The sequence below is a fragment of the Myxocyprinus asiaticus genome, chromosome 29 (genome assembly GCF_019703515.2).
Source record: "Myxocyprinus asiaticus isolate MX2 ecotype Aquarium Trade chromosome 29, UBuf_Myxa_2, whole genome shotgun sequence".
In the NCBI taxonomy this organism is placed as follows: domain Eukaryota; kingdom Metazoa; phylum Chordata; class Actinopteri; order Cypriniformes; family Catostomidae; genus Myxocyprinus; species Myxocyprinus asiaticus.
This window is the reverse complement of record NC_059372.1, coordinates 32035019-32323376: the sequence shown is the minus strand read 5'-3', so window position 1 is coordinate 32323376 and position 288358 is coordinate 32035019. Positions and strand designations below refer to the sequence as shown.

The following is a 288358-nucleotide window of genomic DNA, read 5'->3' as shown; positions in this document are numbered from 1 at the left end:
CTATACAAGTTTGTGTTTATTGTGAAAAGCAAGCCTATGTCAATGTTCATGTTCAAAAGGGAGTTGTGCTAAATATTTATTGTACTCTACCGGGTATTTTTTACCCAAACAGAAAAGTTGTTAGAAACAGAAGGGTTAAACTCATGTGGACATATGTAAAGTGTGAAATTGGACAAGCCATACATATTTCCAATACCCATGTTCCACAGAAAATTTCTTCTGGACTCCCTCATGACTCCCCACCTGTGCCCTCACATCTCTTTCTTTCTCCACTCCCCCATTCTTTTTGCTTTGTCCAGCCACGGCACTGCATTCTTTTTGCTTTGTCCAGCCACGGCACTGCATTCCAATCCTCTGCCATCATACCTGCTGCTGTTTCACACACTACCAGCACTGACCAATCATATGCTGCCCTCACACCACCTCTCACAAAGACCTTCACTGTTACCAGACAGCTCTGCTGCAGAGAGGGAATGAAAATAGAAATAAAGGTTGTTGGCAAAGATCAAAACAGGAGGAAAATATTAACCAAAAAAAAAAAGAAAAAAGAAAAGAAAAGAAGAAGAAGAAAAAAGAAAGAAAGAAAGAAAGAAAGAAAGAAAGAAAGAAAACAGGCAAAAGGGGGCAGAGTTTTCCTCTGGAACATCCTAAATTTTGTTAATCTGGCTACGGACAAATCGTTCCATTAAAGAGTTGGCAAAAAGCTTGCAACTTTCACAATGAGCCCACACCCAACTCAGTTCCCCTTATGATAATACAGACAGATAGACAGACAGACTGGTGAGTCATAATAGGGGAACAACGAACTGATTTAACGGTTGTCATGGTAACACAAAAAAGGAACAAATTCCAGCATCTGGTGGTTGGCAACATGAGCTTGTATGATGCATATGCTGGTGTCTAAATTGGTAATTTCCTCTGGTTTGAGACTGAGACAAAAGCTTTTGTTTGTCATCTCTATAGCAAGAGCCAGTAAGTCACACAGCCGACTAAAAAGTGTTGGTTCATTTTAATGGCTACTTCAGTTCAGATTTAAAGGAGACATGCATAGCAAGGGGTGAACTGGGAATAGCTTTGGGTGTAACTCCATGAGAAACTAGATTTTAATTGTTAAAGGAAAATGTGAGTAGTGTTGCTCATGCAAAGCATGCTACCACGATGCTAGGGTGTTTGGATGGTTGCCATGGCACTGCAATACAGTTGCTAAAGTGTTTTGTGTGGTTACCAGGGTGTTGCTATACAGTTGCTAGGGCGTTGCTATGCATTTGCTAAGGTATTTTGGGTGGTTGCAATGCCGTTGCTATGCATGTTCTAAAGTGTTTGGGTAGTTGCCAGGGCTTTGCTATGCAGTTGTTAAAATGTTTAGGGTGGTTACCAGGGTGTTGCTATACAGTTGCTAGGGTGTTGTTGGTTATTGCTAGGGTGTTGCTATGCATTTGCTAAGGTATTTAGGTGGTTGCCAATTAAGGTGTTTTGGATGGTTGCCATGGCACTGCTATACAGTTGCTAAGGTGTTTTGGATGGTTACCAGAGCATTGCTATACAGTTGCTAGGGTGATGTGGGTGGTTGCTGGGTTGTTGCTGTGCATTTCCTAAGGTATTTTAGGTGGTTGCTAATTAAGGTGTTTTGTTTAGTTGCCAGGGCGTTGCTATGCAGTTGCTAGGGTATTTTGGATGGTTGCCATGGCACTTCTATACAGTTGCTAAGGTGTTTTGTGTGGTTGCCATGGCATTGATATACAATTGCTTAGATGTTTTGTGTGGTTACCAGGACATTGCTATACAGTTCCTAAGGTGTTGTGGGTGGTTGCTAGGGTGTTGCTATGCATTTTTTAAGGTATTTTAGGTGGTTGCCAATTAAGGTGTTTTGCTTGGTTACCAGAGCATTGCCATGCAGTTGCTAGGGTGTTTTTGGTGGTTGCCAGTGCGTTGCTATGCAGTTACTAGGGTGTTTTGAGTGGCTGCTATGGTGTTGCTATGCAGTTGCTAAGGTGTACTGGGGGGTTTCCAGGGTGTTGCAAATCAGTTGCTAGTGTGTTCTGGGTAGCTACTATGGCGTTGCTATGCAGTTGCAAAGGTTTTTTGGGTAGTTGCCAGGGCATGGCTATGCAGTTGTGAAAGTGTTTTGGGTGGTTACCAGGGCATTGTGTATGGTTGCCGTGCCCTGCTATACAGTTGCTAAGGCATTTTGGGTGGTTGCCATGGCGTTTATATACAGTTGCTTAGGTGTTTGGTTTCCAGGGCGTTGCGATGCAGTTGTGAGGGTGTTTTGAGTGGCTGCTAGGGCATTGTTATGCAGTTGCTAGGTTGTTTTGGGTGGTTTCCAGGGCATTGCTATATAGTTGCTAGGGTGTTGTGGGTAGTTGCCAGGGCGTTGCTATTTATTTGCCATGGTATTTTGGGTAGTTGCCATGCCAATGTTATGCATGTGCTTAGGTGTTTTGGGTGGTTGCCAGGACGTTGCTATGCAGTTGCAAGGGTGTTTTGAGCAGTTGCTAAGGTGTTGCTATGCATTTGCTAAGGTATTTTAGGTAGTTGCCATGGTGTTGCTATGCATGTGCTAAGGCATTTGGTTGGTTACCAGGATGTTGCTATGTGGTTGCTAGGGTGTTTTGGGTGGTTACCAGGGCATTAATTTGCAGTTGCTAGGGTGTTTTAGATGTTTCTAGGGCATTTATATGTGGTTGCTAAAGTTTTCTGAATGGTTGCTAGGCTGTTTTGGATCAAAAGAGGCCACCCTGAAGTCTTTACAATATTCTGGTCAATATATATATGACTTGAGTCCCTCCTTTAATATAAGTCTATGGGATTTTTCACCTTTTTTATCACCAACCAGGTAAAAATCATAAGCCTGATTGCTTAGAAAAGTAATAGCACACCTCTTTCATTAAGCCACATGATTAGAGGTATCATTCATAGCAGTTTAGAACAAATATATAACCCTGTTTATAAGCAATTGTAGTAGTGATGCTTGACTCGTGACAATGTGTTTTTCTTTAGAATACTTGCATTGCATAAAATGTTCTAGAGTAAATAGATCTGATCTCTTTGTGTGGGAACATGCACCCCATGAGGGAACAAAATGATGAAATACTTAAAACTGATTCAATCTCTTTTGACTAAACTATTGACCTTATCTTTTTCATTAAGAAAAAGCTGTGTTTTGGATTTATTCTGAGCACTGCATTCCTTAAAAATAATATTTAATTGAAGCAAGATCAGCAGATACAAATCTGATAGGCTGTTGAAACCGCATGCATGTACACTTCGATAAAGATTGACTCCCCAGCCACAAGCTACTAATCGATATCAGACATCCCAAAAAATCCTCCAGCTACAGTTGTAGCTACTCAACTGAGTCTATTTGAGTTATTTGCTATCTGATGATTACTGCACTGGTGATACATAAAATGTTGTGGGGTGATTGAACAAATTACCTAAAGCATTCTAATTCTAATTTAATAATTGTATTTATTTATCACACATTTGCACATATACAGTGAAATTCTTTTTTTCACATATCCCAGCTAAACTGGGGTCAGAGTGCAGGGTCAGCCATGATACAGCACCCCTGGAGCAGATAGGATGAAGGGCCTTGCTCATGGGCCCAACAGTGGCATCTTTGCAGAACCCCCAACCTTCTGATCAGTAATCCAGAGCCTTAACTGCTGTGCCACCACTGCCCCTTGACCACATTCTTGTGTTTTTGTGTGTGCCATGCAGACTTTAAAGTATCTCTGCATCTGCACTCCATATACAGTAGTTAGGCATGTGGGAACCTTGAATCATGTCTATGATTATTGTAAGGCAACACTGGAGACACAAAGACAATATGAGGAAAAGTTTTGAAGAGCAATTGTTAGAATCTAGAATCTAAGCTTAAATATTTAAGATATTTATGTAATGATTTTTCAGAGGGTTAACACACTGAGCCTGGCAAAGTGCTTTTCATTTCATATCAGTTGACCTGCAACCAGACAAATGGCTCTGCTACAACTCAATCAACACTAAAGCATTAGAACAGTGTCAACACAGAGACACACAATTATGCACCCACAAAGATACACATACCATGACCTTTTGTCTACTTAGTAGTGTAAACAAACATCACACCGATACGCATATATGCCTACAGACTCACACACATACGGACACACACTCTCCCACCCACAAACAAGATCCTGTTACGGTGTCTTGAACTGAATATGTAAGTAAAACAGTGCAATAACACATTCTCATACAGATATTGCAATAAGAGATAATGATTTAAATAGGCCTGTCAGAATTTTATGTGCTGCATGTCTGTGCGGATCTAAGCTGCATATTAGCAAAGGTTACAAATAATTTGACTGAGTAAACCTGTCATCTTAAATCAACTTAAATCAGCACATGGGTGGGCAGTATACTTAAAGATCTACAGTAGGCTGGCAATCGAAATACTACAGGGCTGAACCCTGCAGAGGGTAATCCATGAACTATCCCCATTGTGCATCCCCTAGGTTGCTCTAGGGGTGATTGTTAGAGCAGTGTTTCTCAACTAGTGGGGTTGTGACCCAAAATTGCAGGTCTGTTGTGATAGGTTTCTGGACAGCAGAGAAAAACAATGTTAAACGCAAATAATAAAATGCAACGGGATAATTGTCATGCAACCTGTCAAGAAAGGGTCATATTTAACCCCAAATCCATTTTCCATAAAGTAAATGTAGCCTACATTTAGGACTATTAAGATTTTTTTTTTTTTTTTTTTTTTTGCATTGTAGCATTATTTTTAGGACAATTAAACACATTTTACCCCCCAATTCTCATTACTGTAAAGCATTTGAACGTTTTACTTTTACTATTCCTATTGTTTTCAATGATGATTCTCCTTACTGTAAGAGTCTTTTTTTTTTTTACTGTATTACAGTAAAAATAATGCTGTTATACACTGATTTTTTACAATTAAAAACAGCAAAAATGAAAGGCAGTACCAAGGAAGTACTACTATGATGTATAAATATTTTATTTTATTTATTTATTTTTACGTTTCGGTAATGAGAATTGTGGGGGAAAATGTGTGTAACTGTCATAAAAATAATGTCACAGTGTACAAACCTTCATGTCCCTAAAAATAGGCTTTATATATGAAAAAAAAAATAAAATCTTATTCATTTTTTCTTTTGATTTTGGAGTAAAATAGGACCACTTGTAGAATCTAACTAAATTCAGCAAATGCCAGCATGGACAGGTTGTGTGGCATGCCCTCATCCTTGAAAACCATGTACAAAACTATGCAAGGTAAAAAAAAAAAAAAAAACAGACTTCATGAAATACAAGGTTGAACTTTTGTGCCCACCACCATGTGTTTTGTGCTGCCGAGAGCATGGCACCATAGAAATTTAGAAACCAAACAGTCGGTCGGGAATTCACTAAGAATGAATTGTAAAAGGCTGTCTGAGCTGGTTTAGCGCCCTATTCACTAAAGGGATTATGCAAATGCAAATCTTTTGAACATTATGTGATACATTTGTACTGCCATAATCAATAGAAAATTTATCACTTTTTAACAAGCATCCCTTTTTAATAAAATTCAGTTCACTGCCTGCTTTCCTCGGGTGGAAATGTTAAATATGCCGGGCAAGCAGAATGGATATTTGTGAATAAAGCTCAATCTATTATGAGCCTAATATACATAGAAAGAAGGTGTGTTTGCAGAGAAATAAATGATATTGATTTAAATACTCAAGACAGTGTTATTTCAGCATTGATTTCTCCTGCTTTAATCAGATTGTTGGTTGTTCATGAATTCACCCCTTAAACTTTAATAAACACTTTAAAAACAAATTTTAACGTTAATATATCAAGGCTGTTCAGTTTCTACATCCATTTTATTTTAATTTTATATGATACACAATTTTGGTACTGTTTTGGGCCAACATTAGATGTCCAATGTCAAATTTGGGTCCTGAAGCAAAACCAGAACCATTCCTGTAAAAATGTAAATGTACTGTGTGTCACTTTGTAAGCATCTGATAAATGAATACTTAATACAACAGCATAGATCTGACCAAATCATTCATCAGTAGCACAGTGGACATCATAGTAATACCTCAAATCAAAATCATTTAGCCCTTAAATGCACATGGAACAGAGGTATTGAGTCAGATAACCAAACTTTAATGCAATAGAGATTAATTAATATGAGATTAATTACTGCAATTGCATATAATTGTATCTGATCAATCCAATCTAGATGAAAAGCCTGTTTAAAACTCACTTTAAATTTTTAGATGATAACATATCTATACACATCATGAGGAATGCAGGCAGGTGTAGGGTTGTTCTTTGTGTTCAGTAGAATTTCAAGAATGAATCTGAACTACTCATTAAGCCCATTTAAATAATTATGACAATTGTCATGCAACAAAAGCCTTACTGGTCACCAGAGTTCATGTGTGAACTCATTTAAAGCAATTTGGCTTATGAAAACAGGAAAGCCTCACACAATTTAGCTTGGATATATTGTATTGAACAGCAGACAACTGTAGGCCTTCAAAGTGCAAATTCACAAAGCCTGGAACACATAAAAAATTCTTTATATGTGCCTTATGCAACACAGTCGTAAAGCTTGTTGTCTGTTTTTTTTTTTTTTTTTTTTGCCTGAAACAGTGTGGGATAAATTCTTAAATTATTATGCAATTGGCCAGCGCATAAAGATGATTTACAGTGCATGCAAGGTATATATCTCATCAGTACATGCATTCCCGGCAGTGAACCTATGACCTTGGTTGCTGTTACTGCCATGCTCTGCCAGTTGATTTAAAGGAATTATAATCAAAACTGTTTTGCAAAGAAATGGACGTTTGTATTCTGTATCTGGAAGACATACAACAAGGTTACAGTGCCTTGAAGTTACAGTTTCTCCTATTTTTGGCCTTTCAATCACTTGTCTTAAAATTGAGCCCTTCTTGAATGGTTGCTCAGTTTGGTTGGATGGCCAGGACTAAGTGTCATGTATTTTCCTTTTTTCTACACTATATTGCCAAAAGTATTCGCTCATCTGCCTTTAGACGCATATGAACTTAAGTGACATCCCATTCTTAATCCATAGGGTTTAATACGACGTCGGCCCACCCTTTGCAGCTATAACAGCTTCAACTCTTCTGGGAAGGCTTTACACAAGGTTTAGGAGTGTGTTTATGGGAATATTTGACCATTCTTCCAAAAGCGCATTTGTGAGGTCAGACACTGATGTTGGACGAGAAGGCCTGGCTCGCAGTCTTCGCTCTAATTCATCCCAAAGGTGCTCTATCAGGTTGAGGTCAGGACTCTGTGCAGGCCAGTCAAGTTCTTCCACACCAAACTCGCTCATCCATGTCTTTATGGACCTTGCTTTGTGCACTGGTGCGCAGTCATGTTGGAACAGGAAGGGACCATCCCCAAACTGTTTCCACAATGTTGGGAGCATGGAATTGTCCAAAATCTCTTGGTATACTGAAGCATTCAGAGTTCCTTTCACTGGAACTAAGGGGCCAAGCCCAGCTCCTGAAAAACAACCCCACACCATAATCCCCCCTCCACCAAACATCACAGTTGGCACAATGCAGTCAGACAAATACCGTTCTCCTGGCAACCGCCAAACCCAGACTCGTCCATCAGATTGCCAGATGGAGAAGCGTGATTCGTCACTCCAGAGAACGCGTCTCCACTGCTCTAGAGTCCAGTGGCGGCGTGCTTTACACCACTGCATCCGACGCTTTGCATTGCACTTGGTGATGTATGGCTTGGATGCAGCTGCTCGGCCATGGAAACCCATTCCATGAAGCTCTCTACGCACTGTTCTTGAGCTAATCTGAAGGCCACATGAACTTTGGAGGTCTGTAGCGATTGACTCTGCAGAAAGTTGGCGACCTCTGCGCACTATGCGCCTCAGCATCCGCTGACCCCGCTCTGTCATTTTACGTGGCCTACCACTTCATGGCTGAGTTGCTGTCATTCCCAATCGCTTCCACTTTGTTATAATACCACTGACAGTTGACTGTGGAATATTTAGTAGCGAGGAAATTTCATGACTGGACTTGTTGCACAGGTGGCATCCTATCACAGTACCACGCCGGAATTCACTGAGCTCCTGAGAGCGGCCCATTCTTTCACAAATGTTTGTAGAAGCAGTCTGCATGCTTAGGTGCTTCATTTTATACACCTGTGGCCATGGAAGTGATTGGAACATCTGAATTCAATTATTTGAATGGGTGAGCGAATACTTTTGGCAATATAGTGTATTTATTTATTTTTTTACATTGGACTCACCAGTGCTCTTCGAAAAAGTTCAAATCTTTGCCAATCTTTTCATAACTTACCTCCACTTGTTTTCCTCCAAACAACTTCATCTTAAAGTTCCACAGGCATCTATTTGGTCTTCATGTCAGCAGGGCTGAACTAATTTGCTGTTTTACCTCAAAAAGTCAGAGATATTTATAGCGCAATCAAGGAACTGATAACCAACAAATCTGAAATAGACATGAAGCTGTCCTCTGTTAATACATTTAGCCTGATTCAGGCCCAGGAATCTGTGGATGTTTATTTATTTATTTGTTTTATCTTTTGCATTTTCTGCACTTTCTTGGCTGATGTTGGGGGAGAATCTGCAGAATACTGCTGGATTTAAACATGGTAAAACATGTAAAATGTCACTGAGGGTACCAATACAGTCATAATGGTAGCTCAGTAGTCGCAATGCTTAGTAAAAAACACATTGTTAGGGGATGTTTAGAACTTTGAGAAGCATTTCAGTTATTTTTAAGAAGCATTTCAGCAATTTCTGTGCTATCATTACCATCACACCAAACATTTTAGAGAACAAGTGAGTTTCTAAAAAAAAAGTTAATTAATTAGTTAGTTAAAGGTGCGCTTAGTCATTTTTTCTTCATTAAAAATTTTAACTCCTAAAGACATGAATTGTAATTTTGCAATATATGTAGGAAATCATGAGCACTCACAATAAACTGAAGACTCCAGTCATATCAGTAACCTTATAAAAGCCATTTTATTCTACATGGAGAGGGTCCACACATGGGGGCTGCCATGTTAGAATCACATGACCAGCCGAATACTACTCATTCTCAGTAACCATCCTGTTATTTGACACTTTCACTCATTGATTAAAGTAATCATGGCTGACTGTGAATACTAAATTTCTACAATGGCATCTGAAACTGAAAACATCCTGGTTATTTTCGGAACCTCCATTCCCTGATGGAGGGAATGAGACGTTGTGTCAATGTACTGACACTAGGGGTCACACTTGAGAGCCCCAAACACCTCTGCTTTTTGAAAAAAGTCCAATGGAAATTGGTGAGTGGAATTTGCATGCCACTCCCCCGGACATACGGGTATAAAAGGAGCTGGTATGCAACCACTCATTCAGGTTTTGTGCTGAGGAGCCGAGACAAGGTCCCGGCCATTTCAGCGGGTAGTTGTGCAAGGAAAACACCAATCCGACTGCGCATCTCTGGAGGTCTTCGCGGGAAGAACACCATAGCGAACAGACTCCACTTCAAGGCATACAGGCGCCTCGTAGAGGGAGACCTAGCCTGAGTGATCGTGTCTACCACCGTGGGTGGTAGGCCACTTAGGTCTTCCACGTCCCTTCCAGGGGCCAGACGTGGAGATTCCAGAGGTCTGGTCGTGGGTGCCAGATGGTGCCCTGTCCCTGAGAAAGAAGGTCCTTCCTCAGGGGAATTCACTAGGGGGGAGGTCCGAGAACCACCTCTGGGTGGGCCAGTAGGGTGCTACTAGGACAATCTGCTCCTTGTCCTCCCAGACCTTGCACAGGATCTGTGCAAGTAGGCTTACTGGGGGAAACGCGTATTTGCGTAGTCCAGGGGGCCAGCTGTGTGCCGGCGTGTCTATACTGAGGGGTGCCTCGGTCAGGGCGTACCAAAGCGGGCAGTGGGAGGATTCCCGGTAAGCAAACAGGTCTACCTGTGCTCGACCGAATCGACTCCAAATCAACTGGACCACCTGGGGGTGGAGTCTCCACTCTCCCCTGAGCGTAACCTGTCATGACAGCGTGTCCGCTGCGGTGTTGAGGTCCCCCGGGATGTGAGTGGCTTGTAGTGACTTGAGGCGCTGGTGACTCCAGAGGAGGAGATGGCAGGCGAGTTGTGACATGCAACAGGAGCGTAGACTGCCTTTGTGGTTGATGCACGCTACCGTCGCCATGTTGTCTGTTCGGACCAACACATGCTTGTCCTGGATCAATGGCTGGAACCTCTGCTGGGTGATCAGTACTGCAAAAAATTCGAGGCAGTTGATGTGCCAACGCAGCCGCGGGCCAGTCCAGGAGCCGGCAGCTGTGTGCCCATTGCATACGGCACCCCAGCCCATCTTGGAGATGTCCCTGCCCGTAGAAATGCAAGGTCGGTCCAAGGGCTGAAGAGGCAGCAACAGATCGGCGTGATGACCACGCGATGTGTCCCGCGGCACCATTCCCATTTCGTGACTCGAGTGTGAAGCCAGTGCTGAAGTGGTCTCATATGCATCAACCCGAGCGGTGTGGCAACCGCTGAGGATGACATATGCCCCAGGAGCCTCTGAAAAAGTTTCAGTGGAACCACTGTCTTCTGTCTGAACGCCTTCAGACAGTTCAGCACCGACTGTGTGCGCTCGTTCGTGAGTCGCGCCGTCATTGAGACTGAGTCCAACTCCGAGCCGAGAAAAGAGATGCTCTGAACCGAGAAAATCTGAATGAGTGGTTGCATACCAGCTCCTTTTATACCCGTATGTCCGGGGGAGTGGCATGCAAATTCCACTCGCCAATTTCCATTGGACTTTTTTCAAAAAGCAGAGGAGTTTGGGGCTCCCAAGAGTGACCCCTAGTGTCACTACATTGACACAATGTCGAGTGAGTGACAGATAGGGTACTATTGATTTTGAATAATGCTGCATCCAAGCCGCTAGGTGTCAGTGTAAGTCCAAGATGGCACAAAGACAAAAGTTACTGAGTGCACCTTTAACTAGTTGGTTAGTTAGCTAACCTGTCAGTTGACTAGTTAGTTAGGGCATTTTCACTCCTGGCTCGTTTGGAGCGTTTGTTTTCGGAACCTGGCGCATTTTCTCCCTTGGTTTGGTTTGTTTAGGCATATATGAACACGGCAATCATACTCGGATCCACACTGAAACAATCAGTCCGAGACCACCTGAACGAGGTGGTCTCGGACCGATTGCAAACGAACTCTGGAGTGGTTCACTTTTGCTGAGAATGCAAACTGACCCAACAGACAAACGAACCAAACATTATCCCTATAAAAACCAAACATTATCCATAGAAAAGCGATGAACATAACTGAGGGATCTTTGGAGAAGACATCTGTAGATCAGCACTTCTCTGTAATTCATCATCAAAACATGGATATAGCCTTTTGGCAACTATATTAAATATAATTGCATGTTTAAAATAGGATCTGTTTTATAATTCCTGAAGTAATTTTGGTACGATCATTTCTCTCTTTTGGATAGCGGCAGAACACGAGACCACAGGAGGGCGTGGCCAGGCTGTGATGGAGCACGGCCGGCGCTCAATCAACTGATCAGCGGGAGAATGAGATAAGGGCCGGCCGGAGACACCGGTTGGAGAGAGAGACGCATGCGGCTGCACTGCATGTTTGTTTATGTTGGTTTTAAGTTTACCATTAAAGTTTATGTTTACTGTTCAGCTGCTGCCTCCTCCTTGCCCGTCCTTATACTGTTGCAGTGATGCTGAAATCCAGGAGGGAGGAGGGATGCGCTGTCGCGGAGTCCTCACCGCTGCCATCCACCAGCCACGGGCATCTGCCTGGGGACGGAGGGGTCGCTGCCTGCCGCCGAAAGCCGGAGGAACCGCGGCCATCTGCTGAGAAGGGAAGAAGCGGTTCCTTCTGCCAGGGTCCGGAGGACTCACTGCCGTCCACCGGGGGAGGAGCAAGCAGGCGTCCAGCAGAAGAGCAGTTGAGGACCAGGCAACAGCACGTCTGGGAGCTGGTGAGCAAGTTCTTCTCTCTCTCTCTCTCTCTCTCTCTCTCTCTCTGCGTCTCCGCTCACCCTTTCCCTCTCCCCAAGCCTTCCCTCATCTCTCCCCACAGGTTCAAAGGAGGCGGGGTGGGCCACTGGCTGACAGAACGGCCGAATGGGCAGCGTCTCCCCCGAGTTAGCCATACTGGTGGCACCCTAGCCTGAATCAGGTGGGGGAGGAGTGTGATGAGGTGGGTGTGGCCGGGCCATAATGGAGCACATTAAAAATGTACTGCAATAGCCCTGAAAAAAATTCTTATTGAAATCTCTTAAATTCAAGAACAGAAAACGAAGCACTGAGGTCATATCAGAGGTATGGCCCAATTCACTATGGATAATGAGCTCATATGACATCATGCAATTTTAATGTGATGAAAATACACAGTCTACTCCCAACCACATTCATTCAATTCCAGCCTCTTTATCTGGAAAAACAAGACATTTATATCTAATATGCACTCTCTAAGGTCAATTGGGGAGGACCAGGTTATGCAGGTTATGACCGGTGTGACTAATTTAGTTATAATTTTAGCACAGATTTAGTAAGAACATTATGTCCAAAAGGTGTGGTGTGACTTACCAAGCTGATATGCAGGCACATATTAATTTGATTAGCTGGAGGGTGTGGCTCACGGAAAGAGGTGGACACACATGTGGTTCTATAATCACTCTTTATTTTACAGCAAAACAGGTTTATCGAGTGACCTGAGAGAAGCATGAGAGAGAGAGAGATTCTGTGGTAAATCACAATAGTTAAGGAAATCCCAACAAAAGAGCCTGACATTAAACAGCCCTACAATAATTCACAACAACAGTAATCTACTTCAAAGTAATCTCCCAGAGGAAGGTTTATTGTTCAAATGTTGCTCGTTTATAGCTCCGGAGTTCTTGGTTATATTCATCGAAGTATAAATTTTGTCTCAGATATACATGTGTGTGTATATGTATATATATACACACATACACAGTATATATAAAATAATGAACATACTTTAAAGGTATAAAATAATGTGGATAGCATAGCACAGATAATCTGGTCTTTATTTGATATGAAAAGATCATATTGAGATAATTTCCATTTGTTCTCCATTGAATCTCATTGCTGTCTAGGAGTAACAGTTGAGATATTAAATAGATCTCATTCATTATTTTCCTATGGACTGCCCCAAAGTGTAAAAGGCTACGAATTGCTCTGATTCTTTAAGACAGGGTGTGTACGGCATGTGTAATTATAAAACTGAAAACTTCTGATAGATATGAACTGACATCTGACCTGGTATGCACTCATCAGCTGTATGTAAAACATTCCTTTGTGGTAGTAGCAGGTGATTTATTAACGGAAGGTGTGAGCAAATTGTGATAATAGGGAGAAGAGGAGACAGAAAGATGTGTTGGATGAATAGAAGATAAATAAAGACGAAGAAAATAATGGAATTGAATAGTAGCATAGTGCTTACTAGGCAGTATTCACTATGCACTAAAAACAGAATGTCAAACAGAACACATTATGCAATGATAAACATTTCAAAACAAGAGAACACTAATTGCTGTGGTCACATTACTTCATATTATCAGAATCAGAATCAGAATCAGAATTAGCTTTATTACAAAGTATGCTTTACACATACAAGGAATTTGTCTTGGTGACGGGAGCTTCCAGTACACGTCAATACAAAAACAGCAACAAGACTTTTAAAAAATAATTAAAATTGTATAAAAAATAGATAAATACTGAAAAGAAAAAAGGATATATATAATACACAATAGACAATATATATATATATATATATATATATATATATATATATATATATCACACACACACACACACACACACACACACACACACACATACATACACATGTACATATATATACACATACATATACACATATATACACATATATGAATATATATACATACATATGCATACATACATACATACACACACACATACACATACGTAGTGCAAATCTAAATACAAATCGGTTATATACAGTGCAAGGGAATGTAATGGCAGAAGAGGTTGGATGTGTTGGATAATATAAAAAGACTAAGCTGTGTATTGCACATTAATTAATGCTCAAAGGGGCAGTTTTAACTGTTCATGAGATGGATAGCCTGGGGGAAAAAACTGTTCCTGTGCCTGACGGTTCTGGTGCTCAGAGCTCTGAAGCGTCGGCCAGTAGGCAACAGTTCAAAAAGTTAGTGGGCAGGGTGAGTGGGGTCCAGAGTGATTTTTCCAGCCTTTTTCCTCAATCTGGAAGTGTATAGTTCTTGAAGGGGGGGCAGGGGGCAACCAATAATGCTCTCAGCAGTCCGAACTGTCCTTTGTAGTCTTCTGATGTCTGATTTCGTAGCTGAACCAAACCAGACAGTTATTGAAGTGCAGAGGACAGACTCAATGACTGCTGAGTAAAACTGTATCAGCAGCGCCTGTGGCAGGTTGAACTTCCTCAACTGGCGAAGGAAATACAACCTCTGCTGGGCCTTTTTCACAATAGAGTCAATGTGGGTCTTGTTTACTTCAGTGAGTGGCATCCATTAATCAAGATTTTTGCATTTTTAATCCAATTTTGTTTAAAAATGTCTTAACTCTAGACAGTCCAATCAAATAAGGAGTCAAGAAGGAAATGTTAAAATTGTAGCTGATAAGACTTTAGGTGTGTCCCAAACCGCACACTTCTACACTATTTTACGTAATTTTGACGTTTAAGTAGTGCAAGTGGTATGTTAACACTGGAAATGCAACAAAAAGAAGTGTACTATGAGTACCCGGATGATGCACTTCTTCAGTGTGGAATGTTGGGCTCTCATGGCTTGCCATATGTAGCGGAAGGGGCGGAGTTACCTAGATGCAATGCTGGTCTGACAAAACAATTGTAAATAATGGAGAATGTAGCAACTAGTGAAACTTCAGTGAAAACAGCACCTTACAAATGTGAGTTGAATGTTTTACCATCACCCCAAGCTGTGTGAATATGTATGTTGTTTGAGATACAAGTGCTGATCTGAGGTTGGCTAAAGCGCTAAAGCTAGTGACAACACATTGCATGCGTTTGAAATGTCACTTCCATCAGCTGCTAAACAGCAAATGCTTCCGTGTAGTAAAAAAAAAAAAAAAACATTAAGTGTTCCATTTGGGACAATAATACACTTTTGAAAATTCATACACTACATGGCTGAGTGCACAGTGTATATTGTAAGTGCATAGTTTATCATTTGGGACACAACTTTTGGTTCTTTTGTCACACTGGAAACAGAAGGTCATGTTGATCGTGTTGCATTGTGGGATCAGTGTTTACAGTTTTTTAAAGAGAAAAATGTCCTTTAAATGTAGTCAATATTTTGTTATGTCATTCGTTAATTTTAACCATTCATAATCTGATTAAAATGGCACGTAATTTCGGTCAACAAAAATAACATATTTTAGTTGACAATAATGTGCAAAATGACAAAAACATGTCTTAAACTGTTACATTACAAATTTTAACAATATATTAAAACATATCTTTAAACATTGTAATATTATTTTTATGTTGTGGATATTGCAGATTAACTCATAAAAAGAATGCGTTTGTGTTTTCTACTTCTAGAAACATTGTTTGTAGTAACAGTTCAATAATACAATAAAACATTCTTGCAGTATTATTTTTGTTATATTTTTGTCAACAGTATCAGAGTTTTAATTGCCATTATTTAATTATCCTCATGATAGTTCTTTTCATCTCGTCTTCATTAGCGCTGACAAATTAAATCAATAAAAACCCTTCATCAATGAACAGTTTTGTCACTAATTTTGTTGCCAGATTTAACACTGTGGGTTAGAGTATTCTGTGTGATAGAGCAAGTGTAGTAGGTCATCTGGGTATATTATGCATATGGAAAAATCGCATAATTTGCACAGCATCTATCCAATATACTGAAATACTAAGAGTAATAGTAAAAGTATGCATAAGAAGAAATACAAATAGTAAAAGTTGTGTGCTATTCAGAACATAGCCTTAGTCATTTTACTGTATGAGGACAGATTCGCACACTCATTTGCTCGATGTTACCAAAGACACTGACATCATCCTTTTCCAACACTTTCTAGTATTTCTTTCTTTCTAGACACCCACACAAACTCCTACGCACACACAAACTTGGTCTGGGCTGCAGAAATAGCACTCAGTTGTAGAAACTCTGAATCATGGACACTCGGGTTCCAATACTACTGCAACAGTCTGAATTTTTCCATGGTTTTCCCAGGCAGTCCGAAAATATCCAGCTCTAGCTCCTATCTAGAAAGAGGCCACGTCTGCCTCCATTACTCTAGTACTTTTTATATACAGTACTTTTCTATGATTTACCACCTAACTACAAAACACTACATACAGGCTTAATATAGTCCAACAGCTGCCTTGAGTTAGAATGTAATTTGAATTTAAATTTAAAGGTGAAGTATGTAACTTTTTTGATGTCAAAATATGTTTTGCTATGCCAATTTATTGTTCACTGACAACTATAAGTAAGCCATTTGTGGGTTTACCTCCTCCAAATGTATAAGCACTGAGCCTCCCAGGCACTATCAAAACATTTATGTTTATATTTTGAGCGACCCGCTCAGCTCCACCCATCCCTTTCTAGCTCAACCTATAGCGTGAGTTTGGGGCGTGGCTACTAGTTCAGCTGGGGGAATATTAACATCCAAAATTCACCAAAATTCAAAGACTTGCTAAAAGACACAGAGACAGAGAACGGAGTAAATCTAGAACATTGGCATTGCATTTACAAAGTGGAGGACACACACACACCACAATATTGAGTTTTCTCTGGCAAACAAGAGCTCCAATAACGAGACCGTTGCGCAAGTCGTTAATACACCACTGGCTCACCAAACCCCCGTCAACAACAGCAATCTCGCCTAGTGCCAAAAATGGTCAAAATGGCACTGTCGTTATGCTTACTAGTTACCAGAAGAACCATCCTACCTCATGTGCTTGATCCCCCACACACCCAGCTGTCGTTCAAACCATATGTTATCAGACGACCCGATTCCTCTGCCACATTTTCTGTCCGGTGTATATACAGGTGCATCTCAATAAATTAGAATGTCGTGGAAAAGTTCATTTATTTCAATAATTCAACTCAAATTGTGAAACTCGTATATTAAATAAATTCAATGCACACAGACTGAAGTAGTTTAAGTCTTTGGTTCTTTTAATTGTGATGATTTTGGCTCACATTTAACAAAAACCCACCAATTCACCATCTCAAAAAATTAGAATACATTATAAGACCAATAAAAAAAACATTTTTAGTGAATTGTTGGCCTTCTGGAAAGTATGTTCATTTACTGTATATGTACTCAATACTTGGTAGGGGCTCCTTTTGCTTTAATTACTGCCTCAATTTGGCGTGGCATGGAGGTGATCAGTTTGTGGCACTGCCGAGGTGGTATGGAAGCCCAGGTTTCTTTGACAGTGGCCTTCAGCTCATCTGCATTTTTTGGTCTCTTGTTTCTCATTTTCCTCTTGACAATACCCCATAGATTCTCTATGGGGTTCAGGTCTGGTGAGTTTGCTGGCCAGTCAAGCACACCAACACCATGGTCATTTAACCAACTTTTGGTGCTTTTGGCAGTGTGGGCAGGTGCCAAATCCTGCTGGAAAATGAAATCAGCATCTTTAAAAAGCTGGTCAGCAGAAGGAAGCATGAAGTGCTCCAAAATGTCTTGGTAAACGGGTGCAGTGACTTTGGTTTTCAAAAAACACAATGGACCAACACCAGCGATGACATTGCACCCCAAATCATCACAGACTGTGGAAACTTAACACTGGACTTCAAGCAACTTGGGCTATGAGCTTCTCCACCCTTCCTCCAGACTCTAGGACCTTGGTTTCCAAATGAAATACAAAACTTGCTCTCATCTGAAAAGAGGACTTTGGACCACTGGGCAACAGTCCAGTTCTTCTTCTCCTTAGCCCAGGTAAGACGCCTCTGACGTTGTCTGTGGTTCAGGAGTGGCTTAACAAGAGGAGTACGACAACTGTAACCAAATTCCTTGACACGTCTGTGTGTGGTGGCTCTTGATGCCTTGACCCCAGCCTCAGTCCATTCCTTGTGAAGTTCACCCAGATTCTTGAATCGATTTTGCTTGACAATCCTCATAAGGCTGCGGTTCTCTTGGTTGGTTGTGCATCTTTTTCTTCCACACTTTTTCCTTCCACTAAACTTTCTGTTAACATGCTTGGATACAGCACTCTGTGAACAGCCAGCTTCTTTGGCAATGAATGTTTGTGGCTTACCCTCCTTGTGAAGGGTGTCAGTGATTGTCTTCTGGACAACTGTCAGATCAGCAGTCTTCCCCATGATTGTGTAGCCTAGTGAACCAAACTGAGAGACCATTTTGAAGGCTCAGGAAACCTTTGCAGGTGTTTTGAGTTGATTAGCTGATTGGCATGTCACCATATTCTAATTTTTTGAGATAGTGAATTGGTGGGTTTTTGTTAAATGTGAGCCAAAATCATCACAATTAAAAGAACCAAAGACTTAAACTACTTCAGTCTGTGCGCATTTAATTTATTTAATACACGAGTTTCACAATTTGAGTTGAATTACTGAAATAAATGAACTTTTCCAAGACATTCTAATTTATTGAGATGCACCTGTATGTTATAGTGGTGAAATAAAATGGATGGCCTGAGGGTGAGTAAATTATCAGCAAATTTTCATTTTTGGGTGAACTATTCCTTTAAACATTTATTATCTTTTATTTAGAATGGCCTTTTTGTTCATAGAGAATCAGAGAGTGTGAAAGAGCGTGATAAGTCTAAGGGGCGTTGGCAAAGGTTGTTTAATAACATACTTTATTTTTGTAATTCCGTTTTGTGCCACTAGTAGCACAGAAATTACACACTTCACCTTTAATTTTCTGTTTATCCGGACATTAATGTCTTGCTTGCCATAACTTAATCACAGGACAATCGTTCCATTGTTGGACTGATAAAATTGTGAGATGGAACGTAAACCAAAGCCCACTCATTATAAGGAAAAACATAGCAACTGAAAACATTTATAGTTTCCGGTCTGGAAGGGTTGTGGAATACTACTAGCATTCATTCACACCTCCTGTCATATCTTAAAAACCAGAGTAAATTGAAGCTGAGAGATTAATGGCTTGTGTCTTTGAAGTGATTTTGAAGAAAGAAAGAAAGAACTTATCACTACTATCAGGGTAAGTTGTTTATTTGCAAAAATGCCATCTTGTATAAACATTTATATGGGTGTCAAGCCTATTCTTGTACTGTATGCTCATGTAAGCATGCAAATGTTAATTCATTCTTGTTCTGAACATGCACTCACACTACTTGTTTCCCCACACATACACACACACACACATGTTTCGCTTGATGATAAGCTTGATGTTAATCACATGGTGTGTGCATCACTCCTCTTCAAAGCCAGTATCTATGGTAACTCATCAAACTTTCAATAACCCATCGCCATGTGGTAGGGGCCAACGGAGGAAACTTGTGAGTGTGTGTCAGTAAGTTTGTGATCTGTGATAACCCCACTGCCATGACAACGGTGGGTGTGGCCACTGCCCAGGCTGCCATTGGGGAAGTTGTTTTTTCTTTTTTTTTTTTTTGCATATCTGTCATGCCTTAGTCATCCAACAGTAAGATATTCAGGATGTCTTTAATTTGAATTCCGAGTGTGAATTCAAAGTGTGATTTGTTTGCCTCAGTCACCATTGACTTTTATTGTATGGGAAAAAAGATGCAATGAAAGTGAATGGTGACTGAGGCAAACATTCTGTCTAACATTTTTATCTGTGTTCAACAGAGGGGGAAAAAAACGTCAAATGGGTTGAAAACGGCTTGAGTGAAGTAAATGACTGAATTTGAATGTTCGGGTGAACCATCCCTTTAATTTCTTAATTTTTTTCTCATTCACTATTATGTTATAACACGGCCTGCAAATGTTTAGCAAGATGCCCCCAGAGTTATTTACAAACACACACACACATGTACCCAAAGGCTGGCATGTTCACTATGTGACATTTAATGAGTGTTTTCTTTCAGGCTGTCACAAATCCAGACACTCTCAGTCAATGCACCTACATAAGAGAGGAATGCTATAATCAAGCTATCGTCATAACTTCGAGCCTGGTTTTGTTTTCATGTTGATGAAGAGATAAGATTTAGGCAATGGCAGCAAAATGTCCTGTGAAAGCTTAGAACAGAATAGACACACCTGTTTGTAGGTTTAGAGGATGCAAGCAACTGCTAGCCACAGTCTACGGGGAAGGCCCCCCCCCTTTCAAGATGAAAGTAGTTTCAAATCATGCATTACTGTTGTAATTTGGACGCACAAACATTTTCTCTCTCTGGGCGAAGGTGAGTCATCGGAAATGTCTTTAGAGTTTCAGTGGCATGTAAGCATGAATGCAGAGCGCTCATGATTAAGGAACAATTATGAGCCATCGTGAAGTGCTGGTACAAATCGCTATGAACAACTTGCCAAAAATGCTTCTGTTCACATAGTAAATATTATTTTATGAATATTTTTGGTAACAATACATGAAGAGCTTCAATGCATTTTGTCTCCATTTGGCTTAATGATTTGGATATGGTGTGGCACATAGGTTTTTTTTATCTGGGTATGTCTGAAAGTTAGACCATGGAGGCCACTGGTGAAAGTACTTCTATGTTGCATTCTTCTAATTTAATGCATGCTTTTCATACAAACTATATTATCAGCATAACGATTTTATTAAGTTGCTAAATGTACATGAATTTTAGAATGTCTTAGTATTTGATATGTCTCCCTTTTGCTTTAATGACTGCATGCATTCAAGCTGGCATGGACTCTACAAGTTTGGTCAAAACCTGATGATCCATGTTATCCCAGCATGATTTAAGAATTTTCCAAAGAGCTTTTGTACAAAATAGTTAGCATGGTTGATTTGCGTATTTGATTAGCATGGTTTCTTTGTTTTAATTTTCCCAAATCCTTAAATGTTCTGTTTACTTCCAGGTTTAAATACATTTTCAATCCCATATTTATAATGTGGTCTCAGACTTTTGGACCACACTGCTGCTGGATGGAAAATCTGAGCCAGATCAGAAGTTTTTTTTTTTCTTGGTTCCTCTCAAAAACAATAGCCAGGATAGCTTGGGAAAGGCCAGAGCCTTAAGAAATCATGACTCATTGAAAATCTGGGAAGAAGATGAAAGGAAAGAAGGCCTCAATATACTACAGGTTGAATTAGTTGTCTCTTCTAGATGCTAGTGTAAATATGAAACTTTATCCAGTAGTGAAAGCAGGCATTAGTTGATGTGAACTGTGGTGCTGAGATTTTAGTTAATTGAGAACATTTTTTGACGCGTGCACCAAAGCAAGTACTTCCATTTCAACAGGAACCAGTAAGGAATTTGATTATTGGCTTAATGAGGTCTTTAAAATGTAAAAACACATGCCACACCAGAGCCTGATGACCCAACCACAGAAACACCTGTTGATGTAATCAAAGAGGTTCAATGAAAAGGACTATACTTGAGGAACAGGTCAAGGCATATCTGGGTTTGTTTCAGTAGATACTGTAATACTTAGGGAATTATCAAGAACTTCATTTAATTGCTGTGGTCATGATGATGCTTTCGAGTATCTCATTTGCTAAAACAATATAATCAATACCAACAGAGGTCACATGTCCATGGATTGCAAATAGCAAATCCTCAATGTTGCCCAAAAAACAATAAAAGCGGCATAATAAACCCCATTAAAATTACATATCCTATGGCAAACAAATGTTGAAACACAGAATGCCTCCAGCAATGAGTAAAAACCAACCCCTTGGATAACGACCTGAACTTATAGTTTGTATCAGAAAATATCACACTCCAAAACTCAAGCACTGTGTTCTTCTTACCTGAAAACTAGAAAAAATACAGAGCCTCTGTCACATTTAAGGTGTTTTTGTAAAGGTAAGCCTTTGGGTTATTCTACCATAAACACAGCTTGACCATAAAAATGGCAGGGTTGCAGGGTCTTAAGGGAAAGTTTTTAAAAAAAACTTATGAGGGTTGCCTTCCTCATCTGTTGGTGAGCTCCATAATGTAGGACAATATAAAGGAATACTTCACCCCAAAAATGATAAATCTCTCATCATGTACTCACCCTTATGCCATCTCAAACTCGTATGACTTTCTTTCTTCTGCGAAACACAAACAAAGATATTTAGTTTTTTTTCCATACAATGGGTCAATTGGTCAAAAGTCAATGGGGTCCAACACTTTTAAGAACCAAATAGGACATAAAGGCAGCATAAAAGTAATTATACAACTTCAGTGGTTTAATCCATGTCAACTGAATTGATGCAATCAGTTTTTGGTGAAAACAGACCAAAATGTAACTATTTTTTCAATATAATATTGACATCTTTGGCGCTACACTTCCTAGCGCTTGGCTCATGCCACTTGAGTTTTCTTAATTACTTTTATGGTGACTTTATATCCTTTTTGGAGCTAAAAACTGTTGGACCCTATTGAAAAAAGTATGTTCTGCAGAAGAAAGAAAATCATACGAGTTTGAAACGGCATAAGGTTGAGTAAATAATGAGAGAATTTGTATTTTTGGATTAACTATTTCTTTAAACAATGATTGCTTATGGTCCTTTTTGTCAAGCTTGAATTGTTTGCAAAGTACAAGTATATATAGTAACATTTCTGTTCTTTTCAGTTGTACATGTTGTAAACCTAATATTTTCCATTTGTGATAGTACATTTTGATCTTTGTGGTAGCTGTGTGTGTGTGTGCTCAAATATATAAGAAATATCACATATAGATCACTTCGAGTAAGGTGACTTTTGGAGGTAATGTTAAAGCACAATTGGTTCCACATTGTACAGCCTCCAGTGCTGAGAGCTACTTGTCAGCTATCACAGGTTTAGATAGAAATTTAAGCCCTCCAGAAGAAATATTTGTATAGGCAATCCATTGTGAGACACTGCCTCAAAGATCCTGAGGCTGTATTACAGCACTACAGAACTACTATCTAATAATAATGTCATATTTGACTCCCTGTTTTCACCCTGTGTTTGCTTTTTATTTCTGTGATTCACTCATTTACAAAACAAATAATATATTAACTTGATCAAGCGAAGCTATAGAAGCCACCACATTAACAGTTCTTAACATTCTCCCCCAAAATACCAAATTTTAACATAGTGGGCCACTAGAACATCCAGGTAATGGTTAGATGAGAAATGCAGGGAAATGAGGATTGAATTTCAGCCTCCCTTGCCCCTTTCTACTTTACACTCAAAGAGCCAGCCAATCAGAGCATTTCTTTAGCTCCTCCCAGTTAGAAGCAGATATAGAAAGAGGGCAGGGTCTGCTGTTCCGTCTATCTGCTCGAGTTTCTTCAGCACAGGCAGACGAGGCTCCTATCTGCTGCTCTAACACCCCCTCGTTTCAGGTCATTTTCAGCAACTAAAAGACAGAAAACACATCAGCAGGATGTCATTCACCAAGAAAACCAGCTACACTGTGAAGTCTTCCTCCTCTGGATCTGTCCCACGAAGTTTCAGCAGTCTCTCATACTCTGGCCCCAGTGTCAACCGTCAGAGCTACAGTGTGCGCAGCTCCTATGGAGGTTCCAACCGTGGTATGGGAGCTGGAATCGGAGGTGCTGGCAGTGGCTTCATCAGCAGCTCTTCAGCCTACGGTCTTGGCATGGGCATGGGCTCTGGTGTTGTGGCACCCATTCAGGCGGTGACTGTCAACAAAAGCCTCCTGGCTCCTCTGAATCTGGAGATCGACCCCAACATCCAAGCTGTCCGGACCCAGGAGAAAGAACAGATCAAGACACTTAACAACCGTTTTGCTTCCTTCATTGATAAGGTGGGTGCTTGTGGCTGTAGAGTTGCTTTCTTGGTAGTTTGTTTCCCCACTCAATGAGTTCCAAGATATGGTGTTCTGGTGTACTTGAAATATGCAATGGGAGTCAAATTAACATCATAATGACTCAACAAGAACAAGAAAATTAAACATTTGCAATTGGTGTCTAAAACTTTTGTCTTGTTAAGGACTGCATGCACTTTCTTAGTAAGTCTCTGGTAGAATATCTACTATGTAATAAAAAATCTATTGGGAGTTTGATCAAATCTCACCAAAGCAAAAGAGAGAAGCGATTATAGAATGATGGAGAAAAGGGTGTGTATATGGTCAGTGTGTGATGGTTTTTCATTTGAATGGGATACCCTGAGGCTCTTCTGAAACCCTCATGAAGAGTCCACACCCAAAAAAAGTACATACTGCAGAACATGAATCCTATTATATGCCTATCTTTATCATATTAACATTATTAAATATGATCCTCCTGTTCAATGAACTGTAGTAGTTACCATTTCCTTAGAGTTAATATTTAATTTGAAGAGCTGGGGTCATGTTCTGGATAGCAATGGATAGGTTACATAACAGCGTTCAAGGCAACGAGAAGAGAAAATATTTAGCTCTCTTTTAAGCTTTAAGTCTTTGCGCCCTTTGTCTTTTAACCATAATAATCTGCTTTGCATCGCACTATTTATTAAACAGTCCATCTGTTTTGAATGAGACTCTTGTTTAATGTTAACTGGAGCTGTGACACCTTTATTATAACAGAGTTGTTTGTGCATTGTTCAACTCCAGTTGTTCAAGTTCTTATCACTCAATTATTTGCTCTCCACCCACCATTTACACACTCTTCTAATAGACTTCAGCATGTCTGAGAGTGGTTTCTCTGTCCTTTCTTAAATATTAATCATGTACGTCAAAACTTCTATGCTAGTCAGAGAGAGGTGGACCAGAGGCAATGAATTCATGGAAGATGGGCTGGTTGAGATGGGACAAGCTGGGTAAAACCAACCCATCTCCAAAAACCTCACACCTCTAAACTCAATAGTAATCTGAAGCTGGAAAACCAGGATAGGCTCAGCTCTCATCACCCCTCCTGATCTTCTACTGGAATATGCGTCACTGTTTCCTGGGGGGCGGGGGAGCGTTACAAACTGAAAACACATGCACCCTTTGTGGGGTGGGGGAAGCGTTACAAACTGAAAACACATGCAACCTTGGTAATATTACGAAAACAGAGGTTTCCTTTGTGAAGATCACTGATCCTCATGCCACATGCTGGCATATGGTTGTACTTTTGCACATAAATTGCAAGCTGGCCCCGAACCATGATTTAAATGCTATGTGCAGCGTCAGTCTGGAGGCATTCCTCTTTGAAGCTAAATTACTTCCAAGTATGGTTTTATTTGCACCTTAATTAAAACAAAAACACTATTCTCGTCTTGCCAATTTAGGTACGGTTTCTGGAGCAGCAGAACAAGATGCTGGAGACAAAATGGAGCCTCCTTCAGAACCAGACCGCCACTCGCTCCAACATCGACGCCATGTTCGAGGCCTACATCACCAACTTGCGCAGACAGCTCGACAGCCTTGGTAATGACAAGATGAAGCTGGAGGCTGACCTGCACAACATGCAAGGCCTGGTTGAGGACTTCAAAAACAAGTGAGTTCATTGGCTTTCAAAAAGACCTCATTTTAATTTGGCCTGGGGGATGGACAGAGCCCAAGTCTTGTCAGAGGAGACTTTTGTGGTACACTCAGGTGTTCCCAGAATAAATAAGGCTCCATAAATTCAGATTTATTCAGATTTATTTATTATTTAATTCAGAAAAAAAATTTTTTTTAATTTAAATTAAAATTTGGTCAAATGGGAATAACTCCAGTTACTTTCCAACTTGGCTTATGCAACTGCAGAGTAACTGCAATGATACACTGCAATGTGATCACCTTCACATGATACAGAAAGTTTGCAAAAAGTTTGCATGGTGTTCTAGCCTATTGTCTAACCTCTCTATTGTCTGGGATTTGCAACATTTTATAGATATTATACATAATATCCCATAAAAAAAACAAAAAACATGTTCTGCAATTAACTGGGCATCAGTATGAGTCATATAAATTACAGCCACTGAACAAACAACTAAACAGCACCTTTCACAGATTTCTGAACTAATTTGAAGGGCTGATTACCATTAAGTCTTAACAGTCCCTTAAGGGACTCACAGAACTGAATCCAACTTGAGCGTTTCTCATTAAAAAGATGGAACACTGCTACCCCCTAGTGTAAAAACTCATATTGATTGACTTGGAGTTAACAAACATTAGTCTTTGCAGTTACTGTAAAAGGTTTTGCTCTGTAGATTGTCTGGCTCTTCTTAAAAGAATATTCCACGTTAAATACAAGTTAAGCTTAATCGGCAGCATTTGTGTCATAATTTTGTTTACCAAAATTTTTTTTTTTCGGTTTGTCCCTCCTTTAAAAAAAAAAAAAAAGTCTAATAAAAAAAAATAATTCTGGGTTGCAGGCACTAACAATGGATGTGAATGGGGCCAATCAGTAAATGTTAAAATATACACTGTTTCAAAAGTTTAGCCACAAGATGAAAAAATATGCATGTTAACGTGATTTTAGTGTGACAAAATCACTTAGTAACCTTTTCAGTGTAAAGTTATAGCCAATTTTACAACTTCGTTAGCATGATGATGTAACGCCATGAACCATGTAACACCGCATAAATGACGATTTAAACAACTGTACAGCTCAAATAATACATGAGTTTTAACAGAAGAATTACTATAAGCGCTTTTATAAAATTATAAGCTTCACATTTCTCCCTTTAAACCCTACAAAAATTGGCCCCATTCACTTCCATTGTAAGTGCCTCACTGTAACCTCGATTTTTGCATTTTTTTTAAAGAAAAGGAGGGACAAGTCTAAATACATTTTTGTGGTTATCAACATTATGCCACAAATGCTGTCGATTGAGCTTAACTTGTATTGAACCCAGAATATTATTTCAATTACACTTGACAACTACAATATTTTTAACAAATGTAATTTTCTTAATTTCTCTTCAGGTATGAAGATGAGATCAACAAACGCACAGAGTGCGAGAACGACTTCGTGCTGATCAAGAAGGTTTGCAGATTGCCTTTGTTATTACGATGTTGCCACACAACACTACCACAAAGCGTGATGATTAAATCAACTTTGATTGTTTGTTTTTTTCAGGATGTTGATGAGGCCTACATGAATAAGGTAGAGCTGGAGGCCAAGTTGGAAAGCCTTACTGACGAGATCAACTTCCTCAGGCAGATCTACGAGGAGGTAAATTACACCTGGCCTGTCCCAGCAACCATATCAGTCACTTAAACATGACGAACACTGTGAAAATATCTTACTCTCTTTCTTCTTCTCCATTGTGGACTTGTAGGAAATCCGTGAGCTGCAGTCTCAGATCAAGGACACCTCAGTCATTGTGGAGATGGATAACAGCAGGAATCTGGACATGGACGCCATTGTCGCTGAGGTCCGTGCTCAGTATGAGGACACCGCTAACCGTAGCCGGGCTGAGGCTGAGATGTGGTACAAGTCCAAGGTATTTTACCATTGACCAAGATACTCTTATAGTATGATTGGTGTCAAATACAATCCTAGTTGCTCAATGCATATACTATTTTGAGTTTCTTGGAATATTAATTGTTTTGTTGTTCTGTTTCTCAGTATGAGGAGATGCAGACATCTGCCAACAAATATGGTGATGACCTTAGATCAACAAAGACAGAGATCGCAAATCTTAACCGAATGATTCAGAGACTGCAGTCAGAGATCGATGCTGTTAAGGGACAGGTATGAGGCACAACCTGCTAACCATCTGAAGAAGTAGAACTACGTTTTCTCTGAACGTTGTTTTAGAAGTTAACGGACAGAGTAACAGAATATAAATGTTTCTCGTTATGACAGCGCGCCAATTTGGAGAACCAGATCGCAGAGGCAGAGGACCGTGGTGAGATGGCTGTGAGAGATGCCAAGGCCCGCATTAAGGACCTGGAGGATGCCCTGCAGAGAGCCAAGCAGGACATGGCACGCCAGATTAGAGAGTATCAGGACCTGATGAATGTCAAACTGGCCCTGGATATTGAGATCGCCACCTACAGGAAGCTCCTGGAAGGAGAAGAGGACAGGTGAGTCTATGAATGACATCAAGCTGAATGTATGTTTGCTGTCAGACCTATTGCACACTACTTTAAGACAAAATGCAAACTTTTCATGATGTGTGTCCTTTTCCAACAGATTGGCAAGTGGAATCAAGTCTATCAACATCTCAAAACAGAGCAGTAAGTTTTGAATCATTTCATAACATAGTTAAGCACTTATTAAAGTAATAGTTCACCCAAAAATTAAAACTCAACCTCTTATCGTTCCAAACTAAACCTGGTGAGTAAATGATGTCAGAATTGTCATTTTTGGGTACACTATCCCTTTAAACTTTCTTCACATAACAAAAATCCTATAACTATGCCAAAACTATATCAACTGAAGGGGACCATATTCTAAATTCGCTCTGTTTCTGTCCCTGTAGCGAGCTATGGTGCTTATCCCATGGAAAGTGCAGGCAGCAGCTACAACAGCTACTCTGACGGTTATTCCAGCGGTTTCTCTGGTGGTTTCTCCGGCGGATATGGTGGTGGTTACAGCTCTGGCAGTGGCTACGGCGACACCATCACTCAGGCCAAGAAGAGCGTCGTCATCAAGATGATCGAGACCAAGGATGGAAGAGTTGTGTCCGAGTCCTCTGATGTCGTCCAAGATTGAGCAAATTCCTCCCCTTATTCTGTTCTCTAATCTTCATGCCTTCTTACGCATTCCTGACCTTCCCTCGCAACCATTATGACTGCTGTCCAAGGCTACAGCTAGACAGAAAGCAATAAACCATTCACTCTGACCAAAGAATTACAGAGGGACCAAATTATCTTCCTACTCTTCACGTGCCTTAACCTACATCCACTTCTTACAATAAAAAATAAAAAAACACACCCTCAGGTCACCACACAGCAATACTGTCTGAAAGCCTTACCTGGCACAACATGGTCACATCTGAAGGATGGAGAATTCTAGATGTGTCACTAACATGAGCTAGTCATTTAGCTGAACTGCTCAACATGCAAATTATTGATTTCCACATTAACTACGAAGGAATATGTTTGCATTTGTGCTAAATTGCTGCCATGTTTGTGGTTGATCCATGTTGTTTGCCTCTTTAGCAGAGTCTGTCATTTCACTGTATTCTGGCAGATGAGAAAGAAGTCGCCCACTGTGTATTCTGTTTTCTTAGGTGCTGTTTTTGCTACTAAAAATAAAAGTGTTTACTTAAAAGTTGTCTTCATGTCATTTTTCTGGATAACTGGGCAGTGTGATGGGTTGGGTGCCTTATCCTCCTATGACCCTCAATAAAGACTGAGATTTGCTCCCAGTAAGTAATGTACTACACCCTTAACTGTGATTTCATGGAAAATGTAAACAGCTTTATATATATATATATATATATATATATATATATATATATATATATATATATATATATTATTTTTTTACAACAGATACTGTAGACTACTACTAGAATTTATAGATTTTGTAAAATGGTTTGGCCTGACTGGCAACGTCTCTACTGAGGTAGATCTTAAAGTATTGTGGATACTAAACCAGAGCTAGGCACCGGCACTTTCTTGTAATGAAAAACAACGTTTCTGATTAGTTACGAATTGGTTAAAAAAGGGTATGCCGCTCCCTACACTGATTCATTTTTGCTGTTTACAGGGAGTCTAGAACTGTCACAGAGACAGGGCATCCAAAAGAAATAAAAAAATCCAGAGCCCTCAAAAGAATAAAAAAAAAAGGAGCCAGGATATTTAAGTTTTGTTAATAAAGCTATAAAGATATTGCTCTAATGAAAGATTAAGCAAGACAACGAAAGTGACAGAAATGACAATCTGGGGGCGCACGTGAACATGATAATGTGAGAGAGAAAGGTGAACAAGACAGCAAATCACCAGCACACAAGTATAGGCTACGCTAAACGTAAACCGTTAGACATAATGATGATGAATAATGTTCCAAGTTTAATATTGTAATGAATGTATTTATTATGTGGAAAATACAGTCTTGTTTGGCTGTGTGCAATGTAAGCTTTCATTTTGTAGTGTTCCTAGTCCAAAAGTCACTGAATTGAGCTGTTCAGTCATGACGTCAATTTGTAGGTGAAACCGGAAGGCTAATTTGCCATGGGTTACTTTGGGAAATTCCTTTGGGTTTTCATAATGGCAGTTTTAGTTATATGAGTGAAATAAGGTTTGTGGTAAGCATTACTTAAAGATACTTCAATGTTTTCTTCTACAACATAAATTACACACAGTCCTACCTCAAAGTGAATTTTGAAGCCGCCATGTTTTTTTTTGTTTGTTTTTTTTTTTCAACTAAACAAATTTTACTTAAGATTATATTTTTATAGTGTTTAAACAGAGACCATATGATGATGTATGGTTTATGACAAAATAACACCAATGAGGAGACCGGTGATAAAATAAAATGCACACACATTCTCACACAACAGACACAGCTATCCACTGCCATATCGTTTGGTCTCCTCTGTGTGCAAACACACATAAACAATCATACCAGCTCATTTTTGTTCTCACAAACATTCATCAACATTCACCTAAAGAACAAAAACACGATATTAGGATGTCAAACACAGATTTGGGGTGATGGGTGATTTGGGGTAACAACAGGGCTGATGTGTTGGAGACAGAGAAAACCCCACAGGTGCTATGGAGACATTAAAGGGCTTTTAATTAAGACCACAGCCTTGTACCTTTATCTTTTTGTCTGATTCTCAGATCCTTTTTTGCTTCAAAGTTGCAGTGCTGTGATTCACCTCGGAGCCGTTTGGTTTTGTTCATTGCTAAGAACTCTTTTATGAAGGAGTTTATGAAAAGCCTATGAAAACATGAATGGGAAAAATACTTCAGGAACACAGACGGCTGAAAAAGTGGGCAAGTTCGCGACCCCTAGCGGTTTATGATGGAAATGCACGGGGCTAGTGTGATTGTTATAGACCTTTTTCACGGTAGCGCCATCTTTGATTTTTAATGGGAATGACATCGAGGCTATGAGGGTAGACTTACCATCTCTTCAATGGCACGCTCGGCATAAAGCTGTAAAAAGCTCTTCATGTTGTCTGGAGTTTTTTTGCCTACTGAATGTTCTTGGAAAGATGGTTTTCAGTGTTTTGTAAAGACATGCAAATGCCCAATTAAATATAAAAAAAGTGATATATATAAAAATGCAAATTGATCTCATATACAAAACTTTATTTTTTCATTACATTTATTTAGAGGTTTGAACTGTTAGCTGACATCAAAGGTAAAGAAACATTGGACTACAATAAAATTAGCTGTTTGCTCCAAGTTTGCTCTGCCTGTGTGTGTGTGTGTGTGTGTGTGTGTGTGTGTGTGTGTGTGTGTGCAGGTTTAACCTCCACTGTGGGGACCAAATGTCCCCACGAGGATAGTAAATCCTGAGATCACCTACATTGTGGGGACCAGCCAGCGGTCCCCATGAGGGAAATGGCATAGTAAACATACAAAATGATGTTTTTTTTGAAAATATAAAATACAAAAAGGTTTCTGTGAGGGTTCGGTGATAGAAATGATCTTTAGATCCATATAAAATCCATAAAAGTCTATGGAAAGTCCCCACGATGATATAAAACAAAACGTGTGTGTGTGGCCAATTTACAGTTGGAGCAGCATGACATCTGCTGCCTACCCCATGAGGTTGCCTTTTACCAGAGATTATTTAGCAGAGACGGGCCACTTCTATTAAAATGAATGGGAGAAACTGGAACACTCAGCCATGAGGCTCTGAACAGCCAACGGTAAACGGATGTAGAAAGGAAGTCCCGCCTTACAGTTAAAAGAGCCAATCACCTTTTAGATACAGACATCGCCTGTCAGTCAACTCTAGAACACGCATACGCATTAGCTATAAATGCCGGGAAAATTAAGTTTGTTAACGTAATATGAGGTAAAGTATCACAATTAATGATACAAGTATTGTCAGATATTATTGCTGAATTGAAATAAGTTCTTTGATTGTAATCTTTTGAGATTTTGGTCTTTCTCCATTCAAGTAGATGGGAGCTATTAGGGAAAAATCACTAATGAAAACAATAGTTAGAATAAACAAAACAAGAGCATTACATCACAGGGCAGTAAAAAGTATAGCTTTAATAAACAAGCTCTAACTGTGATTTATGAATTGTTATAACTTGTACATTGTACATTTTAGCAGGAGATTTCCCTGCCTTCGGCCTTCGGTAGCTGGGATAGGCTCCAGCACTCCCCACGAACACTACATAGGATAAGTGGCTATAGAAAATGGATGGATGGATACATTTTAATATTAACTTTAAAAAATTTACCATGGTAACCATATTTTTGAGTCTTTTAAAGACTAATACCAAGTTATGCTAGTTTTATTGTTGTAACAATAACTGTTGTAACTATAGTATTTGTAGGCAGAAACTATGGTTACCATGGTAAATAATTATTGTTGCTGTCCCTCTGTCCTTCAGACTCTGAACTGACAAAACAAAAACTATCAAACCACATATTAATGAATGTCTCTTTTACAGGAAATAGCACTGTCAATTAAATTCTAAAATTGTCTCTTTTTTAAATGGCCTAAAAACGTTATTATATATGACACTAATTTTATGCACACTTAAATGTTAAAGATTGAAATTAATGGGTCATGATAAAACGACCTAAAAGACAGAAATCGCATAGATGTAAACATAGAACTGTAATTATAAAATCTGTAATTGAATGCAAAGACAGACACAACTCTAACAGCCACATTTGTGCATCTCTATCTTTTCCACAAGATGGCAATATCAGCATATAATTTACAACATTAAGCAGCGAACAAGTTCAGAAAGGCTGTTTTCAGATTTGGTATGTTTGGAATGGCCAAACTTAATGTTCAGTATGTATATTGTGAACAGTGCAGGATTTTTATGATACTACAATTCCACTAAGAGTAAAATGTCTTGAGACCAAGATTCCACAAAGAAAACTAACTACAAAAAGAATTAAACATCATTTTTAATTTATGAAATAAATGTCAAATAATTACATAATTATGCATGAATATGAATAAATGAAATGGCATGTACAGCTGAAGTCAGAAGTTTACATACACCTTAGCCAAATACATTTAAACTCAGTTTTTCACAATTCCTGACATTTAATCGTAGAAAACATTCCCTGTTTTAGGTCAGTTAGGATCACTACTTTATTTTAAGAATGCGAAATGTCAGAATAATAGTATAGATTATGATTTATTTAAGATTTTATTGCTTTCATCACATTCCCAGTGGGTCAGAAGTTTACATACACTTTGTTAGTATTTGGTAGCATTGCCTTTAAATTGTTTAACTTGTGTCAAACGTTTTAGGTAGCCTTCCACAAGCTTCTCACAATAAGTTGCTGGAATTTTGGCCCATTCCTCCAGACAGAGCTGGTGTAACTGAGTCAGGTTTGTAGGCCTCCTTGCTCGCTCACGCTTTTTCAGTTCTGCCCACAAATTTTCTATTGGACTGAGGTCAGGTCTTTGTGATGGCCACTCCAATACCTTGACTTTGTTGTCCTCAAGCCATTTTGCCACAACTTTGGAGGTATGCTTGGGGTCATCGTCCATTTGGAAGACCCATTTGCGACCGAGCTTTAACTTCCTGACTGATATCTTGAGATTTTGCTTCAATATATCCACATCATTTTCCTTCCTCATGATGCCATCTATTTTGCGATGTGTACCAGTCCCTCCTGGAGCAAAGCACCCCCACAACATGATGCTGCCATCCCCATGCTTCATGGTTGGGATGGTGTTCTTTGGCTTCCAAGCCTCATCCTTTTTCCTCCAAACATAACGATGGTCATTATGTCCAAACAGTTCAGTTTTTGTTTCATTAGACCAGAGGACATTTCTCCAAAAAGTAAGTTCCCTATCTGTCACTCACTCGACGTTGTGTCGATGTAGTGACACTAGGTGTCACTCTTGGGAGCCCGAGACACCTCTGGTCTTTGATAAAAGGCCAATGAAAATTGGCGAGTGGTATTTGCATGCCACTCCCCCGGACATACGGGTATAAAAGGAGCTGGTATGCAACCACTCATTCAGATTTTCTCTTCGGAGCCGAACGGTCATGCTCACTGAGATGAATACTAATGTTCATTCACCTCTGCTGGATCTGACGGCGCATTTCAGTGGCCTCTCCCTCCTCTGCACTGGTGCACTGCAGAGAACGCCCTTGGGCGCTTCGGCAGAAAAACTAGAGAGTATATTTTCTGAAAGAGCTTTTTTCCCCTCTAAAATAGTATATATTTCTCTAAAAGAGCGCACACACGGAAAGTCTTTTTAAAGACGTGTCTTTTTAAAGATGCCTTTCCGATTGTGTGTTATTCCTGGTTACAGTCGTTATCTCTCAACTTTGGATGGTCATGATCGCTGTCTTTCGAGTCTGGGCGCGACCCACACAGAGGCAGCGTTTGTGAATGGTTTATGTTCTCACTGCGAGAACATGACCATGGCAACGTTGCGGTCGCGGCTTGCTTTCGTAAGAAAGCAAGACACCCCAGTGGCTCCCCACCTCGGTCCTTCTACTTACAGGTATGAGGCCAGCACGGCTAGCACTGGGGGTGATTTGGGGACCCCAATGGGATCATCTCCGCCGGGTATCCCCCCGCGGACCTCCCATTCCACAGCACGCTCGTCTGCCCCAATCGGGCTTCCGGATGAGTTCGCCGGCTCATCTCACGGCGAGTCTGACTTCTTGTTCGGAGCCCGCGAAGATGATGAGTTCTCGAGCGCAGCATCGGAGAGCGGGCTTGTCCAGTCGTCGGGGACGATTACCCAGTCACAGGACGATGCCGAAATGACGGACATGCTTACCCGGGCAGCCGCGAGCGTCGGGTTAGAGTGGAACCCTCCGCTCTCCCCTGAACCCTCGCGGCTTGATGATTGGTTTCTGGGCTCGCGGTGCCGCTCAAAGCAGCCATGCCCCGCTCCAGTGCCATTCTTCCCGGAAGTGCATGAGGAGCTGACGAAGTCGTGGGAGGCACCTTTTACTGCCCGGCCCCGACTCTGCAGTTCCCCTGCTCTCACTACCCTCTATGGTGGGGTGGCCAAGGGCTATAATTCCCCCGGTGGATAAGGCGCTCGCGGTGCACCTATGCCTGCAGAGCGCCGCCACCTGGCGTGGACGCCCTAAGCTCCCGTCCAAGCCCTGTAGGCTCACGTCGTCCCTGAAGGCTAAAGCCTACAGTGCTGTTGGACAAGCCGCCTCTGCCCTGCACGTCATGGCTCTCCTGCAGGTCCACCAAGCCAAGGCGCTGAAAGAACTGCACGAGGGTAGTTCCGCCCCAGATTTGATACAGGATCTGCGCTCGGTGACCGACCTCGCTCTCCGGGCGATGAAGGTCACGGGGCGGTCTCACGGATGGACGATGGCCACACTAGTGGTCCAGGAGCACCACCTTTGGCTCAACCTGGTCAAGATGGGTGAGGCCAACAAGACATGGTTCCTTGCTGCCCCCATTTCCCAGGCGGGCCTATTCGGCGACACCGTCGAGGACTTTGCCCAGCAGTTCTCGGCGGTGAAGCAGAGGCGGAGGCAATCAGGCACATCCTGCCCCTGCGCAGCTCAAGATCCTGCACCCCGTCTGCTCATCGCCAAGGGCGTCCCCCTGCGGTGACTGCACCGGCTCCGCCGCAGCCCGCCCCTTCGGCCCGGCCCCGGCGTGGAGCCCACTGCAGGAATCCGACGCCACCCGTCTCACAGCCGGCGCCGAAGAACCCACGGAGGTCCTCGAAGCACCCCTGAGATGGGTGACCCAGGAACGAGGGAACCCACTCACGTGGAGCTGGTAAAAAGACCACTCCATCCCCTGGTGGAGGGCTGGATGGAAAATCTTTTGTTGCCTTTTTTTTTATTTTGCCGCATGCCCAAGTGGCTGCGGTACCCAGCAGTTCAGCAAAAGAGCGGCTTCCTTCCTCCCTGGGTCACATACCCGGTGTGTACGGTCATCACCACGACTACCGTCCACGGGCTTTTTCTTGCAGGATTGGCGCTCCAGTGGTGGCCTATCCGCCCCTGAGCGCCCAGCTGTGGCACACAGCCACCCCCGATGTGGCAGTCTCCACGGGTTACGAGGACAGGCCTCTTCCTCCCCCATCCCAGGCTGTTCCGGGGGTGGTCACAAGGAGCCAGGTAAGTGCTTCGATGTCCCTAGACTCAGCACGGCCACGACGTGCTGTGGCACCTCGCGCTCTGCCCCACCGTGAGGCCCCACCTGCCAGTACGTCCGATGACGTTGTCCCCTTGGTCCCCCTCGCGTGGAACTTGGACGTGTGGCTCGCGCTTTCCAATCCGTCGCAATGGCTGATCCAGACTGTCCGACTCGGCTATGCGATTCAGTTCGCCAGGCGCCCACCCAGGTTCAGCGGTATTCACTTCACCTTGGTCAAGGGCAAAAACGCTACCACCCTGCACGCGGAGATCGCTACCATCTTACAGAAGGACGCGATAGAACCTGTTCCTCCAGCCGAGATGAAGAAGGGGTTTTACAGCCCCTACTTCATCGTACCGAAAAAAGGCGGTGGGTTGCGGCCAATCTTGGACCTGCGAGTACTGAACAGGGCTTTACACAGACTCGCGTTCAAGATGCTGATGCAAAAACGCATTCTGGTGAGCGTCCGGCATCAAGATTGGTTCGCGGCAGTAGACCTGAAGGATGCGTACTTCCACGTCTCGATCCTTCCTCGACACAGACCCTTCACAGTTCACTTTCAAGGGTCAGGTGTATCAGTACAAAGTCCTCCCTTTCGGCCTGTCCCTGTCTCCTCGCGTCTTTACGAAGATCGCAGAGGCTGCCCTTGCCCCGTTAAGGAAGGTGGGCATTCACATTCTCAACTCGCTAATCCTAGCTCACTCTCGAGACATGTTGTGCGCGCACAGGGACCTGGTGCTCTCACACCTCAGCCAACTAGGGCTTCGGGTCAACTGGGAAAAGAGCAAGCTCCTCCCGGTTCAGAGCATCTCTTTTCTCGGATTGGAGTTGGACTCAGTCTCCTTGATGGCGCGCCTTATGAACGAGCGTGCCCAGTCGGTGCTGGCCTGTTTGAAGGCGTTCAAATAGGGAACAGCGGTTCAACTGAAACTTTTTCAGAGGCTCCTGTGGCATATGGCATCCTCGGCATTGGCCACCCCACTCGGGTTGATGCATATGAGGCCGCTTCAGCACTGGCTCCAGACTCGAGTCCCGAGATGGGCATGGCACCACGGGACATATCGCGTGGCCATCATGTCGGTCTGTCACCGTCTTTTCAGCCCTTGGACCGACCTCTCGTTTCTACGAGCAGGTGTTCCTTTAGAACTGGTCTCCAGGTGCGTCATGGTCATGACAGACACCTCCAAAACGGGCTGGGGCGCTGGACAGGCCCGTGACTACATTGGCACATCAACTGCCTCGAGTTGTTGACAATTCTGCTCGCCCTGCGGAGGTTCCGGCTGGTTGATCCAGGGCAAGCACGTGTTAGTTCGGACAGACAGCACGGCAATGGTAGCATACGTCAACTGCCAAGGCGGTCTGCGCTCTCGTTGTATGTCACAACTCGCCCGCCGTCTCCTCCTCTGGAGTCAGCAGCACTTCAAGTCGCTGCGAGCCACTCACATTCCAGGCAACCTCAACACTACAGCGGATGTGCTGTCACGGCAGGTTACCCTCAGGGGAGAGTGGAGACTCCACCCTCAGGTGGTCCAGCTGATTTGGAGTCGATTCGGACGGGCACAGGTGGACCTGTTCGCCTTCCAAGAATCCTCCCACTGCCCACTCTGGTACGCCCTCACCGAGGCTCCCCTCGGCATAGATGCACTGGCACACAGCTGGCCCCCTGGCCTACGCAAATATGCATTTCCCCCATTGAGCCTGCTTGCACAGACCCTGTGCAAGGTCAGGGAGGACAAGGAGCAGGTCATCCTGGTAGAACCCTACTGGCCCACCCAGACATGGTTCTCGGAACTCACACCCCTCGCAACAGCTCCCCCCGGCGAATTCCCCTGAGGAAGGACCTTCTTTCTCAGGGACGGGGCACCCTCTGGCACCCGCGCCCAGACCTCTGGAATCTCCATGTCTGGCCCCTGACGGGACGTGGAAGACCTAAGCAGTCTACCACCCGCGGTGGTAGACACGATCACTCAGGCTAGGGCCCCCTCTAGGAGGCGCCTGTATGCCTTTAAGTGGTGTCTGTTCGCTAAGTGGTGTTCTTCCTGACACGAAGACCCCCAGAGATGCGCAGACGGATCAGTGCTTTCCTTCCTGCAGGAGAGACTGGAAGGGAGGCTGTCCCCTTCCACCTTGAAGGTGTACGTTGCCGCCATAGCAGCACACCATGACGCAATTGACGGTAAGTCCTTAAGGAAGCACGACCTGATCATCAGGTTCCTAAGAGGCTCCAGGAGGCTGAATCCCTCCAGACCGTGCCTCGTTCCCTCATGGGACCTCTGCGTAGTTCATCAAGGTCTACATGTGAACCTCCTTTTCATGTTTGTAGTAACTCCTCCCCCATTGGGCAGGATCTACCTTGAAGACTCTCCACATGGTTGGAAAGACCATGTAACGTATTCTTCCACTAAAATATCCCCCCCTCACTTTGGGCGAGGTGTGGTCTCCACGGTGTCTTCCCCTTGGGAGGAACACCCCCCGACTAGACCCGGCGGCCCAGTCGGATAATCCCCCTTCTTTTTTAGGGAGTGGAAAAAAAGAAGGGGAAAAGAGGCCACGACTGGGTTAAGCCTGTCTCTATCTTTTGGGTAGTCGACTTTTCCCCAAAAAGTGCTGTACGACACTCATTATTATGTTGGGGGAGGTTACGTGTCGACCTGGTGTGCTGGCTGTGAGTAGTCTGCCCACCACACACCGCCAGTTCACGTAACACAGTTCAGCCAGTTGTGGCATTTCGTATAGGACCCCTAGTGTCACTACATCGACACAACGTCGAGTGATTGACAGATAGGAAACGTCATGGTTACTTGTGTAACCTCCGTTCCCTGATGGAGGGAACGAGACGTTGTGTCCCTCCTGCCACAACGCTGAACTACCCGCTGAAATGGCCGGAACTTATATCGACTCCTCAGCATAAAACCTGAATGAGTGGTTGCATACCAGCTCCTTTTATACCCGTATGTCTGGGGGAGTGGCATGCAAATACCACTCACCAATTTTCATTGGCCTTTTATCAAAGACCAGAGGTGTCTCGGGCTCCCAAGAGTGACCCCTAGTGTCACTACATCGACACAATGTCTCGTCCCTCCATCAGGGAACGGAGGTTACACAAGTAACCATGACGATCTTTGTCCCCATGTGCACTTGCAAACTGTAGTCTGGCTTTTTTATGGTGGTTTTGGAGCAGTGGCTTCTTCCTTGCTTAGCAGCATTTCAGGTTATTTCGATATAGGACATGTTTTACTGTGGATATAGATGCTTGTCTACCTGTTTTCTCCAGCATCTTCACAAGATCCTTTGCTGTTGTTCTGGGATTGATTTGTACTTTTCACACCAAACTACGTTCATCTCTAGGAGACAGAATGCGTCTCCTTCCTGAGCGGTATGATGGCTGCATGGTCCCATGGTGTTTATACTTGCGTACTATTGTTTGTACAGATGAACATGGTGCCTTCAGGCATTTGGAAATTGCTCCTAAGGATGAACCAGACTGGTGGAGGTCCACAATTTTTTTTCTGAGGTCTTGTCTGATTTCTTTTGATTTTCCCATGATGTTAGGCAAAGAGGCACTGAGTTTGAAGGTAGGCCTTAAAATACATCCACAGGTGCACCACCAATTCAGTACACCTCCTATCAGAAGCTAATTGTCTAAAGATTTGACATTAATGTTAATACTTGAGTAGTACAGTTGTTTTGATGATGTTTAGTTGAAGTTGGTTTCATAAGTAATAGGAAATTCATTCAAATTAATAGTAATCCTCAGGTGTTAATATAAATTGTATATTATGTTATATTTAGATAAAACTTAACAGAAATGTTGATAAAAAAAAATAAAAAAAAGATCTCCACATGTATCACACTGGTTTTTCTGTAGTTAATGTATATTTTTAAATTTCAAAGAATTTCTAAATTTTATTATTTCAAAAAAATAGATATATAAAACATTTCTAAAAACTTTTATATTTGTCAGATAACATGGCAAAAATAACAATCTTTTTACATGTATGAACAGTTAAGAACTAAGTAATGACTTACAAAATATAGTCTTAGATGAAAACCACTGGGTTATGAATGATTTATAAGCTTAAATTCTACTGGGTCAAAACTGACCCACGAATGCAAAAGGTTTATGCAGATTCTGTATGCAACAGGAGGGTTAAACTACATTCTACAGTAGCGTGACAATAGTGCGGCAAAACAGAGTAGCTTTTACCAGTAACAAGCTAATTTTTCCAATAAGCAGCATGACAAAACGCTAAGGGGCGTGGCGTCAAAGGCACAATGAGGGCGATTTTCGGAGCATGAAGATTTAACGCATGGTGCATGTCCTGAATTTGGCACATTGGGCCCGACCTTGGATCTGATAAACATTTGGAACAACCACGCTGATTTCCTGTGTGATCATGTTGGTACGTAATGTAATTTACCTACTTTATGAATAGCTTGTAGCTAGGCAAACAAAAGTTTCAAACCTTTCGCAACTTATGATCATATATCATATTTGTGTATATTAACGATGTGTATAGTCACAATACAAGAGTTAAGAGTGATTAACAAAGCAATCTTTAGATGAAAAGCCTTTTGTAAGAGTAAACCTTAAACCTAGTTGTTCCCATAGTTTGACTTGGCAGATTGCATTCCCTCGTAAATGCTGCAGGCCTCACGCCAAAGGGGTAAAGAGTGCTGATTACAGGTACTGCTTGTATAAGCTGTAGGTCCATCAGTGAGTTCTTCTGCTGTTTAAATCAGCTTTAGTGAGTGTCACTCAAAGGCCATCGCTAACTTGGACCTCTGTACAAAAGTTTTCGGCAGACTGTGCCACAAATTTAGGGCAGTTCCTCTCAGTGCAGTGCACAAACTTCTATTAACTCCCATCTTACATAAACTTTCATTTTGCAGCAGAATGCTTAAGGACAGAAGCAGGAAAGTCTGCCTGAAAACTGCATGTTTCGGAAATCCTTTTATTTTCTCTGTGCTCTTGTGATCTGTTACATGTCATTATAATAATGTATTCATCAAATAGCAATGTCAAAGGTAAATCAAGTCAAACACTGAAACAACAGTGACACCTTGAGTAAGAAATAACATATACCTGTATAATATGTATGTGTACACACATGTGGGATACTGATCAATCACCATTGTTGATAATTCATTGTTGTACAGAAAATCAATGTGATATAGTAGTCAATTGTATGATTATAGGACACATTTCTCATGTAATAAACAAATAAATAGTTATCATGTGATAGTAACTTATATAGGTATGAAAGAATCATAAAAATATAATTTATGGAAGTGCAAAAAAAACAAAAAACGAAACTATTACATACCAAGGGTCTCTAATGACCCTATACACCTTTGGTACTTTTGTGTGTGTGTATGTGTGTGTGTGTGTGTGTGTGTGTGTGTGTTAGACTATTTATAAGAGAGAGACTGAGGAATACTAAAAAAAAAAAAAAAAAAAAAAATGGATAAGGTACATGGGATGGAAAATGGTCACTAATGAACCAAGGTATATGCTTAAGCGTTAAATCATATACTGTATTTCATGCAGTCCTACTAAATATATTCATTATGTAGGACATGTTCACCTGTGTATGTGATTACACAACATTAATGTTATGTAAGAGAGCTAATGGCTCAGGGGTCGAATTCACTAGTTTGACAGCTCTGATGCTCTGTCTGTCAGTGTATATAAGAGACAAGACATGAAGGAGCATATACCTTGCAGTACAAACAGGCTGAGGCAAAACCCTCCACACACACACATGAATACACACAAATATATACATTCCAACTTTAAGTGACAGACCCCAACCATACATGGGGGTCTTTTATTGGAGTACTAGAAAATTACATCATGAACATGTGCCTGTCCTAGCTGCAGGTGCACAAACACACGCTTTAAATGCAAAGTAAGTGGTGGGAAACTATAAAGCTATGGAGTTTCTGCAATAACCAGTAACTCCTTAGGGTTTGAAACTCACAAAACTACACGCCTAAATACACTTAATTACTGCCAAAACATTGTCAATGCTAACTTTGTCCCACTACTGATACCAGCATCAAACACTAGTGGCAACTAGCATTTATTAAAGGGATTTGGAATTCTTCCAAAAATTCGATCTTCATTTCATCAGCTGCATATCGTTCCAAACCTGTATGACTTTCTTTCGTCTGTGAAACTTCTGTGGACAGCCTCAACCACCATTGCCTAACATTGTATATATATATAAAAAAGATGCACTGAAAGTGAATGGTGACTGAGACTAACATACTGCCTAACCTCTCCTGTTGTTTCACAGAAGAAAGTCTTACAGGTTTGGAACAACGTGAGGGTGACAAAATGATGACAGAATTATCATTTTTGGTAAAGTATCCATTTAAGAATGCAAAGCTGTTGAATTTGCACCAAATATGTTTTTATAATGTTGAATGGAAAGACTTCAGTTTTGTATGTGTTTCATGTAAATGAAATACTGTCTATCTTACAGGAATAGTTCACCCAAAAAAGATAATTCTCTCGTTATTTACCCTCGTCTCAGTTTTTAAGCGCTCTGAACTTGTGTCAAGTGCTATGAAGTGTAATTGAGCTTGACATCATAATTGCACCTAGGAGACTGCAGATGACAAGATTTATAGTGAAAAAGGAGTAACATTTTGGTATGTTTCTCAGCCAAAACAGATCATATTTCTTCAGAAGTCATGGATTAAACCACTGAGTCTTTTGGATTACATTTAGGCTGCCTTTATGTCCTTTTTAGACTTTAAAAGTTTGGACCCCATTGACTTGCATTTTTATGTATACAGACACATCATATCTCCATCAAAATATCTTCATCTGTGTCCAACGGAAGAAATTCAAATGAGATTGAGATGACATAAGGGTGAGTAATTGATGAGAGAAATATCATTTTTGGGTGAACTATTCCTTTAAATGTTCAGTATGAGTTCCACAACTTCTGTAGTTTTTAATGATGGGGTTATTTATTATATCAAACTTGTTTTTTTATTCAAACAGCTCTGAACATAATGTTTTTGATTTGTTCCCTTTTTTGAAAGGGAATATGGCCACACCTATATTGGACTTGTCTTTTTAATTAGCATTCCATCAGATCCTCACGCTTTGATGTTTACTGATGTTTTTGTGCACCTTAGTTTCAGCAGAGTACAATCTTACTGTTAAGAACCGTTTTTGACTGGTATGATTCATTTGTAGACTGAAAAAGTTCTTGATTTTACATTATACTTTAGATAAGTGTATTGGTTTCTGGTTTCTTAAACACACAAGTATGTACATACATTTCTAAAGAACTAGAGTAAAAAGTTCTTTATGGAACTTATAATAGTTCTCCTACAAGAATAATGTTATATACTGTGTGTGTGTATATATATATATATATATATATATATATGTTAACGAATAATGTTATGAAGAATTTACAATAAATAATTAAAAAAATTTAATTTAAATGCAAGATTTCCACTGCTTAATTAAATTGAAAATGAATAATCACAGTATCTGAAAAGGGTCCATTGGAACCTTTATGCATGGATTTTCTTGTCACTGCAATATAGCAGTTTACTTTGTGCACAGTTTAAGAAGTCAAACATGTTCTGTTGGAATGTAATAGGCTGCATCCAACAGAGCAATGGTTGAAACATGAACATGGCTTTCTCTGTATTTAACTATAAAAAAGGATCCTTGTTGCAACCTGTGGAAAACCAACTGCCTCAGGCAAAATGCTGTCAATATTACTATAAATATAATGTCAATTTTATTTTGACATTAACATTGTGTTATCTTAAGGGTCACTCCTCCCTTCATGAAACATAAAAGTGTACTCAGTCAAACCAATGTTTGCATTATGCAGCAATATGTATGCAAATATTATGCAGTATGCTACAAGCTATGTGATTAAATTATTAGATATTGATATAGCTGCATTACATTATATCAGTTAGAGTTTAACTTTGTTTTAAGAAAATATGAGCGATTGCTCATGCAAGACACACTGACATGATGTCATGGCATTCTAGGTGGTTGCCTGGGCATTGCTAGGGTGTTCTGTGTGATTGCTAGGTGCTTACTTACCTGCTAATTACTAGTTATGGGATTTCTTCAACATGATCACACAGGAACTCAACATGTTGCTATCGAATGTTGTGGTACCCTGAAATCGACCCCATTCTGCCGAATTACTGACAAAGTGCTATCTCTCAGACATTTTTGCTCAAATGTATTCACCTTTTACTGTTGCACTACTGATATGCGTTGCATAAGCAGCCTCAGACACATTAATATTACATTTTTGTGACAGTTAGATTTAAGATTGGGGTTTTGGCATCCTGTTAATATAATATGCATTCTTGTTGAATGAAACACACAATTTAGAACTACAATTAGCCTACAATTTATGCCCGTAGCACAGCCAGTGCGGGACAAGCTGAAGTATAATGCTGCATTCCATTCAACTCGGAAAGTTGGAATTTCCAACTTCCTACTAGGAAAAGTGCAATAGAATGCCACTTGAAGTCAGACTTCCAACTTGGAAACTTGCCGGAAATCTTCAACTTAAGCTTTGATTTCAATGAGATGCAGGTGTGTGACGTCACAAACATGTCGGCACCCAGGGAGATGTACAGAGTTAGTGATAAACTTTTCACTTTTATGACATAAAATTGATCAATGAGTCAAAGTTCCTACATTACATGATATTAAAGTTGGTTTAACAAACGATTGCAGAGGCAGGTTTACAAAACATGGTAAATTTTTCTCTCTGTAGTCCTTCGGGGTCTACGGGTTGCTCCCTTTGAGCCTCTGGAGTCAACTGAACTCAAGGCACTCTCTTTGAAGACTGCCTTCCTGACTGCGCTCACTTCCATCAAGAGGGTAGGGGATCTGCAGGCGTTCTCTGTCAGCGAATCATGCCTGGAGTTCGGTCCGGGTTACTCTCACGTGATCCTGAGACCCCGACCGGGCTATGAGAGGCGACCGCGCCTCATGCCCTCGTAGGACCTCTCTGTAGTCCTTCGGGGTCTACGGGTTGCTCCCTTTGAGCCTCTGGAGTCAATTGAGCTTAAGGCACTCTCTTTGAAGACTGCCCTCCTGACTGCCCTCACTTCCACCAAGAGGGTAGGGGATCTGCAGGAGTTCTCTGTCAGCGAATCATGCCTGGAGTTCAGTCCGGGTTACTCTCACGTGATCCTGAGACCCCGACCGGGCTATGAGAGGCGACCGCGCCTCATGCCCTCGTAGGACCTCTCTGTAGTCCTTCGGGGTTTACGGGTTGCTCCCTTTGAGCCTCTGGAGTCAATTGAGCTTAAGGCACTCTCTTTGAAGACTGCCCTCCTGACTGTGCTCACTTCCACCAAGAGGGTAGGGGATCTGCAGGCGTTCTCTGTCAGCGAATCATGCCTGGAGTTCAGTCCGGGTTACTCTCACGTGATCCTGAGACCCCGACCAGGCTATGTGCCCAAGGTTCCCATGACCCTGTTTAGGGTTCAGGTGGTGAACCTGCAAGCGCTGTCCAAGGAGGAGGCAGACCCAGCCGTGTCGTTGCTGTGTCCGGTGCATGCTTTACGCATCTATTTGGATCGCACGCAGAGCTTTAGAAGCTCCGAGCAGCTCTTTGTCTGCTTTGGTGGACAGCAGAAAGGAAGCACTGTCTCCAAACAGAGGATCGCCCACTGGGTCGTTGACGCCATCGTGATGGCATATCACACCCAGGATGTGCCGCCCCCTTGGGGCTATGAGCCCACTCTACTAGGAGCGTAGCGGCCTCCTGGGCCCTGACCAGTGGCGCCTCTTTGGCAGACATCTGCAGAGCAGCGGGCTGGGCAACACCCAACACCTTTGCGAGGTTCTATAATCTCTGGTTTGAGCTGGTTTCATCCCGTGTGTTGTCAGGTATGTGCAGGATGTTCCGGGACAGCTGGCCGGGTGTACCACTTGTGTATTGCGCCTTTCACCTTCCATGAGGTGAAGACGTGCGCTTTTGACTCCCAGTCGTGTTTACAAGTTGTGATCCCTGGATGACTTTCCTCCTTAGCCCTGTGACAGACGAGTTTGCGGAGAAACTCGCTGCCGGCCCAGTATGTGTGTTAATTAGGCCCTGTACTGAGGTAGGTGCTCCACATGTGGTGGTTCCCCGTAGGTGACCCCATGTGATATCTTCCACTATATTGTTTCCCTGTCAGTAAACTGCGTCTTCCTTGGGCAGAGGCCCCTCTGCCCCCGGTCACCATGTTTGTAGAAACTCCTCCCCCCGGGTAGGACCTACCATGGGACTTCTCCACATGACATAATTCCGACAAGACTTGGTAAGACCATGTGACATATTTCCACTCAATACACCCCCCCCCCCCATTTTTTTCTCTGGGTGGGGTGTGATCTCCACGGTGTCTACCCCTTGGGAGTGACACCCCCCCGATGTAGACATTTACGGCCCCAGTCGGTTAACAAATTCCACTCTTTTGGGGGAGAAAAAAGAGGAAAAGAGGCCACGGCTGGGCTAACCTGTCCCTATTTGTTGGGTAGTCGAATTGTTCCCAAAGGACCGTTCGACACTCATAAGAGTGTTGGGGAGGTTATGTGACGGCCTGGTGCGCTGGCTACGAGACACACAGCGGTCTGCCCGTCTCGCACCGCCAGTCCACGTAACACAGTTCAGCTAGTTGTGGCGTTTTGTATAGGGACCCCTAGTGTCACTACATCGACACAACGTCGAGTGAGTGACAGATAGGGATCGTCCTGGTTACTTTCATAACCTCCGTTCCCTGATGGTGGGAACGAGACGTTGTGTCCCTCTTGCCACAAAATGCCCGGGACCTTGTCTCGGCTCCTCAGCACAAAACCTGAATGAGTGGTTGCATACCAGCTCCTTTTATACCCGTATGTCTGGGGGAGTAATATGCAAATTCCACTCGCCAATTCCCACTGGCCTTTTTTCAAAAAGCAGAGGTGTTTGGGGCTCCCAAGAGTGACCCCTAGTGTCACTACATTGACACAACATCTCGTTCTCTCCATCAGGGAACGGAGGTTACGAAAGTAACCAGGATGTTTTGTTTCCTTACACGTCATCTTCCGAGCATCTGGCAATGGAATGCCTTTATTGTTGGAGATCGGAGATATTCAGAAGATATATCCCACATCCGACTTTGAATGGAATGCAGCATCAGTGTCCTTTCATTTCTCTAAGATACTTTACTCTTAGTTCCTGCAAGAACTTTTAAGACTGTCAATGATCCCTTCACTAACCACATCATAAAGGAAAGGTTTTGAGGCACTTAAAAAATATATATTGAAATTCCTGGAGTAAATAGTATATTTGATATGCCTTTTAAGGGTGACTAGAGGTTCTTCAGAGGTTTCCACCAGTGCAGCATCTGAGGAACCCAAATGGTGCCTCAAGTATGTTTGAATTATTATAGTAGTTTAGGGGTTCTCAAAAACCATATGAACATTAGTAATGGTGATGCATCCCTAATAGAGACATTTGCTGCATCTGAATTTCTATACTTTAGAGTAAGCTCTGAATTAGAGAACTTCTTAGCCATTACAGATGTGTAGTATAAAAACATTCCCTGACATACCACATTTGCCATGTTGCCATTGTCGTTTGACCAGTATGTTATTTGGGGTTTGGGGTTAGAGTTAATAAAATATGCATTCCTTGTGACTGTAAATCATTCACAAATTAAAACTCACTTTTGGGGCCATTCTGTGGACATTTCACCAGTAAACTTGACCACGCAAGTGCCTATACTGCATTAACAGCTTCAGCCACTGGGGCAGTGATTAGAATTTCGGTAAACACAGAGAGATTTCAGCTGAAGAACTTGTGACCTCCTGTCACCAAATTCACAATTGAATATCAAGGATGCATCGGATGGTGACTTGTGAGCAAGAACCCGGTACTATGGTGGCAGACGAAGGACAGTTATTGTTGTGTTTTACCCATTATATCATACAGTATATCAGTGGTTTTACCTCAAGAGTTTCCCGCTGTAAGCTCGCAAATGTCTGATGGCTCGTGAGTGTCGTTTTGTTGGACATTATTTTAATATAGTAATAAACACATGAAGGAAATGAGTGTTTACAGACTTTATTCTTTAAACGTGTCACTAGCACCATTCTTCCTGGAGATCCCTCTTGCATGTTAACTCACCTCATTAAGTGTTGGCCTTAGAGTCAGAGGACCGCGGTTTAAAACCAGCTGTTGACTCAAGCTTATATGTGCCATGACAGAGTCATGGATGTGATGCGAAATTTTGTGGCTGCCTCAAGATGGCGCTGCGGGTCATAAAAAGTCACCGGTGACTCAGTCTGATGATGGTAGACAAGTGTGTTCCTTTGTGTTGCGTTCACATAAACAATGTTATCACACAATAGAGAAAGTGCTGGTTGCTTCTGCGCGCACTGCACTTGCTCAACATGCACACACATTTACACGCTGTTCACTTTCTCTCCTCACCAGAGTTTGCTAGGAGATTGAAAGTGTTGTTCCTGTGTGGTGATTTTCTCACACAACAAACAAAGTACTGGTTGCGTCTGCTCACGCTGGACATGCTTGACAAGCACGCATTTACATGCTGTTCACTTCCCCTCTTTGCCGGAGTTTGCTGGGAGATTACATGTGAGTTGTTTCTGTGTAGTGATTTTCTCACACAATAGAGAAAGTGCTGGTTGTGTCTGCTTGCTCTTCACATGCTCAACACATGCACGTTTACACACTGTTCACTTCCCCTCCTCGCCAGAGTTTGCTGGGAGATTGCATGTGTGTTATTTCTGTGTGATGATTTTCACATAAACAATATTCTCACACAATAGAGAAAGTTATTGTTGCTTCTGCTCACACTGCACCAGCTCGAGATGCATGCACATTTACACACCGTTCACTTCCCCTCCTCACCAGAGTTCATTGGGAGATTGTATGTGTTGTTTCTGTGTGATGATATTCACATAAACAATCTTCTCACACAATAGAGAAAGTGCTTGTTGCGTCTGCTTGCACTGCACATGCTCGACACATACGCACATTTGCATTTGCAAAATATAATCTCAAAAACAGATGTTACCGCAATAAGACGCACGCACACTTTCATGTATAAATTGCACCTCATCTCAGGCTGTTTTGAGATTCGCATTCGAGGGAACAGCTTATTAATTCAGATTAATTTCCTTGGCTCTCCACACCCTCAAAGTGTATCGATGCAGCACTCGCTCCGTTGAAGCTGAGCGGCGTACGCATTTTGAACTACTGTACCTCTGTGATGGGATATTATTAGCCCGATCAGAGGCTCTGTTGTGCAAGCATGGGAATTTACTACTCTGAGGCCCAGGCTGTACAAATGGCAATGTCAAACTGGGCGAAAACATGACAGTGGTAGCTTACATAAATGCTGTGGTGTGTGTTTACAAATTGGTGCACTTCACGTGGTGAAGACTTAGTGAATTGGTCCATAGCTGAGATCCTTGCGTTCCTCCAAGAGTGGCTGGACACGGATCTCACCACATCGATGCTTACGTAACAACTATGTCGGCATACCAAGCCCAGGAGGCTGGCTCCTCCATGGGCATACATGTTCTATTTTTCAGTTCCTCAAGGGAGCGAGGTGCCTAAACCCCCTCTCCCTGCTACAGTCCCAGCTTGGGATTTAAACCTGGTGTTGAAGGCGCTCTTGAGCCCCCTGTTCAAACCATGGGAATTTGTTGAGTTGCATGTGCTTTCTCTAAGATCGCACTCATATTTGCTCTGGCCTTCAATGGGTGGGTGATATGCAGGCACTGTCGGTTGACAGCTCATGCCTGGTATTTGGGCTGGGTCTTTCAAAAGCCACCATCAACCCAGAAAGGCTATGTGCCTAAGGTTCTATCCACGCCCTTCTAGGTTTAGGTGATCTGTCTACAAGCCTTCTTTCCACCACCATTTAATTCGAAAGAGGAGCAGTCGGTGCATTTGTTTGTTGTGCCATGTGTGGGCATTACACATGTATATGGAGCACACCCGCCAGTTTAGGCTGTCGGATCAGCTCTTTGTTTGTTATGGAGGATGCACAAAAGGCATGTCTGTCTTCAAGCAAAGGTTCTCTCACTGGATCATTGATGCGAGTGCCCTTGCTTATGAATCACAGGGCGTGAGATGCCCTTTTGGTGTGAAAGCACATTCAAGTAGAGGCATGACCTCTTCATGGGCATGGACAAATGGTGTGTCCTTGCAGGACATATGCTTTGCAGCAGGTTGGTCTTCACAAACACTTCGTGGGATCTATCTCTTCCAAAGCGCTCTATACAGAGAGGACTTATTGCTCTAACACTCAGCAGGTGAGCCCAGGCCCTTTTATTACAGGCAGGCTACCTGATATATACATGTTCAGCCCCTGTATATAGGTTGTTGTTGAAATTACCCCCCTTAGAAATCACAAGCACTTCCAATAAGGGATACATTTCCTTTCCCAACTTTTGGTTGTGAAGGGTTTACATTTAGATTGTGTGTATTTTTATGGTTCATATAAATTCCCAGGCTGAGATAAACTTCCATCTGGTTTTCACCATTTGGGGTTATTCATCAATTCATACACTTGAAGATATGTCTTTAATAAGTCACCGTCCTGTAGGTCTGTGACTTCCTATTCTTTTATCAGGTGTTTGCACCTCAGGGGGTATGACGTCACATAGTGCAGCATGATGGGACTCGGTTCCCCATAGGGATTCTCGCAACAGTAAATGAACTGAATCGAAAGGGAACGTCTCCGTTTACACATACAACCTCGGTTCCCTGAAATGAAGCGAACGAGACATCGCAAAATCTAGCCGCACTACTACTTCAGAGTTTCGAGGTTTGCGCGATGCACTCTTGTCCCTCAGTCAGAAAATTCGGAAGAAATGGTGTTCGCGCACCCGCTTATATAGGCCAACTGCGCACCTAAAGGGGCAGGGCGGGGCTCAAACACCATTGCCAATCTCAGGATTGACGTTATTGTCCAAGGGCTTCAAAGTCGTCAGAAGGAATTCCCCATAGTCTCGTTCTCTTCATCTCAGGGAACCGAGGTTACATGTGTAAACGGAGACATTCTTTGTGTTCTTAGAATTAAGATACACCCAGTATGATCAGTCTGATTGTTTCATTCAGAGTTGGGTGTAATCGGATTACAAAGTAATTAGTTACTGTAATCTAATTACTTTTAGGCACAAAAAGAAGTTTAACGCATTACATTTTAAATTCTTGTAATCAGATTACAGTTACTGACTTTCAGTAAAAGTTATTACTTTTAAGTACATTAGTGGGGTTACAAATATTTCTAAAAAATATTATTTATGTGTAATACAGTAATATACTTAGCAGTTTTGCACTTTTGGCCTCTTAATAAATCCCTGAAAGATTTTTTCTCTGGACATTGAGTGCGAGCCTTTAATTTCTTGAATTAAATTTTTTGAGCCTACGCACCGAAGCAGTGTGGATATATAAGCTTTTTCAGTATTTGGCACGGATGTTATTTCTGCTTTTTTTGTAATACAGTTAAAATGTAAATTCATACGTATGTATGGTGAATCTTCTGTGACAGCTGAAGGGTGTGTGACTATGAACAGGAGAAATTAGACATTATTTTGAATTTGTTGAGTGGAAAAACAAAAAAATGTTTGTGACAAGTGTTTAAGAAAGTAACTTTAAGTGAAGTAGTTAGTAATGTGTTTCTTTTTTCAATGAAGTAATCAGTAAAGTATAATTTTATAGAAATAGTTAGTAATTTGTAGTGGATTACTTTTTTGTAACTTTCCCAAAACTGGTTTCACGAATACTGCGAACACAAATGGGTGGCAAATCTATTGCTTAAACTAGTGCTAATTCACTCAAACTTAATTAAAAAAAATATATATTTACTTCTTTGTAAAAACTATAGTATGTTCCCATTTTTCTTGTGAAAATGCACTGCAATTATAATGAGTATCAGTTTAAAGATGATATTAACCAGTATATTTTACACTCAGATTTATTGAGAAAAATTGTGAAATAATGAAAATGATATGTTTAGATTGCACATATATACAAATGACTTTTATGTGTTACTTAATGCTTCTGGGCAACATGCTATAGAGACTAAGTCACGTGCACCTAATGTTCTGACAAAAACACATAACATGGTCTGCCTAAAGAGCCTCGTAGTCATTATTATCTGTATCTCAACTGGTATAGCATGGTCTTGGCAAAAACAAGGTTGTGGGATTGATTCCTATGGTACAAACAAACTGATAAAAATGTAGATATGAATGCACTGTAAGATATAAATATATTTATTTTGTAATTTTCCACTGGTGGATTCATTAAACATTTACTGGTCATGAATACTACTGCCATAGGTGCATAGTTCACATAGCTTTGGTTTTAAGACTCTCTGGTAAAGGAGCGGAGAGCCAGAGGGTTGGGATGTGGCAGGACATGAATTATTAGGTGAAGAAAAGGAGGAGGAGAGCAGAAAATGGGAGGGGAACACAGTGAGTAAAGGAATTCAATTACAAGGATTAAAAGGAATGAATGATTTGATTTTATCTGTTTGAATAAGAACAACCTACAACATGTATTAAGTTACTTGTACATTTAGGAAAACAGTCATAATCTTACAACCCAAATGTATGACTTTGTTCAATTTGTGGACGAGCAAACGGATTTCAGGACTAATTTTATTTTGCAAGATTTACTTTAATCTCTGAGCATCAATGGTTTTCATTGGCATCTCTCAGTTCCTGTTTTTAAAAAATTATAACAAGATAAGATAAAACTCAGCTAGAATTGCCTCCTTATTTGCCTATGTGGTCTCATAGAATCACATTACTATACCTACATTTTTGCAAAATGATTTTAATGTGGCTCATTCAACATATTGCATATATCAAATCGCAACATTAGAGACGCTACAACAACATTGACCTTTATTTCCTTTAAAATTGCACATTAGTTCAACTGATAGAGCTTTGCACTTGCGATGCAAAGGAGCAGGGTACGAGTGCTGAGGAGCACGAGAGTCAACACGTGAGGCGATAGTGTCATAAGCACCATAAAATGATGTGGTCGCTTTATAAATTGTATCTTTCATGTCACAATTTCTTTTATGAACTCAATAGAGCATTTATTGTAAAAACCTAATCTGTTTTTCATCTCACATTTACTTTTCATGGCACTATCGGTTAGGTTAAGGTTTATGGAGTCGGGTAGGGAGGCCAGTTTTGTTGCTTGAAAACTGACGGAGCATTAACCTTAACCTCATCTGTTTGGGATAACACTTAACTCGCTTTTAGCACCACACAGTGGACAATTTACCTTGGTACTGCAAAGCTAGGTGTTATGAGCCATGTACTGTAATATAATTTTGCAAAAATGTCTCCATCCTCACATAATTGCCCTTAGATTAGGCTCTAATTTGCCCAGAATCAAACAATACACTGTATTTTTTTTATTTATTTTTTTTATTATTGTTTAAACAACAACTTTGCTTTTATCCATTTAACTTGTTACAATACATTTTTACATGTGTACTCAATTTCATGACCTTTCAAAGTTTCAGTGCAATTCTTCATCTGTAAGTAAATTCAAAGTGACCTTAACAGGCTGCAATTGAACTGAATTAAATTTTTCAATTAAGTCATTCAGTTCAATTCACTCTCACACCCAAATCACGTTTTGTTCCACAATCAGTATTTTGTGATCAAGAGTAAATTTCCCATTCATTTCTGTACAGTGGTGGGTGCTGTATGGAAACATGTTAATTCACACACATACCTTCACATTTACATTAAAGCTATTTACTAGGCAATAGTAAGCCATGCGCATGGAGGTGAAAATATAACTGTAAAGCTGAGAGAGAGAACCAGCGTATCTGCTACTTGTCAGGCAGGTTATGTCATAGTTTCATAGCTGTCAGTAGATTTGATGGCATAACTGATCCAATTCATGTCAGGACTTAACTTGGGAATAATAATGTCATTAGACAGGAATTAAGGCAGTATTGTGCAAGTACATTTTCTTTTTTTTCTTCTTCTTCTTCTTTTTTTTTTTTTTTTTTTTTGATAAATACGATAATGGCGATTGAAATAGTTATTATTTTTATTAACCTTCCAGTTACATGTAACTGTGCTTACAAATTATTTCTGTCTTAAACATTACATATTAATTTTTTTAAAGTATGTTGTATTACATGTTGTATTTACTAGGTGATAAATCATCAGGTGTATACATACATAAACACATTAGACTGATGGCCTTAAAATCCCTTTTAGTCTAATACTAAGCTTACACTATCCTATGGTGACAAACAAGACGTTTTGAATACGACCTACTTAAAAATCACTTTGAATAAAATGAATAAATACAAAAAATTTGTTAGAGAACATCAAAGTATTGCACCCACCCAGCAAAATAATATTATCAAATAAAAGTTTGCCTTAAGCAAAATTTCACATCGGAGAGTGTTAGAAAGTATGATCTTTTTTTTTTCTTTCTTGGGCCTTCTTCCTAAACTGAGGATACCACTTTTTTCTGCACACCATCTACATATTTCACAATTAGGTTTGAGAACAAACAGAAGCCACAAGTGACCCTTTGTCCATGTGTAACGGTAGCCAGCTGATAGCTGTGCAATGTGCATAAACCTCACTCTCCTGACCATAAGAGGTGCACCAGCGACTGACACTAGAGGCTGTAGCCTTTAGCTTCCTTGTTAGCGCACCCGCCTCCCATGCCGGAGACGCCAGTTCAAGTATCGTACGGAGCAGGTAGAATAGGAGCGTCATAATGGTGCCGTGACTCAGATGGGAGTGAGGTTTAGGGGGGTGAGTGTAACGGTAGCCAGCTGATAGATAGCTGTGCAATGTGTATAAATCTCACTCTCCTGACCTCAAGAGGTGCACTAGCGACTGACGCTAGGGGCTGTAGCCTTTAGCCTCCTTGTTAGCCCATGCCATCCCAGATGTGACTTTCTTTCTTCTGCTAAACACAAATGCAGATTTTTAGAAAAATATCTCCGTTCTGTAGGTCCACACAATGCAATTGAATGATGTCAAAAAAACTTTGAAGGTCCAAAAAACACATAAAGGCAGCAAAAAAATAATCCATATGACTCCAGTGACTAAATCCATATCTTCAGAAGCGATATGATAGGTGTGGATGAGAAACAGCTCAATATTTAAGTTCTTTTTCACTATAAATTCTCCTCCTTGCCCAGTAGGTGGCAATATACACAAAATGCAAATCGACAAAAAACAAAAGAAGAAGAATGTGATTGTGAAAGTGGAGACTGATAGTAAAAAAGTACTTAAATATTGATCTATTTTTCACCCACACCTATCATATCACTTCTGAATATGTAGATTTAAGTACTGGAGTCTTATGGATTACTTTTGTGTTGCCTTTATATTCTTTTTGGACCTTCAAAGTTCTGGTCACCATTCACTTGCATTGTATTGACCTACAGAAAAATTATAACAAGATAAGATATAAGTGGTATCCTAAAAATCTTTGTTTGTGTTCTGCAGAAGAAAGTCATATACATCTGGGATGGCATGAGGGTGAGTAAATGAGGAGAGAATTTTCATTTTTGGGTGAACTATCCCTTTAATGTACAAGTGGTAGCCAGTACTGTAGTATTTTTTTAAAAATCAGAAATTAGCTTCATCAATTCTGAATCAAAGTAATGGTCAACATAGTCCAATGACTGCCAACCATGTTGAAATCAATATCAGCGTCATCAATTCTGAATCTATGTACTGTTCAACATTGTACAATGACAGCCAGTCATGCTGAGCAGTGCAAAATGTAATCTGCAGCCTTGAACTGAACTCCTAACGTGAAGTCAAGAGTAAATGCACTTGGCTGCATAGGAAAGGTATAGGCAGCTGTATTGCTGCTTTGCTGTCTAATTATTTAATGACTTAACCTACACCGTTTTCTATGTATTCACTGATCTAAGAACAGTTTGAAAGGCACATTATTTTCAACCTATTTACAGCCTCTGAAGGCAGCATTTTCCAGCTTTCGGATTCAGCCATTATTTCCCAATGGTGATCATACCCACTGGGTCTTGGGTTTTCATAAATAAAGTCCCAATGTCCATGTATGAGGACATTGTGACTAATGGCCCAGGAATACTTTGTTTTTGCACATTCCGGATTGTCTCCCGCCTAGGAGACCACATTGCTTTTGTGAGAATAATCTTCTGACCACGAGCGAATAGGAACGCATTTGACGCATGCCCACTACAACTTCTTTGTGATACTCTTTTAGTACAGTCAATAGCAGGCGCATGTGTCAGTGATGCTGAAAAAATCTTTGTACAAAGAGGCCTCAGTTTGTTCCTGGGAGGCAGCAGATGCCCTAACCCTGCCCCCACCCTAATCCTGACCATATGGAGCCTGTAAGGCTGAATACCCTGCGAGGAGCAACCAGAGGCACCTTTCTCCCATCAAGAAATCTAGGCATGTGCGGTCAAGCCGCACGGCTGTGCTGATGACACAGTTTGCATCACACATACTGTGCACGGAGCGATCCGCAACGCAAACACTTTAAGTATTGCTGCCTTCATGTGCTATCGGAATTTTCCTACTTCCCACTTCTGAAGTGGTAATTACGAGTACGTCGTGTTCACATGCTTTGTTGACATAAAGAACAGGAAACATTGATGACGCCAGGTTCGTTCATTCATATTTCTTGAGGAACTTTTATTTTGACACCATAATACATATCACTCAGTTAGCTTGCTGACAATAATGGAATTTTGGTCAAATGCAAGCTATTGCTGACAATAATGGAATTTTGGTCAAATGCAAGCTATGTTGAAAATGTTCAACATGCATAGAATTGTTGCTGATACACATAAATTAATATGACCAAAACGGCAAGCGCTAACAAAACCTGTCATTCATTTCAGAAACTGTATTCTCCTCCGCCATGTTGAAAGTTTAGGACGCCTCCCATCTCGGCAACTCGGGTACCATCTAGAATTCTGAGTTTCCCACTTGAACTTCCGACTTCGCTGGGTCATTCATGTGCTTGGAACTCGTAATTACGATTTTTCCAAGTCCACTTGAAGGGCTCTCTCGTGATTAAGTACTGAAAACTGAAAACTGTTGCCTTAATTTTTTTAAAGTTCTAAGGTCATCTCATTAATGTGTTGTGAGAGTTTAGATGATTAGAATGTAAACCAGATGTAAAACTCTCAATGCAGCATAGAGATTTTAACATTTAGTGATGCACATCAAAATAAACTGAACTAGTCTGACATATAGCAAGGCGTGACAGTATGCGATCTCTCCTGTCAGCTTGTTTACACACCTAAGTGTCATATAACTGACTTGAAAGAGGGAATGTGGTAATTTGTCACTCACTGCTAGGTCAGCACTCTACTCATTTCACAGCACTTACAAAAAAGATGCAGTGCATCGCAGAAGCTTGTGAGAAAGTTAAGCAGTTAAGTAACATTCCAGCTGTTACACAGGCACAGTCATGCACACCAAGCCCATAACCAGATGAAACTCAAATACTATTTTCTGACTTCATGTATACTTTGTACTATATATAGTAGCTGTCCAATCAATATTCTTTTTTGGCATAAATTGCCAAAATGGTTTAATATACAGTACTGTCACAGGTAATAATGCAATTCGTCCGAGATGCAATGCACAGGGTTTTCTTTCAAAATTAGGTACAAAAAACAAGAACACAGACATTGCAGATATAAATGTTGCTCTGTGGTGAATTACTGCAGTTTAAAACAGTGTTTAACAGCTATGACATGAAACGCCTGTTCACCATACAGTATAACTGTACAATACCCATAATGAATCATTGTTTTTGTTGCATAGCAACCCTCTTTTAAAGGGATAGTTCACACAAAATTGAAAATTCTCTCATCATTTACTCACCCTCATGCCATCCCAGATGTGTATGACTTTCTTCTGTTGAATGCAAATTAAGATTTTAGAAGAATATCTCAGCTCTGTTGGTCCTCACAATGCAAGTGAATGGGTACCTAAATTTTGAAGCTCCAAAAGCAGCATGAAATTAATCCATAAAACTCCAGTGTTTAAATTCAAAAGCAATATGATAGCTATGGGTGAGAAACAGATCAATATTTAAGTCCTTTTTTCTTTAAATTCTCCTCCCTGCCCAGTAGGTGGCGATATGCATGAAGGAATGCGAATCGCCAAAAACAAAAGTACAATAATGTGAAAGTGGCTAAATAGATGAGTCTTTAGTATAGACTTAAACTGAGTGTGTCTGCGTCCCAAACCGTATTAGGAAAAGGAAAAGGATCTACCTTTTTTTGTAGATTTTGATATTCTAGGAACTAGTAACAGGCCAGAATTTTTGCGATCATAATGAACAAGATGGAATAAAGTGTGGTAGAAGGTCACTTAAGTACTGCGGAGCTAGACCATTCAAAGCTTTGTATAGTTAACAGAAGGTAACCAATGTAACGATGAAAAAAATGGGGCTAATATTATCATATTTCTTGGTTCTAGTCAGCACTCAGGAAGCTGCATTTTGAACCAATTGAAGTTTATTTATTGAACTTGCAGTACATCCTCCCAGTAATGCATTACAATCATCTAGTCTTGAGGTCATGAATACATTAATTAGTTTTTCGGCATCAGCACAGAGAGCATGTGTCGTAACTTAATATTTCTGAGGTGGAAGAATGCTGTTCTACAAACATTGGAAATCTGATTTTCAAAGGACATACTGGTATCAAATATACAGTAACACCTAAGTTCTTCACTGTAGAAGACGACGTAACAGTACATCATCGAGAGTCAAATTATATTTTAGCAGCTTATTTTTAGAGGTTCTTGGTCCAATAATTAGTACCCCTGTTTTTGCGGAATTGAGTAGAGGGAAATGTCTGGAAATCCAATCTTTGATTGGGCGTAAATGATGAGAGAATTTCCATGATTTTTATTCCTTTGAGTCAGGAATTATATTTTTGTCTTTAGTCTTGATCCAAAGTATGCAGTAATGGAGAGCGTTTTTGAAACTAAGTTTCAGTGGAGGAAAATGCTGTTAGTGTGAATGAGAGGTGCATATGAAACAAAATCAATGTGTTTTCAAACGAAAATGTATTAGTGGGGACGTGGAGATGTTTTTTGAAAACATTAAAACAAAGAAATGTTAGGATGTAAAATTAATAAGAAGTATTTAAGAATAATATACTGTAATCAAATAAGCACATTTTGTGATTCTGACCATGCCTCTTGCACCTTATTGCTTAAATATTTAGCACTTTGATGAGTTCCGTTATACCATATTTGGACATATGCCTGTCACTTTTTTCCCCTCTGTAGGAGTAAGTGCTTTTCAAGACCATCAAGACTTAAAAATGTTTTCCAAATCCTGAAAACCAACACTGAAGAGACTGACTGCCATGCCTTAGGGTCAGTATGACCCAAAGTTATATACTGTAGTCTCAGAAGTCCATTTATCAGTCTTACCCAGAGGACATAATAATGCAGATAACAATCTAATAATGTGATAGATCATTCTGATGATGTCCGGACTGTCACCATACCTATTTAAAAGAGCTGCTGGTTTAAAACAGGTTTCAAGCCCATCTACTTTTTGCTACTGTCACACACAATTTTTTACACATCCTTTGCCTTTGTTTCAAGGTTAGAGCCAATTTTATTTGTATAGCACTTTTCGCAATACATATTGTTATTGTTATTATCAAAGCCTCTACAGATAATAGTGCCTAAATGGAATAGTTAAAATTATTTATTTCATTAATAACTTTCACTATAGTTTGAAAGCTTCAGTCCCCATTCATTGTAATTGAATGGAAAAGAGCAACCAGCACATTATTAAACATTTCTTCTTTTGTGTTCCGCAGAAGAAAGAATGGGTTTGGAACAACATGAGGGTGAGTAAATTATAAAAGAATTTTCCTTTTTGGATGAACTATCTCTTAAATTCACCCAATGAACAAGCCAAAGGCGGTGTCATGGTTCCGGCATTTGTGCCGGCTCATATTGTTGTTTGTTTTTCTCTCCCTCGTGTCTCACAGGTGGAACCAGCACACATGATCAGTGTTTCCATGGGATCTATCTCAGGGAGATGCTGATCACGGCAATTAATTACTCACCCATTTCCACCTGCTTCGATCTGATTGCATTCCCTACTTATTCCTTGCCTTTCCCCTCTTTTTTTGCCAGTTTATTGTTTGGTGTCATGATAACTGTGCTCTCTTATGCAGTTGGAGCGTGCTCATGTATCTATTGGTTGCCTGTCTGTAGAGGTGCGGTTATCTGCCTGCTTGTCGTCGCTCTCACCAGTTCTGTGCCCAGTTCATGTGGAGGAGGATTCCTCGGTCTCTACCCTCTTCTCAGGAGAATCCTCTGGGCTTTGCTTCGAACCACACCAGCTTCAACGGACTCTCTTCGGATTGCTACTGACTACCACAACGCACAAACTTATCATACAAACACACTCTTCTCTAGCCCAAAGCAGCTCATTGGATCTGCCGTCTGCAGCCAGCACCAGGAGCGCCTTCATTGACTTGAATTCCTTTGTTAATAAATCCTATTGAACTGTCATCTCTGCTTTTGGGTCCTTTGTCTTCCCCTACCCCCTCCATTGACAGAATAAACTGACCACCATGGACTCAGCAGAGGAGATGTCTCTTCACTCCACTCTGCTTGGAAGACACCAAGATCAAATCTCTGCCTCTAACCGTGCCTTGGAAGTGATGGCTTCGCAGGTCGCAGAACTCACAGCGATGGTCCAGCAGCTCTGCCCTCCTTCCGATTCCAGTCCCGTGCTGGACACACCCCCTTCTCCTCCAGCAGCTTCTCACACCCATGGTGACCAGAGGCCACATCCTTCCTCCAGCGCCTTTCTCAAGTGAGGGGTCTGTTAGAGCTTTCCTCTCATGATGTTCACTGTTCTTCTCCTTGCAGCCCTCCATGTTTTCATCAGACATGATGAAGATTGCGTGTGTTTATCACACTCCTCTCCAGGATGGCTGGAGAATGGTGAATGGCTATGTGGGATAACCAACATCTGTGCTTCTCTTCATATGAAGCTTTCTCTTTGGAACTTCACCAAGTTTTATCAGGACTGACCCAGGGTAATCTATCTGTAGCCGATTATGCGATTGACTCTCGCACCCTGGCAGCCTCCAGCAATTGGAATGGGCACGCTATTTGGAACTTGTTCTTGTGAGGTCTTTCGGACATTATCCAGAAAGAAATTTATTCTTTGGACCTTCCTCCGCGATTCAACGATTTGGTGGACCTGGCCATCCGAGTTGATCAGCATCTGACTCAACGCTGTGAGCATCATCGATGCCTCTCTTCGCCCTCTCGGGCAGTAAATCCTTACTCACAATCCACGCCTCCTACCAGAGTTTATGACCCTCACACCGACTCTGAATCCATGCATATGGGTAGACTTCAAGTGCCACGTAAGGAAAGGCAGCAATGGCTTCAAAAGTGTTTGTGCTTCACCTGCCGCCGTTTGGGCCACCTTGTCACCTCCTGGCCATTAAAAGACAACACTCGTCAGTAATTAGGGGGTTACTGGTGAGCACGACACCCTTGGGCAAAGCCACTGGACACTGCACACTCCTCCCGCCCGGCTGCAGATTGGAAGGACTGTCATGTTATCTCGGCCTTGGTGGATTCTGGTGCCGAAGGGAACTTCTTTGACACAGACTTGGCTTCCAAACAGCGGCTCCCCAGGATCCAATTGGATGAGCCCATCACCGCCCACATGCTTAGTTGCACACCCTGTCAGTCATCACCCATTCCACTAAGCATGTCACCTTGGTCTCCGGTAACCACACTGAACAGTTGTACTTCTATCTCATCTGATCCCCATCAACACCAGTTGTGCTGGTACATCCCTGGTTGGTAATGCACAACCCACACATAGATTGCGCAATCAACAATGTACTTGCCTGGAGCTCCTTTTGTTCCTCACACTGTCTTAACTCTGCTGTCTCCCCTGTCCAGTCTAGTGTTTCATTGCAGGATGAGCCAGTGGATATGTCAGTAGTGCAATTGGAGTACCACAACTTGAGGGTGGTATTCAGCCATTCTCGTGCCGTAAACCTCCCTCCTCATCGCACGTACAACTGTGCTATTGAATTGCTTCCTGGCACTTCCCCTCCTCAAGGATGGTTGTATTCACTCTCGGCTCCTGAGAGGGAGGCCATGAACAGGTATACACAGTTGAAGTCAGAAGTTTACATACACCTTAGCCAAATACATTTAAACTCAGTTTTTCACAATTCCTGACATTTCATCATAGAAAACATTCCCTGTCTTAGGTCAGTTACGATCACTACTGTATTTTAAGAATGTGAAATGTCAGAATAATAGTAGAGAGAATTATTTATTTTGAATCGCTGTTTCCCACTTCCTCATTTCACTGAACCATTACAATGGTGCCGAAACCCGGGAAAAGAGGAAGAAGGATACGCTGTCATGGTGTCATCTCCGCTGGAGGAAGTCTTCAGGTCCCTTGCCAGCATCCACCAGGCCCAACACCAGGATATCGTGGACCTACGCGTGGAGCAGCAGCAGCATTTTGTGGCGCTCCTTCGGCCCAGGAAGAGCCCAGGAAGAGGACTGGTGGGTGCTGCGGAGCTTAGTAACCCTCACGTGCAGCTCACGAAGATGGGGCCTCAAGATGAACTGGAGGCCTACCTCGAGCTCTTTGAGCACATGGCCAAAGCCCTGAGATGGCTGCAGGAACAATGGGTGGTACATCTTCTGCCGCTGCTGACCAGGGAAGCCCAGATCGTGGTGCAACAATTTCCAGTCACCGACTTACTGGACTATGTGAAGTTGAAGAAATCCATCCTGCAACGGGTCGGCCACAACCCAGAAGAACACTGCCAGCATTTCTGCTCCTTGACGCTGAGCGAGGTCAGCCGCCTGTTTGCCTTTTCTCAGCAGCTCTGTGTCGCCTGCTGGCAGTGGGTGCTGGCCAAGGAAGACAGTGACACCAATGACATCATCAGCTTATTGCTGTTGGAGCAGTTCATCTCCCAGCTGCCGAAGGGGATGGCCGAGCGGCATCGCTGGGCAAATAGGTCCAACTGGCGGAAGACCATCTTACATCGTATCTGGGGGCCGGATAACAGCTCTAACAAACACCATCTCTCCCATCGCTTCCTCTCAGGTGAAGGAGTCCATCACCACGAGTGTGGGTGGGAGGCCTGGGCCAGTCTGCTGGGGTTGCGGGGAGCCGGGTCATGTCCGAGAGCAGTGCCCAGTGCCTTGATCTGGGTCCCCGACACCCCACGGACCACCCTGGTCAAGTAGAGATGTACCAAGTACCCGTGAGAATTGAGGGTTACATACCAAGCTTTGGTGGATTCAGGTTGAAATCAAACCTCCATTCATCAATGCTTGGTTCAAAACAGGGCATTGGAAACAAATAATTGGGTGAAGGTGATATTCATGATTATCCTGTAGTGACTGTCACAATAATGTTCCGGGGACAAAAGCATAAGGAAAATACAACCCAGTTGTTAGTACCAAATAACCATTGGGAAATGTTATTCCAGATGGCTTATTATTAAGCCATCTCATGGCCCATTTCTATTGGCTGGGCATTCACGAGGATGTTTGCCAGTGGTGTGCGGCATGCTGTGACTGTCAGCTGGTGAATCCGCCGGCCACTTCAAAAGCGCCATTCCTTTCAAACAAATTGGCATGGACCTCATCGGGCCATTATTAAGGACAGCATGCAGGCATCGCTTTGTGTTTGTCTTGGTGGATTACGCAACGCGATATACAGAAGCAGTGCCTCTGCGCAAAATCTCAGCACGTAGTGTTGTGGAGGCACTCTTCAGAATAATCTCCCGAGAGGGGATTCCGAAAGAAATCCAGAAAACTTTCATGTCATATACACTACACAAGTGTCTCTCTACTACACTACCCCCCAGCCGGGCTCCTCCAACCGCTGTCAGTGCCTTTGGGACCCTTGTCTCCCCCCCTCCCATGGCAACGCGTCGTTTTAACTGTAGTGGACCAGTTCTTGAAGGCAGCTCATTTAATTCCCCTCCCCAAATTCCCCTCAGTGAGGGACACTCATTAATCACGTCTTCCTTATTTATGGCCTCCCTGTCAACGTGGTTTTCTGACAGAGGCCCCCAGTTTATGTCACATTTTTAGGCAGAGTTCTGTTGACAGCTGAGAGCAACAGCGAGTTTGTCCTCTGGGTTTCATCCCCAGAGAAATGGGCAGGCGGAGCAAGCTAAACAAGAAGTGGAGAAGACCCTGCGATGCATGGCCTCCCATAACCCTTCTTCTTGGAGTGAAAATTTAGTTTGGGTCGAGTATGCTCATAACTCATTGCCATTATTGTCTACGGGGTTATCACCCTTCCACAACTACCAGCCCCCTCTGTTTCCCGCCCAAGAGCCTGATGCTCAGGTTCTGTCTGTTCACACATTTTTGCAGAGGTGCCGGTGCACCTGGAAAGCTGACAGAGAAGCCCTCTTATGGACTGGCATTTGTGTTAAGAGATCAGCGGGCTGACACCGGTCTAAGCCCCCTACTTATATGTGTGGGCAGAAGGTTTGGTTGCCCTCCTAGGACATCCCACTCCATCTCCCCTCACATAAGCTGAGTCCCAAGTTTATCGGACCATTCCCCATCACTAAGGTCATTAGTCCAGTGGCGGTCCGCCTCAAATGACCTCTTCACCTCCATCGTATACACCCCATTCCCTATCTGTTACTCACTCGACATTGTGTCGATGTAGTGACACTATGGGTCACCCTTGGGAACCCGAGACACCTCTGGTCTTTGATAAAAGGCCAATGAAAATTGGCGAGTGGTATTTGCATGCCACTCCCCCAAACATACGGGTATAAAAGGAGCTGGTATGCAACCACTCATTCAGAATTTCTCTTCGGAGCTGAATGGTCATGCTCACTGAGCTGAATTTCTACTGTTCATTCACCTCTGGTGGATCTGACGGTGCATTTCAGCGGCTTCTCCCTCCTCTGCACTGGTGCACTGCAGAGAACACCCTTGGGCGCTTCGGCAGAAATAAAAGAGAGTATATTTTCTGAAAGAGAGTTTTCCTCTAAAAGAGTATATTTCTCTAAAGGAGCGGCACACACGGAATGTCTTTTTAAAGACGCGTCTTTTTAAAGATGCCTTTCTGACTGTGTGTTATTCCTGGTTGCGGTTGTGATCTCTCAACTTCAGATGGTCATGATCACTGTCTTTCGTGTCTGGGCGCGACCCACATGGAGGCAGTGTTTGTGGATGGTTCATGTTCTCACTGCGAGAACATGACCATGGCAATGTTGCGGTCGCGGCTTGCTTTCGTAAGAAAGCAAGCCACCCCAGCGGCTCCCCGCCTCGGTCCTTCTACCTACGGAAGTGCACGAGGAGCTGACAAAATCGTGGGAGGCACCTTTTACTCCCCGGCCCCAACTCTGCAGTTCCCCTGCCCTCACTACCCTCGATGGTGGGGCGGCCAGAGGCTATATGGCAATTACCCCGGTGGATAAGGCGCACGTGGTGCACCTATGCCCGCAGAGTGCTGCCACCTGGCGCGGACGCACTAAGCTCCCATCCAAGCCCTGTAGGTTCACGTCGTCCCTGAAGGCTACAGCCTACAGCACTGCTGGACAAGCCTCCTCTGCCCTGCATGCCATGGCTCTCCTGCAGGTCCACCAAGCCAAGGCATTGAAAGAACTGCACAAGGGTTGTTCTGCCCCAGATCTGATGCAAGAAACTGCGCTTGGCGACCGACCTCGCTCTCCGAGCAATGAAGGTCACGGCACAGTCTCTCGGGCGGACAATGTCCACATTAGTGGTCCAGGAGCGCCACTTTTGGCTCAACCTGGTCGAGATGGTTGAGACCGACAAGACACGGTTTCTTGCTACCCCCATTTCCCAGGCTGGCCTATTCGGCGACACCGTCGAGGACCCAGCAGTTCTCGGCGGTGAAGCAGCAGACAGAGGAGATCCAGCACATCCTGCCCCGGCGTGGCTCAAGATCCTGCACCCCATCTGCTCGTCACCAAGGGCGCCCCCCTGCAGTGACTGCACCGGCTCCGCCACAGCCCGCCCCTTTGGCCCGGCCCCGGCGTGGAGCCCACTGCAGGCAGCAGATGCCACCCGTCTCACAGTAGGCTGCTAAGGACCCACGGAGGTCATCAAAGCGCCCCTGAGACGGGCGACCCAGGGACGACGAAACCCACTCACCTGGAGCTGGTAAGAAGACCACTCCATCCCCCGGTGGAGGGCCGGGTGGAAAATCTTTTGTTGCCTTTTGTTTGATTTCGCCACATGCCCAAGTGGCTGCGGTACCCAACAGTTCAGCAAAAGAGCGGTTTCCTTCCTCCCTGGGTCACATACCCGGTGTGCACGGTCGTCATCACGACTACCGTCCATGGGTTTTTCCTTGCAGGATTGGCGCTCCAGCTGTGGTCTTCCCGCCCCTGAGCGCCCAGCTGTGGCACACAGCCACCCCCGATGTGGCAGTCTCCACGGGTTATGAGGACAGGCCTCTTCCTCCCCTGTCCCAGGTTGTTCCAGGGGTGGTCACAGGGAGCCAGGTAAGTGCTTCGATGTCCCTAGACTCAGCACGGCCATGACGTGGTGTGGCACCTCAAGCTCTGCCCTGCCGTAAGGCCCCACCTGCCGGTACGTCCGATGATGTTGTCCCCTTGGTCCCCCTTGCGTGGAACTTGGATGCGTGGTTTGCACTTTCCAATCCGTCGCGATGGCTGATCCGGACCGTCCAACTCAGCTACATGATTCAGTTCGCCAGGCGCCCACCCAGGTTCAGCGGTATCCACTTCACCTTGGTCAAGGACGAAAACGCTGCTACCTTGCACGTGGAGATCGCTACCCTCCTATGGAAGGGCGTGATAGAACCTGTCCCTCCGGTTGAGATGAAGAAGGGGTTTTACAGCCCCTACTTCATCGTACCGAAAAAAGGCGTTGGGTTGCAGCCAATCTTGGACCTGCGAGTACTGAACCGGGCCTTACACTGACTCCCATTCAAGATGCTGATGCAAAAATGCATTCTGGCGAGCGTCCGGCATCAAGATTGGTTCGCGACACAGACCCTTCCTGCGGTTTGCATTCGAGGGTCAGGCATATCAGTACAAAGTCCTCCCTTTCGGCCTGTACCTGTCTCCTCACGTCTTCACGAAGGTCACAGAGGCAGCCCTTGCCCCGTTAAGCGAGGTGGGCATTCGCATTCTCAATCTTGATGTCTGGCTAATCCTAGCTCACTCTCGGGACATGTTGTGCTCACACAGGGACTTGGTGCTCTCACACCTCAGCCGACTAGGGCTTCAGGTCAACTGGGAAAAGAGCAACCTCCTCCCGGTTCAAAGCATCTTTTTTCTCGGTTTGGAGCTGGACTCAGTCTCTTTGACAGCACGCATTACGAATGAGCGCACCCAGTCGGTGCTGGCCTGTTTGAAGGCATTCAAACAGAAAACAGCAGTTCCACTGAAACTTTTTCAGAGGCTCCTGGGCATATGGCATCCTCAGCGGTAGCCACCCCGCTCGGTTGATGCATATGAGACCACTTCAGCACTGGCTTCAGACTCGAGTCCCGAGATGGACATGGCGCCACAGGACACATCGCGTGGTCATCACGCCGGTCTGCCACTGTCTTTTCAGCCCTTGGACTGACCTCTCGTTTCTATGGGCAGGTGTTCCCCTAGAACTGGTATCCTGGCGCGTTGTGGTCATGACGGATGCCACCAAAATGAGCTGGGGTGCTGTTTGCAATGGGCACGCAGCCGCTGGCCTGTGGACGGGCCCGCGACTGGATTGGCACATCAACTACCTCGAGTTGTTGGCAATTCTGCTCACCCTGCAGAGGTTTCAGCCGTTGATCCAGGGCAAGCACGTGTTAGTTCGGACAAACAATACGGCAACGGTAGTATATGTCAACCGCCAAGGCGGTCTGCGCTCACGTTGTATGTCACAACTTGCCTGCCGTCTCCTCCTCTGGAGTCAGCAGCACTTCAAGTCTCTGCAAGCCACTCACATCCTGGGCAACCTCAACACTATAGCGGATGTGCTGTCACGGCAGGTTACCCTCAGGGGAGAGTGGAGACTCCACCCTCAGGTGGTCCAGCTGATTTGGAGTCGATTCGGACGGGCACAGGTGGACCTGTTTGCCTCCCAAGAATCCTCCCACTGCCCGCTCTGGTACGCCCTGACCAAGGCCCCCCTCGGCATAGACGCCATGGCACACAGTGGGCCCCCAGTTAGCCTACTTGCACAGACCCTATGCAAGGTCAGGGAGGACGAGGAGCAGGTCGTCCTGGTAGCACCCTACTGGCCCACCCAGACGTGGTTCTCGAACCTCACGCTCCTCACGACAGCCCCCCCTGGCGAATTCCCCTGAGGAAGGACCATCTTTCTCAGGGACGGGGCACCATCTGGCACCCATGACCAGACCTCTGGAATCTCCATGTCTGGCCCCTGGACAGGATGTGGAAGACCTAAGCGGTCTACCGCACGATCACTCAGGCTAGGGCCCCCTCTACGAGGCACCTGTATGCCTTTAAGTGGCGTCTGTTCGCTAAGTGGTGTTCTTCCCGACGGGAAGACCCCCAGAGATGTGCAGTCGGATCAGTGCTTTCCTTCCTGCAGGAGAGGTTGGAAGGGAGGCTATCCCCTTCCACCTTGAAGTTGTACGTTGCCGCCATAGCAGCACACCATGACGCAGTCGATGGTAAGTCCTTATGGAAGCACGATCTGATCATCAGGTTCCTAAGAGGCACCAGGAGGCTGAATCCCTCCAGACTGCGCCTCGTTCCCTCATGGGACCTCTCTGTGGTTCTTCAGGGTCTACAGAGAGCCCCCTTTGACCCTTTGCAGTCAGCCGAGCTTAAGGCACTCTCCTTGAAGACTGCCCTCCTGACTGCGCTCACTTCCATCAAGAGGGTAGGAGACCTGCAAGCGTCCTCTGTCAGCAAAACATGCCTGGAGTTCAGTCCGGGCTACCCTCACGTGATCCTGAGACCCTGACCGGGCTTTGTGCCCAAGGTTCCCACGACCCCTTTTAGGGACCAGGTGGTGAACCTGCAAGCACTGCCCCAGGAGGAGGCAGACCCAGCCCTGTCGTTGCTGTGTCCGGTGCGTGCTTTACGCATCTATTTGGATCGCACGCAGAGCTTTAGGATCTCTGAGCAGCTCTTTGTCTGCTTTAGTGCACAGCAGAAAGGAAGCGCTGTCTCCAAGCAGAGGATCGCCCACTGGCTCATTGACGCCATAACTATGGAATATCACGCCCAGACAAGATGTCGGAAAGACCATGTGACATATTCTTCCACTTAAATATCCCCCCCTCTCTTTGGGTGAGGTGTGGTCTCCGTGGTGTCTTCCTCTTGGGAGGGACACCCACCGACTAGACCTGGCGGCCCATTCGGATAATCCCTCTTCTTTTTTAGGGAGTGGAAAAAAAGAAGGGGAAAAGAGGCCTCGACTGGGTTAGCCTGTCTCTATCTTTTGGGTAGTCGACTTGCCCCCAAAGGGCCGTTCGACACTCATAACTATGTTGGGGGAGGTTACGTGTCGACCTGGTGTGCTGGCTACGAGGCACACAGTGGTCTGCCCGCCACACACCGCCAGTTCACATAACACAGTTCAGCCAGTTGTGGCGTTTCGTATAGGGACCCCTAGTGTCACTACATCGACACAACGTTGAGTGAGTGACAGATAGGGAACGTCATGGTTACTTGTGTAACCTCTGTTCCCTGATGGAGGGAATGAGACGTTGTCTCCCTCCTGCCACAATGCTGAACTACTCGCTGAAATGGCCGGACCTTGTCTCGGCTCCTCAGCATAAAACCTGAATGAGTGGTTGCATACCAGCTCCTTTTATACCTGTATGTCCGGGGGAGTGGTATGCAAATACCACTCGCCAATTTTCATTGGCCTTTTATCAAAGACCAGAGGTGTCTCGGGCTCCCAAGAGTGACCCCTAGTGTCACTACATCAACACAACGTCTCGTTCCCTCCATCAGGGAACGGAGGTTACACAAGTAACCATGACGTTTTTCACGTTTCTAAAATTAAGCCCATTTTACATTCTAATTTGCACCCTGTCACCCTGTCCCTCCAGCGTATTCGGTCAGGAGACTGATTAACGTTAGGTGGAGGGGAAAATGTTACCAGTATCTGGTGGACTGAGAGGGTTATGGACCTGATGAGAGGTACTGGGTTACCTTCCTGCTTGCCATCGCTCTCACCAGTTCTGTGCCCAGTTCATGTGGAGGAGGATTCCTCGGTTTCTGCCCACATCTCAGGAGAATCGTCTGGGCTTTGCTTTGCACAACACGAGCTTCAACGGACTCTCTTTGGATTGCTCCTGACTACCACAACACACACACTCATCATATGAACACACTCTTCTCTAGCCCATAGCGGCTCGTTGGATCAGCCATCTGCAGCTGGTGCCGGGAGTGTGTAGAGCCGAGGAGGGCGGGGCTGGGCTGGAATGATGCACGCCCGGTCCCCAATCAGCCTGATGGGGTGTGTGAGGGATAAAGTTTGAGAGAGAGAGAATTACAGGCAGCTGACCCGCATCCAGGTGGTCGGGCTACTCCGTCCCCCACCGGATGGCAGCGGCGCTCCCCTGGGTGGACGGCAGTGTTGAGGACTCTGCAACGGGAATCCCTCCTCCCTCCCGGGTTTCGGCACCAGTGTAAGGGGGTTCAGTGGAAAGGAGGAGGCGAGAACCGGCTTGAGAACTTAAATAATAATTTAATGAACAACTTAAACAAAAACACACAACCGTAAACACACACACAGTACAGCTGCCTGTAATTCTCTCTCTCTTGAACTGTCGTCCCCGGCCGCCTTTATCCCTCGCATGCCCCATCAGGTTGATTGGGGACCGGGCGTGCGTCATTCCAGCCTGGCCCAGTTCTCCTCGGCTCTACACTCCTCCCGGCGTTGCCTCAGGCCAGGGAGCCCCCGGCAGCGGCTCCAGGCGGTTGGGGAGTCCAGTCCCCACTTGCCTCGTGGTCAGCGGCCATTCCCCGCGTCCGGGTGGTCGGGCTACTCCGTCCCCCGCTGGATGGCAGCAGCGCTCCCCTGGGTGGACGGCAGTGTCAAGGACTCTGCGACGGGAATCCCTCCTCCCTCCCGGGTTTCGGCATCAGTGTAAGGGGGTTCAGTGGAAAGGAGGAGGCGAGAACCGGCTTGACAACTTAAATAATAATTTAATGAACAACTTAACCAAAAACACACAACCATAAACACACAGCGCAGCTGCCTGTAATTCTCTCTCCCTCAAACTGTCGTCCCCGGCCGCCTTTATCCCTCGTGCGCCCCATCAGGCTGATTGGGGACCAGGCGTGCGTCATTCCAGCCCGGCCCTGCCCTCCTCGGCTCTACAGAGTGTCTTAATTGAACTGAATTCCTTTGTTAATAAATCCTATTGAACTGTCATCTCAGCTTTTGGGTCCTTTGTCTTCCCCTACCCCCTCCATTGACAGTTGGCAAGGCATAACTCCCTAAGAGGTTTTGGTAGGATAAAACAGTCACAATGGACCAGAGAATGACTTTGTAGAGTCATAAACAAGACAAGATCCGTAAAATGGGCTATCGTTATTAGCGCAAACATCATTCCTAGTGTTTTATTTTCTGAAGCCCATATCTAATAATGAGCAATTAATCATCCTGTTATCAGAACTGTGAATTCAATATTTTATAGTAGGTTTGTTTACACTAATAATAAAGTAGGCAACATTTTCACACAGTCAAATGACTGATAATGCACTAAAACGCCCTAGTGATATAGGTGTGCCCAAAATGTCATTCCAACCAAGTCACTGAAGTACTACAAGCCCTCTAATTCTACACCGTTAAGCCCTGCAGACTAGAAAGCATAATGTTTCACAACCAAATGTGCAATGACAGCAGTTTTGAGACATTTTACTATTGTGCAGGCTCACTGAATTCTGCCATGATGCCACTGACACTCTCCAACACTAAGAAACAAAAACAGGTTTTATAGTCAAAAAGGGTCATGAAACAAACAATTCATATATGATTGGTGAGGGCAAGTCTCAACTGAAAACTGTCCTGTGACTCATAGTGCCAAATCTATGAGTCAGAAAAGTGAAAAGAGGCCTCCTATGTGATGCTAAAATCACATTTTAGTTTTCTTTCTCTACAAGTTGGCTCATGCCGGTATAGTCTGGTCTCAAGGTGTGAAAACCATTATTGGGACATTGCTAAAATGTGTTTATAAAAACATATAAGTGTTTGGTATTTACCAAAGGCAAGTTTTGATTCATGTCAGGGACTTGGTTTGAAAGTTTGCATTATCATTGATGTCACATCATAATGTTGGGGTGGTGTTGGAGTAGTCTGTTCAAGTTGGCCTATTTGATATAAATTATGCAATGAAATTAAGCTTTCAAAATTCTGCTGAAGTCTGAGATGGTTATAATTATTACAACGCAAATTAGGCATCATGCTGTGGATCAGTCTAAATTCCTATAAGTTTTACTGTTAATTTTGTTTACCATTCAGTATGTATTATATCATTGTACTCTACCAACTTTTAACATTAAGCTGACAATGGCTTAATGAATTGAATGCTGTGTATTACAGAGTGGTGTAGAGTGGAAGATATTCATCAGAGAATGACATGCTATTGTCATGCTATTGTCATGAGACTAGCAACTCTCCAAACATTTATACCCCTTGGCTTAACTTTCTAAAGCAAAAAATAAAATAAAAATAAAAATAGCTTAATTTCCATTTTTGGGGCATTTGCTAAAGAACAGGGCTGGGCGATCTGGCCAAAAACATTATTACGATAAAAATGTTCATATCAGTCGATATCGATAATTATCACAATAAATGTCAAATCATTATTTCTTTCAAGTTTAAAGGCAGATTTTTGCTCTTGAGTGAAAGTTGAAGAAAACAGATGGTTAATTGTGGTTTTAAACTACTCTTTATTGTCAGAACATGACAAACACTTAATTTCACAAATCTGTAGGGTAGAATATTCAAAACATTTATAATGATAAAATCTTTTTTCTACATCAAAATATACACGAGTAAAATGAAGTAAAATCCTTTTTCAGTCTTTTTTCCTCAACAATTTTTGCTTGAAATATTCCTTTAATTTTGATCCTTCATATGATTTCACTCTGTCAGATATCTCCTTTTGGACATTTATGGTCAACTAAAAATGTGTGGGTAGACTAAATGTGTGCAAACATTTGTGTTGCTGTCACTAGTACTGATTTAGATTTTTGGGTCCATGTCCTTTTATCTGAGTTAACGTCCTCATGCATGCCCTTCATCAAGGAGGAGAGAAAGACAGAGGTCCAGATCCTGCTTGGCTGTTGTTGGTTCGGCCTCTCCCTGGTGCTGCATTGACCTGTTTCCGTGATGTCACTTCTCCCTTGCTGCCAGCATATTTGTGACCATTAGCAGGAGGAAACAATGGCGCTGAATGGAAAAACACCCATGAAACGGTATCAAGAAAAACATCAAAAAAATTATTTTGATCCATACCAAGTCCCAGGAAAAGTGTATAATGGTCTGAAGTCTGCACAAATATTGCCAAATTTGACTTTTGCCGACATTTAAATATAGTTTATCCATGATCCATCTCCGTACGCCACCGAGTCTGATGCGAGTACACACTACCAGTACATCACCGTGAACATCTCTCATTCAGAAGTTACAAGTGTTTTTGTGTTGTTCTCTGGTCTGATTTGGTCAAAATATTACAAAATATCTGTGATAATTTTGTCTGTATGAATGTAAGAGCTGCTTTTGCTCATGAAGAGTACACAGAAAGCAACCGAGGCATATTAGTGTATGGCTAATATATTTACATTGTGGTCTGGTGGTGTGAATAAAGTCTGTGCTTCATAATCGTATCGTGTGTTGTTTATTGACTAATATTAGCATATACATGTTAAACATACACTATATATTGACATTATAGTGCTTTTTTATTTAATTCAATGTATTACAATTATAATGACATACCTTTATACAGTCTGGGTGTCATGAATTTAACATTGTCCTATGTGCATTTCCAGTTTAATTGTATCTGACTTGATTATGTAATAAATATTATTCACATGAGTACAGTTAACTGACATGTCTGAATAAATGAGCAAAAACCAACAAGTGTTTTATCCCTGCTCTCCATTTCACCGCTGCTTGACTTTGGCGAAATTAAGCCAAGTCACTTGAAATATATCTTTAATGAAAGAAAAAGAAAATGTTGGCTTTGTTAATTAAAGAGAAGTATCACTTATTGATACTTCTTTTATGATTTATAAATAGAAATAAAATTTCACCAGCTTTTGTCGCATCCCACATTTTTTGTGATGTCACATGAAACAGGTCAATAGTCTTCTGCTGACTGTCACATTGGAGCAGTGACAACAGCAGCCACTGCTGTTTCAACACTTTCAGACTCTTGGCCGATAGTCTTCTGTTGCATACTATAAATGTTGCATTCATCCCCGAGTTAATTACATTTCACCGCTCAAGCAGTGGGATTTGTTTGAGGCTCCTCACTTAGGATATGACTGTTGGTCTGGAAACTCTGCAAACAATGACTTTGGCTGTAATCAAACACACTTGAATAAGCTAATCAAGTTCTTCAGGATTACTTTAACTGGACTCTGAAAAAACTCTGGACTCTGAGCAACTCTGGACCCTGAAAAAACTCTGGACTCTAAGAAACTCCAGGCTTTGATGCTGGATTCTTCTGGGTGGTGGCCCTCCAGGAGCAGATTGGATAACTCGGCTCTAAATGCTCTAGTATACCTATTGCTTATATTTAAACTCAAGTTAACCGCTTGGGTTTTTGTTGCAAGGGTGCTTTTGCTTCCCCGATCGGATTCATTTGTCAGTGCTTACAGCAACATGCTTGTCGCCTAAAGAGACAAAGCTGCCTTAACTGTAACTGCTTGGGTGGTATGCTTTCCCAATTAGGTCTAAATTTACTTAAGTTAGGGTCACCTCTAGGTCTCTCTATACAAGACAACAAGTCAACAAAGTGGAAAGAATTCAACATTTCAGGGACTACAGTGGGAAAAGCAAATACATTATAAACTACACCCATTTAAACACACCAGTGTAAAATATTGACTGTCCCTCTCATTCGCGTATATGCGCTTGTGCATTGGGGGTATTCCAGAGTTTTGAGTAAGATGGAAACCCCACTATTGCAGCACTATTCCACTGCATGTTGCGATTGAAATTTAAGGAAACAAACACAGCAACAACTCTGGAATATCTGGAAATAAAGCAAAGCAACGGAGAATAAAATAGCGAAGTCTTCATTGGCTGCCATGTTTGTTATTTACACAAGTGTAGAGGGGAAATTATGTTGCTATGGAGAAAGTTGCTTACTGACGGAGCCGTATGTATACGTGAGTGAAGAAAAAAGCCGGCAACAAACTTTATTTGTTGACTGAAGTCGTGTGGATTCTTTTGATGCACCCTAAATATGCATTTTGGACCATCAAAAAATGGAGGACATTCACTTGCATTCTTTAGAGGAGGAGGCATGAAATGAAATCCTAAAAGTCTTAAATTCTGTTTTGATGAAGAAAGAAACTCAGATACATCTCAATTATTGCAAATTTTCATTTTTGGGTGAACTATTCCTTTAATGACACCTATTAATTTAAATACATATTTAACACCAAGTTACCATACCATGGTTCTTAGTAGTTTACTGTACACCATGTCAGCAAGAAACCTAACCTGAGGTGGAAGTATAATTACAACAGCCATTTTTTTTCTTATTAAACAGATTTCTTACACATTTTACATATGTACTGTATATAAATGTAAATATATGAATTTTAGAGACTGGATGCATGTTTTTTAGACACTACTACACCACTGCGTCTAGCGCATGTTCACATAGAAAAAAATGGAAAAACAGTACAGATGGACACAAAAATGCATTCGGTGTGAACGGATACTAATGTAAGTACTTAGTGTACTAGTGTATATATTGTAAGTACTGATGTAAGAATGTATTTTAAGAACCACTGATTTTAAAATGTGCCCTTTAAATTAAACATGTCACCTAAAGTTTGTGTAATTCTCAGTAATACACACAAGATATAAAGTAAGCTTACCTATGTTCACATAAATGGAATGATTTGTAAACATACACTTTCAAGCATGCAAAAGGGTACTTTTAAGTAGGACTGAAGGGGTTGGAGTTGTTATCTGTAGCCTTTTAATTGTAAAAATCTGTAAATATCACCTAACAGAACAGGGAAGTCAGGTGAAAGCCAAGCGATTCTTGACTTTCACAAGTCTGTTTCAAATACTACAATTACCACCTTCACTTACTAATTATTGTAGATGCACATAACCACATCTGGCCAGTCCAGGTCAAGTTGGGTTTACAAGAGAAAATGGGTCTGAATCACACCTTTTCTCAGAGTTTTTGCCCCGCCCTTTGACTCAACCTGGAGACTCTGAGATAGAACAGGACTTTTCAGTGATCATCCGAATGATTAAAGACACACCTATGGGAAAACACTTTTCAAAAGAGATTACTTAGCCTAGAGATTACTTAGCCACACATCGAACTACACAAACTTAACCATGAAATTGTCGAATCACACTTAGTTTTTGGTCATTGTATATAGAGAAGACATAGAACAGTTTTGCAGAAAACTGTGTTAGATTGAACTATGCACTTTACAAGGAGACTGTGGGAGCATTCCTTAGCCTGTGCTGACAAGTATTATTGAATACTTTTTTTTTTCTTTAACTGTCACTTTTTTTCCAAACAATGCCCATTTGTCTGACATAACATTCTGTTTTTCACAATTCCTGACATTTAATCTTAGAAAACATCCTCTGTCTTAGGTCAGCTAGGATCACTACTTTATTTTAAGAATTTGAAATGTCAGAATAATAGTATGGATTATGATTTATTTCACATTCCTAGTGGGTCAGAAGTTTACATACACTTTGTTAGTATTTGGTAGCATTGCCTTTAAATTGTTTAACTTGGGTCAAATGTTTTGGGTAGTCTTCCACAAGCTTCTCACAATAAGTTGCTGGAATTTTGGCCCATTCCTCCAGACAGAACTGGTGTAACGGAGTCAGGTTTGTAGGCCTCCTTGCTCGCACACGCTTTTTAAGTTCTGCCCACAAATTTTCTATTGGATTAAGATCACAGCTTTGTGATGATCACTGCAATACCTTGACTTTGTTGTTCTTAAGCCATTTTGCCACAACTTTGGAGGTATGCTTGGGGTCATTGTCCATTTGGAAGACCCATTTGCGACCTAGCTTTAACTTCCTGACTGATGTCTTGAGATGTTGCTTCAATATATCCACATAATTTTCCTTCCTCATGATGCTATCCTCCTGCAGCAAAGCACCCCCACAACATGATTCTGCCACCCCCATGCTTCGTGGTTGGAATGGTGTTCTTAGGCTTGCAAGCCTCATCCTTTTTCCTCCAAATATAACGATGGTCATTATGGCCAAACAGTTCCATTTTTGTTTCATTAAACCAGAGGACATTTCCTCAAAAAGTAAGATCTTTGTTCCCATGTGCACTTGCTAACTGTAGTATGGCTTTTTTATGGCAGTTTTGGAGCAGTTGCTTTTTCCCTGCTGAGCAGCCTTTCAGGTTATGTCAATATAGGACTCGTTTTACTGTGGATATAGATACTTGTCTACCTGTTTCCTCCTGCATCTTCACAAAGTCCTTTGCTGTTGTTCTGGGATAGATTTGCACTTTTTGCAGCAAACTATGTTCATCTCTAGGAGACATAATGCGTCTCCTTCCTGAGTGGTATGATGGCTGCATTGTCCCATGGTGTTTATATTGCGTACTATTGTTTGTACAGATGAATGTGGTACCTTCAGGCATTTGGAAATTGCTCCCAAGGATGAACCAGACTTGTGGAGGTCCTCAGTTTTTTTTATCTGAGGTCTTTGCTGATTTCTTTTGATTTTCCCATGATGTCAAACAAAGAGGCACTGAGTTTGAAGGTAGGCCTTAAAATACATCCACAGGTACACCTCCAATTCAGTACACCTCCTATCAGAAGCTAGTTGGCTAATTGTGTAAAGGCTTGACATCATTTTCTGAAATTTTCGAAGCTGCTTAAAGGCAGAGTTAACTTGGTGTATGTAAATTTCTGGCCCACTGGAATTGTGATATAGTCAATTAAAAGTGAGACAATCTGTCTGTAAATAATTGTTGGAAAAATGACTCATGTCATGCACAAAGTAGATCTCCTAAATGACTTGCCAAAACTATAGTTTGCTAATATGAAATCTGTGCAGTGGTTAAAAAAATGAGTTTTAATGACTAAGTGTATGTAAACTTCTGACTTCAACTGTACACATCTGTGGGCCAATAAGTCAAATAAAAAAAAAATGAATAATTTGAGATTATTTCTTTAAAATCTTTGACAAAAATAAGGGCTAAATAATACAATTTCTATTACATTCTCTCATTAGCGTGAATTCTTTTGCTGTAAATGTTTACTTTTAACACTGATAGTGGAGGTTTGTTGTGTGTCCCTTGATTTGATTGTCCACCCATTTATGTCATGCATTAGGGCTGGGAAATTTAACGTATTAATTTCTGCAATTAATAATTGACTGTTTAACATGTTAAAAATACAATTAATGCAGTATCTGTTTTTTCACTTCCTAAAACTTCACAAATGTTTCGAGAAAACGCTCACTGTCATCTGAACCGGTGTCAAAAGCAAAACCGCACAAGAGAGACCCAGCGTGTGCGCCATAGAGACTGAACGGCAGAAAATAATAGCTTTAAGATTTTAAACTTCAGTATTTTGTATAGTGTATAATATAAACTGATGAGTCAAAACATTATGTCCATCTGTCCAGTGGTAAAATTCATATATTTACATTTATATACAATACATATGTTAAATGTGTAAGAAATGTATTTTTTTTTTTTTCCATAAAAAAATAAAATAATCATAAAAAAATGTGGGTGTTGTAATTATAGTCTCACATGAACTTACAAAATGTAGATCAGGGTAAGTTTCTTACTGGAATGGTGTACAGTACACTAAGAACAATGGTATGGTAACTCGATGTTAAATATTTATTTAAATGAAAAGGTGTCATTAATGTTCCTTTCATTAGGCTACTATGAAAATTGTTAATACTTTATAATTACTCTAATTAATGAACTAATACATATATAATACGCAATAAACTGTTAAGCATAGTATAGCTAATATGAGTGTAGTAATGTTCACGTTAACAAATTATCTAATATTAACATACATAGCCTACATAAGAATTAATGGTTATTTGTTTTATTTGTGTACAATAATGTGCTTTTCTTTGTATAGTGAAATTGTTTTCCTACTTAGAAATATAAATTAAAATGATTTGATATCATGAGAAAAAGGCACTGCAGACAGTATTAAAAGGCAAAAAAAAAAAAAAGAAAAAAAAAGAAAAAGACTTTTGATGTAATAATTACAGCATCTGTGAAGAGAATCAAAAACTAGTATTTTCACAAAGTTTAATTGCATATGTTAAATTTAAATGTATATTTATATGTATTAATGTTTAGCAGGGAAATCCATTTTCAGCGCAAATTATGGTTACTCCATGGATGCTTGTGCATCAGCATTAGATGCTATAAATGTCCCGCCCTTTAATGAAATGGAAAATATGATTGGTTAGCAAATATTCAATCACATCTGAAATGAACATTCTGATTAGTGGATCAGCTTAGTCGGACTGTCTGTCTTGCTAGTGCCATCAGTTGCGCTCCCACCTCCCACAGCTAAGTGCGTGTTTAGAGAGAATCTCTGTACACTTATAAAAAACCAACAACAATTCACTCAACGGTGCTGCAGCATTGCGTTAGTAGATTGAAAGTTCCAGGTCAAAAGCCTACTCGTTGTTCTGGTGGCCATATGTATCATCACTTATTTTAGGTGGGCATATGCAAAATCCTAAGAAAGATAGGTGGGCATACGGCATATACCTGCGTATGCCCTAGACTACACTACTGCATCTGCCTAATATGCTGTTGGTCCTCCCTGTGCCACCAAAACAACACCAGCCTGCTGAGGCATGGATTCTAAAAGACCCCTGAAGGTGTTCAGTGGTATCTGGCACAAAGACATTAGCAGATCCTTCAAGTCCTGTAAGTTGCGATGTGGAGCAGCTGTGGATCGGACTTGTTGGTCCAGCACATCACACAGATGTTCAATCAGATTGAGATCTGGGCAATTTGGAAGCCAGGGCAACACCTTTAATTCTTCATCATGTTCCTCAAACCAACCCGTACAATGTGTGCAGTGTGGCAGAGTGCATTATCCTGCTGAAAGAGGCCACTGCCATCAGGGAATACCATTGCCATGAAGGGGTGTACCTGGTCTGCAACAAGTTTAGGTAGGTGGCACGTGTCAAATTGATGTCCATGGCCAGACCCAAGGTTTTCCAGCAGAACATTGCCCAGAGCATCACTCTCCCTCCACCGGCTTGTCATCTTCCCACAGTGCATTCTGGTGCCATCACTTCCCAAGGTAAACGGCACACACGTACACGGCCATTCACATGATGTAAAAGAAAAGGGACTCATCGGTCCAGACGACCATCTTCCACTGCTCCAAGGTTCAGTTCCGTGCAATGCACTGTGTAGTGACATATTCCTCCCCTAACCATCATTACAATTTTCTGTGACTTCTTCCACAGTAGACCTTCTGTCAGTTCGGACCAGATGGGATAGCCTTCGTTGCACTCACGCATTGATGATTCTTGGGTGCCCAACACCCTGTCGCCGGTTTGTGGTTTGTCACTCTTCTGACCACTGCTGACCGGGAGCACCCCACAAGCCTTGCCATTTCAAACATGCTCTGACCCAGTTATAACAATATGGCCCTTGTCAAAGTCACTCAGGTCTTTGCTCCTACCCATTTCTCCTGCATTCAATACATTGTCTACATGAACTGATTGTTCACTAACCATCTAATCTAACCAGATGTTGGCATGTGGCCTTGTTAGGAGATGATCAATGTATTTTGCTTCACCTGTGAATGATCATAATGTTTTGGCTCATCAGTGTATGTACAGTGTCTAATATACTGTATATTCTATTCCCTGTCAAACATTAATAACATTAATAAGAAATTCATAGTGTAAATGGGCTGTATGCAATGAATCAGAAGAATAGAAATATGGACTTGTGTTCTTTTGCACATCAACTGCGTCCTTGTAGTGTATCAGGCATATTTTTATGACAGTGACATGTTCCTTATAGGACCAATTGGATGCAGGCTACATTAAATTATAGAGAATGTAAGTATAATTAATCATATTGATCTAATGACACTCAAATCATGTCTAGTATTATCAGTGATTGTCATGGACATAATTTGATGTTCCACTGTATTTTCACAGTTTGGACATTAACTTTATTACAAAATCTAAAAAATGCAAATGCAGGAACTGAGTTTAGACTTTGTGCAGAGAATAGACATGGTTCTTAGACGTCTTAGCGCAATGACCTATTTCTCAGGAAAATAGCAAATGTGCTTCGCACCACTTCATCAACATACAATACAACAGTTCGTGCTCATACGCCCATTGATAGTGCAAACACTCCCACCCATGGCCACTTGCACTTTGTGCTGGTACGAAAATTGTGCTTAGAATTAGCACTCTCACAAACATTAGATAAGACATAGCATATGATCATAAAAAATAGAGCCCATAGAGTTTAAAGGAATATTTCAGTTTCAATACAAGTTAAGCTCAATCGACAGAATTTGTGACATAATGTTGATTAACACAAAACATTATTTCAACTCAGCCCTTGTTTCTTCAAAAAAAAAAGCAAAAACTGCAGTTAGAGTAAGGCACAAGCAACGGAAGTGAATGGGGCCATTTTGTTAAAGTTAAAATACTCACTGTTTCAAAAGTCTTGCCACAAGACAAATTTTACCACTCAAATAATACACGAGTTTTAACAGAAGAATTAAGTGCTTTTATAAAATGATAAGCTTCACATTTCTGCTTTTAAACTCTACAAAAAAAATGGCCCCATTCACTTCCATTGTAAGTGCTTCCCTGTAATTTTTTACAGAGAAATAACTGTTTTTGTGCTAATCAACATAAATGCTGTCAACTGGACTTAACTTGCATTGAACCCCAAATATTACTTTAAGTATTTACAGTAAGTAATGCTCATTGAGAAGCACAAGACATTAAGGAATAGATGGATTATTCCAAGCACTTTTTTTATTGTTTAATGTACAGTACTTTGTGCAAAAGATATACACTATGTTATTACAATTCTTTTACACACAGGGAAATGTTTTTACATTTAAAGTGCATTTATTCATTAGGCAAATGCTTTTGTCCAAACCGAATTACAGATCAAATGAGGAATACAGCATAACCGACTCATCCTTTTCTTGATTTATATTTGTTCATGATCTGAAATTGCATGCTTCTTGTTATTTTAGAACAGATTGGGGCTTTAATCAATCTCATCTTTTACTCCCATAATGTAAAACAATCTGGGAAATTGAGGTCTGTCTGTGGGCTCTATGCACAATGAATTTGACTTCACCCAACAGTTTCCAAAATGTTACTGTATCTTATTTCATGAAGGCAATTATGAGTTCATAAGGCCTTTTTTGTAAATGGTCATAACCATATTTGGAAATTAGTTTCAAAGGCTTGTGTGGACAAGAAAAGGGTGTGGTTTTAAGGGATGTGGTTTTCAGGGGGTGGGACCCATTTTACTCACTGGAGACTGGTTGGCTATAGAGAAAAGTAAGACATCACTTGTTTCAACATGAAAATCAAGAATTTGTCTGAGCAAACATTCTCTCAGATTTGAACTCAAGAACTGTTCTGACTCCTAATGCCATTATAAATTATAGAAGACTCTATAAAGATATGGTTGTAAAAAACTGGCTATATATTTTAGAGTTTACATGTATAGAGTAAATGTTTATAGATTAAAATCATGTATAGAGTAAAAAACAATTATATTTACAGTATAAATAAAAAATGTTAGTGTCAAACACCAATTAAAATGTGCACCTGGAGGAATCATGTTTAAAGATAATACAACAAAATGTCCTGCAGCTTCTACTGTTTCTGTTTGCACACATTCTTTGAAATGCTTCTGTATTCTTCAGTATATTCTGAAAATAAGACCCACATTGGCATAAAAGAAGTAATGGTAAACACAAAATGAACAACATTGTCTTGTAGAATGATGTTACTATACCCAGGGTTGGGAGGGTTACTTTTGAAATGTATTCCACTACAGAATACAGAATACATGCTGTAAAATGTAATTTGTAACATATTCCATTAGTTTACTCAAGGTCAGTAACGTATTCTAAATACTTTGGATTACTTCTTCAGCACTGGCAGATTTTTTCACTTGTTTTGACTATAAAAACTCTGCCAGTACAGTGAGACAAAATACACATGTTAAAAATACATTCTCTGAAAAACCTAAATATCTTATGCAGTGTTGTTTCTAAAACAAGATAAATCAAATTGATCTTGTTTTAAGGATTTTTAGATATTTTTACAGGAAAACAATACAAAAATTATTATCAAGAATACAATTTTTGCCCTAACATCAAAGAAATTATGATCCAACGTGAATTTTCTTGATAAAAAAATTGATCGTGCTTGGTAACATGCATGTGAAATGGCTAGAAATAGCATTTTAGCTTAGCGTAAATCTGACAATTTACACAAGGTTTATTTCTATTTCTTCTGCTCCAAACTTACTTCAAACTTACTTCTCTGTCTGCTCGTATGAATAAGAAAGTGTTTCACTGCTGTTCAAATGCACTTTGGGTCGCATAATTTATATGTATAAATGTTTTCCATCTGAAAGGACTAAATATTAAATTAAACAAATGACAATAAAATGCAAAGTAATCTCTTCAGTAATCAAACATACTTTGAATGTAACTGTATTCTAAATACCAATGTTATAAATTGTAACTGTAGTGGAATACAGTTACTTATATTTTGTATTTTATAGCAAGGACACCGACAAGGCGCCACTCACCATAGCACTTAAGTATCTTTTAATTTTATCTCTCTTCTTATTTTCCTTGTACATACTGACATGTCTACTTCACGAATAACATATGTCTTCAAGCACATACCTGTTATCTCTTACAGACTGTTTACACGATATAGATGCAAGACAAAACACAACCTACACAACCTACGGCCACTTTGCACTTCAGCACCTGCTCCGCTCTCTTTCTCAGTGGGACTCTGGAACTGCCAGTTAGCTGTGAACAAAGCTGACTTTATTCCAGCCTTTGCCACACAGTCCACCCTCAGCATCCTGGCACTGACAGAAACATGGATATGTCCAGAGGATACAGCAACACCTGCTGCTCTCTCCAACAACTTCTCCTTCTCTCACACCCCTCAACATACCAGTAGGGGTGGGGGAACAGGTTTGCCCATTCATAACAACTGGACTTTTTCACCACACTCTTCTCTATATAACAATACTAATTTTGAATTCCACGCTATTACTACAATGCAACCCACAAAAATACAGGTTATTGTCATATATCGCCCTCCAGGTCAGCTGGCAAACTTTTTCGAGGAGTTGGATGTCCTGCTGTCCTCCTTCCCGGAGGATGGTAAGCCACTTGTGGTTCTTGGTGATTTCAACATACACCAAGACAAGCCCCAGGCCACTGAACTGAATGCTCTTCTGGCCTCATTTGACTTGGAAAGACTAAGCACCACAGCAACTCACAGATCGGGCAACCAGCTGGACCTCATTTTTACACGTAACTGTACCAACTCAAATATTCTTGTTACTCCTTTACATGTCTCTGATCACTACTTTGTTCAATTCAACATGACTCTCCCATCTACATTAAAACAGTCTCCACCTTTGGTTTCCTTTCGCCGTAATCTCCGTTCTCTTTCACCCTCTAGCCTTTCCACTGCTGTCTCTACCTCTCTTGCCACACAAAATGTATTTTTCACCCTCGATGTAAACACTGGCACAGACACACTAAGCTCTACTTTAACAACCTGTCTAGACAACATCTGTTCTCTCTCCTCAAGGCCAGCACGTACTACACCACCCAGCCCCTGGCTCTCTGACGTCCTTCGTGAACATCAGACTGACCTCAGGGCTGCTAAGAGGAGATGGCAGAAATCTAAAGATCCAGCAGATCTAGGTAAGTATCAGTCTCTGCTGGAAACTTTTTCAGATAACGTTAAATCTGCAAAAACTTCCTACTACCAGAACAAGATCAACAGCACCACAGACACTCGCAGCTTGTTTAGAACATTCAACACATTTCTCTGCCGTACTCCTCCACCACCTGACACATCACTGAAAGCAGATGTCTTGGCTACATTTTTTACTAATAAGGTTATAACCATCAGCAATACATTCTCAGCACCACACCCTGTCAAACACCAGTCTCCTGTATGCAACTCCTCTGTCTCTATGTTCTCTCCTCTGACTGACACTGAGGTCTCTAAACTCCTCCTCTCCAACCACCCCACCACCTGTTCCCTTGACCCCATTCCTTCTCACCTTCTACAGGCCATCTCTATGTCCATCTTCTATGTGCACTTACTCACATAATTAACACATCTCTACTTACAGGCACTTTTCCCACTACATTTAAGCAGGCTCGAGTAACCCCGCTGCTGAAGAAACCCACACTTAACCCCACACAAACAGAACATTACAGACTAGTCTCTCTCATCCCATTCATGGCAAAAACACTTGAAAGTGTAGTTTTCAATCAAATCTCTGCCTATCTCTCACAGAACAAGCTGCTGGATGACAATCAGTCAGGCTTCAAAAGTGGACACTCCACTGAGACTACCCTGCTGTCTGTCACTGAGTCGCTGAGACAGGCGAAAGCTGAATCCAGATCATCCGTCCTGATTCTACTGGACCTTTCTGCAGCCTTCGACACAGTCAACCATCAGATCTTACTCTCCATCCTCTCTTCACTGGGCATCACAGGAACTGTGCTTGACTGGTTTAATTCCTATCTCTCAGGTAGGTTCTTCAAGGAAGCCTGGAGAGGTGAGGTGTCCAAGCCACATCAGCTACTTACTGGGGTACCTCAGGGTTCAGTGCTTGGGCCACTTCTCTTCTCTATATACACATCATCACTGGGACCCATCATTCAGGCACATGGTTTCTCTTATCATTGCTATGCTGATGACTTGCAACTCTACTTGTCTTTCCAGGCCAATGACACCACAGTGACTGCTCGAATATCTGCCTGCCTGGCAGACATCTCGGCCTGGATGAAGGAACACCACCTGCAACTTAACCCAGCTAAGACCGAACTCCTTGTCTTTCCAGCCAACCCTGCTGTTGAACACAACATCACCATGCAGCTGGGTGCAACTACAGTAACGCCTTCCAAAATGGTCAGAAATCTAGGGGTGACCATCAATAACAAACTAAATTTCAAAAACCACATCTCAAAGACTGCAAGATCATGTAGATTTACAATCTACAATATCAGGAAGATAAGACCCTTCCTCTCTGAACATGCCACACAACTTCTTGTTCAGTCAACTGTCATAACTAGATTGGACTACTGTAATGCTCTCATTGCTGGCCTTCCTGCATGTGCAATTAGACCCCTGCAAATGATCCTGAATGCAGCAGCACGTCTGGTCTTTAATCAACCAAAGAGAGTGCATGTTACACCACTCCTTGTCTCTCTCCACTGGCTGCTGGTTGATGCACATATCAAGTTCAAGGCTCTGATGCTGGCATACAAAACAGTCACTGGGTCTGCTCCAGCATACCTAAAATCATTTCTGCAGAGCTACGTGCCCACTAGAAGCCTGAGGTCAGCTAAGTAACGTTGCCTTGTCGCACCAACACAAAGAGGCACCAAAACACTTTCCCAGACTTTCGGCTTCATCATACCTTCCCAACTCCATCCATGAAGCTGACTCACTTTCTGTCTTCAAAAAATGGCTAAAAACACTAAGAACCAGTCACTAAAAAAAATACAAATAAAATTCCTTGTTGCAATTTAATCTGTTTTGTATGCTATTCTGATGCTAGTGAAACTTTGTAATATGGCACTTCTTGTACCACTGTCTCCTTAAGATGATTCGCTTTTGTTTTCCTCTTTTGTAAGTCGCTTTGGATAAAAGCATCTGCCAAATGAATAAATGTAAATGTAAATGTATTTTAAATACGTAATCCCTTTACATGTATTCCGTTACACCCCAACCCTGACTATACCAACATTTCTTTGTGTATTATTAAGCAAAAATATTGACACAGTCACAGTACTGTAATTATTGCTGTGCTATCTCTGTATATCACTATATCTCACTGTATATTAACAGTGAGTTTATTGAAATTGATCAATAATTGTCTTACAACTAGGCAAATCTAAATGTAGTAAAATTCAGTTACAGAAGGCAAACAACAGCTATTTCCTGCAGTCAATTGTATGATTTTTGTGTTTTGTTCCCATAATGCGGCTCCTTCTTTTTATCATTACCCACGAAAAGTCTGTCAAACACATCATTTGTGCAGTATTAAGATACATTTTGAATAATATTGTCAAAAAAAACAAAAAAATCAAAACACTGAACCTGTGTGATACAGTATACAGCTGAAGTCAGAAGTTTACATACCTTTAGGTTGAAGTCATTAAAACACATTTTTCAACCACTCCACAGATTTAATATTAGCAAACTATAGTTTTGGCAAGTCGTTTTGGACATCTACTTTGTGCATAACACAAGTAATTTTTCAAACAATTGTTTACAGACAGATTATTTCACTTTTAATTGACTATATCACAATTCCAGTGGGTCAGATGTTTACATACACTAAGTTACTCTGCCTTTAAGCAGCATGGAAAATTCCAGAAAATTATGTCAAGCCTTTAGACAATTAGCCAGTTAGCTTCTGATAGGAGGTGTACTGAATTAGAGGTGTTCCTGTGAATGTATTTTAAGGCCTACTTTCAAACTTGGTGCCTCTTTGCTTGACATCATGGGAAAATCAAAAGAAATCAGCCAAGACCTCCACAAGTCTGGTTCAACCTTGGGAGCAATTTACAAACGCCTAAAGGTACCACGTTCATCTGTACAAACAATAGTATCAAGTATAAACACCATGGGACCACGTAGCCATCATTCCGCTTAGGAAGCAGACGCATTATGTCTCCTAGAGATGAACATTTGGTGCGAAAATTGCAAATCAATCCCAGAACAACAGCAAAGGACCTTGTGAAGATGCTGGAGGAAACAGGTAGACAAGTATCTATATCCACAGTAAAACGAGTCCTATATCAACATAATCTGAAAGGCTGCTCAGTAAGGAAGAGGCACTGCTCCAAAACCGCCATAAAAAAGCCAGACTACAGTTTGTAAGTGCACATGGGGTCATAGATCTTACTTTTGGAGAAATGTCCTCTGGTCTAATGAAACAAAAACTGAACTGTTTGGCCATAATGACCATCGTTATGTTTGGAGGAAAAAGGGCGAGGATTGCAAGCCTAAGAACACCATCCCAGCTGTGAAGCATGGGAGTGGCAGCATCATGTTGTTGGGTGCTTTGCTGCAGGAGGGACTGGTGCACTTCACAGAATAGATGGCATCATGAGGAAGGTAAATTATGTGCTTATATTGAAGCAACATCTCAAGACATCAGTAAGTATGTTAAAGCTCGGTCGCAAATGGATCTTCAAAATGGACAATGACCCCAAGCATACCTCCAAAGTTGTGGCAAAATGGCTTAAGGACAGCAAAGTTAAGGTATTGCAGTGGCCATCACAAAGCCCTGACATCAATCCGATAGAAAATTTATGGGCAAAACTGAAAAAGCATGTGCGCGCAAAGGAGGCTTACAAACCCGACTCAGTTACACCAGTTCTGTTTGGAGGAATGGGCCAAAATTCCAGAAACTTATTGTGAGAAGCTTGTGGAAGGCTAACCAAAATGACTGACCCAAATTAAACAATTTAAAGGCAATGCTACAAATACTAACACAGTGTATGTAAATTTCTGACCCACTGGGAATGTGATGAAAGAAATAAAAGCTGAAATAAATAATTATCTCTACTATTATTATGACATTTTACACTCTTAAAATAGTGATCCTAACGTTTGAAAGTTTTCTATGTTTAAATGTCAGGAATTGTGAAAAACTGAGTTTAAATGTATTTGGCTTTGGTGCATGTAAACTCCTGACTTCAACTGTATGTTACAAATTCTGATGTAAAAGAACAAGCTACACTTGAGGATTGAAGTTACAACCCTTTGGACAAGAAATTAAAAAGACACTCCAGTGAACACATGTAGAAATCATGTTTGGGGCTCCACCTAATGTGCAGAACACGATTATAGCCTTCTTGTCTAGGCAATGAAAACAGCATATGACTAACTGATATGCAATGGGCTTTTGTTACACAGTCAAGAGATGCCACGCAAATTCTACAACTATAGAAATGCTACAAAAAGCATGATAAAGCTTAACATGTCTGAATAAACTGACCAATTAGAATGTGTAAGGTTTGCAAAGCTGTGAGTGTTTACATGCATACCGATATGCTGAAAACTACATTTAAAAAAGCAGTAGCACTTTATTTACAGTATGTGTACTTTTCTGGTAGATATATGGTAAATATGTTGTACATAGAGACAAATGTTTAGTAACAAGAGGTACTTACCTGAAGTGTTTGTAAATGGTAACTAATATTACATATTACTGTGCTTACCAATGGTACATATATTTACTGTACGTCTTATGCATTAACTACTAGGTACATTCACTAGTACGTCCATAGTAATTCCATGGAAATAGGACTGTAAAGTAAAGTGCACCATTGTACATAAACATTTTATAGGTCTTACCTGTTCTCAAGCCTTTGTAATATCCGCAGTACATATACGACACTACTAGGTACATTCACTAAAGCGTCCATGGTAATTCCTTGCTAATAGGACTATAAAATAAAGTGCACCATTGTACATAACCATTACATAGATATTACCAGCAATTTAACCTTTGAAATAAGTGTAGTACATATACGCCACATTTGTCTGTATAGGTACAACATATTTACCATGTACAGTATGTAACATTGGTAAGTACAGTAATGTTTCGTACAAGTTACCATGTACGTATACCATAAATAAGTGCCTGTTATTAACCCACACATGTCTGGAGGTACAATATAATTACTATATGTGTGTACCATTGTTAAGTACAGAAATGTTTAGATTCAGATTAATCGGTTTTACCGATTAATCTGTTCCAATAGTTCCTTTTTGGAACTACTGGTTATCTGCAAAAATCTATGCCGACAGTTGCTATAGTTTTTTTTTAAATTATTATTCCTCCATGTTCATTTGATTATTACATTTTTTTAATTTAAGCGAGAGCATGCAGAGAAAAATTTGACTTTGACCAGGGGAAACATTCCTCGTCACCACATACATCATGTCTCCAATATTTTGTGAACAATAATAATAATAATAATATAGGCCATAAAAAGCTTAATGTATAAAAATAGAGCATTGTAACGGAGCCAAGTCTCCGTCATTTCAAAATAAGAGTCACCGGTGTGTATTTCAGGCTTGTTTAGTGTTAAAAGTCCCATGTTATGTACCCAGTCTTCTTTTTCCCCTGATTATTATTGGTTGAAAAATAAAATACATCTGGGATTTTATTCACTTTGTCCTCTGGCCTCTATGTCTGTGCCGACTAAGAACATTTTGTAACATTCTATGAATCGATTTTAAAAGCTATCGGGCAATTAATCGGTTATAAGCCTTTTCCACCACCTTAGTTATTGTATCGGCAAAATCCACTACCGGTCGACCTCTAGTAATGTTTGATATTAGTTACCATTTATGAACACATTATGTAAGTACCTCTTGTTACTAAACATTTGTCTGTAGGTACAGCATATTTACCATATACACTCAATGGACACTTTATTAGGAACACCTGTACACCTACTTATTCATGCGATTATCTAATCAGCCAATCATGTGGCAGCACTGTAATGTATAAAATAATGCAGATATGGGTCAGGAGCTTCAGTTAATGTTCACATCAACCATCAGAATGGGGGAAAAATTTGATCTCAAAAAAACATCCAGTGAGAGGCAGTTCTGTGGGTGAAAATGGCTTGTTAATGACAGAGGTCAGAGGAGAATGGCCAGACTGGTCCAAGCTGACAGGAAGGTGGCAGTAACCCAAATAAACATGCATTACAACAGTGCTATGCAGTAAAGCATTTCTGACCACACAAAACATTGAACATTGAGGCAGCAGAAGACACCTCCGGGTACCACTACTGTCAGCTTAGAACAGGAAACTGAGGCTGCAGTGGGCACAGGCTCACCAAAACTGGGAAACATGATGTTGCCTGGTCTGACAAATCTGGATTTCTGATGAGGTACACAAATGGTAGACCCACTGCAGCCTCAGTTTTCAGTTCTTGGCTGACAGAAGTGGAACCTGACGTGGTCTTCTGCTTTTGTAGCCCATCCGCCTCAAGGTTCGACATGTTATGCTTTCTGAGATGCTATTCTGCTTACTACAATTGTACATAGTGGTTATCTGAGTCATTGTAGCCTTTCTGTCATCTCGAACCTGTCTGGCCATTCTCCGTTGACCTCTCTCATCAACAAGACGTTTTCGTCCACAGAACTGCTGCTCACTGGTTGTTTTTAGGTTTTTTGCACCATTCTCTTTACACTCTAGAGACTGTTGTGTGTGGAAATCCCAGGAGATCAGCAGTTACAGAAAACTCAAACCAGTCAGTAGAATAGAGGGAAGATCCACTCACTGAGTGCTTTATTAAGAACACTATACTAATACTGGAGAGGGCCTCCCTTTGCTTTCAAAACAGCATCAAATCTTTGTGCCATGAATTCTTCAAGATGATGGAAATATTGCTTTGAGATTCTGGTCCATGTTGACATGATTGCATCATGCAATTTCTGCAGATTTTTCAGCTGCATATTCATGCTGCAAATCTTCCGTTCTACTGCATCCCAAATGTGCTCTGTTGGATTAAGATCCAGTGACTGGGAAGGCCACTGAAGAACAGTGAACTCATTGTCATGTTCATGAAACCAGTTTGAGACGACTTCTGCTTTGTGATATAGTGTATTATCATGCTGGAAGTAGCCATTAGAAGATGGGTAAATTGTGGCCATGGCACATGGGCAGCAACAATACTCATATAGGCCGTGGCATTTAAGCAATGATTGATTGTTATTAAAAGGCCCAAAGTGTGCCAAGAAAACATTCCCCACACCATTACACCACCGCCACCAGCCTGCTGATGACAACAAGGCAGGTTGGGTCCATGGATTCATACTGTTGGTGCCAAATTCTGTGTGCCTGAGCAGAAATCGAGATTCAGTTTTGGTGAGCCTGTGCCCACTGCAGCTTCGGCTTTCTGTTCTTGGCTGACAGAAGTGGAACCCAACGTGGTCTTCAGCTGTTGTAGCCCATCCGCCTCAAGGTTTGACATGTTGTGCATTCTGAGATGCTATTCTGCTCACTACATTGTGGTTATCTGAGTTACCATAGCCTTTCTGTCACTTCGAACCAGTCTGGCCTTTATCCATTGACCTCTCTCATTAACAAGGCATTTCCGTCTGCAAAACTGCCACTCATTGGATGTTCCAGGAGATCAGCAGTTACAGAAATACTCAAACCAGCCTGTCTGGCACCAACAATCATGCCACAGTCAAAACCACTGAGATCACATTTTTTCCCCATTCTGGTTGATGTGAACATTAACTGAAGCTCCTGACCCATATCTGAATGATTTTATACATTACACTGCTGCCACACGATTGGCTAATTAGGTAATCACATGAATAAGTACAGTAAATGTACAGGTGTACCTAATAAAGTGGCCGGTGAATGTATGTACCAGGAAAGTGCACGTACTGTAAAATAAAGTGCTACCAAAAATGCTTTCTCAAAATTCCAGAGAAAGCAAGCTTAAACTGTTTATGATCTTATCCTGATAAAAGAATACCAATTAAGGCTTTACATGACCACACACATTCTCGGCTTCTTAACCATAATCGGTGTAATATCATTCTTTGCTGAACAGAAATTTTGAATACAGTATTTATTTGAAATAGCAATTGTCATTTGTACATTATAATTTACATTTACTGTCCTTTTTTATCAATTTAATGCAACGATTGTGAATAAAAATATAAATCTTTATAGAGGCTTCTTGTGAACAATAACACGTTAATCGCATGTTTCAATATGCAGAGCATATTATATTAATGCTTTTAACATGAAAATTTTAAATACAAAAAAGGAATGTTTTGAAACATCTTTGATCTTACAATCCAATCTTCCCCCCTTGTGTAACTTGTATCACCTGATAGATTGCATTGCGTGCATTCAAATACATTTCTGATTTCTGGGGTGAAACCACCAAAAGCCACTTAAAATTTCAGACAAATGCAGCAAGACTCGCCTGTATCAGTGTTCAGATCAGTGGATTAACAATACGGTGTACCACATTTAAAATATACACACCAGGAAGAGCAAAAATATCTTTAAAATGTTTAAAGTAAAATGTTTGTATAGAGTATAGATTCCTCCTGAATTGCTACTGACAAAAATGCCTGCTTTTTTCCTCAGCTTAAAAATAATCCTGCTGTCTGTGAATTTCAATAATAACTGATGTTCTTCTTATGCTGCAAAAATATATATTTTTAACTTTGTCTTTAATCTTTATCTTGTTTTCCACTAAAAATATTAACATCCATAAAACAAAATACATTTTCCTGATTAGCAGGACTGCACAAAATATTAAGACTTGTTATAATAGAATATTTTGAAAATAAGTTAACTCTGTCTTGTTGCACATTGTATGGGATTTTTTCACTTGTTTTAAGCATTAAGTCAAAAACTAGTTAAAATATCTGCCAGTAATTCGAATATATCTAACACAGTTTTGCTTCTCAGGAAATATTATCTTATTTAAAGGATGTTTAGATATTTTTACTGGAAAACAAGAATATTATTTTTTTCTGCTAAGTGTACACCTCACTTTGTAACCACCATCTGATTAATATTTTCAAGGTTTGTATATTCAACCATTAAACCTGTCTACCTGAGCAGCAGATCTGCAGTTCTAAGTTGACAAACCTTTTGAACATGATAGGGGCAATACTGACATGCTAACAAAAGCAGCACGCTTTGCTGAATAATGCCACCTAAAGACAGTTATAAAAATAACCACCTTACTCTTGCAGCCACCATGCACTACTGTTCTGTTCTCTTGTTTGAGTTCTGTACTTACGCTCACCTTACATTTAGTGCTTTTTGGCTTTTTTTATAGTTTAAACCAAGCATGTTAATATAAAATAAATTTCCACTAAAGTTTGTGCCATGTTGTTAATACGAAATAACATAAAAATCTACTTTGCATACAACCACAGAACGAGGTGGTGAAGTCGTGTCCGTGAGAGAGCCATTGAGGTGAGAGAACAGAGGCTGGATTGTTTGACTAGAAAGAGGAACCTGCAGGTCACAATGGCTTCCTGGATGAGTGCCAAACTCCAACATTCAAGCCCTTTATAAAATATTCCCACATTTAATACTCCTGCATGGCGCTTAAAGCAAACAGAGAGCCCTGTACCTCCCAGAATCATGAAATATTCATTGTGTCAATGCACCTCTCATTTAATAGTTTGCCATGTTAGTTTATAGCATGCCATCTGGTTATATAATTACAATGAAATATAGAACACTTTTATCACACTTTAAGGTTTTGTAGTACGTGCAAGAAAAGGGTGTGTACATTTTTGGAAGTTTGACATTGTTTTCTGCTGCCAGTTCTTCTCTTAATTTCCCCACTTTACATGAGTGTGTGTGCAAGTGTAGGTGTGGCAGGGTGTGTCCTAGACTTCTTTGTTGAAAGTACTCCCATACCAGCCCAACAAGATGGGTGTGTGTATCACTTGGACAGGGGCAAAGGGGAGGAAAGAAGCCTGAGGCTGAAAGGGGAGTGGTGTAGAGAGTCCTCCCCTGGCGTTAGGGGTATAAAAGCACTTGCACTCCTTGAAGACAGCACTCAGAGGGATATAACTTTCCTCTTAGTGAGCTCTTCTGCTCCGGATCTCTCTGCCTCATCCTGTTCTTTCTCTTTCTGAACCTCACCCCTCAAAGACGACAACAGCCATGAGTGTGAAACGTACCACATACAGCACCAGTGCTGGAAGCTTTAGTGGCGGCAGCAGTAGCGGCGGCGGTGGCGGCTTTGGTGGTGGCAGCTTTGGTGGTGGCAGCGGCTTTGGTGGAGGTATCAGAAAGAGCTTCTCCAGCATGTCTGCCAGCGCAGCACCCATGGGCAGCAGGATAAGCACTGTGTCAATTAACCGCTCCGGAGGTGGTGGCGGCGGTGGCTTCCGGTTTAGCCAATCTGGATCCGGAGGTGGCTTCGGCTACGGCCTTGGTGGTGGCGGCGGTGGCTTTGGAGGAGGTGCTGGCGCAGGTTTTGGCGGAGGTGCTGGCGCAGGTTTTGGCGGAGGTTATGGCGGAGGTTATGGCGGAGGTTTTGGCGGAGGTTTTGGCGGAGGTGCCGGAGGGTTTGCAGCACCCATCACAGCTGTCACAGTGAACCAGAGCCTCCTAGCACCACTGAACCTGGAGATCGACCCCAATATCCAGGTTGTCCGCACGCAGGAGAAAGAGCAGATCAAGACCCTCAACAATCGCTTTGCTTCCTTCATTGACAAGGTTAGTCTTCTCTTCTCTTGCAAACAAACTAATGTCCTTATTTGACTTATTCTCATTTGAATGTTGAGATTTTCATGCACACATTTCAAGGGCCTTAATATGAGCAGCGCATTACATATTTCACAGCCAAAGACAAAGTCACTTGCACCCAGAAATCCTTTTAGTGTTGGATTCAGACACCTGCCAAATAACAGTAAGCACATAGAAGACTGGCATGCAATGCATCCAACTTTTGCAATATTCTCACTAAACCTCAAGCAGCCAAAATCAATATCTACAGTATAAGCTTGAGTAATTTTCCTTTTATGCAATTGTTCTTGGTCAGTGAAGTTGAGTTTGGAAACCCAAGCCTTGTGATATCCAATGACTGGACCAATCCAAATAAGGGCACAGATCAAGTTTGCCATCTCCATAGCAGCAATGTTGTTGTGTGGTGGTGAGCATTATTTTTAATTCAAACTTTAACTCAATGCAGTACCTGGCCTAAAAAATGGTCCTAATAGTCTGGATCCTCAATGTCATGTAAATCCTACTAACTTTCATCTTTTCCTGAACAAAACCAGTTTCATGTTTGGATTCTCTGATATCTTTGGGAATTCACCATGCAACCACACCTTGTCCATTTAAACCCCCACCCAAGCGCTACACCCATTTCTATGGTCCATTCGAAAGATACAATCAACAATCATATAGCTCATGTAACTCCTACTGATGCAATAGAGGCTTTGTTCAAAGAGAATTAAGCCTTCAAAGTGGATCATACAAGTTCAAAGTCATTGTGAGTTTTTGTTCAAATTTAATTGCGTAGCGGGAATCTGAGAAATGGTGAATAGAATACACTTAGTGCCCGGGGGTAAGGCGTGCCATATCATTTCTGTTAAGGCTTGCTGTTTGGCAAAGGACTCTTAGGAGCCTCACCTTTGTGTCAGGAGGGTAAAACAGAAGCATAGATAGTCTGAACATGTTCATATGGTGTCATATGAGGTTATTATTTCATGATCTCAAATGGGGGTGTGCCTGTTAAGACTGTTAAGAATGCTAACTGAGAACCGTTACTCCCAGAGAGGAATATACTGCCTGCATGGCCCAACAAGGCATGGCGCATATGCTAATAAACCACACTAAAGGTGCAATAATCATAGGTGTGCCAAAGCAAGTCCTGATATGCAATAAGAGGTGTGCGTGATAACTATTGTAGTAAATGACAAACATCTTGTGGCATTAGTAATACAAAAGCAGAGCCCTGATGAGGAGTTATACCTGTTATAAAACACTCTAATTCCTAATGCTTTATTGATTTATCTCTTATATAGGTGCGCTTCCTGGAGCAGCAGAACAAAGTGCTCGAGACAAAATGGAGTCTACTGCAGGACCAGACCACCACCCGCTCCAACATTGATGCCATGTTCGAGGCCTATATCGCTAACCTGCGCAGACAGCTTGACGGACTTGGTAATGAGAAGATGAAGCTAGATGGAGAGCTGAAGAACATGCAGAATTTGGTTGAGGACTTCAAGAACAAGTAAGTAGCAGTGCAAGAGCAAGTTTAGAGTTTATGAACTACACTCTGTTTGAATGGTACGACTGCAGAATCTATGTGCTTAAGTGGAAAACGTATCTTTGTAGATATGAAGATGAAATCAACAAGCGTGCCGCAGTGGAAAATGAATTTGTCCTGCTAAAGAAGGTAAAAATTTTGGTTGCTGTTTTGACACTCTGGTTATTATTTTTGTTTTAATTCTTTTGATTGATCATCTGTAGAGTCCACCTATTATATTGACAGCCGTACATGTCTCCATAGGATGTTGATGCCGCCTACATGAACAAGGTTGAGCTTGAGGCCAAGGTTGATGCTCTTCAAGACGAAATCAACTTCCTTCGGGCCATCTATGAGGAGGTGAGAGTTTGATGTAATTATATCACCACTGAGATGTTCGTTTTCGATGTTAGGTGGATTTCAATGCCTTATACCTTCACCTTTGGTTTTTAGGAGTTGCGTGAACTCCAGGGACAGATCAAAGACACATCAGTCATTGTGGAAATGGACAACAGTCGCAACTTGGACATGGACTCCATTGTTGCCGAGGTCCGTGCTCAGTATGAGGACATTGCTAACCGCAGCCGTGCTGAGGCCGAGACATGGTACAAACAGAAGGTGAGAAATAGACTTCAAAATGAATCTTTCCAAACCAACACTATTTTGAAACAATCAACTGACGGAGCTTAATGTCGATTTCTCTCTCCTTTGCAACTTCTAGTTCGAAGAGATGCAGTCATCTGCTGGCAAGTATGGTGACGACCTTCGCAGTACCAAGGCTGAGATTGCTGAGCTCAACCGCATGATCAGTCGACTTCAGAATGAAATTGAATCTGTTAAGGGACAAGTGAGTGTTTTGCTAGTCTTTAGATGCTCTGGTTGTTTTTTTGGACCAGGTTTCAAATACCAGAATAACATTGCCAACCTAATTCTTAATGTGTACTTAATATACTGTAGTTCTTGTGTTAGGAACAGAACATTTTTAATGTTATATGGAGAATAGGAATAATTGAAACTTGTTGCAGACAACTAAAGTTAAAATATCTTCTTTGATCTGGTCAGCGTGCCAACCTGGAAGCTCAGATTGCTGAGGCTGAGGAGCGTGGAGAACTAGCAGTGAAGGATGCCAAGGCCCGCATTAAGGATCTGGAGGAAGCCCTTCAAAGAGCCAAGCAGGATATGGCGCGCCAGGTGCGAGAGTACCAGGAGCTCATGAATGTCAAACTGGCCTTGGACATTGAGATTGCCACCTACAGGAAGCTTCTGGAAGGAGAAGAAACCAGGTCAGTCACTTTTTCTTATTTCAGAGATTATGTTTTTCTCTTCAAATCTGCTCTCTGAAGTATCTTGACATCAATGGGTTTTTTTTTTTACTTTGTCAGGATTGCTGGTGGTGGTAGCTCCGCAACCATCCACATCCAGCAGACATCAAGTTCATCTGGTGGTGGCGGTGGTAAGCTTATCAGATTTTCTTTTTACTACCTCAGACAAAAAGAGATCATCAGCATTTTATTTGCTGTAAATCTGTTTGCACTAAAACCATTGTTTTTGTATGTTCATTCACAGGTGGATACGGCATGGGCATGGGCGGCGGCGGCGGCGGCGGCGGCATGGGATTGGGAATGGGAATGGGAGGTGGCGGCGGATTCGGATACGGTGGTGGTTCAGGGTTTTCTATGGGCGGAGGCTCCGGCATGAGCTTTAGTGGTGGTAGTAGTGGTGGTGGTGGTGGTGGTGGCAGCCAAATCTCAGTGTCCCGCTCCTCCATGCAATCCAGCCGCCGCTACTAAGCAAAACACGTCCAACCATTTCCCTCCGCCCCTACATCATCCATCACCTGGACAAGAAGCTTTAATCTCAATGCACTCCTTTCTTTTCATTCCATGGTTCAATATGATCACAGTGCTTGAGCATTTCCTTACCTTTTTGATGCATTTACCCACCGTGCCCAAAAGAGACAATCAACTGGGAGAGTGTTCCATGCCTGCAGAACAGCTTTACGCATTCACTGTGTTTTCTTTGTTTCTTGTTGTTTCATTCTGGCATCACACCTCCTCTGGCTCCAAACCTGTCCTTTAGGGAGACACACAAGAAGAAAGCAGCTTATGAGAGACAAGTAGCAAGGAACTCAAGTGTGCTTTTCAGAATGAATAGCTTTTGTTGCACTATGTCATGGCATGCAAGTATTAAGTGCACACAACATGGATATATGTGTTTTGAAAGTAGTTCAAAATTCTGCAGCACTAAAACTAGCTTTGTCAATGTTTTCTGATGCATTTAGAGGAAAATACCCATAGGGTAACAAAAGCTACTCATTTGAAATGCTACTGCCCTCAAAGAGGAGTATCTGTGTGGCAGACCTCAGTTATTCTCCAACTTTTTCCTGATTTGGGGATGATGGGCTGTACCAAGAGCTGTTTTTTATGTCACAAAATTCTTGTATTCATCAAACCTGATTTAATGTCAAATGCCATGTACCACATTAAAACAGCAATAAATCAAGGTTATATACAATCATTTGTCCTCAGCTGTGATTTCATTAACCTTTCAAACAAAAGAGTGCACAACATATGAGACAATAATTCTTAATTAATCTTCTTAGCTATTGAAATATACACTACCAGACAAAAAATTTGGGAATCATTTTACTTATTAGTATTCTTCCACATTTTAGAATAATAGTAATGTCCAAACGATGAAGTAACACAAAAAGAAGTATGGGGATTGTGTAGTGACAAAAATAATGGTAAATGTCAAACAAAACGTGTGTTTTAGACTATATTTTACGTACTCTTGACATTCTCTCAACCAACTTTATAAACAGTATCCAGTCCAATTCGTCTATTCAAAAAAGAAAGGAAAATAAATTCTTACACGTGAAAGACTTATAATACCACATCTGCTGTATAGACTGCAGTATACAGGTGCATCTCAATAAATTAGAATGTCGTGGAAAAGTTCATTTATTTCAGTAATTCAACTCAAATTGTGAAACTCGTGTATTAAATAAATTCAATGCACACAGACTGAAGTAGTTTAAGTCTTTGGTTCTTTTAATTGTGATGATTTTGGCTCACATTTAACAAAAACCCACCAATTCACTATCTCAAAAAATTAGAATATGGTGACATGCCAATCAGCTAATCAACTCAAAACACCTGCAAAGGTTTCCTGAGCCTTCAAAATGGTCTCTCAGTTTGGTTCACTAGGCTACACAATCATGGGGAAGACTGCTGATCTGACAGTTGTCCAGAAGACAATCATTGACACCCTTCACAAGGAGGGTAAGCCTCAAACATTCATTGCCAAAGAAGCTGGCTGTTCACAGAGTGCTGTATCCAAGCATGTTAACAGAGAGTTGAGTGGAAGGAAAAAATGTGGAAGAAAAAGATGCACAACCAACCAAGAGAACCTCAACCTTATGATTGTCAAGCAAAATCGATTCAAGAATTTGGGTGAACTTCACAAGGAATGGACTGAGGCTGGGGTCAAGGCATCAAGAGCCACCACACACAGACACTACAGTTGTTGTATTCCTCTTGTTAAGCCACTCCTGAACCACAGACAACGTCAGAGGCGTCTTACCTGGGCTAAGGAGAAGAAGAACTGGACTGTTGCCCAGTGGTCCAAAGTCCTCTTTTCAGATGAGAGCAAGTTTTGTATTTCATTTGGAAACCAAGGTCCTAGAGTCTGGAGGAAGGGTGGAGAAGCTCATAGCCCAAGTTGCTTTAAGTCCAGTGTTAAGTTTCCACAGTCTGTGATGATTTGGGGTGCAATGTCATCTGCTGGTGTTGGTCCATTGTGTTGTTTGAAAACCAAAGTCACTGCACCCGTTTACCAAGAGATTTTGGAGCACTTCATGCTTCCTTCTGCTGACCAGCTTTTTAAAGATGCTGATTTCATTTTCCAGCAGGATTTGGCACCTGCCCACACTGCCAAAAGCACCAAAAGTTGGTTAAATGACCATGGTGTTGGTGTGCTTGACTGGCCAGCAAACTCACCAGACCTGAACCCCATAGAGAATCTATGGGGTATTGTCAAGAGGAAAATGAGAAACAAGAGACCAAAAAATGCAGATGAGCTGAAGGCCACTGTCAAAGAAACCTGGGCTTCCATACCACCTCAGCAGTGCCACAAACTGATCACCTCCATGCCACGCTGAATTGAGGCAGTAATTAAAGCAAAAGGAGCCCCTACCAAGTATTGAGTACATATACAGTAAATGAACATACTTTCCAGAAGGCCAACAATTCACTAAAAGTGTTTTTTTTATTGGTCTTATGATGTATTCTAATTTTTTGAGACAGTGAATTGGTGGGTTTTTGTTAAATGTGAGCCAAAATCATCACAATTATAAGAACCAAAGACTTAAACTACTTCAGTCTGTGTGCATTGAATTTATTTAATACACGAGTTTCACAATTTGAGTTGAATTACTGAAATAAATGAACTTTTCCACGACATTCTAATTTATTGAGATGCACCTGTATCTACCAAATTAATTCCAGGCATTTAAGCATAAGCCTTTAAGATAATGAAAACATAAATTCAGTCAAGTGTATCCAAACATTTGACTGGTCGTGTATTCTGGATTCAGATTTTAAAACTTAATATTAATTTTGTAGGCAAATAGCATACAAAAACCATGAACCAAAAAAAACCCAAAAAGGTACAACATATTTGTTTTTGGACATGGAACCAAGATAATAATACAGTGTTAAATGAATATGGTTGCCATAAAGTATAAAGTATAAAGTATTGCCATCACACTGTACCATAACCCTACTTTTTCTTTCTTTTTTGCAATCGACAAAACTGTAAGGCCAGTAATTATAGCAAAGAAACAAACTAAAATGATAACACTAAGCTCAAACTGAAAAATAGACATATCTAATATCTCATATTCTAGATCTTTGATACGTTCCTTTTTTCTTTTTTTGACAATTCACACACTTCACGTAAACTTCTTCACCTCAAGATTAAAAAAGGTTGACAGGTGTAATAAACTCCCTAAGGCTTCCGAGAGTTCAATATCGCCGTCAGATGTACACATTACTTGTTGGCTAAACATATACAACCCAACCACTATTCAAGTCCGTTCCCAAAGGACCTTAAACCACACCTGCAAACCATGCCAAAATCTCGGGTTACAACAAAGCAACTAAGCTTCCATTCAGTGAGGGTTTAGCTGGCAGGTCAGTTAGTATTACTCATACACCTTAAAGGACAATTCTGTTGTTGTTGTTGTTGTTGTTGTGGTTTAAGTGGATGAAACTGATAGCAATTGTGCTGTGACAGATACCACCCTCTGTTGATTTATCTGAAGGAAGAACTCTCGAGCAGGTCAGATGTGACATACCAATACAAAGTACCTGTTTCTTGGTACACCGTCATCCAACAGATCCAAAAAGAAATATATTCCTTCTGTTTGTGGAGAAAATATCAAAGGTGTCATCTTGAATTGTTGAATGACTTGAGAGCACAACCCTACCTACTAAGAACAATACTGCTCCCTAATGGTAAAACTGTAAGTCTATCCCTCACAGCCTCATTTTGATTCATGTCAAAAATCCAATATGGCGCTACTCTGAAGTGAAAACAATAGAAGTCCTTTGCCAAAATGTAAGGATTGCATTTTATATTTACTCATCAAACAAAATAAAATGAAACATATTATCTAACTCTTTAAAACCAGATTCATAATCATGGGGGGGGGGGGGATCATGTTGAAGAACCCTTTTGTTCATTAACAATGTGGTAAAATGAAAGAAATTAAGGGCAGCACAGTGGAAAACTGTTTCCATTTAAGATACTTAAAGGAGCAATATATAACATTGGCATCAAGCATTTAAAATGGGTAGGCTACTGCAGTCCAAATTCAAAATATTAGAGAAAGTTGTCTCCCCAACCCCCTCCTCCCCAGACTCCAAGCTCAAATGGGTTGCTAGGTTGAGGACATGCAACAGGAATGAGCAAACTGACAATGGCAAGCGACGAGCCTTACACTGTATTCAGCTATGTATACGTTTGCAATGTTTTTATTGTTTGCAAATTATAAACCAGCTCATGTGGATTTTTTATAACTCTGTCAATGTTAGCTAGATGTATTTCTGGCTTCCATGGCTGCAGCGTGCTGTGTTTGCTCGCTAACTTGTTTCAAATCTGGCAACCCTGGGTGTCGAAATACTATTGGGAAATGGGCAGCGGGATCACACAGGCCAAAACACAAACAGAAATTCCGGCCCGGAACGTACATTTCAAAGTAGAATATACCGGCTGTAGCATTGTTTTTGGAGAAGCCAGTATTTCAACTTGGTATGTTTCCTAAATCTCTGATAACATATTATAATAATTTTATGCTTTAGTACAGTTAATATATTACATATTGCACCTTTAAAGCTAAAGTATGTAATTTCTGCAACACTCGCTTCCCCAAACGGAATGTCAAAAATAAATTTTGGCCCCATTTACACCTTGCATTAACATGGGTTTCATATCCAGATAGTATCTGGATATTCTTTAGCTGGATTGTATTTACAGTTTACTGTCAAATGCCTCCGCTGTGATCGGATAGAGATCCTATCAAAGCTGCCTGCGCAAAATGGAAAACACTACTTAGATATTACATTAGAGCCTATGGTAACTGAAAATGATCTGTCTTTTAGTGAATTTTAAAAACACTGATGGATAATTAAAATGCTTTCTATCACTTTAATAGTCAGAGGTTTTCCTTCATTTCATATTTTTGACAGCTGACAAAGCTAAAATTCAGGTAGCTGAAGCAAATTAATGATATTCATCTCGCGTTTTGTATACGTTTCATCTGAAACGCACAACTGAAGCCTGGTTCACGTGAGTGTCGCAGGTGATTGGAAAACAAAAGAGAGATGCAAGCAAGAGAATTTGAGGAGAGCAACAAGATATTCAAGATATATTTTTTAGAGTAAACTCATCACATAATTAATTACTTACGTAGTTGTAACTGGATAACGAAAAACGCATTTGCATTTACACCTTCTTTGAGTGTGGTCAGAATCCATCCCTGACCACCTCCAAAATATGGTTTCAATGATATGATCACAATCCGATCACAGTGCGTCTTGGGTGCATTTACACCTGGTATTTAATGTGGTCAAGTGCAATCCAATAGCAATCCGATCACCGAATGTTTTCAAAACAGCTTTCAAATATGCCCCTCGTCTGCAGTTGTTCAAACAGTCAGATAGTTTCGCCTCCAACTCACACCATTGGTTGAGTAATGTTGTTGGGGCGGGTCTAAGCAGGTCACTCAAAACAAACACCGGAATTTTTATATCGCCACAGAGACACAGTTTACAGTTTTTGAGAAAATTAACCTATGAATGGCTTATAGTTATAGTCTGCATATTAAGCTGGGATAGAAGAAAATATTTTAACAATGAAAAAGTTACATGCTTCAGCTTTAAAGATGCACTCAGTTTTTTTTGTTGTTGTTTTTTTTTTGTCATCTTGGACTTACACTGACACATAGTCGTGTGGTGCAACATCATACAAACACAATAACAGGACAGTTACTGAGATTAAGCATGTAGTATTTGGCTGGTCATGTGATTCCAACATGGCTGCCCCCATGAGGGGACCATCTCCATGTAGAATGAAACAGCTTTTAGAAGGTTACTGAAATGACTGGATTCCTCATCTCATGTGATTGGACATGATTTTATACATACATTTCAAAATTAATATTAATTTATTTTGGAGTAAAACGTTTTTAATCTGGAAAAAATGACTGAGTGTACCTTTAAATATTACCAGTGTTGGATAAGTTACTCAAGAAAGCATTCCACTACAAATAACTAATTACTTCTCTTAAATTGTGATCAGTTTACATTACAAACTTCTCTACTTTTAATTTACTTTCTAAACACTTTTCACAGAGGCCTTTTTTCTGCTCAAAGAATTCAAAATAATGTCTATATTTCCTCTTTGTTCATTGTCACACACTCTTCAACCATCACAGAAACACAAATATATAAACATATGAATTAATATTTTGAATGTAGTATACATAAATATTATTTAAAAAATATGTGCAACCCAACTAATGTACTTAAAAGTATTTACCTTAATTGAAAGTTAGGAACTGTAATGTGATTACAAATAATTGAAAGTGTAATGCATTTCACTACTTTGACTAAAAAAGTGAGTAGATTACAGTAACTAATCGCTTTGGAACAATTAAGAAATTAATCTTTTTTATTTGCTAAACGTGATGTAGTAAAAGAATGATGCAAAACAACTGTTTACCTAACTAAAGTACAGTGTATCACTGGAAAAAATATTCCTAGCTCTAGGTATGTTTACATGTCAAGGACTGTATATTTAAGCAAAAAGGTGGCTTTTAATGAATTTCCACATTTTGTGTCATTAATTATTTTAGACAGGTTTCATAAAAGAGAGTAACAGTTTCATAAAAGCAGCACTTGGGGATATGAAATTGCTTCTTAATTAGATCAATATTGAGAAAAGGAAAAGGCATACAACACACAAAAAAATCACATTTATGCTTTTATCTCTCATCAGTACACTATTATCGTAAAATATTTAAAATGTTTTAAAATGCTTTAAAAGGTGTTTCACACACTTAGTCAATACTTATTGGCTTTAAAGATAGCTACCTAACAGTGTTTGATTAAAAAAAAATAAAAAATCAATAGTTCGAACAGTGTCTGTAAATCTTTGGAGTGTTGCTCTTCCAATGTGAAGAAGTGTTACATTGCAGTCACTCTAGGGTTGTCTGTGTCAAATGTCATGATCTCCATGTGGATAAGGCCTGTGAGACATAAAAGCACAGAGCAGCTTTAACCCGGAATTATGTCAAGACTTGCCTAAAACATTTTAGAAAATTTTCAGTGCTGACCATGGGCGTTATTTTGTTTTAAAAAGTGGTGGGAACAGTTTGCCACTTACAACACACACAAATGAAATGTAAACTCCTGCTAAAGAACTAGCAATGTTTCTTCTGCGTTAGACACTTAACTGATGAAAGCTATTTCAAAAAGTGGTAGGGCCAAATTTGGCCAAAGTAAAAAGTGGTAAGGACATGTCCCACCCATCCCACCCATAAATTATACCTTTGGTAACTAAACAGAGTAGGGCGGCACCTCCTACCAATGCAATTTCAAATGTTTAGATAAGAAGCTCTATATTGTGTGTGTATATGTGTGCTCTCACTCTTCCATTCACTGATGGCCAGCTCTAGACTCTCAAAAGAATCATCATATGGAGGTGACACAGGCTCGTTTTCAGGGTCATGAAACTCAGAGAGATATGGGTGTGACAGGCCATCTTTTGCCGTAATTCTGACCTCCGGATCCAAAACCAGCATGTCTTCCAACAGATCGATCGCTGTGGAGGCAACACACTTTAAATCAGGGCTGAGCTAGATTAAGAGATTGGTGAAAATGTAATGCTAAAGTCAAATGCGTGCACCTTTGCTGTGAAGAGAGCACAGATGGCATCTTTTAAAGGTGCACACAGTAACGTTTGATGTATAACATCATGAGCACTCATGTGAGATGAAGACTCCAGTCATATCAGTAACATTTTTGACCTTATGTGCCAGAGAAACTAGCACACAGCCATCATGAAAATGTTGTCTTTTAAATTCTAGTCATTGTTTACTCACCCCTGTGTTATTATAACACCATATGACTTTCTTTCTTTTTCTTAACAAAAAGGGAGAAATTGTGAAAAAAGTTTGTGCTCAGTGATGTCATACAATGGCAGTTTATGATGACCAACTCTTCAAGTTTCAAAAGGACACAAAAGTATAATTCAGATGTCTAATGAATTATTCCATGAGACTCACGATTGTTATGAAAGCATACGATAAAGTTTGGTCAAAAACAAACCAAAATCTAATGTTTTATTAAGTGAAACTGTTGACTGAATGTTGATCACCTGTGCGCATTCATAAGTCTGCACGCAATCTTTAGATCAACAGTAGTTATGCTGCCGCTCCCGAGGTGGGGCGTTCAAGCAAAAACTTGTTTTGTTTTGCTTTGCTTCAAGAGGACTACCAGCGATATTAACAACAGAAAACACATCTTACAAACATGTCTGAAGAGTTTGTAGTCTAAAAAATAGATGCATTTCTATGCCTAGCCTTATTTGTTTTAACCGGAGTCCTCAATCAAACAGTGTAAGTGCCTAGTGTATAGTGCGTCATTTGTGACTAAAGATGCACCATCTCCGCGAGCACCATCTCCGCGAGCACCATCTCACGGAATTTGCGGAGATCAATGTAAGTGGAAATACAGTACACAGGATAATAAATTATAGCCCGTTTCATAAAAACACCAGATTCAATGTAGTTTTACATGATTTGTAATGACTAGTTAGGCTAATGTTTTGTTTATGCTTTCTGTCACATTCACAAATGCAGCAAACGGATTTAAGACCTCGTCTAACTTTACGATGTGCCAACTGTTTGTTCTTTTGCATAAGTGCAGCGCAACAGTAGGCCAATGTGTTTGATAATACTAATAATATGTTTTATTTGTAAAACCTAGTACTAAATAGGGTTTACAAAATGCATGGCTTTTGGTGTTCAGGAAACTGACATTGACAATATGCATGCAAGAAACTGACAGTGAAACTGTGGCAGAAATTATCAGTATTGGACAAAATGCCAATAAATAAACTGCACATGAATAATATATTTTCAGTAGGTGTTGTAGAATTGAACTAAATCACAAATGCAACAAATTACTGAATGCATGGGAATGCATATTTTAACCTGGTCAGTAATTCAATTTCATAAATCATAAAATAACAATAACAAAAAAAAAACAGTTATAATCATCTGATTACTGTACATGTTGCCAAAAAAAATTTGTTATTAATGTTTACCTGTTTGTGATTTTTTTTCTTTTTCTTTTTTTTACCTTGTGGGATTAAGAGAGTGTCCTGATGTTCAAGATCAAAAGTTAAAGGATTAATGTTGAAGAAATCCATAATAAAGTTCAAGAACTGGTTATAACTGAAATATTTATCTGTGTGTTTATCAGAAATAGCCTATTTCATAACCAAATACTGAACTGCTTTTAATATTATCAATGCACCTAAATACCGTGAAACCGTAATACCGTGGTAATTTTTGTGATGGTTATCATACCGTGAAAATGTCATACTGTTACACCCCTATTTGTGACAGTAGTCTACCATCAGATTTAGAAACAATGCAATACCACACCTGAGTTTGTAAGTAGATCATGAATGCTGGTAGTTAATCATTTTTCTTGGGCCTATTAGTTTTATGTTTAAAACGGTTGTAAAAGTGAAATTGATTTTAGAGTTGTGGACATACCACTAGGATTCATAGCAGGAAAGACGTCTTTGAAAGCCTTTTTCCTTTGTACTGGGAGTGACCGGACATATGACTGAGCCTGCAAACACGTCAACATATGGCATATTATCAGTAGCATAAGTAATTACATTTCTAAACTAGAAAAAAATCAAGTGTTGTTTGAATAAACAACAAACAAAAACATTTAATGGAGTTGTCTGATGGCATATGCGTACATCTTTGCTTTGCATTTTCTGAACAAGGGTTGAGTTTGGTGTGCCTGTTAGGTTCAGGATCTTCTTCAGCTGGTCAATACCTTAACATAGAGTTAAGGACTAGATGTATGCACTCTGCACTCAAGCATTGCACTTTGGTCAACAGAATTTTAAAAGCAAGGAGAGACAAAGGATACTGTCATTGCCTGGGAAAAGCACCTCTCCAGTTATCATCTCTGCCAGGATGCAGCCAGCAGACCATATATCAACTGAACAAAGAACATTACTGAGTAACAAAAGACAACACAGAAGTAACATAAACTGTAGCAAGACCCGACAGATCATGCCAAATGAGAGCAGAACACAATACGGCCCATCCACAATAGAGACAACATTACAGACAACTTCTTACTTTTTAACTACCTTTTACACAATGTTTTGGGTGGAGTCAGGAATTAAAGGGTCAAAGGTCACCTGTCTGAGTATAATGCATCCAGTTGAAAATGACCTCAGGGGATCTGTACCAGCGTGTTACCACATAACCTGTCATCTCTGTTTCCGTGTGTCTTGCAAGTCCAAAGTCCAGGATCTGACAAGAGTGTGAGAAAACACATTTCCTTACACCCTACTGTTAATTAATAATAATAATTAAAAAAGTGTAGAACGAATAAGGTGAAGCTTAAAAAGTGGTAGTAAAACATGTGAATGGATGCTGAATGTTTAATTTATCTCAAAATCCACTGTTTACCTTCAATTCACAGTTTTCATCCACTGCAAGGTTACTAGGCTTAAGATCCTGAAACCAAACACCAAAGATTTCACTAATTTCATGATGTTTATCATTTTCAGGCACAAAATTATTAGAGGCAGTATTACAGAACATGTAGCTACTAATTGCTGCTTATTGAATTAAATGTAATTTATGGAACAATACTCAATAGTGATAATAGTAATAAGTGTCATTATAGCAGCATTTTATCAATTGTAGAGGTCGACCGATAGTGGATTTTGCCGATACCGATAACTAAGGTGGTGGAAAATGCTGATAAAGATTTATCGGCTGATCGTTTTTAAAATCAATTTATAGAATGCTAAAAAATGTTGTCTTTTCTTACTGTGACGGGCAAAGACACAGATGTTATAAGAGTCCAAAATGAATAAAATCCCAGATGCAGTTTATTGTTCAACCAAAATCCCATTAATAACCAGAAAAATGAAGATCTGATGCATAACACAGGGCTTTTAACTTTAAACAAGCCCTAAACAAACCAGGGACTATTTTGAAATTACAGAGACTTGGCTCCTTTGCAATGCTCTTTATTTAAGTATTTACCAAATTAAGCTGTTTTTCAACCTATATATTCAACAGTCAGATCTCCTAAGCAACCAGATTGGCCCGGTTGCTAGGGAGGGTAGAGTCCTCATCGTGGTCGCTATAATGCGGTTCTCGCTCTCAGTGGGGCGCGTGGTGAGTTGTGCGTGGATGCCGCAGAGAATAGCGTGAAGCCTCCACATGCACTATGTCTCCATGGTAACGTGCTCAACAAGCCACGTGATAAGATGCGCGGTTTGACGGTCTCAGACACAGAGTCAACTGAAATTCGTCCTCCACCACCTGGACTGAGGCGAGTCACTACGCCACCACGAGGACTTGAGCGCATTGGGAATTGGGCATTCCAAATTGGGGAGAAAAAAAACTATATATTCACCAGATGAAGTGTTTTATATATACTGTATATATATTACACCATATGAGGTTAAATGAGGAATAAGGTTTATTATTATTCAAAAGGTAAGAACTTGGAGACAGCGATATGTGCTGATGTGGCACGTTTACATATTGTTACATTTTTCTTTGCATGCCCTCTCTTAAATTTAGAACACATGATTATCTAATCCAAATAACAAAATATGCATTTAAGTGAGGATAAAAATATGAATATTGTCAATTATAAAAAGATTTAGATATAGCAAATCCCCACGTGATTGTTAATCACAAATAATAATAAAAGACTATCTGCAACTATCGGTTTAGATATTTTGACGATAACTGATAGTTCCAAAAAGCAACTATCGGCACTGATTAATCTGTAAAACCGATATATCGGTATACCTCTACTTTGTATAAAATACAATAGATTGTGGACATTTAGTTCTGCCACTTTACTGTATCTGGGCAAATTGGTAAAACTGAATCTACATACCCGATGAATGATCCCAGCAGAATGAATATACTGAGGAGAAAAGTATCAGTTACTCATTAGCTGCAAAATCAGTTTCATCAATCTCATCAATATTGTCACTTGTCAGAAGTGCGTTCATGTGAGTTAGATGTGCCGAGTTTCAGTTGTCTGTTCAGAGATGCGAGTCAGAATTAAAGAACTTTGAGGGACAGAACCTTGAGTCCTCTGAGAATCTGATAGAAGAGGTACGTGATGACTTTGCTGGATAATTGTTTCCTCTTCATGATGTTGCCAAGATCCTGAGCCACAAATGGCATGACTATATAGCTGTGCAAAAACATTAAAAACTGTGGGTTAATCGTTAGCCTGGTTTGAAAATTGTGTAGATTATGTGCATCAAACTTTGAAGTATACCAGTGCTTAAAGGGTTAGTTCAACCAAAATGAAAATTCTCTCATCACTTACTCACACTTGTCATTAAAGATGTGTATGACTTTTTTTTTCTGCTGAACACAAACAAAGATTTTTAGAAGAATATCTCAGCTCTGTTGGTCCATATAGCGCAAGTGAATGGTGATCAGGCCTTTAAAGCTCCAAAATGCACATAAAGGCAGCATACAAGTAATCTATCAGTCTCCAGTGGTTAAACTCATACCTTCTGAAGGGATCCAGTTGGTTTTGGGTGAGAACAGACCAAAATGTAACTCTTTTTACACTGTATAACTTGACAGCTGTTTTCTGGGTGATCATTCTTTCAATGTGTAAGTGTAATTGAGCTTGAAATCATAATCTTGCCTAGAGACTGCAATGTCAAGATGTACAGTGAAAAAGGAGTTAGATTTTTGTCTGTTCTCACCCAAAACCAACTGGATTGCTTCAGAAGACATTGATTAAACCACTGGAGTCATATGGATTACTTTTATACTGTCTTTATCTCCTTTTTGGTGCTTCAAAGGCCTGATCACCATTCACTTGCATTGTATGGACCTACAGAGCAGAGATAAACTTCTAAAAATCTTTGTTTGTGTTCAGCAAAAGAAAGATAGTCATACACATCTGAGATGGCATTATGGTGAGTAAATGATGAGAGAATTTTCATTTTAGGGTGATCTATTCGTTTAAGAATCTATGTTCAAAGATGTAGCTTCAATTAAAGCTGCATTGTGTAATTTCTGCACCAACAGAGGCACCAAATGGAATTGCAAAAATAATGAATGTTTCCCAAACAGGTTTCTCAGACTATCAAATCTTCCTTTGTTTGGACACACAGGTAGACTCAAGCCATTGGTGGAGCCAGAAGTCAACATATCAGACAGCTCAAACACTTAGAAAAAAAAAAAAAGGTAACATTTAAGGGCCGCTAGGTGGTACCCTCAAGGAGACCTTTTTGTACCTCTAATTAAATGTATAACTCGTTTTGTGTACCTTTAAAGGAACATTTATATGTTTTGTTCCTCTGGGAACAAAGAAAAAAGTACCTTTTTTGTCTCCTTAAGGGTACAAATATGTACCCAAAACAAGGGTGCCAACCCAGTGACAACATTGTATGGTAGCTTTTTTCTGAGAGTGAACAAATGTTACACAAATCAACCTATGGAATTGATTACCATTAATTATTAGACTACAATAACTCTGTAAAACCAATATTAACTATATAGTCTGGATTTTAGAAATAGAAATGTTATGAAGATTCTTTAAACTCTCTAATTAATGCATCCACACGCACTGTATATATGCAAGCATACTGCACTCCTCTATGGAGCTGTCATAAGGAGCAGGTCATGAAAAGCTAAAGGTTTCTGCACAGAAATGCATTCTGTTCATTTCGACACTAACAAAGTATCAAATTTCTCCAGCGAGGAATCAGGGGTGAAGACAAAGAGAAGGCGGATCACCTATAGGAAAAAGAGCATCCACAATCAGGGCTGTTCTGTACTGTGCATTACCAATTTTTAAAATGTTTTAAACAACTGTGCATTGCCTTTTATTATATTATATTATACAAATAGTAAAGCAAAAACTATTACTATTGATGTTCACCAATATAGACAGCACTAATGTTTGTTTCTTTGAGAGCTTTCTATTTTATTTGCTCTTGGTTAAAGAAAATCATTAAAGCATACTTCACCCTGGTAAACATGACCTAAACAGATACTGTTAAAAATAATGATATTTTGACATTCCAATGAGCTGACTAGTTTGGGCTTTGAAAAGAGGATAAAATATTGCATAAATGATTCTGGTTCTTGATCCTCTTGTTACTGAATCCAAGTCCACATTAACCACAGCAGTGTGAGGTCAAGTTTACTGTTTACTAAGCACAACAACGGGTTTGGGGAGAAATAAGGGGCTTTCACCACATTGGTGCAATAAATCTTTTCAAATCTCTTTCAATTGACAGAAGGATTATATGGTCTTCATACTAAAACTACATACAAAGCAAGTGTCAAAGCCCTGGTCTAAATAATAAAAAAGTCCGTAAATTATGGAGCTGTCATAAGGAGCAGGTAATCAATACAGAAACTTACTATATTCAATGTTAAGTCTATACTTCACTGTACATTGTTTTCCTCTGGGGGATTTGAGACTTACATTGTCATGTTGGATGTGACGGAGCAGCTGGAGTTCTCTGTATGCACGTTTAGCATGAATCAGAGACTGGAATGGTCTGTATAGCTTCTTAATGGCCACCTTTTCCTTAGTCTTGTGGTCAGTTGCAAAACTGCACACAAGTTATCATTAATCTGCATGTACATTTACTGTGTAATGTATATGTTAGACCAATGATTGGATTTTTAGAGAAATCTGAAGTTGTTGGAGCCATCCAGTTTAATTGTATTTAACAAACAGAAGCCTACATATGGATTTCATAAACAGTTACAAACATTTGACACTGCTGATTTAAAAGACATAAAAATTCACTGTAAGGCGGTCATCAAGTCTTCAGTAGCAATCATAAGGAAATAAGACACATAATCATTAACCGACAACATGAATAGTTGGGCTAAAATTACACTATACTTGTTATATGTTCAAGCTACACTTCATCTAATACTATATAAAACATTTTAATCATTCTGTATAGTTATACAGTACATGCAGGATTATGAACTAATTGAGTATCTTTTATTACATTATATATTTATGTCACATATCTGAACCACGTAAATGAACTGCAAATTTATTTTATTAAATAGTACAAAAATAAAAATAAATGTTACCAGGCTACAGCATCTAAAATAAACACTTTTCCTTATACACATAGGCTATATTATGTAATAATCTAAAACTTTTAAGTTACATATCTGGTATTTTTTTAACTATCCATTTAAAGTCTTAATTCTCAGCTGTCAGAAACAGCATATATCTAAGAGAAATTGCTCTTTACAGACAGAAGTGATGATTTCAGACAGTGTCAACTAGTATGGAAGCTGTACTGGAATTTCTTATCAGTAAATGTGCTTATAATTGCTTACCCCAAGGTATGTGTCATCATCTATTTATTTCTCAGTCTCTAGATGAATATAGCAAACTGAACTAAACTGTATATATTTATACTAACACAATATTACTGAACCTCCACATATGCACAATTAACATAATAATGTATAGTGCAAGATTGTTTTTAAAAATGCAAATGCATTATGTTTTACAGTTTGATACTGTGAATTCCATTACTGCTTGTGTAAATTACTATTTAAAATATTAGGAATTGTCAATATGCAATACTGCAATATGCAAAACAGTTTCAGAAAGTGGGATATAAAAAATAAAAAACTCACTCACCAAACTGTCCCATAGGCTCCAGAGCCCACGGGCTTGAGTGACGTGTATCGGTCTGGAACGTCCCATATTGTATTCTGGATCTCCAGTCTGTGAAAGCCCGCTTTCAGAGGTGAAGCCATGAAGATGTCCACCTTATTCTGCGTGTCCACTGCGGTCAAATCGCACCGTTCTACCACTCAGATTGTTCAGAGTGACCCAGGTGAGAGACAGACAGTGCAGCGAGGACACGCCCACCTCAACGCACCTTTGCAGTCACGTGATTTAGGTGACGTTCCTTCAGTGAATCCTCAACAGTCCAGTCAAAAATAACATTCCCAATATACTGTATGGTCTTATTAAGTGAAACCAGGCAGTGCATTGACAATAATAATAAAATAAAATAAAAAAATTGGAATTATAAGCAAATTTGAAATATTTATTTTAAAGCTAGGGTGTGCAATCTTTTCCAGAAACATTTTTGTTATACTGGTTGAATGTCTCTTCACATCCTGATAGCAATCAATAATTTAAGTAGTCTAAATGTAAAATATATATATATATATCTTCTGTGAAAGGGAGAGGACTAAAAAATTATCGACCAATCATTGCATTCGGTCCGAATATAATGATAGGATGTCCTTTCTGTCTGTCAATCTATATTTGCATACCGCCGCGCAACTTGTTCGCGCAGACAATCGCACGTCATCAGCGCGGGTTCCTTCCTGACGCTGTGCAGAGTGAGCGCGAGAATGTAAGGCGAACCGCAGCTACCTTATGTTCTTCCTGAACCACCAGTAAAAGGAAACAAGAAAAGAAAGACGTGTTAGAAACGTTTACAACGCTTAGACTCTCTCTCTCTCTCTCTCTCTCTCTCTCTCTCTCTCTCTCTCTCTCTCTCTCTCTCTCGTGTGTGTGTGTGTGTGCAGGTTTAAGTGGTTTACAAGGACTTTTTTTTAGGTAACAAACTGGTAATTACAAGGATATTATGCTATAAATGTGGTTTATGAGGACATTTCTAGTGTCCCCATAATTCAAATCACTTAAAAAACATACTAAATGATGTTTTATTGAAAATGTAGAAAGGTTTTTGTCAGGGTTAGGGGATAGAATCTATAGTTTGTACAGAATAAAAATCATTATGTCTATGGAGACAATTATTTTTTATGATTGCCTCATAATGATAGCCGCACCAACATATGTGTCCATATGTGATTGAGGGGGCGTGGTTTTGGAGACACCTCTGAAGCGAGGGCGGGCTCTATGCTTTCAAAGCTAGTTTGCTAACTGCTAGCCTCTCTGGATTATACACCCTAGCTTTAATTCGCATATATATATATATATATATATATATATATATATATATATATATATATATATATATATATATATATAAATGCATTTTATTTTGTCTTATGTGTTATAATTCCCCCTTGAGTTTGTCTTTTTCTTGTTCTTTTTGTTTTCTTTATTTAAGTTGTTTAATAAATCCAAGTTACTAAATTCTCTTTTGCATCATCTAGTGAGAAACTGCTTTCTTTATTCCTGAATAACAACAATGTCTGTACAGTTTCCAAGAAGTTGAGCTTTCTGGGAGTTTTATTGACTACTGTCATAAAAAAGTAAACATGTCGGCTAATGACTAAAAGATGAAAGTGGTTTGAGGGAGATTCCATTTCAATTTATTGTGGTTTTATGGTAGTAATAATAACTGTAGAAGCACTGGTATTTTGGTAGATTCTACTATAATAGCTGTTTATCAAGAGTATATATATCTGTTGACATTCTGAATAATAAACTGAAGTAAAACCATTAATCCTTTGCGCACATTTTTATATGTGTGCAGATTTTTTTTAAACATATAGGGGAGACTGGGGCTAGTTTTAAACATTCTACTTACTGTATTTTCTCAGGGTAGTTTTTTATTTATTTATTTATTTATTTATTACAGTAAAGTGCCCTAATAGCAGGGCACTATATGGGGTAAGTTGTCATAATGGGAACCTGCCTTTAAATAGGCTATAAGAGGCTTTTCAGCTAAATTTAAACTATTATGAACACAAAACAATGAAACAGTAAAAATGTAAAAGGTATTATCCAAAACAACAAACTTGTTTAGTCAACAGAAATTGAAATTAAAGGGACGGTTCAACCAAAAATGAAAATGCTCTCATCATTTGCTCACCCTCATGCCATCTAAGATTTGTATGACTTTCTTATTCTGCAAAACACAAACAAAGATTTTTAGAAGAATACCTCAGCTCTGTAAGTCCACAAAATGCAAGTGAATGGTGGCCAAAACTTTGAAGCTCCAGAAAGTACACAAAGGCAGCATAAAAGTAATCCATCAGACTCTAGTGGTTTAATCTTCTGAAGCAAGGAGACCGCTGATGTCAAGATGCAGTGAAAAAGAAAATAAGTGTTTCTGTAAATTGACTTTTGACTCAAAGCCTCACTGATGTGTGACAACTAACCCTGGTCTGTCCTATTACTAATGCAGTCAATATGTAAAGCTTTGGGTGTCAAAACAAATTGGATCAAATTTGCAGGTCATAACAGGATAACTGCTAATGCATACTGTATATGACATCCAGTGTGGTCACAGGGCAAAGTGTGCCATATTGATTCCTGGAGGCCTGCTTAGAAATTCTGCAGAGGTTGTGACTCATTATTATTTGCAAGAGGTTTATGAGGCTATGGGATATTTTTGTATGAACTGCATGTAATGGCGCAGTAATTTACCCTTCACTAAGCCCTGCCCCCTAGGTTATTGTTGCCATTTCTGCCAAGCTTTTTTTTCAAACATTTCTTGTCAAACATGGGGAGAAAAGTGATCGGCTTGAAATTATTTACTTAAAAAATTCATAAACAACATCTGGATTACATTAACTGTCCATGTACATCTAGTAATTATATCTAAAGGTTTCAGGAAGGGTTTCCAGAATGCAATGGAAGACTATATCCAAAACATTAAATTTGGCAAATAAATGCAAAGGTTTACTTCAGAATCGAGGCAAACACTTATTGCAGTCAAATAAAAAGAAAGAAACCTCATTTGATAGCGATTACTTTCAGCAAGAATGGAGTAACTGAAGAGGACTGTTCCTACAATTTCTACAACATACAGTATACTGTAAACTCCTTAGTTTAATCATCATTATTGTGACACAAATCAATATGTAGCTATATAAGTTAAGTTAGTAGCATTATATTTTTCCATATAGCAAATGTGTCTTTACTGATGTTACATGTTTTCAGTTGGCAATGTGGGTTGATACATAGTTTAATGCATATCATACCCTTCTAAAGACTGATTTTAATATTTGGAAAAGGAAAAAGGTGACCTTATGTCACTATTACATGCCCCAACAACAAAAGTAATACAGTGCATCCGGAAAGTATTCACAGCGCTTCACTTTTTCCACATTTTGTTAAGTTACAGCCTTATTCCAAAATGGATTAAATTCATTATTTTCCTCAAAATTCTACAACCAATACCCCATAATGACAACGTGAAAGAAGTTTGTTTGAAATCTTTGCAAATTTATATATATAAAAAAAAAAAAATTTTTTAAAAATCACATGTGCATAAGTATTCATAGCCTTTGCTCAATACTTTGTTGAAGCACCTTTGGCATTAATTACAGCCTCAAGTCTTTTTGAGTATGATGCTACAAGATTGGCACAGCTATTTTTGGGCAATTTCTCCCATTCTTCTTTGCAGAACCTCTCAAGTTCCATCAAGTTGGATGGGGACCGTTGGTGCACAGCCATTTTCAGATCTCTCCAGAGATGTTTAATCGGGTTCAAGTCTGGGCTCTGGCTGGGCCACTCAAGGACATTCACAGAGTTGTCCCGTAGCCACTCCTTTGTTATCTTGGCTGTGTGCTTAGGGTCGTTGTCCTGTTGGAAGATGAACCTTCACCCCAGTCTGAGGTCCAGAGTGCTCTGGAGCAGGTTTTCATCAAGGATGTCTCTGTACATTGCTGCATTCATCTTTCCCTCAATCCTGACTAGTCTCCCAGTTCCTGCCACTGAAAAACATCCCCACAGCATGATGCTGCCACCACCATACTTCACTGCAGGGATGGTATTGGCCAGGTGATGAGCAGTGCCTGGTTTCCTCCAGACATGACGCTTGCCATTCAGGCCAAAGAGTTCAATCTTTGTTTTTCATGGTCTGAGAGTCCTTCAGGTGCCTTTTGGCAAACTCCAGGTGGGCTGTCATGTGCCTTTTACTGAGTGGCTTCCGTCTGGCCACTCTACCATACAGGCCTGATTGGTAGAGTGCTGCAGAGATGGTTGTTCTTCAGGAAGGTTTTCTCTCTCCACAGAGAAATGCTGGAGCTCTGTCAGAGTGACCATCGGGTTCTTGGTCACCTCCCTGACTAAGGCCTTTCTCCCCCAATTGCTCAGTTTGGCCAGGCGGCCAGCTCTAGGAAGAGTCCTGGTGGTTCCAAACTTCTTCCATTTACGGATGATGGAGGCCACTGTGCTCATTGGGACCTTCAATGCTGCAGAAATTTTTCTGTACCCTTCCCCAGATCTGTGCCTCGATACAATCTTGTCTCGGAGGTCTACAGACAATTCCTTGGACTTCATGGCTTGGTTTGTGCTCTGACATGCACTGTTAACTATGGGACCTTATATAGACAGGTGTGTGCCTTTCCAAATCATGTCAATTCAACTGAATTTATCACAGGTGGACTCCAATCAAGTTGTAGAAACATCTCAAGGATGATCAGTGGAAACAGGATGCACCTGAGCTCAATTTTGAGTGTCATGGCAAAGGCTGTGAATACTTATGTACATGTGATTTTTTTTTATTTTTTATTTTTTTATTTTTAATACATTTGCAAAGATTTCAAACAAACTACTTTCATGTTGTCATTATGGGGTATTGGTTGTAGAATTTTGAGGAAAATAATGAATTTAATCCATTTTGGAATAAGGCTGTAACAACAAATTGTGGAAAATGTGAAGCGCTGTGAATACTTTCCAGATGCACTGTATTTTAGGGGTTCAATTTGTTTTTGTTAGAATTATTAGGGGTCCAAGCACCAAAGGTGCTGGAACCCTATTGTATCTGTACTGATTTTTAGGGGTTCAAGCCCTAAGGGCTGAAATCCTATTGTATTTGTTAGGATTTTCTTCTTATTATTATTATTATTAGGGAACCAAGCACTGAAAGTGGCCTAGATCAATCAAAAGCCAATAACTCCTAAACGAAAACGCAGGTTTTCATCAAATATTGTATATTGCAAGTGCGAAGTATCGTTTTGTAAAAGCATGCAAAATTTGGTGGAGATCGGATAATAGGTGGTTTAACAGTTATAAATGTTTGTGCTTTTGCACTTTACATGAGTGTGAATGGTTGTTTTCTGCAATGTTTCACACATTATTCATATCATATGATTAATCTCTTCATTCTGAACAACTTTGCCTCAAGAACCATAGGTGTCAATCACATTTTTTGTTAAATATTTGAGATTATATACATATATATATATTTGTGAACTAGTCCTTGGTTTTTCACTCAACCTCAACAAAACCAGTGTAGTACAAATCTCTTGACTTTTAGATCAATAATGATAAAAAAGTTTTTTAAAAAATAACTTTTCTTATTTAGAATGGCTAAAATAGTGTAATTTAAACATATGGGTGTGGCTTAGTTTATCCAAAAGCCAATAACAAAGGCTCTGAATGTAATCAAATTTAGTACACAAATGAAACATGATTCCAAAGAAGCATGCAAAATTTGGTGTGGATCGGACAATAGGTGATCTCTATGGTGTTTTACCTTAGAGTAAAGAAAATTAAATTAATTAAGCTCTATTTTAGGTGCTATCAGAATAATTCTTAAAATCTTGTGGCACATGCACTTAAAGGCCCTATGCCGCTTGAACCCCGATAATTGCTGCTCGCAGCTATATTTATTCTTATGATTCTTTTTCTGCCCTAAAAGCATATGGGCAGCAAAAACCGTAAGTCCTAGAGACACCAGAAATGGTCCAATTCCCTCCCACTACTCAGGCATCCGTAAACACTACCATCTGCCCCTAGGTGGTGCTATAATAAGCACCTTTATATTTTCAATTATATCTCCTCAACTGTATGGGTGTCATGGATCCTTCTGACCCACCTGCCACTTTCACTCAACCCTCTCACTCCCGAGTACTGATCACCCACACCTGCCCCCAATCATCGCGTCAATCAGCTCCTCTATTTAAACCTCACTCCTCTTCAATTCTGTGTCTGGTCTCAACTTTGTGTACAGACTCACTTACCTGTATCTCCAGCATTTACTCCAATACGACTCCTCTCCACTCCAGCGACTCCTCTACTCCAAAAAATTCCTCTCTAGAGACTCCTGTTCCCCTTCTCCTCAATGTAAGCATCATTGTTGTATACCCACCACTTCAAGGAAAATCACCAACTTTATCAGCATCAGTCTTCATCAAGTAATCGATCTACACTTCAGTCCAGAACTGTTGCATCATCACTTACCTGCTGTCTCTGTTTGTGTTTTTGTCTTGTGTGTCAATAAACACCTGCTTGGGTTCAAACATCATCATTGAGTCTGAGTATATGTTACAATTGGCTAGAAACAAAATTATTTTTCCTCTGAATCCTAGCCCTACAAAATGTATATTTCCGGTTTCATTTCCATCTATAACATTTTTCCGCTATTTAGAATTTTCTAAAAAAAACTTTCTTTTTCAAACTTCTCCTAGGCCGTTTGTCCGATTCACATGAAAATGTGTATACATCATCTACAGACCCTTCTGACAAAAAGATATTAAAAGAATTTTGCTACGTCAAATCGTCAGCAATACAATTCCTTGAACAGAACACACTTTGATTAATTGATTAATACTCTGTCTACTCAGTGCAAAGGCCAAACTTAACAAAACCCGGTACACATAGTCAACACGCCATGTTGAGGATGCATGCAAATTTTCATTTAATTCTGTTCATAGGGTGCGATACAAATGAAATACTGTAATAACTCTGCAGTCGTTTGTTCGACAAAGATCAAATTAAATATGCGCCTTCTTTGGTTCAAGTGCTAACATATCCTTAACATATTGATTTGACAAATCAACAAAAATGGCCGCCAGCAGCCAATAAAATTTCAGCACCTAATAACTTGATTGTAAATGGCCGATGGTTATGAAACTTATTATACACAAGAAGGTACACAAAGCTGTGTATAAAGTTTTGTGAGAATTGGCCAAACGGTGGCACTATAATTATGTAATTCACGTTTTTGATTATAACTCCAGAACCGTATAGGCTAGAATAAAATTTTGTAGTTTTTCTGAATCCTTCAGGTCCCCCTAGTGTTGGTGTGAATCCAAAAGTTTTTTTTTTAATATGTAAGATCATTTAAAAAACCTACTTTTTCAAACTAGTCTTAGGCCGTTTGCCCCATCGGACGATTGTAACCAAACCAGTGAAGAGAGATTCTCTGGCATCCCAGTATCAATAATTACCCAAAAAAAAAAAATTGAACTTTTGATTCATCGTTGCAACGGTACTCCAAAACGTCCAAAGAGGGTGTGACCTCTTTTACTTTAATGTTTATAACTTTTGAATGGAATGAAATATTATCACCACATTTTGGCCACTTATGTATGAGGTCAATCTGAGGACACATGAAAAACATTATGAACCTCTGCCTCTTAGTGGCGCTATAACAGTCTGGAATTTAAAAAAAATATATAAAAAAATTAAAATGCCACATCTCTGTGCTACCTAATCTGATGGTTCTTAAAATGTAGGCACTTTATCATTTTTTTGAGGTGCAAATGTACTGTAATTAATACTTAATATAGGTTGAGTATGTGCTTAAAGGCCCTAAAAGCTTGAAACCCGTTAATTGCTGCTTGCAGCTATATTTTGATCATTTATGCTGATTTCAAACAGACTACTTTCAAACTATCCAAGCAGACAACAGTTGACAAAGTAGAATTGGTTAAAGGAATATTTCACCCAAAAATTAAAATTCTCTCATAGTATATTCACCCTCATGTCATTCACGACTTTCTTTCTTCTGCTGAACACAAATAAAGATTTAAAAAAAAATATCTCAGCTCTGTAGGTCCATACAATGCAAGTGAATGGTGACCGACCTTTAAAGCTCCATAAATCACATGAAGGCAGCATAAAAGTAATCCATATGACTCCAGTGTTTAAATCCATATCTTCAGAAGTGATATGATAGATGTGGGTGAGAAACAGATCAATATTTAAGTCCTTTTTTACTATTAATCTCCACTTTCAGTTTCACATTCTGAAGGTGAAAGTGGAGATTAATAGTAAAAAAGGATTGAAATATTGGTATGTTTCTCACCCAAATCGATTGCATCGCTTTCGAAGACATATTTAAACCAATGGAATAGTATGGATTACTTTTATGCTGCCTTTATATGAATTTTGGACCTTCTAAGTTCTGGCCACTATTCACTTGCATTGAAAGGACCTACAGAGCTGAGATATTCTTCTAAAAATCTTTGTTTGTGTTCAGCAGAAGAAAAAGTCATACACATCAGGAGTGGCATGAAAGTGAATAAATGATTAGAGAACTTTTATTTTTAGGTGAACTACCCCTTTAATACATTTTTTAAGGTATGGCTTGGGGAAGGGTAAATTCAGAGGTGATTCAGCTACATGTGTTTTCTGCATACAGGTGTTACATCAAATAATGGTAGTGTTTTAAGATTCCTCTTCTTTTGGCTTCAGTGTGTAAGAAAACACTGGATTGCAGAGAGATAAATAGATTCTCTCACTGAAGGTCAAACAGTTTCTCAGGCAAGGAAGAGAAACTGCACACAGATGCAAAGACTCACAAACATGCTCATGATTTCCTCACCCCTATAATTATAAAGGGACATATAGGCCTATATGTATATGACAGTAGTCTATGTTGGCAAAGGCATAGGTGTACTTCTAAAACGGCGGCTACAAATCATAAATTGAATATTTGGGTAAGGGTGCCATCTCCTGGTTGTCTGGAACATAACCTGTCTCTTTTGTCCTGTGCTTTTTGGGCAGATATTTGTCAACTTAAAGTATAATAATTAAGAATATGCCATCTTAAGGACATTTGTAAAAAGCACATTATGTACATGTTCAATTAAATCAATCACTGCTTTATGGTTCATGTCACCTCTCATAATGTACTCAAAATGCCTTAGTATTAAAGTATATGTAGCTGCAACACTCCATTCAAATTAAAAACCATTGCACAGTGAATTTCAAAGTAATACATTTGGTCTGACATGGTAAAAACAAAAAAACATCATGTGTTTGTGGAAAAGAGTAAGTCCTTGATGTTGGTTTACTTTGAAGGTGTGGAGGGGACGGCCCATGAGGCACACACAGAGGTGACAAGAGATTGGTTGTATTTTTATGATGCACTCCGTGAGGTGAGGAGGGATTGGTTGTATGTCTGATGCTGGAGGAGAGGTGTGGAGGGATTGGCTGTGTTTTCATGAATGTGTTTGTGTGTTCTTTCTATGGCACACTGTGAACTCCCACAGCAGACACACCTACTCAAACAAACACCTACTCAGCACACCCTCCATCTGTGTGACCATGTATGCATAAACTCAATATGGCTTTCTGTGCTCTCTACTGCTCTGTCTGTCTCCCCCACTCAAACACTGGCTAGAAATTTTATGATATTTGAAATTATGGATAATTTAAGTGAAGATAGCATTAAGAAATTTCTCAAAGAAGGTAACTGATTTAAACATGCCTATATTTCCAGCCATTTTAGTTTCATCTATTTTTTTTATTTTTTTTATTTTACGTTTCCTCCCAAAGTTTGACAACTTGTTATCCCAAACAAGACCTTTGCCCCACTCAATAAAGTTTGATGAGGCTTCCCTTTAGCATTGTGTGCTCTAAATACGTTAGCTGTTGCTCCAAAGATTAAAGAGAAAAAAATTACGATATCCTACTTAAGATTTGTCCTGTAAGTGATTTTTAACAGACAAAATTTCAAATCAAGATGGATCCTTGTAGCTTCTGCTTTTCATCTTCTGAAACACCTGAACATCTATTTTTTAATGTGATTTTTCTTATATATTTTGGGTGGATCTTTATACCTAGCTGTCAGTAAAAAATTATAATATTCTTCTTTCTTTCTTTCTTTCTTTCTTTCTAAAGCAGTTTGAATCCTGACATCTCTGAGCTTGTAAACATGGTACATTTGTTGGGTAAATATCATATTCACACATGCAAATGGAAATAAAGGTAAACCCTCTTTTAATTTTTTTTTTTTTTTTTTTGTGTGATTTTGTAAAAACATTTCAGAGTTTCAAAAACTGAAGTTTTATGCTCCTCTATGTCTAAGTATTTATTATTTTAGTACAGTCTTGCCTAGTGTCTTGTCTAATGTCTTCATACACTTCCCTTATCGATACATAAATCTGGCTCCTTGTCCTTGCTCTTTTTTGTTGTTGTTTTGTTTTACTGCTTTTTTGTTCTTTTATGTAGCTGTGTCTTACGGAGGTGTAATGTTCCCTGTTTTGTAAATGTGCAAATAAACAAATAAATAAATAAATAGGCTATGCTTAAACAATGTGTACTGAAGCTGCTATAGCTTCAATAATAAACATTATAATAAATATAATAAACATTTATTCATTCAGTTTTTATTTAACTTTGAAAGCAAAAGGATGAATATAGGGGACCATATCCATATTTATTTATTCATTTTTTATACATTTATTTAATTTTATATACATTTACAATTGATTTATTTATAAATATGTATTTATAAATAAATAAATACGTTTCAGTTTTCACAACATTTGTTTATTGACAATTTTTACATCAAATTACTTGTTATTCATTTCTGCAATAATTTATTACATTTACAGTGTTTATTCTTGTTACATTTATTTGGATATTTATTTACTTTCTCAGTGTTTTTAAAGGAAAAGCATTGTCCTCTTATGTGTAAGCTTTAGGCCTGCTTCTGCAAAAGGTAAACTCTTCTGTGGAAAAACAAAATCTCATAATAATAGAACTGAAGTCAAAGCTTGTGGAATGAAGACAACAAATAAATACATTTTCTCTTCATTTAAAAAAAAAAAAATAAAAAGTATAATTCTCGATATAATAAACTGTGGAACCTTTTAAAACATTTTCATAGAGTAAGAAATGAATAAACATGGTTGTTTTTTGTTGGGTCACATTCAGTCTCTTGTGTGTTCACATCAGGGGATGTGTGAAGCCCAGCCCTTTTTCCATCAGCGGCCGGCGGGTCGCACTAGCAGACAATAACGCTACTGTGTACCACCGACTACCATCTCCCGTTATTCCTCTCCAAATACAGACAGAGCTGCGAATGAGAGAGGGGAGACGGGCTTCCAGGAGTTTGTGCGCCTAAAAATAAACAGAGACGCATTCCAGTCATTTGTTCTGAGGAAATTATTCTCTGGAATATTAGGCAGACAGTGAGGGACAAACACACGTGTGTACACGGCGAGGAGAAGAAGCGCTCGCGGTGAAGTTTACAGTCTGAAAGTCTCTTCGCCGAGTGTGGATTTAGCGAGAATTCAAATCACTGCGAGTTTGCCAGGAGACGAAACACCGCGTTCTTCCAACTCCAAAGACGATTTCTATGGTTTAAATGAAGGTAAGAAGACAGGAGCGAATTAATGTTTTCAAACGTGCCTCGTAGTTTATATTTCTTTGTTTGCGCGTGCTAGAATTGCTTCGTTGTTTACCCGTCTAAAGTTGTCAGTTTATTCTCACTCAAAGTTATCAGCAATGCGCTTGAACTTGTTTGGTAGTTGTGAAAAGAAGCAATGAATGAAATGAGGCGTAGATGAATTTGCTATGTGCAAGACACAACATTTGCCAAAAGCTTTGATATCCAAAATCCTAAAGTATCTTTCTTGTTGTTCATATTCTATAATCACATTATATATAGTTAATTATGTGATAATTGTGTTAATAACGACAATTATGTTCAAACAAATCAAGATGTTTAGTTGTTTAGGACTCTGTATTGTCCTGTAGGTGCTTTTTGTGGATGGAGAAACCAAGTGATTGCAGGTGGATGTTGTCAGATTGCATAGGCTTTCACACTTTTGTTTATACTAGTGTATACCAGATTACTGCATATTTAGAATTTGGTGTTACCACTAAACTGTATTTGATTTGAGATCAAATACCTCAGTCCAATCAACATGCTGTGATGAACAGCTGCACTTCACAGAAATACTCTGACACCAACCTGCAAGATCATTCCAGCATCTGCTGCTTTGGAAATATTTCTGCTGGATCCCTGTCTGCTCAACTGGACTAGTTGTGCGTGTGTGGCTGGTTGCCATTTGCACCCTTCAATTTAGAGAAAAAAATGTCATGAGGAAGTTCAAACACTCCCACAATTTCACATCCAGCACATGTTATTGGCCAAGTCTGAACTTGAAGGGATAGTTCACCAAAAAAAAAAAAAAAAAAAAAAAAAAAAATGAAATTTCTGTCATCATTTACCCACCCTCTTTGACTTTCTTTCCTCTGTGGAACACTAAAGGAGATGTTAGGTAGAATGTTATCCTCAGTCACCATTCACTTTCATTGCATCTTTTTTCTTTTCTTTTTTTTTTTGTCTATACAATGAAATTGGATGGTGACTGAGACTGTCGGTCCCTTCTTTTTTTCTACATGATGCTGAGTAAATGACAGAATTTTCATTTATAGGTGAACTATCCCTTTAAGAGCAAACATCATTCAGGTCAAAATTATGAAGCAAACTATATTATTCAATAATGTAAGATAAATTCGACCCATCCCTTGTTGATTTTTCCATATCCACCCAAGGATTAGTTTACCTCACATTTTCATTTGAAGTGTTTTATCTGTTTGTCATTTGCACAAAGACATGAATGTCAAGCCAAAAATTTTGTGGTTAAACTACAAAAATGCTTCTCTTGTTTCCAGGTCTTTCTATCTCTGGCTTTCTTGTATTAGCAGAAACCTTGTTCAGAGATGGCCATCTGCTCCGTGGTTTGTAGTTTTCTTCAGTACAATATCAGATTAACCCCTCACCTCATATTCTATGGGAGTGTGGTGTGGAGAAATACGGGATGGTTGTAGCGTGAAACCACGGGGTCTATAGGGTGTTGGCCAGAGTTAACAGGTGGTAGCAGACATAGATCCCAAAGGGTTGGCCTTATCTGTCAAATGCTGAACCTAAAATATCTCAGTGTTTTGCTGTGTGGTTTGTAGTTGTGTTTTGTGATTAGGGCTGAAACAACGACGTTATCGTCAACGTCGACAATAAAAAAAAAAATTCACAACATTTTTTGTTGTCAAATAGTGATCTCAAACGTAACATGAGATCATATGAAACTCTAATGATGCACCAGAGGAGCACTGCAGCTCGCGCCTGACTGAGGAGAGGAAGAAAACACAGCTCACAGTCCAGATGCACTCTAAACTTTCCAAAAAACTTCAGGTGATGTAGATTGCAAAGTATGAGGGAATTATACAAAAATACCAAATAAGTAAATACAGATGCACTCTCATTGTGGAATAAGTGTAGCCGGAGCTGCCGCTCCACTGAAATAAAACTTGCGTGTCGAGCGTCTTTAAAGGAAACACCCCAGCGTTACATCTTAAATGCAGTTCTATTTAATGCGTTATAGCTTTATTAAAGTTCAAATAAAACGGAAGCAGATCATGTAAATAACTACAAACTCTGAAACTGGCATTTCTTTCTGCGGTCAGCACCTCTTCTATGAGTTGCGCGAATGTCCCGATCTAAGGGGGAGAGATTGAAACTGCACCCGACTGATGCACACTCTGGTGCGGGGACGCTCATCCCTTAAGTGCGCACGCTTAATGCAGCTAGATTATAACGTGATGGCACGTGACTTACTGAATTATAATATATGTGTCATTGTGCATTTCTTATCGTGAAGAAAATGAGCAATACGCATCTTTATTAATAAGAGAGAGTTTGTTTTTTTGTGAATTAAAGATGGATTGAAGTGAATAGAAAGGTGAGAGAGGTAGTCTTTGTCCCATTATATACTACAACCAAATACGTTTTTGATTTGTTTTTGTTTTGGCTTGTTTTCCGATATAAATATCTAAAACTCCTTTAAAACAACGTACATTTTCATTAGCAGCTATACTGCAGAAGAACTTTTTTTATTTTGAGTATGTTGAATATAATATTAAAAATACAAATATTTAAAAAATTAAAATTTAAAAAAAGATGCATTCACCTGAGAAGCAGCATATAAGATATTTAGACTTGCTTTTAGAGAATAGATCTTGAATATAAGTATATTTTGTCGTTACTGAAATTGCAGAAGTATAGCCAAGTGAAAAAATACACTTATATACAAAATACACTTATATTTAAGATACATTCTCTTAAAGCAAGTCTAAATATCTTATATGCTGCTTCTCAAGTAAATGTATCTTGTTTTAAGGATTTTTAGACCATTTTAAAGGGAAAACAAGACAAAAACACTTGATAACAATAGGATTTTTTGCAGTGAATTTCTTTATTGAATTTAACTTAATAAAAAATATTTTTCCCTTTAATTCAGTGAATGTCATTTAGAGTATTTTAAAAAGATGATTTTGTCCTCTTTATTGTTAGTAAGCACGTTTAATGCAACCTTTTATGTCGGGGCACAAGCTGAATTGTCATTTAAGAGCTAATGATTCATCGTTGCAATAATCACCCGAATAGCCAAATAATCATTAGATTAGTCGATTATATAAAATAATCATTAGTTGCAGCCCTATTTGTGATAGTTAATGTCAATTCTGTTTAAATGATTAGTCAGCTTTATGATGTCATCAATCCAAATGTATTATGTCACAAACTGAAAGGTGACTGTTGCTCAGTGCATCCTTATGTTTCAGATTGTTAATTTGTCTCTTTTGCTTTCTGAAGGATTTAGTAGGTCTGCACGATTATGACAAAAAGCATAATTGTCAATTATTTCCAATCGATATTGTAATGACGTTGAGTTTCGAGTAAAAAAATGTAATACTTATTTTATATGCCAGCCATATTCTTTATGTCGGCAACACATTTGAATGAAATTAGTTAAATTATACACAGAAAGCAAGCAACGGACATGTGATTGGTTACAATGCTTAACCTTTGCAAAAAAGAATGTTGTAAACTGACACAATGGGAGAAGACCTACAGTAAATGAATGCTTTAAATTACACTCCTCATAGTTAGTTAATTGTGGCTAGTGATGTCAGTTTTCAGACATTTTCATAATCGATTGTTGTGGAAATTAACAATCAATTAATCGATTAATTGTTGACATTAATACCGCAAAACGCACACGGAGGACTCCAAATAATATGTGCATGTAGCCTATAGTTTAAATAAAATTTAAATTAATACACATAAGAAATGCAAGTATTGGTATTTTCCTTTAAATCTCCTGAGACCCTGCATCCACATGTATGGGCATTACGTTTTGGCTTCGCTGTAGCTAATTTAATTTCATTTAAACAGACTGTTCAGGAGACTCTAGGCTGTCATTAAAAGGTTAAACTTTCGATGCACCGAGTCATGTGACAAAACAACATGGTGCTGATCTCAGCTGAGTTTGTCTTTGGGAGAAATGACAACAAAACTACATTTGATAAGAAACCTCATTAAGTTTTTACTAAAATCTGTTTGAGTCAAAAGATAGAGTCTCTAGTTTCATTCGATATGCAATTTTTAAAATTTTATCAATGTATCGCGAAACGGCACGCTGCTTAACGCAGTGACCATGTATGTGGACTATAGGCTCATTTTCCTTAAAATATTGTATTTTTTAGGCTATGTTTAGTAAGAATTTGTGAATTGTTTTACTGTTAATGAATTACTGTTAATGATAACTTGTATACAATATTTTAGTTCATTAAAACTTCACATTGTGGATCGTGGGACATTTCAAACCTTTGGACTAATTTTTGTTCATTTCAAATGAAGTCAAATCATAATAAACTGCATAAACACAGTAGCTTAAATAACATACAGTTTCTCTGGTGCTGGTGAGATGTCAGCTGAATGTGTCCTTGTGCTTTCCTGGCGATTACTGATGTAATTGTAGGCTGGGATGAAACAAGGAGACCAGCGGATCAACAGTGCTTGTTGTCATGTACTTTAACACACTATTACAGTTTATGTACGCAGAAGACATAATGTTCATTTATAAAGAAATGCTCCAACACTGACGTGACATGCAGGTCTCTAGTGGCAGATGACTGCATAGACAACCTTATCAACGTCTGCAGGCATGATACTGAACGCAATTGTCCTGAAATTAGTTAATTGATGATCAATTTATTAATGATTATCGATGAATCCTTAACATCCCTAATTGTGGCAGCTCTAAATGTAATCTCAAGTTTTTTTAATTTTGAAGCCATACCCTTTAGGTCGGCTAAATGGTGCATAGAAAGGTTCTTTATGTGTGAAATATAAGAGTTTTTTAATGGGCATGTATTTGAGGAGGCCATCAATCTGCAAGCATCTGCTGCTTCATGGTGCATTCTTCTTGTGTGTGGGTGTCCGGTGTTGCAGGAGGACTTTAGAATAGATTTGAACCACAAGGCACTAAACTTGACATTTCAATGATCTGCTACATCTGCACTCTTTCAGACTTCAGCCAAGAAGCACATAACAGACTCTCTATAGACAGACTATTAATTGTAGACATTGATGTCATAATACTTTCGCTCTGGAATGATTTTCGATTATGCTGTGGAATTTTAAATAACAGACAGGTTTTAATTATTTCTCTTAATCTTAGTTTCCAAGGCCTAAACATAAAAGGTTTTATATATGGAAAATAGAAGGCAGAAAAATAATCTTTTTAATAAAGGATGTGTGGGAATGCAAAGGTAGCCTTGAGGATCCTAATGAAAGAACAAAATTAACCTTTCTGGATTCTAATGTCATGCCAGTGCTGCCAATGAAAGGTCAGTTTACTCACAGCTGTGGGACTGTTGGGTGGCAGAGAACATACAGTGAGTAATTGGAGGATGGGTTACAAGATCAGACACCCACTAACAAGTCTGGGAAACAGATGAAAGCTTTCTAGGAGATAAGAAATTGGCCCACTCTCTTGATACTTATTGTTGTACTCCAGGTCAGTGCGACCCACTGTATGCCAGCACCTCCTTAAACACTTTTGGAGAGAATTATATTATTTTGCCTCCTACCACCATTGGCAGTTAATTAAAATTAGTGCAACTGGGTTACGAACTGATATGCTTATGCTGTGTATTTCAGAGATAACAGGGCTCGACAATAAGGACTGCCCGATGGCCCGGGGCCAGTATGAGAGAGATTCGGGCCAATTGCTAGAACTGTCACTTGCCCGATCGGGCCAGTGCTGCATTTATAACATTAGTGCAAGCAAACAACAATCATCTCCTCCACTGTTGGGACCAGTGAAAATTTTGGCGGGGCCAGTAAAAATCTGAAGCACTGGCCCAACCGGGCCAGTACAAAAAATCCTTAGTGTTGAGCCCTGGATAAGCCGCTTTATTTGATTTAGTATTTTATTGCTCATACTTATGGTTAGGGATTTAAACAAACCCATAATTTTACGTATTAAGCTTCAGTGCATAAATCGTAACTTTTCATTTCAAATTCAGTGCCCATCCCATATTTCCCACAGTAGAATTGTATTTTGTGGACTGAAATGATGCTGTACGTCTTTGTGAAACCCTGCCAGTGTTGTCTTTTGTGTGAGTTTGTGTGAAAAGAAAGCCCACCTGGGGCTTACTCCTCATTAGTTCTGGTCACATGTGTAAAGGCCTTGCATACCTCTCCTTTCTTCCTTGTGGATGCACTTTTAGACTAACGACCTTCAGATAAGCTGGAATAAACCACCTCTCTACTATAAACCACATGTTCAGCTCCTTACAGCCTGTAAAACTATACTGTAATGTTTACTATACTATAATTTTCCCCTTTGACCTCATCTTTCACAAAAAGATCCTTGATTGTTTATTCTCTGACTTCATACACCTCTGTTCTCATGGTCCTGCTGAGCGGCTAAACCTCAAATGCTAGGCTATACTGCCAACATCCATCCACTGTGCCCTCTCCATAAATAACCCTTTTATTAGGCACACTGAAGTGTTTACTTTGCTAGAGTGAGCTTTTCCTGTATTTTTAAACTAGGCCTGGGGCAGATAGAGGCGTTAGCACAGCCAAAGTTTAAGAAGAGTGTGAGATGTTGCCTGGTTTAACAGGCGAGAACTGTTGTGGCTTTACTGGGGGCTGTCTGTATTTGCTAATTTTCCATTTATTTGAATGAGTATAAAAGGTGTGAAAACACTTTCACTGTCTCCTACATACTAACTTGTGGTAATGCACACATACTTAACAGTTTGTCTCCCATCGACACAAACACTCACGTTAACTCGGCTATCTAAGTGTGGATATATCTATGTAAATGAGGACATACCACTTCTATTGTTTTAAAATTAAGCTGATTATAATTAAGGGTTCCCACGGTCATGAAAACATGGAAATGTCAGGGACATTTTAAAATTGTGTTTTTAAGGCCCAGAAAATGCAAGGAAATTTCGGCTAGGCATTGCTCTTGAGTTAAAATTGCTTGCATGCCATGGTGATGTCTAATTAGTGAATACATTTTTCTTTTTTAATGAATCAGTCAAACTGGTCCAGCAGTTGGCCTGAATTGAAATTATTTTTATGAATCCTTTTTTTTTTTCCAGCAGTTACAAATGACAGGTAAAGCAGTGTAAAAATGTTATGGAAATGTATTGGTCGAAAAATGTGGGAGCCCTGATAATTGCTATAATCTAACCCTAATCCAAACCCTACTCTTACAAGAAAACATAGAAGAAAGTTTTTAGAATGGGGGGAAAAACATTTTTTAGAATTAAAAAAAAGAATTCATAATTTATGGGTCTGTGTACATTGCATTCATTTGTTTTTTGGTTCTAAATTGAAAAACAAAATATAAATTATGCTTTTAATATTGCTACGTTCAATTTGGGTGGCTCTCTGATAAATCCATTGTCTGGTTGCTTAATGAGCGATCGCAATAAATTAACGATGTGCAAAACTACCAGTTTTCATAATCGACTAGTCTGTCGGTTGTTTGAACGACAAGTCAACTAGTCTGTGTTAAGGATAATGATGTATAAATAGGCTATGTTATGGTCACGTGACGATCAGACGCATTTCAGAGGGACATACGGAGGCTAAGTGCAGCACTTTAACTAACGAATATTCAACAAATAAATAGGCTAAATAACTATAACTTCGTATTGCACAAAACGATTGAAATAAAAGTAAGAAATAAGAAAGGCTCCAATACAGAGCGGCACACAACCGCTTATGCGCATCCTGAACGCAGAATGACGTACTTAAATGTAAACAGAGAACTTGGGAGTCACAAGCTGTGCATTCAAAAGCGCAGAACTGTAAGATAATATTCAGTGTTTCTCTTATATGCATTCAGGAGCGGCGCTGCTTACGTTTTTTAGAGGTTACACTGGTGTGACAACAGAGTTTGCCAACTCTCGTTGTTTTCTGTTTCGTATGAGAAAAAATGTAACGTAACAGCACTAGCCACCACCCGTATCAGTTATCAGCCAGCTCAATGAACAGAGCAGCGAAGAGCAGTCTCACCCACACAGCGCAAATTATTATAAACAGCGCTGTGAGAAGCGTGGAGGGAGATGCAAAACTCATTTGAATTTGGCTGTGGAAAAACCCTATGAAAACCCTTAATGTCCCTTGCCTTGGTGATTTAACGAGTTTAAAGCCATGTTTAACGGCACACTATTATAAACAACACTGAGCAGAACATGAATTATAAGGCTCTACAATCCACACATCACCACCCTAACAAAACTGTACCTTGGATTTACTATAGGAACACTTACTGTGTTAACAATGGTATTTTGGCAGATGAGTTGTGTGTTATATTCATACTAAATATTTGTATATTATTTATATAATCCTATTAAATCATTAATTTCTGTTACAATTATGTCAGTTTCAAAAAGTTTCTATTTTGTTTTTATAGTTTCTAAATGTATAGTTTCTGTCATTCCATAACAAAAATGCCATAGTTTTGTTGAAATTACTATCGTAATAAGGAGCCATGCTTGGTTTTACCATTGCCTACCTGTGATCTAGTTATAAATATCACTTAAAAGTGTGCACACTAATGGAGGAACTATGGCAGCTTTTCATAATAATTATGGACCAAGCAATCAGTTTCTCTTCTGCGTAAAATCTGTTCTAGAATCTGCTCTTTGATTGTAGGAAAAAGTAGCTGGCTTTGTTTGCCTTCAGAAATTAAAAGAGATGGCTACTTAATCAGTAGGATTGCATGCAGAATATTTCAATTTAGCCCTATATAAATTAGGTAGGCCTATATTTAAATAAACTTTTTTTTACAGATGTTACTGTTGCATCAAGTCAAAATCAATGCTATACTGTCTAATGTGCATTTCAGCGTAAAATAATATAAAATATATAATGTCACAATTTTATTAGTTTCTATTATTAATTATTTTTATTATTATTTTTTTTAAATTAAGGACAACAAAATATAAATTTTTCCACTGTTGCTACCAAATCAAGTGCTGGTGCCACCATCTGTAGAACTTTGTGGCACCAGTGCCACCGCTCTCTTATGTTAGTCTGGAGCCCTGTGGTGACATGTATATTCTGTTAGAAAGGTTTATATTTTTAATATGTTATGTTTAATAAAAATAGTGAAAGTGATTTTCTGAGCGCTTCAAGTGTCAAAAGCTCCCAGTAAATAATAAACACACACATGACAAGGCAAACATCAATAACCCATCTATAATGATTCTAAGGTCATTTTAAGCTATTACTCCACCGATGTGTGTAACTATGGGTCTGGCCTTGCTGGCTCGTGAACACGTGCACAGCAGCACCGGTGCTGAAGAAAATCCAAGGGGAAACACTGATATTGCATGTAGACTTCTAGTTCACGACATCGAGCAGTTTAAACCTTTTTTACTGTATCTATTTACTGAAGCGGTGTCAGACAGAATCTGCAAAAACACTGTAACAGCAATGGTGCATAAGCTCTGAAGGTGTTTTTAAAGATTTCCTGTTTCAGTGGCATGCCCAAAATGAAAGGCTTATAACTCTACAGAAAAAAAGAAAAAAAAAAAAGGGTCAATTGTTTGGTATCATTTTAAAGAAAACCTTTCACATTTTTTAATGATACAGATTATGATTAATTTTGAGACTCTCAGCCTATAACACTTGAGCCAAATTCTTTTTCTTATTTTTCTGATTTGACATTAAATATCTCAGGGTGTAAATAAGGTAGTTCCGAAATTCTCTTTTGTTTTGTTCCCAATCATGTCACCTGTAACTGAGTACAATTCTGTGTTGATACAATAAAGCAATCACAAATTATAGCATTGCAAATAATTTATTCTAGTGTCCAAAAACCTCTCCAAACAAATAAAACATAATAGTTATACATAAGAAAAAATTACACATGCAAATACAACAATGACTAAAGGTATGTTTTCTCTCCAAATCATGCAGACATGAGTAATGAGATCTCATTCAGTTCCATTCTGTGTCATTTAAGCCATTATTTTATTATCTTTTTTTTAAACAGAATAAAAAAACAAGCCATTTCTTTTTAAATTAATAACAAACATTCAAAGCATAATTTAGATTTTGCTTTTAAATTCTGAAAACTAAAAATGAATTAACGCAACCTACACAGACCACCGACCATTATGTTATTTCTGAATAGTTTTCCAAATGGCGACATCCCCAAAGGACCTCCCTTTTTGTCCGATTTATTTAACTTCTGGGGACAAATTGTCCCTAAACTACAGTATAAGCGCACAAACACTAGCATACAAACTCCTCACCAACCTGAGCTCCCTCTCCATGATATGTTATGCAAGTGTAACAAGTTGTTGAGCCAAAAATACTCCTCCCAAAGTGGTGTATATGTGCTGTGACATTAGAGAGTCCGTTTAAGGAGTTTTTCTGTTTAATTTTGTTTATACTTTTGTCCTATGACTACTCTTGTGTTTTTTAGTTTCTTTGCCTTCAACTTCATTCATTTCATCTCCTGTTTTATCTCTCTTTCTATGAAGTTTGACTTTAAGGGATTTGAACCTCTGCCATTTGCCTTTCTGCTCTGCTGAGCTAAGCCAGCCATATGAAACATGGCTCCTCTTATGTACAGTAAGCCGGGTCTGTGCCACAGTGGCAGGACCACAGATAGGCAGCCTGACATGACAGCTGCATCTGCTCTCATTGTGTCTAATCCATTAGTCGAAATGTTACAAGCCACCAGAGGGGGTTTGACCTGGGGTCCTTTTGACAATATATCAGCTTTATCTGTGGACATCCGCACAATGACTCACATATTTGTTTGAGTGAGAGGATATTAGTGGCAACAATCAAAGCAAAGAAAATGTACCAGAGATGGGCAGAAAACATTTGGTGGGCAGCAGATTAAAAAGGGAGAAGTGGCACTTTCCAAGGCACAATTTGTTAAAGCGGAATATCACTGACACATATCAGTGCCTTGTTTGCATTGTGTTATTTATTTTATTCCTATGAAGTTGAGATGTGACTTCAGAAACATTATTTTGCTTATTATTATGTGCTGTTTAATGTGTACATTGAGCTTAATTTATACATTAATGCACTTGAGAACAAGTTAATATGCATTCGAATAACCAAAATGTTCTCTTTATGAGTAAGGCAGATTTCACTGCCTTATGGGTCGGGGGTTTTAGTTCATTATATGTTTACCTCTGCTAGTTAGTTAATTGCTTGCAGGCACTGGTGCAGATGGTAACAGCCTATCCATCTGTGCTGGGCGAGGGCATCTCCAGAGTGTCCCCTGTTGCTCTAATTGCATGTCATCAACTACTGAAAGTTTTTAGTTGTCATGCAAGTCACTTAATGCCTCCACATATAAATTAGGACAGACAAGTGCGACAATACTAAATATAGTGGTTTACCAATATAGGTTTTTCAAAGGTCAATACCTAGAGAGCAGGGTAGCTGATGTAATTTTGATATGCTGGGCCATCGTCAGGGGGGACAAACAGGAATGTTGTCCCAGATCCTGTGATGAGGGGCTCCAGTAAGGTCTTTTATAGTATAGCCTACTCAACCATAACATTTTTGGAACCAATTTTAGGTTTAATACTATTGATAGTAAATGAGACAGACAAAGTTGTGGAAATTAAACAAGCACAAATTTTACACATTATTTTATTTATTATTACATACACTTAGTTTACTCAAATGTTTGAAAATAAAAATATCCATTATCCATGAACAAGTTTGTTGGTCGATTTTTGGATTGAGAATGTGATGAGGGTTGAGAATTGGAAAGAGCACTTTTGCCAAGCAGCCACATTTTCATCTGATGCGATTAGGACTGAATAATTTGTATAAAAAATCTAATTGGGATTATTTTAGAAAAATGCGATATGATAAACATAAAAAAAATAAAAAATTGCTTGATTGCTTTTAACTAACTTTAAACCATGTTTTGCCCATGCTCTGCTGACCGGAAATACTGATCTAGAAAGGGCATTCACACTCGAGTCCTCTTAAAAAGAACCAAACTAAATATATAAATAAAACAATGAAACAGAGAGGAAAAAACAACAATTGCATTGCATCTGTCCGGTGTGTTTTTTGGTCCAATTTGAGAAATGGTCTGCTCACTTTTCATATTTTATTTATTTATTTTTAACCCAGTCAACTTGAATATTATAATAATTATAATAATAATAATAACAATAATGTTATGTGATGAAATTATTGTTATTATTAGGCTATTATTCAATATTAATTTATTTCTCATATATAAAATCTTCACTTGCTCGTGGCATTGATATGCAGTTTGGTTAAAACCCTTAAGCCTTTATTTTGACAGAATCTTTTATCTTGATGCATGTTTCTGTTGTTTGTAGTTGAGTTGACAATGCTTTTAATTAGGGCTGCACGATTATAGCAAAAATCATAATTGTCGATTATTGCCCTTGATATTGTAATCGTGATTATTAATGTCAATTAAAATATTAAATTACTGTGACGTCACAAAATAAGCAAAGTATCAGATTTCAATGGTGGATATGAGCTGCGCTCCAGTTTCTTTTAAGCATTAAATATTGTAATAATGTTTGTTAACGTTAGGCCAAATAAAACTTATTTTAAATGGATATCTATGGTATAAAGTAAATACATTATTGCTATATTACTGCTTAAATTATTAGTCCACATACAGTAGGGCTGCACCTAACGATAATTTTATGATCGATTAATCTAACAATTCTTTTTCTGATTAGTCGATTAATCTAGCGACTAATTTGCCGATTATTCTAAAGATTTTTTTATAATTATTACTTGATTAATATAACAATTAATTAACCCAAAATAAATATACAAAACTTGTCTCATTAATATTTCAATATTTTATTAAATCATCTTCTCTTAAACACAAGCAAATGTACAAGAAACAAAGTGTGCACTGTAGGGCGTTATTCTGCAACAAAAAACAGTGTTACTATGAATGCAAACTTTAATACAGTGAAAAAGACTCTATTAGCATAACATAAATATATATATAAATAAATACAAATTTCCAACATTCTTTTGAATGTCCATGTACTAAAATAAAATATTTGATGTCATGAGTGTACCTTCATTTACTATTAGTATTATTTTGAATGGCCATGGAAAATGAAGCAATGTGATAACAATTTTACCTGGTCGCAAAAAGTAGTCCGTTAATTTACCTGAACTTTCACCTTTTGCTGACCCTTTATGCTTCGCAGAGCTAATGTGTGCTTCTAAATCACTTGCACCTTTATTAGCAACTGACACATAAGTGCCAGCTTTACATGTCATACATTCTGCTTCCCACGGATCTCGACCTGGACGAAAGCATGGGAATTTTTTTGCAAATCTTCTGTAAATTTGCACTTTTGTTTGGGCATTGTTTCCACTCAGCTGTCATTTGCTGCTGCTGTCATCAACTGTTTGATGCCGAACACAACAGCGCTTCAGGCAGGAATTTGGCCAATAGTTGCTGCAAGCCTCTTATAATTGACCAATTGGTGAGCGAGAAGGCGGGACTTACAAAGAGGGGTTAAAGCAATGCAAATATGCGCTCACACACAATGAAGTATTAGACCTGATGCACATCATAATGCAACTAAAGCCGAATCCCGGACATTTTCGCAAATTTAGATATCCCAGCCAGACGCTTTTTTAAGGTCCAAAAAAGAGGACATGTCCGGGAAAAAGAGGACGTATGGTCACCCTACGTTAGCAGCGGTGCAGAAATTATTGGGCGATGAGGAAACATTTAGAAAATCAATTTAAAGTGACTACTACTAACAGAAACACGTGTTGTAATACTAACATGTCATGCTTGGGTGGGGACAAAAAGTAAACAGGACTTACGGTGCTGCCTTGCTGCCATCTTGACAAAGCGCTTTTTTTTTAGCTGCAGCTTGTCCTTCGGGGGAATCCATACTTAAACCGGGCGCTACCATTTTAATTACTCCATTGCGACACGCCGACGCATGTTATGCAAATCGACGTATTTCTCTAATCGATGACGTCGATTACGTCGATGAATCGTCCCAGCCCTAACATACAGTAAATAATGACATATTCATTTTTCAAACATATTAACAGCCGATTTAAATTGACCAAGTTACTTATTGCGTTCAGTGAGCCCTTTGGTGACGAGACAGGGGACCATTCATCCCATTAGATCTTCAATGGTGATCTTGTTCATGTAAGATCATCCTTAGATCACTTTTGGCCTCAGTGGTTGCACTTTGGAAATTAAAAACAGTCATTTGCGATCGGTGTTTGTGCAATTCATGAACATATTAAATCTACTAATGCCAGCTGTGTGGCAAATGGGTCTAATTAAAGCAGATGCGATAACAGTGACTGAAATATGCTATTGATGCCATATTCTTTATGTTGGCTACACCTCCAAAACAAACTTAGAACAGTTAAGCTGAATTACTTTAATGCTATTTTGTACAAATCAAATTCACATTGGCCTACTTTCTAACATGACAAAACTGTTATTAAATTTTTAATAAATTGTACACAGAAATCGAGCAACGTGACAAACTCTCCCATTACAATGGCTGCTGTCACTCACTGCAGGTTTACACTGTTTGAGACATGCATTTCGACGCAAGCTCAATGACGCTCCACACAAAGTTCTGCACCCTCGCGAATGCCCTCATTAAAAACGAAACTATCTAACAGCATAATAAATAAATTATTTACACTGCGTCTCTGCCTTGATTAAAACGGGAGTGTTTTAGTTTTGTCGTGTTGCTCATTTACAGTGTATTTAACATCTACGTTCAAAGCGAGCGGTGCGATATGCAATTAATCCAAAATAATTCCAAAGTGCTTTTCGCTCTTGTTCTAAAGCTTCTTTTCAAGTGTCAGGTGATGTTTCTTCAGTATTAATTTTCGTGTGCCACCACGAACAGAGCTGGTACATAAAGCAAGCATCTGGGCATTCAGACGGTTTAAATATTGCGCATTAGGATCAGTTGTCATTACTGATAGGACGGAGGACTAATTTAAGTGGCTCTGATTGGCAATTGCCGTTTCTTGCTCAACGGACATGTTAGTTATTGGTTAGAATACTCAACCGCTGCAAAAACACGTTGTAAATAGAAACCATTGACGCAATAGGAACAGACTTAAATTGAATGCTGTAATCGTCAGTTTTCATGATTACATAATCGAGGCAGCCGTAATCGTAATCGCGATTAGTTTTTCGATTAATTGTGCAGCCCTACTTTTAATGCAGTAAAATGCTCTCATCTCCCTTTCTGTCCACAAAAAGCAGTCATTTTAGATATAGTAAATTGGAGCGACCAATCATATGTGAAACCATGCAAATGTGCAAGCAAAGTGAATCTGGAGCGCTTTAAATATACTGCGCCCAACGAACGTTAGCACACCGATCTCAGAGCACATCTGTCATTCAAAGCACCACATAGATGGAATTTGTGTGTTTCGGGCCAAGAACCGCTCTAAAACTACAAAAAATACATGTGTAATACATTGTAAGATCCTGTTTACATGTATTTAAGAGAGTACTAAAGTCAACAGACAAAACAGCTGGCTATTTATTAATTTAATTAAATCGCAGCCCTCACGGTTTTTCGCAATTTCGATTTTATTTTGATTAATCGATAAGCCCTTGATGCCATCATCTCAAAATCTTCCCAGTTTATCAGTGAGTGCTTTTACGTGCACACCTGTACACTGATAATAACCACACACACAAAAAAAAACAACAAAAAAAGAATAATAATAAAAATCTGATAATGCAAGAAAACGCTTTTACATGAGTCTTTTACTTGGTTAATTTCTTTCGTAATGCAAAATCAGGGTATGGGCAAAAATCTAGGCATGCCAATCGGTTTATGCTTAAACCTTTTAAAACCTTAAAAAAGAGAAGTGTTTAATGCGTTTGCATGACCTTACACATTGTCATCTTATTAATCACAATCAGTGTAATAATGTGCATGTAAATGCACAGAGTCTGACACAACTCTAAATCAAATTCAACATCAATTCCAAAAATTTTTTTTATTGCCATTGTTCTCAAAAAACCTGGCAGAAATATCCAAAAACAGTCATAATAATTCTTGTAAGGCAGAACTCCTCTGTAATTGATGTGTACTGTACATAGATCATGTCTTTAGAAACAGTTTTTTAGTACTTAACTGTTTGTCTCTCAATATTTGCAAGCCTATGTAGCAACGGCACACTGCACATCTCTGAAATGCTTTTAGTATAACAGCTCCATGCTTCTTGTTTCTCTGTCCACTGCTATGTGAAACAGGGATGAAGTGGCAGTTATAAATTGATCAGTTGATCAAACAGAATTAATCCCAGAGCCAATGGGATTAAGGGATTATGAAGCAGGCACAACTGGAGGGGAGGTGTGTGCATGGTCAGCCCGGCTTCTTACCATCTCTCTCTCTCTCTCTCTCTTCCCCCGATCTCTTCATTATCCTGATCATTTGGGATTTGAGGAGAGAGGGGGTGATTCTACATTGAGAGGTGTAATCCCCCTTTCTTTCTGGCAAAGTGATTGAACTGAATGGCAGATGCCTGGGATCTACACTTGAAAGGGGCTTGTTACCCATGCAATGGTTTGGACTCATTGATTTTAATGTCCAACAGCTCTTTTACAGCTTCCTGCCAAATAAGGTTAGTTTAGCCAGCTTGTATTACTGTACAGTGGGGCCTGCAAGTGCAACTGAGTGCAAACTAACCACATTTAGGTCCATTATAACTCGAGAAGACTGTTAAATAGCACAATAATTTCCTTATGAGTAATTTCGTCATGCATGTGGAATAATGACAATTTACCCGTTTGCATTTCAGTACATGGGTTTTTGTGTGGCAAAGCTTCTCGTTAAAGGGGAAGGGTGTGATTTCTGCACCACTGGCAGGACCAAACGGAATTACAAAATGTATACTGAATTCCAAATTGGTTTCCCAAACACTCCCCTCTTCCGCTTTTGTTTGGACAAAAGGGTTAAGGTTTGTCTGGTTAACTTCGACAGTTAGCCCCTGCTGGTTCATTATGCAACCATTATGTGGGCAAAAAACATGTTTCGCCATTGTTGGCCATTGAAAAGTAGTGTATTTCTTAAAAAAAAAAAAAAAGTGGTTTGCAAAAAACGTAGTAAAAATATGAAATTGACTTAAGGGGGTCACACACCGGACACATCTGGTGGATGAAATTTTGTGTTCTAAAATTCAAAACAATTGTTTTCTATGAATGTTTGCACACTGCCGCTGCTGCTCGCCGTCTTTCGGCACCAGCCAACTACGACTCCAGAGGCTGCTCAAATTTCTTCCACGCACGGAGTGCAACTTGCATAGTTTTTCATTAAATTTGACCCAAATCATTATCAAAGGACATACATTATTTACTCTTGCCATCACTGGATTATATATTGTGTATGTTTCTTTCATATAGCCTGCACACTGTGTTTTCAGTTACAAATATGTCTTTTGTGGTTTGACAGCTTCTAATCATTCAGTTTGCACAGTTACACCAGTTTCATACACCAAACTCATCAACGTCACTTTGTTCATTCTTGAAGAAGAGAAAAACCTTAGGAACTTTTGTGTGTACTGTCTGCCACCTGATCCGCAACTGTGTTTGATACCGGTACCGTGTGATCCCTGCAACGCGCCGTGGCGCTTCTTGTCCGGTGTGCGACTGCCTTAGTCTCTGTTGTTTTGCCTTGTATGTTGCAAGGAGTTTAATATAGAATGATCAGTCACATGACATTTACAGCTTAGGTGATGGGCTCGAAAAAGGGGTTAGGCTAGGTTAGTGTTAGTGAGGCAAAGATGGCAGCAAGTTTATAGAGCTGAATGCACCAGCCGAGAAACTGCCATTGAGATGAATGGAAATGCAAATGGATAGCTCTCTTCATGTATATTAATACTCCTTGTTTCAGACAAAACCTTTGTCCCGCCCCAAACTCATGTCATTGGTTGAGCCAAAAGTTGATATGTCGGACTGCTCAAACAAACAGTAATGTTGAAAATGCCACAGTGTTTACACTGTTCAGAAGGTCAGCCTACAATAACTTGCTAAGCTGATTCTGCACATTAAACTGGTATATGATAAAATATTTTAACCTTAAAAAATGACGCACTTTACCAGAGTTAAAGAGTTTAATAAATGCATACTGGATTTGATCATGCCGATAAATCAGATGTTGGGTTTTGAAATGGTTTTCTTATGTTATGTAATGTAATGTCTATAGTTGAATTTACCTCTGAAGAGAGCTTTTTCTTGTAACAGGAGTTGGTTTAAAGGAAGGTCGAGCTCTTGACTTATCTCTAATGCTGCGTTCGAGTTGCTGCAAATCTGCATCGTGGGTAAAATAGTTATTAAAAAAAACCTGAAGCGTTTACTGATTTTATTCTGTTTTCATTGTTGATCTTTGCCCTTTGGCTTGCAGGAGAGTAACGATTAGGTTTGCTGTAAAACAAACCATTTGTTTAATTTTGTTCTTCATTTCCCTTAAAAACGAAGTATAGGGAGAAAGAAGAAAATGATGAAACACTGAACAAATATCTCCCCATCATGTTGCTATTTTATGGCTAAAGATTCATTAACTGTCCTAAGGGTGTTACTATTTCTATTTTATTGTAGAGTTAATTGTATCCCACACCAAAGGGTGAAAAAGTTAATGGATTTCCTGACAAGAAATTAAACTAAACATACTCATAAATGAAGAAATGAGACATTCCTATGCCAGACCAATGGCTTCAGGGAAAGATGCATAAAGCGGTTTTGTAACCATTTCCCACAGTCTCCATGAATCTGCTGTATGTCACTATTATGGGATAGTGACAGCAGTGTCCTGCTGATAGAATTATAATTAATTTGTGTGGTCTGTCATGGCTATATACTCTTTCATTTGATTTAGGCGAATGATAGATGTCATTTTCCACAGAACGTCTGCATTCAGGAAATAGTTGTATGTGATATCTGCTAAGCCATCTTCATAAAATTTGTCTAATCTAATTCACACTAACATTTTATCTTATCAACTTCTGTGTTCCTTGTCATACCAACCACACTGCTCTCCAAGGTCATGTACACACTGCAGCTAAATGCGTTTGTCACAGTGCATTGTGCCTAATCCTGTTCACACAAAGTTCAGCTATTTAGAGGGGTGACAATTGAATTAGGGCTGGGCGAAATGGCCAAAATAAATGATCACAATATTTTTTTCATATCGTTTTATATCGATATTTATCATGATATACATTTCATTCCATTAATGGGGCAGAACTGCATTCCACATGTTTGTTTGACCGCAATAATTAATTAAACTTAACTTGTTTGTTTACAAGTAAACTCCAGAGGGTAAGCTACCTTTAAAGCATACCCAGTTTAGGATTAAATCCTACATAAGATGTGTGACCTCTTTTTTTAATTAAATTTAGCCAATTTCATGCTCCTCAGCAGACTTTTACTCTTCTTAAAGACTTTGTGATGGTCCACACTCTAGCTCAGTAGGTGGCGGTAATGCACCATAAGCTGGGTTGCCAACCACCAATAAACATCACAAGAAGAAGAAATACTTAATTGCCTGTGACAGTGCTATGGATAATGATTTTTTTTTTTTTTAACTAAACAGTACATAAACAACAATTGTGTTGATGTTGGAGTTGTTGTTGCATTCAGTCGATAGTTGTATTGCATTGTCAGTGTTGTCTTGTTCGGTACACAACGATATTAAATTAGCCGGATAGCTAGCTGCTAGCTAGCGGCTACTGAGCTTCATTGCTGGTTTCCATGACAGCAGGGCTGCCTGCTAATACTTCCTAACTGGCTGATTTCATGACTGTGATTCAGTTAGCTAGTTGTGGGTATAACTTTGCTGAACTGTTTGTGTCTTTAGCAAGCCGTACCTGATTTGATCGTCTAGATGTAGAACATAGGCTAAATATCGAAAATTACTCAAAAGTTTAGCATTGATATCGGAAATTAATTAAATATCTTTTTATCGCCCAGCCCTACAAATTCACTTGCTAAAAATTCTGGTAGTGACCACTAAAAAAATGTAATTTTTGTTTTTGTGTGTACTAAAGGCAGCTTATACATTAGGTTCCAGAGGAAACACTTTGTTAAGTTTAGGATAATGTACAGTCAGTCGGTCATTATCACAAAAAAAAAAAAAAAAAAACCCTGACAGGGCGATCATTACTCAGACGTGAAGTGGCCTGATATTTTAGGTAACTTAAATAAATAAATGGAAATGAAATAGTGATTTGAGTTTAAATTTTTTTCATTATGTGAAAAGAAAGAGACCATGGAGTCATGGACCGGGCACAGCTATGTAGGAAATCTGTTGCTTGGGACAACTGTCAATTATACAGTCAATATACTAAAGAATGGCTCAGTTTCTCAACAAGAACTGTTCGCCCATTGGTGGAAAAGCACCTAAGTATTTCAGAGATCTCTGTAAAAGCTAAAAACAACAACAACAAAAACAGCTTAACAAACATAAATTAAACACAGTGCCTCTGTTGAAGTATGATTTCATTTGCGAACACTAACAATAGTTTAGTCAAAAACCTAACACCAAACTGGTCGAAATGTTGGCATCGATGTTTCTCATTTACAGCTACAACGGTAAACCACTGCAATGCTTATAACTAAGGCTGGGCAATAAAACAATATCAATATTTATTGAAAAAAGTACATTTTCGATATCGATGATAAACTTTTGAGTAATTTTCTATATTTATCCAATGTTCGAGATCTAGACGATCGGATCAGGTACGTGTCACTAAAAAAACGCAAGCAGTTCGGTGACGTTATACAAACAGCTAGCTAACTGAATCACTGTCATGAAATCAGCTTGTTAGGAAGTGTTAGCAGGCATCCCTGCTGTCATGGAACCAACAATGAGGCTCGGTAGCTGCTAGCTATCCGCCCTATTTAACATCGTTGTGTACCGAACAAGACAGCACTGACATTGCAGTACAACAGCTATCGACTGAACATCCGACATCAACACCATTGCTCTTTATTTATGTACTATTAATGTTTTGGCGAAATCAAAAAGAGGGCACAACTCTTATGTATGATTAAATCCTTAATGAGTGTACTTTAAAGTTAGCTTACCCTCTGGAGTTTACTTGTAAACAAACAAGTTAAGTTTAATTCATTCTTGAGGTCTAATAAACATGTGGAATTCAATTCTGCCTCCATTAATGAAATGAAATGTATATCGTGATAAATATCGATCGATATGAAAAAAATATTGTGATATTTTTTTTTGGCCATATTGCCCAGCCCTACTTATAACTATGCCAACCATCGATAGTTCAGGGTAGTAGGAGTGACTACTGTGTTAAATACAGACCCAAACAAGGAGTTAAGGTTTATTGTGAACATTTTTCTTGCATATGGCCCAGCCTTAATTCCTACCCATATATCGATTTATATTCCGAATTTTTTCCTACCATTATATTGCCCACACCCTGGTAGCCTTTATGAAGTTCTCTTTTAAACCTTTTAACTTCCTACATAGTTCATTAATAAAAATTAATATTCTAAAATTGCACTTCAAACAAGTAGCAATAGTAAATATAACCAATGATACTCTAATTCAGTGTTTCCAAAACTGGCATACGCATACCCTTGGGAATACGTGAGGTGACAGTGGGGGTACGCAAATACAGTTCTGAGATTTACCGTTCTTTTGATTTCATCACTGTCTAAAATAACATTCAAAACCAGTTCATGTATTTCTCACTGGCAAAAATAATTTTGTGTGCCCTTTGGTGTAGAAACATCAAAATGGTAGTGTCATAAAGGTCAGATAAATATACAATGAAATAACCCTATTTTTTGCGGTGATACGTCACACAAGTGTCTTTTTTTTGCCAGCCCAGTACACTGCTAGTTGACGTAGCTTAGTGATAGCAAGTAAAATAGATACTTCACTATTATGCACATGTCAGTTATCCACGATTTTAGTTTGTCTGCTTGTTTTTTGCAGTTTAAAACGTAATTTGTATTTAAGGTTAGATGCATAGGGAGTTTTGATTCTGATGGTATAAGTTCATAAGATTTGATGACAGGTGTCAGACATCCAGTGCGGCCAAATAATTTTCCACATTCATGTTCAATTTTCACTTTTTCACATTTGCTCACACGCTAGAGACCTGTTTTTACATTGTTGCATGATGTTTTTTCAGCAAATGAGCTCAACCTTGCTAACAGTGTCAAATGTGACATAAAAAAGCACCTTGAGCTGACCGCGCAAATGCATAAATACTTAACCACAATGCTCGAAGTCGGCCGGCAATTCCATACCTGCAATGATGCGCAATTCCAGGAACAGAACCAAACGCTACGCGATGAGGGGGAAGTTTTCAAGTTATGCAGTTTTATCATATCTAGCATACCCATCTCAATCGGTAAGCCATTTAATCAATATGTATATGATTAATGTAACGTACAAATATAACATGTTTAATATAAGGGAGAAGTTTTACAAAGATAATTGTGTTAAATATACATATTTTCAAAATACATTGTGTGAATGTTATCTTTGCGTTAGAAGGGGGTACGCAAATGGATGTTGAATGTTTGGACGGGTACGCCACTGTAAAAAGTTTGGGAACCACTGCTCTAATTGATTTGTCAGTAGTATCCATAGTAGCTACTTAGCTCTCACACTGTTTCAGAGTAAAGTCTGTAGTCAGTAATCAGCCCAGTGTGTTCCAACCAGAAGTAATTAAATTGCACTGAGCCTTTCATGAAGGGATGCAGAATGTCATTATGTGAAAGGATGCAGAGAGTTGTTTTTTCCCCCCTACACAGATGGAGCTGTTCAGACTGAGGCCTCCTCAGCAATCCTGATGATTTTACTTAACCTAGAGAGTGCCTTTAAATGACTGTGTTTACTGGCTGGGTTTTTCTTCATGGACCATGATATGTGAACCCTCATCTTTAAGACCCACTCACTGGGTTTAGTGTTACGGTGGAAGAAGGGAGAATAGAGATGGAATGGGGAAAAAAGAGGATAGAAAGATTTTCATGGCCTTACTGCTGAGTGAGCGTTGTAATTAAGTCGAGAAGTTGGCCAGGGATGTTGTTTGTTCAAATTATGGTCAGTAAAGAGGGAAACGCTGATAGCCTTGTTATGACCACTGATAAGAATATCTTCGGCCACTTTTTGGCCAGCACCACTGTATGCGGTGATATCAGTGCACTATTTATGTGTTAAAATGATATTTCAGCAAAACTGTCTTTTCCTTACTCATTTTCTTTGTCTGTTTAAAAAGCTTGTCAAGCTAATCTGAGCCCTTTGATACTTCTAGACTTTGAAACCATACAGAGACAAGTTCTTGATGATCGTTGACATCTGTTTAGCTTCATGTGCACAAGCACTTAGGATATTCGTGTTCCATATGTCTTGTTACATAGACCAGATCAGTATATTTTTGAAGAATGCATACTGTATTTTCATGCATACATGACCTACATACTTTTGTACATGGCAGGGGTATTGTAGCATTATAATTGGACAGGCTCTTTCTTTTGGCTTATAATTACATGCAATATTTACTGATGCAAATGTAATCGCTAAATACAATGTACTATATTAAAATACTGTGGTTGCATCCCAGTTTTCATACTTCTACTACATACGTAAAGTATGTACCTCACTGTTGATAAAAGAGTGTGTACCGTTGAGCATGTAGATGGTACCCCAGTATTTGGGACATACTGCCCCATCATCTTGAGATCACTAGATACTTTGTGTACTGGTTGTGTTTGCACATAGCCTTGGCACATAACTAAATTAATTAGCTTAAAGTCGATTTTTACTTAGGCTACCTTTTAGGTTCATACATTTAAAAATGGCTTCAACAGCTTTGGCCAAGCATTTGTTGCCCTCTTTTTTTTTTTTTCTTTAGTTGAGAACCATCACAAACTCCTCTTTCACAGCACACTGGTTGCATGGATGCATACTTCAAAAATTCACTGGAAATGGTATGCGCATGCTCTAATCTTAAAGATGCTGTGTAAAGAGACAACTAAAAAAGCTAATTGAAGGTTTATTCCCCCAAAAAGTGTAAAAACTGTGGCTCTTTGACACTTTCAACATTGCTCAGTATGTTTGTGCTGCTCGACATAGCAACATTGGCTCAGACAATAGTGTGAGTTTGAGGCAGGACTATCAGTTTGTTGACTAATGATAGATTGGCGAGTGTTTGGAAAACTGCCATTATTTTTGAAATTCTGTTTGGTGTCACTAATGGCACAGAAAATACACACTGCACCTTTAATCTTGTATATTAATTTATAAGTCAAGCCAAGTCAACTCTTGTTAATGTACAGGTACATTATTTTATGTGTTCATTAATTTAAAAAATATGGTAATAAAAAAAAGTAGTCTATATAAAAGGGATATTGTATAATAAAGATATAAGAATATGCAAAAGTAATCTAAATATAGAAAAGTAAAAAAAAAATATAGATAAATGTAAAGGTGGAATAATTTGACCAAGACAGTGCTAAGCATTTAGATTAATCAAATTAATTCAGATTATTAAAATACAATGTACACAATATTACAGTATTGTGGCAGACAATTTGCATTGATTAGACTATATAAAAAGAAGTTTATATTGTTTGTTTTATTTCCATTTCTTTGACATCATTTCTATATATTTAGGGCTATTTCCATATATTTTTGCCCTACTCTAGACAGTCATCTGAGTTCATCAGTCTCTCACAGAACACGCTCTGTTTGCGCAATTTAAAATGTTTGTTTATGTAGTATGTACACATGCATCACACGGACACTCTTGGATGGAGACACTTGGTCTCACGCCATGTGTCGAGTAAAAGTAGATTTAAACTTATAAAAAAGTATGTCAAGATCCCTGTGCTCTGCCCAGCTGTCTATGAACGCAAAAGTGCATCATCTGTGAAAGGCTCCATATTCATTTGTGCTGCCTGTTCTCATTGGTTAGACAGCGCACGTTGTCTGTACAGCCCAAGGTACAGCCTAAGCTATGCCTGCCCCCTGCTGACTGCGGAATGCAAAACATCAAGGCTTATTGTAGAATTTAGTGGAGAATGAGTAATTGCAGTACATTTTTTAATGCGTTATTGTTCATATATTTAATTGCACTAAATTAACTTTATATCATACAGCATCAAACAAAAGTACAGTACAAGGTAGTTATAATGTCTGAAAGAAGATATTATTTAGTATGGACATTGAAGATTCAGGACAATTGAGATTCAGCCACTAGGCCTATATGGTCTGTATGGGGTTGACCTGCTTTTCAATGTAATGAAAAAAGGCCATAATGAAGACACTTTACCATACTTACCACATATATGCTGGGATTGGTTTATGTGTTCCTGAAGCAATACTGACCTGACCATCTTTTTCCGCACATCCCTCATAGAGTGACAGCCACAGGAAGCCCTAATGGACTTCATGAGACAAAGCATGTAAACAGTACTTTTGACTGTCAGGTGTTCAAACATACAACAAACACTGTTTAAAGGCGTGCATAATTGTGTGTGTTAAGTGCATAAGCGAATGGCAAAGTGCTCGACTAAGGTGCTAAAACAGCCGGCTGTGACTGCATTAGTGTTGGGTGGGCCCACTGCACTGACCACGATGCAACACAGCAAGACCTCAGAGGGGCCATTCACGTTTGCACAAGGTAAACTCTTAATGCCACAAATCTCTCTTTATTTCACTGTAGTTAGCCTTGCGACAAAAAGAGTGCAGTGTCCCAGCCAGAGCTTGTTAAACATTACACATAGAGAGGTTTCGAGGGAACAAATTGGCCTTCCGGAGATGAAGGGTTGTTGGGAAAACTACTGTGAATCTTATTCATTTATTTTTAGCTCTGCTTCCAATATACTTGAATCCTGTCATTACAGTCTTTCGCCAGGGTCCTCATGTGGTATAAATATACTGTAAGAAAACAATTATGTAGCTTATGTATGACTTAGTAATGTGTCTATTTTTACTCCTATCTTAAAGTGATAGTTCACCCAAAAATGGAAATTCTGTCATCATTTACTCACCCTCATGTTGTTCCAAACCCGCATGATTTTAGTTATTTTGTGGAACACAAAAGGAGACATGTGGAAGAATGTACTGTCTTCTCTTTCCATATGATAAAGTGAATGGGGATTTGGGCTGTCAATCTTCAAAATGATTAAAAAGAACCATAAAAGCAGTCAATACGGCTTGTGCACTATATTCCAAGTCTTCTGTAGCCTTCCAGTAGCTTTGTGTGAAGAACAGACTGAAGTTTAAGTCATTATTTACTGAAAATCTTACCCTCCAATGTCCGCATTCATTCAAATATGCCCCCCTTAGATGCATCACCTCCTATGCAACAACTACCATTCAGCATTGCTGATTGCATGTCAAAACTGAAGACAATGTTGCAAGTTTGAATATGTGGAAATGCAGAGAGGAAAGATTATTAGTGAATAATGACTTAAATTTTGGACTGTTCATCACACAAAGCTAGCGTATGGTTTTAGAAGACTTAGAATATCATGCATGAGTCAAATGGACTACTTTTATGAAATTTATTTTTACAAACTAGCTTTTTTTTTGGTCAATTTGGAGTTCAGATTAGACCAAATTAAAGGGTCAGTCCATCTCAAGTGGTCCAATAATTGTAAAGTTGGTTGCTTAACCATTTTTAATTTTCCTAATTTTTATTTTGTGACTACCTCTATGTATTAGATAATGTATTTTTTTTTTTCTTTTTCTTTTACTTGGTTTAACCACGACGGCCATCTTTGTGTCATGGCACATGACAAATTTAGGTTATACAGTGGTTTTCGTAAACCTCAATATCTCGGCTCAGGATGGTCCTAGTTCCTTGGAACAAAAACTGGTCTCTAGAGCACATTACAAGGTACATGTACATATATAAACATTTTGCACATTCCTGTTCCTTAGGCTTAGAACTTAAGTCTTAATGTAATGCTCAAGATTGCTTAAAGTTCCACTTTTAGGGTCAATTTATAATGGGAAGGTTTCGAGTCTCAGACTTAATTATTTAGGGGGTACCCAGGTAAGTATAGTGTGCATGCAGAACATTGCAGGTTTGAGACTTCTCTTATTTTTTTTTTTTTATTTTTTTTATGGGGGCGAGAAAGTGCAATCTTTTTAAATTCCCCTCACTTTTGGGTCGAATATCTTTGGTGAGGTACCAGATAGCAACCTGAAATTTTCACAGAAATAAGTCCTCTATTGTAGCATTCAGCTGCACTCCTTGTAATGTGCTCTAGAGATCAGTTTTTGTTCCAAGGAGCTAGGATCATCCTGAGCCAAGATATTGAGGTTTCCGTAAACATCTGTATAACTAAAATGTGTTGTGTGCCATGACACAAAGATGGCCGTCGTGGTTAAACTTAGTAAAATAAAAATAAAAAACTGGTGGTTTTGCAATACTAATACATAGAGGTAATCACTAATATATATATATATATATATATATATATATATATATATATATATATATATATATATATATATATATAGGAAAATTAAAAATGGTCAAGCAACCTGTATTGGACCACTTGAGATGGACTGACCCTAAAGTGAAAAGAGTAACCAGTGCATTCTTCAACATTTCTCAATTTGTGTTCCAAAGAAAAACTTCAAAAATATGGGTTTGGAACAGTATGATGGTGAGTAAATGATGAATTTTCATTTTTGAGTGAACTGTTCCTTTAAGCACTCAATGCAGTTTTGAACAGTTTTTAGAGGATACAATGTCAAACCACTCATGGTGGAATTCTTTTATAGGCTGTTGCTCGGTTTATTGGCTAACAAAGGTCTGTAGTAGGGTAGAAAAATGTTGATATCCCCACATCACTTCATCATTTTGTCTTGGTCCTTCCATACATGCCAGCTGGATTTATGGTCTAGCTTTCTCGCTTAAACCACAGTACCGTCTGTTAGAGCTAAAGCAGCACTAAGGAGTAAACTCTTGACAAAGGCTTCACACTGTTCCACTGTTTTCATCGAACAGCCGGAAGACACTTGTCCTATAGAGAGATTGAGTGAGCTTATGACTACACAGGTTGGTGTTCTTTGTATGTAGGTCCGAACATCTTTTTCCTTTTAAAGATTGCCAAAGATTGGTAGTCTCAGAGACACAGCATGCAAAAATGGCAAAAGCTTTTTCAAAACAACAAACTCTTATCTGATTGGCTGACTGTTTGTAATTTCTAGGAGTATGTTAATCTGCCAGGAAGCAAAGTTTTGTTTACAAGGTTTACATCGAGCTGCTACAATTAGCTCTTTAGAGAAATATTTAGTTGCTTCTTCCAAATCAGCTCCCAAATAAAACATGCCTACACATCAGTAACATGAAACCCCATTATTTCTTAGAACTATTCCTTTAAAAGCTGAAGTGTGTAATGTATGCACCACTAACGCCACTGAACGGAATTGCAAAAATAAATATAGTTTTGACTTCTGAATATGCCCCCTGTCTACTGTTGATTAAACAAACAGATAGTCCCGTCTTCAACTTACACCATTGGTTGAGACGGTGTTGTTGTGCCAGGCTTGACAGGTCGCTCAAAATAAACATAAACAAACATTTTTATAGCGCCACAGAGATGATGTTTACAGTTCTTGTGAAAATTAACCTACAATTGGCTTATAGTTGTCTCTGCATATTAAGCTGGGATAGGAAAAAGTATTAAAACACTGAAAAAGTTACACACTTCCGCTTAAAGAAAGCAAACTGTAGTAGGCTTTACATTTCGGTCAGACTGTCTCTAGCGGTCTAAGTGGGCGGTTCTTGGCCAGAATAAGCTGCAAGTAGACCAGACTTTTTGGTCATAGTCTAAAGTCTGTCTACAAAAGCTACTAATAATTGTTAATGATCACAGTTCAGTATCTTCCTTTTCACATTTCATTTAATTCTCATTTGAATGTTAGCGGAGTTCTTTTCTAAAGTCCTCTGAAATCCATGTCAAGCAGAGCTCTCCACCATTTGCTCTGCTCTGCAGGAGTCTGCTACTAGATTGGACCGCTCTGTTGATGTTGCTGTTGCTTTTGGCTCCTGGTGCAGTTCCGCTGTTTTGCCAGCTGTGTGCCGTCTTTTGTTTTTGCTCCCAGCGTCACGTGCTGGAGATTCGAGGAGGTGTTTTTTGAACGTGCCAACAGTTGCCACAATCTGGCTCGCATGGAGGAAATGAGCCGTATTTCAGAAGAAAGACGTTTGATTAGCATCCATTTGCTGTGTGTGAAATGTTTTCTAATGCATGAAACTGTAAAATGATATGCTCTTTTTTACAGTTACTGTTGTACAGAGGCCCCAGTTTAGACCGGCTCAGACTCTGAAATTGAGGTTGTCTACATCCCAGAGCCTTTATTTGAGAAAGACAACAAATTAAAGAGTCAATAAAAGAAATTGTATACATAAAGACATTGGATTAGGAAGTTCATTATGACCAAATAAGTGCTGTTTGCAGCTGGTTACTAAATGTTTGAATAGTAAGTAAAGCAATTTTCTTTGAAATAGACTTTGAACTTCACTGTGATTTGCTGTGTTGTTCATCATATAAAGTATTAAGCACACACATTAGCAGTCACCACACTGCCTTTGTTGCTTCAGCTGTTTACACAGATGAGTCACTCCCATGTACTTTAAAAGGAACCACCGAATAAATTTGGACAGTTATAGACTGCCATTTGTCCAGGTGATGTTATAGCCTCATATAACTTTAAATGTGAAAAGGCTTAAGGAGGAATAAAACACATTTAGTTTTGAAGAAGCGGTGCCATTGTTCCTGATCCCAAGCAGTTCTTTCTTTCTTTCTTTCTTTCTTTCTTTCTAACTTTCTCTCTTTCCTTCTGTCTTTCTGTCTTTCTTTCCTTCCTTCTGTCTTTCTTTCCTTGTGTCTTTCTGTCTGTCTGTCTTTCTTTCCTTTCTTTCTTTCCTTCCTTCTGTCTTTCTTTCTGTCTGTCTTTATTTCTTTCTGTCTGTCTTTGTCTTTCCTTCCTTCTGTCTTTTTTTTCTTCTGTCTTTCTGTCTGTCTGTCTGTTTTACCTCCTTTCCTTCTTTCTTTCTCTCTGTCTGTCTTTATTTCCTTTCTTTTTTCCACGTGTCTGTCTTTCGTTCTAACTTTCTTTCCTTCTGTCTTCCTGTCTTTCTTGCTTTCTGTCTTTCTTTCCTTCTGTCTTTCTTGCTTTCTGTCTTTCTTTCTTGCTTGCTTTCTGTATTTCTTTCCTTCCTTCCTTCCGTCTTTCCTTCCTTCTGTCTTTGTTTCTGACTGTCTTTCTGTCTGTCTTTATTTCCTTCCTTCTGTCTTCTTTTTTCTTCTGTCTTTCTGTCTGACTGTCTTTCTGTCTGTCTGTCTGTATTTATTTCCTTCCTTTCCTTCTTCCTTTCCTTCTTCTTTCTTTCCTTCCTTCTATCCTTCCTTCCTTCCTTCCTTCCTTCTGTCTTTCTTTCTGTCTGTCTTTATTTCTTTCTGTCTGTCTGTCTTTGTCTTTCTGTCTCTGTCTGTCTGTCTTCTTTGTTTTCTTTCTTTCTTTCCGTCCTTTCCTTCTACTTTCTGTCTTTCTTCTGTCTCTTTCTGTCTTTTTATCTTCGTGAATATTTTGTCCAATATTCAGGTTAATGTTCGTTGGAACGTTTAACTTATAGGCTAATCTGTATGGGTCATATCCGTTCGAGTGTGGAATTAGAAACCTGACAGGCAGCCTCCTACATTAAGGCATCCGGTTGTTTCCATGCAGAGCACATCTCAGAATTCACTTCCTCTCTGTCTTTCACTGCGGTCTCGGTCGGGGCCGGGAGGAAAGGAGGGGGATCATGGGATGACCGGCGGCTGAAGTGAGTGTGGGAGCGTCCGCTCTCTGTCTCCGACCTCACAGAGCGCTTGTGCACAGAATATCAAACTTCTCACTCTATTATACCACTGACAGTGGTCGGGGAAATATGAATTTCAGTTATTTTAAATCTATTTCAAATTCAGTATTGACAAATGTAATTTTCAGATTTATTTTTCTTGCCCTTGACAAGATCCAGTGATCAAGTTAGGGGTGGTTGGTATGAAAAAAATCTTAAATCACTGTATGAGTTATTTTATATCACAGCAACAAATATACAGTTATTTTTTTCTGGAAATTGAATAAAAAAAATTGGTAATAATGTTTCTAATGCAATCCTGTAACGTTTTATTTAGAACTCAATGGACACAAACTAAGGTTGGGTATCGATCAGGATTTCAATATTTGATTAGATTCTGATTTCCATTTTTCTTACATATAAAAGAAATTCTATTTCAACTAATGCTGTAAATTATACAGGGAACCTTCAAACTTGGTACAATACATAAATATGAATTAACAACAGGGCCCAAACTGCAGTACAGTTGCTATTTACAATATAATAATCAACACAACTGAAACTGAACTAAACCTTAAAAGTAAAAGATTGGTCTTGGTATTTCAAGAATCAGTATCAAATGGGATCGTTCAAATTAAATTTGATATTAAGCAGAAAATTCATATTTTTTACCTAGCCCTAACACAAACTAAATAATTAAGATAGTGATTTAATTATCTTAATGAAATCTGGTATCAGTGCAGACAGCTTCATCTGGTTAGACTTGAGTTAAAAACAAAATACTCTGTGTAATAAAATGGATAGTTCAGACTCTGATTGGTTCAGCTTAAGTAAAATAGTCTACAGCTACAACCAAACTAAAGGGGCGGTCACATTACACTACATATCTTGGTCCATTGAGTTGTCCGAAAAAAAAAAAAGAAGTGCATTTATCTCTATGTTTTCACCTCTCATTCACATTAGAATGCCGTTTTCCTAGTGTTTCCTAGTGTGACCTGGGCTTAAAGGTGGGTAGTTACGATGTTGCTCGACAACCATAAACAATTAAATTCGCTTGCTGTTGTGCTTGACAAGTTTAATAGCAAGTTTGGGATACATTTCCTTAGCTGCAATAAAATTTTTATCATTGAAAATATGGTATTCCTGAATCTCTACCATTTGACACTGATCTACCACCACAGCACGGTATCATGAGACCATCACACCACCTAGTCCTAGTTCAAGGTCAGTTCAAAGGAAGTCCTTTTAATAAAGCAGGGCATTGAATAACGGTCTGTTAGTTCAATGTCGGCCCTAATCAAAGCTCCAATAGATCAGCAGAGAATCTACACTACGGTGGCGTTCTTTATCAGGCTGTGTAGATCGGCCTCTCGTGATTGATTCTGGGGAGAACAGAGCATCTCTGTGTCTGTGGCCCAATGGAGCTTGTCCTGCAAGTGACTCTGCTCATATTAATCGTTTATGTGGTTCCCAGGTGCCTGGCCTGTTAACTGTCTTGCAGTGACCACAGGGGAGAACCCCGCTGCTTTCCTCCTCTGCACACTTCCAATCCATATAAACCTCTCTCCTTCTCTTCTCGCATAATCTCAAGGGCCCACTTGTGCCAGTTGAGGATTTACGAGTGCGTTCTCCCATCCTCTGTCACTCTATCTCTTTCCATCCCTGATTTTGGAAAGATTGCTTCAATTAAGCGAACGGCGGGATTCCTTAAGCCATTAGCCATGTTGCTGGAAGCAGTGTGCTGTCTATCTCCGCTTTGCTCCCTGTAGATTGAGATGCCACATACGGCTGTCTCTACACTGTCTGGTCGTTCATGCCACAAGCTCTTTTACCAAAGAAAACAACAACAATGTTTTGTATCCAAATTAGGCTGAAGGAATATCCGTGCAGGGGTTTTTATTGTTTAATTTATGGCAACCTTGGTTATTTGTTCATGGCTATTATTTTTGCTTTGTTCTTTCTTACAAAAACGTAGTGGTTGACTAATATGTTTTATTGTCCATTCGCTGATGCTGCATATAAAAGCTGCATAAAAGTAATCCATATGACTCCAGTGGTTTAATCTATATCTATAGAAGTGATAGGATAGGTGTGAGTGAGGAACAGATTTTTAACAAATAATTCCCCAGACTTGTTCAAAGTCTAGGCAAGCATCACTATCAATATTGCTTATACTTAGTATTACATGCATTACATTGCATAACATGTCCGACACCGTATGTACTACAAACATGAATGATACCTGAAAATGTGAAGCTTGTTGAGGAGAGGTAGCCTATGCTATTACATTTTTAAACAATCTGACTTTTAACCAGGTGTACATTAAAACAGGCAGAAAATCCCATAGAAAACCACCAGAACACCCTAGTAACCACATATAAACACAATAAAAAACATTCTGAACCCCTTAGCAACCATATAGCAACCACCCACAACACCCTAGCATTGTGACGGTGACTTTTGCACAGGCAAACAACACTCAAAAAAATTGAGTTGATTAAGTGCCTTTACAAGTAAGGAGAAAGTGCAAATGAAACTAGAGTGCATGGGTTGAAAAACTCGAGCTCAGGATGACAGACAGATGCAGATGCTCAAACGTGTGTCCTTTGTCTTGACTTTGAGGGCAGATGCGAACATCTTAGTGGACAGTGCCATGGAGAGCTCTCGCTGAGAGAGGAGGCATCATCTGAGCCTTTCAAAGACAACCTCCTGTTCCTCGGCTCTCATCTCAATCTCTTTTCAGCCCCAGCGGAACTCTTCACCTTTTCATGTTCTCGCTTTCTTCCCTTTTCTCCCCGTGCCATCGCTCACACAGAGGAAACAAACAGACAGATGTCTTATTTTCTACCACCTGCAGAGCTCCACCCACCCAGCATGGTTGATCTTTCTGCAGTCTGGCCCCAAACCCACGTTCATGCCTATTGTCAGTGACACTAGTGCTTTTCAACTTGGCAAACGAACATCGATCGGCAACGATTTCCTGTCAGCAATGACTGAGAGGGTTGGAGATTGATCACTTGCAATTGTCTAATTGTATGTGTGGGTTTGTGTGCATGCTTATTTGTGTGTTTTCGTCTATGTGTGTGAATGAAGCCAAAGAGAAGGGATTTTATAAAGTGATTGACAACTGTAGACCTCCCACTCCCAACACTATGGCTTTGATTCTTCTCATTTGCAATCTGCCAGCAAGGACAATGTGTGTGTCCAGGGGTAGTCCATTGTCTTTCAAATGAAGCTGTCCCCCTTCCAAAAATGAAACAGGAGGTCATGAAAGCTCCCTCCGTCCTATGCCTGAAAAGCTTGTTTGTGGGTGAACCTATTTATTTTTTATTTTTTGTTGCTGATTGTGATGCAGGTCCAAAATTCACTATGCTGACCTTGTCCTAGAACGTCATAGCGTCCTGTATTTAGAGTAATTCATCAAGAGCCACCGACTCGCTCTTCACTCTCTTACTCATTAAAAGAATAGCTTACACAAAAATTACAATTCCATCATTATATACTTACGAGATTACTTTGGTTTGGTTTGACTAATTCCGTGTAATGTGTGTTCAAAGTTTAAATCCACGCAATCCATTTATCATTGAATAATGTCTCTTTTTATATCCTTTCTTTGCTTTACTTTCAGTGGTTTTGATCGAAAACAACAACACATAGCACGGATTAGGTAAAGAAGCCATTCGACTCCACTCTCGTTAATGTGCACTCAACCAAAACACTTCTGTGAGACGCTCGCTGAACTGCCGCTATTCTTAAAGAGACAGAACCAATTTACAAATACAGTGTAAATAGTACAGATTATGCATCTAAACAATAAACATGTAACAAAATATATATATGCAATATAATATATGCAATTTCAAGACATCATATTTTTTGATGGAATACGCGGAATTTGTACATTTTTAAAAAGCTAAAATGTGACAAATTATGAAAAACTAATAATAACATTTTATTTTTTAAATTAATATTTTAGTAATGTACCTAGTTAGAAGGACCCCTATATAATTAACAACATGAGTTGAAAGAGGAATTCTTTCATATGTACACTCAAAAAAATAGTTTTTTGGCTGAACTTGATTCAGTTGTAGACAGTGGTTCCACATGTTTAAAATGAGTTTTCTTTACTTAAATTTACTATGTAAACTCAACACAAACACTTTTTGTAGAAAGAACCTTGTTGAATTGGGTAAACCCAACAAAATTAGACATGTCAATGTAACTCAAATAAATCTCTTTTATTTCTTTATGTACTAACTAGTGAAAGTGAATGTTAGCATGCAAAATACATGCTAGTTGGAAGCACTACTGAGTGTAGTTTAGTATAGAGTTTGACCGATAGTGGACTTTGCCGATATCGATAACTAAGGTGATGGGAAAGATTTTTCAAATCAATTTATAGAATGTAAAAAAAAAATCTTAGTCTTTTCTTAGAATGGCGGGCACAGACACAGAAGCTACGTGAGACCAAAATGAATAAAATCCCACATAAGCAATCCCGAAACACAAAGGGGATTTTGAAATGATGGAGACTTAGCTCAGTGTCAATGCTTTATAGACAAGTATTTACCAAATAAAGCTTTATATAGCCTATATATTTCATCAGATGAGTTTTTAATGAGGAACAAGGTTTATGAAGATATGAAGTATTTTTAAGATATGAAGTTGGCGACACATTTTATGTGCACCTTTCTATATAGTTGTATTTTTCTTTGCACACCCTCTCTTTAATTTAGAACACTTCATTATCTAATCAAAATATGCATTGAAGTGAGGATAAAAAAAGTGGATGAATATTGTCATTGATGAAAGATTTTGAATTAATAAATCAAAATTTGTCATTGATGAAATATTTTGATTTAATAAATCCCCACAAGGTGTCAGTGATTGTTTTTATTTTACCTCTAGAGGCCACTGTTATACTGTAGAATCAAGCGTTCTAACTGTAGAACCCTTCAGCACCAGCTAAATAAAAAAAGAAAAAAATATCTGCAACTATCGGCATAGATTTTTGCCGAAAACCGATAGTTCCAAAAAGCAACTATCGGCACTGATTAATCGGTAAAACCTCTAATTTTGTAGCAATGATATGGTTGGCACAGCATTTGAGCACTGAGCATCTACCTATGAATTGTTCAGTCCAATTTGTGAACCGGATCAGCCAGTACATTAAGGGAAACCAGCTCAAAAGAACGATTTGTTCACGGGTCGGACAGAGGTGATACTGAGTCAGTCATCCGATCAAAACAATTCGAGTTAACAACTCACTGGATGGGAAGATTATCAGTGAATAAAGATTAAATGTCAATCTATTTCTCACACAGTGTTATTGTAGTTGTACAAAGTTGTTTGGGCTACTTTTATTGTACTTCAGTGGTGCTTTTTAGAGATTGACAGCAGTGGTCACTATGTTGTCATACTGCTCAGTGGGAAGTCACCCAAGGCTTTCACCCACTGTAGCACTTGTGTATATGATTGTGACAATAAAGGGATTTGATCTGATTTGATTTGATGATGAGCTGTCATTGAATGAAAATAGCTGTGATGATTCTTAAATTCCTCTTTTGTTTCCCACAGAAAAAAAAGTATGGGTTTGGAATGACATGAAGGTAAGTAAATAATGATACAACTATACCTTTAAAAATGAAAAAATTATGAACTCATGCGAAGTACCAGTGAGTCTTATCAAAAGTAATGATGGTATTGATTCATGTGTCGTCATTTCCATGTAATTCCCTTGTTTAAAATTATCCATATGTGATAACAGCTGGATGGCTGTGTTGGCAATGTACGCTTATTTTCCCCCAGGCTTTGCCCACTCAAAAATCAATAAAAAAAACAAAACAATAGATTGTTATTTTCACAGTGAGTGGTGCTGCCTGACTGTTTGTTTGGTGCTTTGCTTTACAGCTGACTCCAGATTTACTTCTCGGCCTTTACTCAGAAGTCAATTTCTGTTGACTGTTTCTAATCTTATTCTAATTCAGGATGCATGTTGTTACAACCTCTAGGCTGTTTTGGGTGTTAGTATTGAATTTTAGATTGAAAACTTTGATTCAAAGTTATTTTACTATTGAATTGTTCAGTCTAAATTTATAACCAGATTAGATGGGGGAAATTAGATTTAGAATAAAAGAGTGGTTCTGGTGTGCTGCATGGAAGACTGAAAGCCCTTTATGATTACTTCAGCATGGGTTCTCTGGCAATGGATCAAACAAAACACAGGGCAAATGAGTGAGAAACTATTGTCTAAACTGGTGAGAACAGTGCAGTCACACCAGACCTTCTGCTGTAATTCAGCCTTAGCAATCTTTATTCTGCACAAGATGATGTAAGTGAAAATTATGCGGTGGAAAACAATTTCCAAAAGCTGTAAAAAACAAAAAAACAAACAAAAAAACATGCCGATTAATTGGCAAAACTGATTTGTACACCACAAATAGATGCTTATAGATTTGTCCCATAAAACCCACATAGCAAGAATTGTGTTAAATAGTGTTAAATAGCTGAACTCTCCATTACTGTCACAGTGGGGGTGGAAAACTCTTATGTATTTCATAAGTGTGTGTTATCACCAATCCTCTCTGGAAATATCGCAGCCTCAGGCACCTGTTAATGAATTACATCCATTACATTAGCTCCACTCTCAGCTTGTTGGCTACTATCATCGCCTTGCTCATTTCATTCAACACTTTTGTGTTATCCACCAAAAGGCACAACAAATCATGCTTACTTATCACTAAGTGGTTACCCTTGACTCGTCTTGACTTGTTTTTGTATTTGACATCTACCAAGAATATTAACCATATCGGTAGTATGTTTGCTATTTTTTTGCTATTTTTTGGCCTTAGTAGTTGATTTGTATCAACTGTATGTTGATTAGATCATTGTCAGTTACAAAGTACATGCCATTTTTGTGTGTGATGAGAGTGTCTAACTCTGGTGGATTTAAATTTGTCGAATTTACCATACAACGGTGTCATGTCCCAGTGCTACAATATATTAAAGATGTTGTTTTTATTTATGCTGATATTACCACGCAAATCAGTGGATTTGTGAGGCAAAAACAGCAGCAGCAAGTTGCAATTAACAGCCCACCTCTCCCAGCCGATACGGAGCATGATTGCATGCACAACAAGATGCTTATAACTATCAATAACCAGCTTATTTAAAAAAAACGACAACGTAAGAAACCCGTGATTACATAAGACTTATTATTCTCTGCTTTTGACGTCAAAATGTAAACAGCTATGAGCACAAGACTTGCACGCATTGGATAAGCTGGTAAGACTGCAAAAGTTTACATGCAAAGTGAAACCAGGGGAAAAGGGCAAAAAAATTATGTGTGCTGATCGGTTTTTGCTCAAATAATATTGTATTATGTACATATATCGTAAAGCCAGATGTCAGGTTCCTCTCAAGGTTCTTTTTTTCTCCACTAACTATTAAAAGGAGTTTTTTTTCTTTGCCACAGTCACCTTTAGCTTGCTCAATGGGGGCTTTAAGACTTTAAGGCATGATTTTCTAAAGCTGCTTTGAAACAGTGTGCATTGTGAAAAGTGCTGTTCAAATTAAAATGACTTGAATGTAGACTAGCTAATTTTTCTCAAATAAAAACATGAAAATTGTGAGTTTTTCTTATAACAGTCTGCTGATAAATGCAGTGCTGTTGTTTAAGATACTTTATTATAGAGCTTTGCTTTATGTTGCCAATATCAGACACTGTTGTGTCACATGTATGTTGAATCCTTGAATAAGTTTAAGTGAAAAAATGTTCTGGGTGCCTTCTGTAGGCTTCTGTATTGTATCGTGAAATTTGTGTATCATTACATGCCTAATATATTCCATATTTTTTTTTTCTAAAAAAAATCAATCAATCAATCTAACTCATATGTATGCACAATTTCTATTTGGCTACAAAACTATTTTTAAGCATTGAAGCATAAGCCATTAGATCAAACAGTTTTTAAACAAAAATCAAACAAAAATTCAGTCGAGTCATTGTGTCCAAACTTTCCATTTGCAGTCTGAGTGACCTGCAAAAAAGCAAAAGATGACTGAAAATGGAAATGAAAAAACATAAAAGAAATGGTGACCACCAGTTACAGCCCCATAAAAATATACTCTTTCCATTTATACGTAAATGTGAACCTAAACACTTGATGTTAAACAAATTTACATTTTAGTGTCAACTACCTATATGTGATAATCTAAGGTTGTATTGTCAGCTACTGCTACTCATTTAGTTAGTTTAAAAGTGTGATTGGACGCTGACGTTGTTAGTCAACCTCAATTGAGAGTAAACTTAGGGTAATAACATTGGGTCTTTTTTGAGCCCCGTTTTAGGGTGATCTAATGGACTCCCTGAGTGGAGCACGTATCCATGTGAACCCTCTCTCATCACTTGACCACGGGGTGTCGTCAAGACAACCACAAACTACAAAGAGCCTTCTCAGTCCCTTTCACAGGCACAAGAGAGAGGGGCTTTTGTTTGGGGGCTGTGGGTGGGAAGTAATATATTCATTTAGTGTGCAAACAGATGAATAAGCATTCTAACCCAATGCTGTTCGCCATCTCATTTCATATCTATGAGACGGAAAACAGAAGTTTACATTGTAAATGCTTTCCATTCATCAGAGATTGTTGAGGATGGTCATACAAATTGCATATGGATACAGACACAGACTTGCACACCCGGTCATGAAGTCATGTTATAATGAATATGATCTTTATTACAGCTGAGAGAGTAATTACTCTCTCGCCCACTGAACAGTTAGTTCATTTTCCATTGTTTATGATGTCCCAGATGACCCCCAAAAAAACAGTGAAATCGGGTATTTGTATAATTAATACAAATATATCCAGAAAAGTCCAATTGGCTCTAAATTGAATGTTCAAAAAAAAAATAAATAAATAAATAAATCTCTGTTTTTTTAACTCTCATGTTCTGTCAATATTTTTAAAGATTACTTAAAGGTGATGTGTCTAGTCTGTAGAACACCAAACATTAATAACAAAAAGGTAGTCTCAGCAGAATATATGGGTTATTGAAATGGCTAGTTGTTTCCTTTGTAGTGTTTAGCCATGTTGATGTTAATGACCTTGAGTATACATGGATGGCCAATATTATGCTGAGGTCTTTGGCTCTTAAGTTGAAAGACTCTGTTCATTTGCCATAACCAGTAAGTCATTTATGATGTTGTTCTACAGGAATGTGATTTTGTATGACCAGTCAACATAATTCTTGGAAGTGTCAGCTGGCTCTTTCATTGGCTAGAGTTTCAATGCACTGTAGCTAAATACAGTTACTACAGCCGATGCGTACAGTCACTGCCTGCCTTTCCAATAAATCTTTGTCTGACACAACACATGTCCCCTGACTCCCAGGCACAGGCATTACTGCTACTACTATGACACCGAATATTGCATTTTACTATATAGTTGTGATATATTTCTGTCGCAATTTCTTAAATTTTACACAGCTAGTTAAATTGAGCTTTTATTTCGGAGTGAAGCACTTTTTGTTTCTGTTTGAATGAATGGAACTCTTAAGAAACTGGTCTCAGAACAGTTTGAAAAGCACCTTATTTTTACCATGCATTTTCCAATTTTCAGGCACAGACTATGTAGCATTGAGAGAGACCAATGCAGTATCATCAGAGTATTAAGGGCCTGCTTGGCACACTCATTTTGAAGCGTGCAGCACATGCAGACTGTGTATTTATTTCATTAAATCGCAGCCTTCTGTGGTTTAATCATTACACTAGGACATATCACAATTTTAATTTTATAATTTTTGCATCTATTTGATTCCAAATATGTCAAATTCCATTCCACATTTAAGAGTTAATATTTTCACAGGTGAATTTTTCCTGTACTGAGTGAGTTCTTTAATGCGCGCTTTAAAAATCTTACCTTACACTTCACAGAAGATGCATTTGAGGGCAGTTTATATTTTATCAAACATTTATTATGATAGATAAGATGCGAACGCGATTGCGGGCTATGCACGCCACCATATTGTTTACATTGCAATGCAGCATGGGATTCTGAGTTCATCAAGCAAAGATAGTACCTAGCCCTTCCATTTTTTGCACCAGAAGTGTTGAGAATGAGTGATGAACGAAATGGGAGAAGGCTTGAGTGGACTAACTAGTTTATGCATTCTTTGTTTGACATAAAAAAACATGGCCATATTGGTGCATCAAAACAGTCAACTCAGACGGTAACAACTTTAAACTTTTATTTAGTGATAGTTTGAAAGTTTGGAACATAAAAAATAAAGATATTGAAAAGACTATTAGAGCAGCTGGTTCATTATGACGAGTGCTTCAGTACCTCTTTGCTGGTAAGCAGCAGCATGAATGCAAATCATACCAGTTTGATTTTACGGCTCTTAGCCCAGCCTGGTGCAATCACACTGGTTTGATCGTACGTGCGAAAGGGTTAATTCCATTTTGATAAATGGATTCCATACGTGTTTTATGCATTGCGGAAATCATAGGGCCCTATCAATAATACACTGTGTGATTTGTTTGCATTGTGTTTGTATTGTCTTTTGGAATTCCATATCAGTGCATCCTTAATCTACAGTCTATCTTTTCCTAGAAAATGTCCTAGAAAACGTAATCCACAGTGTTTACACTTCTGGGAAATCAGCCTATGAATGGCGTATGTTTCTGCATTTATATTCAAAAATTCTTGTGTTGGTGGAGGTTTTAAAGGCATATTAGGGAATGGCTGACTTAACTCTCATGACCCTTGATTGACCTCAGCTTGAAACCAGTTTAAGACATCTAATAATCTCTCTCTTGCATCTATGGTCACCCAAGACATTCTGTCCCTGTTCCAACACTGTACAATTCATTGAATCAGCTGACAGAAAGGATCTGGAGTTTACTAGAAAGGCTGAGAGCGTTTTAAATAATTGAACAGCCCAAACCTCAAGCCCTCCCCAGTACCTTTCTGATAAACAAGCATCATATGTTTGTGTATGCTGGTACCTGCACTCTTTTCATCTAAATTTTTGGAGAGGCTCAAAAATGGCTGTTCACCCTCCGCTGCAGGTGTGCAGGTCGTCCCCCACCCTCAGTTTGAACCTGTTTTGTGTTTTACTAGTCAGCTGAAGCAGTGGGATTTATTTTCTGGTCAGTCAGGTAGGACAAAGGCCAGTTTCTCAGAACGGGAAAGACATCACCCCACCAAAAAACTTTATGATGGTAAATCCCATGAAAAATTCATGATACACAGCAATATTAAGAAGCTGCTTGGGGCCTTTTAATGCTCTTCAAACAAAGTGACTTGCATCGTGTGAAGTGATGTTTAATGTGCCTTGTTAAATTTGATTTATCAGTTTTGATTTATGAACTGTATTCTGATATTTGGCAAGGTTTTTTATAGTTGTGAAAATTTTATTTAATTTTTATTGCTATTCAGTGTTTTTTAGTTCCATTTGAGTTTTTTTTATACATATTTCTGTATATGTTTTTGTTGTAGTATTTTAGGGCTGCAAATGTTTATGTGATAACTAATACCATTTAAATATGCTTAACGAGTTAAATTTTCTCAGGGCCATCAAGTGTATATTTTTTAGCCGTCTTGATTCCGGAAGTATTTTTGCCATTCATTTTTCCATTGGGATTTCATAAAACATTTTTCATAAAAAGGTTCTAAGCCATGAACCAAACCAACCAGCTCTGAGGTGAATCACAACATTACAAACTTTGATTTGAAGCAAAAAAGGAATTCAAAAATTGGACAAAAAGACAAAGGTGCAAGACTGTGTATTTACTGCCTTTCATACAAATCAAATCAAATCAAATCACTTTATTGTCACACAGCCATATACACAAGTGCAATGGTGTGTGAAATTCTTGGGTGCAGTTCCGATCAACATAGCAGTCGTGACAGTGATGAGACATATACCAATTTACAATAACATCAAATTAACACAGCACAATTTAAAATCTAATATACACATAATTACACTCAACAATATACAAATAATAACATACACTGTACAGTATACAATACGCACTATATAGATACACATTATTCAATAAAAATAAAAATACAATGCCATAAAGCAATGTGAATGACGTAATAAAATTAAAAAATATGGAAAAATATATGACTAGTTGTTAAATATAAGTATAGTAGCAAAATGTTTAAGTTTTATTGCAAAATATTCAGATATTTGCAAATATATAATTGGTTTGAGAGTGTAGGAAGACTCTGTTGCATTATTGACAGTACGTCATGTTAGTTGGTGTCGCTGCAGAGCTTGTTTGGCATGCTTTGTTTGCAGCAATGCTCTGATCAGTGGATAGTTTTCCTTCAGTATCATAGATAATATAGTTCTTTACCAGGAATTCATCTAGTAAATGCTATTTCTAACATATTCATTCAAAATAACATGGGCTGATGGCTTTAACAGAAGCATATACCATCGATTAACTACCTCTAAGCTCATGGTAGGTCTGTTATTTAAAGGTTTATAAGCTATCGTAAATAAGTTAGTGTGTTTTTACTCCCAAAACCCGACTGTTGCTCTTTGCTGCAGTTTGGTAGAATTTTCATGTTTAATGAAGGTGGATTGCAAAGGTTTTAAAATGTTATAACTGTATCAAAAACTAATACTAATCTAAAAATTAAAAAGGTTAAAATAAACTAAAATTAATTTGTGGTCATTTTTATATTATTTTAGTTAGTTTAGGAGTCAAGACAGTAATCCTATTAATGAAAATGTGTTCATTAATTTTCCTTTTAGTTTTTGTTTACAGTAATAGGCCCTACGCTGATACATGGGTCCATTATGTCTTGCCAAGTTGTGAAATGCAGTGTTTAATTGCAATTATATATAATTTCAGTTATTAATCTTGGCAGCTGACCTCTTTTACCTCATTCTTAGCCACTAATTGTGTTTCCTTCCTTTCTCTTCCTTTCTTGATCAGCATTCAGTAGTTCTTTTTATGGTTTGTTCATCAGCTGCCATGAATAATTATTGTGGAGCTGCCCAGCATTCAGTACTTTGCCATATAAGCCAAGATTCGATCAGCAGTGCTGTCTGCATTGTTGAACTCTTGAGAGGCAAAAAAGCATGCATTGGATGCATACTTGAAAATTGACCTGAATCCACAATCCAGACACTACACTATACAAGACATGTCAGATAGTGTGTAAATTGGTATTCAGACAGACTGTAATGATATGACTGGTATAAAAGTGTGATAAGAACAAATGCTTCATCACCTGCAATACTGATTGATAAAATCAGTGATGTGGCAGTTTCAGAATTGACGAGATTCTGTGTTGTTTTTTGTCACTAGACTACACTGCCATATTGAGCCACAATCACTGAGTCTCATGCACGGGTCTCTGTGCCAAGTTTAACGGTGGGTGCAGGCATGCATGTGAAAGAAAGAGACCACAGACAGACACTGTGAGAGTGGTGAGAAACTCTCAAGAACAGTAGGCTTGGCTGTGTTACTTTCTGTGTCCCACCCGATAATTCAGCTGTGCCCTGTTTGATTGACAGACGGCGTATATGTGTGTGCTGAACATGCGAATGTGTTCCGATAATGCTTGCGCTAATGCGCACCTGAATGGTCAAATACATTTCAAAATTCCGCCAAAATGCCCATCTTGGTGAGGTATTCATGTAGAGAGTGATGTCTAAAGTGAACGTAAACAGCGGAGAAAAAATTAATTTGTATTAAAATGTTGGACTTGTAAGTATAAATGTAAGCTAATAGACCTGCTGTCGTCTAGTGTAGTGTGTCATTATAATAATCAAACAACCATAAGAAAATGAGAAAACACTCACTGCTCTTGACTGAGTTACATTAGTAGCTTTAAAAAGTATTAATGTATTATAATCATACAGTGAAGACCAGTAGTAGTTTTATGTTGCATTTAATTTTGAATGTTTACTTGAATGCTTGATATCCTACTGCTGATAAAAACTTATAAAGCTGTTAAAAAAGCTCAGAATTTTCTTAATTTGTATTTTTTGTTCTATTATTTTTAATCTATTTCTATTCATTGCTGTTTTTTATTGTTATTTTATTGTCTTGAATAATACTTAAGAACTTGAAATCATTCTCCCATAATTAACATATTACTTAGTGTTATTATTTGTTGTGGTTTTGAAGCTGGTATTGAGAATCCTCAAATTTCACTACCGACTACTGAAATTTTGGTATTGTGATAATCTGTAGCCTTTATTGTACAATGGTAGATCTTGCTGCAATAACATGATGAACAAAGTAGATCTCATTCCATAGAAGTGTGAGCACCCCTGCTGTAAATGATGGCGATGGAGGCTTTCCTTTATTTGACTACCATACATAAAATAAAATAATTATCATATGACAATAGCCTCCTCCCCTACCCAGTGCAGTTTACATTTCTGTCACAGAGAATTGATTTGATTGCATAGGTACACTATTAGGTTGGGCATCGTTCATAATTTTAGAAAAATATACAACATAAACTTTGACATGTTACTTGAGCATGTAACTTTTTTTTCTCTCCGGACAAGTAACCTTTTTACTCGGACAAGTGAATGACCAATTTGCTTAAACAATGCTTAATGTCGAGCTCTGGCTCAAATGTATGCTCTAGTCGATTTTGTGTTTTGACTATTTGTGAACTGTGTTAAATTACATCTCATTTACCATGCTTTGTGGGTGTGACTTTTTTTGCTGTGTCATCACGATTCATATCTATACAACCAATGTGTTTATGATTAAATTACTACTAGAGCACAAAACTGTTTATAAGAGCACAAAGTTCTTCATAGATCTAGCCTCTTAATTTTGCTCTCAACATGCACCAGATTGATGCATTTAACTTTAAAATGTTCCCTAGAGGGTCTGAGGTCCACCCACCACAGTCTCACAAAAACTTGTGGGAAACACTGGTAGCCACAGCACTAAATTGTCTCCATTTACTGACAATTTGTCTATCTGTGGACATATGAATATCTAAGCTCTTCAAGATCATTTTTTAACCCTTTCCGGCTTCATAAAAAGCAACAGTTCTTGATCGTAGGTCTTCTGAGATCTCTTTTTTGTGAAGCCTGGTCCTCGTCAGCAGATGCTTCTTGTGAATAGCAAACTCAACATGTTTGAGTGCTTTTTATTTGTCAAATTAGCTCTAACCCACACCTCCAATCTTGTTTCATTAATCGGATGCCAGGTTTGCCAGTGTTTGAATGATGTATTCAATACATAATCTGCATGATTTTAAACATTACATTGCTGCCACCTGATTGGCTGATTAGATAATTGCTTGAATAAGTAGATGTACAGGTGTACCTAATGAAGTGGCCGGTGAGTGTATATAAATATTTGCAGAGAAAGGCCCCCAAATAACATTGTTATTATAAATAAATACATTTTATAAATAAAATACTTTAGAAAATTAAAATGCATAAATACATTGTTGTGGCAGACAAGCATTGATAAGACAATACAAAAAGTGTTAAAAAGTTAAAAAGCAATATATTGTTTATTTCCATATTATTGAACATAAGCCTATCATTAGTCTTCAGTCCACAACAATCAGTTTTGCAGTTAAATTTGTGATTTAGATTTATTATATCGGCTTTTCTAAGGACGTGTCAATATACATATGCGTCAGATGGACACTTTAAACAGCGTTTATAGGTTGCTGTGTCAAGTTAAGCCAGTGGTTCTCAATTTGTTTGGTTCATGTCCCCTTTTGAAACAAGAAAAACTTTCACACCCTTTTGTTAATAAAAACTGATAATTGGGGGCCTGGGTAGCTCAGCAAGTAAAGACACTGACTACCACCCCTGGAGTCTCAAGTTCGATTCCAGGGGGCTTGATGAGTGACTCCAGACAGGTCTCCTAAGCTTCTCGCTCTCGGTGGGGCGCGTGGTGAGTTGTGCGTGGATGCCGCGGAGAATAGCATGAAGCCTCCACACGCGCTATGTATCCGCGGTAATGCGCTCAACAAGCCTCGGATAAGATGCGCGGATTGACGGTCTCAGACGTGGAGGCAATTGAGAATCATCCTCTGCCACCCGGATTGAGGCAAGTCACTACGCCACCACAAGGACTTAGAGAAAAATGGGGAGAAAAATGGAAAAAAAAAGGTTAATTGCAAGGATTCTTACTATGAATGCAAATAAGCCTCATTAGTCTCTGAAAGTATTTTTAAAATCCTCATCCAGTAATACTGACAGTAATAATGACTGTGATTGGCCCATTCTGGCCAGCGCTGAAAAAGTAACAAGTATCATGTGACAGCACTGTCTACGGCTATTCGCTGCTTCAGTAGCGGTCAGGACCTCTCGACAATAATTTACATCTGTTAATGATACTGACAAATTTTAATAATCACAGAAATAAAAACTGACTTTTTTCAGCCATCATTTACTCACCCTCGTTATTCAAAACCAGTATGAATTGTTTCATCTGTGAAACACAAGATTGAGGGATGAGAGGATTGTGATTGTCCAAACTCCGAAAGCACACATAAAAGCACCTTAAAAAGTCATCCATAACACTTGTGCCTTAGATTTAAATTCTTCTGAAGCCATATAGTGTGTTGTAAGAGGAACAGACTGAAATTTAAGTGTTAATTCACCTCTTCATCCATTTGAAACTATCGTGAAAACAGCTTATTTACATGAGAGCTGCGAGCACACCTGACACCATGAATGAGAGCTGCGCGCACAAGACGTGGTGCAAGGTGAAAGTTTAAACAAGGCAGGAGAAAAGGCAGATGAAAAGAAATTGCACACATTGGTTCTTGTGTGTATTGTCAGTATTTTATTATTTTTTTTTTTTATGTGTGAAAGTGAACAAGATTTGAGGACAGATCAGTCTCCCGCACTTGAAACTTAGAAAAACACATCTTGAGATTCCTGTATTCTTGTTTGAATACAATAACCCATTCTCGTGTTGTGCTATCGTAGTGTTAAGCAAGCCTGAGTGTTGTTGGAGTTTCGCTTACTGTCCCCTGCTGAAAACAGCTGGTACTTCAAGCTTGAATTGCTCCAATGGTAGAAATATTCCTTATTACGGTCTGGGGACATGATTAATTGTGCTTAATTTTTTATTAACTCCTTAAAATCAACAGCCCTACTTATAACTAAAGTTGCTAAGTTAGTGGCATCAAATCTTTGAAGAGTATTTTTTGGGGATCTTTTGTTTGGTGAACTTAGTAGCAAGTAAACAAGATCCACAAGGAGGACAGTATATTCTGTTTATTCTGAGTTATATCTGTAAAATAACCTCCTTTTGGAAAGACAAATTCTAAATGCAAATTATATACACATTTATACTCAATTTTCTTTTTTCTGGACAGCCAGTTGTGGACTGACACTGCTGTTCAATTGTTTGAATTTGTTTTTCCCATGTTTCCCCAAGTTATTGTAGTATGAACTATTTCAGATAACCCCACAACCAAACAGCACTTAAAAACTAAATGAACTGTTGGTCGCCTTCCATGTCAATCAAACAATCTCTAACTGACTAAGTGGACGGTTCTTGGCCAGAATAATCTGTTAAGTGGACCAGACTTGTTCTGACAGCCAAAAGTCTGGCTACACTAAACTATGGAAAGGTCAACAATAGTGTTTGGAATGTAGAGTATGCGTAGAGTATGCTGCAGTGCTCCAATACCCCTCTATGTTCAAGAGCTCTTTTAATAACACTCTCTCTCATGCACATGCTCTGTTTTTGCATTCCCTCCATCTCATTTAACTTCCTCTATGCCTCTCACTCCACTCTCTTTCTATTCTCACGCCTTTATGGGAATATATATATATATTTTAAATCCAAGAAGTGTTCGGAACATCCATTCACCATATTTTTTTAGACATATATCCTTCAGCAAAAAGACTAACAACATCAGCTTGATATGTAAAAAGATGTTTCTTATACTGTGAATTACATTTTAATACTCTTTCTACTTGGTGAATGGCTGCTTTGTCCCCAGAGATGGATAAATAGGTTCTTAATCATTCAACATTTCATGTTCATTGTCATGCCCAATGAGGCGTTACAGTGTAACATTCTGTTAGAGGCCATAAAAATGTGGAGTCACTGCCAGCCCGTCACAGAACAGACAGAGGGGTCAGTCTCCTCGCTGCACTGCTGTGTGAGACATGCCTTGCGGGCCGACGTAACCCTGCCAGTGCCGGTATCTATGCCCCTGGGAACGCTTCCAAACAATACACTCCCTTCAGTCCAGGGACGATTTGGAGGGGCTAGCTGAGAGTTTATCCTTTAATACAGGGTGAAGTGCTTGTCATTCCTGCATGGAATCCTTCTCTATCTCTCTCTCTCTCTCTCTCTCTGTGTCTCTTCCCTTCCCCCCATTTTCTGTGACTGGTCTATGAAGAGGAAAATCTGTATTGTGTTGGTCTTAGCTGTCATTGGTGTTAAATCAACACCACCTGCATGTCTATTCTAGTGAAGATTTAAAAGCAGTCAGACTAACGAGGTTCTATTATTTGGTGAGCTGTTCGCTAACTGTGGAGGTTGTGCTCTTTTGTCTGTGGTGCTTTTCAGGGTAAAACCTTTTATTGAGGGTTTTATTCTCAATGCTCAACAGGACCTCTTGGAAAACACCTTCAAAATCTGTTAAAAGGTCAGCTCAAGGCACATTTATTTGTTTGGTTTGGTTAATGTGGTTAATAATAACTCAATCAAGTTCAAGTCATTGTTAACTTGTGGGATATTCAGTGAGTAAATCTTACATAATATGACCTGGCGTAGGCACTGGCCCTGTTAGCTATTAGTACAATAATATTAGCTTTTATTATGCTTTGTTAATCTTGCTAACTGGTCTACCATTTCTTACCATACTAACATTTGTATGCTTTTTGCCCTTAAGAATTATGTTGTGTCATTTAGCACTAAAAACAAGCTTCTCTCATAGTACTCATGAATGTGCAACAGATGTCAAGATTATTTTTGCTGAAAAATGATTTGCATTTTGGGTTGTTTCTCACCAAAACCAATCATATGCCTTCAGAAAACTTGTAATATGACTCAGGAAAACTTGTAATATGACGCACGAGTCACATGGACTTTTTTTTTTTTTTTTTTGTAATTAACATTTTTTATTAATTCGAAGAAAAAACACAACAGAGAAGAACACAACATATACACACCGAATCAACATTTAACTTTTAACACTCATTAACATCCCTCCCCAAACACCAACCCCACCCTACCTCAAAGAACACCCCTGTGGTCACATAAAATAATACACACACACAAACAATAAAATAAAAAATAAATAAATAAAAATAAATCAAAAATGAAATATATAATAAACATGCATAGTTAAACTAAACGTCTCCCTCCTCATCCCTTCCCCTAGAGTCCTCCAAAACTGCCAAATACCTACCCCACTTCCTGAAAAATAAGTCCTCCAGCCTTCCATCTATCATCTTCTCATAAGCCGTCACCCTCCCCATCGCCGTACACCACTCCAGAAATGGTGGCGCTCCATCTGACTTCCATCCCCTTAAAACAATTTGTCTACCAATCATCACGCCAGTCAGAACCCAATTTTTTATATATTTGTCACCTGAATTTATAACTTCCCCATCGCCCAAAATGCAAAGTCTGGGGCAAAGTAAAATGTGAGTGCCCAGAATGTCACGCAAATAATTCTGAACTTTTAACCAAAAATCTTGGGTCTTAACGCATCCCCAAAAAACATGGGTTGTGTCTCCAACTTCTGATTGGCATCTCCAGCAGGTGGGTGTGTCTTTAAGACCAAGCCTATATAATCTAGAGGGGGTCCAATAAAATCTTTGTAAAATCTTAAATTGCATAAGGCGAACCCTTGCATCTCTAGATGCAGACTTGACATTTTTCAGAATCTTAGTCCACACTCCATCCTCCAAAACCAAATTCAAATCTTTCTCCCATAATCTCTTAATAGAAGTTAAAGCTCCATCCCCCATACTCTGAATTAGGAGTATGTACACTGATGCCTCATGACCTTTTCCAAAAGCCGCAATCACCTCTCCCAAAGCTTCTGCCTCCTTAGGGTGGGGTGTGCTACTCCCAAAAATAATACAAAGCAGGTGACGCAATTGTAAATACCTATAAAACTGAGGTCTGGGGATCCTAAAATGTTGGACCAAGTTTTCAAACGATCTCAACACTCCACTTTCATATAGGTCACTGAGTGTAGCAACCCCCCTCACAATCCACTCTGGCCAGCAGAAAGGGGACTTGCCAATACACAATCTTGGGTTCTGCCATATGCTCATGGCAACATTTAAATAAGTCTCCAATTTAAACAATCTGGACACTTTAGTCCATACCAAGTGTAAATGCGAAATAACGGGGTGTAACTTAACTTTTCCGATTAGTTTGATAGAGATGCTTTGTAATGGCAAAATAGGGGCAAGAACTGCCTGTTCAATAACAAACCAGGGAGGGGCTCTCTCTGGTGGAAGTGACCAATGAGCCAAATGTCTGAGACTGAACGCATAGTAACAAAACAAAGTCTTGGGTAGGCCTAGCCCTCCTTTGTCAATCGGCCTATGTAACTTATTAAAATGCAATCTGGGACATTTACCATTCCAAATGAAGGACTTCGCTATGCTATCGAATTGCTTGAAATAAGAGAGGGGGACATCTACAGGGAGAGATTGTAGCAGGTAGATAAATTTTGGAATACAATTCATTTTAATAACATTAACCTTCCCAATCATCGATAAATGTAATGAAGCCCACCTGCCCACATCGCTCGAAAATCTTTTTATTAAAGGGTCAAAATTGACACTAACTAAATCAGACAAATTTGCTGGGAATAAAATCCCCAAATACTTAATGCCCTGTTTGGGCCATTTGAAGGCACCCATCTGGAAAGCCGTTACTGGACAGTACGCTGTCAGAGCCAAAGCTTCGGATTTAGACCAATTGACTTTTATCCTGAGAACTTGGAAAAGGAATTAATAATTCTGTGGAGGCAAGGCATAGATTTGTAGGGTAGGAGACGAATAATAAAATATCATCTGCGTAAAGGAAAAGCTTATTGCCATACCTCCCGCCACCACCCCTGGAAAATTATCCTCCTTTCTTATCGCGGAGACTAATGGTTCCAGGGCAAGACAGAACAATAATGGGGAAAGAGGGAAACCCTGCTGGGTGCCCCTATCCAGAGTAAAATAATCTGAAATGAATCCATTTGTTTGTACCGCCGCTACTGGGTGTCTATAAAGTAACTTAATCCATCCACGCACAACAGCGCCAACCAGCGTCGATCCGTCTAAACTCAAACAGTCCATGTACACCTATAAGAGCGGCAACTTTGCCATCGGATTGCTCAAGTCCGGTGTTTTGTGAGACAGAATTACATAACAGAAAATAAATCTATAAAACAAACTCCAGCTAATAAGCGGAATAAACACAAAAAACATGTAGATTCATCCACATAACTGTCCCGAAGGTGTGTTCCTCCACCAAACAAGCTCCAGCCGCTAGCGGAACCAGCACAAAAAAAAGGGCCATTCAGTCCTTCTGGCAGTCAAACTCACTCCAATGTCCTGCAAGAAATATTCCACAAAACCAACTCCAGCCAACAGGAGGCATAAGCACCAAAAACATGCAGATTCATCCACAAACTAACCCGAAGAAATGAGCAAAAAAAGAAATGAAAAAGGTGCTCAGTTTCCTTGGACAATCAAGTACTCACTTCAGTGTCTTTATGAAATACATCGCTCGCTGTGGGCATGTAAATTCTCTATGGCCATCCTTAGCATCTATTCTCAGTTTGGCCAGAAACATCAGTGCAAAAGCGACGTTCTGCTGATGTAAGAGTTTCTTGCATTTCTTGAATCGATCACGTTTCTCTCTTGTTGAATTTGCAAAATCTGGGAACAAGCCTTCCTTTACTCCTCGCCTCGTGTAACACAAGATCTTTATCGGATGATCTCAGAAATTTGGCCAGAATTGATCGGGCCTGTCTCCCTAAGCGGATCTCTGAACCGGCGATTTCCAGGTTATGGCCTGTTATGTCGAGCAGACTCAGTAAGAGCTCGTCTAGGAATTTTACCATATATCGGCCTTCATCGTGCTCAGGAATTCCAACAATTCAGACATTTTTTCATCGATTATGATTCTCCAAATCCTGCAGTTTTTCCCAAATTTGAATTCTTTGACATATTGTCTTCTTTGAACAGTTAAGAATCAGGGTGTATCGAATCTCACTGGTTTATGACACAAATTATTATTTTTAAGCTATCGACTGTTTCATCGTTTACCATCTGAATCAATAAAGTTTGTAATTTGGCAACTAAAAACCATAAACATTTTTTTTGTCTGGAAACCTGCAAATCCTTTGCCTTTTGTATTGGAAAGACAAACAGAGATATTCATTGAATTAGTTCCATTCGTGTTCCGCATAAGAAAGTAAGTCATACAGGAACAACATGAAGAGTGAATAAGTTATGACCCAATTTTCATTTTTGGGTGAACTATTCCTTTAATAAACAAGACAAATTTACTACATACATAGTCATTGCCAGTTAATAATTCATGACGTGTGTCAAAGAAAATTAACAAGGCTGGCACTGCACATTATGAAATTAAACATAAATCATCAGTTATTGACCTTCATTGTAGTGTCAGCCAGTGTGTATTTCTACCATATATTTAAATGGACTAACTAACTTGTGGAAACACCATAATTGAGTAAATGTCTGAAATGAAAGAAATGGTGCTGCACTTAGGGAAATGGTGACTCGAGGGTGATGCTAGGCCATAACGCAAGTCAGTCCAGTGTCAAATCACATTATTTCACTTTTATCTTTTTGATTGTTTAGGTCAGTTTGGATTGCCTCAAGAAAGCAGAGACTACCATCTTGTAATGGCCTCATATATTAATCACATCTAATTCAAATAAAACCTCATGGACAGTTTGCCTTCTCACACTTCAGGATCACTGCCAGTCTACTACTGCAGAGCAATGCATTAGGGATCTGATGGTGACTTAGGGCCTATATCATCCAATTTCCTGTCAGGGCAGGATTGCTCAGCTCAACAGCTGTCTCCCATGAGCTACAGTGGCATTACGCCTCTTCTCTTTAGATTGCTAAATTCTGCTCTGTGTAAGAGCTCATTGGCATATTTTTCTACCCTCACAGGCTGTCTCCACAGGCATGTGCTATGCCACTGGATAACCCAGAGGACAGCAGCCTCCCAAACCTTGTATGTCTGACTAATGGTATGTGTGCTATTTTTCAAACATAACTGGCATGTTTTATAAGCATTGTTATTTTGAATGGACCCTATTTAAAGACTTTCGTGTTTTGTCAGAGTTATATTACATTTATTTAGTAGACCCCTTTATTCTTTATATGTATATACTCATAAAAAGTACTGTGGTATTATAATTTTTTTTAGCATTTACCATGGTAATACCATGGTATTCTTTTAGTACATTTTAGCACCAGACCAGTACCATGGTATATTTCAAAGTACTATATATTCTTACTTTGGTATTACCATCTGGTATAGTCACTGTATTATGGTACTACTGCTTTTTGTTGTTTAATGTTCATTAAATGTTGTTAATGTATCAACTAATTTAGGTTTATTTCAGTATTACATAAGTTTAAAGTTTGTTATTCTCTGTTTAATTTAGTGATACATCAGGATAACCATAAATACTCATGCAGATGGACATGAAACAAACATTATCATAAATACTCATACAGATGGACTCAGTACAAGGATTACATACTCATAAAAATGGAGACAATAAAATGTATGCAGGTGTAATGTAATCAGCATGCATATGTAATCTAGTCACACTTCTGGTTCACATTACATCTGCCAAACCTTAAATAGTAACAGAAGAGTTGGTTAGATTCCAAGCTTTTAAACAACACCTATTTCGAGTAGTTGTTAATCAGTTAGCTAGATTAAAGTTAATTATTTTCTCTTTGTTTAATTTAGTGATCTTACAGTTTAACAGGTTAAAGGTGCACTCAGTAAGTTTTTCTTCATATCTTACACTGGACTTACACTGACACCTGGAGGCTTGGATGCAGCATCATTCAAATGCAATAGTTTTCAGTTAAAGATGTCATTATAGAAATCTACTTTTCATATTAGACATGATTAATATAATCCATGAGTAAAAGAGAACCAATAACAGGGCAGTTACTGAGATTAAGTAAGTCATATTCAGCTGGTCATTTGATCTCAAAATGGTAGCCCCCATTAGGGGACCCTCTTTTTGTTGAGTAAAACAGCTTTTATAAAGTAACTGATATGACTGGAGTCTTCATCTCATGCGAGTCATCACGATTATATACGTATATACGAGGAAAAAAGTGCACCTTTTTAAAACGCAAAAAGTAAATTTACCGGTTATCGTATTGGCCACATTGAGCTGTGAATTATTGGTATTGGCCTAGAAATTACATCTAGATGCATCCCTATTTTATTCATTTATATTCAGGGATTCCAAGTTCATGGAAATCCTGGGAATATCAGGGAATTTTGAAGTTGTGTTTTTTTAAGCCTTTTTTAAGAAATGTCAATAAAATAAATAAAATCTGAAAAAGTAATGGAAAGTTCTATAGTAAAATAAATTTAAACAAATATAATGAACAAATATAATATTATATATATATATATATATATATATATATATATATATATATATATATATATATATATATATATATATTGCTCAGCTCAGTGAAATATATTTGATCAGTTAAAAATTGCTATTTGTGAGTGCAATCTATAAAAAATAATTCTTAAAAGTCCTCATCCAGCAATGACGAACAATTGGAAAAGTCAGAAATTATTTGGTCAAAAGGAGAATATTCAACAGGGCAGTTCCATTATACTACTAAAACATAAATATTTTTTAATTTTTTTTTATTGATAATTATTCTTCCTTTGTAATGAATGTTATGTATAAAATGTTTTTAACTGACTGCTCTATGTTTGCCAAGTTGTTTTCTGAGCTGAAGTTACAATTTTAACTTTGTGTCACTGATTTGTGTCACTTTTCTGTTTGCTCAGTGTTTTTGCAGTGCAGTGTGGGATGGCCCTCATCTTCACCCTGCTTCATTCCCTCCTCCTGGGCATTCTGGCAGCCCCAACGGTCTATAGCAGTTATCCCCGCTTCTCTTTCAATGACACGGTCTTCCAGCACCTGGCAATGCACCCTGACCCCAACATAGGAACAGTCTATGTGGGGGCACGAGACCATCTGTTCCAGCTTTCTGGTCTTGATGGCCTCTGGCTTGAAGTGGATGAAAGAACCGGCCCTTTGAGAGACAGCAAAGACTGTCTGCCTCCGGTAACACTGGAGAACTGTCCTCAGGCTGGACTAGTTAACAACCACAACAAGCTACTGTTAGTGGATCCCTATTCCCGTCAGCTCATCACCTGTGGCAGCGTACACCAGGGAACGTGCCAGAAACGCAGCCTAGATAATGTGAATGAAGTTATCTTTTCTGCCGAGAGACCCGTTGATACGCAGTACGTAGCGGCTAATGACCCTACCACTTCAACGGTTGGACTTGTGGTGCGACCACAAGACAAAGATCCCATCCTTTATGTTGGGCGAGGCTACACCAGCAGTCACCCACCGGTGTCTACGCGACAACTTTCAACAAAGCCTGTGTTCTCCTATGAGGAAACCGCCAAACTCGCTGTTGCTGGACGGCTCTCTGAATACGATCACAATTTTGTTTCTACTTTTGCCAGACGCAACCACGTTTACTTTTTATTCTATAGACGTGACCTGAAAGCTGCCTCAAGGGAGTATCGGACGTATGTGGCTCGGGTGTGTCTTGACGATCAAGCGTATTACTCCTATGTTGAAGTACCTCTCACGTGTCGCTCAAGCTCGACAGGCAGGAACTACAATCTCCTCCAGGGGGCGCAGGTGGGAGGTGTGGAATCTGGAGACTCACAGGTTTTAATGGGAGTGTTTTCAACAGCGTTTAGTGCTGCTAGTGGACCCAGTGAGGAATCGGCGTTGTGCATGTATGCTTTGGATGAAGTAGACCGAAGTATTGATTCTACACGAGACCTGTGCTACACACAAGATGGGGAGAAAGGGGGCAACAAGGTGGCCTACATTGAGTACGAAGTTAAATCAAGTTGTGCCAACCTGCCCACTGTGAGTAAATACATACAGTATAAAGTTATGAGTAGCTAATATAATTCTAATACCATGTCCAAATGAAGCATGCCACAATATATTTGACAAGCAATAAATGACCTGTTCCATGTTATTCCGAAGTGTCCTAACCAGCCGTGACTGTGACAAAGTTGTTGGTAATAAGCCACAGTGAAATCTCATTGGTCCGAAATCATGCTACATAAAGCTGTATTTTAAACTTCAAATACGTTCAAATTAGTTGTGATTTTGTCACTTAGCAGCACAGCATTCCGTTTTCAGTTGATTTTTACTTTGAAATTGTTGTTTAACTCTCTATTCCTTTGACAACCCAATGTGGTCACATAAGTATTTGCTTATTTATGATGTTAATAACATTAACTATGTTCACATGGACACTAGAAAATGACTTATTGCGAGAAAGCAGTTTTCTGGTTTACATGCACTGTAAAAGCGGCGTACACTTTGCTCCCATATACATGCGGCTCAGTCAGTAAGCAGCTTTCTCCACAGCAACATAATTTCCCTGTGACGCTTGTGTAAATAAAAAACATGGCATCCGAGGAAGACTTTGCTATTTTATTCTCCGTTGCTTCGCTTTATTTCCAGATATTCCAGAGTTGTTGCTGTTTTTGTTTCCTTAACTTTCCATCGCGACCTGCAGTGGAATTGCGCCGGAATAGTTGGGTTTCCCTCTTACGTAAAACTCTTGGATTCCCCCAATGTACGAGCACATGTACGCGAACAGTGCCAGTAGATATTTGTCATTAGTGTCTATAAATGTGTATAGTTTATAGTGTACATGCTTTTCCCACTGTACTCCCATTGTTGAATTCTTTCCGCTGTGTTGACTTGTTGTTGGGCTCCACCCTATGACGTTTGTTATTTGGTCTGTTCACGCACATACACACTCTTCAAACACCCATCAGAATGCTGCTTATGTGTTTACATTGCCACATTAAGCCGTGTTCTCAAGGAGAAACCTGGGTGTGTTAAACCGCTTTCTCTTAATCATTTAAGCGGCGTAAGGAAATCAGCATTCTCGTTTACATGACGTTTCAGAACGCAGCTTTCTACAAAAACCCTGGAATAAACTGTTTTCTTTAGTCATGTAAACGTGGTCGTTGACTGGACAAGTACAGTACACAAGTACCATAGTGTTAAAAAAGCCTGAGTGAGAACAGAAAAATGACACTTGAAACTTGTTGAGTCACGCCTGGTTACGACATGGTGTAACAGTGTTGTTTATTTTACAAGAACATTTGCCAGATGCAGTTCACTTGTAGACTGCTTTCACATATAAATTATCCATATAAATAGGTTTTGAGGTTAAGCGCTCCCACATAATCCGTATAGTAGTACAGCTTTGATTGAAAAACTGGGAAAATAGGAAAAGGATGCCCGCAATGTAACTCTAGAGAACTGGACCACATAATTTTCCTCTAACGTTGTATTCAAACCAACATTTATCCTCATTTAGATATACTGCCTCTCATTCATTTTCAAGGAAATAGCTTTTGCCCCTGTGATTCTGCCATAATGAATTATATTTTTACTATTTGTTGAGCATAAGGCAAGACTACTGCAGTAGTCCTAATAAGGCCTCTAGACTAATCACATGCCTCAAGGATGTGGGCTCACAGTCATACAATCTCTTTATGACCTCCATGTAGATGCAGAGCCCTGGCCTGCTAGCTCCTAAACAACATTGTTAGGATCAATTAAACCGACAAGCCTAAACTACCCTAATGATGTCTGCTAGTAGAGGAGGTAGGGAATATTTGTCTGAGGAGGGTTAGATATCCAGAAGACTTCTAGAAAGGAGAAGATTACATGTTAAAAGAATAGTTCACCCAAATATGAAAACGCTGTCATCATTTACTCACCAACATGCCACATTAAACCCGTATAACATACTTTCTTCCTTGGAACACAAAAGATGTTAGGCAGAATGTTTGTGCTTTTATTCCATACAACGGGCCTTATTTGTGAAACAATAGTGGAACAAATAGCTTTGTAAATCATTTGTAAAAACATTCTTAAATATGGCCCAATGAAAGAAAATGGTGAAGGATGCCAAGCCAAGCTCCAAAAAGAATAAAACAACATAAGTACAGTATTTGTTGTTAAAGGTAGTCCGTACAAATTATGCGCTATATTCCAAGTCTTACGATAGCTTTGTTGTTACTCTTTATTTTGTTACTCTAAGTCATTATTTGCCTAAAATCTTTTCCTCATAATAGCTCTCAAATCTCAATTGGTTTCATGTGTAGTCATATATGGCGTGTCAAGACGCATCACGGCAGATCTGATGCCAACGAACATCAAACAGTGCAGATTTTGCATGTGGAATATGCAATAGTGCGAGTAAAAATTTTGAGCTGCAATGGAGGGCAAGATTTTCAGGAAAAAACAAAGCTGACTTGAATTGACTATGATTTCAGATGACTTGAAATATAGTGCACAAGTAATATAGACTGCATTTATGATACTTTTATGATGCTTTGTTGTCATATTCGGAGCTCAACCACGTCCATTCACATTCATTTTATAGAAAAGAGCAGCATGAACATTCTTAACCATCTCCTTTCTTAAGGAAGAAAGTTAGTCATGCGGTTTGAAACGAAATAAGGGTGAGTAAATGATTACAGAATTTCCATTTTAGGGTTAGGGTTAGGTTAAGGCTTTAAGTAGGTTGATGCTGATACCAAGACAAACACCACCACCCAAAAACACACTTCTTTTTGTTTCTCACAAATCCTCAAAATGTCAAACACATTTTTCATGATCCGCATTTGTTTTCCCTAAAGCTTAGACTCGAACTCAAACAGAAACAGATCACCTCTCATTATGAGAGAAAATGACATGACAGTCAGGCTTGATTTTATCAAAGACTACTGGAGCAAATTTGTCACAAAGAAAGGAGCAACCTTGCAGTCCTAGGATGAGACCAAGATAATCTTTATCTAATCTGATTTTCTGAACTAAGAGGATTTGACAACCTTGAGGCAACAGTCTTAGAACTAAAATCCTACAAAAAGACTTTTGCAGTACACAAGATGAAATTGGAGAATATTAGAATGGGTCTGCCAAAACTAAAGTCATGAAAACGTGTTTTTTTTTTTTTGTCAACCAGAACACCCTAAACGCTTACCCCTGTGGTTCAGACCACACCCCAAGTCCAATGGCGAGCCGGGAACCAGTTGAAGCCGAAGCCGTATTAGAAAGTCCAGCCGCCCGTCTGACTGCTGTGGCGGTTAGTGTAAAGGAAAGCCATACCATTGTTTTCCTGGGTGACTCTCAAGGCAATTTGCATAAGGTATGTGACATGAAAATGAGATTTATGTATGATTTATCAAGCACTTTTCAAAACCACTAGGGAAATATCAGTCCACCTGATATGGTAATATTATCTGTATGCTTAAGCAGTTAAAGTGATTTTGCACACTGAGCGAATGTATCAAAGCTAAAATTGTGCTGAAACAGCATACCTGATGCTTTTTTGTGTTTCCTCTGTTGGACCACAGAACAGCCTTTCACCACAAACCACGCTATATAAAACACAGTACTGATTGCTCAGAGACCACTGTAGTCTCATTCTTACAAAGATCATAAGAACAGGGGGCTCCTGGCTGAATATTAAGCACAGACAAAGTTACGTCCAAGCCTTACAGTGGTTGTAGGATACAAGTATTTGCATGTCTAGATGATCAGAGGTTAAACCATAGTGTTTGGTTATTTTTTAGACAACACTACATGACCCAGGCCTCCCCATGACAGCAAACCACTGTTCTCTGCTATTTTGACATATTCTTTGCAAGTCAGTGTCGTTGCCCACAAGCTTGTGTGACATTTTTTCTGTAAAAATGTGATTGACATATAGATGACAAAAATTACTGCAAATTGTTTTTGTTGAAAATCACTTGCATTTTTTTTTTTTAAGTTGTCTATGCAACTACACCTCTTTAAACATAGTCTAAAATTAACTCATGGGGATATGTAGTGTCAGATAGCTCCAAAAATTAACTCCATCTCATTAATAAATGGAACATAAGTCAAATGCATTATGAAAATAAATGAAACCAGAACACCAGAAAAAAATGAAATAAAATTTGTATTGTTCTGTAGTTTGCCTATATTTTCCATATAAATCTCATTAATAAGTAATACTCTTAATTATTCAACAGTGAGTTCTGGTCCTTTAATTTGATTGAATAAGCAATGTTGTATTTTGTGTTACAGCACTTAAAATTTAACTTTATGTATTACTCAGCTAGTCTGTGTTTGCTACAAGAATTCCAGTTCTTTAGATTGCAATATTGTAACAAAACTAGTTATGTTAACAGAGGAATAATAAACAAAATAGCTTGCCATATTGTGTCTAAAATGTAAGTTACCTAATATTAAGTTCTTGTTGAAAGAACTTGAAATTTGTGAGTTACCAACAGTCCAACCACAACTTTGCTGTTATTCGGAACGACAGCATGAATTGTGATTGTGATGTTTGATATTTCTAAATTGTCCTATTTTGCCTATATATTCCACACCAATAATATCATAAACAATAGTCTGCTCTCAGTGTTCTGTGATCCTATACTGTTACTATCAAAATATTTTACCATGAAGTTAGACTCGTGCATCTGTTTCAATTTGAACCTGGGAACGATGAGGTTTAAAGTTTACAATTCAAATGTAATGCAGATTTGCAGGCTGCAGGTTTTAGTACTGAATGAGGTCACTCCTGAACCTTAGGTGTATGTGACATCAGAAACCACCTATTTTACTTGGATTAATGCTGTGTTCCATTCAGAGTCAGATGTAGGATATTTTCTGACTTGATACCTCCAATCTCCAACCATAAAGGCATTCCATTGCCTGATGCTCGGAAGATGACATGCAGTGCTCCCGTTCGCTTAGCAGGTGTTCCATTGTCAGCAGATACATCTCCTTGCAAACAAGTTGATAAACGATGTTGCAATACTAGCAGTGTAATTTACCATGTTTTGAACATCTGTCTCTGCAAACGTTTGCTAGACAAGTTTTATTATCATGTAATCAGGGTTGGGAGGGTTACTTTTGAAGTGTATTCCACTACAGATTACAGAATACATGCTGTAAAATGTAATTTGTAACACCTTCCATTAGATTACTCAAGATCAGTAATGCATTCTAAATACTTTGGATTACTTCTTCAGCACTGGTAGATATTTCACTTGTTTTGACTATAAAAACTCTGCCAGTACAGTAAGACAAAATACACATGTTAAAAATACATTCTCTGAAAAACCTAAATATCTTATGCAGTGTTGTTTCTAAAACAAGATAAATCAAACTGATCTTGTTTTAAGGATTTTTTGATATTTTTATAGGAAAACAGTAAAAAAATTATTATCAAGAATAAGATTTTTACCCTAATATCAAAGGTCTTACTAGAAAAAAAGAAATTATGATCTAACATGAATTTTCCTGATAAAAAAATATGAACGTGCATGTAAAATGGCTAGAAATAGCATTTTAGTGTAGCGTAAAGCTGACAGTTTACACAAGGTTTATTTCTATTTCTTCTGCTCCAAACTTACTTCAAACGTACTTCTCTGTCTGCTCGTATGAATGTAACACATCATAAGAAAGTGTTTCACTGCTGTTCAGATGCACTTTGGATCGCATCATTTATATGGATAAATGTTTTCCATCTGAAAGGACTAAATATTAAATGAAACAAATGACAATAAAATGCAAAGTAATCTCTTCAGTAATCAAAAGACTTTTTGAATGTAACTGCATTCTAATTACCAATGGTTTAAATTGTAACTGTAGTGGAATACAGTTACTTATATTTTGCATTTTAAATATGTAATCCCGTTACATGTATTCCGTTACTCCCCAACCCTGCATGTAATGTAGGATCTTTGACTTCTTGATGGATATTATTTAGTGAAAGTGAATGTTTATCATTGATCCTGTAAATCTCCCCATGGGTGCCGATGTGATGTCACGCACCTGCATCTCGATGAAATCAGAGTTGAAGATTTCTGTACGAGTTTCAAAGTTAGAAGTCTGACTTAAAGTGGCATTCCATTGCACTTTTTCTCGAAGGAAGCTGAAAATTCCAACTTTCTGAGTTGAATGGAATGCAGCATTACCCTCCACACACACAAATACATTTGTGTTCACTCATACATTCGCTGCACTCTTTCACTTGAAAACATGAAAAACAATATTCAGGGCTTCAAAAGTGTAAAACTACGGAGCCTCTTAGAGGACAGGATGTTTTTTTATAGTTTTGCGTTCCCTCGCAATAAGTTTAGCGTTCCCTCACAATAGTTTGTGTTCCCTCGCAATAAGTTTTCCGTTCTCTTGCAATAGTTTGCGTTCCCTCACAATAGTTTGTTTCCTCACAATAAGTTTATCGTTTCCCCGCAACAGTTTGCGTTCCCTCGCAATACGTTTTTCGTTCCCTCGCAATAGTTTGTGTTCCCTTGCAAAAAGTCTTCCGTTCCCTTGCAATAGTTTGCATTACCTCACAATAGTTTGTTTCCTCACAATAAGTTTATTGTTTCCTTGCAACAGTTTGCGTTCCTTCGCAATACGTTTTTCATTCCCTCGCAATAGTTTGCGTTTCCTCGCATTAGTTTGCGTTCCCTCACAATAGTTTGTTTCCTCACAATAAGTTTATCGTTTCCTCGCAACAGTTTGCATTCCCTCGCAATATGTTTTTCGTTCCCTCGCAATAGTTTGCATTCCCTTGCAGTATGTTTTCCTTTCCATTGCAATAGTTTGCGTTAGCTCACAATAGTTTGTGTTCCCTCACAATAAGTTTTTCGCTTTCTCACAATAGTTTGCGTTCCCTCGCAATAAGTTTATCCTTCCCTCGCAATAGTTTGCATTCCCTCATATTACGTTTTTCGTTCCCTCGCAATAGTTTGCGTTCCCTCACAACAAGTTTTCCATTCCCTTGCAATAGTTTGCATTACCTCACAATAGTTTGTGTTCCCTCACAATAATGTTTTGCATTCCCTTGCAATAAGTAAATAATTTTTCTATAGCAGCTAATACTGCAGTAGCCATGACTGTTGCAGGCTTTTTTTGTTTTGTTTTTTGGCAGAAACCATGGTTTTACTATAGTAATATTGTAGTTACTATGAAAAGTAAGTAACCATGTTTTTTGGTTGAAACCATTAAGTATACTGTATCCATATAGTTACCATGGTTTTACTATAGATTAACCATGGTAATTCACATGGTTACTGGTTTTACTACAAATGCCATGCTAAAACCATAGCAAAATGTTGCGAGGGCACACAAAGAATTGCAAGGGCAAGCAAAACTATTTCAGAAAAAAAAATTCCTTCCCTGTCCTCAAAGTAGGACCATATAAAACTACATTGACAAGCTGGGATTTTTATTTATTTAAATACTTCAAATATTAAATACTTTAAATATTTTTCATTTAAATCTGGAAATAAATTAAAGGTTTAAGGATTTTAAAGAATTTAAAACAGAAAAGTTGATAAAACTAACTAGAAATATTTAAGATTCTGCAGCATTTCTTGGTCAGTCATCAAATGTAAGCAAATTTGAGACACTGACCATGTTAACTCCTTTGTACAAAAGGTCAGATATCCTTGCATTTCCATTGTAGCGCACAAGATGTTCTTGGAAGCATTTCAGAATCATGCTGGATCGCATGGATCATCACGTTTTGTACAAACTTGTAGAGTCCATGGCAGCTCGAGTGCATGTTATCAAAAGTCATGTTCATTTTTCAATTTATCTTTTCACTCAAATTTTATTTTTATTTTTATTATTATTATTCAATTAGAAAAAAAATAAAAATAATTCTCAGTCTCAGACTTTTGGACGCCACTACACTCTCACAAACACACATCTACCTTATCATAATCCATGTCTAATAATTACCCTACATACACAAACATACACACACCTATTCTGTGTTGCATAATACAATAATGTACCAGTGCATGATTCCTACTGCAATAGACAGGAGCCGACAGTTTGTCAGTGGTAATGCAGTTAAAATGCAAACCTGGATGGGTGGAGTGCATGAGCAGCTCTCGGTGTAAGGTGTCTCACACTCTTAAGCAGGATACCTGCTCTTATGATGGGATTCTCACTATTCTAATCTTGTTTGCTGAAATTGACCCCACTCATGATAGGATTCAAGAGGCATTAAGCACCTCTCTCAGATCCATTGCAGTCGCCTTATACGTTGCTTTCCTTTAACCAGACTTAGAAGTGCTCGATTGCTAAACCTTTTCTGCAGACACTTTCAGATCTTTTAGTTAGACCTGCCTGCCCTCTGTGTCTATAAGGTGTCCTATTGCAATTGATGTAGTTTAATATGTTTAAATAGACAATTAAACCTTGAGGAAGTTCTTAGGAGCCATTGTCAGGTTACTTTTTGTTTTTGTTTTTTGTTTTTGTCTTGTATGGTAGGTGTTCCTGGCCAAATCAGGAGAGGTGAGGAGATACTCCACCCTTCTCATCCAGCCAGGTTTGGCTATCAACAGTGATCTACTGCTGGATTCCAGCCACAGACATCTCTACATCATGACCAGCAATTCTGTGAGTGCATTCATTATTTCATTAGTAGGCTATCTCCTATCCCAACTTAATTTAAAGGGACAACTATAATTTAGCTGTTCGTTATTTGACTTACTAAAGAGTGTAAACACTGTGGCTCTTTCAAAATTACTCAAATTTCAAAATTGCTAAAATTTTAACAGATAATTTTACAGATAATAATCTGATGATGCACACTGCTAGAGTGCTGTACTCTGAGGTCAATTTAATACATTTCACCATATTTAAATCCACCCCTTAAAAATTCCACAAATTTTCTCCCACAGTCAGCTCAGAAATCATAAAAAAGTGCATAGATTTTGTGTGGGTGTGGTCATAAGTACATTCACCCAGACAGCTATATGCCTGGAGTGAAACTCTGTGTCATAGTTATGTCACTATGTGATTCACCATGTGAATATTTGTGTTCTCATGTTGTTTCATGTGTTCAGGTGGAGAAGAGGCCTGTGGCGGAGTGTGAGAAGCATACTGATTGCACCTCCTGTCTGGCAGTGAAGGACCCATACTGTGGCTGGTGTGTCCTTGATGGCCGGTGAGTTGAATTACTCAATTTCTCACTGCACTTTGGTCTTTCTTGCTTTTTTGTTTTTTTGTTGCAGTTATCATACTCATGTTCTGTCTTTTTGTTTCTCCTCTGTCCTCCCTCAGGTGTGGGATGCGTTCAGACTGTAGGTTTGGTTCAGTGGAAGGTCATTGGCTGTGGAGTTTTGACGAGCAGCAGCAGTGTTTGAGAGTAGAGTCACTAAGCCAATATAATGCCAGCCTTGGAGAGCAGAAACAGGTGTGAGATCAGTCAGACATGCTGCACTACCACTGTACACACTTAAGTCCCAAAGTATACTTTGATTTTGACGTGAACTCTCAGTGTCTGCATACAGTCGAACACAAGCCTGTCAAATTATACTCCATATGACTGTGCGCGTATAAACAGGCGGTTGGCGCATGCACGCTACAACTGCTATGAGACACCGGACTATTTCTTTTCAGGAGGTCAGACCCATAAAGATGTCTTTATATTCCTTCTTGAGTTATACAAATGAGTTATACAAATGCAGGTACAGTTGAAGTCAGAAGTTTACATACACTCCACAGATTTAATATTAGCAAACTAAAGTTTTGGCAAGTTGTTTAGGACATCTGCTTTGTGCATGACACAAGTAATTTTTCCAACAGTTGTTTACAGACAGATTCTTTCACTTTTAATAGAGTATATCACAATTCCAGTGGGTCAGAAGTTTACATACACTAAGTTAACTGTGCCTTTAAACAGCTTGGAAAATTCCAGAAAATGATGTCAAGTCTTTAGGCAATTAGACAATTAGCTTCTGATAGGAGGTGTACCTGTGGATGTATTTTAAGGCCTACCTTCAAACTCAGTGCCTCTTTGCTTGACATCATGGGAAAATCAAAAGAAATCAGCCAAGACCTCAGAAAAAACAAATTGTCGACCTCCACAAGTCTGGTTCATCCTTGGGAGCAATTTCCAAATGCCTGAAGGTACCACGTTTATCTGTACAAACAATAGAACGCAAGTTAAACACCATGGAACCGTGAAGCCATCATACCGCTCAGGAAGGAGACGCATTCTGTCTCCTAGAGATGAATGTAATTTGGTGCGAAAAGTGCAAATCAATCCCAGAACAACGGCAAATGACCTTGTGAAGATGCTGGTGAAAACAGGTAGACAAGTATCTGTATCCACAGTAAAAACGAGTCCTATATCGACATAACCTGAAAGGCTGCTCAGTAAGGAAGAGGCACTGCTCCAAAACCACCATCAAATCCAGACTACAGTTTGCAAGTGCACATGGTGACAAAGATCTTACTTTTTGGAGAAATGTTCTCTGGTCTGATGAAACAAAATGGCCATAATGACCATCGTAATATTTGGAGGAAAAATGGTGAACCTTGCAAGCCAAAGAACACAATCCCAACAGTGAAGCATGGGAGTGGCAGCATCATGTTGTGGGGGTGCTTTGCTGCAGGAGGGACTGGTGCACTTCACAAAATAGATAGCATCATGAGGAAGGAAAATTATCTGGATATATTGAAGCAACGTCTCAAGACATCAGCCAGGAAGTTAAAGCTTGGTCGCAAATGGGTCTTCCAAATGGACAATGACCCCAGGCATATCTCCAAAGTTGTGGCAAAATGGCTTAAGAACAACAAAGTCAGGATATTGGAGTGGCCATCACAAAGCCCTGACCTCAATCCGTGTGCGAGCAAGGAGGCCTACAAACCTGACTTCAGATACACCAGTTCTGTCTGGAGGAATGGGCCAAAATTCCAGCAACTTATTGTGAGAAATTTGTGGAAGGCTACCCAAAACGTTTGACCCAAGTTAAACAATTTAAAGGCAGTGCTACCAAATACTAACAAAGTGTATGTAAACTTCTGACCCACTGGGAATGTGATGAAATATATAAAAGCTGAAAAAATAATTCTCTCTACTATTATTCTTGACATTTCACATTCTTAAAATAAAGTAGTGATCCTAACTGACCTAAGATGGGGAATGTTTTCTACGATTAAACATCAGGAATTGTGGAAAAACTGAGTTTAAATGTATTTTGCTAAGGTGTATGTAAACTTCTGACTTCAACTGTATCTCCACACCTCCTCACACACATGCTCTTGACGTGTACATCCACTGTTGTTGTTTCTACATTCGTCTCCTGTTGTTTAGCGGCGTTTACATCATCTTCTAGCACTTCTTTGAGACAGCAACAGCTCAAAATTTAAGTGTTGCCACCTTGTGGACCCACTATTTAGTGCAAATAATTCCAGGCGCATGCGCATATAGTGGGTTCAAAGACCCGCGGTTAGAAAAATCGGGCTGCGTGCATTCAGTGCTCGTGAACTCCGATTCACACACAAATGACTCTTATGAACCGATTCATTTTAGTGAATCAAAACAGACAGAGCAACCAGTGTAGTCAAAAATGACTCTTATGAAGTGGTTCTTTTAATAAATTGTTCAAAAATACTCACAAACTGACTGACTAATTTTCCTTATGCAAGCTGTATTTAAAGAGACATATTTGTCTCTTAAAAGTCTTCTAAAAGTTTTTTTTTTTAAATACATATTGCAATAATAAGAGTATTGGTGTACATGTAAACATAGCCATTATTGATTACCACAGAAAATAATTTCTGCTCAGTTTTTAAATACAACCAATAGTGGTGTTTACAGTAATGCACTTACAATAGAAGTCTATGGGGTAAGGTATTCAGAAGGGTTTAAAATCACCATGTGCGGTACGTGTTTTTGTTAAAGGACTTAAGTTAAAGCTGGAAAGTTGTCTTTTGCATTGAAGTCTTAATTCCTGGGGGTGGAGTTTTGCTTTCATGTGAACAGTACTTTTCAGATCGTTACGTCATGATACTTTCTGGTATCCTTGCACGTATTGTGCAAAAGTTACTATGAAAACTGGCTTTGCATGGTCATGACATTGGGTAAAATATTGGATATAGTTTTACACAGACAAGGTTAGTGAGGGATTTTATCATGCTATCATGCATATTTTATACTTTTGAAACAGTGTGTATTTTAAAGTGCCTCATAGACTTCCATTGTAAGTGCATTACTGTAAAAAAAATTTTTTTTACAAACTTAAGCCCCGTACACACATGCAGCGACTTCCAGTGACAAAGCAACCTCATCTCATTCATTTTCAATGAGAGCTGGCAACTTCCGGCGACATGAGCGTCAGCGACCTCTGGCGACTAGATGTGGGTGTGGCGAGCGACAAAGTTGAAAAAAGTTTAACTTTATGCAAATGAGGAGTGACTTTTGGCAGCGACAACCAATAGGAGTGAAGACGGTGTTCACTGGAGCTCACATCACCCATCTCCTTCGAGGTAATGGAGTCACGTGCCTGTTGTCTGTAACCACATACTTGGATATAATAAAATGATGCGTGGAAAAGAAACTGTGAGTGTGAGTTTGATTCATACATTGATAGATCGTTCGATTTGTTAATGATATGATGCATTGAGCACTGCTGTAGTTTATATAAAAACACTCTCCACAGCAGAACATTCATTTTTAGGGACAATAGAACTGATTCCTTGTCAAATTAGAATGATATCTTAGTTTTACTGACAATAGATCTCATCTGTGATTTTCTAAAGATATGGCCAGACGTGAAGTCCACCAATAACGTTAGAGCGAAGTAGGAACGCCTATTAGCAACTTCACAGTACAGTGACTAGCGACATCAAGTGATAAAGTCGCTGCATGTGTGTTTGGGGCTTTAGGGACGAGTCAGAATTATTTTCTGTGTTAATCAACAGCATACCACAGATACTGTCAACAGCATCTGACGAACATTGTATTGAACTTCAATTAAACCCACAATATTCTTGTAATGTTGAGGCAATATATAAGGTCAAGTTAAAAATAGTTATGTTTAAAAAGCTAATATAAGCAAAATGATTTTGTCTTACTGGTCAGTGATTTTGAGGATGCAGTCATGAATGATATGTTTCTTTTCATTGTCTGTTCAGATTGCTATGGATGTCCTAGGTTTGCCCAGTCTCTCAGAGGGTGAGATGTACTCCTGTTTCTTTGAAGAAACTGAAACTGCTGCCTCTGTCCAGGGCACCACAGTCACCTGTGCCACTCCAGAGGCCAACAGACTTCCACCTGTACCACAGGGAGAGGGTAAGGTGCCCTGTCTTCAAATGATGTTTGCTTGTTGGAATGTTTTCCTTTCAAACATGCTTAAAAGCCTGTGTTGGATGTGTGGGGATCAGTATGAGTGAGGAAGTAATTGTGACTATTATGTCATGTGGAATCCATAGCTGGTATTGCATTACCAATTAACTTGTTGCTTTTAATTTGAATTAATAGTGTCAGTGTGACATTGTTGAGAAGTTAAGAGTGACCAACTTATATCACTCTATATGAACTCTAGAATTCTGTAATGATCAACGTCCAGTTTCAATGTCTTCTCTGTTGGCTTTCCGCATCATTACCCTTCCATGGACACTTTCCACAGAAATGTTAATGATATTGTGTGAATGATTAATGTTGTGTCTTTAATTTATATTGTCTCAAACATTTTGCTTGGCATAAAGTCCTTTATCGCTGCCACAATATCCCTGTTGCCAGCTGCTCCAGACCCCTCTCATATGTGTGTCCTCTCTGACAGACGCAGTGTCTGTCACCCTGTCCCTGCGTTTCAGGACTGTCACTGTAGCCGTCTCAGACTTCACCTTCTATGACTGCTCTGTGGTGCAGCAGCTCTCTGCCAGTATGCCGTAAGTCACTCAGACAGACTCTTCTGTGATTTAATACGAATCAAGCATTCAAAAAATGCCATACTATACCATCCTATACTTTACTGTACTATACAGTTTTGTACTGTACAACACTATACTAAACTATACTGTACAAAATTAGACCATTCTATGCCATACTATACTGTACTATACTACTGTAAGACACAACGCTATAATAAACTGTACTATAGGATAGTAGTCCATTCTTTACCATACTCTACTATGCTAAACAGTTTTGTACTGTACGAAACTACACTGTACTAATCTGTACTATAGGATAGCAAGCCATTCTATACCATACTATACAATACAGTTCTGTACTGTAAAACACTATGCTATAATAAACTGTACAATAGTATAGAAGGCCATTCTATACCATACTACACTATGCTATACATTTTTGTACTGTACGACACTATACTGTACTAAACTGTACTATAGGATAGTAGGCCTTTCTATACCATTCTATATCATACTATACAGTTTTGTACTGTATGTCACTATACTAAACTATACTACAGAATACACTGCCATTCTATATCATTATATACCAAACTACAGTATACTATACTATAATATACTATACAGTTCTGTACCGTAAAACACTACGCTATAATAAATTGTACTATAGGATAGCAGGCCATTCTATACCATACTATACTAAACAGTTCTGTACTGTAAGGCACTACGCTATAATAAACTGTACTATAGGATAGTGACGTTCTGTACCATTCTATATCATAATATACTATACAGTTTTGTACTGTACATCACTACACTATACTAAACTATATTACAGAATACTCAGCCATTCTATACCATTCTATATCATACTACAATATACTATAATATACTATACAGTTCTGTAATGGAAGACACTACGCTATAATAAACTGTACTATAGGATATTAGGCCATTCTATACCATTCTATATCATACTATACTATACAGTTTTGTGCTGTACGTCACTACACTATACTAAACTATACTACAGAATACTCTGCCATTCTATACCATACTACAGTATACTATAATATACTAACATGTACAGTTTTGTACCCTAAGACACTACGCTATAATAAACTGTACTATAGGATAGTGGGCCATACTGTACTATATTATACAGTTTTGTACTGTATTACACTACACTGTACTAAACTGTAATATAGATAGTAGGCCATTCTACTGTATACCATAATATACATACTGTATTTTACTATGTTTTATATTATCCAACCAAGGAACCAATGTTTTTTATCATGTTTCATTCTGGTCCCATGTGAGAAAAATTTAATCATATAGTGTCATGCCATAGTCATCCAGCACTTACATTCAAACATCCATTGGTAAGAGGCACTCATGGCTTTAAGAATGTCCCAGAGGCGTGAGATGGGCAGGGCAGCTGACTCTCTCTTCAGACCACACTAACACGTCTCTGATGATTTAACAGCTGCTTCCAACATTCCATCATTCCATGATCCTGCTGTATCCTCTGCCCTGACCATCCTCCCTTACCCCATACACTGCCCAACAGACAGGCACTGATGGGGCGGCTCTCCCTCATGCTGTTTTGATTTGCGATGTGGGAAACCTGTGAACTCAGCTCTCTGGAGTTTGATGAGTTTGAGGGAGTCATGTGTAATACTAGAGCTCAGCTATTTTGGATGTAGGGCAGCTTTTCTATCTTCACTCAGTACTGAAAGGTTAAAAGGGTGTAGATCTAATTTATGTGATTGTTGCTCTTGAGTAGCAGAGGTCTAAACTATTGGTCCACTTTTATTTTTCTCTCTATTTAGGTGTAGCGGTTGTGTAAGCAGCCGTTGGAAATGCAATTGGTGCATCCACCTGCATGTTTGCACTCACCGGTCCACATGTGACCATGGTTTGATCATTTACAACCACCATGTAAGAACAAGTTTTATAATATATCAAGTAGCCATATCTGTGAGTTTGATGTGCTTGGGTGTTTCTTCAACTACATACATAGTTTTTTTTTCCCAGAAGTTGATTTTTATTTAAATTGCCATATTTTTTTTATATTAGTTGTATGAAGGTCACATTGAAACCACGCCTTCATCATTTGTTTTTCCAGCTTTTTAAAAAGCCTTTTTTTTTTTTTTTTTTACAGCTGTCAAAATGAACACGTTAATGTATGCAGTTATTTTAAAATGTTTAATGCATTAAGTTTTCTTCATTGAGATTAATGCATTTACGAATTCTCACATTAGATTCTGACATTTTATTCAGTTCTGTGTGAGTTCTAAACACTAGTTTGGAATAGGGCAGAACCTTTGTGATGTGTCTGGCATGGACATTACATTGATGTACACACCAAAAACACACAACAGCGATTCTGTGCCAATGATAAAGTGATGGAGAAAGAACCTCTTACAAAACAAACCCATATGGGACTTGTGACAAAAATGAAGCACTTTGTAAGTCGGAATTTTACCACATATAAAACCTTAACTATCACAAACAAGCCAAACACAATATATGGCACTGATGAGGGACCACTGCACAGCTTGTTGGTGTTCTCCCATTGAGGGTCTGTCGACGCTCCGGTCAAAGATGATATAATTTCAACTTGTTACCCGTTGCCACTTAGTTTTCGAAGTGTCAGCTAATGATTACCGAACAATTCGGATGAAGTATCATTACGTGAGCAGTGCCGGCGCTAAAAGAAGAACAAGACGCTTGTCATTTTTGGAATCGCATACTACCATACAACTCTAACCAGTAAGGGTAGTATGCTGTTCTTGATTCAGTCACTGTCTGTAGCGCTTTTCATGTGGAGTTCAAAGCAGTGCTCGACGCCCTGACGCGAATCATGTGAATTCCATATCCAATTTGTATAGCCACAGCCTGCCAGCCGATTAATATTGTGGAGGATGAGAATTTAAGAGATCAATCAAACACACCTGATTCAACTCATCAGCTCATTAGTGGAGACTCCAAAACTTAAATTGGGTGTGTCAAAAAAGGGTGACATGCAAAATGTGTAGTGTTGGGGGGCCTCCAGGACTGGTTTGAGAATCACTGATTTATAGATTTTATTGGTCTACCCTGATAATCTAAACAAATAGTAAAATGAACATAAACCATTTCCATATTTATTGTGTGAAAAGTATTTATATAATTTTATCATATAAATCATGACTAATAATTTTGCAGTTAATAAACTTTCAAAAGTTGGTGTAGTTGGTTTATAAGGAGATAGAATTGTCAATATAGAGCATGCTTGATATGAAATATGAAACGTCTTAGCAAAGGAAAAAAGAAAAATCAATGCAGTTACGACATTCTTTATATATTAAAATATTTTATTGTATTGGAAATGTTCCTGATGTTTCAGAAAAATTACAAATTGTTAGTGAACAAATAAATTAAACTAGTGGGAGTTTAAAAAGTGTTTTAAGAGAGTTTTAAGAAAGTGTCCATAATTGAAGAAACACCCAATTATGTGTTTTTGCAGTTTCTCATCTTTGCATTGATTAGCCATTTTTGTTTCATATACATAATGCTTGCTTGTGTGTTTTATGATTTATGAAATGTTATGTTTGAGTCAGCATCATTGTTTATTGATTTGAGTTTGCATTAATTTATTTCAGTTGCAATTTATTTCATTTTTCCCTCGTTCTCTTTGTTGTCCTCTCTGTTTGTCCAAACACAAGTTTACACTGCCCACATCTCCTCCTCAAACAAGAAAAGACTTTGTTTCGTACACATTCAGCACCTCGCCACCCTCTACAACAAGCCTCTCAACCCCTGAGGTTACCATAACAACCAAAACTGTTGTCATGACTACCCCTTCAGTGACTCCTCCCATTACTCCAGAGCCCACTGCTGCCCCCACCACACCACTTCTGGAAACTACAACCCCACTCAACAATCCACCCACCACCTACAACCACGCGACAACTTCCTCTATGCACCAATCCATGGCCACTACAGAGTCAACTAATATATTCACAAAGGCCTCGACCCTCACGCAAAACAGTTCTTGGATTGAGGAGGAAGTCCATGTAGGTTTGCTATCAACACCGACCCCTCAATCGTACGAAGAACTCGTGGGAGATTCGATACGTGAAGAGGCTGCTGAAGTGACATTGCCCACATTAAGAGCTGGAGAAGTGGTGACGATTGGGCGATTGGGTGAAGTGCTGCCTTCATCTTCCTCTGAAGTGGTGACACTCTCACAGGCAGAGCTGGATGTAGATGGTCTTATAGACACGGGTGCTCCTATGTCATCTGCTAACGCCCCCTCTGGCGATGGCGAGGCAGGGCCTGATTCATCCGATTTCCTCCTCTCTTCAGACACGGACTACCAGTCCGACATGGCTGACCTTTTCTTTCTGGTGAGTGTGGTTCCTTTGGGCATTCTCTGCTTACATGTTGTGCTGCAGAGGCCTGGAGGTTGATGTGACTTAAGCGTGAATTACAAATCAGGAATGATGGGGTATATAATTAAATACATGCCTTCTGTTACTCATTTTAATTTGACCTTAAATATTTAAGCTGTCTGAACGTTATTTGATTTAGCACTCCTGTCTTTTTCCCTGTCTGTCTTTTTGTACACTTTTGTGTCTTTTTGTCTGCTTTTCATCAAATTTCAGTTTAACAGACACTTACAAAATACTGCTGCATGTGTTTTAACTACACTGGCCCCAAAAAGTATTTGGACAGTTAGGACACATTTAAAATGTCATTGCACTTGATAAAACATCAAACCAAGCAGCATTTCTTACAAATAAAAAAAATAGCTCAAGCATGCTTTTCAAGCAAAATGTTTCATAAAACAACAGGGTTCCCACGCGTCCTGGAAAACCTGGAATTTTGCAACACAGTTTTCTAGTAATTGAAAAGTACAATTTCCAGGAAAATAACTATTTGTCCTGGAAAATATTTAAGTATAATAAAACTGTTTGACTATGTGGCTAACATGGTTTTTGTTGCATATACATGGTAATGATCAGGACTCAGTATAGATGACAAATTCAAATAGTTTTGTTTAGGGATGCACCAAAATTAATATGTTTAGCCGCTACGATACTGATTTTAACAAAAAACCGTAGGCAGATACTGATATTTTGCCACTTACATTATTTTGCAATCAGATCACTTTTTTACTTTGGAATTATGCTTTAAAAGTGTACAAACGTTTTTTTTTTACTGTTAACAATAAATAATTTACACTGAACATGGATTAGATCTGTTGAACATATGACAGGCCACACTGTCGTGAAGTCAAAGTCTGCTGGTTTCAAGCATTTTGGATGGTTTCCCTCATCATGTAGCCTATAGGTAAGTGCTGTTTTCACAGCTGTCACGTCCATTAATAGTGGTTTTTCCGCATTAACATTAGAATGAGAAACAATAAGAAATTTTATATTACATGTTCTTTGGAGTGCCAGCCCTTCTACATATAGTGTCTATTATTATTTCTGGATTGTGCATTTGAATTCACTGTTTTTACAAAGTGTGTTACTCGCTGACTACCACCCCTGGAGTTGTGAGTTCGAATCCAGGGTGTGCTGAGTGACTCCAGCCAGGTCTCCTAAGCAACCAAATTGGCCCGGTTGCTAGGGAGGGTAGAGTCACATGGGGTAACCTCCTCGTGGTCGCTATAATGTGGTTCTCGCTCTCGGTGGGACGCGTGGTGAGTTATGCGTGGATGCTGCGCTATGTCTCCACGGTAACGCGCTCAACAAGCCACGTGATAAGATGCGTGGATTGACGGTCTCAGACATGGAGGCAACTGAGATTCATCCTCCGCCACCCGGATTGAGGCGAGTAACTGCGCCACCACAAGGACTTAGGGCACATCGGGAATTGGGCATTCCAAATTGGGGAGAAAAGGGGAGAAAAAAACAAAAAAAAAACAAAGTGTATTACTAATTAAATGTGAATTAACCATTGGTTTTTCATATCTGTGTTTTCATGCTTATAAACGATATGCTGAAGGTTTTGATTTGGTCAATAATTGGCCGATAAATATCAGCAGCCGATACATTGGTGCATCCCATGTTTTGTCACTGTCGGTGGCTGAACATTGTGAAACAATGTCAATGGTTGACTGTCATAAACAAAGCCCTGTCATGTACAATGTCTGCTCATCTTCTGTCATCTCTGCATTGCTCCGACTAAATAGTTTAAGCAATGATATAGTGAAAAATATGATTTTTAAAATTCTAACATTGCTCTTTTGTTAACTACAAAAACATTTGAGTTGTAAACCTTAGAAAATGGTCGACGGTCAGACTGTTGATTTTTTTGGAAAATTAGTTCACAAAAGGTGATGTAGCTTTTACATCTCGGGATGTGAATTCATTTCCAATAATAAATGAACAATCCGAGTCCGCTTATACTGCGGTTACTACATGTAGGGCTGTATGATTTCCATGATATGGAAAACAGGGACAGTATCTCTGAATCCAGTCATAAAAATGGCATTAGTTTTAAAACGCGGAATGTCTCAGAATTTGACATATTTGGGACGGAAAAGAATTTTTGAATGCTCAAATAGTCAAATTACAAGTGCGATATGTCCGAGTGTGATTATTAAACTTCAAAAGGATGCTATTTAATTAATAATAATCTGCATGTGCTGTGCACTTCAAAATGAATGTGTACAATGAATTCAGAAAAATAACCTTTAATTAACCACAATATACATCATGACCTCTTGTGTGTTTTTGCTTAAATATTACACCCGTTGGGCACATAAAATGTCCTGGAAAATTGTGCCTTGAAAAGAGTTGGAACCCTGAACAAGTTTGGTTTGAAATTATAAAATAATAGATATACTGTTCAAAATTAAAATAAAAAGTTACACGTTACATCTACTTTAAATCACCTTGACACCATTAAAAATAATTAAAAATGTCTCAGAAAGGTGAAGTTAGTTCTGAGAACTTAAGTGTTATTTGTTGGTGCACATGTTTTGTTTTGTTTTTTGTTGTTGTCTAAAACAATGGCATTCCGACATTTTTAAGTGTGACTTAAGTCTCAGTACTTTTTTGGGCCACTGTTCATGCAACACTCAGTGTGATGTTGTAACAGCTAAAAAAAAAGTGGAGGTACTCTGTTCCTATTAAAGCTGTGGTGGAGAATGAAAATACAGCGTAATAAAAGAAGTTTGTTGTCCATCTGTCTATGATCAGGGAGAAGAGAGTTTACTGATGATCGGTTCTCACGCCTGTCCATGTGTGGAGAGCGTCCAGGGCAGCTCCCTCCTACCTGTCAATGTTGAGAGGAAAATCACTCTAGAGGGACACAACTTACACCTCTACCAGGTAATGCAATATCTAGAGGTTGATAGTCAATTGTATATTTTTAGATCATTCTGAAAGACTATTTTATCCATCGCGATTTGATTGGATCCTCAAGAGGTGAAACATTTTATTGGTTACTGTTATTTTTACACACCTATGTGGCCTTGGTTACATAAGGAAAAAAATAAAAGCCATTTTGGAGAATTTTAGTTTGGTGAAAGATTAAAATAAAGATTTTTTTCTTTACAATAATGTTCACTTATGAAATGAGCACAATAAGACCAACACCATAAGTATTATGTAAGTATTATAAGTAATAGAGTCTATTTTGATTTCAGGTCTCATATTTGTAAGTATTTTTGACATTTAGGGCATAAAAAAAGGAATTCCAAATCTGAATGATTGTTTACAAGTTGTGTTGTGTATATGTGTTTCATAAGGACAAAGAGCTTGATTACCAGTGTGTGTTGGAGATCGAGGACCGATCAGTGGTGGTGGACGCTTTCGTAGAAGTGGATGACACTCAGCCATCTCTGTTCTTCATAACCTGCCAACTACACAAGGTCTGCTAGCACAACCGCAAAAGTGATGTACAGTAAATGTGACAACAGCTTGACACATTTCTATTGAACATTAAACCAAGGACAGAGGGTATTTAAAAAGATCACACCATTATTTTACGTTGCTATAAAGTCAGTAGTGAAATTAATGTGTTTTGGTTTCATAGTACTCCTACTCTGCTGCTGTGGAAGAATACAGGAGCATCATTTCGGTCAGAAGGAGAGACTCCTTCCAGGTGGACTATCCAAAAGACCTGCATGGTACTTTTTCCATTTGTGATGACTCTCAGGCCTGTTTCACACAACTTGCACAAGCGTCACATATTTATTTTGGCATCCGCATTAACAGTTTACTGCATTCACACTGCAAGTGTAAGCAGTGCAGTGCTTCATAGCTGCAAATAATTTTTTGCCATTGAGGCAATTTTTACTGCGAGTAGTGTGCTGAACTGAAAATATGGTGAAAATGCACTGTAAACCTATTTATCAACACAATCTTTTGCAATATAGGCTTTTAGGAAGCAACATATATAGAGTGAATTACTCACCCATTGATTGAAAAAAGGCATATGTGCAAGTTCAAGGTGATGTTTGTAAATCGATTTTAAAATACTTTCTCCTCTTCTAGCTTTATATGCGAGACAGCTATAAGTGAGATTTTTGTAGGTTGATTTTTCTTAAAAACACTGTGTCTCTGTGGCCTATCAAAACATTGTTCTGTTTGTTTGGGCATCACTATTGGCCCGGCACAACAACATTGGCTCAACTAGTGGTGTGAGTTTGGGGTGGATCTATCTATTTTGGTGACCAACAAAAGACAGGGGGAGTGTTCGGGAAACATATCATCATAAATCATTATTTTTGTATTTCTGTTTGGTTTTGTGAGTGGCACAGAAATAGCACACATCACTTTTAAAGGAATAGTTCTCCCAAAGATTTTCTCATCATTTACTCACCCTCATGCCATCCCAGATGTGTATGACTTCCTTTCTTCTGCAGAACACAAATGAAGATTTTTAGAAGAATATTTCAGCTCTGGTGGTACATACAATGCAAGTGAATAGTGATCAGACCTTTGAATATAAAAGCAGCATAAAAGTAATCCATAAGTCTCCAGTGGTTAAATCTATATCTTCTGAAGCGATATGATAGTTGTGGATGAGAAACAGTTTATTAAAAATTAACAGTTAATTATTAAGTCTTTTTTTTTTTTTTTTTTTTTTACTGTAAATTCTTCTCCCTGCACAGTAGGTGGCAATATGCATGAAAAATGCAATCGCCAAAAACAAAAGAAGAAGAATGTGAAAGTGGAGATTGATAGTAAAAAAGGACTTAAATATTGATCTGTTTCTCACCCACACCTATCATTTCACTTTTTAAGAAATGGATTTAACCACTGGAGTAGTATGGATTACTGTTATGCTGCCTTTATGTGATTTTTGGAGCGTCAAAATTTTGGCACCCATTCACTTGTATTGTATGGACCTACAGAGCTGAGATATTCTTTTAAAAATCTTAAATTGTTTTCTGCAGAACAAAGTAAGTCATACATATCTGGGAAGGTAAATTTTCATTTTTGGGTGAACTATTCCTTTAAGAATACCTTTTGAAAGTTTAAATATAGTAATTATTTTAACTGGTCCACTCCCGATAATTAGTTTATCATCTGTGGCCGTTATTATAGGAAACTCTTAATGTGGTATCCCAGAAATAACTTTATTTTGTGATTAGAGCCACAGCTCTGTTACGCAACAGGAAGGCTGTTAGCGTGAATGCTCTACGCATGTCTATTTTTGTAGTTACGCTGCAGCACCACTCTGCGTAACTACAGCTTTTAGTTGTGTAAAACGGGCCTTACCTGATTTGTAAGTTTTGTATTCTGTTTATTTATAGTGTTTCATATGTGTTTTGTCTTTGGCAGTACGGCTGTATAACTGCTCGGTGGGTCGCTCTGACTGCAGCCGCTGTCACACGGCCGATCAGCATTACGGATGTGTGTGGTGTGAGGGGTCTCGCTCCAGCTGCATCTACCAGAGCTCCTGTACTGACCGCATCCAGCAGATCTGCCCTGCTCCTCACATACACACGGTGGGTGTATTTAAGTGTGTGCATTATGCTCTGTGAACAGATTGCTGAGTTTTGCTTGACGTGTTCAAAAAACATCTATACTTTGTGTTATGGGAGTTAGCTTTCTTAATGGCAAAATGAGGAGGAAAAAAGTCTGTCATCATTTACTTACCCTTATGTCGTTCCAAACCTGATTTTCTTTTTTTTCATGTATGGAACACAAAAAGAGATATTTAGCTGAATGTCCACTCTGCTCTTTTCTAAAAGAGCAAAAAAAGTGATTGAATTATTATATCCAAATATACATATGTGACCCCATCTGTGAAATCCCGGCTAAAGTCGCATAATCTAATTATGAGATTAAGAGCGTCAAAGTAGTCATAGCCATAAAAATGATGAAAATAGGTCATGTGTGTTTATTGCTGTAAATGATATATTATACCAAGGGATTTGAGATACAATACTCCAATTTTCATTTATAACATTATAAATACTGAAATTAATGATTTTATTGACACCATGTTTTATAAGTTTGCGCAAAAAAATACTGGACGTGGGCTTCCTAAACATTGATTTCAATCATCTCTGGGTTTATTTCGATGCAAAAACACCTGCTGATTCTTGTATCATTCGGTTCTGGAACTTATTTTCATCAGAAAGTGTAAATAGACCTTAATATCAATCCGCAAGAGCGGCAATCAGGTCAACATCAGTTAAGGCAAAAAAATTTGACTTAAGCCGGGTTCCGATGTCTGTGGAGATTTTTTCGTGTCATCGCCGATATTTTAAGAACAGCTTATTTGTTTTGTAGCTCAACATTCTGTCAATAATAATCAGCTTATATTAAGGACATTTTAGGCCTGCTACGTATCAAAATAATTCGTTTTCTGGATGCTGATGCATCGGGTTGATTAAATAACTATCTGACATGGCACCTATGAAGCGTGAGCAGGAACAGAAAATAGCTGATTGCTTAAACAGCTTGTCTGATATTAATCTCGGTGGAATTGCCCCAAATTATGATATAACCTTTTTGATATTTTGATGATATAAATTGTTAACAACAATTAATTTAAATATTAATGACATTTTCTACTGATATTTCATTTTACTAATAAAGTTATACAAATCATTCTGCTGAATTGACTTATTAAGTAATTGTTGCTACGACCAGCTCTTGTGGTACCCCCATTCGTTTCAATGTTTTTATTTTTGGACATGCGCATCATAATATGTTTTACTGTTTTACAAAACTTTAAGAATTTTACCATAAATGTGTCATATATCACTGAAAATGGGAGAATCTCAGCTTAAATGTGGTATATGGCACATAGTCAGGATAATTATGGTTCAAATGTGTTGCAGTTTTAAAAATAAGCTTGTTTTTACATTGGAATTTCTCAAAAACATGATTTTCTGAGCCAGAAATTCAGCAAATCTTTGACATAGCCTTACTCGGGCAATATTAAAGATATCTAGGTTATATTTTCACAGAATGTTCTTTACATTATGTAGGATGATTTTATGTAGAAAAAATGTCGGGATTTCACAGACGGGGTCACATATAGTATGTATTATTATATATAGTATACTGTATATACACTGCTGTTCAAAATTTGGGGTCACTTGACTGAAATGTTTCCCATGATCTTAAAAATCATTTGATCTGAAGGCGTATGCTTAAATGTTTGAAATTAGTTTTGTAGACAAAAATATAATTGTGCCACCATATTAATTTATTTCATTAAAAACAAAAAAACTTTTTTGAAATTGATGACTTGGACCAAATAATAAAGAAAAGCAGCCAATAAGTGCCCAACATAGATGGGAACTCCTTCAATACTGTTTAAAATACATCCCAGGGTGATACCTCAAGAAGCTGGTTGAGAAAATGTCAAGAGTACATGTCTGAAAATTTTAGGCAAAGGGTGACTACTCTGAAGATGCTAAAATATAACACAGTTTTGATTTATTTTGGATTTTTATAGTCACAACATAATTCCCATAGTTCCATTTATGTTATTCCATAGTTTTGATGACTTTACTATTATTATAAAATGTGGAAAAAAATAATAAAAATAAAGAATGAGTAAGTAACCCCAAACATTTGAACGGCAGTGCATATATATTTCTACATGTCTCTGCTAGTTTTACATCTCACATATCATTCTGCATTCTTTCTTCTCACATAATAAAATAATTTTAGATCAAATTTAATATCCATTTATTTATTCAAGTAGCCATGTAAAAAAAAAAAAAAAAAAGGGAGGAATAATGCACCTTGTCAATATCTAAAATAAATAAATAAATAAAGTTCAGGGACCTGATCACCCCACTGGGTTTTATGTAACATGTTGTTATGTGATAATGACCGATTGCCTGTACATTATCCTTTTAAATAATTGAAAATCGTATCTTTTATATTTTAGGTGAACTATTCCTTTTATTTGTGTAGATGTCAGGGTAAATGTTAAAACGGCACTAAAAGTAGACAATACATAAGCCCCAACACATTTAATGAATGCCTGTTCCTGCTTTTTGTGTTTGAACTTTTTCACTCCCTGTTCAAATCACCTCTCTTCTAAATCAAAAATCTACATTACTGCCCTTGTCCTATAAATGTAGGTATGCTGAATAAATGGAGGTCTTGCCCTGAGGGCTCAGCCTTTCTGTGTTGACCCATACTGTATGCTTGTACAATAGTTGTTTTGTCTACTGGATGAATATATTAAGGCATAACGCATACCAATTGTACCTGCAATTCCACTATGACCAAGATAACTGCAAACACGCACAAACATTTGCCTTATTCTTGCAGTGACCTAAGCTTTCAGGTACACCTCTTTTAAAGGTGACCTGATGGAGCATTGCCCACTTGTAACGAAAACTTTAAAAACCTTTGTGTGATTGGCAATTTGCAATTTCTCTCTGGGCTAAACTATTTCTGGTCATAAGGTATAAAACACATCAACAATTGTAGATTTAAGTAGATTTTTGCATTGTCTGAAGGTGAGTGGTGCTTTTATGTGCTTTACTGCCACAATGCTTCGGAGTTGTGGATAGTTTCCACAGCACTGCTATGCAGTTATTCATTGAACTGTTTTCTTGTTTATTAAACTATCTCGACTCGACTGTTGTATCGTAGATTGAGCCTCTTTCTGGTCCAGTGGAGGGCGGCACAGTGGTCACAGTCTCTGGCTCTAATCTGGGTCAGAGAGCAGAAGACATCCAGCACTCGGTCACCATAGCAGGAATCCCTTGCAAAGTCATACCTGACAGATACGAGGTCTCTTCCAGGTAAAACATTCCTCATTTCAACATATTACACCATATCAGATGAGTCTTTGTATGAACACGGCTCCTACTGCAATTTTGAACGAGGGCATGCTTTATAAAACTGGCATTCACTAATGACATTGTATTAATGGCTTCAGGCAATTGAGTTGCACAGTATGATAAAGAGTATTGACCCACTGCACTGATTAATGGGAGGTCTCTTTGTGTGCCTGTTAGTATTGTTTGTGAGACCACAGCGAGTGGGGGGGAGCGGAGTGGGCATATCTCGGTAGAGGTTAAAGGTGGAGGAATCGGGCAGTCTGCCCAGCACTTCCGTTACCAGGTAACCATTAATCCAGCATGCCTTAAATGTGATAGAATTGGTTGAGCAAGTATGAATATAATGCATGGAATTCTGTCAATATTTACAAAAGTGGCAGAAGTATTTGACTTCCACTTTTAAAGGGATAGTTCTTCCAAAAATGATAATGATGTTAGCATTTACTAACTGGTTTCAAACTGGTATGGTTTTCTTTCTTCTGTAGACCACATAAGGAGATGTTTGGCAGGATAATAATGCTGCTCTTTTCCATACAATAAAAATGAATGGTGACCAAAGCCTGTCAATTTACAAAAATTAGTAAAAAGTCCAATAGTCCATGCAACTTGTGCACTATATTCCAAGTCTTTTGAAGTCATATGATAGCCTTATGTCAGGAACAGACTGAAATTTAAGTCATTATTCACTGAAAATCTTTCCACTGTAGCACTGAAATCTCATTTGTAATTTGAATACGCACATTTTCAAACTTGGCACATTGCGATTGGTTACAACATTTAAAAAACAATGCCATTTGGCATCGTTGATGTCAAATCTGATGTGCCATTTTTGAATATACACAAATTTGAATGAGATTTGAGAACTACTAAGGAGGGAAAGATTACCAACAAAAATGATTTGAATTTCGGTCTTTTTCTCACACAAAGCTATTATGTGGCTTCAGAAGACTTGGAATATAGCAAACAGGGGACTCGTGGGATCTATTTTATGGTGCTTATTGTCATTTTTGGAGCTTGACAGCCCCTGGTCATCATTCACTTTCACTTTGTGGAAAAGAGCAGTGTGAACATCCTGCCAAACATCTCCTTTTGTGTTCTACAGAAGCATGAAAACCCTGCTGGTTTGGAACAACACGAGGGTGAGTAAATTATAACAAAGTTTTCCTTATTTTAATGAACTATCCCTTTAAACAACTTTTATAAAACTTTTTATACGTTTTAATTTGATGAGATTATTGTATACTAATTTCACTGCTTGACATAACACCACACGTGTATTACCAACTGTTTTCTTCTTTTCTGTGTGTTTGTGTGTACGTGTTCTGTATTTCAAAACTCAAGGACCCAGCCTTATTGGGCGTGTCCCCTTTGAAAGGCCCAATGTCAGGCGGCACATCACTCACCATCACGGGACGGAACCTACTGACGGGCCGTCCCAGTGAGATTAGCATTCTGATTGGTGGAGTCCCATGTCACATGTGAGTGACTGCATAGAGATACGTCCTCTGCTGCATTCCAGCCAGACAAGAGTCATCACTTAATCTAATTATGATAGAATCTCGACCACAAACAGCACCTGATATCTACAGCTGATAATGTCATAAATAATCAGTAATCCTACTGTTAATGATATATGACTTTGTAGATCCAATACAATGAGCTATATCCTAAATATACTAATTTAGAAATCTAATCTGCTCTGATTACATGGAATTTACCATGTCTTTTTGTTTTATTTTTGCTTGTTCATGTTTAAAGACTCCTAAGTTAGATTGATCTGAGTTGTAATAAAGTCTGTATCTGAGCAGTTCCCCGGAGCAGTACAACGAGCGTGTTGAATGCGTTACTGGAGGGAGCAACAGGACTGGAGAGAGTGGTGTTGCAGTGCAGTTTGGTAGAGCAGAGCGCCATCTACAGGAAGTCCTCTATCATTACACCCCAGATCCCAATGTGACCAATGCGTTTCCTTCCAAAAGTTTCCTTAGGTAAGGTACATGACATTTTTACAGCTCTAAAGAATATATATATATATATATATATATATATATATATATATATATATATATATATATATATAATTATTATTATAATTTTTTTTAAGAAATCATATATTTTATCATAAGTAGATAAGGTAACACATTTATTTAAAGCAGTACACCCAGTGAGCCTCAGAGGTACTTTGGGAAGGGAGGGTAACTTAGTAGTTTATGCTTAGCATTAATATCCATCTGGATCATTGTGTTACATTAATGTAGTTGCAATTGTGAAATGGTCAGTGAATTATTGTTGTGAGAGGTGAGTCATATCATTTTTTTTTTTTTAATCTTTTTTATTTTATTTTATTTTTTGCCCTGAGGTTCTCTTTTCATGTTTTTCAAGGTTTTTTGTGTGTAAAAACAGGCCATTTTTGCTGCATGGCCTCTTCAAATGTAAAATAAGAACATAACAGCTTAGAATTACGGGCTATTTGTTTTTTAGGACTCGCTGACGATTAAATGTAAGATGTGATGTTGTAATTTATTTGTCTAGCTGATTTGAAATTGCGTTCAAGAAGTTCAGAATGAGTGTTTGTTTACTTAAAAACATTTTTTAAATCTTTTTGATGTATTTTTGACTGGGGAGAAATTTTGCAGCTCTGAAACATACAGTATGTTTCCATAGTATGTAAAATCTTTTATATGAAAAGATCAAGGACATTATTATTTCTCATCGTATGACATCTTTAATGTAATTGAAGAAAACATTGAGGGTAGGTGGCAGATTAATGTTATATTTCCATAAGCAGTCATTTGGAAATAATAAATTAATTATAATTAGTACTTCATTGCAAACTCATTCATCACCTGTGTTTGTCTTAGCGGGGGCCGTATTATTCGAGTGTCAGGCCAAAATCTGGATGTGGTTCAGGAGCCACGTATCCGTGTGACCCTAACCCCACTGGAGCCACACTCTCAGAGGAGGAAGAGGAGGAGTGTGGACTCTGGCAGAAAGATCGAACATTACGGACCTCTCAGAAGAGAGCGAAGGATAGTCCCAGAACCAGACTGTCCTGAAGACAGTCTGTGTGCCATAAAACAGGTAGAGTTCACATAAGTGAGTCTGTCAATTGATTCAGATGTTTGCCATAATGCTCTGTGATCCTTTTTAAGGAAAGAAAAACAAATAACATGCACAAATGTTGGTATTAGTAATGACACTCGTAAAAAAATATATGTATATTGTATATATGTATATACTGCATATGTATAAACTAAAGACACCGGACAGATGTAGATTCCTGCAAAAATGCTCTTTACTTGTCTCACTTGCTTGAAAAACTCAGATATTATATTTCTCAAATAACATCAAAATGCAAGGAAAATGCGAACATGTTAACTGGGTTGGTGTTTCTATTTTCTATAAAAATTAAAGTTTTTACAGCCCTAAAAAAAATAGATCAAAACTGCTTAATTTTCAGACTTTAAAAATGTCAAGTAATGTAACACTGTATCCCACCATGTTTCATTATGTCTTGTTCTTGGTCAGGTTGAGGAGCGGTGCACAGTGAATAGCTCAACTCTGATCCTATGTCCCACTCCAGAAGTGGGACCCAAGGCCCTGCGTGCTGCCGTCAGAGTGCATTTCCTCCTGGATAACCTCCACTTTGAATTTGAGGCGGTCAACGGAAGCCCCTTCAGTTATGAGCCAAACCCTGTTCTTCATTCCCTCAATCAACAAGACCCAAGCAAGCCTTTCCGCCACAAACCCGGCAGCATCATCTCTGTGGAGGTCAGAGTTCACCTTTCACCTCTGTTCATAATGTACAGCAGTTTGGTAATATTTACAAACTAGTCTTTGCCCATGGGCCGTTCACATCTGATGCATATTGCACGCAAACATGGCAAGAACTTTCTCAAATTGGCAAGCTCCAATCTGATTGGCTTGCTTTGCGTAATTTCTGAGAGTCAAAGTGCATATTGTTTTATTGAAAGAAAGCTGTGTTTACAAGTTCTCATACTGCTACAATAAGCACTGCAATGGAAGATCTAGCCAAATGTAATCTTTGAGCTAGTCAAGAGATTTGTTTGGAACACTTAGTGCAAGTAAACAAAAAAACCTTGATCAAAATATTAGATGAAAGATTTAAAATTTCAAGCTGCGGTACCAAACAGAAATGCAAAAGTACAGTTTTGTTACAGGTTTTCCAACAATATAAAATATTTTAAAATAGTTCTACATTTGAAATCAACCTATAAATTGCTTACTCATAGTTGTCTTCATCAAAAGAAAAAAAACGAAAAACACCTTTAAAAGGTTGTAACCATTCACTTCTTTTATATGGATCTAGGGCGAGAACTTGGACCTGGCCATGTCTAAAGAGGAGGTGGTTGCTCTGATAGGAGATGGGGAGTGTGCTGTGAAGACTCTAACCATGAACCACTTGTACTGTGAGCCACCAACACAACAGCCACCAGTGTCTGTGACCAAGAAACGAGAGTCCACTGAGGCTCTCCCAGAGTTCACTGTACGCCAGCTTACATTTCAAGGCATTTTGGTTTGTGGTGTGTCCCATTGATTCAGTATCAATATTCAACTGTATGTGTTTGTGAATGTATAGGTAAGGATGGGGAATCTGAACTTCTCTTTGGGACGAGTGCAGTATGATTCTCAAGGCCAGGCTGCCTTTCCTCTGGAAGCCCAGGTTGGGGTCGGGGTGGGAGCCTCGATTGTGGCTCTTATTGTGCTGGTTATCGTGCTCATATACAGGTATTTCCATACAGATTATTTACTATTAATATTAGACATACACTACTTGGACAAAAGTATGTGGACACCCCATTCTAATGAATGTGTTTGGCTAGGCCTCTGGATTCCAGTTAGGACGACAACATAAAATTACATTCTAGAGAATTGCGTACAGTTTCGGGAGGGCCTTTGTCTGTTCCAGCATGACAATGAACTTGTGTCCAAAGTGAGATCCATATAGAAATGGTTTACTGAGTCTGGTGTGAAGGAACTTGACTGGCCTGCACAAAACCCAGACCTGAACTCCACTGAACACCTTTGGGATGAATGGTAGTGCTGACCGCTCCTAAGCCCCAGTGCCCAACATCAGTGCTTAACCTCACTCATGCTCTTGCTTCTGAATGTGAGCAAATCCCCACATGCCTGTTCAAACATCTAGTGGAAAGCCTTCCCAGAAGAGTGGAAGCTGTTATATCAGCAAAAGGAGGACCAGCTCCCTAGTGATGCCAATGGTTTTGCGATTAAATGCTCAGCAAGCACTTCTTGTTGTGATGTCTGGGGGTTCACATACATTTGGCCATATACGTATTGCAGTTACACTGATTGTTTTTACATCTTGCAACTTACAATACAATACACAAATCACATTACTGGCAAACATCAGGACATGGAGCTGAGAATAAACAGAAATGTACCAGACTCAAGTGTCTCAGCAGTGCATAATATCCTTAATATTTGCATGTGTTTGTTTTTTGTGTGTGTAATTAACAGGAGGAAAAGTAAGCAAGCACTAAGAGACTATAAGAAAGTTCAGATCCAACTGGAAAATTTGGAGACCAGTGTCAGAGATCGCTGTAAAAAGGAATTCACAGGTCAGCAACCCCCACACAAACAACAGACAGACACTGCTTATTCTGCATTACAAAATTCCTTCAGTATCCTATAATGAAGTGTTTTTGTATTGTGTGTAGATCTGATGACTGAGATGATGGACGTGTCCAGTGATCTGATGGGATCTGGAATTCCATTCCTTGACTATCGCAGGTATTCTGAGAGGATCTTCTTCCCCGGTCACCGTGATTCTCCACTGAGGCGGGACCTGGACGTGCCTGCTTGTCGCCGGGCTACTGTGGAGCAAGGCCTGGTTCAGCTGTCTAACCTCCTCAACAGCAAGCTTTTCCTCACAAAGGTGGTCTTTCCCTAACTATTATGTTCTTTTTGGTTTCTAAGAGACACCAAGACGAGCTCGAAAAACATACTTAACATTTAAGCATCAAGTTGATCATGACTTTCCTAATCTTATTGAGAACTGATTATAAAAATGGATTCTTCAAAATTCTTAAACACTTCTACTGTCCTCTATGAAAAACGTTACATTACCTATTTTTGGAGTCTGAGATACCCCAGATATAGTATAAAACATGAATAAATGTTTTTTTATTTATTTTATTTTTTTATACAAATGTCGTTAGGCGTCTGGAACCCTTAACATAAAAACAGTAAAGTCAATTTCAACAAAAATTGAGCTTGTGAGAGATAATTCTAACAAGCACACAAAATGTTTTGGTATGGAAAGATTTTATGGGCCATAAAGATGTATTTTCTGGTCAGATGTGACAAGACTCATCTGTTGTGTTTATGTACTTCTGTACAGTTCATCCACACTCTGGAAGCCCAGCGGACCTTCTCTCCAAGGGACAGGGCATATGTGGCATCCCTCCTCACAGTGGCACTGCACGGCAAGCTGGAGTATTTCACTGACATCTTAAAAACTCTGCTTAGTCACCTGGTGGAGCAGTACACCACTAAAAATCCCAAACTCATGCTACGCAGGTCAGTAAACGTCATGTCATATAGTAGTGATTCGTCTGATCTTTAGTTCCCATTTCTTATTCCCTATGGAATCCCTGAATCCCCTTTATTGTACATGTAACCACTCTACATTGTAAACATGGTATCCCCATTGTTGCTCATTATTATTACTGAATAACCATTACTCTACATTCTAATTACAGAATCTTTATTACTCTACACTGTAAATATGGAACCCCCATTTTTCCACATTGTAATCACTGAATAACAATTCTTCTACATAGCAATTACAGAATCCCCCTTGTTCTGCATTGTAATCATGGAATCCCCATTGTTTTATATTGTAATCACTTAATCACCATTGTTCTACACTGTAAACATGGAATCCCCATTGTTCTACATTGTAATCACAGAAAACGTATTGTCCTTTTACATTGTAAACGTGGAATCCCCATTGTTCTACACTGTAATGGAGGAACCCTCATTGTCCTCCGACATTGTTAACATGGTATCCTTATTGTTATTCTACATTGTAATCACGGAACCCTCATTGTCCTTCTACATTGTAAGGATGGTATCCTTATTGTTCTTCTACACAATAATCATGGATTCCTCATTGTTTTTCTACATTGCAAACACAGAATTCTCATTGTTCTTCTACATTGTAAACATAGAATTCCCATTGTTCTACATTTTAATGGAGGAACCTTCATTGTCCTCCTACATTGTAATCATGGAACCCTCATTGTTCTTCTTCATTGTAAACATGGAATCCCCATTGTTCTACATTTTAATCACAGAAACCTCAAGGTTCTTCTACACTGTAAACATGGAATTCCCATTGTTCTACATTGTAATGGAGGAACATTCATTGTCCTCCTACATTGTAATCATGGAACCCTCATTGTTCTTCTACATTGTAAACATGGAATCCCCATTGTTCTACATTTTAATCACAGAAACCTCAAGGTTCCTCTGCATTGTAAACATGGAAGTCCCATTGTTCTACACTGTAATGGAGGAACCTTCATTGTCCTCCTACATTGTAATCATGGAACACTCATTGTTCTTCAACATTGTAAACATGGAATCCCCACTGTTCTATATTTTAATCACAGAAACCTCATGGGTCTTATACATTGTAAACATGGAATTTCCATTGTTCCACATTGTAATCACGGAACTCTCATTGTTCTTCTACACTGTAAACATGGAATCCGCATTGTTTTACATTGTAATCACGGAACCCTCATTGTTTTTCTACATTGTAAACATGGAATCCCCATTGTTCTACATTTTAATCACAGAAACCTCAAGGTTCTTCTACATTGTAAATATGGAATTTCCAGCGTTCTGCATTGTAATGGAGGAACATTCATTGTCCTCCTACATTGTAAACATGGTATCCTTATTGTTATTCTACATTGTAATCACGGAATCCTCATTGTTCTTCTACATTGTAAACATGGAATACCCATTGTTCTACATTGTAATGGAGGAACCTTCATTGTCCTCCTACACTGTAATCATGGAACCCTCATTGTTCTTCAACATTGTAAACATGGAATCCCCACTGTTCTACATTTTAATTATGGAACTCTCATTGTTCTTCTACATTGTAAACATGGGATCTCCATTGTACCACATTGTAATCATGGAACCCTCATTGTTCTTCTACATTGTAAACATGGAATCTCCATTGTTCCACATTGTAATCACGGAACTCTTATTGTTCTTCTACACTGTAAACATGGGATCTCCATTTTTCCACATTGTAATCACGGAACTCTCATTGTTCTTCTACAGTGTAAACATGGGATCACCATTGTTTTTACATTGCAATCACAGAACTCTTATGGTTCTTTTACATTGTAAAGTCGGAATCCCTGTTGTTCTACATTGTAATCATGGAACCCTTATGGTACTTCTACATTGTAAACATGTAATCTCCATTGTTTTTACATTACAATCACAGAACCCTCATGGTTCTTCTACATTGTAAACATGGAATCTCAAGTTAGCAGGACAGTTTTCTTGGTTTTGTTTATAGTGATTATTTTCGTATTATTTTTTTTTCTGTAAAATTGGTGAAACTTTATGACAGCTGAAAAATAACTTTTTTTGATGATGTCTTTTGAGTAACAGTTACTGAAACAAAATAAACGTTCTCAAGTCATCAGTCTCACACTATTGTATTTGAAAACTGCAACATTAATAAAAAACAGGTGTCTGTATCAACAAGTACTGAAAATGAAGTATCGATACTCCTACTCATTCTCCAAAAAATCGTGACATCTCCATGTAGCATGGGGGAGCGTGGTCATGTGTCTGTCTGCGGGAGAGGGAAAGCGGTAAGACTCGTCACCTGGGCTGTAATTACTCTAACACCTGTCTCTCATTATAGTGATGGCGGAGGGAGACCTGATAAGGCTCGCCAGAGCATCAGAGGAGGAGAGATATGTGTTAGAGTAATTATAGCCCAGGTGACGAGCCTTAGCAATTTCCCTCTCCCGCAGATAGACACATGACCACGCCCCCCCATGCCACACCCCAGTAATCATGGAACTCTCATTGTTCTTCTACATTGTACACGAGGAATCTTCATTACTCTACATTGTAAACTGAAATCCCTGAAGTCCTCATTGTTCTACATTGTAAATCACAGAACCCTCATAGTTCTTCTACATTGTATACACGGAATCTCTATTGTTCTACAGTGTAATCGCTGAATCCCCATTATACTCCATGTAATCACTAAAAACTTGTTACATCACATACATAATATAGATACATTTAAATAAATTTGATAAATTTGACCCCCTGTTACAGGACTGAATCTGTGGTGGAAAAGCTGTTGACTAACTGGATGTCCATTTGCCTGTACTCCTTCCTCAGGGTGAGTGATGCTTTTTGTTTGGTTCAGTCTAATTTAAAATCCTATTTTTCACATTATGTTGCATAAAAACAAGTAGCTTGAAGTGAAATTGATGAAAGATGGTTGGTGGATTTCAGGTAGTTCAGTATGAGCATATGTTTCAGATTTTTGCTAGTGAGTGTTTATATGTCATTTGTCAGGACACAGCAGGCGAGTCATTTTTCATGCTGTTCAGAGCCATAAAGCATCAAGTAGATAAGGGTCCTGTGGACGCTGTCACAGGCAAAGCTAAATACACACTCAATGACAACCGACTACTGCGAGAAGATGTGGAGTACCGCACACTGGTGAGAGACACACACTCTGTACAAAGAAGTTAATGCATAAATTTACAGTGTCTCCAAACATATATAACACTTAAGTGTTATCTGCAAACAAATGATGCTAGAGCTTTTCTCAGAACTAACTTCACATTTCTAAGCCATTTTTGCATTGACTTTTAACCAGCTGGTGTCAAGGTTATGTCAGTTCCTCTTAAGTTCACACTGGTATCCTAGTACATTAACTATGGACACGTTCCACTAAGTCTGAAAACCACAAAGGGTCAAAATACTTTTTTCTCTCAATTCTAAACAGTTTATCTATTGCTTTATCATTCAATTTCTACTTCATATGAAATGTTTTGTTTGTGCTATCTTTCTTCGAAAGAAATGCCACTTGGTTTGATATTTTGTTATCTAATGCAATGACATTCATACATTTTTAAATATGGCTTAAATGTCCAAATTCTTTTTTGGGCCTCTTTGCGTATTATTGTACTTCCTATGAAGGTGTCATTCATTATCTAGCCTTTTAGAAAGTATGATTAAGGTGGATTGATATTTTAAATCAATCTCATGTTCAATGTTGTAGCTCAATATAGTAATTTTTATCATGATAATTCATTCACACATTATATAACATGATTGAATCTTAAAAAGGAGTTATTCATGAGCACTTTTAAAATGTGAATTAAACAACTTTGTATTTTGAACTCTCGTATATTTTCCATAGACTCTGAATGTTATTGTGAGCAGTGGAGGTGCTGGTGAGTCTCAGACAGTCCCCACCAAAGTGCTGGATTGTGACACCATCACTCAGGTGAAAGAGAAGATTTTGGAGCACACATGCAAGGGCACGTCACTTTCCCAAAGACCCTCCGCAGACTCCGTTCATCTCGGTAAGAGCTACAGGGAGCTGGTACAATAATCAAAGGCTTTTATCACCTTAAGATAACTACTGTTATTATTTATGTTGCATTTTAAGTATTTACAGTTCTTGTTATCATACGTTTTATAGAGTGGAGAGCAGGAATGGCTGGTCATCTGATCTTGTCAGATCAGGACTTGACATCAGTGGTTCAAGGTTCCTGGAAACGTCTCAACACTTTACAACATTACAAGGTTCAAGCTATTCTTCAGGGCTTTTTTGGTATAAGAATGTCATAAAATGAGTTTGACATGCTGATTCATCTGTAAGCCACTATTGATTTGTAAGTATTTCCTGTTGTATCTCTGCAGGTCCCTGATGGTGCCACAGTAACACTGGTGTCACGACAATCCAAGCAAATCCACCATGACAGCCATGACTACATACCAGGCGAGAGTGAGTCTCCTAAGATGAATTTATATTTCGCCCCATGTGAATGTTTCTTTTAGACATACAGATTGTCTTAAATTCTCTCTACTTCTCTTTCAGAGACCCCAATGTTGGAAGATGGAGAAGAGGAAGGAGTGAAACAATGGCATCTGGTGAAGGCCAGCGAGGAGTCGGAGCTTCCCAAACACAGACGAGGCAGTCTGAGGGACAAAGAGCGAGAGAGAGCCAAGGCTATACCAGAGATCTACCTCACTCGCCTGCTGTCTGTGAAGGTACCGCTTAAAGAAGGAGCACCCTCTCAGAGCACACGTTCCATACATAAGGGAGCGACATCAAGATTTCCCTTAACATTTTAATAAATATATAAGGGAAAGTGTATATTTTTGGTGCTATGACTGGTCACTATTTATTTTACATTTTTCACCATTTTTACTGTGTGTTTTAGGGTACACTGCAAAAATTTGTTGATGATCTGTTCACTGTGATTCTGAGCACCAGTCAACCAGTTCCTTTGGCTGTGAAATATTTCTTTGATTTGTTGGATGACCAGGCAGCACAGCACAACATTACAGATCCAGAGACAATACACATATGGAAAACAAACAGGTCAGTCAAGCATACTATTTTAAAAGTAAAACATTGGTAACACTTTACAATGAGGTTCCATTTGTTAACATTAGTTAACGTGAACTAACAGGGAACAATAGTTTTACAGCATTTATTAATCTTGGTTAATGTTAATTTCAGAAGTTGTATATGTTAACATTAATGCACTATGAACTAACATGAACTAACAATGAACAATTGTATTTTTATTAAAGGGATAGTTCACCCAAAAATGAAAATTCTTTCATCATTTACTCACCCTCGTGCCATCCCAGATGTGTATGACTTTCTTTCTTCTGCTGAACACAAATGAAGATTTTTAGCAGAAGATTTCAGCTCTGTTGTTCCTTACAATGCAAGTGAATGGTGGCCAGAACTTTGAAGCTCCAAAAAGCACATAAAGGCAGCATAAATGTAATCCTGATGACTCCAGTTGTTAAATCCATATCTTCAGAAGTGATATGATAGGTGTTGGTGAGAAACAGATCAATATTTAAGTCCTTTTTTACTATAAATTCTCCTCCCTACCTAGTAGGTGGCGATATGTATGAATAATGCGAATCGCCAAAAACAAAAGAAGAAAGTGAAAGTGGAGATTTATAGTGAACTATCATTTTAACATTAACCAAGATTAATATATGATGTAAAAATATATTGTTCATTGTTAGTTGATGATACCTACTGCATTAACTAATGTTTACAAATGGAACCTAGTGTTACCACATTATTAATATATTTGCACTTCATCTTCCAAGTTTTCCTGCTTTTTCCTGTATAGAATGCTGCAAAAACAAACATCATTGGGTAACAACCTGTATTTTGGTTCTGTTTTGTAGCTTACCGCTGAGATTCTGGATCAATATTCTGAAGAACCCTCAATTCATATTTGATGTTCAGGCCTCTGACAATGTAGACGCAGTGCTGTCAGTCATTGCTCAGACTTTCATGGACTCTTGCACCATCGCTGACCATAAACTGGGCAGGGTAAGTCAATCAGAATGAGTACTCAATGAATAGTCAAACTGCTAATGTCTAGCTAATTTTAAATGCAGCTTGCTCTGGGGAAAAAGTGAGATGAAAAGACCATCAGTTAACAACTTTGGTAATATTTGTCTCTTTCTTGTACTGAACATGAAGGATTCCCCAATCAATAAGCTACTGTACGCTCGAGACATCCCACGGTACAAACAAATGGTGGAGAGGTGAGTTTTTATTCTATAAATGGATGGAGATTATTAATGACTTTATTAATGTGTCATTAATATTTAATAAATGTGTAATAATCACACTAGTTTTATGATTGCATTTTATCAGATATTATTCAGATATAAGACAGACCATCTCTGTCAGTGATCAAGAGATGAACTCCGCTCTAGCTGAACTCTCCAGGGTGAGTTGCATGTTTGGATATTTTATGAGTGTGGTCCTTTAAAAAAGCATTGAGTAATTTTGTAAGATCAAATTATGTTTATGTGTTCATATTATCTGTTGTAAGGTCTTGAAAATGTTTACCTATTGCCGTGCTTCTTTTGCAGAACTACTCTAATGAGGTTAACCATCTAGTGGCATTACATGAGTTGTACAAGTATATCAACAAATACTATGATCAGGTGAGACTTACTTGTCTTGTTTTTCTTGTCTGTATTAACCACATTCAGGGTTCACACAGGGTTGGATGTGTACTTATTCTGATGGTAGTACTGTTGCTGTAAGGCAAAAACATTCAATAGCACCAATTGCAATTTTGTAGTGCACAGAAGTTGTATGGTTGAAACTGTTGGTACCATTTTACAGTGAGGTTTTATTTGTTAATGCATAAGGTTTCATGAATTATAAAATAATATTTTTTTTTAAAGAATTTGTTAATATTAGTGAATGTTAATTTATTAAAATACTACTGTTCTTTGTTCATGTTAGTTCATGCATTAACTAGTGTAATAAATGTATTACAACATGTGGAAATTAATAATATACAAGATTAATAAATGCTGTAAAAGTATTGTTAGTTGTTCGTTCATGTTAACTATTGCGTTAACTGATGTTAACCAATACAACTTTATTGTAAAGTATTGTAAAATGTTTTATTATAAAAAAAAAACATATTCAAAGGGTAGTTCTTCTGTGCAATTGTAATTTTTTAACTTAATTTCTCTCAGAAGGTCATCACTCATGTTATTTGCCTGTGATTAAGCATTTAGGCCTTTCTGTTGCTAGCACTATGTTATGCTCATGTGTGAATATTGATGAGGAGGGCTTGACAACACGCTCTTGGCATATGCTCATGCTTGAGCACATGTGTTTAGTAGTAGCAAAGCAACCTATTTACAGAAGCATAGATGCACAGTATTGAAGATGACAAAAATAGAAGACACTTGTTGTAAACATCTGTTGCCCTACCTTTCACCTGTTTGCAAGTGGAGTATTATTTGCCTGCATACAAGGGTAAATCTCACGTAACCTTTCACGAACATGCCCGGGTCATATCAGTTAACATTACATAAAAGCAAAAAACAAAATCATTTTGAGAACTTTGATGTGAAAAAACGTTAACACACAATTAGGCTTGGGATTGATGCTGTTTTCACGTGTCGATAATCAGAAGATTTTTCAGATGATTAGTGATATATATTGGGATTTTTCCAGATATAAATCGGGCTGCTTGTTGCACAGTAGTCTTTGTCTTTTCAAACATATTTCTCAACACAATTTTGGTAAAGTGTTAGCATCAGGGTAAATTAAAGTGGGTCGTGCACTGGACAGATCTGACAGACGACATGGCACTTTCTAAAATTCAAACAATTATTTTCTATAATGGTACGTACCTTTAGGCTCGCTGTCTCCAGAGGCTTCTCGAAATTCTGCAGCGTAAAGGTGCTCAATTCGCCTAGTTTTCCATTAAATTTGACACAAATCATTATCAAAGGACACAGATTATTTACTCTAGTCATTGCTGGATGATATATTGTGTAGAAGTATCTTTCATAGAGCCTACGCAATGTATTTTCAGTTACAAGTATGTCTTTTTGTGGTTTGACAACTTGAATGAAAGACTATTCAAGGCTACATACAGAGAATTTGCATATTAAACATCGGCATTTCTAATCGTTCAGTTTGCGCAGTTACACCAGTTTCATACACTAACCTGCAAACCCATCAACTTCACTTTGTTCATTCTTAAGAAGTATAAAAACGTTGGTAACTTTGGACTGCCATCAGCTCGTAATGTGTGTGTGATATGCCACAACCTGCTTCAATAAATGTTATGTCGCCCTCTTGTGGTCTCCCAAAACTATTATGTAAGATTACATTGAATGGAAGGCAACTGACAGTGAACTGAAAGCACACAAACTAGGCTTATAATTTAAATGTCTGTTGACGTTAATATATCGATAGCTCTTTTTACTTTGACCCTCTTTACTTCGTCTGAAACTATACATAAATTAGCCAACTTGGAGCTAGTGTGATGCTTCAGACATCAGACAATAAAAATACTGTCCATGTCTATATTTTGTGTGTCTTTTCAGATTATCACAGCTTTAGAAGAGGACTCAACAGCTCAGAAGATGCAGCTGGGATACAGACTACAACAGATTGCTGCAGCTGTGGAGAATAAAGTAACTGACCTTTGACCTGTAACCTTGGATAGAGACTGGAAAAAAAAGCAACAAAGCCAATGAAAGAGAGAGAGCCAAGACCTTGCCCAGAGGCATGAACTCTCACTTCCTGGAAAGAACTAAGGCATTCTGAGAGGAACAGAAGCTATTTGAGACAGAGACCTTAGACACTGTTACAGTTAAAGATGCAGCATTCGCAGATATTACACATACATTATTGCTGGTCTGCTGAATTGCTCTCTCTGCTAAAACTAAGGGTCAATGTTTTCATGAAAGATTTCATCCGCACAGCCCTCGCCAACATACTACAGTGCCTCTGAAAGATCCAAAAGTGCTGCTTGAACTTCTACTGTTTGTTTGTTGGAGGGGTGTCTGATGTCTATAGAAGGTCCTCATCTTAAATGTTTGGCCGGCATATTTTATTAATAATTTTTTTGCGCATTACACTGTTCAGTCTTATACAGACCACCTGTTTGGCAGGTTTTTGGGAAACTGCTAGCTTTTATGTATTTGGTGTGATGTGATTTATGTTGCCGCTACACCCAGTGTCTTAATACTAAGCTCTCAAAGAAAAAATTCTTCTTGTAAGTTCTTCTAATGACGATTAAATGAATTATCTTGCTCCACACACCCATAGACATTTTGTTTTTGCCATGTTATTTGACCTAAACTGTACATGCTAGAAAAGCCTTTTTTTGGATGTCTTGTTTTTATCCAGAATATTTTTTTAAGCACTGGTTTAAGGGACCTCTCCTTAAAAGGGCCATTTGTGATGCTTTCATATGGCACAGAATACAGTATTATATACCGTACATTAACATGCATGGACACTCACCGTGAATTCAGAGATAAATGGTTGGCACATGCATGTCGCATGTGTAAACCTGTTTTTAAGTCACATTTTATCGATTATTATTATGTAAATAGAAGGTTAACACGATTAACACACTTGATAATTAAGGAAAATTGGTTGTGTCATGTAACGTTCACAATGCTCAGTTGTAAATTTGTTCATAGTCATTTAGAGTTTGTTTCTTCAGTGTTAATGTGTGCTAATTAATGTTCTGATGTTTTTGTTGGCTTGCATTAGTAAAAAAAAAAAAAAAAAATTGTTTACCTGGCTGTCCAAAATGTGTACGTACAGATATCAGCATCTTTCTACAGTACATCCCTGCACACTTGGCTGAAATGAAAAGTTATGAATGAAGCAGTTCATTTATGCAAATTCTTCTATTCTGTGCTATCACAGTCATACTTTCTTACATTTATTTTATTTTTTTGCTTTTAAATTGGTCTCACATTCTTAAAGGAATAGAAAATTAGTATTTTCATTTTTGGGTAAACTATCCCTTTAAAGCCATGTTTGTTTTGTTCAGATCATGTAAGTTTGCTCTTTAAAGAAGATGTGCTTAATAGCAAAAGGTTAAGAATTAGTTCAGATACCTAATTGTAAAAAGTTAAACTACCTAAGATGATTTGATTTATATCCATCTTGCCCTCTTACCCTTTACAGAAATGGCTGAATTGTTTGGAAATTAAATAATAGCTGTAAAAAGTCATGTGGACCATCTGCACAGCAGGTACATCCTTGTGCATTATTACAGTGTTTTTCGGTAAGCACAAAGCATTACATGTGCCTTTTCAGCCATATGTTGTTCTTTTTTAATGGTCGTTCAGTTATTCTTGTTTTGTTTTATCTTACATTTCCTAAACACTGAGTGTACATAACTGCTGCAGCTGCTGCGTTTTCTTTATGTATTTATTTATTTATTATTTTTTGTTTGATTGGCTGTCAATGGTAGGCTGATAATGTACAGACCAAATTTTTTGGTAATTATGACCCATCCCCAAATGAAAAAATCCATTTTCTATCTTTTAATATGGCGAACCGATGGCTGTAATTGTCACTGTTTGGTTAGATCTCTTTAAACATTCATGCAGATATTGGTCTTATTTTTGCTGTAGTTCACTTTTGTGCTACAGGTGTTTTAGATGTACGTGTGGCTGGGATACACAACAGATTGTTTTGTAGGTCATGCACGGGATGCGCTGGCTATTTAAAGGGCTTGTACATTGTTTTTACCATCTCTTCTTATTAATTGTCCATTTCTACTGTAAATAAAATGTTGCTATCACTCATAAAATGTTTCATAAGCTATTAGACTGGAGCGGACGTCTCTTTGTATCAGCTGTAATAAACATTAAATTTAAGACAGAAGTTTGCATGCTTGCAGGATCTAAATAACTACTTTGAGAGATTTAGTGGTGTAGTATTCAACAGTAGTGATTCATTTAAATCCTATTGTTCACTATTACATTCCTAATATACACTCACTGAGCATTTTATTAGAAACACTATGGTCCTAATAAAGTGCTGAACGTGGTCTTCTGCTGTTGTAGCCCATCCACCTCAAGGTTCGACATCATGTGCATTCTGAGATTCTGCTCACTACAGTTGTACAGAGTGTTTATCTTAGTCACTGTAACCTTTCTGTCAGCTAGAACCATTCTGATCATTCTCCGTTGACCTCTCTCATCAACAGCAGAATTGCTGCTCACTGGATGTTTTTTCCAGTTTTGTACACCATTCTGAGTAAACTCTAGAGACTGTTGTGCGTGAAAATCCCAGGAGGTCAGCAGTTACAGAAATACTCAAACCAGCCCATCTGGCACCAACAATCAAGCCACAGTGGAAATCACTGAGATCACATTTTTTCCTCATTCTGATGGTTGAAGTGAAATTTAACTGAAGCTCCTGACCCATATCTGCATGATTTTATGCATTGCACTGCTGCCACACGATTGTCTGATTAGAAAATTGCATGAATAAGTAGATGTACAGGTGTTTCTAATAAAGTGCTCAGCGAGTGTATATTTTATTCTGAACAAGTACAGTGGAGTTCAAGAGTCTATGCTGAAAATATGGGATTTTAAACCTAGAAATAAACAAGATTTTGACCATTTTAAAGCATACGAAAGTTATGACGTAAAATATAAAGAAATATTTAAGATTCTGCACTATTTCTAGGTCACTCATCAAATATGTTTAATACGTTTGTGACAATAATCATGTTAAATCCAGTGCCAAAAGTTTACATTTCCTTGCTTCCATTGAAACACAAAAGATGGTGTTTGAAACATTCTCAAATAATGCTGACAAAATGATCACTGATCACAATTCTAATTTGGGATGATACATAATTTCAAAATTGCTTTATGTTAAAAGATTGTTTAGGAATCAAAATTATTGTAAATAAACGATCATAAGTGTTACTCATGATATTTAAAATAAGGTCAGGTCAAAAGTGTTTACTGGTTTAAGGGCTTTGAATATGAATTACCAACATTAAATGATAGCAGTCAGAGGAGTATGCATGTGTGTCACTTCTAATGGCGATAAGATCTTTAATCTGTTTGTAACCCTTCAAAAGTGAAGGTCAGATTGCTTGAAAGATCAGAAGATCCTCTGCATGTATCCCATTCCTAATCAAAGCATATACACACTGACCTCAATAGTGCAATACTGATTTAATTGTAAAAAAGTCAAATAAGGTAATAAGTCGCTAGATGCAATGTGTTACATTGATTTTTACCACAAATAAGAGGTGTTCAAACAAAAACTTAACCATGGTGAAATCATAGTGACACACAGCCACTATTGATGTATGCTAAAAGACATCTATGTACTATAAATAGTTAGATTTATTAATAACAATAGAAATCAGGATAAACAATTCTTCCTCCTACAAATATAGTTGGCCTAAATACATTTGCCAAGCAATAGCAGCTGCAGTGCAGCCACAGGTGTGTGTACACTGGTTATTTTACAACAGCTTAGTCTTGAGTTTTATATTTTATCAAATATGAATCGCTATGAAGTAACTTGAAAACAATAAAATTGATTATTTTGCTTTAACATAAACAGACATTCAGCATGGGAAAGTAGTAGCAAACCATTAACAGCTGTGAACAACACACTCCACATCATACACATTAGGACATTACCAAAAAATGTCTCAAGGTCTGTTTAATCCTTCCCATTGCTAATGAACTCTTAATTAATTTATGTTGTCCTTATTTAAGCGGCCTCAGCTGCTTTCTCCTTCAGATCATTGGTGATTATTTGTGTTATGGCCAAACAGCAAGATCAGTTTGGCATCTGTCAGGATGAGAATAGGAATCTATTTCTGGCGTATGATGCCGTTTTGAGCCGGGCTCCATTTAAAGTGCAAAACTGAATGGAGAATGCTTGAGAAAAAAAGGAAGAGAAGCACATGCAGACAGGAAAAGTAAACACTATGACCTCTATTCTTTAAAGCTCTATGGGAAGAGACACAAATTTAGCCTATCAGGTTTAATTAATCATCAGATTGTGTTCAGACTGTGCAAAGAACAGCACAGTGTGCCCCATAATAAAGCAATATGTCAACAGTCAGGCCCGGTGTAGACACGGTGTAAGCCATCTTGGACAGTATATAGGTTTTGTTTTGTTTTTAAACATCAATATAAAGTTGTTTTTTCTCCACCGCTCAGGTTTTTCTCATTGTTGGCATACTTCTGTTGTTTTCACCCCCCTCCACTCCATCACCACCAGTTTAGGTCTGGTCCTGGGTGAGGGTAAGCTCCACTCCCCTGCCGTTCTTGCTTCTGGCAGGATCTGATGGTTCAAGCAAGTATCAGAGTGCTGAACCGTAGGACAGGGAATACAGCAAATTATATAAGTATTTCTACTTTTGTATATTTCAATAATCCCCAGTCATTTCTGATAGAAATCTCTTGTTCCTCTACATTCATATTTTATTACTATATAATCCCGTTCTACAGTTTTACAGTACTTATCACCATAAATATAACTGAATGTCATGTCAGTAGTCAGTGTTTCCAGGATCGCATTAACTGCATACAACTACTGTATGTCTCTGTCTCTCTACGGTGGGTATTTTTACCTTCCGGTTTCAGCTCTACAAATGAGACAATGCACAGAAACCATAGCAACACACACCCTAAACTGCACAGCACATGATTTCAGTTGTGTCTTTTTATAGATAATGATGATATCATGTTTCAGTATAACCTGTTTTACATTCCATCCCAAATACAGCATAATAATTACTGTCCTAAATACCGTTACAAACAAGCCTTCACCCTCGTCTCCAATATTTTCATTTTTAATTTATGCTACTGAGTAATGATTTTCTTTCAAATTCTGATTTATTGTGGCTTCATTCAGCTTTCAGTTAGATATTCAGATATTTTAGTTAGAGATTAAGGCACCATTTTCTTGAGAATGCCATTCAATTTGACTTTTTTTTTTTTTTTATGAATTGTCAAAACGTTTAGTTTGCTTTTACTTCAGCTAAAGTAAGCTCTACCCAAGCCACCTGTCTCCTCCTCAGAATATCTCTCAAATCTGTGTGTGTAAAGGGTGGAGGAGTGGTGGAGAGAGAGAGAGGGCAAAAAGTGAGTAGGTTGTGGAGGGTGGTATACAGGAAAATCCCCCATCAGCATAAAGCCAGTCTGAGGAGTCAGGCATCTATAAGCTGATTCAGACCTCTGATGAAATCATGCAAATAAACACAGGGGATCAGCTCACCTCCAGACTGTAAGTAAATCTTACCTTGTTACTTAGCATGCATGCTTATGGGTATTTCAATGTAAAGGCCAAGAATATTGTCCATTCTGCAGCTAATACATGAATTACTGATAATCTACTCGTTGGGCTTCTGCCACTGGAGTGTGTGTGTGTGTGTGTGTGTGTGTGTGTGTGTGTGTGTGTGTGTAAAGCTTTCAAAAATGCAATTTTGCTGACATTTTATAACATCCTGTGTGATGATTGTTTCCGGGTCAGAAACTTTACAGTAGCCATAAACTAGATCTCCTTCGAATCCTCTAAAATCGTACATGACTGAGATCTAAATTTGCATGACTGTGGTCAGTTGTCAGTATATTTGGGAACCCTGGTCTCCATGACAGGAATATTTTGCAGACCACTTGGTGTTGGCAGAGATGAAACCATCCTAAATGAGAATTCCTGCTTTATATTTAGGATACTGAAGATACGTTGAGAGTTTTACATGATGGTTCAAATCCCATTTGGTTACATTTGGTTTTACCACAGTCATGATGTATGATGAGCCGGCTTGTCCAGTGTTTTAAGTTAAAACAGTTATTTCTTAATGGATATTCTTCTTATAATAAAGTAGGCCTAATGTGGTGGTACCATGGTACAGTAATGATATCAGATGGTAATAGCACGGTACTTCAATAAATACAATGGCATTGGACATTTGTTGGACAATGGCATATAGACTTAACTGGGAGTCAAGCTAAAATGTAACAGTACAAAGATCCAGAAAACTACTAATGTACATCCTCATATTCCCCTCCCAAACTTTCAGGCATGTGTGATATGGGTGATAAATAGAGAGAAGCATGATATACAGTATATGCATCAGGTCAAGGTGCAGGTTCATAGACCCTGCTGAAGTGCCATGGTGTAAACTCTCACAGCAGCGGGTGTTGAGATCTAAATGTGGTGCCGACTTATCTGACCCTTAGTGAGCGCAGTGTGACAGGATAACCGACTGTGTCCATCTCTGCTGGACTTTTATGGTCGTCTAAGAATACACAGCATAGATTTAGTCTTCTGTATGTGTTCTATTACATCAGCATACCGCTGCTGAAATTATTTATGTTTACTTGAAACTCAATATGTTTTTAAGTGCATTTGTAAGATTTATGGCTCTGTTAATGACTGTTAATCTTTTTCTGTCCACAGATACAGTATATTTGAGTATGCATTTGTGAACATTCAGATATGTAAGATCACTTTAAGATGGTTATGGAAGTGTGTGTTGGTTTCTAATGCAGGTCTCATGTGGTTATGGACTCTAAACTGAAAGCACTAAGGAATTACGAGCATTTTGAACCTGATAATACAGAGGAACATGAAGATCCAAGAGAGTACTGCTATGGTAAGCCTTTTTAATTCTGTGAAAAGATTAAATTATTACTGAGACAAGTCTTGCAAATGAACACAGCATGTAATTAATCATTTAATTTCAGTAATGAAAATTCTCATAATGATTTAACGTGTTAATGTTGCTATGACATATTGATAGGATTTGGTCTTGGCAGACTAGATCTGCTATGCTGCTGCTGCTCCAGAGCAAGTATGAAGACTTGCTACAGCTAGAACATACACATACATACTGTGGTAGAATGTGAACATCCTGTTGCTGCACAAGTAGACAAACACAAGACATGCTGCATTGAGCATGAAAGACATGCTGCTGATGCTGCTGCTGTTGCACAATTAGACATACATATAATCCCCATGTAGCAGGAGGGTTTCAGAGAAAATAATCTATCTTTGTCTTACATTTAAATTGCTCAGTTTCGCAAGTTGATTGGCTAACAGATTACAAGTCAAAGGACCTATCAGTTTACACCATGTGAGCAGATTGGCTTAACACACCAAATGTGAGCAAGACGATTGGCTAGCAATTGGTCCAAAGAACCCAGAAGTTGAGTTTCATGACTGAACTTCAGTCATAAACACTTAAAGAGGTGTCGTTAGAATTGTGTAGACAACTATGTACATTCTTATATTTTCTAATGTGAGTGGTGCCTAAAGTCAAAAGAGCACACCACAAAGTTTCTATAATATTCTATTTCTTAGATATAAGTCAGGTCTGTCTAAAGTCCCTTAATGTAAATCTATTGGATTTTTTCACACATATTATTGCTCACCAGGTGAGAATCATTTTTGATAATTTGAGGTATCATTTATGTGTGTAGTATATAAGAGTTATGAACTGAATTTCAAATTTTATGATTAGACCAAGCACCACTAATGATAATATTTGATTGATATATTGCCTTCTCTCTCTCTCTAGGTGGATATCACCCAGTTCAGCTGGGGAATGTCTTTAATAGGAGATACAAGGTTCTGTCAAAGCTGGGCTGGGGATATTTCTCAACTGTATGGCTCTGCATTGACCTCAGGTGTTGAAACTTCAGAGTTCTTTGTGATTGTGTGAATGTTACCTTTATGTTTGCGCCATTGTATCTGTTTCCCTGTGTATCTGTGTTTGTTGCGGATAAAGTATGAGTTTGTATGTGTGTTTTTAAAACCTCTTAAGAGTTTGTGTTTGTGGTTTTGCAGGTCACATAGGCATGTGGCAGTGAAGGTGTTGAAGAGTGGTGCTGGATTCACTCAGGCTGGCCAAGATGAACTGACATTACTGCGCTGTGTGAGTTTCTCTCTCTCTCTCTCTCTCTCTCTCTCTCTCTCTCTCTTTCTTTCTTTCTCCAGATATCTTCTTCTTTCAATTCTGTGTGTGCATATATCTCAAAATTATCTTCCCTTTCTCCAGGCCAGTGGTCTCACAGCTCGTAACCCTCTTCGAGGACGTATAGTGCAGTTACTGGATGAGTTTAAGATAGCTGGTGTGAACGGGATCCGTATCCTTTCATGATAATATAATATAATATAATAAATGCAAAGCAGATTCATTTATTTGATTTAAAATCTCTCAAATTATTCAATATACAGTGGGGTCTGAGACCACTAGTCTAAATGCTTCTGTTTTTCTGTTTTTGTTTTTTTATATATATATATATATATATATATATATATATATATATATATATATATATATATATATATATATATTATTTAATAAGCATTACAATTTGAATGGGAATTTGAACTGAAAAATTGACATGAATATCAGAATGTCTTATTACTTGGTATGTCCTCTTTTTGCTTTAAATGAAAAGTTCAGCCAAAAATGAAAATTCTCTCATCATTTACTCACCCTCAAGCCATACCAGATGTGTATGACTTTCTTTCTTCTGCAGAACACAAAGATTTTTTGAAGAATATTTCAGCTCTGTTGGTCCATACAATGCAAGTGAATGGTGACCAAAACACAGAAGCTCCAAAAAGCACATAAAGTCAGTATAAAAGTTATCCATAAGACTCCAGTGGTTAAATCTATGTCTTCTGAAGCAATCCAATCAGTTTTGGGTGAGAACAGACCAAAATATAACTCGTTTTTCACTATAAATCTTGACATCAGCGGTCTCCTTGGTGATCATGATTTCAAGCTCGATTATACTTCCTAGCACCATCTAGCACCTGCACATGCATCAAGCACTAGGAAGTTTCATCGAGCTTAAAATCATGATCATGCCTAGAGACAGCTGATGTCAATATGTACAATGAAAAATTAGCTACATTTATGTCTGTTCTCACCTAAATCTTCAATCTTCAAAACCTGAAGATCCTCTCATCCCAGCATGGTTTGAGAATGTTCCAAATAGCATCTTGTGTGCTTTAAGGGAAGCAAGGAAATCTTTTGGAAAAAATTTGCTTATTTGATAGTGAATTAAGTGCAGAGACAATTCAGAATCCAACATTTTTCTTCTTCACCTTAGATTTCTATGTTAAAATCATGTCAACAAGTTTTGAAAAGTTTTAAATTTTTCAGTGTGGTCTCAGAAATTTGGACCGCACTGTATATTTTTTACACTTGGATCAGTTTGTCTTGTGTCCTACAAATGTTTTGAATAGTTGAGTCTTGACCACTATGCAGATATTTGTTTGGTACTGGAGTTGCTGGGGCCAGACTTGCGCTGCTGGCAGGTGTGTTTCGGTAATCCAGGTCTATCTCTGATCTGTGTCAAACGAGTCATCACACAGGTGAGACATGCACTGTCAGTAAGTCCCAATGTTATAATTCATACCTGCCTAAAACAGTCACTGCGTCCGAATAGCCATCTTTTCCTACTACAGTGTATAGTATGCCGAAAACAGCCAATGGTGTAGTATGTCCGAATCCTCAGTATTTATAAAACAATAAGCAAGAAATACCCTGGAAGACCTACTCTTTCTGGTGAGATTCTGAAGTACGGATTGACTGGATACTTTACTATCCCATAATCTCTCGGGAGCTGAGGAGATGTCATGTTATTTAAAATAATGGTGATGAACTTTGAGTCGGACGGCCCTTTTCAACTGTAAGTGCTATTTATACTAAGAAAGTTGTTCCTTGTGCTTGAATGGTGCTTGTTTTGTTTTTTTCTCCCCTTTTCTCCCCAATTGGAATGCCCAAATCCCACTACTTAGTAGGTCCTTGTGGTGGCACGGTTATTCACCTCAATCCGGGTGATGGAGGACAAGTCTCAGTTGCCTCCGCTTCTGAGACAGTCAATCCACGCATCTTATCACGTGGCTCACTTTACATGACACCACGGAGACTCACAGCATGTGGAGGCTCATGCTACTCTCCACGATCAATGCACAACTTACCACGCACCCCATTCAGAGCAAGAACCACTTAATTGCGACCACGAGGAGGTTACCCCATGTGACTCTACCCTCCCTAGCAACCGGGCCAATTGGTTGCTTAGGAGACCTGGCTGGAGTCACTCAGCACACCTTGGATTAAAACTCACGACTCCACAGGTGGTAGTCAGCGTCAATACTCGCTGAGCTACCCAGGCCCCCCTAAATTGTGCTTGTTTAATAAAACCAGAGTAGATTATTTTCATGGTTGTTGTAATTACGTCATTGTGACTAGGAGGAGGGCGGGGCTGGGCCATGAGTCCACACAGCCGGCCCCCAATTGGGCTAATTAGCCGAGGAGAGGGATAAGGCTGAGCCGGATGTGGCAGTTTGGGAGAGAGAGAGCCACACGCAGCTGTCGTGTGTGTGTTTGTGTTTTGTGCCTTTTTGTTTCATTAAATATCACTTTGACTGTTCAGCTGGTTCCTGCCTCCTCCTTGCCCATCCTTAACCATGTTACAGTCATATTTCTGGGTCTTGGGACAGAACCCACGTCCCTGGATGAAGTATGTTATAAATATATTCATACTACTCGCATGCAAACCTAAAGAACATACTATTAGGTCTGCATGTACCTACTCCAACAGTACGTGTTTTTGGAAGCATTTAGTGTTTCCCAGTCCTGGTGTACCCCCAACACTGCACATTTTGGAAGTCTCCCTGATTTGAAACACCCAGTTGAGGTAATGGAGTCTCTACTAGTGAGCTGATGAGTTGAATCAGGTGTATTAGATTAAAGAGACACCCAAAATGTTTAATGTTGGGGGTACTCCAGGACCAAGACTGGGAAACACTGGCCTAAAACATAAAGACCACATATGGGCCAAGGTCAACACGAGTTATGTAACCTGAAAAACTGTGTCTCTCTCAGGTGCTTGAAGGACTGGTGTATCTTCACACCCACTGTAAGATCATTCACACAGATATAAAGCCTGAGAACATACTGCTGTGTCTCACACCACAGTCTCCAGGGGGCGCTCTGCAGACTTCCTCTTCAGCCATCAAAGCCACAATTCTCCAGCACACTGGTAAGAAAGTCATTTAATGTGGATGAAGTGAATTGCATCACTCACTGTAATGTATATCATATACCACAAAAGTTTTGCGGCTGTATTAGGTGAGAAAGCTGTTGTCTTCATGAATACTTAATAGGAAAAGATGGACAATCTGGAAACTTGGATAACATCATGGTGAAGATTGCAGACCTTGGCAGCTCATGTTGGGTGGTGAGATTCTCTATGTTCATATAATCCATTCATAGAACTGGGGTCAAATTTGTCATAAAGGAATAGTTCGGCAAAAAATTTAAATAATGTAATTTAATCTACTAACCCTCATGTTGTTCCAAACCCAGATTACTTTCTTTCTAATTACTTAAAAGTCAGTGGATATTGCATCACTTTAGGCCCAAAAGTATCATAAAAGCAGTCAATGCAACTTGCACTCATCAACGTGCAATTATCGTCAAGATTTTCACCGAAAAATGGCTTAAATTTTGGGACACAGTCTTATCCAAAGACATTTTTGATGCACTGAAACCATTTTGGAAATGTTATTAGATTAAGTATCTTACACATTGATAGACTACAAGCAGTGCATGAAGCACATATTAAACTATTTTGTGTTGTTCTAGTACAAACACTTTTGTCAAGAGATCCAGACCAGACAATATCGCTCATTGGAAGTTCTGCTGGGATCTGAATATGGACCACCAGCTGACATCTGGAGTGTGGCCTGCCTAGTGAGTTAACAGCCTTTTGAAAAATAAAAAAATAAATAAATAAAAATATATATATATATATATATATATATATATATATATATATATATATATATATATATATATATATATATATATATATATATATAATTTTTTTTTTTTTACAAGAAAATTTGATAATGAGTTTCAAATAGATACATAATAATGGTTTAGGACACCATGTTGTATTTATATATATTATTATTCTGCAACAGGCATTTGAGCTTGTTACTGGTGATTCCTTATTTGAACCCAAAGCAGGGCCAAATTTCTCCTTAGAGGAAGGTAAGTTATTTATAAGTCACCATCAATTTTTTTTATTAACAAAACAGTTAGGATTTATGATGCTGACAGTTTCTGTAATTTGTAGACCACCTCGCTCATATTATTGAGCTCCTGGGTAAAATTCCAGTGTCAGTGGCTCTGTCGGGTAGATATTCCTCTAAGTATTTCAACGGCAAAGGTGAGCAAAAATTTTTCCTCATTTATCATGATGTGGTGACTTGAATCATTTTCATCCCTTATAATGTAGGAGTGGTTGGAATTTTATTACTGAAGTCAGTGAATTGGTTATTCTCTAAAATTGGGTTCATTATTTCTTCACCTACGTTTTCATTGTTACACAGGTGACTTGCGGCGGATCGCTGTCCTCCGTGAATGGGGGCTTTATGAAGTACTTGTGGAGAAATATCACTTTCTTCTCAGGGAAGCATCCCTCTTCTCTGATTTCCTGTTACAAATGTTGGACTTTCTGCCACAACGGAGAGCCACAGCAACTCAGTGTCTCAAACATCCCTGGCTAAAACTGTGACCCAAACATTCCCCTTCCTGACTTTTTGTACTCTTGTTAGAACTTCAAAGTAGTAATCCTCTGCTACTGTGTTCCATTTCTGCTGATTTTAATTTTAAAAATCATTGTACAACATCATATGTTTTACTGTAATACAGTATAAGAATGACTGTTACGGTAATGAGAATCATCTTTGAAAATAATGGAAATAGTAAATGTAGTATCTTAATGGTCCTAAATGTAGATTTAATTTCTTTAAGCATAAAGTAATATCATGTAATTTTATTATTTTTATTATTATTATTTTGTTTTGGTATTGATTTTGGGTTAAATATGACCAGGACATTTTCTTGACAGGGCTTGTGAGATTCGCTCATTTTGTAAAACAACGCTTTGAGGGCATGAAAATGATTTAAAGTTTTGAATGTGTTTGATTTACTGGCATATAAGCTACATTCCTCTTTTAAATAAGGCTTGTAGTGTAATTCTGTGTGACTGTTCAAGCTAAACTCAAATAATCACAGCTTATTTGATTATTGTTGCTGACCATGTGCATCCCTTCATGGCCACAAATTACCCATCTTCTAATGGCTAATTCCAGCATAATGATGCACCATGTCACAAAGCAAAAGTCATCTCAAACTGGTTTCATGAACATGATAATGAGTTCACTGTTCTTCAGTGGCCTTCCCAGTCACTGGATCTGAAGCCACAATCAGCATGAATGTGCAGCAATAAATCTGAAGAAACTGCATGATGCAATCTCAAAAAGGAATGTTTCCAACATCTTGTAGAATCCATGCCATGAAAAATTGAGGCTGTTTTGAGAGCAAAGGGAAGCCCTACCCAGTATTATATTGTTCCTAATAAAGTGCTCAGTGAGTATACTTTTGAGAAACAGCCTGTTTGTGACACCATATTTCACAATATATCTTTACATCAAAGAAACCTTAATCTCTCCCATAATAGCTTGTACAGTTACCATCTGTTTGTCCATATGAATATAAGTTTTAGATTCCAATTTATTCAGCTAGGACAGAACAGCAGGTCTTGTTGTTGGGCTGTGATGGATCAGTACAAAATGTTAGCCACCATAGGCCTACATGCTGGATTTATAATATAATATTATAATAATGTACAAAGTAATGTACAAAGACAACCAATAAAGCAATAGATCATATAATAAAATTAAGAAGAAAAAAAATACTAATAAATGTTGGTTTATAAAAACATAGTTGCCACGTTATGTTGTATTGGGGGTTACAGGACATGCATTGGATTGGATTGGTGGTGTAATATAAACACTTTATTGCTAATCCTGTATATATTTAAAAAGAGTTTCTAACATAAGAAAAACATATGAACAGGAATATTGAGTCAGAGCTATTTATAGGTTGAGTGTGTTGCCTTGTCCTCCAAATTGAGTTTTAGCTCTACTCTTTTGTCTTTGGCCACCTCCATAGCAGCCAGGTCTTTGGCAGCTCCGATCTGTAGCTCCTCCACCTTTCTATGTTTATCTTCCTGTTCAAGCCATCTGCAGTTGTAATAGTTCATGATGAAGAGGAAAACTCCTGCTACCAGCATCATCACACCACAAGCAAAATACATGTATGTGTGGTCATTGAAGATGTCCACCAGTAAAACTGAGGAAGAAATGTGTCAATAAACTTCCTTTACATTATAACAAAGTGAGAAAACAGTAAGTAAATGAAAATATATTTTTTTATTTTAGGGCAAACTAACCCATTGTGGTCTAAGCCAGTCTTTTCAACAAGGTTATTTGTAGACTTAACAGAGATCGGTGACCTCAGTAGGACAGGTCCACATTCAATAATAGTGACAAGCCCAACAGCACTGGATAACTGCTGGGTGCCAACCAAATCCATTAGGACCTCAAACAGAAAAGCACACACCATTCCAAAAGCCATTCCAAAAAACACAGCATACATTACCAGCCTTATATAACCTGGTAAGAGTGGACACATGAGGTGTAAAATGCCATTATATGCCACGGCAAAGCTGAAGAAATACTGGATCTTGTACCTGATCCACCTTGTGTTGGCTATCAGACCCGTTCCTGGATAGGAAAACATGTCCACCAGAGCAAATATGGAGAGCAGGAATACTGCAGAGTGCTCATCTATCCCCCTGATGCTTGGCATAAGGTGCCAGGAAGACCACCGGGGGAGAAAAATCCAAAAAACATGACCACATTCCCCACTAGGTAGATAAGGAAACCTCTGTGTTTAAAAAGGGAAATGTCATTGAATTGGTTGACCTTCGCAGCACAGCCTGACTGCTTGGACGTCTCTTGTCAACTGACCAGTCCAGCTTCTTGTGGGGCAATGTCCGCCTCCCCTGTATGGTTCTGATTGGTGGTTTGGCTCACTGGCTGTTTTGTTTGTATCTTGATGGGCAGAGGTGGGTAGAGTAGCCAAAAACTGTACTCAAGTAAAAGTCAATTACTTTAAAAAAAAATTTTTTTTTACTCAAGTAGAAATAAAAGTACTAACATAATTACTTGAGTAAGAAAGTATCCAATTAAAAGAGTAATCAAGTAGTGAGTAACTCGTTTCTTTCACAAATGACAAAATGGACATTTACTCCCCTATATTCCATTATATAATACACAATTAACATGTATTACAGAATTATTATTATTATTAATGGAAATTCTGTCATCATTCACCATCATATTGTTCCAAACCCGTATTACTTTCTTTCATCCATGCAACACAATAAAGAGATTTTAGACAGAATGTTTCCTGAGTCACTATTTACTTCCAGTGAATGTTTTTTTTCTCCATATTTTGAAAGTGAATGGTGAGTGAGACTGTCAGTCTCTAACATTCTGTCTAACATCTTTTGTGTTCCACATAATACAAAGCATCACACTGGTTTGGAACAACATGAGGGTAGGGAAATGAATATTAAATATTAAATTACGACTGAGCTATTACTTTAAAGAGATAGTTTACCCAAACATAAAAATTCTCTCATAATTTACTCACCCTCATGCCATCCCAGATATGTATAACTTCCTTTCTTCTGCAGAACACAAATTAAGATTTTTAGAAGAATATTTTAGCTCTGTAGGCCAAACTTTTGATGCTCCAAAAAGCAAATAAAGGCAGCATAAAAGTAATCCATAAGACTCCAGTGGTTAAATCCATATCTTCAGAAGTGATATGATAGGTGTGGGTGAGAAACAGATCAATATTTGTCATTTTTTACTAGACAGCAGGGGGCGATATGCAGAGAAGAATGTGAATCACCAAAAACACAAGAAGAAGAATGTGAAAGTGATCTGTTTCTCATCCACACCTATCACATCACTTCTGAAGATACTGATTTAACCAATGAAGTCTGATGGATTACTTTTATGCTGACTTATGTGATTTTGTTTAGCTTTAAAATGTTGCCACCCATTCACTTGCATTGTATGGACCAAAAGAGCTGAGAAATTCTTCTAAAAATCTTCATTTGAGTTCAGCAGATGAAAGAAAGTCATACACATCTGGGGTGGCATGAGGGTGAGTAAATAATGAGAATTTTCATTTTTGGTGAACTATCCCTTTAAGGGCTCTTGTCAGATCTGGATGAATTTGTCAATAAGAAGAGAGGTTTGGAAACATTTCTAGTAATTATTATGGTGAAAATTTGAAAATGTCCCACAAGGACATTATATAAAATGCTGAAATATAAACCAAAGCAAGATTAATGCCTACTTTTGCTATTTCATAGCTTTTAAAGTCCTGTGTGGATTCTTAATTCAGTGTAGTTACAGTTTTCAGTGTCGAAAGAATTTAGATTATTAGTTCTGTATAGTAGTACTGCCGCTCTCTAAATGCAGAGTACGCAGCCTAGTGCGTAGGGCACCAACCCTGGTCGCAGAACACTCACCGTGTCTGAAACTGCCCCCTATCCACTATATAGTGCACAGTTTTGGGTGTCTGCCATTTTGTAGGAGTGTCTGAATTCTGAGTGAGCCACTCATTCCCTACTTTTGTTCACTCATTCTTACCCACAATGCACTCTAATTTCGATAGTACATTTGATGTACACTTGACGATGGATAATTGCCCACAGTCCACCACGGGGAAGACGTACGAGCTGGGATTTTACTGCTTCCTTCACTCCTGCAATGTTTTATTTCATGCTGAATATAGTAAATTACTTTTTGACAAATCATAACAAAACATACAGATACATTTTAAAATGTACTCTTTATTTGATCAAATGTGTTTACTCTTTATATTAACACACAGTATATATTAAAAATGACAAACAAAATGAAGTTTTATTGTATTAATATATTATTTAATAAGAATAACAAGTAAGGACCAAGTATTTTAAAAGTGCATTTGTGACGTTGTTTCTGCGACAGACCCAGAGCTCCCACACAAATATACAAAGTGTATATGCGACCGAATTCACTCACTCATTTCGTTCACTCACTGCTGAGATATAGTGCACTAACTGCCATTCACTATATAGGAAATAGTGAACAAGTGAATGATTTCTGATATAGCCAGTCTCTCTTCACCATACAATCGCCTCGCGTCCGCACATCTCTCACGCGCGCGCCCCTCTCTGTGCACGCGCAGAAATGCTGTCTGTTCGTGCTCCAGCTGTCAATCACGTGAATGGCAGAGCAAAAGGCGTTTATTTACACTTAACTTGGATGTTTACATTGTAGTGTTACTATCAGAAATAATTAATAATTATTTCTTTAGTTATTAATTAATATTTAAATTAATTAATTGAATCTAACTCATTAAAACCTCATATGGGGCTCCAGTAAATGTAGTGTGCTACGTTTAGGAGCGAGTTTGGTTATTAGCAATAATTAATAATTATCAAAGGTAATTATTAATTATTAAAATCAGTAGAACATTGATGAGAATCAATGTTAGCTTTTTTAATCCTTTAAATCAACAATTATCAAAGATAATCGTTAATTGTTAACATCGATGAAACATTAATTAAAATTAACACTAGCTTATTGATCATTCAAATTCAACAATCATCAAAGATAATTATCAATTATCAAAAATCAATAGAATATTAATAAGGATTAACATTGACGGGGCACTACCCTGGAATCAGGGACTAATAACCAGATAGTAAAACAGTCTCAATATTAGATTGTTCTCTTAGGAAAATCGACATCCGAAGAATATCGATTTTCAGGAAAAAAAACAATGAATGAAGGTTTGAATCCGAGCACTGACATCCCGTCCGCATGATACAGGTGTATGCAAAACAAACCAAAACACTTCTCTTTGTAATATAAACAAAGTTTATTTATGCAGTAATATCAATTAATAATTAATACAATGCAGTCAATAAACTTCCGAATTACAACTACAAACTAAACAGTGATATGATTAGATATGGAAATAAAAATAATCCTATAACATATAAGGTGTGTGTGTGACAGTGTGTGTGTGTAAGGAGGGACGCGCACAAAATGGCGGACGTGACTCTCGTGGAGAGTATGTCACACGAGACTTCTAGCCAGGGAATATGACCGCGAACGGGGGCGGTGAGAAACCAGTCAATGGTGTCTACCAGTTACCACGTGTATCCACTTGTACGATAGCTTAGGGACAAAGCTGGGTTTTAGCATTAAGCTATCTAGGAGCCAAAAATGCGTGCCAGAATGTTTGTGAGGGGTCGCGTGCGTGTATGTGTGTGTGTGTGTGTGTGTGTGTGGTTAGTACGAGAGAGAGAGAATTGACGGCCCTAAAGCCGATTTCGTGATCGTGGGAGAGAAAGCAGCTGTTAGTTCATCGCTCAGAGACGCAGTGGAAGGCTCGTAAACAGTCCCGCGTACTTTGACTCTTTAACGGATGAACTCAGTTTACCTGTCTCACCCGCGATGGCGAAATTGCACAATAGTCCAATTTGGTTGGACCACAATACAGCAAAATAAATTCGTGATAATTAATACCCTGAGTATTAATAATGAGCGGACATGGCGGTCCGTAAACTGTACAAGCAAAAACCTTGAAACACAAGAATAACACACTATAATATTCTATCTCTGCCCAGACGTAAACCTCTTACTTGAATCGCATGAGGACACAGGTAGAATGTGTTTTCCTCCGTCCTTTAACTCCGTTTCCTTGAGGCTCGGGTGATGACGGGAGGCCGTTTCCTCGCTCTGTCGGCTGGCCGAGAACTGCTGGCGGAGAACTCAGAAATCTTTAATCTCTTCATTTCTGTAGGCAACAGGAACGCCGCCCATTGTAAAGAAAAAAAATTTAATTTGAAATTTACTTGAGTGAGAGTAAAAAGTACCCACTTTTAAACCTACTCTAAAAGTAATTTTTTCTCAAACAGTTACTCAAGTAAATGTAACGGAGTAAATGTTGCGCATTAATACCCACCTCTGTTGATGGGTCTCATAAGGGATCCAGCCATACAGCAGCTGAGCAACAAACTTCCAAGGATGAGGAAGCTCCCTCTCCATCTGAACTTGTCAAATAGAAACTGGTTAAGAGGAGCCAGGGTGGACAGAAATACCGGGCTTCCTGCCATAGCCAGACCATTAGCTACTGGCCGTTTCACAAGGAAGTATTTACCAATTATTTTAAGAGCTGGTTGTAGGTTAAAAACTAAGCCAAAACCTGTAAAACAAAGACAATTTTGATGTTCATTGTCACTAAATGAATATTTCCAATAAATATATTTTTCTAAAATCTATAAACAAAAATAAGAAAAAGCTAAAGCTAAGCAAGTTTATAATAGCATATTTTACATTATTTATCCTGTATATTTGTAATGTAATCAGCTCAGATTGATTCGGTGTGCAGTAGTAGTGAGAAAACTTGTTGAATCCATATGACTTTCTTCCTTCTGTGGAAATTTTGAATAATCTGCTGGTCGCTCTTTTCGATTCAATTACAGTGAATGGGGACTGGAGCTTTAAACCTTCAAAAAGGGCACAAAAGCACAATTAAAATATTATAAAAGTGGTTAATATGACTCAAGCATGAAATTCCAAGTCTTCTGAAAACACTCGATAGCTTTGTGTGAGGAACAGACTGAAATTTAAGCTGTTTTTCTCTGAAAATCTTCTTGACATCTGCCCTAGGTCTCCTTGGCGCATTCATTAGAGAAGTAGCGATGCCTGCTTCTTGAACTAATCATTCATGAGTTGGATCGTTTCAACGAATCCTTTGATCTGGTTCACGAATCAGATTGATCCAGTTCTCGAGTTCAGCTCACTGACTCAATAATCATTCACAGCATTGAACAGCTCTCTGTAGGGGAATATTATTATTATTATTTTTTTTTTTTTTTCCCTTTTTCTCCCAATTTGGAATGCCCAATTCCCAATGTGCTTTTAAGTCCTCGTGGTCGTGTAGTGATTCGCCTCAGTCTGGGTGGCGGAGGACGAATCACAGTTGCATCTGAGTTGCCACGTGCCCCGAGAACGAACCACATTATAGCGATCACGAGGAGGTTACCCCATGTGACTCTACCCTCCCTAGCAACCGGGCCAATTTGGTTGCTTAGAAGACCTGGCTGGAGTCACTCAGCACACCCTGGGATTCACAAGAATAACACACTATTTCACTCCAGGGGTGATAGCCAGCGTCTTTACCACTGAGCTACCCAGGCCCCCGGGAATATTATTCTTGAATAACGACTTAAATTTTAATCTATTCCTACCACAAAGCTATTGTATGGGTTCAGAAGACTTGGAATATAGCGCATAAGTCATATGGACCACTTTTATGATACTTTTATAGTGCTTTTGCATCTCTTTTTTAAGCTTGAAAGCTCCAGTATCCATTTGTTGTAATTGCATAGAAAAGAGCAACCAGTACAGTCTTAAAAATGCCTGCTTTCCTGGTCTATGGAAGGAAAAATGTTACGTTTTGAACAAACAATTGACAGTTTAATGATGACAGAAATTTCATTTTTTGGTGAACTATTCCTTTAACACAGAATATACCTTTAAACAAGGAAGACCCAACTGGAACCACTGACCTTGGGATTCTACTACTCTTTGAACATAAACATGCACATGCAGGGGAGGAACTGACACTGACCAATCAGCTTATCACGTTTCTTGCTGGCAGAAGACCAGTAGCTCAAAAAGGCTAAATTAATTGCAATATGCTACATAAATCACCTAACTAATTGGACTAATATTAGTCCCCAATTTGTCTAACAAACGTTGCGGACCTCTCCTAATCTTAAAGGATTTGGCTTTTGCAGATTAAACTTTAAAGGAGACCTATTATGCCCCTTTTTACAAGATGTAGTATAAGTCTCAGGTGTCCCCTGAGAATGTGTCTGTGAAGTTTCAGCTCAAAATACCCCACGGATCATTTATTATACCATGTTGTAAATGTCTCTTTTTGGGTGGAATCAAAAACACGCTGTTTTCGTGTGTGACTCTTTAAATGCAAATGAGTTGCTGCTCCCCACCCCCTTTCTGGAACAGGGTTGTGCCTTTACAGCTGGTGCTTTGGATACTATAGCAACAACAAATCAGAACCAATATGACTGACACTGTAAATACCGGAGTGTTTTTCAGCCATTTAGCAACGATGGATGTGCAACACAAAAATATACTGTAATGACGTTAGCTATGCGCTATAATGAGACATGACATTTTAGGGGGTTGTCTTGCATCATGCGATTTGCAAACATTCACAAAATATAAAGTGCGATACTTACATCTTCAGGATATAAAGCTGGAACACGAACAGTTGGTACTGATCCTTGCTTGAGAATCAAATATTTAGAAAAACCTGCTTTATATTGACCCTCATTCACAAAGCAGTCCGGTGTAAAATGATTTGCACAAACATACACAAATTTTGGTATGTTTTGGGGCACAATTTCTTCAAAAACAAAACTTGTCCACTGCGTCTTCAGTGGCTCTGATGCCGGGAATACATGAAGACTCTAATGTTCACTTTTACAGCCAACAACAGAACACTTATGATGATTACAAAGCTGAGACATTATTCTTCTCAATGTAGCTGCTCCAGCGTGGAAAAAAATGGCAGGCTGTGTGTCCATCACTCAGGGGAGGATCTATGATAATAGGGTGGAGTCCGTCACCAGTCGTGGGCAAGGCCTGCTCTAAAGTGACGTCACTTTAGAGTGGATACCAAAACCAGTCATTTTGAGACACTGTTTTTGATTAATAGAAATATAAGAAAGAGGAGTGGGTGGACTTTTAACATTGTAGGGTGGTTGTGTACACACACTGCCGACTCGCATTTGTTCAAACACCATGTAAAAGTGAATTTTGCATAATAGGTCCCCTTTAAAATATGTACCTCCAATGACTCCCACGCATATATAGAAATGCAAAATGGTAGTGCCAAAAGAAGCCCCCACCATTAGTCCACCAGCCTTCACAACTGGGCGGCAACCATAGCGGTTCACTAGAATGCTGCAAGTGGGAAATATGAGAGGAACTGGAGTAAAATAGTGGGATGCACATATTAGATCTAATGAACAGGTTTGAAACCTAAACGATGAAAACTAAATCAGGGAATATAAGCTTTGTTTGTATGTGACTACAGCAAAGAAAATTAAAAAGCTCTGGTTTATTTTGCAATCACAAGGACAAAGTGATCTTTGATTTGGGTGCCTCTTATTTGGTTACTTCTAGTACATGCTGAATCGCTCTGCCTGTTTGTGGGAGTACCTTTAATGCCAAGCAATGGCTTGGCTTTCCAAGAATCAATTATTTATTCAAATAATCATAGATAGACAGATTGACAGGTATGACAGACAGACAAACTGGAATAATAGTGTTACATTTGGGTGAGGGAAGAAAACAAACAAATGATTAAAAAAAATACAAAAAGTATATGGAGTTCTTCACTCCTGTCCCAGCCAATAACCACAACAGGCTGCAATAATGGTGACAAGTTTATTTTTTTATAAACAAAATGAAGCATTAAGACTTCAAGAGGGGACCAGGCCAAAATAATAAACAAAAGGGAGTCTAGCTGATGGGAAGCACAAACTATTTACCCTTACAAATAAAGAAACAGAAAATTAACAAATCTAGTCTCACTCCCTATCTAGCCATAAACCGAAGAAAACAGGGTTAACAACAAAAATGGCATCCACCTCTCTACTGCTTCCATAAATGTTAATGGCTGGAAATAAGCACACACCCAACAAAGGACTTTATACCCACAAGGGTTAAAGAAAAGTAACAGTTTACCATTGAATGCAACTTCAAGTTCTTATTAACAACAGCAACTAAACACAAGCTCTACACATGCTGAGGCAAGAAGAAAGAGTCTCCTCTAGCTGCCGTTCCACCTCAGCTTTATCCACATGTTCTCATGTTGTCCACCAATCAGAGCAGCTCAGCATTTGACCTTAATCATTGGCAGCTGATGTCAATTAATCTGGTTGGGGAAAATGATAGAGAAAGAACACAAGGAAAAACAAGAAAGACAACAGAAAATATACAAACACTGTAAAATCAATGTACATCAACTGCTACATCCACAGATGTAACAAGGAAATAAATTAATAATAAAGAAATACAGACAGACAGATAGATAGATAGACTGACAGGTATGATAGATTGATAGACAGACAGACAGGTGTGACAGACAGACAGACAGACAGGTATGATAGACATACAAACAGACATGACAGACAGACAGGTTTGATAGACAGACAGACAGACAGATACACAGATACAGACTCCTGGATTTCTTTGAAGTAGATTGTGAGAGACTTGAGGAAGGTGTAAGTAAGAGAAGCTGATGGAGATGAAAGACCCAAACACCACAGCCCAACCCCAGCCTCCATCTAGAGGAGTATAGCCCAGGTTTGTGTTAGCAGATGGGGGCATGTTTTCATTTGTTCCTCTCTTAACGAAAAGAAATACTAAACTCTACCGTTTTAAACTTTATGAATTAATAAATATTTTACTAGAACCCCTCTATAAATGAACAGAAACAGGTGTATGTTTCCACAGTAACTTTTTATTACACTCCATTCCTTTAAAATGGTTTAAACTTGGTAAAGCCTTTCCTAAAATCATCTAAAAAATGACATTTGTCAACATTCTCAATAGAAATTAATTATTTTGCACATTCAATTAAACAGTTATCAATTGATGGCTAAATTTGTTTATTAAAGGAATTTGCCGTAAGTTTAAAATGACTGAAAAACTTTGCAAATGACAGAAAACACGACAACAACACAGAAGTCACCTGCCCTCTCTACATCAATTGGCAAATCTTCCCCCAGCCAGCTGCATGTTCGTCGTGTCCTGCTATATTTTATTCTTATCAGGGGTCTTTCTTCTATGCACCTCCATATCACGTCATCCTTCAGCTTTTTTCAAAGGGTGAGTGTGTGTGTGTGTGTGTGTGTGTGTGAGAGAGAGAGAGAGAGATAGAGCGAGCAAGTACTGAAAATAATGTTATTATGTGTCCAGAATTTGTCCAGTCAACACAGGTCAGGTCCTGTCACAGTTATTCCGCATCTCTCCAGTAGAGGTCAGTGTTGTGTAACTTCCAATAGCAGGCAGTGCTGTTTGCGGCCTACCTAGTCATGGCTTTTGCTCCTATTTAGTAAGAAGAACATTTGTAATTAATTGCTTAAATTTTAATGCAGCTATCTTAAAATGTGAATAAATTTGAATACAGGAAAGACCAAAGAAACATAGGCCAATTATGTTATGCCTGGTCACTTATTCATGATATGAACTCTGAAATCAGTGCTTGCTAAGCCATATATACATATATATAGTGTCAAATCAGGTTTTACTGTTTGACCACATACCAGTATTTTTTTTTTTTTTTTTTTTTTTTAGAAACACCCAGCATTTAACAAACTCTTAACAGATGAAAGAGTTCAGGGAAAGGAAAGTGTAGGTCTATTTTCTTTGAATTTGCATTGATTCCTGAAATAATAATGGCTTGGCACATTTCCTATACTGTATTTCTTATGTTAACAATATGTTAACATTCAACATAATCACTGATAACGTGAACATTCTAAATGTTTCTATATTTTGCATGAATTGGTTGCAGCAATGTGCACAGGAAGTTAATGTGGTTGCACTATTTTCGTTCAGTGCTGTTTTTCACTAAAGGAGTATCGCCTGTTTCTCAACAGGCTACGGTGGGGGGAGGGACTAAACAAAGGCCTACAGACCCACATGCAGTCCAGAGAAACAAAAGAACTTCAATGCATTCCATGAAATGACAGGATTCATGACAGATCCGAAACAAACGCACACTTAGCTGCCATTTAACCGTTGGTCTGGGCAAACAAGAGAGGTTTAGGGTGAATTTTGAGGGAGTGAGGCCTAGTTCTCTCTCTCCCTCTCTCCTCTGTGTTCTTTCCCACACTCACTGCTGATCCTGCCCGTGCTGAACAAAGATAATTACTCAGGAAGCGCTTCGGCCAATCAGACGAGACCTTACATCCTGCTAGTGGGAGGGCAGCCAGTCACGGCCCTGCTCTGATCAGACAGGCCTGAGCCGTGAGTGTGGAGGGGAGAACCCTCCCTTGTAGTCTAAAGGCTGAGCCTGTCCTCCATGTTTTATAAGTATTGACATTACACTGTTTCAGCCATGCATCCACAGAGGTAAGCCTGATGTTTTATTACGTGTATCCTTTTTTGTCATTTTACTGTTTTGAACCACTGCTAACACTGTGAATTGCAGATTTGATTCTCCAGTGAATGGAAAGGCCTTGCACAGGCCTGTGTCTCAGAAAAACAGGGCAGAGGAGGAAGGAGGAGGCAGAGGGGGCAGAGGGGGCCTACCTATCTCTCCTAAGCTTTGGCCTGTGCTCTGCTTGGTCACATGGTTACATTGCAAACTAAGTCAGCTATCACTCATTGCTGAACAGGCAAACAACTCTCTATGACTCTATGACAGACAGTCATTTCTGTATGTTACAGAGCTGGGCCCTCTGTTGGCAGAAAGGAGGGAGGGGGGGTCATGGGGTGGATGGGGGGAGGGGCAGTTGGGTTATGTACATTTGTAAGCCGATTGCCTGTCCCATTGTTTGTTTGTGTCACAAGCCACGCTACAGAAAATGGAGGCATCTGTTAGGGCCTATTAGAGAGTTGAGGGCCCGAGGTGTGGCCATTTTATACAGAGGCAGGATGGGTAAATCAAGACAGGACATGATCTACTAGTAAGAATAGAGAGCCCAATTCATTGCATACATCAGTGGTGTTTGTGTTGGTTTTATATTTCCAGGTAATAGAACATTGTAGGCATTGCATTAGCGAAGGACACATTATTGTGTCATTCTTCATTTAGTCAATAATTAAAGCTAAATCTGCTTGTTTTTGTGCTGTGAACACACACTTAGGAAAGAAACAGATGATACAGAAATTTGCAGGCTTTTTACCTATAATTTAGTTCTATCATAGACGGGTTGCTGTGTCAAGTATGATTGCAAAAATAAGAGCTGTCGTTTTGCCATAAATATCCATGGGGTTTTTTCTGAGCATGGGCTATTCAGGGGCAAAGCTTTCATCAACTGCATGCAAATCGAGCAAAACAACTTTATTTTCCATAGGACAATATTTAACAAACCTGCTTTAGCACTTTTGTGCTTATTATATCCAGACACAATGGCAAAAAGCCATAAGACTGGTTGATATGAGTTATACTGTAGTATAACTGTAGTATACTGTCTTTCATTTTCTTTGAGTCAACAATTTTGCACTGCTCAATTGTAAAAGCACTGAATTTGATCTGTCATTTTGTTGCCTTAGCTTTAGAACCATGGAAAATTTTACATTTAAATGTAAAATTTGTAAAAACTAAAACATAAAACGGATTCTTCTTGAAGAGTAGGCTATGACACCATATAACAGCACTTTTAAAAAGATTGCTTGGATGATATTCACATATTATTCTTTTAGGTAAGAGATTTAAGGTGAAGTTAATAATAAAATAGCACCGGCACACATACACACAGCTGCTCTCAAAGCCCTGATCACCAGACAAAACAAGGGAGCACAATTCACATGAGACCGAAATCTTCCTCCTGAATTCCCAGTGGAACGGGTCTTTCTAGTGATATTTATGGCTGTGCTTCAAAAAACCCCATCCAACATGTATCATATTTCACCTGTTTATCAAACAACAAGCGACTCGCAGGTGAATTTGTCGCAATTATTCACAATTAATTTAATTCCCCAGTTCTTCCTACCCAGTTCTCTTTATATTGTTAGTCTTGCTTCTCTCATTGGGAAAACGTGTTTTGTTTGTGTTGGTACAGTACAGCTAAATTTTTTTGTGTGTTCCCTGGGAGATTATGCCACTGGGATCAGGATTCTTGTCCAGGAAAATGCATCGTAAAGGATTGTAGTGATTGGATTCACGCCATTCAGAGGAAATGACCCACAGTGGTTTGGCATGGTTGTTTTGCCTGTGTTTCATCTGCAAAGGGCAACGTAGAAAAGTCATATCATATCAGCATCAACATCTGTGACAGGAAACAACTGTTCTCCTTCAAAGTGACTTCTTAGATCATTGCTTCCCTTGAAATGACTTGCAAAGCAGCCACAAACCTTATTTTAACGGCCAGAGAGTGCAGTCTGGGAGGAAGGTTTGCTTTGCCTGAATGGCACAACATTTGTTTGCATGTTGATACTCAAGTGCATTGCCGCTGCTCTTGTTTTTCTGAGCTGTGGCTCTTGAGACTGACCTATATCGAAGGCTTTCTCTACTTTTCCCTGTTTACAGTAAGCTCCTGTGCCATAGACATGCCAGAGCCCGCGTCTCTGGCCTAGAGGGAGGGGGGAAGGGGAGTTTGAGCTGAGCGGTGGGGGAAGGGAGGCACTCTCATTTCCTGTGAAGAGAGAGAAAAAAGACCTCGTCTCACTCCCTGACCAGTAATCTCCAAATTCACAGCTGCCTTTCTCTTTATTTGATCTCCTTACGAGAACCTGTGATTGTTTAGTCTGTTTTATTGATCATGATTACAGTGTTTTGTCTGCTCGGATCATTCTAGAAGATCCAGTTTTGTAAACATCGTTGGAGCCCAGTTTGATGGCAGAGTGGTGGTTTTCTTTCTCTATTGGATCGTATTCAGGACTTTCTGGTTTTTTGATCTCAATGTAGAGATCTTTTGCCATTATTTATCAACAATCTGGATTTTCAGCCACGCAATTGACTTGACATTATTTGACCTTTCTGAAGCAAGCTGGAAAAGAGAGGCCTGGTGGATGGGAGTGTTCGATATGGTGTGGCCCAAATGTGAAATGATATCCATGCAGCTCCTATCAACCTCACATTAAAGTAATAAATGGAGAGCCCTGGGGCCCTTGGCGACATGCTCAGACATGCTTTTCCCTCTTTAGACTGCTCGTGTCTAATTCAAGTTTGGTGAAACAAACGTTATTTTTTCTCAAGGCTAATGTCATTATTCTCATTTCGGCTATATAACCCATTCACTCTGCAGATTTTTTGAACTATTTATGCTTTTTCAAAACGAGCTGGACTATTTGCTGGTAAGAAAGGTGAGTCTTACTCGTCACAGTGGTTGAAGATGTGCCATTATGAATTTGATTCACGATTACAAATGTTCTTATTTATTTTCCTGAGGAAGGCGAGTTGGTCTGTTGAGGAAGTCTTGGATTATCTAAACAGTGAAACATGGCAGGGGTACATGGACTTTTAGGCCTCTGTTTACCGAGGTGCCTTCGAGGTCATGTGGTGGTCTAGTCAATAAGAATCATGTTTTCTGCACAGATCCTAATCCTGACCTCATTATATGGAGAATTGATGTCTTTTTCTAATCTTTTCTAGACTTTTCTTCAGTTCTGCACAAGGAACGGGATCAAGGCCTCATAATTGTAGGATTTTGTTTGTGCCGTTGGCCGTGGACTGCCTCCTCTCATTCACCTGTCATTTACATTGTTCTTTTTGGAAACCGTCATTTCCGTCTTTCCCTTGTGGTTGAGAAGGTTTTTGTTGATTGATTGACCATAGTGAGGTTCCACTCAGTGAGGGTGAATGAGGCCTCATTGTGGCCAAGATACATGTGGTTGGATGCTAAAGTGAAGGTTTTTTTTCCTCCTATTCCCCACAACTTTATTTTTATTAACTTTTGTTAATTGATGGATGTTCAGATGTCATTCTCTGGATGTTCAAAATGTTTAAGTACAGCTGAAAGTTTTGTCAACTCACTTGGTTCCTGAAGTGACATTTTTGGTGAAATAATAACACTGAATGATGGCACCACTGGTTGCAGGTTATTTATGCTGTTGATTCCGAGTTCTGTAGGTAAGATTTCTGTTTTTTAAGTTTTACTCCCTTAGATGCAAATAACAGATCAGCATTATATACATGGGGACATAATTTTGTCTCTGGGCAATTTTGACATTTGGTGTGAAGCATTCCATAGGGATGCATTGTTTCGTTTTAAGGTCTAAATATTCTTGTTCTTCCGTTTTTCCAAATTTTATGCTACATACTACCAAGAAAATGTAATATTTTTTTAGCACTTATAAGCTTGACAGTCAATTGACACGTTATACAAAGTCTGAACAAATCATAGAAACTGTCACTGTAAAAAATGCTACTGAAGGTTTAAGAAGCCTAACTGTCCTGCTAATTGTAGCCCATTATTTGTTAACCACTTCCATAGGCCACATTTAGGATGTAGCCATGTTAGTAGGTATGGCATTTTAGAACCAAATATGTCTGAACTTGGACAAGTCCATGACAGCCAAATTCTCTCAGACAAGAAGTAGACAACTGAGGCTGAAGCGAAGACGATCTCTCATCTCAGCAGCCGTTGCTACCTTAATCCCTGGCTAATGGACCTTTCACAGCGGTATTCCCAATGAACATGTTTGCTTCAGTTAAAGGAAATGCTGGTCTATTACCAGACACAGAGAGATTTTATGCCTTGCACCATCACGATCAAACAAGCTTACCTCGAAAGATTTAAACAGGTTAAAATAGTCATGTAAATTCACCTTTCATGGCCATAATTGGTTATAGCTTAGGTCAGAAAAAGCAATAGTCATGAAAGTGTCTCCTTGCCTACAAGTAATTCAAATGTGAAATGGAGGACGATTGCTATGAACAACAACAGAATAACTCAGGAGATTATATTACATCACCCAAGTCTTTTATCTCAGGGGTAGACCTCAAGAGAATTTTGTTTCTTATTCCATCCTTTTCCTCTGCTCGTTTGTCTTTCCTAACCATATCGTCCTCTCTCTTCCTCATTTAGTTTGGCAGAGGAGGAAACAAAGACAGAATCGGATGCTGTTGAAGGGATGGAGGTGTCCATGCCACCCAAAGGTAATTTTTACCCTTGAATTTTGCTTTCTATTGTGTTTTTCATGCTGTCTTTTACCATCTCTGTCTTTTGTCCTGGACATTTGCTGTAGATGTATAATTCATTGCTTCAGTGTTATGTAATGGACTCCAATTGTCAGATTATAAAAGACAAATTCTTGAAAGCTAAAATGACAGATACTAGCCAGTCAGGGTTCCCACAGTCATGGAAAACCTGAAAATATCTTAATTTAAAAATTGTGCTAATGTTCCAGGCCTGGAAAAGTCATGGAAATTAAGATCTTAAATGCCATTGGGAAAGTGGAAGACATTTTGTCTATTTATGCTCCACTCATATATTTAATTGGGTAGACTGTTGTTGTGTAGAGAAAAAGTGTTTGCAAGCCATAGTCTACATTTTAGAGTGAATCGTTAATTAGAACAGTTCATAAATCGGTTTGAATGATTCATAAGCCATGAATCAATATAAATTTGAATGATTTTTTAAAATTCTTTATTCAGTAATCACAAACAACTGGAAAGGTCATGGAAAAGTCATGGAAATTCTTCATGGAAATCCACATCAAAAGTGGCATGTGCCCAAATATCCTCTTTTATCAGGGCAACTTAATGCTACTATCTGGTGCTTTGTGATAATAGACTCGCTAGACTTTTGACACAAAACTTTTCTTTTTTGATTTTTAAGATGTGCTTAAAAGACAAGCAGTGGCCTTTGATGTCTTTGTAGTTGGGCATGTGGAGGTTGGTAGCGGTTTGTTTTGTTCATGCTTTGAAAGGTCACAATCGCAGGCCCAGCTGGGTGAGGTTGCCAGAAAATGTACTGTATTGTTAATGTGGGCTTTGCATAATAAAGAGGCTGTCGTTCTCTCGCCAGCAGTCCCTGATCTAGGATCAGTGGAGCAGACGCTGGCTGCACAGAAGAGGAAAGCACCCAGTCCTTCACATTCCTCAAACGGACATTCTCCCTCAGACACTTCACCCAGTCCAACAAAGAAGAAGAAGAAACCAGGATTAGTCAACAGCAATAAAGACCAAGTATGTTCCCTCGCTGACATCCCTCTCCCCCTGATGTCCATTTGATTAGCCTTCTATTCTATCTAGAGATGGACCGATAGTCGGGTTGACTGCCAATCGGTTAATAAAAATAATTGGTTTGATAATTGGTTTACATTTTTTTACTGATGTTCACACTTATATTTAATAGGTTATTGGTTGCCTAATATGGGGTCTACAGACGCAAAGCTATCATTGTGTCAAAAAGCAGAAATGATTATTGTATAATCAAACGTTAAAATAATTGGTATTGGTAGTAAAAAGCAATATCGGCCTATCTCTCATTTTAAGACTGGATGAACAGCACAGAAATATTATGTTTGAATACTGTGAATTAAAAGTGTATGTAGAATTTTAAGAAATTTTAAACAGACCTTCAGTTTGTAAGTCAAACACTTGTCTTTTCCTGTGTTCTTTTAAATTTCCTTGCATTTGAATGACCAATCAAAATGATCAGGATTGATTGTGGCTTGAAACATGTGTTTTTGATTTTGTGTCTTTTCCATGTGCAATTTTTAATGACAAGGCTGAAATGGGCCAAATGCTTTTACTGATTTGCATGAACAAAGTCGACCCCTTGTGGGAGTTACAAAAAGCTACAGTGGCCCCAAAAACTATTTGGACACTTAAAAATGTATGAATGCCATTGCATTAGACAACTGGCAAAATATCAAACCAAGTGGCATTTATTTTAAAGATTGCGCAAGCACCAGTAGTATTTTAACACTTTTTGGTTGTCAAAAGTTAGTGGAACTTGTCCATAGTTAATGTGATAAACTGCACCTGTGTTTACTCTGTTTGAAAATTAGGGGAACTGATTGCACATATCCACTAATAATGACATTGAGACCAATTAAAAATAACTGAAAATAGTTATGAATGTATTTTATTTACTTATTTATTTATTTTATTTAAGATCTAGCATTGTTATTTAATGTAATGAAATTCATGTTGCTTAAGTGTCTGAATACTATTTTGTGTCACTGTATGTTCACTTAATCACAGCAAAAATCAAGTGCACTGATTTTAATTGTATGCTGTGCAGTCTTTGTGGTGGTGAACTGCAGTGCTATATGAACAATGTTTCATGCAGGATGCCAAATGCAGATTTGCTAATTGGCCTAACCTGGAAATGTCATGCAAATTCCTACCAATTCTTTCCTCAAATTTTTGGGAAGAACTGCAATTATTCGGTCATTTATCACTTGTCATCCATATTAATCAGAACTGTCACTGTAATCATATTATTACGGTAAGCTCTTGCCACTGGAACTTGATCCTTGTAATCTGTATTTGGCATCCATGGCTTTGTAGAATGTAATTAAGGATTTCATTCCAATAATAGAAAAAACACCTGATCTCAGACACCACAAACAGTAGCTCTTATAATCAGAGATACATTTGTTATCAGGTGTGTTTATTGAAGTTTGGAGAGAAATCCTACAAAAACTGTGGGCGTGTCTCAATCAGCTCCCTAGTTCAGCAGGCAGGGCACTGGTCAGGGAGTCGGCCATTTCCAGGGCTGTCCCAGTCGCACAATCATTCCAGTGCACTAAAACATTCGCTCCTTAAAAATGGTTGATCACTGGCCAAGTTCAGAATGACATACTACTCTTACTATTTCTGCCATAGACAGATATGGCAGAAGTACAGTAGTTGAGTTGTATGCCATTCTGAACTCAGCCACTATTGTTCCCTTACTGAAAATGTTGTCTCTGAAAAGTCTCTGAAGTTGTTAGAGGTTGAGTGCAAGTGTAAATATATGATGTCAAAACCTTATTTTCTTTTTTAAAGAGAATTATCTTTCATCCATAATGTTCATGAAAGGGAAACACTCTTTTACATATTGGAGTTGTTAGAAAATGATTATACCCTCTTTTGTATATTTCTTTCTTTATGTCATTCATCAGTCATAATGACACTGTACATTTTAATATCTACAAGATTTTTTGTAAACTAAATACTGATTCATGACATAGGGAGCTAGATAAGACACACCCAGTGTTGTCCCAGTGTTTTGCTGCTTTTGACCCAGTGGTCATTTGACTGCTTACATGTCCATGGTTGATTATTTCAGGGTGAATCTCATGAAGAAATCTCATTGGTCATATTTTACCCCAAAATCAAAGAATAGATGAGAAATTATTTTTTGCATAAAGAAATACAGTATATAATACATTAATGGAAATTATTTTGTCCACACAGTTACTTCTAGTATTTGTCATACTAGTTTGTTTTAATATTATTCATATATTTTTATTTTCAGACTTATGGTTTTTTTTTTTTTCATTTGGGAGGGGGGAATTTAGCCTAATTGTCATGAAAATAAACTTAATTAGTCTTGAAATAGGCTTTATAATCTCTTCATGCTAAATATAATCTCTTATTTTTTTCCTTGTGGCAAAATTTGACCTGGACGTGATCTTGACAGGTTCCTTGAGTTGAGATTCACCCTTCATTGCCCTGCTGCGTGTCCCCTGCAAGTGTTGTGGCTTGTGTTTTGACCCCTTGCCCTGTCTCTCTTGCCTGCATTTCAGTGTGAGCTTAGACATGGTCCCTTTTACTATGTCAAGCAGCCCGCACTCACCACAGACCCTGTTGATGTTGTACCGCAGGACGGGAGGAATGACTTCTACTGTTGGGTGTGTCACCGCGAGGGCCAGGTGCTCTGCTGTGAGCTCTGCCCGCGCGTCTACCACGCCAAGTGCCTCAAACTGGCTGCAGAGCCTGAGGGTGACTGGTTCTGTCCAGAGTGTGAGGTACTGGGAGTAAAAGCGTTGTGTTGTGTGGGTTGTGTCTTAGTGGATTAGTTTTGTTGTTTACATACAAAACTTAAAGGAATAGGTCACCCTGAAATTAATATTCTGTCATTATTTACTCACCCTCATGTCTATCCAAACCCATGTTAGCCTCAGTCACCATTCACTTTCATTGTATGGAAATAAAATACAATGAAAGAGAATGGTGACATGATGACTCATTTTAATACATTATGCTGAATGATCTTTCATTTCATGTTATTTGACAGATACTACCCTCTATGTTTTGATACTGACATTTGAATGTATAAATGGGTATGAACTATATGCATGTTATTTAGTATAGTCATTTTACTCTCTGCTTCAGAAAATAACGGTGGCTGAATGCATAGAGACTCAGAGTAAAGCTATGACCATGCTAAACCTGGAACAGTTGTCCTACCTGCTCAAGTTCGCTCTACAGAAAATGAAACAGCCGGGGGTGAGTCAACTATACAGTACCACATCCCTCACAATCAAACGCCATTCTTTGATCTCTTCTGTTTTACTATGATAGTATCCGTTTTTATGTGACTAGGTTACATTGATTCAACCTTTATGATTTATCTTAATCCTCATGCACTGTTCAGTCATTTTTGACCAAAATCAATTTTGTTTCTTCAATAAAACTGGTTTCCTTTTGATATCTGAACACACACAAAGAAATTGGAGTTGATTCGATCAGTCTACGTGGTAGAAATGTTTTTTTTTTACACTTGTACTGTTCCCGGTCAAAAGTGACCACCAAAGGCAATGAATGGGAAACACTAAAAATCACAGATTTTTTTTCATTATTTATTATATAAAATCTAAAAAACAGTCACAATAAAAAAAAAAAAAAAAAAAAATAGACTACCAAACATCAAGAGTGCAAAACACACACACACACAAAACTGAATTGGTCACACCATAAAACAACAATATTTTGGAAATTTGTCAAAAAAAAAACAAAAAAAAAAACAACAACAATAAATCAGCCACAATGCTGAACACACACACACACACACACACACACACACACACACACACATACACACGTTCATCTTGTTACAACCAGGGATAATTTAGGTTATTACTTGTTATTCTGCTAATTTTAGGTATGCAAAAACTGACAAAAATAACCTCAAACAAATAAAAAAAATGCTAAACTTTGACAAAAGTAGACTTTGATAATGTTTAAATATATATCTAAATGCATAACTTGTGACAAAATCTAGAAATCATCTTTTCTTCAACCAGGGATCAATAAGTAGCTCTCTGCAGCCATCTAGTGTTTATACTTGTAATTTCATCTGTTTTTTTATTTATTTATTTATTTATTTATTTATTTATTTATTTATTTTTTAAATGGACAGCACAGTTTGATTCTTGAGACTTTAAGCTTTTAAATGGTATATCATTTATGAGGATTGGTTAGCGCTTTTACATTATTTAATTTAAAGTTGTTACATTTCTTTCATAACAATTAAAAGGATTACACGTTTATTGTTTCCGTTCACTTTTGACTGGGAACAACTGGAATGTGATTTCATGATGAACAGTGCATAAGGGTTAATGAATGATTAATCATGCAGACGGAGCCATTTCAGAAGCCTGTGTCACTGGAACAGCACCCAGATTACTCCGAGTACATATTTCACCCAATGGACCTGTGCACATTAGAAAAGGTACAACAGAGTTTCCTAATCACAAGAACCTTCTCAAAGGGTTTTACATTTATCCTGTTGTTTTATCCTGATTTCTGTCCATGTGCAGAATATCAAGAAGAAAATGTATGGTTGCACGGAAGCCTTTTTGGCTGATGTAAAGTGGATTCTACACAACTGTATCATTTATAATGGAGGTTAGTGCTGTCCATTGTCATCAAAGTGTTTACTTCAAAGCAATAAATCATAAAGTGTTTATTTTTTAATGGCTTGTTTTTTTCAGGGAATCACAAGCTAACAGCAACTGCTAAAGTTATTGTCAAGATCTGTGAACATGAGGTTAGTGTCTTACAATGTGTTGAACATGCCTGACATTGTACGCTTTTATATTATCATGTTCAATGTGCACATTTAAAAACCATAAAAGGAATCTTGGTGAAGTATTAGCTATGAATCATCCACAGATGAATGAAATCGAGGTTTGTCCAGAGTGCTACCTGTCTGCCTGTCAGAAGAGGGACAACTGGTTCTGTGAACCTTGTGTAAGATGATGATCTTTTATATGCTTTTTATATCTTTTAAAGTCACAATATAACATTCCCATGTAAACCATATGCAAATTCTCAAAATATATGCCTCAATCCACCAAGCAGCATCTAGGCTTGTAGTTAACCCTTTATTAATTGTGTTAGATATTTTTAATAATCAGTCAGTTGAATATCTGGGTTGTAATTCAAGAGTGCTTGTGAGCTAATGGTCATTTGTGTTGTTTGTTCATGAAGTCTCAGCCTCACCCTCTGGTGTGGGCCAAGCTGAAAGGTTTTCCCTTCTGGCCTGCTAAAGCCCTAAGAGACAAGGACGGCCAGGTGGACGCACGGTTCTTCGGCCAGCATGACAGGTGAGCCTGTTACTCAGTCTTGTGGATTTTCATATACTGATATATTCACAATGATTTTGTTGGTTAAAAATAAAGCATACTGTGATGACGTGACTGCATTTTTATTTGGCTTGTGAAATTAACAAAGACCGTTCCAGTGGGCTACTTTCCTCCTTATCTCATGATTTGTGAGTATAAGAGCGTTAAGACCAAAATATTTCAAAAGCGTCTCTTATTTAAACCAAAAATGCAAGTGCCTTACAACAATTTCAACCAATTCACTCAAAGGTGTTTCTGTAAAAATATTTATGTTGATGAATATTGCTCTTTATACAACAGTTAATCTCTTATCTGAGCACTGGTATGCTTCTCTTTTGACTCACTCACTTGTTCGTGGCTTTCTAAATTCATAATTAATTTTGATTTCACTCACTGATTCCTTCAGTGACTATTTCTGGAGATTACATATTTTCGCCAGAAGGTGGCAACAAATGTGTGTCTTTATGTTATGAGATATTGAGTCGTTCACCATTGAAACAAAGGAAGTGAACAATTTGTTTACAAACGAACAAAAAACTACTAGTTCAAAACAGAGTTTTGAGAGCAGTTCAGAGAGCGGAGTTGTGCTTGATGCTTTGGCTTCTTTTGGAACAATTTTTGCTAGTGGAGAAGAAATGTCTGTTGTTTAGAATCAAACTAAATTACAAAAGCAACCAATTACTGAGTCAAATGCATATCTGAACTGTTAGCCTGGGCATTAATCATTACAAATTATTAGTGTTTTTTTTTTTTTCTTTTTACTAAATTCAGTTTTATAAATCTTAATATAGTAATTCAAAAATTATATTTGACAGGATGGCACACAATTAAATTGCAGTAGGGAACATGTCTTTTTTTTAAATCTTCATTTAGCTATTCATATTTCACTAAATATGTAACTGCTAATAATATTAGCAATGCACCTTAATACAGTGATACTGTAATACCGTGGTATTTTTTTTATGACTGTTATCATACTGTGGAAATCGCATATACTTAGATAAGTTCATTTAGTGAAAATGGATAAAACCTACAGTGGCGAGAAAAAGTATGAGAACCCTTTGGAATTAGCTGTTTTTCTACATGAATTGGTAATAAAATGTGACCTCATCTTCATCAAAGTCACACGTATAGACAAACACAATGTGCTTAAGCTAACAACACACAAACAATTATAATTTTTCATGTCTTTATTGAACACATCCCATTAAACATCCACAGTTTTGTGGAAAAAGTAAGTGAACCCTTGGATTTAATAAATGGTCGATCCTCCTTTGGCAGCAATAACCTCAACCAAGTGTTTCTGGTAGCTGCAGATTAGACCTGTCCAATGTCCAGGCAAACTTCAGGTGAGCAGCAATGTTTTTGTTGGAAAGCAGCACTTCCTTCGTGGTGTCCTGCCATGGATACCAATGCCTGTTTAATGATTTCTGTATAGTGGACTCATGAACAGAGATGTAAACCAGTTCCAATAATTTCTTTAAGTCTTTAGCCTTCACTCTAGGGTTCTATTTTACCACACTGAGCATTCTGCGGTGTGCCCTTTTAGTCATCTTGGCTGGACAGCCACTTCTAGGGAGAGTATCCACAGTACTAAATTGTTTCCATTTATAGACTATTTTTCTAACTGTGAACAGATGAATATCTAAGCTCTTTGAGATAACTTTGTAACCCTTTCCAGCTTTATGCAAAGCAACAATTCTTAATCGTAGGTCTTCTGAGATCTCTTTTTTTCAAGGCATGATCCACGTCAGCAAATGCTTCTTGTGAATAGCAAACTCAAAATTTTTGACTGGTTTTTATTAGTCAAATTAGCTCTAACCTACACCTCTAATCTCGTTTTATTAACTGGATACCAGGTTTGCCAACTCCTGACTCTAATTAGCTTTTGTTGACATGATTAGACTAGCAGTTCACATACTTTTTCCAACCTGTTTGAAGGATGTATTCCATATGTACAAGAACAATAGTTAAAGTTTAGTTAAAACAGATTGTGTTTGTTCATTACTGTAACTTAAATGAAGATCAAACCAGAATTTAAGACAAATTTATATGTAAATGCAGGTAATTCCAAAGGGTTTACATACTTTTTCTTGCCACTGTACATTGTTTTAACTATATATACACTGCCTGGCGTCCAAAAGTTTGGAATAATGTACAGATTTTGCTCTTATGGAAAGAAATTGGTACTTTTATTCACCAAAGTGGCATTCAGCTGACCACAATGTATAGTCAGGACATTAATAACGTGAAAAATTACTATTACAATTTGAAAAAAATTTAACTAAAACATTTTACTTAAACTACTTCAAAGGTTTCTCATCAAAAAATTCTGCACATGCAACAATGACAGCTCTGCAGATCCTTGGCATTCTAGCTGTCAGTTTGTCCAGAAACTCATGTGACATTTCACCCCACACCTCCTGTAGCACTTGCCATAGATGTGGCTGTCTTGTCGGGCACTTCTCACACAGCTTAAATTCTAGCTGATCCCACAAAAGCTCAATGGGGTTAAGATCCATAACACTCTTTTCCAATTATCTGTTGTCCAATGTCTGTGTTTCTTTGCCCACTCTAACCTTTTCTTTTTGTTTTTCTGTTTCAAAAGTGGCTTTTTCTTTGCAATTCTTCCCATTAGACCTGCACTCCTGAGTCTTCTCTTTACTGTTGTACATGAAACTGGTGTTGAGCGGGTAGAATTCAATGAAGCTGTCAGCTGAGGACATGTGAGGCATCTATTTCTCAAACTATAGACTCTGATATACCTATCTTCTTGTTTAGTTGTATCTGGGCCTTCCACATCTCTTTCTGTCCTTGTTAGAGCCAGTTGTCCTTTGTCTTTGAAGACTGTAGTGTACACCTTTGTATGAAATCTTCAGTTTTTTGGCAATTTCAAGCATTGTATAGCCTTCATTCCTCAAAACAATGACTGACTGATGAGTTTCTAGAGAAAGCTGTTTTTTGCCATTTTTGACCTAATATTAAGACATGCCTATTGCATACTGTGACAACTCAAAAACAAACACAAAGACAATGTTAAGCTTCATTTAACGAAACAAATAGCTTTCAGCTGTGTTTGATATAATGGTAAGTGATTTTCTAGTACCAAATTTAGCATGATCACTCAAGGATAAGGTGTTGGAGTGATGGCTGCTGCAAATGGGGCCTGTCTAGATTTGATAAAAAATTACTTTTTTCAAATAGTGATGGTGCTGTTTTTTACATCAGTAATGTCCTGACTATACTTTGTGAGCAGCTGAATGCCACTTTGGTGAATTAAAGTACCAATTTCCTTACGAAACAGCAAAATATGTACATATGTATATATTCATATTAGCAAACTATAGTTTTGGCAAGTCATTTAGGACATCTACTTTGTGCATGACACGAGTAATTTTTCCAACAATTGTTTACAGACAGATTGTTTCACTTTTAATTGACTATATCACAGTTCCAGTGGGTCAGAAGTTTACATACACTAAGTTAACTGTGCCTTTAAGCAGCTTGGAAAAATTCCAGAAAATGATATCAAGCCTTTAGACAATTAGACAATTAGCTTCTGATAGGAGGTGTACTGAATTGGAGGTGTACCTGTGGATGTATTTTAAGGCCTACCTTCAAACTCAGTGCCCCTTTGCTTGACATCATGGGGAAATAAAAAAAAAAAAATCAGCCAAGACCTCAGAAAACATTGTGGACCTCCACAAGTCTGGTTCATTCTTGGGAGCAATTTCCAAATGCCTGAAGGTACCACGTTCATCTGTACAAGCAATAGTACGCAAGTATAAACACCATGGGACCACGCAGCCATCATACCACTCAGGAAGGAGACGCATTCTGTCACCTAGAGATGAACGTAGTTTGGTGCAAAAAGTGCAAATCAATACTATAACAACAGCAAAGGACCTTGTAAAGATGCTGGAGGAAACAGGTTGACAAGTATCTATATCCACAGTAAAATCAGTCCTATATAGACCTAACTTGAAAGGCTGCTCAGCAAGGATGAAGCCACTGCTCCAAAATCACCATAAAAAGTTTGCAAGTGCACATGGGGACAAAGATCTTACTTTTTGGAGAAATGTCCTCTGGTCTGATGAAACAAAAATGTAACTGTTTGGCCATAATGATCATCATTATGTTTGGAGGAAAAATGGTGAGGCTTGCAAGCCGAAGAACACCATCCCAGCCATGAAGCATGGGGGTGGCAGCATCATGTTGTGGGGTGCTTTGCTGAAGGAGGGACTGGTGCACTTCACAAAATAGTAGGCATCATGAGGAAAGAAAATTATGTGGATATATTGAAGCAACATCTCAAGACATCAGCCAGGAAGTTAAAGCTCGGTCGCAAATGGGTCTTCCAAATGGACAATGACCCCAAGCATACCTCCAAAGTTGTGGCAAAATGGCTTAAGGACAACAAAGTCAAGGTATTGGAGTGGCCATCACAAAGCCCTGACCACAGTCTGATAGAAAATTTGTGGGTAGAACTGAAAAAGAGTGTTAAACAATTTAAAGGCAATGCTACCAAATACTAACAAAGTGTATGCAAACTTCTGACCCACTGGGAATGTGATGAAAGAAATAAAAGCTGAAATAAATAATTCTCTCTACCATTATTCTGACATTTCACATTCTTTAAAATAAAGTAGTGATCCTAACTGACCTAAGACAGGGAATGTTTTCTATGATTAAATGGTGTATGTAAACTTCTGACTTCAACTGTATATATTTGTGTGTGTGTGTAATATATATATATATATATATATATATATATATATATATATATATATATAATATTATTATTATTATTTTATTTTCTTACAGTATTTTAGTTCCTGCATTAAACATTTTGAATGTACTTTGCAACAATTGCTCTTTGGTCGAAATTATGGTTCATCTGAAAATAAAAATCTGTATTAACCTATTTCAGAGCAAATACATAAATATTGAGATATATATTATATTGAATATCATTAAAAAGTTGAAAATGTCAAGATATAATTTTTCAGGTATATTGCCCAGCCTTATTGTTGCCAAATAGATACTGTCTTATATAACTATAAGTGTGATAGTTCTCAGGTCAGTCTCAAGGAAAACAAGGAAGCGGGAACCAGCTCACACTCTTTAGCTTCTTTTATTTCAGGTTGCTTTCCAGCACACACACAAAACAAAACACACTGTCGCTCAGTAATCAAAAGTAAATCCTCTCTTTAACAAAGACCGCATCGTCTTGGGACTCTAGTTCCTCTCTCCTCCACTACAGCTCTGGCTGCTCCTTTATCTCCTCCAGCTCTCAATGTAACACAAAACAGCTGTCAGAGATTATTTCCCACAGGTGATAATCCTTACTGCTCTTGTCTCCCGAACTCGCTCTTTATTCACAAACCGGCGCTCGACCACGCCCCAACCACCACATACCCCCATCGCCCGACCCAGGCTGGGGAGCCATCCGGCTTGTCAATTACTCCTCCCCCCCCCCATTCCTGGAGAGGAAATCTGCCACAGCCATATGCGCAAGACCACCCACTTGATGGCCAGACACTTCTCGATGGGGCTGTACTTTGCCTCCCTCACTGAGAGTTTCCTGCTGATGTACAGCACCGGGCCCTCCTCCCCCTCGACCACCTGGAACAACACAGCCCCCAACTCCCTGTCCGATGCGTCATCTGTAAAACAAAAGGAAGATAGAAATCAGGAGAGTGTAACAGCGGCCCACCACAAAGTGCAGCTTTCACTTGTGTCAACGCCTGTTGACACGGCTCTGTCCACTGGACCGGATCTGTTGCCCCCTTTTTAGTCAGATCAGTCAGCAGGCTGGTGACGGTCGAATAGTTAGGCACAAACCTTCAGTAATAGCCAGCCAGCCTCAAGAACTGTCTCATCTTCTTTTTGGTCTAAGGTCTTGGGCAGGCTGCAAACGTGTCCATGACCCAAGTGGAAGCCCAGATACCGTACTTCCACCCGCCCAATTGCGCACTTCTTTGAGTTTGCTGTGAGTCCTGCTCATCTCAATGACCTCAGGGCAGCCCCCAGATGCTGCAGGTGCAGCTGCCAGTCATTATTGTAAATAATGATATCATCCAGATAAGCAGCGTGCGGTCTGAGAACTCGGTCTATGAGCCACTGAAACATAGCCGGGGCCCCGAACAAACCAAACGGAAGCGTCACGAATTGGTGTAATCCGAACGGTGTGGAATTTTCACTGGACATGGGAGTTAAGGGGATCTGCCAATATCCCTTCATTAAATCCAGTGTCGAATAAAAGCGAGCTGCGCCTAAATGATAGAGTAGCTCATCAATCCGAGGCATCGGGTACGCATCAAATTTAGACACCTTTCTATAATCCACACAGAACCGGACCGAGCCTTCACTCTTCTGAACCAGCACCACCTCAGTGGCTGGCTCAGTCACTGTGGGATTCTTCTATTACCCCCATATCTAGCATTGCCTTTAATTCTTCCCGAACCACTTTTTTTTTGTGTTCAGGTAATCGATAGGGGCGACTGTGTACCACTACCCCTGGGGCTGTTACAATATGGTGCTCTATGAGATTCCTACAACCGGGAAGAGGTGAGAACACGTCAGAGAATTCTCCTTGCAACCTGGCCGTGACTTGTGACAGTGAGAGGTGATCTCCACAAGTGACTGGGGTGACTCAATTGGTGGCTTTTAAGTTCACCTCTGGTCCGAGCTCCTCCCTCTCCGGAACCACTGTCCCCAAAGTAATGGGGACTGCCTCTCTCCAAGGTCTGACGCGCTCTGCCTCTATCTGTTCGTTTAACCTCGTAATCGATTTCCCCAACTTGCCATGTGGCCCTTGCCACTTCATCTTCGTGCATGAACTAGCGAATCATATTCTTTAGTGTCTGATTAAATAGTTCGACCAAGCCATCAGTTTGGGGATGGTAAACGCTGGTCCGAATCGATTTAATCCCCAATAATTCGTACAGTTCAGGTAGTGTATGTGACATAAACATTGTGCCCTGATAAGTGAGGATTTCTTTCGGAATCCCCACTTGGGAGATTATTCTGAAGAGTGCCTCCACAACACTCCGTGCTGAGATGTTACACAGAGGCACTGCTTCCGGATATCGGGTTGCATAGTCCACCAGAACCAACACAAAGCAATGCCCGTGTGCTGTCCACTCTAATGGCCCGACGAGGTCCATGTGAAGGGGACCTCGATCAGTTGAAGGTGGCACAATGGTGCTTTTGGGGTGGCCGCGGGATTCACCAAATGACATTCACGGCATTCTGCACACCACCTGCGAACATCTCCTTGAATGCCCAGCCAATAGAAGTGGGCCATCAGACAGTTTAGTGTTTTTTCCTGCCCTAAGTGACCCGCCATCGGATTATAATGAGCCATCTGGAATAACATTTCCTGGCGACTCTTCGGTACTAACAGTTGGGTTGTATCCTCTTTTGTCTGAGCGTCCTGCGTCACTTGATATAACCAAAAAATATGGGTATGATAGCACAATGTCTGGCTGGAGGCATTGACCATCAATCACTTTCACACGATCAAAGGCAGGTTTCATCTCGCATCTGCTCCAGAGGGAAATCCCTTGCAGGGAATCCTCTAAGGGCATCGGTCCTGGAAGTGCCCAGGTTCCCCACAGCTCCAGCCAACGGCCCAGGCTTCACGCCTACACCTGCAGCAGCGGATTCAACAACCTGGGGGAAGAGAGCGGAGAGAGATAGGGGAAACCGGTGGGTTGAAAGATCCCCGGGCCCAGGGAACCGGTTTAGGTGGCACACCTTCCCGTTTCCGAGGAGTCGGAACAGAACGAGGACAAGATGAAGTGGGGGGGGGAGAAGGAGAGAGAGAAGAGAGGGTTCACCGGCCCACTAAACCGCCGCCAAGTGGTCCTCAGCCAGCTGGACGGCTGCATCCAGCAATGCCGTGTGGTGGCACTGGACCCATTCCGCCATCCCTTTCGGTAGCCAGGTGATAAACTGCTCCAGCACCATCAGATCAACTACTGCAACGGCATCGAGTTCTGCTGCCAGTAACCACTGCCGGCAGGAGTCACGGAGCTGTTGAGCAAAGGCAAATGGCCGGTCGAGCTCTCCAATCGTCAGAGACCAGAAACGCTGGCCGTGCTGTTTGGGGCTGCGACAGACCTGCTGCAGGATGGCTTGTCTCAGGCTCTCGTAGTCCAGGAGGTCTGTCACCAGAAGCTGTTGGCCGTGAGTTGGGCTTCCCTGGTCAACAGCAGCAAGAGGTTGTTGGGCCATCCCCAGGATTCGGCCATCTGCTTAAACAGCACGATAAAGGCCTCTGGGTCATCTTGTGGGCCCATCTTGACTAGTGTGACATGGGGGATGGGCAAAGCTGTTGCTGGGGTCGCAGTTGACATTTCCCCCTGGGGAACCAAGCTCCGCAATACCTGCCGGTCCTCTGCCTGGGCCTGAAGGAGCACCTGGAACTGCTGCTCCTGCTCTGTGCGTAGGTCCAGGAGGGCCTAGTGCTGTGTTTGGTTGATGCCGGCGAGGGTCTTAATCACTTCAACCAACGGTGGGGACTCCATGGTAACATTTCCTTCCTCTTTCCTGGGTTTCGACACCACTGTGACAGGTCTCAGGTCAGTCTGAAAGAAAATGAGGAAGCGGAAACCAGCTCGCACTCTTTTATTACAGGTCGCTTTCCAGTGCACACACTAAAACAAAACACTAAGTCACTCAATAAAAAACGTAAATCTTCTCTTTAACAAGTACAGCGTCATCTCGGGACTCTAGCTCCTCTCTCCTCCACTGCGGCTCTTGCTGCACCTTTATCTCCCTCCAGCTCTCACTGTAACACAAAAGAGTTGTCAGAGATCATTTCCCACAGTTAATAATCCTTACTGCTCTTGTCTCCCGAACTCACTCTCCATTCACAAACCGGCACTTGACCATGCCCCCACCACCACAATAAGTAACGACCTTTTACTTTAAAAGTAAACAGTAAAAGACAAGTACGAGTATTGATGCAATAACCCTTTATTATGGTGGAGTAATCCTGCCATAAACATCCAAGCCTTTCAAATCTGCATATACAAACAAATCAACAAAATGGCTGATTTTAACTAAACATACAGTATGCTTCTTTCAGAGCCTGGGTTCCCATAAACAACTGTTACCTCATGTCTAAGGAGATCCCATTCTCTGTGAAGAAGACCAAAAGTATCTTCAACAGCGCCATGCAAGAAATGGAAGTTTATGTTGAAAACGTGCGCAAGAAATACGGCGTGTTCAACTACGCTCCATTCCGGACACCTTACACACCCAATAACCAGTTCCAAATGTTGCAGGATCCTGGTAACCCCAAAAAAGGCCCAGTGAAGCCAGAGAAACAGGAAAAAGTCAAGTTTAACTTTGATATGACTGCATCTCCCAAGGTGCTCCTGGGTACTAGAACGGTGATGCCAGGAGGACCAGGACGCCGGATCTCTGTTACAGACATGCCCAGATCTCCAATGAGCACCAACTCCTCAGTTCACACGGGGTCAGACCTGGAGCAGGATGAACGAGGGCCGAGAGTATCAAGTCACTATAGTGCTGGAGAAGACTCAATGGATTATACAGGTGCTTCACTCTACCTTCCTGCATTTAACAACCTCAAATAGGAGTATTTGTTTTTATTTCTTTTTCTCTAAAAACTCTAATTTTGACAGAACAACACTGGGTGATCAACATGCACTTCTTTGAATTGAAAGCTATGTTTCCTCTTACAGCGTCCCCTACCTCTCTGAAGACGAGCAACAGCCCCAAGCCTTTACTCCCCACACCGGTTAAACAGGAAAGGAGCTCAGGCACAGGAGGCATCCTCAATCTCAACCTTGGTGAGTCTCAAATCAACCTGATGCCCACAGCAATGAGCACTGCACTTCAATCCTCTACATGAGGAATAGTTCACCAAAAATTCTTACTTCATGTCCTTCCAAATCTGTATGCTGTTATTTTTTTCAGTGGAATACAAAAACAGAAATTTCATTACACACCTCTTTACCATAGTATCATATAAGTGACTAAGGGCTGTCAAGTTCCAAAAAGGACAAAAATAAAAAACAAAAACACATTGTGTTCGTCCCTACCCTTCAGCTCGAGACAGTTGGGATAGGCTCCAGCACTACCTGCAACCCTACATAGGACAAGCGGCAATAGAAGATGTATGGATGGATGGACATTGTGTTAATTTAATACAAATATAAGAACTAATGCCATTTTGGAGGCAGTGACATTGATCATGTAAATGAATCTGAAAGCAAACATGGAAGATTATTAGTGAATAATAACCTAAATTTCGATCTATTCCTCACACAAAACTATCATATGACTTCAGAAGGCTTGGAATATAGCACACAATAGTATGGACTACTTTAATGATACTTTTGTGGTGTACTTTTGTCCTTTTTGGAGCTGCATAGCAATTAAAATTATTTTTTTGTGGTCCATCTAAAAATAACAGCATATGAGTTTGGTACAACATAAGAGTGAGTAAATAATGACAGAATTTTCATTTTTGGGTGAACTATCCTTTTAATCATTTACATGAACATCAGTTATAGGAAACTAAACCACCAGTTGATAGTAAGTCTTTATTTCTAATTGTTTGTATGTGTTTGTTTATTTTACATTAGTGTTCTATATGTGTATTCTCAGATCGTGTTAAAGCTGGAATGGACCTAAAGGAGTTGAGTGAGACTGTACAACAACAACAGCAGCAGCAGCAGGGGACCTCAGTGCTTCTCACCTCTCCCAAAAAAACAACCAGGAGTTTGGATAAAACCATAGAGAGCTGCAAGGCACAGCTGGGTAATGAACACACACACACAGAAATAAATAGAGTTCAACAGTGACTGACTGCCCACTTTTTCAGCAGTCTTGGATCTGGATATTGAACATTCATTTCCTCTAGAAGTACATTAATAAAGAATATTTGAAAATGGAAAGAAATAAGAAAAATACAGTCTATTTATGAGGAAATTATTGATCTACTCATAAAGCCTTGTGAATGGTCATTGAATCAGTCCTTTGTGTCAAACTTTTGTGAGTTTTTGTGTCTCTTTAATGTATATATTTTTTAAAACCACTACTGTGTTTTTTTTATCAGAATCAGTATGAGCTTTATTGCCAAGTATGCTTACACATACAAGGAATTTGTCTTGGTGACAGGAGCTTCCAGTGTACAACAGTACAAAAACAATACAAAAACAGCAGCAAGACATAGATAATAATAAAAAATAAAAACTAATTATACACATACGTACAGACACACACATACATACATACACACATACACATGGGTAGTGCAAATATAATACAATCTGTTATGTACAGTGCAAATGTTTTTTTTTTTTTCTCTCAGAGGAATGAAATGGCAGAAGAGGTTGGATGTGTTGGATAAATATAAGAAAGATTAAACTGTATATTGCACATAGTTATTGCTCAATGGGGCAATTTAACTGTTCATGAGATGGATAGCCTGAGGGAAAAAACTGTTCCTGTGCCTGACGGTTCTGGTGCTCAGAGCTCTGAAGCGTCGGCCAGAAGGCAACAGTTAAAAAAGGTAGTGGGCAGGCTGAGTGGGGTCCAGAGTGATTTTTCCAGCCTTTTTCCTCACTCTGGAAGTGTATAGTTCTTGAAGGGGGGGCAGGGGGCAACCAATAATCCTCTCAGCAGTCCAAAATGTCCTTTGTAGTCTTCTGATGTCTGATTTCGTAGCTGAACCAAACCAGACAGTTATTGAAGTGCAGAGGACAGACTCAGTGACTGCTGAGTAGAACTGTATCAGCAGCGCCTGTGGCAGGTTGAATTTCCTCATCTGGCGAAGGAAGTACAACCACTTCTGGGCCTTTTTCACAGTGGAGTCAATGTGGGTCTCCCACTTCAGGTCCTGTGAGATGGTAGTGCCCAGGAACCTGAATGACTCCACTGCTGCCACAGTACTGTTTAGAACGGTGAGGGGGGTCAGTGTTGGGGTGTTCCTCCTAAAGTCCACAATCATCTCCACTGTTTTGAGTGTGTTCAGCTCAAGGTTGTTTTGACTGCACCAGACAGCCAGCTGTTTAACCTCCCTTCTGTATGCAGACTCGGTGTCATCTCGGATGAGGCCGATGACAGTGGTGTCATCTGCAAACTTCAGGAGCTTGACAGAGGGGTCCTTGGCAATGCAGTCATTGGTGTAGAGGGAGAAGAGTAGTGGGGAGAGCACACATCCCTGGGGGGCACCAGTGCTGACTGTACAGGTGCTGGAAGTGAATTTCCCCTGTCTCACAAGCTGCTGCCTGTCCGTCAGAAAGCTGGTAATCCACTGACAGATAGACATGGGAACAGAGAGTTGGTGTAATTTATTCTGGAGTATAGCTGGGATGATGGTGTTGAAAGCCGAACTGAAGTCCACAAAAAGGATCCTTTGCATATGTCCCTTGTCTGTCCAGATGTTGCAGGATATGATGCAATCCCATGTTGACTGCATCATCCACAGACCTGTTTGCTCGATAAGCAAATTGAAGGGGATCTAGAAAGGGTCCAGTGATGTTCTTCAGGTGGGCCAACACCAGTCTCTCAAATGATTTCATGACCACAGACGTCAGGGCGACAGGTCTGTAGTCATTAAGTCCTGTGATTTTTTTATTTCTTTGGGATGGGGATGATAGTGGAACATTTGAAGCAGCATGGGACTTCATACTGCTTCAGTGATCTATTGAAGATCTGTGTGAAGATGGAGGCCAGCTGGTTAGCACGGGATCTAAGACATGCAGGTGAAATGCCATCTGGGCCCTGTACTTTCCTTATCCTTTGTTGTGGAAAGACGTGGCTCACATCATCTTCACAGATCTTAAGTGCAGGTTGAGTAGCAGGAGGGGGGAGGGGGGGGGTTGCAGGAGGTGTTGGTGTTTGTGTGAAGTGAAGGTCAGAGTGGGTGTGGGGTGTGAGATTGGGCCTTTCAAATCTACAGTAGAACACATTCAGGTCTTCAGCCAGTTGTTGGTCCACCACAGGGTTGGGGGCAGGAGTCCTGTAATTCATAAATTGTTTCATGCCACTCCATACTGATGCAGGGTCGTTAGCTGAAAACTTGTTTTTCAGCTTCTCAGAGTATCTTTTTTTAGCCACTCTGATTCCCTTATTCGGTGTGTTCCTGGCCTGATTGTACAAGACTTTATCCCCAACTCTGTAAGCATCCTCTTTGGCCTGATGAAGCTGCCTGAGTTCCGCTGTAAACCATGGTTTGTCATTGTTAAATAAGTCCTAGTAGGAATGCACATATCCTCACAAAAACTGATATATGATGTAACAGTATCTGTGAGCTCGTCCAGATTGGTGTCTGCAGCCTCAAAAACACTCCAATCAGTGCAGTCAAAGCAGGCTTGTAGTTCCAGCTCTGCTTCATTGGTCCATCTTTTACAGTCCTTAATACAGGCATGGCAGATTGTAATTTCTGTCTGTAGGTTGGAAGAAGATGAACCAGACAGTGATCAGAGAGTCCCACAGCTGCTCTAGGAACAGAGTGATATGCATCCTTTATTGTTGTGTAGCAATGATCCAGTATGTTTCTGTCTCTGGTTGGGCATGTAATGTGCTGTTTGTATTTGGGCAGTTCATGTGTGAGGTTTGCTTTGTTAAAATCCCCATGAATAATAATAACTGAGTCCGGGTATTTTTGTCCGTGTCTGTGATTTGATCAGCCAGCTGTTGCAGCGCGGCATTCAAACACGCGTTTGGCGCGATATTCACACTCGCCAGAATAAACGAGGAAAACTCCCATGGCGAGTAGAAAGGCTTACAGTTAATAAAGAGCGCTTCCAAATTAGGACAGCACATCTTCTTTAACATTGTTACATCTGTACACCAACTTTCATTGATGTGAAAGCATGTTCCACCGCCTCTCGTTTTCCCCGTTAACTCCGCAATGTGATCCGCTCTGAACAGCTGAAAGCCCGGCAGATGTAACATGCTGTCCGGAATGGCTTCACTCAGCCAGGTTTCTGTGAAGCACAAGGCAGCAGAGTTTGAAAAGTCCTTCTTTCTGTGGGTGAGGAGATGTAGTTCGTCCGTTTTGTTAGGGAGAGAGCGGATATTCGCAAGATGAATGCTCGGCAGCATTGTTCGAAAGCCCCGCAGACGGAGCCTGTCCAGCGTGCCTGCTCGTCTCCCTCGCCTGCGTCTCATAGCGCGTTTAAACAACACAGCCGCGCCTCCGACTAAAATGTCAAACAAAACATCAGAATATTCAAAATCCAGGAAAAGATTGACTGGTGTTTGCTGTCGAATGTTCAGCAGTTCGTCTCTGGTAAAACTGACTGAAAAAAGATTACTAAACACAGGACAAACAAACAAAAATAACAAAACAATAGAAGCGCTCCACACCAAGGCGCCATCATGATTAGCTGTGCCATCATGATTAGCTCCACCATCCCATATTTATGTTAAGTAGGTAGCTAGCTAGCATAGCAACTAGCCAATCAATGTTAGCTAACATTACCTAGCTAGCATGCAAAAACTCAGCGCTGTGGAAACAAAGCAACATCAGATTCCGCAAATAAAAATCCCATTCATTTACTCAATAGGCAAATTGATTTTCAACGATAACTTAAAACTTTTCAAGACAGATCAACCTTGAGCCCAGAGGTTGATAATCGATGGTATATTTTTCTGTTGAAACCATCAGTCCATGGTATGTCAACTTCATTAAAAAAAAAAATCTTGTTTAATAGTGGAATACCTGTTTAAGAACTACACTACCCATGACCCTGAAAGAAAGCAATCAACACCAGTCGCAGAACCGTGGTGATCAAAGCGCACCACAAGAGTCCAGCAGCAAACGGCCATGTCCATGATGCACTGCAGATGACACAATCAAATCGGTCTCCCTACACTCTCAAACTACTTATTTATTTGTATAAATCTGAATATTTGCAACAAATTATTAAAATATTGTTTCTGTTCTTATACAACTTAAAATCAGTAGTTGTATATTTTTCCATCCTTTTAATTTCATTTCGTCATTTGCAATGCTTCATGGGATTGTGGTCCATTCCCTCGTGAATGGTTTTTTTTTTTTTTTTTACAGAGTCTTGTACCTTTGTCTTTTTGTCTGATTTTCCAATTTTTTTTTTTGCTTCAAATCAAAGTTTTTAAATGTGCACTCAGTAATTTTTTTAAGGATGTCGAAGTGGCTTACACTGACACCAAGTGGCCTGGATGCAGCATCATTCAAACACAATAGTTTTCAGTTCTAGAAATTCACTATGCACAGTAGGCTAGGATTAATTTAATCCATGACTGAAAGTGTCCAATAACAGGGCAGTTACTGAGATTAAGCGAGTAGTATTCAGCTGGTCAAGTGATGCTAAAATGGCTGCCCCCTTGAGGCGCCCCTGTCCCATGTAGAATAAAATAGCTTTTATAAGGTTACCGATATGACTGAACTGTTTATTTCACATGAGTGGTCATGATTTTATACATATGTTTCAAAATTACCATTAATGTCTATAGAAGTAAAACTTTTTAAATGAGGAAAAAATTGAGTGAACCAACTGAGTGAACCTTTAATGCTGTGATTCACCTCAGAACTGGTTGGTGTGGTTCATGGCTTAAAACTCATTCTATGGAAAAAATAATAATTTATGGAAAAAAATACTTCCAGGACCAAGATGGCTGAAAAAGTGGATGGGCACTGTTGTGTTCTATTGCTTCTCTTATTGGTGGATCCCAATTCCAAGATTGTTGTTAATGTACTGGTTTTATTTCAACATGGAATTTGGCAAATAAACTCTGACTACAGAAGCATATACCATCATTTAACATGTGGCCCAAATCTGACTTTTTCACTCACATGTGACCCAGATCTGTTAATTGGATGACCATGTGAACAGACAAAAGCGGTCAAATCCGATCTGGGCCACATTCACATGTGGAAATAAATCGGATACATATCTGATTTTTTCCAGTGTGCCTGGTCAGATTTAATGTGATATTTTATGTAAATCTAACTCAACATTTGTCACTTGCACTGTTTATTTACCACTAAATATGCCTGTTATGGTTTAAAAAATTTCAAGTCATAGATTTTCAAGTTAGTGCATTCAGTTCCTTTAAGACAAGAAAACTATAGACTTCAAAAATTGGGTTCAGCGGTTCGTTTGAATTTCACATAGTAAAATATGCGCATGAAAACATGCAGAGGTATTTCTCAAACTGTATCAAAACATGAATGCAAGCAAGTCAATGCAAATATGAAATAATTACAGTTACCTTTGGAATAAGGTACAGATTTTGGCGTTTCAGAAGGAAATTGGTACTTTAATTCACCAAAGTGTCATTCAACTGATCACAGAGTATAGTCAGCACATTACTGATGTAAAAAAACAGCACCATCACTATTTGAAAAAAGTCATTTTTATCAAATCTAGACAGGCCCCATTTCCAGCAGCCATCACTCCAACACCTTATCCTTGAGTAATCATGCTAAATTGCTAATTTGGTACTACAGAATCACTTGCCATTATATCAAACACAGTTGAAAGCTATTTGGTTTATTAAATGAAGCTTAACATTGTCTTTGTGTTTGTTTTTGAGTTACCACAGTATGCAATAGACGGGCATGTCTTAAGGTCAATATTAGGTCAAAAATGAAAATAAAGAAACAGCTTTCTCTAGAAACTCATCAGTCAGTCATTGTTTTGAGGAATGAAGGCTATGCAATGCTTGAAATTGCCAAAAAACTGAAGATTTCATACAAAGGTGTACACTACAGTCTTCAAAGACAAAAGACAACTGGCTCTAACAAGGACAGAAAGAGATGTGGAAGGCCAGATGTACAACTAAACAAGAGGATAAGTACAGCAGAGTCTCTAGTTTGAGAAATAGTCCTCAGCTGACAGCTTCATTGAATTCTACTCACTCAACACCAGTTGCAAAGAAAAAGCCACTTTTGAAACAGAAAAACAAAAAGAAAAGGTTAGAGTGGGCAAAGAAACACAGACATTGGACAACAGATAATTGGAAAAGAGTGTTATGGATCTTAACCCCATTGAGCTTTTGTGGGATCAGCTAGACTGTAAGGTGCGTGAGAAGTGCCTGACAAGACAGCCACATCTATGGCAAGTGCTACAGGAAGTGTGGGGTGAAATGTCACCTGAGTATCTGGACAAACTGACAGCTAGAATGCCAAGGATCTGCAAAGCTGTCATTGCTGCATGTGGAGGATTTTTTGATGAGAACTTTCTGAAGTAGTTTAAGAAGTTCAGAACATTTTTTTTCAAATTGTAATTTGTAAATTTGTAATGTTATTAATGTCCTGACTATACATTGTGATCAGTTGAATGCCACTTTGGTGAATAAAAGTACCAATTTCTTTCCATAAGAGCAAAATCTGTACATTATTCCAAACGTTTGGCTGCCAGTGTATATAATATTGTTTTTCCTGCTGTCCTTTGATTTTATTTTGTCTTGCTCATATTACATTCTTGAGCTTCAATGGTAATTAAAATCTACCATATGACTGCAAATTACTTTCTTTAAAATAACTTTATCCATCTGTTCTTCCATCACTTGCTGATATTTATTTTAGATAGTCATTAAGTGTCCTATTCTGGTTAAAAAAAAATAAAAATAAAAAACAATAACTGCTTATTAAAATGGTTATAAGTTAATTAATTATACATATTAAAATAATGAACTTGTCTGGGTTTGTTAAACGCATACGGGTCAGTTAACAAGCGTCGGCTGTATAGACTAGTGTCTGATATGGGCTACATTTCATATGTCATGTGAACAACCTTACAAAGAATCAGATTAATTCAGCTGCGGTGTGAGGTAGATGTGTCATAAAAATCAGTTTTGCTATGGAGATTTTAAATGCCACTCTAACTTCGAAAACCTGCTGTTGAGCTCTAACTGTATTCACTCATGTGCATTCTGTAAAATTTAGAACATGGACTGATTTTTTTAAATATCAGTAAATTGTGCAGGTGTCATCGATTGCATCCACTTGTAAATCAGACATAAACTTAAAGCGGTTCTTCCTCTTTGCACAGGAATCGATGAGATCTCAGACGATGTGTACCGCGGTGTGGAGCATAGCGACTCGGACGACTCAGACAAATCTGACTCCAGTGACAGTGAATTCATGTCTGATGATGAACAGAAACCCAAGAACACTAACCACAACAACAGTGTCCACAAAGACTCCAAAAAAAGACCCAGACCGCTGTCCTCCCAAGGACAAAATCAAGATACTGTTCCTTCAACTGGTGGAGGGACAACCAGCGGGGACAAGAAACCTGCAGAACCCCAGACTAAAGAGAAGTTAAGCGGTGGTGTGGAGAAAGACTCTCAGGAGAAGCCTAAAACACCACAGGAGACACAGAGGGAGAGGTCAAAGCCTGGGCAGGAAGGAAGGCCTGCAGGCCCAGAGGTGGATATGGACTCGGACTCTGAACGGGAGCTTGTGATAGACCTCGGCGAGGAATCAGGAGGAAGGGAAAAGAAGAAAGCCAAGCGAGAGATTGCATCAGCCCCCATCTCTACACCTAAAGACCAGACAGGCGTTAAGACAGATGGTAGGTATTTTGCTATTTTTGGATTTTCTTTCTGATTATATTTGTAAACATGTATAGGCCCTGTTTACACCTGGTATTAACAAGCGTCTCAAATGCATCTCCTGTGACCACCTGTAATTGGACTCTGAGGGGAGGGTCTCTAAATTTTGTGACCACATACATCACTCACTATGTCAGTGTATCGCTGCATGTTGTACTGAACACACACGCACACACAGAAATGATGATTAACAATTGACCGCCCACTTTTACAGCAGTCTTTGTTCCGGAAGTATTTTTTCCCATTTATTTTCTTTATTAGCATTTAGGAAAAATCTTCAGTCAAGAGTTCTGAGGGGGCCTGTGTATCTCAGCGGGTATTGACGCTGACTACCACCCCTGGAGTCGCGAGTTCGAATCCAGGGCTTGGTGAGTGACTCCAGCCAGGTCTCCTAAGCAACCAAATTGGCCTGTTTGCTAGGGAGGGTAGAGTTGCATGGGGTAATCTCCTTGTGGTTGCGATTAGTGGTTCTCGCTCTCAATGGGGCATGTGGTAAGTTGTGCATGGATCGCAGAGAGTAGCATGAGCCTCCACATGCTGTGAGTCTCCGTGATGTCATGCACAACGAGCCACGTGATAAGATGCACGGATTGATTGTCTCAGAAGCGGAGGCAACTGAGTCTTGTCCTCCGCCACCCGGATTGAGGTGAGTAACTGCGCCATCACGAGGACCTACTAAGTAGTGGGAATTGGGCATTCCAAATTGGGAAAAAAGGGGATAAAAAAAATAAATAAAGAGTTCTTGCCTTGAGTTCTGAGCCTTGAGCCAAACCAACCGGCCCTAAGATGAATTACAGCACTACAACATTTGATTCGAAGCTATTTGAAAAACATATTTAAAGGTGCTACTCCCTAAAAGATATGAATGAAATAAGTGTCGTGAGATATCTCACCATCTCTGTGACAACACTAGACTCTGTAAACAGCAAACAAAAATGTGTCTGAGGACTGCAGTCTCTTACACTTTCTGCCTGTCAATCATTGTGCGCGTTCTCATAATATTGTAGTTGCTGCGAATTATTGAGGCTTAAAGTCATTTTTATGCCATGTTGTTCATAACAGTTGTCAGTTTAAGATGCTATTTTGCTGCTGTTGTTTTTGACAACCACTTCTGCTTGTGTCGGTCTCAAAGCTCATTTGGTATCTTTGGAGTGTGGGGTTTTGAAAGAGGGGGTGTGGCTAATCCAACGGTTCATCTTGTGGAAATTCTAGAATGGCTAAAATGGCTTACAGCACCTTTAATGTCTTTTGTAAAGGAATGAACTACTCATTCCATTAAGCACTGTGAATGATAATCAAATCAGTCTGGGGTTTTGTGTCTTTAATGTAGTTTCTTTTCAGAAAACCCTTCAAATATTGTATACACTAAACAAATCCTATATAAACTAATGTTGTGTAGTTAATGCATGTTGAAAAAGAACACTTTTTTTTTTGTTGTTGTTTCCATATATACTTTCAAATTTTAATCTTGCTGCAAGTGTGATGATTGGTGTGGAATAATATGCTGTATTATTTTAGTCAAGCTTCTATATTAATCGTCCTTTAGATGTGCATGCTTAACGTGATCTGTGTTGCATGTTGAGTCAGGCAAACTGAAGTAAAAAAAGTGCTGTTCAGTTTTATGCATGTATGCATATGGGCTTCTCCAAATGTTTCATTAGGGGTGGTAATTTTCCTTTAAAAGCCACACATAGTCTCATTGGCTAAATTCAATAGAATGGCAGTACATAGAGACTCAATTTAATGCTTAATAAAGCACCCAAAAGTGTCATAAATGTTGTCCATGTGATTTCAAGTATTTCAAGTCCTCTGAAGGCTATTCCTTTCTATTCCATTATTTCTTGTTTGGGACACATAAGGACAGATTATTGTTTAACTGCAAGTGCAATGTGATCAAGTGTTTTCAGTTACTGGTTTAAGTGATCAGATCACAAAACATTTTGAACCCCATTTACACCTGTATTTAGCACTGTCCTCTTATGACTGAATCGCCTGAATTTGATGTTAATACCAGGTGTAAAAAGGGTCATACTCTGATTGTGAGTTGCATTCTTTCCCATATTCAGGTAAAGCTCCTGCATCTTCCAGCATATCAGCTCCTCCATCCACAGATAACACTTCATCTTCCCCCAACCCTGGTTCAAAAGACGCAACTGCATCAGCCATCAAGCCGCCACCTGCTGTCACAACTGTATCTACAACTCAAGCCACCTCCACCTCAGCTGTTCCCCCTGTTCCTGCAGCCCCAGCCACTGCCAATGTGGTGAAGAAACAGCGCCCTCTGCTGCCCAAGGAGAGCACACAGCCGGCTCAGCGGCCTGCGGGCTGGAATCAGCCGGGCAGTAAATTCCAGACGTCGTCTCAGAAGTGGCACATGCAGAAGGTGCAGAGACAGCAGCAACAGGGTGGACAGGTTCCTCCGACGCCGGTGCAGAACCAATCACAGCCCAAGATGCCAGCAAACAACTCCAGCACCCGCTACCAGACCAGACAGTCAGTCAAGGGTAAAAACATGCCAAGCTCTGATCCTATCTCATAAACCCCTGATCTGACATTCTGACAATCTCCATTCCATCTAATGACTAGAATTTGTGTGACAAAATCATGGAGAAAGGGTATGCATAAACCTATTGCTCCGTAAAGTTATCCAGAATGCTTAGCTCTACAGAAATGATATAAGCAGTAAGGCATCAAGGCGACCAGCCACACAATTTGGACATCATGGTTCATCTATTGTCCACTGATGTGAGGTTTTAAAGTAATATTAATCTTTTCTGTTGTTTCACCAGCTGTTCAACAGAAAGACACCGCACCTGTTAACACAGCGTCTGGTACCTCTACCGCCAGTCTGGCTGGAGACTTCCTTAACCCTCCTGCATCCGCTGATGTGGCCGCAGACATCGCAAAGTACACCACCAAGGTGAGCCAGATGTCCACTGAAGAATTAGTCACTTTGAATAACAAAAAAAAGCTTGTTTAATACGATTATAAATCAACCTGTCCAAAATTCAAGATCAACTCAAGTTATGACTAAACTTTTTAAAAGTGGATAATTCATTTAGCCTTGATTTTCTTTGTTGTCTGTTTCCTTTATGATTTCAGATGATGGATGTGATCAAAGGAACAATGACGGAGATATACAATGATCTCTCCAAGAGCACGACAGGGAACACCATTGCAGAGGTTTGTAATTTTTGTGCATCATGCCATTTCTCTTTGTTACTTTTTACAATTCATGTTGTTTCTGGAAATGTGGTTTATTGGCCAAGGACACTTGTATAGGCTGCAAATTGGACTGATTGAATTTGCAATTAGAACTGCTCTCATGTGACATGCTCTGTGGATTTCTGTTGTTTGGTGCAGATAAGGCGGTTGAGGATTGAAATTGAGAAACTGCAGTGGCTGCATCAGCAGGAGCTGTCGGAGATGAAACATAACCTTGGTAACTCACTTTACAACATAAAATAGTGCTGCAAACTTGGTTCATGTAACATCTTTTTTTGTTCCTGGAACAACATTCCTGACATCCAATCATTGTCCTAATCCAGGAACATGTCCAACTTTTGTAAATCAACATGTGTAATGTGTAAATATGAACATGTAAACCAAATCAAGCATTCTGACTATTCAATTTTATGCTTGTGCTAGTGTGTCCTTTAGCTGACATTTTTGTTATCCAATATGACTTGCAGCACACTTACTACAGAGACAATGACCACATTTACATGCACTTGTTTATTGCAGGGTTTTTGCAGAAAGCAGTGTTCTTTTAACATGTCAATTAAATGAGAATGCCGTTAAAGGGATTAAGAGAAAGCAGTTTAACACTCCCAGGTTTCTCCCAGAGAACGCATTTTATGTGGTCAAGTAAAAGCATTAGTGCCATTCTTACAAGTTTTTTGAAGACTGCACGTGCTTGGAACAGACTGCATTCCTAACGTCATAGGATGGAGCCCAACAACAAGTCAACACAGCGAAATTCAACATTTCTGGGAGTACAGTTGGAAAAGCAAATACCCTATAAAATATATCCATTTATACACACCCATTTGAAATATCGACTGTCCCTCATGTTTGCGTATATGCACTCAAGTACGCTGGGGGAATCCCAGAGTTTAACATAAGAGGGAAACCCCACTATTGCCGCGCAATTCCACTGCTGGTCGCAATGGAAAGTTAAGAAAACAAACACACCAACAACTCTGGAATATCTGGGGGGAAAAAAGCAAAGCAACAGAGAATAAAATAGCATTCCTCCAAAAAAGTATTCCTCGGATACCATGTTTGTTATTTACACAAGTGTTGCTGGGAAATTATGTTACTGTGGAGAAAGCTGCTTATTGACCAAGCCACATGTATACGGGAGTAAAGAAAAAAGCTGCGAACATGGTGCACATAAACGGGAACACCACTTTCCAGCCTTAAGCAGCTTACTCGCAATAAACGGCTTTCTGGTGTCCATGTAAACGAGCTCAATCTGGGTTAAAGTGTCTAGCTCAAGAGCACAATAGTGGTAGATCATGAATCACACCTTCATGGGTTTAAACCTATATGGTCTAGATGACCAGGCTAGAGCTTTAGCCACTAGTTTACATTACCACCACTCTGTGTCTGTATGTAGAGTTAACCATGGCAGAGATGAGGCAGAGTCTGGAGCAGGAGAGAGAGAGATTGGTGTCAGAGGTGAAGAAACAGATGGAGGTGGAGAAGCAGCAGGCGGTGGATGAGACCAAAAAGAAGCAGTGGTGTGCCAACTGTAAGAAAGAGGCCATCTTCTACTGCTGCTGGAACACTAGTTACTGTGACTACCCTTGCCAGCAAGCACACTGGCCCGAACACATGAAATCCTGCACACAGTCAGGTATCTATTATGTTCTTTCATTCTGTTCTTACTTTTTTGGACTTCTACCACTTGTATTGAAAGGATAGTAGAGATAGGACAGGAAACGTGGGGGACAAGGGAATGGGAAATGTCACATGCAAGAATCGAACTTGCATCGCCCACATGAGCACCACAGCTCAATATGTCAGCACATGTGAACGAAATGTGAGACTCTGACTGGCTATGTAGGTAATCGCATTCTGTCTTACTACTCTTGTCTATTTCTGCAAAATATCATATGTATACTGTACTCAGTATACTGTATGCATAGAATACAGAAAATTAGTTTCACTTAATTTCCAGTGAAACAAGTGAAACGGAAATAATATCAGCCATGGTTTATACATTTCTTTTATTATTATTATTTCAGCAGACTACAAAAAGTTAAGACATTTTTACTCAAAATGAATTAAAAATGCTAAATTACAGTTTTTCCAAGATGATAACTGGACACCACACACATGACCAACATGATGAGGTCATGTGACAACAATATAGCATACTACTGTTTGAAATGTTTTTCAAGGAATAATGCCTACTGTTTCACTTACTCTTTTAAAAGAAAATAGTAGGCAGTATACAGTATTCACCACGCAAAATTCAGTAAGTAGTAAGCTAGTATTCCATTCTTAACATAACCACTCTCTTTCTTCCTTTGCATTTATAAACAATTGTTTTTCTTTTTCCTCAGCCACATCATCTCAACAGGAGACGGAAGCAGAAGCTAGTTCAGACCCAACAAAACCTGTAGGACAGTCCCCTAAAACCCAACCTTCACCAACTGCAGACAAAACTTCACCTGCAAACCGAGGACCCTCCCCCTCCACAGACAACACTAAAGCCAGTTCCTCAGTTGCTGTCTCATAACCACAGTTACTGAGATCATTTTTATTTTTTTTAATCATCAAAACGGTGCCATTTCAGAGTTGAGTCAGCGGTTAAGACCAAAGGACATTGACTCATTTTCAACAGAGGTTTAGAGATTTTCTTTTCAAGTGTGGTCATGAAATGATGTTGGCACACTTCCCTCACCTGTTCACTACATCAAACAACATTAGGATAATGCCTATAAAGATTTGATTCATTTCTATGTACATTGTCATTTCGTATTTGTATTTGTGACTTGTTTAGTACAAAGACAGAGACGTCCTTTGATATGAAATTTGCAACCGTAATACTGTTGTCCTTTTTTTTTTTTTATACATATCAACTTTTGTAAACTTCAAAAACAAACAAATGTGTTTGGTCTATATCATTATTATTTTTTTCTCTAAATGTGAAAGATGCACTTAGAAGTGCCTCTGGAAGGGTCGGTTCACTTTATACAAAGGTAATCGCGAATGAAGAGCGCGTTTGTAGAAGTTCAAAAACTTTTATGGAATATGATTGTTAGTACTCATGAATTGTCACTAAGTTTCTGGAAAGATTCAAAGATTTATTCTCCACATATCTTTCATCCGTGAAAAGATTCTTGATTAAAAAAATAAGCAAAAACAAATTTACAGATGCAAAGGAAAAGATTATACTTATTGTGGGCGTGTTTTTTTTTTTTGTTTTTTTTTTCTCCTGTCTTGTGGACTATCTTGTTTACATAATGTAAATAAAAAAAGAATAAGCAGAGATGATATCTGTACGAAAAATAAAGTCTTCAGTGAGACACAAAACTCTGGATGCTCTGGTATGCTTTCTTATGCAGTTGTATCAAGAATTTATGTTCAAACTTTTTCCTTGCACATTCTTTCATGTGTTTGACAAAACAAAAAGAAAAAAGATTTTGGTTCAACATAAAGCAGTGTTGGATGTGAACATGATTTTTGGATTAGAAAACCGCAGAATGCAGAGCAAATGCATCTACCAACTATTAAGAATTAATTAGAATAGCTTTACTATAAATGCACATGTGATTCGTCAGGCCCTACTTCTCATCTTTTCATCATTTATCTAAATATTCCTTGTTTATTCTGAATCCAGCATGATGTTAATTTATTTTTCAATTGATTTCAGTTATCTCATTTAGTATATGCCAAGTGTATGTATGTTGTCATTTTTACAGAGTACTGGTGACATACAGTGCATCCGGAAAGTATTCACAGTGCTTCACTTTTTCAACATTTTATGTTAT

At 39.0% G+C, this 288358-nt stretch overlaps 7 protein-coding genes across 20 annotated transcripts; 5 read left to right on the top strand and 2 right to left on the bottom strand.

The window, feature by feature from the left end:
* The first annotated feature begins 23417 nt into the window (after positions 1-23417).
* krt8 (keratin 8) lies at positions 23418-29290 on the top strand. The gene is made up of 9 exons (XM_051662307.1): positions 23418-23922; positions 25368-25576; positions 26992-27052; positions 27146-27241; positions 27348-27512; positions 27638-27763; positions 27878-28098; positions 28208-28251; positions 28497-29290. Exons 1-9 carry the CDS (start codon positions 23539-23541, stop codon positions 28727-28729), a joined length of 1539 nt encoding a protein of 512 aa, XP_051518267.1. The 5' UTR covers positions 23418-23538; the 3' UTR covers positions 28730-29290.
* Positions 29291-95384: 66094 nt separating this feature from the next.
* On the top strand, positions 95385-100110 carry krt5 (keratin 5). The gene is made up of 9 exons (XM_051662305.1): positions 95385-96056; positions 97370-97578; positions 97683-97743; positions 97858-97953; positions 98047-98211; positions 98315-98440; positions 98656-98876; positions 98976-99046; positions 99160-100110. Exons 1-9 carry the CDS (start codon positions 95499-95501, stop codon positions 99381-99383), a joined length of 1731 nt encoding a protein of 576 aa, XP_051518265.1. The 5' UTR covers positions 95385-95498; the 3' UTR covers positions 99384-100110.
* A 5843-nt stretch (positions 100111-105953) lies between these two features.
* Positions 105954-115291, bottom strand: zgc:171775 (STKc_p38 domain-containing protein). 2 transcript variants are annotated; one of them, XM_051662317.1, is made up of 12 exons: positions 115107-115291; positions 113913-114042; positions 113157-113215; positions 111536-111647; positions 111342-111371; positions 109886-109933; positions 109612-109726; positions 109335-109406; positions 109159-109238; positions 108944-109022; positions 106807-106980; positions 105954-106405 (listed from the first exon to the last, which is right to left on the bottom strand). In XM_051662317.1, the coding sequence occupies exons 1-12, from the start codon at positions 115223-115225 to the stop codon at positions 106344-106346; spliced, it is 1080 nt and encodes a 359-aa protein (XP_051518277.1). In that variant the 5' UTR covers positions 115226-115291; the 3' UTR covers positions 105954-106343. The 2 variants fall into 2 exon arrangements, with proteins under 2 accessions (XP_051518277.1, XP_051518278.1); XM_051662318.1 differs by lacking the exons at positions 113157-113215; positions 115107-115291 and having other exon boundaries at positions 113913-114024.
* Positions 115292-126399: 11108 nt separating this feature from the next.
* plxnb1a (plexin b1a) lies at positions 126400-228993 on the top strand. Of its 2 annotated transcripts, XM_051662275.1 has the most exons (38): positions 126400-126735; positions 180746-180825; positions 182643-183750; positions 186887-187069; positions 192208-192336; positions 192786-192886; positions 193003-193135; positions 196864-197020; positions 197511-197619; positions 199437-199545; positions 201315-201998; positions 204804-204935; positions 205355-205477; positions 205642-205735; positions 207396-207562; positions 210687-210838; positions 211055-211160; positions 212219-212355; positions 212686-212862; positions 213736-213955; positions 214403-214645; positions 215205-215381; positions 215475-215623; positions 216374-216474; positions 216574-216791; positions 217257-217435; positions 220244-220310; positions 220490-220636; positions 221343-221508; positions 221628-221731; positions 221849-221933; positions 222027-222199; positions 222373-222533; positions 223370-223517; positions 223671-223735; positions 223848-223923; positions 224069-224143; positions 226058-228993. In XM_051662275.1, the coding sequence occupies exons 3-38, from the start codon at positions 182665-182667 to the stop codon at positions 226160-226162; spliced, it is 6438 nt and encodes a 2145-aa protein (XP_051518235.1). In that variant the 5' UTR covers positions 126400-126735; positions 180746-180825; positions 182643-182664; the 3' UTR covers positions 226163-228993. The 2 variants fall into 2 exon arrangements, with proteins under 2 accessions (XP_051518235.1, XP_051518237.1); XM_051662277.1 differs by lacking the exon at positions 201315-201998 and having other exon boundaries at positions 226058-228992.
* Positions 228994-231633: 2640 nt separating this feature from the next.
* si:ch211-220i18.4 (SRSF protein kinase 1) lies at positions 231634-239950 on the top strand. Its single transcript, XM_051662314.1, has 12 exons — positions 231634-231749; positions 233018-233121; positions 234046-234154; positions 234315-234402; positions 234526-234613; positions 235750-235856; positions 237373-237529; positions 237654-237727; positions 238135-238242; positions 238476-238545; positions 238631-238723; positions 238887-239950. Exons 1-12 carry the CDS (start codon positions 231712-231714, stop codon positions 239069-239071), a joined length of 1221 nt encoding a protein of 406 aa, XP_051518274.1. The 5' UTR covers positions 231634-231711; the 3' UTR covers positions 239072-239950.
* A 152-nt stretch (positions 239951-240102) lies between these two features.
* slc16a7 (solute carrier family 16 member 7) lies at positions 240103-249908 on the bottom strand. Its single transcript, XM_051662309.1, is given in 9 exon segments — positions 240103-240689; positions 240839-241200; positions 241202-241234; positions 241236-241358; positions 243161-243189; positions 245446-245685; positions 248362-248502; positions 249691-249808; positions 249810-249908. Coding segments are annotated over 9 exon segments (1401 nt in total). The 3' UTR covers positions 240103-240433.
* Positions 249909-251533: 1625 nt separating this feature from the next.
* prkcbp1l (protein kinase C binding protein 1, like) lies at positions 251534-287916 on the top strand. 12 transcript variants are annotated; one of them, XM_051662288.1, is made up of 21 exons: positions 253879-254555; positions 254645-255321; positions 256280-256350; positions 257222-257382; positions 259938-260159; positions 260527-260640; positions 261773-261865; positions 261954-262041; positions 262128-262183; positions 262309-262386; positions 262627-262742; positions 271858-272330; positions 272480-272587; positions 273408-273560; positions 280790-281314; positions 283421-283858; positions 284144-284274; positions 284457-284537; positions 284718-284796; positions 285976-286215; positions 286928-287914. In XM_051662288.1, exons 3-21 carry the CDS (start codon positions 256326-256328, stop codon positions 287101-287103), a joined length of 3357 nt encoding a protein of 1118 aa, XP_051518248.1. In that variant the 5' UTR covers positions 253879-254555; positions 254645-255321; positions 256280-256325; the 3' UTR covers positions 287104-287914. The 12 variants fall into 12 exon arrangements, with proteins under 12 accessions (XP_051518254.1, XP_051518245.1, XP_051518243.1 ...); XM_051662291.1 differs by lacking the exons at positions 253879-254555; positions 254645-255321 and adding exons at positions 255347-255874; positions 286799-286839 and having other exon boundaries at positions 286928-287916; XM_051662294.1 differs by lacking the exons at positions 253879-254555; positions 254645-255321 and adding an exon at positions 251534-251657 and having other exon boundaries at positions 257225-257382; positions 260016-260159.
* The last annotated feature ends 442 nt before the right edge of the window (positions 287917-288358 follow it).

Coding starts and splice junctions, on each gene's coding strand:
- prkcbp1l (XM_051662282.1), top strand. Junction 284,275..284,456: donor TCGCAAAGTACACCACCAAG/GTGAGCCAGATG, acceptor TTATGATTTCAG/ATGATGGATGTGATCAAAGG. Junction 284,538..284,717: donor CAGGGAACACCATTGCAGAG/GTTTGTAATTTT, acceptor TGTTTGGTGCAG/ATAAGGCGGTTGAGGATTGA.
- si:ch211-220i18.4 (XM_051662314.1), top strand. CDS start 231,712: ATGCAAATAAACACAGGGGATCAGCTCACCTCCAGACT. Junction 234,614..235,749: donor AGCTGGTGTGAACGGGATCC/GTATCCTTTCAT, acceptor ACCACTATGCAG/ATATTTGTTTGGTACTGGAG. Junction 237,728..238,134: donor TTGGCAGCTCATGTTGGGTG/GTGAGATTCTCT, acceptor GTGTTGTTCTAG/TACAAACACTTTTGTCAAGA.
- zgc:171775 (XM_051662317.1), bottom strand. CDS start 115,225: ATGGCTTCACCTCTGAAAGCGGGCTTTCACAGACTGGAGATCCAGAAT. Junction 109,727..109,885: donor ATGAAAACTGTGAATTGAAG/GTAAACAGTGGA, acceptor CACTCTTGTCAG/ATCCTGGACTTTGGACTTGC. Junction 109,023..109,158: donor AGAAAATGCAAAGCAAAGAT/GTACGCATATGC, acceptor ACGTGTTTGCAG/GCTCAGTCATATGTCCGGTC.
- plxnb1a (XM_051662275.1), top strand. CDS start 182,665: ATGGCCCTCATCTTCACCCTGCTTCATTCCCTCCTCCTGGGCATTCTG. Junction 216,475..216,573: donor CTGTAAAAAGGAATTCACAG/GTCAGCAACCCC, acceptor TATTGTGTGTAG/ATCTGATGACTGAGATGATG. Junction 223,736..223,847: donor TACAAACAAATGGTGGAGAG/GTGAGTTTTTAT, acceptor GCATTTTATCAG/ATATTATTCAGATATAAGAC.
- krt5 (XM_051662305.1), top strand. CDS start 95,499: ATGAGTGTGAAACGTACCACATACAGCACCAGTGCTGGAAGCTTTAGT. Junction 98,212..98,314: donor AGACATGGTACAAACAGAAG/GTGAGAAATAGA, acceptor TGCAACTTCTAG/TTCGAAGAGATGCAGTCATC. Junction 98,877..98,975: donor CTGGAAGGAGAAGAAACCAG/GTCAGTCACTTT, acceptor TTACTTTGTCAG/GATTGCTGGTGGTGGTAGCT.
- krt8 (XM_051662307.1), top strand. CDS start 23,539: ATGTCATTCACCAAGAAAACCAGCTACACTGTGAAGTCTTCCTCCTCT. Junction 27,513..27,637: donor AGATGTGGTACAAGTCCAAG/GTATTTTACCAT, acceptor TCTGTTTCTCAG/TATGAGGAGATGCAGACATC. Junction 27,764..27,877: donor TCGATGCTGTTAAGGGACAG/GTATGAGGCACA, acceptor TCGTTATGACAG/CGCGCCAATTTGGAGAACCA.